The sequence below is a fragment of the Leucopleurus acutus genome (genome assembly GCF_964270905.1).
Source record: "Leucopleurus acutus genome assembly, chromosome: 10".
Taxonomy (NCBI): Eukaryota; Metazoa; Chordata; class Mammalia; order Artiodactyla; family Delphinidae; genus Leucopleurus; species Leucopleurus acutus.
In genome coordinates, this window is record NC_139153.1 from 7,722,245 (window position 1) to 7,983,639 (window position 261,395).

At 48.2% G+C, this 261,395-nt stretch overlaps 10 protein-coding genes, 1 long non-coding RNA gene and 1 pseudogene across 25 annotated transcripts; 5 read left to right on the top strand and 7 right to left on the bottom strand.

Moving 5' to 3' along the window:
* Window positions 1-2,314: 2,314 nt before the first annotated feature.
* RPUSD3 (RNA pseudouridine synthase D3) lies at window positions 2,315-11,893 on the top strand (the record flags this gene model as incomplete). 3 transcript variants are annotated; one of them, XM_082848100.1, is made up of 9 exons in its annotated part: window positions 2,315-2,496; window positions 5,562-5,701; window positions 6,573-6,617; window positions 6,751-6,850; window positions 7,700-7,807; window positions 7,891-7,975; window positions 8,196-8,319; window positions 10,432-10,571; window positions 11,341-11,893. In XM_082848100.1, the coding sequence occupies 9 exons, from the start codon at window positions 2,315-2,317 to the stop codon at window positions 11,530-11,532; spliced, it is 1,116 nt and encodes a 371-aa protein (XP_082704226.1). In that variant the 3' UTR covers window positions 11,533-11,893. The 3 variants fall into 3 exon arrangements, with proteins under 3 accessions (XP_082704226.1, XP_082704224.1, XP_082704225.1); XM_082848098.1 differs by lacking the exon at window positions 2,315-2,496 and adding an exon at window positions 5,127-5,251; XM_082848099.1 differs by lacking the exons at window positions 2,315-2,496; window positions 10,432-10,571 and adding an exon at window positions 5,151-5,251 and having other exon boundaries at window positions 11,341-11,435.
* Window positions 11,894-14,598: 2,705 nt separating this feature from the next.
* TTLL3 (tubulin tyrosine ligase like 3) lies at window positions 14,599-42,416 on the bottom strand (the record flags this gene model as incomplete). Its single annotated transcript, XM_082848871.1, is given in 14 exon segments — window positions 14,599-14,739; window positions 14,908-14,910; window positions 14,912-14,985; window positions 15,700-15,844; window positions 27,528-27,963; window positions 28,971-29,214; window positions 32,331-32,479; window positions 35,642-35,837; window positions 37,070-37,168; window positions 38,008-38,122; window positions 39,150-39,278; window positions 40,341-40,438; window positions 40,574-40,727; window positions 42,369-42,416. Coding segments are annotated over 14 exon segments (2,031 nt in total).
* Window positions 42,417-45,254: 2,838 nt separating this feature from the next.
* On the bottom strand, window positions 45,255-56,361 carry ARPC4 (actin related protein 2/3 complex subunit 4; the record flags this gene model as incomplete). Of its 2 annotated transcripts, XM_082848882.1 has the most annotated exons (6): window positions 56,272-56,360; window positions 53,681-53,799; window positions 52,298-52,409; window positions 50,194-50,289; window positions 49,033-49,203; window positions 45,255-46,875 (listed from the first exon to the last, which is right to left on the bottom strand). In XM_082848882.1, exons 1-6 carry the CDS (start codon window positions 56,272-56,274, stop codon window positions 46,870-46,872), a joined length of 507 nt encoding a protein of 168 aa, XP_082705008.1. In that variant the 5' UTR covers window positions 56,275-56,360. The 2 variants fall into 2 exon arrangements, with proteins under 2 accessions (XP_082705008.1, XP_082705007.1); XM_082848881.1 differs by lacking the exon at window positions 45,255-46,875 and having other exon boundaries at window positions 48,994-49,203; window positions 56,272-56,361.
* Window positions 56,362-56,420: 59 nt separating this feature from the next.
* On the top strand, window positions 56,421-66,781 carry TADA3 (transcriptional adaptor 3). Its single transcript, XM_082848874.1, has 10 exons — window positions 56,421-56,658; window positions 57,128-57,185; window positions 57,892-58,124; window positions 59,488-59,738; window positions 59,858-59,963; window positions 61,455-61,596; window positions 61,688-61,791; window positions 62,988-63,097; window positions 63,920-64,105; window positions 66,265-66,781. Exons 3-10 carry the CDS (start codon window positions 57,918-57,920, stop codon window positions 66,455-66,457), a joined length of 1,299 nt encoding a protein of 432 aa, XP_082705000.1. The 5' UTR covers window positions 56,421-56,658; window positions 57,128-57,185; window positions 57,892-57,917; the 3' UTR covers window positions 66,458-66,781.
* Window positions 66,782-84,078: 17,297 nt separating this feature from the next.
* On the bottom strand, window positions 84,079-103,395 carry OGG1 (8-oxoguanine DNA glycosylase; the record flags this gene model as incomplete). 4 transcript variants are annotated; one of them, XM_082847570.1, is made up of 7 exons in its annotated part: window positions 103,147-103,395; window positions 102,579-102,826; window positions 101,833-102,012; window positions 99,976-100,157; window positions 98,014-98,155; window positions 97,829-97,878; window positions 97,483-97,572 (listed from the first exon to the last, which is right to left on the bottom strand). In XM_082847570.1, the coding sequence occupies exons 1-7, from the start codon at window positions 103,281-103,283 to the stop codon at window positions 97,483-97,485; spliced, it is 1,029 nt and encodes a 342-aa protein (XP_082703696.1). In that variant the 5' UTR covers window positions 103,284-103,395. The 4 variants fall into 4 exon arrangements, with proteins under 4 accessions (XP_082703699.1, XP_082703697.1, XP_082703696.1 ...); XM_082847573.1 differs by lacking the exons at window positions 97,483-97,572; window positions 97,829-97,878 and adding an exon at window positions 84,079-84,137; XM_082847571.1 differs by lacking the exons at window positions 97,483-97,572; window positions 97,829-97,878 and adding an exon at window positions 89,116-89,201 and having other exon boundaries at window positions 98,014-98,124.
* CAMK1 (calcium/calmodulin dependent protein kinase I) lies at window positions 86,321-97,298 on the top strand. 2 transcript variants are annotated; one of them, XM_082847569.1, is made up of 12 exons: window positions 86,321-86,422; window positions 88,827-88,941; window positions 91,027-91,158; window positions 92,386-92,460; window positions 92,568-92,706; window positions 93,531-93,657; window positions 93,751-93,826; window positions 94,517-94,629; window positions 95,202-95,280; window positions 95,377-95,464; window positions 96,808-96,925; window positions 97,034-97,298. In XM_082847569.1, exons 2-12 carry the CDS (start codon window positions 88,859-88,861, stop codon window positions 97,114-97,116), a joined length of 1,113 nt encoding a protein of 370 aa, XP_082703695.1. In that variant the 5' UTR covers window positions 86,321-86,422; window positions 88,827-88,858; the 3' UTR covers window positions 97,117-97,298. The 2 variants fall into 2 exon arrangements, with proteins under 2 accessions (XP_082703695.1, XP_082703694.1); XM_082847568.1 differs by having other exon boundaries at window positions 93,531-93,826.
* A 2,140-nt stretch (window positions 103,396-105,535) lies between the features above and the next one.
* BRPF1 (bromodomain and PHD finger containing 1) lies at window positions 105,536-121,222 on the bottom strand. 3 transcript variants are annotated; one of them, XM_082847912.1, is made up of 14 exons: window positions 121,091-121,222; window positions 118,568-119,176; window positions 113,669-114,628; window positions 112,668-112,830; window positions 112,007-112,138; window positions 111,503-111,631; window positions 110,392-110,701; window positions 109,742-110,062; window positions 109,135-109,419; window positions 108,492-108,639; window positions 107,780-107,916; window positions 107,559-107,677; window positions 107,058-107,212; window positions 105,536-106,320 (listed from the first exon to the last, which is right to left on the bottom strand). In XM_082847912.1, exons 2-14 carry the CDS (start codon window positions 119,164-119,166, stop codon window positions 106,137-106,139), a joined length of 3,642 nt encoding a protein of 1,213 aa, XP_082704038.1. In that variant the 5' UTR covers window positions 119,167-119,176; window positions 121,091-121,222; the 3' UTR covers window positions 105,536-106,136. The 3 variants fall into 3 exon arrangements, with proteins under 3 accessions (XP_082704038.1, XP_082704036.1, XP_082704037.1); XM_082847910.1 differs by having other exon boundaries at window positions 107,559-107,916; XM_082847911.1 differs by lacking the exon at window positions 121,091-121,222 and having other exon boundaries at window positions 107,559-107,916; window positions 118,568-119,199.
* A 2,525-nt stretch (window positions 121,223-123,747) lies between these two features.
* Window positions 123,748-146,157, bottom strand: CPNE9 (copine family member 9; the record flags this gene model as incomplete). Its single annotated transcript, XM_082848618.1, has 20 exons — window positions 146,075-146,157; window positions 145,505-145,545; window positions 145,340-145,386; window positions 145,143-145,246; window positions 144,658-144,694; window positions 144,099-144,175; window positions 140,334-140,397; window positions 140,114-140,217; window positions 139,812-139,916; window positions 135,496-135,537; window positions 134,654-134,729; window positions 134,494-134,547; window positions 134,008-134,069; window positions 133,228-133,274; window positions 132,095-132,276; window positions 131,728-131,855; window positions 126,948-127,050; window positions 126,188-126,245; window positions 125,741-125,814; window positions 123,748-123,933 (listed from the first exon to the last, which is right to left on the bottom strand). The coding sequence occupies exons 1-20, from the start codon at window positions 146,140-146,142 to the stop codon at window positions 123,748-123,750; spliced, it is 1,659 nt and encodes a 552-aa protein (XP_082704744.1). The 5' UTR covers window positions 146,143-146,157.
* Window positions 146,158-147,456: 1,299 nt separating this feature from the next.
* MTMR14 (myotubularin related protein 14) lies at window positions 147,457-190,680 on the bottom strand. 5 transcript variants are annotated; one of them, XM_082847474.1, is made up of 19 exons: window positions 190,383-190,680; window positions 188,123-188,271; window positions 182,874-182,982; window positions 177,147-177,222; window positions 176,788-176,848; window positions 175,161-175,250; window positions 174,106-174,179; window positions 169,285-169,355; window positions 168,631-168,705; window positions 164,712-164,778; window positions 163,727-163,812; window positions 163,392-163,468; window positions 163,100-163,136; window positions 160,606-160,676; window positions 159,842-159,900; window positions 159,550-159,688; window positions 158,672-158,851; window positions 150,938-151,093; window positions 147,457-148,039 (listed from the first exon to the last, which is right to left on the bottom strand). In XM_082847474.1, exons 1-19 carry the CDS (start codon window positions 190,536-190,538, stop codon window positions 147,859-147,861), a joined length of 1,914 nt encoding a protein of 637 aa, XP_082703600.1. In that variant the 5' UTR covers window positions 190,539-190,680; the 3' UTR covers window positions 147,457-147,858. The 5 variants fall into 5 exon arrangements, with proteins under 5 accessions (XP_082703600.1, XP_082703599.1, XP_082703598.1 ...); XM_082847473.1 differs by having other exon boundaries at window positions 175,161-175,280; XM_082847472.1 differs by having other exon boundaries at window positions 175,161-175,283.
* Window positions 190,681-193,341: 2,661 nt separating this feature from the next.
* Window positions 193,342-194,679, top strand: LOC309967089 (aldo-keto reductase family 1 member A1-like; annotated as a pseudogene). Its single transcript has one exon. The product of its transcript is annotated as an aldo-keto reductase family 1 member A1-like (transcript).
* A 20,581-nt stretch (window positions 194,680-215,260) lies between these two features.
* LOC309968061 lies at window positions 215,261-218,327 on the bottom strand. Its single transcript, XR_014326561.1, has 4 exons — window positions 217,881-218,327; window positions 216,917-216,960; window positions 215,557-215,649; window positions 215,261-215,404 (listed from the first exon to the last, which is right to left on the bottom strand). It is a non-coding gene; the product is annotated as an uncharacterized lncRNA (long non-coding RNA).
* Window positions 218,328-219,543: 1,216 nt separating this feature from the next.
* Window positions 219,544-246,739, top strand: LHFPL4 (LHFPL tetraspan subfamily member 4; the record flags this gene model as incomplete). The annotated part of the gene is made up of 3 exons (XM_082847364.1): window positions 219,544-219,949; window positions 242,522-242,758; window positions 246,155-246,739. The coding sequence occupies 3 exons, from the start codon at window positions 219,544-219,546 to the stop codon at window positions 246,253-246,255; spliced, it is 744 nt and encodes a 247-aa protein (XP_082703490.1). The 3' UTR covers window positions 246,256-246,739.
* Between the last annotated feature and the right edge of the window lie 14,656 nt (window positions 246,740-261,395).

Below are 261,395 nucleotides of genomic sequence, written 5' to 3' on the forward strand. Positions count from 1 at the left end.
CTCAAAATGAATTAAAGACCTAAATGTAAGACTGGATACTATAAAACTCCTAGAGGAGAACAGAGGCAGAACATTCTTTGACATAAATCGCAGCAATATTTATTTTGGATCTGTCTCCTAGAATAATGGAAATAAAAGCAAAAATAAACAAATGCAACCTAAATAAACTCAAAAGCTTTTGCACAGCAAAGGAAACCATAAGCAAAATGAAAAGACAACCTCCAGAGTGGGAGAAAATATTTGCAGAAGATGCAACTGACAAGGGCTTAATTTCCAAAATATAAAAACAGCTTATATAGCTCAATATCAAAAAAAGCAAACAACCCAATCAAAAAATGGGCAGAAGACCTACATATAGATGGCCAGTAGGCACATGAAAAGATGCTCAACATTGCTAATTATTAGAGAAGTGCAAATCAAAACTACAGTGAGGTATCACGTCACACCAGTCAGAATGGCCATCATCAAAAAGTCTACAAATAATAAATGCTAGAGAGGGTGTGGAGAAAAAGGAACCCTCCTACATTGTTGGTGGGAATGGAAATTGTGCAGCCACTATGGAGAACAGTATGGGGGTCCCTAAAAAACTAAAAATAAAGCTGCTATATGATCCAGCAATCCCACTTCTGGCCATATATCTGGAAAAGACAAAAACTCTAATTCAAAAAGAAATGTGCCCCCCAATGCTCATAGCAGCACTACTTACAATAGCCAAGATATGGAAGCAACTTAAGTGTCCATCAACAGATGAATGGGCGAAGAAGATGTGGTACATATATACAATGGACTAGTACTCAGCCATAAAAAAGAATGAAATAATGCCATTTGCAGCAACATGGATGGACCTAGAGATGATCATAAAAAGTGAAGCAAGTCAGACAGAGAAAGACAAATATCATATGATATCACTTCTATGTGGAATCTAAAAACATGATATAAATGAACTTATTTAGAAAACAGAAACAGACCCACAGACATAGAAAACAAACTTATGGTTACTGAAAGGGAAGGCGGAGAGGGGGACAAATTAGGAGCTTGGGATTAACAGATACACAATACTATATATAAAATGGGGGGGGGGCTTCCCTGGTGGCGCAGTGGTTGAGAGTCTGCCTGCCGATGCAGGGGACACGGGTTCGTGCCCCGGTACGGGAGGATCCCACATGCCGCGGAGCGGCTGGGCCCGTGAGCCATGGTCGCTGGGCCTGCGCGTCCGGAGACTGTGCTCCGCAACGGGAGAGGCCACAGCAGTGAGAGGCCCGCGTCCCGTTAAAAAAAAAAAAAAAGTAAACAAGGTCCTACTGTATAGCGCAGGGAACTATATTCAATATCTTGTAATAACCTACAATGGAAAAGAATCTGAAAAAGAATATATATATATGTATAACTGAATCACTTTGCTGTACACCAGAAACTAACACAACACTATAAATCAACTATACCTCAATTTAAAAAAAAAAAAAAGAAGGGCTTTAATAGGGATTATGGGATTAAGGCACTCTTCCAGTTTCTCAATGTCACATTTTAGTACAACCTTTTAAGTGTGTAGGTGGGAAAGTACTAGTCAAGCTCTAATGCAACTCTCCTCCGAAGCCTTCCCTAGCTTGCTAGACAGCCCTCCTTTCGTGTTCAGAACTCTTAATCTTAGGATTTCGAAATGAGCCGTTAGGTAGCCACAAAGTATTAGTTCATCAGTGTGAGCTGGCGTTTTTCAATATCAAGCAACTCAAACAAGACAAGCATGAAAGGCTAGGTTTGTAGGAGACTGTGCTTTGGTCTGTGCCTCTCAGATTCAAATATGTGTCATTTCTGACTAATTATAAAGGCTACTTGGGTTTATTAAATACTAAGACAAAGGCCTATGTTACCAAAGTTAAAGTCTGGAGGGTTATTTCTGGCAGCTGACCCATACCCTACAGCCATGTGTGGAAGGAGCTGCCAGAGCTAGCAAGGAACATTTCCATTCTGGGCTTTCCTGCTCTTGCAGCTATGGTTGGAGGCCTGGCTCAGTGCTGTCCTGGGTCCATGGGGTAGGCCTTCTGGTATGAAGGCATGATGTTTACGTCAGCACAGAAGCTATTCCCATTCAACTCTTGCTGAGGCTGTGGCCTACCTGCTCTTCTAGTGAAGTTAGTCATACACTGAGTCGGGCTGGGGTGGTTGAAACTTGGAATTTGTCCCAACTTGCCGTCCTCCTGATATTCTGAGTTTCACATGTGAGTCTTGAGTGGCTGATCACTGTCTCTTGGCACTGAGCCCTCCCAGCCGAGGGATAATTAGGTTTCTTCCTTTTCTTCTGGAAGCTTGGAGATTAATGGAGTCACACCAGCTGTGGGCAGTGAACAGGAGAGGGCAGGCTTTGCTGAGGCTGGGGCGTGTGGAGGGAAAACTCCAAAGAGCAAGGGAGCTCAAGCCTTGGCAGGGCCAGGGGCCAGTCCAAGTGGGGGAATGGCCCTTCCTGGGGCCAAGCGTGGCCAGTGGTGAAGTCTGCTGTCGGTAAGGTAGGCTGTGTCCTGCCCCTCGGCCTCCGCCTTTCCATCTTTGCTCAAGCTGCAAATTATGAACGCACCTTTCAGAAGAGAGGTTCCAAAATACCGTGGGGCCTTAGGACACAGCACAGTAATGTCCAAGCCCAAAACAAGATAAAATTACTTGCATTCTTGCTAAATTTCTTGCCAGTCCTGTCTGAATTTGTGCACATTTAAAAATTGACTTTTGGGACTTCCCTGGTTGGTCCAGAGGTTAAGACTCCACGCTCCCAATGCAGGGGGCCTGGGTTAGATCCCTGGTCAGGGAACTGGATCCCACATGCTGCAACTAAAAATCCTGCATGCTGCAACTAAGACCCAGCAAGACCAAATAAGTAAATATATATATCTTTTTAAATTGACTATTTAAACCTTTGAATTAAAACCCATTAAGTTTACTGAGGTATAATTTACATACAATAAAATCTACCCTTTTAAGGTATATAGTTCAATAAGGTTTGGCAAATTTATACAGATATGTAACCACTAGTTCCAGTACACCAAAAATTTCCCTTCTTCCCCTTTCTAGTCGATTCTCATTCCCTCAACCACTCCAGCCCTTGTCAACCACCGACTTTTCTAAAATGTCATGTAACTAAAATCACAGTCTTTTAAAAATTTTATTTCTACTTATTTTCATTATTTAAAAAAATTTTTATGAACCATAGTCTTTTATATCTGGCTTAGTTTTTTTTTTTGGCCGCACCATGCAGCATGCAGGATCTTAGTTCCCCAACCAGGGATCAAACCCACACCCCCTGCAGTAGAAGCACAAGTCTTTTTTTTTTTTTTTTTTTGATGAGTAATTTATTTTATTTTATTTTTTGTTTCTGCTTTATAACAAAGTGAATCAGTTATACATACACATATGTTCCCATATCTCTTCCCTCTTGCGTCTCCCTCCCTCCCACCCTCCCTATCCCACCCCTCCAGGCGGTCACAAAGCACCGAGAAGCACCAGTCTTAACCACTGGACCACCAGGGAAGTCCCTTTTTTTTTTGGGGGGGGGGTCTGGCTTATATTTTTAAACTAGGGCTCCATGTGTGTCTGAAGAAGAGATATATCAATGAGGTTAAAAATTTAAGCAGTTCTAAAGGGTAAAAATAATTATTCACGTTCTCACTTCTGATTCCTTTTCTGGAAGCAATCAACATCTCATTTGTGTATGTCCTTTCAGAAATGCAGAAATATTTAAATATAATAAATATATGTAAACCACACGCATGCACGTATATGCATATTCTAGTCACACTGTTCTTCACTTTGTTGTTTTTCGATTTAATATATTCTGGAGATCGATTCACATTACCACATGTAGACCCCCACACATTCTTCAATTAATGGCTGCATATGTATGTGCTACAATTAATTTAGCCATTCCTCTGTTGACAGATGTTGGTTTACCCGCAGTCTTTCACTAATGCAAACAATGAATTGAAAGTTATAGTGCTCTTAGTAAACAAAATAATACACAGGTTGCATGTAACTTTTCCATAGTTGTAATTACAAGATAGAGCCCATTTTGCTTTTTGCTTTTTTTGCACTTACCTTCTTTTTCCTGTTGCCCGCGCCCTCTCCTCCCACCCACACCTTTCCCCCCTGGTGAATTTCTGAGTTCTTCACAGTCTGTCAATCACAACCCCTGCTGGGGAGCTTTCTCAGATTTCAGCTGGCTCCTGGGCTCCTCACTCTTCGCTCTCTCAGCATCTCCACAGCTTTTCGCCAAGGTGGGTTGTGCTGCTGTGGTCTTAAAGGTGAACTTCTTGTGGTTGGGGCCGAGTCTTGTTAATCTGTTTGCAGTTCACAGATGCCAAGGCCTTGCGTAGAGTTAGCATTCAAAAAATGATGAATGGGTGATTAATAAGATTTATTTCCTTTATAGAACTAATCAAAGGACAATTTGTTTCCGGTTTTGAGATTTGTTTTGGGTTTGCTGTTATAAATAGTGGTGCAGTGAACGTCTTTCTGCCTCTGGCCTTTTTTCCTTTTGGATTTTGCACCAGGCTGTGTTCTTCAGAGCAAGTTCACTGTACCAACGAGTGTGGATTTTTTTTTTTTCTTTTCCTATTTGCCTTACAAAATTGTGCGCAATGGCGGTTTTTCGCTTTGTTTTGTGTTTTTGCGGTACGCGGGCCTCTCACTGTTGTGGCCTCTCCCGTTGCGGAGCACAGGCTCCGGACGCGCAGGCTCAGCGGCCATGGCTCAGGGGCCCAGCCGCTCCGCGGCATGTGGGATCTTCCCGGGGGGCACGAACCCGTGTCCCCTGCATCGGCAGGCGGACTCTCAACCACTGCGCCACCAAGGAAGCCCTGGCGGGTTTTTTTTTTTTTTTTTTGAGGTCAGAAGGCTCCTAAGAATTGCAATGATGATCACAAAACCTGGCTTTGTCCTAAGACAGGTCCTCTGACCCCCAGTAAATTCCTCCTCTGCTCCGTGACTCGCTTTCCCTAAAAGCACAGACGAGAATTTCTTCACCTCGTTCCCGGACAAAGGCAAAACTCCGCCTTCTCACAGATCTGAGCCTCGCTATTCCGATTGACAGTCAATCTGACCAATCGGCGCGCTGTGGGGCATCTCCGGGGAGCCCTTCCGGACACATGCGCACTGTCCTCGCTCCGGAGATGGGCGGCTGTCGTGTTTTGGGCCAGGTCTGGGGTGGCTGGCGGCGGGGTCCGGGGGTCCGCGCAGCGCGCACAGCCTCAAGCTTTGGCACCGAGGCCCGGTGATTAGAAACCCCCGCCCTCCTTTGTGTAGGAGGGAGGTTGGGGCCGGGGGAGGGTGTGTGCGGTATCTGGAGTTAGGCAGATATGGGTTCTAATCCACCTCTGCTGTGTGATCCTAAACTGGTCAGAAGACCTCTCTGAGCCTCAGTTCTCTCTTCTGTACAGTGGGGCCAGTCGAACCTAACATTTCGGGAAACTCAACCTAGGCTTTGTGAAGCATTAGTAGGAAGCCGCAGCATTTAGGAAGAGGTGTGTGGAGACAAGAATGGGCGGCAATGATTCTCCTGTTGCTTACCTAACCTTTTCCAGGCATCAGCAGCAACGTCGAGGCTCCAGCAAACGGTCGGGGCCCCTGGATGACCAGCCTTTCTCGGGGCTGCTGCGGCCAGAGAACGTCAGTAGGGAGGAGCTGGTTGATGTGCTGAGGGCAGCTGTGGTGGATCAGAAAGGTGAGGGGTGGGAGGGACAGCTGCAGGGAGACCCAGAAGGGGAGGAGTCTTCACCTGAGCCTTCCGAGCATCTGGCTGGGTTCCCTACTAAAGCCTGTGGGATCAAATCCTGCTTCTGCCTCCCACTAGCCATAGGAGCTGGGACAAGACACATAATCTCTCTGCCTCAGCATCATGGGGATAGGGCTGTGGGGTGGGAAAGTGTAAATAACTAGAGAGCTTTGCACTAGTAGGCTCTCTGTAAAGGAAATTGCTGTAATAAAATGTTTATTGAGGGGCAGAACACAGGCTTCGGAGCCATATGTAGGCTCTGTAATCAGCTTGCCGTGTGGCTTTAGGAGAATCATTTCTCGGAGCCTCAGTCTCCGGTGATTTTTAAATTTTCTCAGCTATTTATTGAGCATAGGTTATGTTCCAGGCACTGTTCTAGACATGGCTATATAGTGCTGAACAAAATAAATGTGGTTTCTGCCTTCAGGGAGCCAACATTTCAGCGGGAGAAATTGATTAACCAGAAAATAAATGAAAAAGGTACTTACTAGTGATCAGTGCTATGAATAAAACAGCCATGATGAGGAACTGCAGGAAGGGAGCAGACATTAGATTGGAGACTCGGGCCTCTTTGTGATGGTGACATTTGAGCCACGATGATATGAAGGAAGCAGCCACGTGAAAATCTGAGAGAGAGGAAACAGCAAGCGCAAAGGCCCTGACGTGGCAGGCAGCCAGCTTAGCATATGCAAGGTTCAGAGAGTTCAGGCTGATAACTCATGTATGAGCGTTGTACTGGGACCACACGGTAATATGAATTGAGAAAGTGCTTTGTAAACTGCATTTGCTGTTGATGATGTTTATGTATTATACGTTTCAGGACCTCTGGTGACATTGAACAAGCCACTGGGCCTGCCAGTGACAGGTATGGGCAGGGGAAAGAGATGCAATGAAAGGGGTTTTGATGTCTCTGAGGGGACGAAATAGTGAAGAGAAAGGAAAGGTGGGATAAAGTTGCCTCTGGGAGCAACTTGTACTCTTCCTTTTATTTCCCCCAGGAAAACCAGGAGAGCTGACGTTGCTCTCAGTGCTCCCGGAGCTGAGCCAGTCCCTGGGGCTCGGGGAGCGGGAGCTCCAGGTTGTCCGAGCATCTGGGAAGTAAGTGGTGGGGGTGAGAGGAAGGTAGAAGGACAGGCATCCATCTGCGGTGGGGGCATAACTACTTGGGAATAAACTGAGGCATTTTCCTTGGGCTGGTTTGCGATCACAGAGGTAGGATACAAGGAAAAGGAGGAGGAAGTGGATAGATCTGGGTTCAAATCCTTATGCATAAACTGTGATCTTAGCTATCACTGAGCCTCAGTTTCTTTAATCATAAAATAGAGCTAATAATATCTATGCTCAGTGTGCAGTCACTTCTCTAATTCCGTATTCATGGCAGGTATTGTCAACTGATCTGTGATATTCTTTCCTCTAATTGCCATCTATTAGAGATGGTGCTTGAGATGAAATGTTTCTGCAGTTCCACAAACTCATGGGCTTGCTTGTGGGGAATTTAATTATTTAATAGCTAATATATATAAAGTTCCTAGTACAGTGCCTAGCACATGGTAGACACTCAACAGTTGGTGGTAATTGTTATGATGTTTGGCTCTGAGCTCCCTGGGAGCCAGAGCAAAATGAGGAACACATTTAAGCAATGTACTCTTATCAAACACGGGGAAGACTTACTTGTTTCTCAAGAGGAGGTCTGCATCATAGTCCTGATGTTACTGTTTGGTCTTAGGCAGGTCAGGTGTTCCTTTCTAGGGGTCTCTCTTTTTTTTTTTTTTGGCTGTGCCAAGCGGCATACAGGATCTTAGTTCCCCAACCAGGTATTGAACCCACACCTCCAGCACTGGAAGTGCAGAGTCTTAACCACTGGAATGCCAGGAAAGTCCGGGGTCTCCTTTCTGTGTGGGTGAGCCCAGGGGATTTTAACTTTTGTGATTTGTCTCCTTCCTCCAGGGAAACCTCTGGGCTTGTACTCCTGTCCAGTTGTCCCCAGACAGCAAGCCACCTCCAGAAGTTCTTCACTCACTCGCAGAGAGCCAGGAGACCCACAGTCACCTACTGGTGAGAGGGGCTGGGAGGCTCCCAGGGCAATGGACAGGTCCCAGCAAAAGCCGCTGCGTGACTTCCTCTTGCCTCTTTCTCAGTGCTGTCACTGATGGGATCCCAGCTACTTCTGAGGGGAAGATCCAAGCAGCTCTGAAACTGGAACACACTGATGGGGTCGATCTTGTGAGTCAGGGTCTAGGTGGGGAGGAGGAGGGGTCCTTCCAGACATATTACCCCTACAGGGTATAGACGTGGGGTGACTGGCCCTCCAGACCCCTAATACAGGCGAGTGACGACTGCCTATACTGTGGCCCTGTCCTCAGTCTGTTGGGAGCAAGGAGAGTCTGCGGGTAGTTCCCAGGTGTGTGTGAAGCTTGTTCATTCTTGGGGGCTGCCACCACAGGTAGTTCCAGTGAAGTCCCCATCCCGAAAGGACATCTTGGAAGGTGTCAAGAGGACCCTCAGCTACTTCCGTGTGGTGGCCATGGGCTCTGGCTGTGCCCTGGTCCAGCTGCAGCCACTGACAGGTGGGTCTGGAGCCCCAGCCAGACTTGACAAATGGTATTTGGCTGGAGGAGGCAGGAGGTGGGAGGGTGGTGGTAGTTTTAGTGGCAGCCTGGGGAGCATTTGATGGACTGTAAGGATGTATGTGACCAGCTCCACCTGGAGGGGCAGTGCTTCTCCTATCAGTCTGATGGTCACCCCTCTGCAGCTCACCTGTTTTTTCTCTTAGTTATCGATCTCAACGTCTTCTCTTTACCTTTGATGTTCTGTAGTTTCACTATGGTGATTCCAGGTTTGTGGGCTTAGTTTTATTTATCTTGCTTGGGATTCACTGTGTTTCCTGAGTCTGAGGATTAATCTCTTTCATCCATCTCGGAAAGTTCTCTTTTCAAATGTGCCTCTTGCATCCTTCCTTTTGAATGCCTGATAGACGTTTGACTTTCTCATTCTACTGCTGTGTCTCAACTTTTCTTTCACATTTTTCATGTCTTTATCTCTGCTGCTTTCTGGGTAATCTTTAGATCTACCTTCCAGTTGAGTAATTTTCTCTTCCGCTGGATCTAACCTGCCAGTTTAACCTACCCATTGATTGTATTTTTCACTTCTAGAAGTTCTAGTTGGTTTTTTTTTTTAGTTGGTTCTTTTACAAATACAAATGGCCTTCCAAAAAATAAGGTATCTGGTTTTTTCTCATATTACTTGTTCTTTTTTGTCTTTAGTCATTTAAAACATATTTATGTTGTGTTTCTATAATTCCATTGTCTGAGATTCTGAGGGTCTAACCCTGTTGTGTTTCCTGCAGACTCTCTCCCCTTGGTGGATTGTCTCCTTCTTCTGTGATTCAGGATTGTGAATTCAGGTTGAGCTGGGCTTTTATCAGTGGAGATCCTTTATTGCCTCATTGGAGGTGGTGACTTCAGGAGAGGTTCTGCCTTTGCTTCTGCTGAGTGCCCCATGTCACTGCTTCAGGACCTAAATATTAATGTTTCAGTTGGAAGTTCACAGTTCATGCACGTGGTATTAGAGCCCCAAACCTGTGTGAGAGCAGCTCAGTTCATAGCAGCAGTTCATGGTTGTGAATTCTTTTTTCTTCCCCTCATCCAGACCTAAGGTTCTCGTCTCCCTTCCTTGGCGGCTGGCTTTTTCTCCTGGTCCATCCTGTCAATGAAGATGTAGCCTCTCTGATTTCATTTGGGCACCAAGACCTCACCCCTGGCCCCTTGTAGCTACTTAAACCCAAGCCCCCTGCATCCCAAGATTGGCAGTACCCTGGAATAGGTGAAACGTTGGCTTCCCTGTGCTCTGGATTTGTTTTCCTTTTGCATCTTCGTCTGGGGGACCTTACTTTCCTCTGTGCCCAGCTGTGTATTTAGAAGGATGATCATTAAAGTTTTCCAGTGTTTCTAAGTGGTTTGTAAGAAGTGGATTTTTAGATTATCCAGTCCAGCATATTGCCAGACGTGAAAGCATAGGACAGCTCCTGGGTTTGAATCCCAGCTTACGGTGGGCCAGTCACTTCTTTTTGAGCTTCGGTTTTCCTGTCTATAAGGTGGGAATGATGATAGAACCCACCTTATAGGGTTGTCAGGAGGATTAATAAGTTTACTTATGTGAACAATTTTGTACCATTTAAGTTTCCCCGAAACCAGTTCAAATTGGTGTAATCTAAAAGGGAAGTTATTGGCTCAAGTAACTCAAAAGTTCAGACCTGGCTGCATCCGGAGGCTTGGAGGACATCATCAAGAAGCTGTTTCTCACTTTCTTTTCACCTCCTGCCTGCTGGCTTCTTCCTCCCACAGGCTCTCCCCGTGGGGGCAGAGATGGCAGGCGCTCCAGCAGCCCCAGGCTCACCCCCCAGCGGGAAAGAGTGTTCTTCATTCCCAGTAGCTTCCCAGTAAATTCAGGGTTGCCCCTCTTCATGGACGAATCCTGCAGGGCCGGTGGACTGACAGCTCTGATGGTCCCGACCTGGTCATGCGCCCCTCTCCACTGGCAGGGGTGGTAGCATTCACCTCTCTGAAACCACACCATCTGAGAATGGGGGTGGCATCTCCCCAGAGGAAAGGGGAGGGGCAATACCGGGTGGACAGAAAGAGCCGCTGCCTGCCATCTGTCCTGTCTCTCTTGTCTTCTAGCGTTTCCCAGCCAGCTACAGGCGCACATGGCACTACAGCTCTGCCCTCTGCTCGGGGACCACATGTACTCTGCCCGCGTGGCCACTGTTCTGGGCCAGCGCTTTCTGCTGCCTGCTGAGAGCACCAGGCCCCAAAGACAGGTACCCAAGCCCACCTGCCGGCTACCTTTTGGGGTGGGCTGGGGGTGGGGGTGGAGAGCATCTCCAGACATTAGCTATGCAGCTTGGGCTTCCATAGCTCCCTGTGGCCCTGTCTTGCTCTGTGGCCCTGAGCAAATGAAACCCCCTCTCTTGGGTCTCTTTCTGCCCATCTGTTCAATAAGGAAGTCGAACTGGCTGATTTCTAAAGGCCCTTCTAAGTCTGCCATTCTTTTTGGTATAAGGGGTAAAAGAGGTTGTGTGTGTCTATTTGGGTAACTCTGTCTGCTCTAACAGAATAACCTCAAGTACCAGAGCCTTAACACAATAACCTCCTTCCGTGTTAAGTCCAATTAATGGCGGTAGGGTAGAGATGGGCTTGCTCCAAGCATGGGTCACTCAGGGACCCAGGCTGTTGCTATCCAGCCAGCGGAGGAGGAGACAGGGCAGGTTCACGGGAGAGGTTTTCTCGGGCCAGATCTGGAAGCGGGATACATGCTCACACTCCTGTGGCATTCGGTGGGGCTCAATCGCACGGCCTCACCAACCTGTAGGAGGGGCTGGGGAATGCAGTTTCGCTGAATGCCCAGGAAACTGATTCGGTGACCCCCTAGCTGGTCTCTGCCCGTAGTGTGTGTGTTTGAGTGTGTACGTGTGTACGTGTAGAGAGGCATGCAGAACACGGACGCAGAGGGAGGAGGAAGTACTTGCCTCACTCCCATTTTGCTTAGAGCTCACCTGGCTGAATGCTGACATGTCTCTCCCACCCCAGGTCCTGGATGAAGCCCTCCTCCGCCGCCTCCACCTGACCCCCGCCCAGGCTGCCCAGCTGCCCCTGCACCTCCACCTGCATTGTCTCTACCTCCCAGGTGCCAGGCCCAGGGACCCACCCATCAAGCTTCTGGCACCTTTGCCCTCTTATTTCTCCAGGACCCTGCATTGCCTGGGGCTCCACTACCAATAGTCCTTCTGTTCCCGCTGGAAAGCAGTGGGGGTTGGAGAGCGGATGGGCTGCAGTCAGGCCCGAGGAGAGTGAGGTCAGTGCTCAACACGCAGAAGGCCACAGTGTAAGATCCTCTGTAGTTGGACAAACTTAAGATCACATCCTAAGGCCACTTGCTGTGTGGTGTTGGGCAAATGACTTCACCTCTCTGGACCTGAGATAATAAAAGTACCTACCCTCATAGTATCGTTTTCAGGATTTGCTGAGAAAGAAAATGTTTATCATGGACCGTGGTTTCTGCTGAGTTCAGTATGTGGTCTTTATATTTGGCTGTTTCTGGCCCAATTCTAGCTGAGAGAAAATGTTAGGTTTTAAAAAAAAATTGTGGTAAAATACACCTAATAAAATTTACCATCTTAACCATTTTTAAGTGTACAGTTCAGTGGCAGTAAGGACATTCACACTGTCGTGCAGCCATCACTACCATCCATCTCCAGAACTTTCTCATCTTCCCAAACTGAAACTCTCCCCATTAAACACCAACTCCCCCTCCCCCACCCCTCCCAGCCCCAGTTGCCACCATTCTGTCATCTGTCTCTATGTATTTGACTACTCATTTAAGTGAAGATGTTAGATCTTTCACTTTAAAAAACCGTGAAATATATGAAACATACAGAGTGCATAAAACATCTCTGTGGGGCTTCCCTGGTGGCGCAGTGGTTGAGAGTCTGCCTGCTGATGCAGGGGACACGGGTTCATGCCCCGGTCCGGGAAGATCCCACATGCCGCAGAGCGGCTGGGCCTGAGAGCCGTGGCCATTGAGCCTGCGCGTCCGGAGCCTGTGCTCCGCAACGAGAGAGGCCACAACAGTGAGAGGCCCGCGTACCGCAAAAAAAAAAACAACAAAAAAACAAAAGAACAAAAAAACATCTCTGTGATTTAAAGAATAACTCTAAGGTGACACCCACATAACCACCACTCGGCACAAAACAGAAGCATCCCTTCTCCTATCCTAGACAACAGCAGCTCTCAACCCTGGCCCGACATGAGAACCCCCTACCCTGCCCACTCAGAAAGCTTAAAAAAAAAACCCATGCCTCCCATGACTGCACCCCAAAGATGCTGGTTTCACCAGTCTGGAATGGAGACCCTGGCATCAGATCTTTTTTAAAAGCTCTGGAATGGGAACTGTTGCTCAGTCAAGGTTGGAAACCACTGCCCAGACTTGGGAGAATTCTTTGTTTGTTTTTTAGAGTTTTACCACATACACATGCATCCTTAAACAATGTATTTCCTTTTGCCCTGTTTCTGAAGTTTCTGTTGGAATGGAATTGTGCTGCATATATCCTTTTGAGACTTGTTCTCGCTCTACCCTGTGAAATGCATCCGTTGTGTGGCGCGGAGTTGGAATGTCAGAGCTTGCAGTCTACCCATCTGACTGTTAATGGACACTTAGGTCGTCAGCTGTTACCACAGTGCTGCTGTGAGCCCGCTTGTACGCATCTCCTGGCTCAGCTGTGCAAGAATGGATTCATAAATATACAGAATTTATGTATCTTCATTTGACTCGTGTGTTAGTTTCCTAGGGCTGCTGCTGCAACAAATTACCACAACCTGAGTGGCCTAAAGCAACAGAAATGGATTCTCTCCCAGTTCTGGAGGCCATAAGTCCAAAATCAAGGTGTCAGCAGGGCTGTGCTCTCCCTGAAGGTTCTAGGTGAGAATCCTTCCTTGCCTCTTCCTGGCTTGTGGCTGCATCACACCAGCCTCTGCCTCTGTCTCCACATGGCCTTCTCCTCATTTGTCTTCTCTTGTCTCTTGTAATAACACTTGTCATTGGATTTAGGCCCCATCTGGATAATCCAGGATGATCTCAACTAAAAATCTTTAACGTACTTACATCTACCAAGACCCTTTTTTCCAAATAAAGTCATATTCACAGGTTCCAGGAAGACATACCAATGTTCAACCCATTACAATTAAGAAATACCAAACTTTTTCAGATGGGTGTGGCTTATTGGATATTTCCTTTTTAGGTGACCTTGGCCCCTTGCAGAGGAAGGGAGAGACCCACTTCATCTGGAGAAGGGCTGGGTCCACTCTTCTGCTGTGTCTCCTGCTGTAAATCTTGTGCCCATTAGATGTCATTCTGCTGCCAGCCCAGCTCCTCCTCTGGGCCTGGGGACTGGGGAGACCCGCAGGGCTCAGCAGTCGTGGTAATGTGTCCCAGACTTCTGCTCACTGCCACATGATCTTAGGCAAGCCATGTCTCCTCGTTCAGACTCAGTTTCCTCATCTGTAACATGAGACTTATTCTCCCACCCCGAGATCAGAGATGCCAGGGGAGTCCCTGGACAGGATGCCTCATGTCTGTCACTGGATGGGAATTCTGGGCCTTGCTTTGTGGAGGAGTTGCTGATTGGCCTCTAGCTCTCGTTCTGGACCTTGGGGTACAGAGCCGCACCCTGCTCTCTCTTCACCCTCTAAGAGAAAAGGAGCCAAGCCTCAAATACTTCATTTGCTTTTTTACTTGGTGCTGCGTCCAGGATAAGGGCAGTGACGATCGAAGCAAGGACTTCTGTAGCCACACGTCCCTCATGCCCCCCAGACCCTGGTGTGCACTGATAAGGGGCAGGGGTCCCGGAAGGCTCAGTGTCGCCATGAGGCATGTCTCAGCCTTGGGTTTGTCGCAGAGTCTGGCCTTGAAGTTGCCTTTGGCCTTGATCTTCCTACGGGTGCTAGGAAGATTTCCAACTTCAAAGCGTTGAGACCACAAGTTACTTCCAAGTGGGGGACCATGAAAGCACTGGGGAGCAAGAGCCTCGGTGTGAAAGGAGGAGAGAAGATCAGGAATCTGTTCAGGAAGGGGGTTCTGAGGGATACAAGCCCTTCCCTTGGGGCTCAGACCAGCCTGGGAGCTACCCTCTACCTCTGCCCTTCCAGCCCTAACCCCAGTTCTCAGCATTGCCCACCAGGGTATGGGTCACCGTTCGAGGCCCACCTTTCTTGGTTTCAGGGCGTTGGGTGCCAGCTTGAGCTCAGGGTTAGGTGGGAGGGAAATCAAAACCTTGGCAGTAGGTAGAGTCATCAAGGCCTTGCCTGTGGTCGACAGGGCCTCAGAGCCCACCAGCCTGCTGTGCTGTAGTCTGAGGCCCCGCCCCTGGGGTCGGAGCACACGGGGAGAAGGCAGCTGGGCCGTGCTGTGGAGGGTGGGGAAGTGGTGATGGGCTGCGAGGGCCTGGGGAGCCCCAGGCTGACCAGCTGCCCCTCCAGGTGTGCATGGAGGGCGGGGAGGCAGGGGGAGCTGACGGCTGGGGTGTGTGAGGGCAGATGGGGCCCACCCGGTTCCTTCTCCAGAGGCTGTGGGAAGAACACAGGGTTTGGAGTCCAACAGACCTGGGGTCTGCATCCCAGCTCTGCCCCTTCTGAGCTGTGCAACCTCGGGCAACTTCCTTAAACTTCCTGATACCTCAGCTGGAAAATGGGGATAATAGCACCTACCTCGCTAGGTTGTGAGGACTAAAAGAGCTGGTCAGGTATCAACACGGTGTAAACTGTTAAGTGCTGTACAAATATTAGTTCCTTTCCACAAGGTGACTTTGCATGGAGGCAAAGACAGAATACTGCAGCAGGAAAAGCTTGGGGTCTGGAGAGAGCTCAACCTGGGACTGAGACCTGGCATCTTTGAAATGAGCACAACTGCCTGGCTGAGTGACTGCTTTGGAGGGGACAATACTCATTTGGCTGTGTGTTTTTTAAAAATACTTTGTAAATGGTGGCTTTTACTTACTACCGGTGGCTCTTGGGTGGGGACAGATCCAGGTGGTTAGGAGGGGCTTGGAGAGCAGGAAGAAATTGCCTTGAGACCCTGGGGTGTTTTGGGGGAATGGTCTTACCCAGGGCCCGGGGGTTCTTCAGACTCAATGGCAATCTGTTCAAGGGGTGGGGATGCCTGTCCCCACTAGCAAAGGTCATGGTGAAAATGCAGCCCATCATCGTGCTGCGGGGGGTCCCACTTCCGGAGACTGGGGCGGACCAGGGCTGTGGCACTTTTCGCCTTGCCTTTCTTCCCCTTTCCAGGGGCCGAGGTGGTGGCAGCGGAGTCTGGCTTCTCAGTGTGCCCCAGGCTCCTGGCCCCAGCAACTTTCCTAGAAGCTGACCTGTGGGTAAGGGTTCCCGAGTCCTTGCCTTCCCCAGAGCCTCGCTGGGTCAGCAGGTGAGGGAGGGCTGGGCGGGCTTCTATTTGCCGGTGACACATCGCCAGGGGCTTCTTGATGGTGGAGCCCTCTACTAGGAGCCGGATACCCACATACTGGGGCACCTCCACGGCAGGCTGTGGGGAAGAAGAGGAGACGAGGCCTGCTCAGACAGTGCTGCTGGAATCCTAGGCCTGGAAGGACTCGGAGCACAGGTAGACGGAATTAACTTCTGGGGCACCTGGTCAGGAGACATTTCTGGGCTGAGAAATGCAAAGCCCATCTCTGTCTCTTAAGGGGTCTGGGCCTGGAGGCCTGAATCAGCACCTAGAGGGTCACAGAGCCCCTGAGATGAGTGACCCAGAGGAACGGGGAAGTCTTAGCCATGCCCCCACCTGCACCCCTCCAACCCCTTGCTCTCCTAAACTGCCCAGCCGCCGCTGGAATGTGTGTTCTCCTCCACAGGCCGCTGCCGATGGACAGCTTCCTGAGATGAGCGAGATTCTCTGCTGAGAGCATGTGAGTTACGACACCCAGACAGATAAGAGGCCTGGAGCCTGCCTAAATCCTTGTCTGAACCCAAGACATGGGGAAGCAGAGCCTCAAAGAAGGCATTCTGTGGAGGGCGTGAAGTAGCAAATATGCAGATGGAGGCAGAGAAAACAGCCCAAGAAAGGAGCTCCTGTACCACTTTCAATTCCCATTAAGCCAAGCTGTACTTCATGCAGCTGGACACAGGAGAGCCCCCTGTGTCTTGCCAGGAATCTCCTTTTATTTTTTATTATTATTATTTTTTGGCCACACCACATGGCATGCGGGATCTTAGTTCCCTGACCAGGGAGCAAACCCATGCTCCTTGCCATGGAAGCACGGAGTCTTAACCGCTGGACTGCCAGGGAAGTTCCTAGGAACCCTCCTTTTAATCTGGAGCTAGTATGAGGTGTTTTCTGCGTCATCAAAAGATCCCGATTAGAATCTATCTAAACAGTCACTTGGAGCTTCTTAAAAATACAGATATCAAGGTCCTACTGTATAGCACAGGGAACTACATTCAATAACCTGGAATAAACCATAAAGGAAAAGAATATGAAAAAGAATGTATGTATATGTATAACTGAATCACTTTGCTGTAGAGCAGAAGTTAACACAACATTGTAAATAACTATACTTCAATAAAAAAGAAATACAGATATCAGAGCTCAAGGAAAGCCCAGTCGATGAGACAAAACTCAACCTTATGGAAAAATCTCAGCTAATAAACGTAGAAGGAATGATAGAATTGGCAATTTACCATTTTGCAACTCTAATACAATAGGTAAGAATCAAAATTAGATATCAAAACAAGTAGGTGAAAAGGATGACAGGAAAATGTGTCATCTGCACACTGCCAAAGAATCACCCTACAAAGAAACTGATCATTGCCAAGGGGAGGATGCAACTTTCAATGGAGAGATCTGGGAGCCAAGACCTTAAAGCCATGGTCAGACTTAGCATCCCTAATCATGAGATACTCCGACAATGTGTGATGCTGTATGAGGTACCCAGCATCACCTCTCAAGTATACTTGCCAAAAATGTGTAATCTGAACTTCATCAAGCTGTGTGACCTAACTTCTACTTTATAGGACATTCAGATAACAGATGAACAAGTTAAATACCACCAAGAGGAAACAATCAGATAAATCCAGAATGTGGGACAGTTCTGTAAAACAACCAGCCTGGTGCCTTCAAAAGATCCAAATATGGGAAGAAAAAGCAGTGGGGCTGTTCTAGATTATAAGAGATTAAAGAACATCAAAGAGAATAAAATACCTAGGAATAAATTTAACCAAGGAGGTGAAAGACCAGTACACTGAAAACTGTAAGACACTGAAGAAAGAAACTGAAGATGACACAAATAAATGGAAAGATATTCTGCACTCATGAATTGGAAGAATTAATATTATTAAAATGTGTATACCACCAAAGGAATCTATAGGTTCAATGCAATCCCTATCAAAATTCCAATGATATTTTTCACAAAAAGAGAAAAATCAATCCCCAAATATGTATGGAACCACATAAGACCCCAAATAGTCAAAGAAATCTTGAGAAAGAACAAAGCTGGAGGCATCACACTTCCTGACTTCAAACCATATTACAAAGCTATAGTAATCAAAATAGTATGATACTGGCATAAAAAGAGACATGCAGATCAATGGAACAGAATTAAAAGCCCAGAAATAAAACCACACTTATGTGGTCAATTAATTCATGACAAAGGAGACAAGAATATACAGTCTTTTTAATAAATAGTGTCAGGAAAACTGGACAGCCACATGCAAAAGAATAAAACTGGACCACTATCTTACACCATACAGAAAAATCAACTCAAATGGATTAAAGACTTGAACATAAGACATTAAACCATAAAACTCCTAGAAGAAAACAGCAGGAAGTTCCTTCACACCAGTCTTCGCAAAGTTTTTTGGATTTGACACCAAAAGCAAAGGCAACAAAAGCAAAAATAAACAAACTAAAAAGCTTCTGCACAGTGAAGGAAATCATCAACAAAATCAAAAGACAACCTACCAGATTGGTTCAAGATGGCAGAGTAGAAGGACGTGCGCTCACTCCCTCTTGCGAGAGCACCGGAATCATAACTAACTGCTGAACAATCATTGATAGGAGGACACTGGAACTCACCAAAAAAGATACCCCACATCCAAAGACAAAGGAGAAGCCATAATGAGATGGCAGGAGGGGCACAATCACAATAAAACCAAATCCCATAACTGCTGGGTGGGTGGCTCACAGACTGAAGAACACTTATACCACAAAAGTCCACTGACTGGAGTGAAGGTTCTGAGCCCCATGTCAGGCTTCCCAACCTGGGGGTCTGGCAACGGGAGGAGGAATTCCTAGAGAATCAGGCTTTGAAGGCTAGTGGGATTTGATTGCAGGACTTCGACAGGACTGGGGGAAACAGAGACTCCAATATGGATGGCACACACAAAGTAATATGCACATCGGGACCCAGGGGAAGGAGCAGTGACCCCACAGGAGACTGAACCAGAGCTACCTGCTAGTGTTGAAGGGTTTCCTGCAGAGGCGGGTGGGAGGGTGTGGCTCACCGTGAGGACAAGGACACTGGCAGCAAAAGTTCTGGGAAGTACTCCTTGGCGTGAGCCCTCCCAGAGTCTGCCATTAGCCCCACCAAAGAGCCAGGTAGGATCCAGTGCTGGGTGGCGTCAGGCCAAACAACAAACAGGGAGGGAACCCAACCCACCCATCAGCAGACAAGGAGATTAAAGTTTTACTGAGCTCCGCCCACCAGAGCAACAAACAGCTCTACCCACAGCTCTTCCCTCCCATCAGGAAACTTGTACAAGCCTCTTAGATAGCCTCATCCACCAGAGGGCAGACAACAGAAGCAAGAAGAATTACAATGCTGCAGCCTGTGGAACAAAAACCACATTCACAGAAAGACAGACAAGATGAAAAGGCAGAGGGCTATGTACCAGATGAAGGAACAAGATAAAACCCCAGAAAAACAACTAAATGAAGTGGAGGTAGGCAGCCTTCTAGAAAAAGACTGCAGAATAATGATAGTGAAGTTGATCCAGGACCTCAGAAAAAGAATGGAGGCAAAGATGGAGAAGATGCAAGAAATGTTTAACAAAGACCTAGAAGAATTAAAGAACAAAAAACCAGAGATGAACAGTACAATAACTGAAATGAAAAATCCACTAGAAGGAATCAATAGCAGAATAACTGAGGCAGAAGAACGGATAAGTGACCTGGAAGACAGAATGGTGGAATTCACTGCTGCTGAACAGAATAAAGAAAAAAGAATGAAAAGAAATGAAGACAGCCTAAGAGACCTCTGGGACAATATTAAACACAACAACATTCGCATGATAGGGGTCCCAGAAGGAGAAGAGAGAGAGAGAAAGGACTCGAGAAAATATCAGAAGAGATTATAGTTGAAAATTTCCCTAACATGGGAAAGGAAATAGCCACCCAAGTCCAGGAAGCACAGAGAGTCCCAGGCAGGATAAACCCAAGGAGAAACACGCTGAGACACATAGTAATCAAACTGACAAAAATCAAAGACAAAGAAAAGTCACTGAAAGCAACCAGGGGAAAATGACAAATAACATACAAGGGAACTCCCATAAGGTTAACAGCTGATTTCTCAGCAGAAACTCTACAAGCCAGAAGGGAGTGGCATGATATATTTAAAGTGATGACAGGGAAGAACCTACAACCAACATTACTCTACCCAGTGAGGATCTCATTCACATTCGATGGAGAAATCAAAAGCTTTACAGACAAGCAAAAGCTAAGAGAATTCCGCACCACCGAACCAGCTCTACAACAAATGCTAAAGGCACTTCTCTAAGTGGGAAACACAAGAGAAGAGAAGGACCTACAAAAACAAACCCATTACCATTAAGAAAATGTTCACAGGAACATACATATCTATAATTACCTTAAACGAGAATGGATTAAATGCTCCAACCAAAAGACACAGACTCGCTGAATGGATACAAAATCAAGACCCATATACATGCTGTCTACAAGAGACCCATTTCAGACCTAGGGATATACACAGACTGAAAATGAGGGGATGGAAAAAGATATTCCATGCAAATGGAAATCAAAAGAAAGCTGGAATAACAATACTCCTATCAGATAAAATAGAGTTTAAAATAAAGAATGTTACAAGAGACAAGGAAGAACACTACATATTCAAGGGATCAATCGATGAAGAAGATATAAAAATTCTAAATATATATGCACCCAACAAAGGAACACCTCCATACATAAGGCAAATGCTAACAGCTATAAAAGAGGAAATCAACAGTAACACAATAATAGTGGGGGACTTTAACACCTCACTTACACCAATGGACAGATCATCCAAACAGAAAATTAATAAGGAAACACAAGCTTTAAATGACACAATAGACCAGACAGATTTAATTGATATTTATAGGACATTCCATCCGAAAACAGCAGATTACACTTTCTTCTCAAGTGCACACAAAACATCCTCCAGGATAGACCACATCTTAGGTCACAAATCAAGCCTCGGTGAATTTAAGAAAATTGAAATCATATCAAGCATCTTTTCTGACCACAACGCTATGAGATTAGAAATCAATTACGGGAAAAAAACCATAAAAAATACAAACACATGGAGGCTAAACAATACGTTACTAAATAACCAAGAGTTCACTGAAGAAAACAAAGAGGAAATCAAACAATACCTAGAGACAAATGACAATGAAAACATGACGATCCAAAACCTATGGGATGCAGCAAATGCAGTTCTAAGAGGGAAGTTTATAGCAATACAAGCCTACCTCAAGAAACAAGAAAAATCTCAAACAATCTAACCTCACACTTAAAGGAACCAGAGAAAGAAGAACAAACAAAACCCAAAGTTAGTAGAAGGAAAGAAATCATAAAGATCAGAGCAGAAACAAAGAAAACAATAGCAAAGATCAATAAAACTAAAAGCTGGTTCTTTGAGAAGATAAAATTGATAAACCATTAGCCAGACTCTTCAAGAAAAAGAGGGAGAGGACTCAAATCAATAAAATTAGAAATCAAAAAGGAGACGTTATAAAAGACACGACAGAAATACAAAGCATCCTAAGAGACTACTACAAGCAACTCTATGCCAATAAAATGGACAACCTGGAAGAAATAGACAAATTCTTAGAAGGGTATAACCTTCCAACACTGAACCAGGAAGAAACAGAAAATAAGAACAGACCAATCACAGTAAGTACATTGAAACTGTGATTAAAAATCTTCCAAGGGCTTCCCTGGTGGCGCAGTGGTTGAGAGTCCGCCTGCTGATGCAGGGGACACGGGTTCGTGCCCCAGACTGGGGGGATCCCACGTGCCCCAGACCGGGGGGATCCCACGTGCCCATGGGCTGGGCCCATGAGCCATGGCCGCTGAGCCTGCGCATCCGGAGCCTGTGCTCCGCAATGGGAGAGGCCAGAACAGTGAGAGGCCCGCGTATCGCAAAAAAAATAAAAAATAAAAAATCTTCCAACAAACAGAAGTCCAGGAACAGATGGCTTCACAGTTGAATTGTATCAAACATTCAGAGAAGAGCTAACACCCATCCTGCTCAAACTCTTCCAAAAAATTGCAGAGGAAGGAACACTCCCAAACTCATTCTATGAGGCCACCATCACCCTGATACCAAAACTAGAGAAAAATATTACAAAAAAAGAAAATTACAGACCAATATCACTGATGAATATAGATGCAAAAATCCTCAACAAAATACTAGCAAACAGAATCCAACAACACATTAAGCGGATCATACACCATGATCAAGTGTGATTTATCCCAGGGATGCAAGGATTCTTCAATATACGCAGATCAATCAATGTGATACACCATATTAACAAATTGAAGAAGAAAAACCATATGGTCATCTCAATAGATGCAGAAAAAGCTTTTGACAAAATTCAACACTCATTTATAGTAAAAACTCTCCAGAAAGTGGGCAAAGAGGGAAGCTTCATCAACATAATAAAGGTCATATATGACAAACCCACAGCACACATCATTCTCAATGGTGAAAAACTGAAAACATTTCCTCTAAGATCAGCAACAAGACAAGGATGTCCACTCTCACCACTATTATTCAACATACTTTTGGAAGTCCTAGAAACAGCAATCAGAGAAGAAAAAGAAATAAAAGGAATACAAATTTGAAAAGAAGAAGTAAAACTGTCACTGTTTGCAGATAACATGATACTATACATAGAGAATCCTAAAGATGCCTCCAGAAAACTACTAGAGCTAATCAATGAATTTGGTAAGGTTGCAGGATACAAAATTAATGCACAGAAATCTCTTGCATTCCTATACACTAATGATGAAAAATCTGAAAGAGAAATTAAGGAAACACTCCCATTTACCACTGCAACAAAAAGAATAAAATACCTAGGAATAAACCTACCTAGGGAGACAAAAGACCTGTATGCAGAAAACTATAAGACAGTGATGAAAGAAATTCAAAACGATACAAACAGATGGAGAGATATACCATGTTCTTGGATTGGAAGAATCAATATTGTGAAAATGACTATACTACCCAAAGCAATCTACAGATTCAATGCAATCTCTATCAAATTACCAATGGCATTTTTTACAGAACTAGAACAAAAACTCTTAAAATTTGGGTTTTGGGGTCAAAAGACCCCAAATAGCCAAAGCAGTCTTGAGGGAAAAATACAGAGCTGGAGGAATCAGACTCCCTGACTTCAGACTGTACTACATAGCTACAGTAATCAAGACAATATGGTACTGGCACAAAAACAGAAATACAGATCAATGGAACAGGATAGAAAGCCCAGAGATAAACCCACGCACCTATGGTCAACTAATCTATGACAAAGGAGGCAAGGATATACAATGGAGAAAAGACAGTTCTCTTCAATAAGTGGTGCTGAGAAAACTGGACAGCTACATGTGAAAGAATGAAATTAGAACACTCCCTGACACCATACACAAAAATACACTCAAAATGGATTAGAGACCTAATGGATTAGAGACTGGACACTATAAAACTCTTAGAGGAAAACATAGGAAGAACACACTTTGACATAAATCACAGCAAGATCTTTTTTGATCCACCTCCTAGAGTAATGGAAATAAAAAGCACAATTAAACAAATGGGACCTAATGAAACTTGAAAGCTTTTACACAGCAAAGGAAACTACAAACAAGACGAAAAGACAACCCTCAGAACGGGAGAAAATATTTGCAAACAAATCAACGGACAAAGGATTAATCTCCAAAATATATAAACAACTCCTGCAGCTCAATATTCAAAAAACGAAAACCCCAATCCAAAAATGGGCATTAGACCTAAATAGACATTTCTCTAAGGAAGACATACAGATGGCCAAGAAGCACGTGAAAACGTGCTCAACATCACTAATTATTAGAGCAATTCAAATCAAAACTACAATGAGGTTATCACCTCACACCAGTTAGAATGGGCATCGTCAGAAAATCTACAAACAACAAACGCTGGAGAGGGTGTGGAGAAAAGGGAACCTTCCTGCACTGTTGGTGGGAATGTAAATTGATACAGTCCCTATGGAGAACAGTATGGAGGTTCCTTAAAAAACTAAAAATAGAATTACCATATGACCCAGCAATCCCACTACTGTGCATATACCCAGAGAAAACCATAATTCAAAAAGACACATGCACCCCAGTATTCATTGCAGCACTATTTACAACAGCCAGGTCACGGAAGCAACCTAAATGCCCATCGACAGATGAATGGTCTGTCGAAGATGTGGTGCACATATACAATGGAATAGTACTCAGCCATAAAAAGGAATGAAATTGGGTCATTTGTAGAGACGTGGATGGATCTAGAGACTGTCATACAGAGTGAGATAAATCAGAAAGAGAAAAACAAATATCGTATATTAACGCATACATGTAGAACCTAGAAAAATGGTACAGATGAACTGGTTTGCAGGGCAGAAATTGAGATGGAGATGTAGAGAACAAACGTATGGACACCAAGAGGGGGAAGCGGTGGCAGGGGGGTGGTGGTGGTGGGATGAACTGGGAGATTGGGATTGACATGTATACACTAATATGTATAAAATGGATAACTAATAAGAATCTGCTGTATAAAAAAATAAAATTAAAAAAAAAGACAACCTATCAAATGGGAGAAAATGTTTGTAAATCATTTGTAAGAGGTTTATATCCAAACACAATCTTTTTTTTTTTTTTTTTTGGGCTGCACTATGTGGCATGCGGGTTCTTAGTTCCCCGACCAGGCATCTAACCCACACCCCCTGCAATGGAAGCACGGAGTCTTGTCCACTGGACCACAAGGGAGGTCCCCAAAATATATGAAGACAATCTGATTAGAAAATGGGCAGAGGATCTGAATAGACATATTTTAGAAGACATACAGATGGCCAACAGGTACATGAATATGTGCTCAACATCACTAATCATCAGGGAAATGCAAATCAAAGCCACAGTGAGATATCATCTTACACCTGTTAGAATGGCTATCATCCGAAAGACAAAAAATTACAAGTGTTGGCGAGGATGTAAGGAAAAGGGAACCCTTGTGCATGGTTGGTGGGAATGTAAATCGCTACAGGCACTATGGAAAACAGTATGGAGATTTCTTGAAAAGTTAAACATATAACTACCATATGATCCAGCAATTCCACTTCTGGGTGTTTACCTGAAGGAAATGAAAACACTAACTCGAAAAGATATCTGCAAGCCCATGTTCATGGCAGCATTATTTACAATAACCAACACATGGAAGCAACGTAAGCATCCACTCATGGATGAGTAGACAACGAAAATGTGGTATATATAAATATACAATGGAATATTACTCAGCCATTAAAAAGAAGAAAATCTCAGGAGTTCCCTGGTGGTCCAGTGGTTTAAGGCTCTGTGCTACCACTGCAAGGGAGCATGGGTTCTATCCCTGGTCAGGGAACTAAGATCCCACATGCAGCATGGCGTGGACCCAAAAAATAAATAAATAAAAAGAAGAAAATCTTGCCATTTGTGGCAATGTGGATAGACCTTGAGGGCATTATGCTAAGTGAAATAAGTCAGACAGAGAAAGACAAACACCATATAATTTCAATTATATGTGGAATCTAAAGTCAAAAACAAACTGAATTCACTGATACAGAGAAAGATAGTTGGTGGGTGGGCAAAATGGGTGAAGGGGATAAAAAGTTACAAACTTTCAGTTACAAAATAAATAAGTCATGTAAGGTATAGAATGGTGACTATAGTTAATAATGCTGTATTGCATACTTGAAAGTTGCTGAGAAAGTAAATGCAAGGAAAAAAAAATTGTAACTGTGGTGATAGATGTTAACTAGACTTACTGGTGATCATTTCACAATATATACAAATATTATGTTGTACATCTGAAACTAACCACGTTGTACGTCAATGATATCTAAAAACAAAACAAAACAAAAAAAACTTCAGAGAAATCTAAGCCATGCCTAATAGGTCCTTTAAAGCAGCTGCAGGTCTTTTCAGCATCCCAAGTGTATACCTGTAGGTCTTATGATTAAGTCTTTAACACATTTTGAGTTAAAAGACAGGGTTGCAGGCCCTCTCTGTTAACAGTAGGGCTTCTATAATTTTGAGGGCTGTTGTCCTACATCAGCCTCATAGAAGAGAGAAGAGTTTATCTCTAAGATCTGTGGACATGGCCTTTGTGTAATAAAATGGGTTATAAATTGATATACAAGAAACCCACAAGGCTTTTAAAAATATCAACTTGGACTGAAAGGGACAGATGCAATATGAAATGGAAGAGGCTTCTGTACCCCCAAAATTCTTTGAGCAGGTAACAGACTAAGAACTACCGAGCATGATCACAGAAGAGGGAGGATGACTCAAGGCTGAACTGACTTCCCAATGGATGGAAGCAAGAGACACAGGGAACTCCTAGAAAGTAATAATGGATCCTAAGAGCAAAAGGAGAATTAAGTGCCACGGTGGGTTTCACAATTGCTATGGACTAATGATTCCTATGTACTTCCCACCCTGCCTCTCCTTTCTGAGTGGGAGTACCTATTTAAAAAAAAAAAAAAAAAAGCAAAGAAAGGAAATGAAAGAGACAAAACAACCAATGCAAAGCGTGAATCTTGATTACATGTTGGTTTACAAAACCAAAACAAAAAGACTTGGCTATAAGAGATTTTGGGCATAACTAGGATATTTGAAAAGTACAGATGCATAGTCCCTAAACCAGTCATTTCGGGTCAACCTCTGGGGGTGGGGCTTCCTGACAACAGTACCTTTGGAAAACTTTCCGGGAGATTCTGGCCTGTGATCAGCATTTGGGAACCACTAAGTTAAAACTTTCCCTTCCCCTTTGCTTCATCTTATTTTCCTGTCCTTATGTTTCCTCATTTACATTTTTTGAAGCCAAAATGTCAATATATTAATTTAAGATACAATCAGTAACTGACAAAGACCAGGACACTTGGGTTATACGATCAGCACATTCTCTCCCTGTGGCCAAACTTTGATGGAAGCCTAATCCTAATCAGAAGGTTTAGGATACTTAATTTAATAACCACAGGAAATTACTTGCAGCGTTCAGAAACACTTGAAGTCAGTTTTCTGACTATTAAAAATCTTATTCCAATAAGTGGATTCAAACCTCTTTTTGGAACGAGGTAAAATAAATAATAACAACAACAATAATAACATAACAATAATAATAGCAGCCTCCTCAAATTGGCTCTTACTATATGTGAGGCACTTTACAGTGATGGCATTTATCATAAAACTCCTAACAACCTTACTAGGTACTAACAATAGCTAAAACCTCTGTAGCATTTACTATGTGCCAGGCACCTCTAAAATGCTTTACCTGTATCAGCTCATTTAATTTTCACAATCTTATGACGTAGGTACCATTTTCATTCCCGCTCTACAAATAAGGAAACTGAGACCCCTAGAGGTTAGGAATTTGAGCCAGGATTTGAACCCAGGAAGGTTTCAGAGTCTACGCTTTTAACACTATGCTACTGGCCTCTCTAGAAATATTATCCACATGTTAACTCATTTCATCTCCCAAACCCCAGGAGAAAGATGGTTATAGCATGTCCATCTTACAGATGGGGAAATGGAGGCTCAAGGGGGTGAAGTGGCTGTACCCAGTCACTGTGGCAGGACCAGGACTTGAGCTGGGTTTATGTGACCGCAAAGCCCTGAGCTCCACTATGGGAAGGCCTCCCTGGGTGCTGCCTGGGCCTGGCCACCTCACCTGTTTGTAGATGAGCTCGAAGGCCCCCGTGTCACAGCTGCGGTCCAGCCGCTGGTCGATGACCACGCGCAGGGTGTCGGCCTGTACGCCGGCACAGAGCCGGGCGGTGACAGCCGTGGAGGGTGCCATGGTGGGGCTGGCGTTGATCTCGATCAGCCAGGGCTGGAAGTCCTCACCGAACACAAAGTCAGCGCCATAGAGCTCGAAGCTGGCCTTCCGACACTGCACGGTGTCCTGGGAGGTCTGCAGGGCGTGGATCACCGCAGCCTTCATGCCAGGCACGATGATGGTGGACCAGGCGTTCGGGGCCCCCATCTCCTGCAGGTGGGCCTGGAACTTCTGGCTTGACCACATGTTATCTGAGGGCAGCAGTGGGTGTCGGTGGCACGAATTCTCCAGGTGCTTCTGGATGGAGTTGTTGCACAGGTGCACGGAGCTGGGACAGAGAGCAGAAAGCTGAGGGCTGGCTCCCTGTGCCCCTCCCACCCAAACGTGGGGAGGGCAGGCAAACCCCGGAACCAGCCCGGCACACTCTGGACCATTCAGCTTGAGGTGACAAAGGCCTCATCACATTCTTCTAGGGCCACTACCAGTCTTCACTCAGGACCTCTCTGAGGGCACTAACTACAGGGGCCACAGTGTTAAGTGCTTTGTGACAGTGTCAGTTAACCCTCCCAGTGCCTGGAAGATAAGAAGGTGGTTAAGAGTACGGGCCCCATGGTCACCAAGACACGTGTTCAAGTTCTATCTTCATCGCTGACTGGTAAGACCTTACATAAGTCATTTAACCCATAGGCTCCTTTCAACATCTGTAAAATGGGGGTAAGTAACAGTACCACTTCACCGGGTTTTCACAGAGGACTGAGATAACATACATGAAGTGCTTAGCAATCGTCACATACAGAGCACTCAGTAGCCGACAGCTATGAGCTCCATATTACTGCCTCCATTCTTCAGATGTGGCAACGGAAGCTTAAATACGATAGGTTTTCACCTGACCCAAGACACAGAGCTTGGAAGCTTCAGAGACGGAATTTGAACCGAGGGCTCAACAGGCTTCCTCTCCCCCGAAATGAACGCTGCAACCTGCCTCTCTCCTCTTGCAATTCTCCTGATCCCCCTTTACCCTGCTCTACATCCTTTCTTCCATAACACATATCACTTTTAACCCATTAGATGATTTTACTGATTATGTTCATGGCTTGTCTGTTTCTCCCTGTTGGAATATGAACTCTTGAGGGCTGGGCTCGTTTTGTTCACTGCTGTGTCCCACGTGCCTAGAACACTGAACGGCACAGGGTACACACAGGTGTTGGATGGATAGAGGCCTGCCTGCCTGCAGAGTGTGTTTGGAGCCCCGCATTGCCTTGGAATCGCTGCTTCCTGCCAGCTCCCCAGCTAGACTGGGAGCTCATGGGAGTGAGGGTTCTGGGGGAGGCTCACTTGTCCAGGTTCTTCAAGGAGAAGGGCTGTGTAGAGAAGCGGATGTAGCTGTCGCGGTAGAACCACACAGTAAGCGGGTTCCAGTCGGTCACCAGGAACCACTGTCTCAGATCAAACTTGGTACCAAAGATGAGCAGGGGCTGCTCAATATACTTCTGCACCACCCACTTGCCGTCCTTCATCATCATAGGATTGCCATCCACCAGCTTCAGCATCTCCTCCAGGTGGTCCATGCACATGATGCCTTCGGGGGAAACAGGGTGGTCAGGGATCAGGCCAGGCTTGGGCTGGGAGATGGACAGCTCATCATAAGCTCTCATCCCCAAAGGACTGATAGGCCCAAATGGGTGAGCCTGCCCCCTTCTCCCTGTCCCCTTTGGGAAAGCTGAGAATCTGCTAAGGATTTAAAGTTTAAAAAAAAATTAACCAGTTTTATTTGATGAAAAGGAATATATGCACGGATAACAATTCAAACAGTATTGGGCTTTTTTAAAAACCATGTGCATAAATGACTTTGATTAGTTTTTCACAATAACTAATGGAATATAAAACAACAGAAGTGAAAAGTAGGCAGTACAAAAGGGTATACAATGAAAAAAAATACATCTCCTTCCCCAGAGGCAGCCAAGAGCTGCTTCCAGGTCCTATGGATAGGCTCCCAGGTTATGGAAGAGTTGTGTGTGCCTCAGTTTCATAGGATTCTATGCACTTAAACATGCTAAGGAATTGGAACACTGCTTGGCACTTGGTGAGCATTCAGTAAATGTTAACTCGTATCATTATTACTAGTTACCTGTGGAAAACATCTCTAGCTATAGATTTGCTGGCTCAAAGGGTATGTGCATTTTTTCACTTTATAGAACAAAGATGTTCTACCAATCTGCACTCCCAGTAAGAGTGTATGAGATTGTGTGTTTGCCCACATTCTATCAACACTGTTGATGATTTATTTTTGCCATTCTCTTAGGTAGAATGATATTTTAATTTTATGTTTTATAACGAGTGAAGTTAAGTATCTTATGCTAAAAAGGCGTTATTTTAATGCTGATATATACAGCTGACCCTTGAACAACACGGGGATTAGGAGCGCCAACCCTCCGAGCAGTCAAAAATTATCAAATAACTTTACAGTAGGCCCCCTGTATCCGTGGTTCCGCACCCACGGATTCAACCAACAACAGATCATGTAGTACTGAAGTATGTACACAGCGAAAGAAATCCGCATATATGTGGACCCATGCAGTTCAAACCCATGTTGTTCAAGGGTCTACAGTAAGAATCACAAGGCAAACAAACACACAAATCAATCTCATTTCTTCATTGTTTGGCCCCTCAAACAGTCTGATTGCCCGCCAATGGCACAGAATAACTTGTGCCGGGTTCCCAAGCCAGATCCTTTCTCAAATGGCCAGAATGATCACTAAGATTCCCAATAACATGACGCCTTGTATAGCCAAAGATTGAGGCTGTTCATGACCTCTGACCCAGCAATTTCACTTTTAGGAATTTATCCTAAGGAAATAAATGGAAAGGCTACTAAGATATCTGCACAGGATATTCATCACAGTGTTGCTTGCAATAGCAATTCATCAATCAATAATCAAATAAACAGGAAAAAAAATGGTGGCCATCTAAATATCCATCAGAAAAGGACTAGGTAAGACCACGAGAGTACATCTAAACAAGATTAGACTATGCAGCTGTAAAACAGAATGAGGTAAGAAAGCACCTACTGTACTTATATATAAAATTCAAAAACAGGCAACACTAATCTCTGGTGTTATAAGTCAGCATAGGGGTTCCCATTGCAGGGAGGTAGAGACCTGGAGATGGCATGGGAGGGGGCCCTCTAGGGTGCTGTATTTCATGATGTGGGTGCTGTTTCCACGAGTGTGTTCACTATGTGACAATTCACTGAGTTGTATATTCACAATGTATACCCTTTTCAGTGAAGTATATTGTATACATATTTCAATTAAGTTTTTCTAAAAATGGAGAGAAAATGTTGAAATACTTTGGGATTCACTGTATTATTCTCTCTGCTTTTGTGTATGTTTGAAAAGTGTCTATAATAATAAGCTAAAAACAGGCGGGGAAGAAAAGCAGATCTAGATGTACTAAAATGGAGTGATCTCCAAGATCTACTGTTAAGAAAAAAGAAAGGTGCAAAAAATAAATGAGTAATACTCACTGATATGGAAAGATATAATAAATGAAAAAAGGAAGCTACCAAATAGTATGCTCTTATTTAAAATAAAATAAAACATGCACACTCTCTCCAGATGCATAGAAGAAAGTATAGAAAGAAACACATCACAAGGTGAATTGTAGTTATCTCAGGGAAATCAAGGGTGCCTTTGCTTCCTTCCACTTTTCTGTACTGTCTGATCTTTTTTAAAAAAATAACAAATACGTATTTTCATACTTGGAAAAAACTAACAAAACTATTTCCAAGGTAGAAAAAGAAAAGACTATGATGCTGGTTTTGAAAAGACGTCCCAACAGGAGTGTCCCATAGTGTGTGGAGCTGCGACAGCTTCACTTGGACATGAACAAATTCACCCAAGGGCAGGCAGTACGTGGAGCGATCTGCTGCCAGAAGTCTGTTTTTTACATCTTGGAAGTCCTTAACCATCTTTTAAAGGCTGGGCTAATGCACCACCCCAGCTTGCTGGCTGCCCTGTTCAAATTCCATTCATGCTAAGCAGTCAGAATAATAATAGCTGTTATTACATAGCAGGTACTCTGTAAAAGTGCAGGATCTAAGCACTTTCCATATATGATTCTCATGTAATCCTCTCAGGTAGGCATTATTGGCTTCATTTCAACAATGATGAAAATGAGGCACGGAAGAGGTTAACTAACCTGCCCGAGGTCTTATGGATATTAGGAGGCAGAGCTGGGGTTTGAATCCAGGAAGTCTCGCTCCCAGCATCCATACCCTTGACCCCTGTACTATACCCTCACAAGGATGCACTGGTCAAATATGAGAGCCCTTAGATGACAAGCAACTGCATGTGAGTATCACCAGACCTGCCTAAAGCATTAACCTAAACCCTCAGGGCAGGAGAGGAGGTGCTGGCATCATCATCACAGCAGCCAACATTGATGGGGTGGCTACTGTGCCAGGCACCATGCTGAGTGGTAGATGTACTACTTTGTTTAATCCTCAACAGATAAGGGAACTGAGGTTCAGAGAAGTGATATAACTTGTTCAAGGTCACACAGCATGTAAGTAGCAGAGCTGGGATTCGAACCTAGGTAGTTTGGCTCCAACAGAACCTGTACTATTTAACTTCCCTGGCCTCTAGCTGGGGAGGGTGTAGGGTGCTGGTACAGGAAGCAGGGGCTGACCCCCACCTCGTCCACGGGACTTGGCTCCCGGCTTCACGATCCAGATGTTGCGATCTCCTTCCATGTCCATCTGGGGCACCACGGCCCGCAGCTGCTGCAGGATGTCCTCACAGCGCTGGACCTGAGTGTCGAGGTACCTGAGTTCTGCCCCCTCGCTGTGGGGAGATGATGGGACTTGGGCAGGGCTGGGCCTGGGGGCATCCTGGTGAACAAGGCAAGGGGAGACAAAAGCTCCCTGGCCATGGTCCAACCAGCTTTGGTCACGCCCTTCCCCTAGAGATCCAGATAGGTCTCTCCCAAACCTCCAGCCCCATGCTCAGGCTGTCCCCCAAATCCACCCTGCCCAGGGCACCGTCCCAGACTGCTGGAATGGGAGAGGATGGGGACATTCTACCTACTGCACCCCCCTCACTCCAACACTCCACCTTCTGCCACCTCCCTTTCTATTACATTAAAACTGCCTTTGATAGAATTTAATCATACCAGCATCAAATGATGAGGCACCACTATGTGCCAGGCACTGTGCCAAGGGCTTTATCTATATTATCACTAATCCATCTCCAGGGAGATGTTACCGGTCCCATTTTAGAGAAGTATAAACTGAAGGTTGGAGAGTTGAGGGATTTGCCCAAGGCCACACACTGAGTTAAGTGGCAGGATGCAAACTCCACTCTTCCTGATTCTTCCATCCACAGGTGCTTTGGGGGGGGTTCATTCCCCTCCTAATCAGAACCTAACACTGGTTGATAGGTGGCCCCTTTCTAGTCTAATTCTTTTTTTTTTTTTTTTTTTTTTTGCGGTACGTGGGCCTCTCACTGCTGTGCCCTGTCCCGCTGCAGAGCACAAGTTCTGGACGCGCAGGCCCAGCGGCCATGGCTCACGGGCCTAGCCGCTCCGCGGCATGTGGGATCTTCCCCGACCGGGGCACGAACCCGTGTCCCCTGCATCGGCAGGCGGACTCTCAACCACTGTGCCACCAGGGAAGCCCCTTAGTCTAATTCTTTTCTAGCACATCTGTATGACACATCTCCTTGATTTATTTCTCTTCCCATCACCTACCACCTGACACCCAGACCCATTTGGTTATTGCCTGTCTCCGCTCACTGGAACGTAAGCTTTATGAGGGCAGGAATATTTTTTGTAGTTGTTATTCTCTGCTGTAGTCCCAACCCCAAGCAGTACCCAGCACTTATTAGGTGCTCCCTGAAAGTTTGTTAACTGAATGACTGGTTGGATAAGTAAGTCCTCTGGCGGGAGCTGGCCTCAGCAACTGGGCTGTACTGATAAGGGTTCATGGACAAAGAGGGACCTGTTCCCTACAGGACGCAGAATGTCCTCAGCTAAACCAAGTCACAAAATACCCCAGATGGTAGCCTCATCCAAACTCTCCCATTTGTTTTCTTCTGAATGAATACGAAGGAAGCCTCCACTAGATGGTAACGTCTCTTTAACATCTTAGCCTCTTGAATGTCTCCAGCCACGGAGAACTTGTCTCTCTGTTGCTAAGGCAGGAGCAGCAGCAGCAGCTGGGCAGTGCCAGGAACGGGGACAGTCAGATGGAGGGGGCTTGGCAAGGCCTCTTACTCACACGTAAGTCCTGGCTCTTCTATTTCCACAAGGTTTGCTGGAAACTTTTCTGTGGCCATGGCATAAAGAATCTGCTGAGCAAATCCGTGATTTGGCCCAAGAAAGTGTCACGTGGTGGTGGCAGGGGCACGTGCAACTTGAAAAAGTGTATTCAACATGACAATATGATTTTATATTTAGCAAAAAAATAAACAGTGTTTCTGTGGAAAGTGAACCTTGATAAAAGCCTGGTTGGTGGGGGGAGCGGGGAAAAAAAAAAAGCCTGGCTGGTGCGTCATGGATTTGTTTTTTAAAAAGTTGAGAAGCAGCGATAATACTGAATAAATTAATAGAAGCTAATGATCTGTACTGAACAATTCAAGGCAATGTTATATGATGTAATATTTTATGTAATCCTGACTTTTGAGAGGTTCCTCCAGCCCCCAACTTGCCCCACATCCGGAAATGCAGAGGACTGACATTCTTTCCACCTACTGTTCTAACTCAGTTCTGATCATTCTTAATTTAAGAAGGGTGGCTTCATGTTTTCTGACAGGTGAGGGGAAAGTACGGGGTCACCTAGTTTTTGTTTCCCAATGTTTAAAAAAAGATACAAATGAATTATTCATCAGTGATGTGGGTTTGCTTGGTAAGTCATTCTTCCAAAGTTCATTTATTAGTTCTTCAGTCTCCATCAATCATTAAATCTGTCTGTTCCTTTCTATTCTAACACCATGCCAGCTGAGGGCCCTGGCACTCCCCCCGCCAAGCTTACTGCTGTGTGCCCCTGAGGGCAGGGACTTCGTTTCATTTCTGGAGCCTGGCACAACTCCTGGCACACAGGAGGGGCTTGGTAAATGCTGAGTGTGCTCCTGCCTTCAGGGTCCTCCTCCGTCCAGGCTCTCCCACACACCCTGCTGAACAGAGTCTCTCTACAACAGCTCCAGGTCCATCTCAATACTCCTTTGCTCTGCTCAAGAACCTTTTCCCGGAGTGTGTTCTGCAAACGCAACCGCTCAGGATGCTTGGGGCGGGGGGCTGGGGTCACCTAAGTACAGGATATACTGCACACGCTGTCTCTCTTGGAGGTTTACACCACCCATAGGTTCTGAAAAGTCCTGCGTCAAGGAAACCTATTTTAACTAACTTTGTTTAACCCAATGTTTTCCAAATGTGATGGACCACAAAAGCCCCTTTTTCATAAACTCTATTTACAGCCTGTAGTACTAGCCTCCTGTGTAGTACACTTTGGGAAACGTTGGCCTGCAGGATAAAATCTAAATGACTTAATAGAGTCTTACTTTGTGAGTGAAAACTAAGAGTCAGTGCTGAGAACATCATACAGATTATCCTGTCTAATCCTACCTTTCAGGCAGACATTATTTTTAAACCAATTTTACATTTGAGAAAAGCAAAGCTCATAAGGATTAGTGATGTTCCCAAGGTCACAGAGCTTGGAAGCGGCAAAGGCAGACTCAGGTCTATCTGACAGCACAGCCATGATCTTGGTCACTATGCTATGTCAAGGTCTGGGAAGAGTAGTTTGGACCCTATTATGAAGGCAGTGGGAGCTCTTGGGGGTTCTGAAGAAGGAGAATAGTGGGGTGAACAAAACGGGGAGGTTTGGAGAGAGATGGGGGCAGCACTCGACAGAGAGGGTCTGTCCCTGAGCATCAGCTCAGAACACGGAAGCTGCCCGAGAGCAAGGAGCACCTGCCATGCCCCATGGCCAGGGCTGCAGAGGTACTCACTGGACCACTTGATAGTAGCGCTGGAGGAAGTGGGACCAGCCCTCAGGGCTCAGGTAGAGCGGGGCCTCCATGTCCTTGTCAATGTCCACGTGGGCCACGTTGTTAAGGTGCTCCTCGCAAGCACACAGAGCCTCATCCACAAACTCTGGGGACACCGTCACCGGCTTTTTCTCTTGTTTCTTGGGCTGCTTGTCTCCTGTAGAGACAGGGAGGGGGCTGTCACTATCCCATATGCCATGGCCCCCACTGCCCCAAGGCCTGTCACTTACCTGAGACTTCACCCTAAATACACCTGAGGCCCAGCACACACCTGCATCCCCTACTGCCCTGGGACCTATCACTCACCTGGGGCTTTTGTTCTAAATTCACCTGCGGCCCCAGTGCTCACCCTTGGCCCTCAGTGTCCCAGGACCTATCACTCGTTTGAGGCTCCACCCTAAATGTCCCCGAAGCATCTCAGCACCTATAACCCCAGCACACACCTGCAGCCTCTCCGTGCTTGGGAGTTCTGACACGCCTGGGGCCTTTGTGCCCCTGATCCCGACACATGACCGTCTTCTTTGCACCTGACACACCCAAGAGACAGCAATTGGGCAGTCGGCCTCTGGAAGAGCCAGGGATTTTCCTCCTCCCAGTAGAGCTGCCCCTCACTTCTTCGAATCCCTGGCTGATTAGACCCTGGGTTACAGGGTGGAGGCTGTGAGGTAGGAGCTAAGTCCAGAGAGGGAAAAGGCAAGCAATGGGTTGAGCCAGCAGGCAGCGAGGGACTCTCTGTGTCCCCCTTCACAAGGCACAAGGAGTCCTCAGACCAAGTGAAACTACATGGTTGCACAGCTTCCTCTCCTCACAGACCTGAGCTCCCCACAGGGCAGGGATGGACCACATCCTCTTAGTCTGTCCTCTCTAGAGTGCTTGGCCACATGCCAGGCCCATAGGAGGGCTGAATGAGGCAGTGGGTCAATTAACAAATGTATAGGAAGACACTTGGGTAGGTGGTTGGGACAGAAAAATGATGAGTGGATGGGCCGGAGGACACATAGGTGGTGGATGGCTGGATGGAAAAGAGGTAAATGGATGGGGAGACAAGGACAGATAGGTAGATAGGTAGGAAGGTGGAGTGGCTAGATGGATAGGGAGAGAGGAGCTGAGAGAAGTAGGTGAATGAACAGAACGACAGTGGGGGGGAAGATGAATGGATGGATGAATGGGTAGGTGCATGAGTCGGGTGGGTGAGAAGGTAGGCAGATGGATGGACAAAGGGTGGACAGATGGGTGGATAAATGTACGGATGGGCTGGTAGGAAGGGGTGGTGGATGGGCAGATGGATGAGAAAAATACAAAGACAGATGCGTGGATGAACAGGTGGATGGGTGTGTGGCTGGGTGGGAGGATAAGCGACTGGGGGGTGGAGGTAACCACAGTGCTTACCTGGGGCCTCTGCCTCTTCTGCTTGGATAGAGTATGACTTCCATTCTGACTTTACCACCAGCTTGAGAACGTTGCGGGCAGCTGTCAGCCAGAAGTCCTCTGCTCCGGGGGCAGGGGATACCCTGCTCAGCCTCTAGGCTCCAGGACTATTCTGGTTCCGGAACCTGAGCATGACCTGCCCCATTTTGGATCCGGAACCTGACTACTGTTTCTGATTCTAGAACCCGGACTAGAACCTGGCTTCTGTTTCAACTGTAGAACCAGACCCAGAACCTCACCTGACTTGGCTCATACTCTACCTTCAGAATCATGCCTGGATCTGCTGTCTGCTTTCTCTCTTCTGTTCCTGATCCACTTTTTTTTTTTTCTTTTGGTGATTTTTTTTAAATTTTATTTTTTAATTGATGTATAGTTGATTTACAATGTCCTGATCCACTTTTGATACTTATCTAGCCTGAGAACCAGACCTTGGCCCAGAATCTATATCAGATTTGGAGACTAATTTAAACCTAGCATCTATTCTGGATCCAAATTCTGACCTGACTTTAGGGCATGTGCTGGAGTCGGAGCCTACTCTGCCTGAGAATCCCGAAGTCTAGAGCCTTTTCTAGGTTTGGAACCCAGTCTAGCCAGTGGAATCTGACACAAGGTTGGAACTTATTCTGGATTCCAAACTCAACCAAGAGACCAACTTTTAGAACCTGCTCTAGAAAGTAAACTAAGCTACATCAGCTCTTCTGGAGGTCTGGGTTGACCAAGGCAGGAGGCTCATTAAGGGAGGTACATTAGGGAAAGATAAGGATTGGGGAGGGAGAAGGATATCTGCTGGGGTAGATGAGGGCATGAGGAGAGGGGCCCTTTGCTCTCCAACACCAGCCAGGGCTTTAGCGCTCATCCCTCGGCTTGAGGGTCCAGGCATGGGGCTGGCATCTCCTTACCTATGAAGGCCTTTTTGTCATCCTCAGCCCCCAGGCGGTAGCAGCGCGGGAAGAAGGAGTCGGCATCGGCCTCGTCAAACCACGGCAAATTCCGGAGATTGAGACACAGACCCACCTATGGAGTTAGCCGCTGAGGGGGCAGGGTGGCACTGGCCCAGAGGGCCTCCAAGGGCCCCCACACTTGGCACACACCCAGACAGCTCAAGGGGACCCTGCTTGGACGTGCTCAGGGCCTCTGCCCCACTTGCTAGGCTTGACCCACTCACGTCCACCTCCCCGTGTTGCCCATGTGGTTCCTCCGCCGAGTATGCCCCACATCCTTCCCATCCACTCTTTCACACCCTTAAATACCTGCCTTCTCTAGGAATCCTCCCAGTCCACACTAATAATATACTAGCAGGTCTCAGTTATAAAGCCTATCATTCTTGCCATAACCCTAGATGATAGGTCTTACTGGTATTCTCATTTAAAGATGAGGAACCTGGGCTTCCCTGGTGGCGCAGTGCTTAAGAATCCGCCTGCCAATGCAGGGGACACGGGTTCAATCTCTGGTCCGGGAAGATCCCACATGCCGTGGAGCAACTAAGCCCGCGAGCCACAACTACTGAAGCCAGCGCCCCTAGAGCCTGTGCTCCGCAATGAGAGAAGCCACCGCAATGAGAAGCCCGCGCACCACAACAAAGAGTAGGCCCCACTCGCCCCAACTAGAGGAAGCCTCCGCACAGCAACGAAGACCCAAAGCAGCCAAAAATAAATAAATTAAAAAAAAAAAAAAGATGAGGGACCTGAGGCTCAGAGAGGTAAAGTCACTTGTTAATAAACCCAGCTAAGATATAATGGATCCATCAGCCAGATATGCTCTGCTTGGAGAGAAGGGTCCTCCTGTTCACTATCACCGGACTTGGTGTTTGTTCTGTCTCCAGATCCCATTTGGATCCTGGAATCTATGTTAGGCATCATGTCTACATGTGGCAGACATGCTGCAGGGGTTAGATTTGAACCCAGGCGTGTCCGAATCCCACTGAGTCATATACCTCCCCATCTCCTGAAAACTCTTACTGACGAGGAGAACAGGGAGTGAGGTTGCCGGCCCAAGGGTGGGGGGGTTAGAAGCTGCCATGCCCGCGCCCTGGAGAACCCACCTTTGTGGTAAAGGAGCCCGCCTGGGCATAGTGGTTTATCATTTGATCCTTGGAGAGGAAGCGACAGTCCAGCATGTTCCGCCGAGTGGTCCAGATGAAGTAGGGGATCTCGTTCCGAACCATGCGCGACTGTGGGGAGGGGAGGAGACAGGGGAGGCTAATGTGGGCAGCACAAGGCCTGAGGAGGCTTCTCCCCGCCCTGCTGAGCAAGGTGGGAGAATGGAAGGAAAGGTTGCTATCAAGGGGGCCTCTAGCCCACACGCCATCTTTGTGTACATTAAGAAAAGACATCTCTTCCTCCGGGGCACACACTGCGTGAGCAGAGAGCAGGTGAGCTCGCAGCTCCTTTGGCCAGGTGCCCCCAGGCAGTGACTAAGCCCCACACCTGAACACCACACCTTGTTCTGGCTCTTGGCCATGAGTGACTTGCTCAGTGGCATGACTGTGCCTCCAAGCTGATGGGCACACTGCATGTGACAAAGGCTCTCTCGTGGGCTCCACCTCTCTCCGTCCTTCCTGCAACTCTGGGAGGTAGGACTATTGATAACCTGTAACACCATGTGCCAGGCCCTGTTCTAAGCTTGCCATGTCAACTCGTTTAATCCTCACTACGACGCTATGAGGTAGGTGCTACCATTATCCCCATTTCACAGATGAGGGAACTGAGGCACAGGGACTTGTCCAAGGGCTCATAAGGTTGGGCCATATGGAAGTGGCAGTCCTCAACCTCCCCTGACAGACGAAAACGGCAGTTTGGTCTAGTTCAGCTCAGTAAGTGGTGGTGCCAAGATTGAAAGCCAAGTGTCCCCATCTCAGCACACACACCCTCCACAACATCATACCAGCCTCTTTCAAAACGTTTTAAGCCCTTCCTGCTAGCCTTCCCTTGCTGGGGACGGGGGAAGATGAACTATGGGGTTTTTATTTGGAAGGGGGAAATTACCAGGCGTGCAGGTTGTGCCGGCTTCTGATAACAACCTAGCAACAAACAGTTCTGAACCCAGGCCAGCCTTGTCTGTGTCCCTCACCACTCCGCTGGCCTACCTAGGCTTTAGAGAACCAATCCGTTTTTATCACAGATAGGGAAACTGAGGCCCAGAGAAGGAAAGGACTTGTCTGGGGTCACCCAGCTGGACTCTAGTGCTCTCCCTCAAACGAAGCAGACCCCTGTCCAGCCCCCTGGGCCCTCACCATCAGAGCATGCGTCCCATGCAGGTCATCAAATTCCAGTAAATCATCGAAGTCGAACAGCTGTGGTAGCCGGAATGCTTCATCCTCATCTTCGTCCTCTGTGGATGCAGAGACCAGGCCTGGTAAGGCCCCTGTCCCCACCCCACAGGCCCATATCACAGCCTCAACCCTGGGACAGCGGGAACCAAAGGGATGGGACTCAGGAAGTTTGGGGAAAGGGAGGGATTGCTCACCATCCTCAGTGGTGTCACTGTCACCCAGATCCTTGTGTGGTGGTGGCAGCGTGGTACCCAAGTGATGGACCATCTTCTTCTCCACCCAGCCCCTCCGGCGCAAAAGCCACCGGATCACAGGGTAGCAGCCTTGGATCATGAAAATCTTCTTCTGCTGCAAGGTGACAGAAGAATGCTTGTTCAGTAAGTATAGCCTAAGTGCCTGTCACAGGGGATATAACGGTGAACCAGACAGCTATGGCCTCTGCCTTCAGGAAATTTTTATATTCCAGTAGAAGAGACAGGCTATAAATAAATAGAAAAATAATCTGCATAATAATCATCACAAGAGTAACTATATTTATTTGCTAATATTTACTGAGCACCTTCTATGTGTTAATCACTTATATACATTACTAACAATGATATGTATTTTTAATAGATACTATTATCACCACTTAACTGGTTATGAAACAGAGACATAGAGAGATTGAGTAGCTTGGCCACACAGTGGTTAAGTGAAAGAGCAGGAATTTACATCCAGGCTGGCGAGCTCGAGAAACTGGATCTTAATGGGGACCCAGAGAAACAGTCAGGGGAGGCTGAGAAGGAGCCAGGAATGTGCAGAGCCGGGCAAATGGCAGTTCAGGCAGAGGGAAAAGCATGTGCAAAGGTCTTGAGGCTGGAGAGGTTGGGAGGAACTGGAAGGAAGCCAGGGTGAATGGAGTGTGGAAAATGAGGGGGAGACCTCCTGAGAGGTAGAAGTAGACTGTGGAAGGTCCTGCAGGCCTTGAATTTTATATTAAGAACTTGAATTTTATATTAAGAGTAGCATGAAGCAATAAAGTGAAGGGAGGGAGTGACATAGTTGGAGGCCGTAAGTGTGGCTTGCTGGCTTGCTGTCGTACAGAAAACAGATGGAGGGGACAAGGATGGAAGCAGGGAGACGAGGCAGAAGGCTGTTGTTGTTTCTGCAGGTTCTTACAGTGGAGATGGATGGGAACAAGGCAATAGAGGTGAGATTCGTTTTGGAAATAGAGACTAGTTTTGCTGATGGGATTAGATGTGTGGGTGAGGGAACAGAAAGATCAGATGTCTGGCTTGAACAACTGGGAGATGGAGGAGATCAGAGAGTAGGGAGGAGAACAGGTTTGGGCAGGAAAATCAAGAGTATGGTTTGGGACATGGGTCTGAAATGCTTTGATGTTCCCTGGGCGATGTCAAGTGGGGGGCTGGATCTCTGGAGCGTGCAGTTAGAGGACAAGCTGGGCTGGAAAGGGCATGGAGGGGGCACAGCACACTGACTGGACTCACGGCCAAGGAGACAGGTGTGGAGAGGGACCCAGGGAACCAGGAGTGTCCCAAGAAGTCTTCAAAGGCAACTGAAAAGTAGCTGCCAGGGAGGGAGAAAGGAGAACTAGGAGTGTGCAGGCAGCCAAAAGGGAAGGTACGTGTGGGGGGTCGGTGCCTAAGGTGTCAAACTAAGGTCAGGACAGAAGAGGGACTGACTGCTGGATCTGGCTCCTCGGAGGTCACCAGTGACCTTGACTAGAGTGGTTCCCGATGGGAGTGGGGAAGGGCAGGGAACCAGAGTGGTGGGAGCTGAGGAGTGAATCCCAGGTGAAGTAGACAATTCTGCCAAGAAGTCTGGCTGTGAAGGGGGTATTGAAAAATGGGGAAGTATTTGAAGATGGGTGTGGATCAAGGGACCAAGGATTTTTTTCTTGTATGTTTTCTAAGGATGGGAGAAAATAGTGCAGGGAGGCAGGATGAGCCACTCTCCAGGCCCTTTCTAGACCCCCAAGCTCCCTCCGACCTTGATAGCTCTCTCCACGTGGATCTTGGCGTTTCTGAGCCGGCCCATGTGTTGAGACGCCTTGGAGAATCCTCGCCAAAGGACAAGAGAACCTGCAGAAAGATGCGCAGTGGGGTTGGGGTTGGCACCCCTCCTCTCTCTCCACTCTTCATCCGGATGCTCATCCTCTACAGCTCTTCTCCGGATCCCCACGTCCGCCCCCAGTCTTCTGGTCCTGGCCCCAACTGCCTCGGGCCAGGAGGGGCGGGCCGCAAAGGGCCTCACCGTCCTGCGGCGGGTCGTCCTCCTGGGCCGGGGTGGGCGAGGGCCCAGGGGGGGCAGGGATCCGCGGCTCCCTGGGCGTGGCTGCCGTGGGCCGAGGACTCGAGGTCGCAGCCTAGGCGGAGCGCCGAGGCTGGGCTGCCTGCCCAGCGTTGGCCGCCTGCCGGAGCCTCCTCTGGAAGCTGGAACTCGGAGTGGCGCGCCCAGGGCCATGGGGCGGGGGGACTGGTGCGCGGCTCGGGCGGCAGCGGCTTTCGCGGCCAGCTGCACACGGGACCCGCGTCCTGGCGGTACCAGGCGGTGGAGCCGCGAGGTACAGCCCCCAGCTCCCCCGCCCTCAGGAGCAGCGCCGCGTCGGGGCCGTGCGTGCACCTCTCGCCGCGCGCGCGCGCGTTCCCAGGGCCCCAGAGCCCGCCTCCCGTCCGCGCGCAGCCGCGTCTCGCAGGAGGGCCTTTCGGTGCCCGAGCTGGGCCCTCCGTTCTGAGGCCCCGCCCTCTGTCTTTTGTCGCCTTAGAAACCATTCACCCGGCACAATCAGGCCTCGGGGGCCTGGTTCGGTGGGACTACTTCCAGCAGGCCAAACTCCGAGCCTCACCTGCCCCAGACCCTTAATGAACAGGGCGCTGGAGTTGGAAGCGCAGGGCACTCACTGGTCCGCCAGTTTCTAACAGAGTCCTGATTCTTTATCCAGCGCTTCCTGGGGCTTCAGTTATTCCGCAGTATTCATAGGGGACCACATGCTACGTGGTGAGCTAGGTGCTGGGGACCGGAAGAACAACCTAGGGATGGTCCCTGATTTCACGGAGCTTACAGCCAAGTGAAGGGGAAACAAACAAAAAGCAAGCAACACAGGAATAAAACAGGTGTAGGTATGATAAGGGCAATGAACAAGCAATGAACTGAAACTAGGAAGGGGGCACACTTTATATAAGGTAATCAAGGATGTCCTCTCTTAAGAGATGACATTTAAGCTGAAGCCTGCAGAATGCAAAGGTGTTGAGGAGTTTGCCAGGGGAGGAATAGCATTCCAGGGAGAGGAAATTCTCAGCAACAGCCCTGAGAGAGTAAGAACCTTCCTGGGGAACTAAAAGGAAGCCAGTGTCCTGGTGAGACCTGATCAGATCTGCAGGACCTGGCAGATGGAGCTAGGGTAAGGTCCTTGGGGGTAGATTTGAAAGCCAGGGCAGTATTATGGGGAAAATAATGAAGTGCAGAACACACCCCGCCCCCCCCCCCAAAAAAAACCCCTCGGAAATAAAGTATCATTGTTTGAGTCGACTGCGGAAAAAAACAAGTTATGCAACAGCCCTCAAGACAAGACTGTAAGCAACCTTTTTGGAAGTAGTAGGAAAGTGTTAACCTCAAATGTCACAGGTGAGATAAATAAGGCTCCAAGACGTTAAATAATTTGCCTTAAATCGCACAGCAGAGGCAGCATTGGAACCCAGATCTGACTCCAGAGCCCCACTCTGAAACAGAATTGCTATTAGGGCTTCCCTGGTGGCGCAGTGGTTGAGAGTCTGCCTACCGATGCAGGGGACACGGGTTCGTGCCCCGGTCCGGGAAGATCCCACATGCCACGGAGCGGCTGGGCCTGTGAGCCATGGCCGCTGTGCCTGCGCGTCCGGAGCCCGTGCTCCGCAACGAGAGAGGCCACAACAGTGAGAGGCCCGCGTACCACACACACACACAAAGAAATGCTATTAAACACAAGTCCATGTCATCACTCAGAGGGTTGCCTACCAGTAATGCAAGTACCAAATGGACAGTCTGCGAGGCAAACTGTAGCAATGCCCACTCAAGCAAAGTCCACGAACGCAGCTTTTTTATTCACTGGTAGATCTGCTCATACAGTGACGGTGGGTCCTCCACAGAGCTGTCCAGCCAACCCTAACCACTGAAATCACTCTTCCCAACCCTGTGGCTGGTGACTGGGCTTCCCAAAAGGCATGCCGTCAGGAGAGGACCGGCTGATTGGCAACCGTCCGGTCTGTACTCACCAGCAGCAAATTTGGTTCTAGGGGCTCTGAACCCTGAGAGATGGATCTGTGACAAATGAGAGTTCTAGTTGGCTCACCCAGGCAATGCTGTCCTGTGAGGGCTGAGTGAGCAGCTACCATACTCTATTGGACATCCACCTTCACCGTGAGCACCTTCTTGAAAGCAACATTCACTGCAAAGCTAGGATACAGCCATATGCCCCAGAGAAGGGCACACCTAATTCTGCAAGGCAGGAGGGGGAGAGTCACAGAGGTAGTCATAAAGGGGATGACAGCTGTCCAAGCTGCCCCCACCCTCAGCCCCTCCATCCTTTAACAGTACCTTGTCCTGTTTCAAGAGACCCCCTTTTGGCCACATGGAAGAAACTCTTGAAAACTCAGCTCAAAGGCCAACCCTTCTGAAACTTTTCCTGACATCCTCTTCCATAAAAACACCCCCTGTGGGTACCCCCAGACTTCCAGTAGTGAATCTGAAATGCTTCAACGCACCTATTCACACACCCAGGCATTTTACTGGCCCCCAAGTCTCCCTGAGACAGGGATGATGTCATCCCCCACATCCAGCACAATGGAAGTTACCAAACAGCTTGGATGCTGGGCTGGTGGAAAAATCAGTTACTATTTATTCAGTACCTGTACGGCAGGTACTGTGTCAGATTTACATTATCTCCACTTTAAGAAACTGAAGCACAGACTATAAATAACTTGCTCAAATTCATCAGTAAGAATCAGGACTCAAGACATTTTTTTTTTAACTTCAAGGTATCACTAAGGTTTAGTGCTGCCCAAGAGAACTTTCTGCAATGATGGAAATGTTCTATTTACATACCCTGTGACCCGGCAGGCATCAGCAACTTGTAGCTATTGAGCACTGGTAGGACTGAGACAGATTTTAAACTTTTTTAACTGTAACAATTAGACACACGTGGCTAGTGATTACTGTCAGCACAGGTAAAGGCAGAAATCTTGGATTTGAACTCTACCCTCTTGCTCACTAGCTGGGAGATTCGGGGCAGACTGCTGCATCTCATGGAACCTCAGTTTCCTTAGCCATGAAATGGGATCATTATTTCTCTGAGGTTACCTTCTAGCTCAAATGAGCTCATTACATGAAAAGAATCAAAGCTCTATATAGGCAGAGAGAGCAGTTTCAGAAATGGGTGGAGCCTGGACTGCAATAGAGGTCTCTTGGGTTAGGGCCCTCGGCAGGACTAACGCCAGGGCCAATCACGAAACTGTCTCTGGTGGGGACCCCCAGGCCCAAGTGCCAGCCAGATGGTTTTAGGGAAGAAAAAGCCTCACCTCCCAGCTTTTCAGGTATACACAGAGAGCACAGACCTCATGCACCCCCAGAGGGGCAAAAAGAGACTTTAATTAGGGGAGGGAGGATCCACCAGAATAAGAAAAGGTACAGCGAGCGTGGGAGCAGAGGAGCCAGAGCAGGCAGGAGGCCCCAGCCGGGAAGCTCTGGAGGACTCACCTCTCCACCTCTAGCACAGGCACTGCACTGACAGACAAGGCGAAACAGCGGCCCCTCTCAGCTGGGAGGGCACGAAGAGGCCCCTGCAGCCAGAGGTTGCCTAGCTTTCAGGCCCCAGCTCCTAGGCGTGGCTGGTGGCCACCAGTTCAGCCCTTGTCCCCAATCAGTGCTGGGTGGCCATGTTCAGGCAGAGCTCAGGAAGCTGGCAGAGGGTCTCCACCGCTTCTATTGGCCCAAGGAAATAAGAGAACGAGGGAGAGGAACTGGAGTCTGAAACCTCCCTCCCTCCCCACCTGTGGTGGCTCCAGGGAGGAACAGTAGTCGCCTTCTGGCTCCAGGCCCGCCCAGACCCACAGCGACCAATAAGGTACAATCACTGGGACCAGTCACAGCCACTGGAGGTGGAGGTTGTTTGTTTAAAAAAAAAAAAAAAAAAAAGACAAAAAGGTTACAGTCTCCTACAAGCACAGAGTTTTAAGTTTCAAGACGTTAAAAAAAAATCTGTCCCGGCCCAGGGGACTGAACATCAGAAGCCAGCCTGACCAGGCACATGTGGCCTTGGGGCAGGTCCACTGCTGCTTTGCTGCCCAGCTAGCAAGCACACCCCCCCCTCCCACATCTAATGCCCACCCCGACACCCAGCTCCCCTCCGCTGCTGCTGCCGCCGTCGCCACCGCTGCTCTGGGGAGTAACTCCAGGACGCCTTCGCAGAGACACGGGGGAGTCTGAGGGGGAAGGCCACGAGATCCAGCCAGATGCTTTAGAACTGTCAAGAGAACCAAGAGGCGGTGAATGATGTTATTACTGTATCCTCGCAGGCCTGCTCTGGGGAGGTGGGCTGAGTTGAGAGCTGCAGCTGTACTCAGATCTCTGCAGGGCAGGGGTCGGTCTCAGGACACCCTGTGGGCACACTCTAATTTAGCCAGCATTCAGCAGTGTGACCTTTGGGGCACTGGCCCTAAAACCTAGCACTGGACAAGGCAGAAAAATTAAGGGTGACGTGGGTTTTTCCACAGCTCCCCTTGGTCGTGCCACAAGGGCTGCCAGAAAGCCCTGTCACTGTGCCGGGCTTACTGAACTGAGGTTGCCTTCTTTAGAAGTGGGGGCTCACATGCAAATGCTTGGGGATTCAGAGAGGGACCCAGGATCTGGTACTCTGTGTCAAGCTCTGGGTGGTCCTCCAAGTAAGGCAGGCCCTTGAAATGCTTTCTAACCTCAAATATCTCCCATGGTGCCTAGAACAGCCCTGGACATTTTATAGACCAGAGGTTGTGGACCAATGGCCCACGAGCTGAACTCAGCCCAAAGATGAGCACTGTTTGGCCCACGGTTTAAAAGAATATGAATTAGTCGATATGAATATGAATTAGCCAACCTTGAAAATATAGCACACTGCACAAAGATCCAGATTTTGAGATTCTTTTGATGAAGCCACGGAGGGCCAGAGCTGTGCGGTGGTGATCCTCTTCAGGTGAGGCATGTGCTCACCAGATCCCCACACGGCCCGCCTCACTCATGTACATTACCGGCCCGACCCTTACATGCACCTGATGCCATTATACTATCTTAGATCTTGAGTCTGAAAACTCCAATTCCTGGTTCCTTCACTTACTGGCTGAGGCACCTTGGACATATGACTTAACTTCCAGAGCCCAGATAACTCATCTATGGAATGGGGATGCCACCTGATTCAAAGATTGTTTTAGGTATTAAATGCGATACTTGAATGTACATTTTTAGCTGTATTACCACAGAAATGTACTTACTGTAACAACTAAATGACTGCTGAATGAATGACCCAAATACTAAATTGGGACAAGAACTATTTTTCTTCAGTTGAGTTCAGAGGCCTCGCAGTGCCCTGGCCATATAACCTTGTGCTACAATACAGGGAAATTCACCAGGTGATATGCTTTATACACATTTCTTCATTAATGCTCAACCACACTGAATGGTACGTATTAATTAACAGTCTCACTTCACAGCCGAGGAAACTGAGGCTTAGTCGAGAGGTTCTGTAACATGCCCGAGGAAGCAGTGGAGCCGGACTCACACATATGTGGCCTGACTCCACGGCCTGTGTGACCTGAACAAGCGTGTTCCCCTGGCTGCACAGTACAGCTAGTTTGTACTGGCTGTCCTCAGTATAATTAAAGCCCAGGGGAAGCGGGTGTAATATCCATTTTCAGGAATCTGAGCTCCTCCGGGGCTGGATCTGTATGCACTGGTAGGAGTAAACACTAATTCTACCATCTAGGGATCATAGTTGACTCTGAGGGGAACATAACAACAAACCAAGGACTGTTTGGAAAAAGAAAAAAAAAAGAAGGCACGTCGTGAATGACTAAAAAAGAACAACTGTGTCATCACTTCATCAGTGTAAACAATTCGTCCTCCTCAAAGGGCTGTAGTCCTTTCCGTCACGAAGGCACAAACAACTAAAGAGGGATCTGTAGGACTTAAGCCGTGAAAACGATGGAAAACAGGCTGAAGAAATCATGACTTTAAGCCTGAGAAGCAGATGCCAAAGGAAACTATTCCAGTCTGTTTGAAAAGTGGAATTATACTCTGATTAACTGCCCTATACTCCTAGAAAATTCACATGTGGATTTAACTTGCCTCACTCGGGGATTGAACTAGATACAGGGAAGGACTGTGTACACTTTGAGATGTAGAAATGAGCGACTAAGAGAGGCATCCTCCAGGCCCCGTAGATGGAAAATGCCCTGCAGCTCTCCAACATGAAGCACGGGCCCTACTGCCCCAAGGAATCAGGCTGACCTGCAGCCCATCAGAGCTCCTAGAGGCCTCAGGAAATATTCACCCACAGTTGGCACCACTTTCCCACCAGATGCTAAATTCTCAGCACGACCCATAGGTCTTTCTACTTCTGGAAACAAACCAGGAAGGCCCCTACACTTACATTCTTGAGGAACTCCTCGGCCACAATGCGCGCACGGGCATTGACCGACAGCTTCATCTCACTGATCTCCTTGTCGATTTCTTCCATGAAGTGGATCACAAAGTCCACCAACTTGTGTTTATACATCTGCTCTGTGTGGAAGTTGGTGATCAGAAAACTGATGTCATACCCCTAGGGAAGGAAGACAGTGGGGAGCAGGGAGAGAGGAAACAGGAGAGAATCAGCATCCTGGGGGCGCTGAGCTGGCCATGCCCTCTACATCCACTTAGCCACATGCTTCCAGCTGCTTGTGACCCTATCCCAAGCTACATGCCCTTCAGGCAGCAGCCCAGCTGCTCTGGTGGGGTGTGTATGTTGGATCCAAGGAACCAACAGTTGGATCAACTAAACCCAGTTGAGAATTTTGTGTCTATCAGACATCTCTGGCAGACTATCTGTGGCACAGACAGTTGCATTCAGAATGAGTCAAGGGAGAGTGAAGGGACTGGAAATCTCATCAAAGAAGAATCTCATCAAACAAAAGGAACATCTAGTCCAGAGAGAAGCGAAGATGCTGTGGGAGAAGGATGGGACTGAGGTCTTTAACTATCAGATGGGCTGTGTGTAGAAGAGCAATTTTATTTATTCTGGGTGGCCCTGGAGGTTAGATCTAGGACCAGAAATTTTAGCTCAGGATGAGGACGAGCTTGGCCAACATGTCTAATGTGTTTGACGATGGTGTTTGCTGCTCTGTGTGGTAGTTGCTTAGTCACTGGCAGAGAGTCGATCTGGCAGGGAGTCTGTAGAGAGGACTCAAGTACAAAGTCAGACAACAAGTGACCCAATGTCAACTGTGGCCTTGAGACTCTGATTCAGTTGGTGGCAGAGTTTAGATTTCTGACTCATCATGCCCTTTCTGCCGCTAGACTATAGGCTCTGGGAAGGTGCACGATGCATCTCATCTTTTTTGCCTTTTCCATGGTTGAGGTAGACCCAGCCTCCGAAGCTGATTCCCCTTATTCCCACAACAGCCGAAATGAAAGCCAACTCTCAACTAAGGCCGTGGGTGCCCTACAGCTGGGGGAGCAGCAATCCCAGTTCTAGAAACAACCCCAGGCCAGTAACAGTTGATGCGGTACTGGAATTCTGGGTATTACAAACATATGGATCACACAGTCTCACCTCCACTGGTTTCCTTCGGAGGATAAAGAAGTTCTCTGCTCTCATCATCATGAAGCGCATGAACTTGTGACATAAAATCTTCTCGATCTCATCAGCCTGGCGAGAGCAAAGGAGAAACGTGTTTCCCTAAAGCTGACACTCTAGGCCAACAGAAATCTGGAGCCTGGTCTTCTGACTGCAATTTCTCCCAGGTTCGCTGGAGGTAGTGGGGTTGGGTATTGGAACACCACCACCTGAACTCTGAATCGTGGGGTAACTGGTTGCCAACTGAAAAGAGGGTCTACTACATTAGGGCCCTCCAACTTAATGGGACGTTATCATGATCTTGCCTTCACCCATTCCAGAAAAGTAATTCTGGCAAGCCCACATCTTTTTTTAATTTTAATTTTTTGGCCACGCCGCATGGCATGCAGAGTTACCCGACCAGGGATAGAACCTGTGCCCCCTGCAGTAGAAGTGCAGAGTCTTAACCACTGGACCGTCAGGGAAGTCCTGGCAAACCCAAACCTTTTATCTGTTCCTTCCAGAGTCCACATCTATATTCAAAACTACCCTTTCCTTTCTTATTTCACTAGTGCTACATTTTCCAGTCTGTGATACATAACTGTGAAGAATATCAGAGATAACCTTAGGTGGTCTCCACTTTAGTAACAATGAACATCAAACAAACCCCAAAGTTTCTCCCTGATGAACTCTCAACATTTCTGAAGGAAGAATTTTGCTGCACAGGGCAGACACACCCTTAACAGCCCCCAACACTTGTTAATCTCCCCTTTCAACAAAGAGAGCAGGCCCTTGGCTTAGAGCTTTCTATAGGCAGAAGTGTCTAGTCTGAACTTAATAACCTTGTTGTTTTCAACGTGCTTGTTTTTTAGACTTGTCCTCAATTTGGCAAGTGGTATTGTTTTTCCATTTGTGGCACAAAGTTTCTTTTTCAAACAAATTTAAGTAGGAGAAAATAAGTTGGGCTTCCCTGGTGGCGCACTGGTTAATAATCTGCCTGTCAATGCAGGGGACACGGGTTCGAGCCCTGGTCCGGGAAGATCCCACATGCCACGGAGGAACTAAGCCCGTGTGCCACAACTACTGAGCCTGCACTCTAGAGCCCATGAGCCACAACTACTAAGCCCACGTGCCACAACTACTGAAGCCCACGCACCACAACTACTGAAGCCCACGTGCCTAGAGCCCACATACTGCAATGAAGAGTAGCCCCCACTTGTGGCAACTAAACAAGGCCCACGTGCAGCAGCAAAGACCCAACATAGCCAAGAAGAAATAAATAAATAAATAATAAGTTAATAAGTTAATTGAAAGAAATCTATTAAGTAAAGAAGTGTCCAAGTAGTCGATAAATACGGCAGAAATTATGGTGGTAGTGGGAGTGTCAGACATTTGTGAAACACAGAGGAAAGTTAAGAAATTACACTTCCTGAGACTCCCCTGGTGGCGCAGTGGTTAAGAATCCGCCTGCAAACGCAGGGGACATGGGTTCGAGCCCTAGTCCGGGAAGATCATGCCGCAGAGCTACTACGTTCATGCGCCACAACTACTGGGCCCACACGCCACAACTACTGGAGCCTGTGTGCCTAGAGCCTGTGCTCCGCAACAAGAGGAACCACCACAATGAGAAGCCTGCACACTGCAAGGAAGAGTAGCCCCTGCTCGCCGCAACTAGAGAAAGCCTGTGCATGGCAACGAAGACCCAGCAGTGAAAAATAAATAAACTAAATTTATTAAAAGAAAAAGAAATTACACTTCATATTTTTACCCTAAATCTCCCTTTCGGAGTTTATGGCTATCAAATTGATACTGTTACTGCTTATTTTTCTGAACTGGACTTATCCTTCATTCCTTAGGAAAAGTTTTGTGACCTGACACCAAACTGGCCTGTAGCCTTGGCTGCTACATTTCCTGCCTTCTAATGCAGAGCAAGGCCTAGAAGATGGGGCTGATCTCTCTTTATCTGCCGAGCTGATGAGTTTGGCAAATCATTTCCTGGTAATAGAACCTGGGTTTCTTTGCACCCTGAATCTGGCATGCTGATCTCTCACATGGGGGCCCCTGGCCTCCCGGTGAGGCAGGGGATCTGTGGTGAGCTCACCTGTTTCACAGCAATGCTGACCCGGACAGAGTTGATGGAGCCTTCAATCAGAACCTTTTCCTTCTCATTCCTGCTGATGGTCACAGGCTGTAGCAGGAGCTCTTTGCTACTCCTGAAAACACAAAATCACAGAGGCCTCTGTACTATAAAAGAACAGAATGGTCAAGGAGACCCCACAGCAGATCCTAGAATCACTATCTGGGACCACAGAGTCCAAGGAATAGGAGACTCACAAGCAGGGGTGCTCCAAGATGGGGGCAGCAAGCGTGTTCTCCAGCAGAAAGAGCACAGGCTCTGGAGTCAGGGCGAAAACGTTTTGAAATCCAGCCTCCTCTGTTACTTTCCTTGGGCAAGTTACCCTGTTGGAATCTCAACTTCCTCATTTGTAAAATGACTCTGATTCCTATTTCACTGCTGAGGACTGAGAGAGATCAAAAAGGGTCAAGTGTCTAACAGTGTGCCTGGCACACTGTAGGAGCTTTACAAATGACAGCTCTTATTTTCATAACTATAGGCAAACCCATACACTGTTTAGGGAATGAGAAGAGAACCTGCCTTAGAGATAAGGACAAGCTAAAATCGAACAGTCTGGCCTCCTTTAATGATCAATCCAGAAGGATTCACTTGTTCAACATTAAGATCCCTCTCAGCTCAGTTCCCATTTTGATGTCCCTGGATCCCTGTGATGATAGCTGGTAGTTAACTACGGTGGTGCTATCTGGGAGCTATTATCCTTTAAAAATGCCTATTGGAAACCATATATGTTAAGTAGCATAAAAGGGCACATCCTAACATCTTGTCAGTTTTCTTAAATTCAAATCATATCAACTTAGTGTGGTAACACTGCTTATCTCAGTTGTATATGTCCCAGATTAAATTTTAAAGGGGAAAAAGAATAATTATTTACAAAACATAAATTACATAAGAGAAAATAATCCCAAGTACGGAATATTTGGAGTAGACGACGGATGAGTCCATTTTTTTTTTGGGGGGGGGGTGGTGGTGGGGGGGGCGGAATCCTTGATCTTTAAATTAGAAAAGAATAGAGATGGCATCTCAGGTAACTAAATTCTTAGTCTACTCCTTAAACTGCCAGAGGGCTCACTAACTCCATGGGAGGTAATTCCCAAATGGCCCTACGCTGAGAAGTCACACCTTGTGTCAAGCAATCTTGGCTCCAGAGCAGCTTCTCCCCTGAGTTTTGTCCTGCCAACCCACTGACCCTATTTCCTGAACTTCAAATTGGGAACCATTGTTCATCTGGCAGCAAGACAAAAAATGTGAACTGTAGTTGTACTGACAACTCCAGGATGGAAGTTACTCATGGCACACAGTCATCTCTGGGTGCTGCACCCATCAACCCCACCCCTTTTCCTTCCCTACCTGACTTCCACTTCGGGCTTGTTGTGTCGTTCTACCACCTGGGAGGAGAAATTCTCCAGGCAGAGGGCAGCCTGCAGTGTGGCCCGCACGGCACTCAGGTAGGGACGGAGAGTGGCAGTCTGTAGGAAAAAGGCCAACAGAGGATCAGAATCTGTCTCACCAAACCCACTGGTCCCCTAGTCCAGCTACACAGGAGCCAGGCAGTACTCAGGGTCCCTGACTCTCAGATACTACAGTAAACACAATAGACTAGGCCTTCAAGGTGCCTTTCATTCTAGGTTTAGAACAGTGGTTCTCAACAGGGGACCATTTTGCCTGCCAGGGGACATTTGGCAATGTCAAGACATTTTTCATTTTTACAACGTGGGGTGGGGTAGGGGTTACTGGTATTGAGTAGACAGAAGTCAGGCATACTGCTAAATATCCTACAATGCACAACAAAGAATTATTCAGCCCCAAATACTGCTGAAGTTGAGAAACTCTGGTCTAGAAGCATACAGGTGAATGACTGTTTTCAATCTACCTTTTGAGCCAACAAATGTATAGATCTACAGTGTGCCAGCCTGGGAATTCAAAGATGATTAAGACCTTCTCTACCCTTAAAACAGCTCGACTAGGTCAGGAAAACAGAGAAAGTAACTATGATATAATGGGTAAAATGTAAAAGAAATTTACAATTTTTATTTGCAAAAGAAATTGGTTTTGATTTGAAGATGGAAATAAGATTAGGAGGACTTTACAATGATAAAAGTAGAATGACATTCCCAATAGAGGCAACGGTGTCTAGCTACACTGGCCTGTCTTCAGTTCCTCGTATTAGCCAAGTTTTTTCTCACCTCAGGCCTTCACACATGCCAAACCATCTATCTGCAGGCTTTTCTCCCCCTTCTTTGCCTAAGTCATCCTTTAGATCTTGGTTTATTCAGGGAAGGCCTCCTCCTTCCTCAGAGAGGCCTTTCCTGACTTCGCTCTTCATTGCACTTACTATAATTTACAGTGACACACCCTTTATATATCGTTAATAAAGTAATTTTCTCCTTCACTAAACTGTAAGCTCCATGGTCAACAGACCATGTCTATTTTATTCAAATTTACATACACTGCACCTAGGTCAGTCAGCACCTTACATATACTCTGTCTTACTCAGTTTCTGTAAAATAAGTGAATGAATGAAAAAAATAACTTAAGCAAGATCAGAATAACAAAAAAGGGCAGTAAGAGTTCCAGAAGTAGTAATGAGTACAGTGTTGCCAGGAAGCATTTTAGATTCTATGGATGAGGCTGCAGTAGTAGCCTAGAGATTCATGGGGAATCTCAAATGCCAGGCTACTGAGTGTAGCTCTTCTTTTAAGGTGGCAAGGAACTGCTGGGGCTTTCTGAGGAGGAAGTTACATGACTACAGTTGCATGGCAACTCTGTGGAGAATGGACTGGAGGAGAGGGAAGTGAGAGAGCAGGCAGAGAAGATTATTTAAGGAGGGTAATGAGGGCTTGGCCTGGAGCAATGCAGGACAAGCAAGATTATCTCTGTCAAAATTCAGACAGCAAATCTGAAAAAGGTGCATTTTAGGTGGCCAGCCCTGTGGTGCCTGCCCTTTCAAAAATAGAACAGACACATTCCCGTGTAATATCTCAACAAGTTTGATGTTTAAAAAATCAAGAGGCATGGCCTAAATTAAAACAAAAAAAGAATATCCCAGCTTTCTAGCTGACATAAGAGGACACAAAGGCGGAATAAGTAACACAAGAGGGTGAGCAAGTTTAGGGAGAGAAGATGAGTTTTGATCCAGAGGTCTAATTTCAAGGTGTCTTCAAGATATCCAGGTGAACCTTGAACGAGAACCTTCCCAGGTGAACCTAGGAAGGTAGATTTAGGAGTCACCATAAATCACATGGTCACGAAAACCTGTACATTAAATAGGTATCACCAGAGAGAGTGCAAAGAGGGGAAGGTAGTGAGCCAAGTCTCAATTGCCAGGAACCCCCACAGTTATCAAGAGGATTTCCTGCAAGGGAGGGGTCAGCAGTATGAGAGCTTATATTCTACAGTAAGGCTGATACGGTTGAGTTCTGACCAGGAAGAGGTCTACGTAGAGGAAGCATAAAAGAGATCCTTCAGTGAGAACGAAGCAAGGCTGGGGCAACATGAACAGTGGGATAAGCAAGTGTGGAAGTTTCCCTGAGAGAACTGTGGGGTCAAGCGGGTAAGAGAGAACAGGGGAGTGTATTTAGTGAAGGTCTGCTCTGGGTGGGGAGGTGGCCCTACTACGGGCTGCGGCTTACTACGTGCCTTCGAGGCGCTACCACGAACCTAGGAGAGCCCACTTCCGGCTTCCTCCATGCCTCAGTATCCCCCACCTGCTTCAAAGACCAGACTATGCAGCCGCAAGGCCTGCTTCTTACAAGGGCGTCCCCCGCTCGCCCCTTCCTCACCTCGGCCCCGCCCCGCCCTCTTTCTCCCAGCCTCAGGGTGCCCCCACACCCCCTGCATCCCTCGGCCCAGGGCCTCTCCGCTGCAAAGCCGCATCTCCCCCAGTCCCAGATCCCTGAGACAGAACAGCGAGGGTCCCGGGCCCGGGGCCCGTCTCTCACCATCGCGGGCGCTGGCTGGGCCGGAAAGCGGAAGTGCGGAAGTGGCCAGTCCCGCGCCGCCTTCTCTTTCGCGAGAAGCGCAGCCGCAGTCTCCGCCCGGACGTCTGGACTGTACCATCAACGCTCCGAGCGGGGGAGGAGGAGGCTAAGAACATTTGGCCCCTCGGAAGTTTTCCCCCTAGGACTGTCTTGGTAGTTTTAGGCTCCTGAAGTGTAAAGTCACTACTCAAGCTTCTCCCGTTACCCATGGAGCTCTTGCTTGCGACTCTGGCCGTCTTGTCGTCTTTGCCGCCTTCTTCCCTCATAGTCATGCAATGGTGCAGCCCGGCCTCAGGTTGGGCACCATATTAGGACACGGCGAGGCGGAGGAGCCCTTCGATCCTTCCGGTTCTGCGCCCCCATCCTTTCTCCGGGCCCCTCCTACCTGCAGCCTTTGGGGCTCGACGGGACTAACTGCCCGGCAGAGAACCCGGCCGCCGAGCCCCGCCCCCCGGCGCCGGGCTGTTCCCTAGGGTCCGCGCGAGGCATACTCTCTCCACCCCACCTGCAGCGGGCTCGCTTGCTGCCCGCAAACTTCCATCCTCCGAAAGACACAGGGTCTGGCCCTCGCGTCTTTCCGCCCCCGCGTCAACTGCTGGGGCACCGCACATAGCCAGTTCCGGGGCGGTTGCTCGCACCGACCGGAACTCCCCGCCCCCTCCCGTGGCCGCGGGGCCGTGGGAGGCAGCAAGGAGGAGGTAGAGGGGGCGGAGGCCGCGGTAGGGTGTTCTTAGAGGACTGGGACCCTAAAGGCGGGACATTGGGGCGATCCATGGGTGGGGCCAGCCATTAACCAGCCCCACTTTTTCTGTGCCAGGCACTGAACTGAGCTCTTGACGGGCATCATCTCTTAATCCTCAGAACATCCCTGGGAGGTAGGTACTATTGTTACCCCATTTTACAGATTCAGACTAATTATGGGGAAACAGACTCAGGCTTCTTTTGCCCTATTTTACGGATGGAAAAACCGAGACTCAGGAGAGTTCATCAACATGTTCAGGGCTACATAAATAGAAATTGGTCAAGCCTGGGCTTGAATCCAGATATATCTGGCTTACCAGGCCACATATTTTACTATCAGGACAAAGAGAAGGGGCAGAGGTGGGGAGGGGTGAGACAAGAAGAGGCTGGGAGGCACAAAGAACATTAAGATAATAAGTATGCGATGCTTGGAACTCTGGGGCTTTGCAGAATTCAGGAAGAGTGGAACTGCAGGGAAGCGCATCAGGAAGACAAGCGTAGTATACCATGGCGGTTAGGGGCACAGACTCAAAACTATCTGGATTCAAATTGCATGTTGGTAAGCTTGGACATGAACACACACAGAGTCTCAGTTTTCTCATCTGTAAAATGGAGATGAGCATGGTCCCTGCTCATGGGGTTGGGTGAGGAATTCAATGAGCAGCCAGTAATGTGTCTGCACCTCACTTGGCACACAGTAGGTGCTCTACGAGTAGGAGCTGTGCCATCAACCTTGTCAATAGGTTACTGAAGGCTGACTTTCTCCTGGATGGAAGGAGCCCTTGGGCTTTTCTTGTGCCACTTCCCCCCACCCCCCATCAGTGGTCCTTTCCTCTCCAGCTCCACAGCGTCCCCTATCCTGGGCCATGAGTGAGCTGAAGGACTGCCCCTTGCAGTTCCACGACTTCAAGTCTGTGGACCACCTGAAGGTCTGTCCCCGCTACACAGCAGTGTTGGCCCGCTCTGAGGATGATGGCATCGGTATCGAGGAGCTGGACACTCTGCAGCTGGAGCTTGAGACCCTGCTTTCTTCTGCCAGCCGACGCTTGCGGGTGCTTGAGGCCGAAACCCAGGTGATACCCCACAGAGGGTACATCACCAGGGATGGACTGTGACAAGTTATGGGTTAGCCTCATCTGCTGAGGCCTGGGTTACAGGAGCTTAGTGGGGAAGAGAGAGACCCAAACTGGGCTTGCGTGACATGGAAAATGTGCAAGAATGTGCATGATCCTCATGCACTGCGAGATTTCTGACTCACTAAGCAACTAGTGACCCTCGCTCCCCACAATGTTCTGGGTCCTGTGCTAGTCACTAGAGAGAGGTAATTAGGACAGTTCTGGCCTTTGGGGAGTTTGCCAACTAAAGGGAAGGGGAGGTCAGACAAGTACCAGGAGAAGTGCTGTTGTGGTTAGGAGTACTGGGGGAACTGTAATGGGGAGGCCTGGATTTGAATCCTGACCTAAGCGCTTGCTAGCGTTGCTATTGCCAATGCTAAATTCCAACGCTTGCAAAAGTTACCTCCTGCCTCTGAGGATCAGTTCTCCATCTGCCAGGTGGGCTGGATAATAGGAGCTACCTCAGAGCTTTTGTGAGAATTAAAAAGACTTTTTGCAAAGGCTCAGCCCAACGTCTCACACTAAATAAGCATGTCAAACATTATTTACTCGTATGACTCTCATTATTTCTATTTATGGCATAAATATTCTCTGAGCCCTGGGTGCCAGGTGCTATGCCAGATCCTGGGGACCAGAGATGGTTAAGATGAACTTCCTGGTCTCCAATAGCTCATAATCTTCTTGAAGAGACAAAGTATTCTGTTTATTCTAGTTATGACCAAACAACATGATTGGGCCTACAGTGGAGGTACGAAGTACCGGATACTCAGAGGAAGAAGATGCCATTTTAACTGGACTTCAGAAGATGAATAAAATTAACTTGTGGTCCCTGGGAATCCACTGAAGCTTTTTGAGCAGGGCTGTGGCACAATCAGTTGTATTTTAGCATCTAAGAAGCTGGATAACTGATTCAGAAAAGGCTTCCCAGTTGTGGTGACATTTGAAGTAAAGGTTTGCTGGGAGGCATGCTTGCTTCCACCAGAAAGTTACCACCAGCGTATTTTCCTAGGGCTAATGTGCACTGAGATGTGATCTACTTGTTTGAACTGCCGAATGCTGTGTGACCAGCTTGGGTGCTACAGAGGTGAATCAATACAGACAAACAAGTGAATGGAATGATGAGAAATATATGAATAAAATCCTGTGAGATGGGCACAGAAAAGGAGCTGAGTTTTGCAGTATGAGTAGGCATTTGCTAGATAAAAAGGGGAGGGGGAGAGACGGCGCCTTCTTGAGTTCTAGATCCTTATTTTTCACCGGGAGATAGAGTTGTCCTGTGTCTTCCCTTCTCCCCCTCAGTGACAGTCTCTGTGAATTTCAGATCCTCACCGACTGGCAGGATAAGAAAGGTGACCGACGATTCCTGAAGCTGGGTCGAGACCATGAGCTTGGTGCTCCCCCCAAACATGGGAAGCCCAAGAAGCAGAAACTGGAAGGGAAGGCGGGACATGGGCCGGGCCCTGGCCCTGGGCGACCCAAATCCAAAAACCTTCAGCCCAAGATCCAGGAATATGAATTTACTGATGACCCAATTGACGTGCCACGTATCCCCAAGAATGACGCCCCCAACAGGTTCTGGGCCAGGAGACATAAATGGGCCTTGGGATTTGGGTATTGGAGGCTGTGGAAGGGCCCGGGGGTTAGGCTGGTGGGGCAGGGAGCACCCCGTCAGGCTTTGCTTCTCTCTGCAGATTCTGGGCTTCGGTGGAGCCCTACTGTGCCGATATCACCAGTGAGGAGGTGCGCACGCTAGAGGAGCTACTGAAACCCCCAGAAGATGAGGCTGAACATTACAAGGTAGAGACCCCAGGCCTAGATAGACGTGATGGAGAACAAGAAGGCTCAGAGGTGCCTCAGAATCAGAGATCGCAGTGCTGTACATCATCTTCTTTCCCTGCCCTGCCTAGCCTCCCGTCTGTTCCATTAACCCACCCAGACACCCAAGTTCTAACTCTCAGCTTCCTCCCTTCTGCCCCATCCAAATGGTCACCACGTCCTAAGGCATCTTCTTCAGTGAGATCCTCCCTTTTTCTCTCATCGCCATCCCCTCTGCTTCGGCTCAAGCCTTCATCAGCTTTTACCTTAACAGCCTCTTAACACTTTCTTCCCTCTAGAGCAGGGGTCCCCAACCCCGGGGCCGTGGACCGGTAGTGGGCCACAGCCAGTTAGGAACTGGGCCGCACAGCAGGAGGTGAGCAGCGGGCGAGCGAAGCTTCATCTGCCACTCCCCCATTGCTGACGTCACCACCTGAGCCACCCCCGCCCCCGGCCCCCCACCCTGGTCCATGGAAAAACTGTCTTCCACGAAACCGGTCCTGGTGCCAAGAAGCTTGGGGACTGCTGCTCTAGGGGGATTCTCTTTTTTTTAATATATGAAAATTTATTTTTTTATGATGAAAATAAAAAAGGCTCCATTAAAGAAAATGTAGAAAATACAGAAAAGTGTTGGTGGGAAATTCTCCCATAGCTCAGCTGTCATGTTCGGATGTGCTCATGACATGGCCTCCCCTGGCTCCCGTTACCTACAGAATCGAGTCCAAGCATCTCAGCCCTTGGTGGCACAGCCCCAGTGCCCCTCTCCAGTTTCCTTGGCCACACTCCCTCTCCACTGCTGTATTTATCAGCCCCCACAAGCACCTTGCCCTCACTCCAGGGTCCTTGCTGGTCTCTGGGCCTCTGCACATGCCCTTCTCCCCTTGGCAAACTAACACCCTTCGAGCCACTGATCGCATGTTACCGCCACCAAAATGGCTTTGCAGATTCCCCAGCAGAAGGTTGGTCGGTCTTGTGTGCACCACAGCACCTTGACCTACCTCTGTCACTTCACTTGTCTGAATTTTTTAAAAATTTATCTGAAAAGGTAATCCATACAGGCAGTAACAAGTTCAAGCAATGCGAAAGATATTTTCCTCTCACTTCTGACCCTAGGATCTATAGTTCTCTCTAGAGATAACAGCTGTCAACGGAAAAGGTCCATGTACACGCACCATTCTGCACCTTACATCTTGGAAATTGTTCTGTATTGCCGTCTGTGTGTTTCAGTTCCGTACGTACCTGGCTTCCTTACTAGACTGTGAGTGTAGAGATTTTATCTCCTTTATCTCTTCTCACCTGTACCAGGCTCAGGCCTTGGCCCTGGGCTAGGTACTTGGGAAGACAGGTAAATGGAGCAATGAGGGATGAACGAAGAGCCTGTTGGCAGTCCCAAGCGCGCAGAGAGCCCCTGACACCCCAGGCACAACTGGCCTGTATTTACTGCTTTGGGACCGGATGGGATGTCTCCCACAGATCCCGCCCCTGGGGAAGCACTACTCCCAGCGCTGGGCACAGGAGGACCTGCTGGAGGAGCAGAAGGACGGGGCCCGGGCAGCAGCTGTGGCTGACAAGAAGAAAGGCCTCATGGGGCCACTGACTGAACTGGACACGAAAGGTAGGCCCCTCACCTCCCTGCCCACCCCAGGCCAGGACTTGAGTTCCTAGCACTTCAGCACACATGTCCATCCCTTCTCTACCCGATTCAGATGTGGATGCCCTGCTGAAGAAGTCTGAGGCCCAGCACGAGCAGCCGGAAGACGGGTGCCCCTTTGGTGCCCTGACGCAGCGACTCCTGCAGGCCTTGGTGGAGGTGAGCACCCCAACCCAAAACAAGAACTGTATTCACTCTGTTTCAATGTTTAATTTTTTATTGTTTATTGAAGTACATTATACATTTAGAAAGGTACATAGGTCATAAATGTACAGCTTGATCAGTTTTCACAAATGAGCACACTTACAGCCCCAGGACCACAAAAGAAAACATCATCAGTATTCTTGAAGGCCCTCTCATGCCCCTCCCAGTTTTTAACCTGCCCCCAAGGTAGCTGCTACTCCACAGTTACTTTTGCTGAGCGTTGGCTGAAGGCCCCGTGCAAGGGGCTTTCTACACATCCTCTCGTTAGAGGCAAAGACAGTGGTTAACCCCATGTTACACCCAACAAGGTCGAGGCTCAAAAAAGGGAACTGTTTGCTTGAGGTCACACAGCTAATACATAGAAGCAGGACTCAAACCCCAGGTTCAGGGTCCCTTTCTTTATGCCTGCTGGCTGCCCTTAGGCATATCTCTTCACCTCTTGAGCCTCAGTTTCCTGGCTGTCTCAAACACGATAGCGTCTTTCTGGGCACACGTTCCAGGTTGGCTGAGGTGGGGGTAGGGGGACATCTCCGTTCCACACCATCAGATGGGGACCCCACGTATGCTGGCTTTGCTGTCTTAAACATGCACTCTGCACAAGGTCACTCCAAGTGTGATTGCCACTCCAAGCCCACAGAAAAAGAGCAAAGAGGAGTGTGTGAAGTCCGTGGCCAGCTGTGGCTCTTATCTCTTCTAATCACTTTCCACTGGAGAGAGTTTGTCAGATGACCACCCCTGACTGCAGAGGAGGCTGGGAAGTGTGGTGTATCTGGGCAGCCATAAGCCCAGCTACTGTGGAAGAAAGGCAAGAATGGCTTTTGGACAGCTGGCAGCCTCTGCTGCAGCATGCTTAGCGCAGCGCCTGGTGCATTGCAAACGGTTAATATACCTTAGCTCTTCTCATTACCATTGTTGAGTGTTACCGTCACTCTTCTGTGCTCCCTTCTTTTGGTATCAGTACAAAATAAAGAATTTTTAAAATGATCAAAGTTTTTTAGAGTCGGTTTGGGAAGACTTCCCACAGCGGGTGGGATGAGAAAAATAAAAAGATATTTCTGGTATGTGAAGACTGTCCGTGTAGGACAGAGGGGGGCAGGAAAATGGTAATACTGTAGCTCTTTCTCCCTCCATGCATTTCTGTGCTCTTCTAGGAAAATATTATTTCCCCCATGGAGGACTCTCCTATTCCGGACATGTCTGGAAAAGAATCAGGGGCTGATGGGGCAAGCACCTCTCCCCGCAATCAGAACAAACCCTTCAGGTGAGTGACATCCTGTCCATGCCTCACAGTCTGGCCTCTGCTTCTGTTGACTTTTGTCCATCCCAGCATGGGTGGTCTTCATTAATAGAGAGACTGAGGACATTTTGATAAAGACCAATAGAAGTCAGATGTGCGTGCTGGGCCAGGATTTCCACGTGCACAGGCTTAGTACAGGGTTTTCATCATGGCCCTGTTCTTACTGTAAACAACCTAAATGTCCACCTGGAGGAGACTGGTTGGCTAAATTGTCGTAACTCCATCTGATGAAATAACTTGCAACTATTAATCACACTAGAGAAATATAACTGACACGCAAAGATGTAAACAATAGAGTGATAAGTGGAAACTGTCAGTTGTAGCACAATACAGACAATATGATCCTATTTTTACTTAAGATATATTTAAATGTTGGTACATGGCGGGGAAAAGCTAAAATAATACATTAAAAAAGTGGGAACAATATGTAACAAAATCTGGAATACGTATAGTATTTATATAAGAACATAAAATACATATTTTTATGTATATAACGTAATGTGGTAAGAAGATGGTAATACATATAATAGTAACAGATAACAAAATAGGGATTCTCTTTGGGTCGTTAGCATTGTAGGTTTTTCTGTATTTTATATTACATAGCATATCGATATGTGTTGCGTATGTTTACAACAAGACCAGATGTGTCTGTCTCTATATTTTTATGTGTAGATAGATAGAGAGGCAGTGCCCAAAGAGAAAGGAAGGTGTTCACTAACCTTGGGCACCTCAGAGCGGTCCCCCTTGCAGGCTGGCCCTTGAGCTGAGCACTGCCTTTGCCTGCAGTGTGCCACATACCAAGTCCCTGGAGAGCCGCATCAAGGAGGAGCTGATCGCCCAGGGCCTGCTGGAATCTGAGGACCGCCCTGCAGAGGACTCGGAGGACGAAGTTCTGGCGGAGCTGCGCAAACGGCAGGCCGAGCTGAAAGCGCTCAGTGCCCACAACCGCACCAAGAAGCACGACCTGCTGAGGTGAGTGTGGACAGGATGCCTGGGCCAGGGCGTGGCCAGCGAGGCCTTGGCCATGCTGGTGACCTTCCGGGAGCTTTACGACAGGCTTTCCAAACCCAGCAGGGCCTCTAAATCACCCGGAGGGCTTTGAAAAAAATGTCAGTGCCGGGCACCACCCCACTGGTTTTGTCTCAAACAGATTCTTATTCCACAGACTACATCTCAGGCATCTGTGACTTGTTTATTCACTTCTAATTGTGGTAACAACAAATAACACAAAATTTACCCTCTAAACCATTTTCAAGTGTACGGTTCAGTGGTGTTAACTGTATTCGCATTGTTGTGTGGTTTACTTTTAAGTCTTTCCATGCTTAACTTTCTTTCTCCCCCAGAGTTCTATTGTGAAAAATTTCATACACACAGAAACTCTGACAGAGTAGTACAGTAAACACCAGTATACTCTCCACCTCAGTTTATCAACTGTTAACATTTTCTTGAGCATCTGTGATTACTACCAGCCCCTCACCAGGAACTGACCAGTGTTTTCGTGCGATGTCATTCATTTTCTATTCATTCCCATCCATCTTGCCCTGCACTCCTCACAACAAGGGTGCAGGTGGTATCTGTAGGGAGATCATGGTAGTGGCTACCCTTTTCTTGGGAAGATAGAGAAGCAGCCCAACTAAGTCCCCTTGCTCCTCGTAGGCAGGTGCTGTGTCTCCGCCTCACAGAGCCCCAGCAGAGCAGGGCACGCTCGTTCATTTGGCCACCTCTGCCTGTCTCTTAGACGTTGTGCTGGGTTAGGAAGAGAGGCAGGGCAAAGGGTTTGCAGTCACCACGTGAGTGGCTGGTAAAGACGTGCATCATTAGAAGGAGAAGTTGCTGGCAAGCTGCTAGGGTATTTAAGGATGAGGGTATACTGAGTGCCTACCGTGTACCAGGGGCTTTATGTACACCCTCTTACTTAATCTCTGCTATAGCCCAGGGAGTAGTGTTCCCTGTTTACCAAATAAGGAAATAAAGGCCCAGTGAAATGAGTGCTCTGCTGAAGGTCACACAGCCAATAAACAGCTAAGCTGTGACTGGAGCCCAAGACTGAATCCAGAGCCTCTTTCTAGTTCCCTTTCAAGGGCTAGAAGAGGAAAATACAGATGAAAGAGTACTGAGGAAGGGAGGGGGACGGGAGAGAGAGAGAGGTGCGGATGTGCAGCTACAGAAGTAATGGGCAGTGAAGGAACTAGCTTGGCTATCAGAAGGCCAGCGTGCAGCCCTCAGCCCTGCATGGGTAGCTGCAGGGCCTTAAGCAAGGCATCTCCTGCCCTGAGCAGCAGCTTCCCCTTCTGAAAACAGGTTGGACTAGATAGATCTCTAAGTGACCTTCCAGCTCCACCATGAATTGAATTTATAGGTCAGGTTCTATTCGGAGGGGTCAGTTTGGTATCTCACTCACCTCCTCTAGACCTCAGGCTGTCTAGACCCTTAGGTTGCTCTGGAATTTGGTTCCTGAAGTAAAAGCAGGTCTTCTGCTGGCACCAGAACACTTTTTTTTTAAAATTAATTTATTTCATTTATTTATTTTTGGCTGCATTGGGTCTTCGTTGCTGTGCACGGGCTTTCTCTAGTTGCAGAGAGCTGGGGCTACTCTTCATTGCAGTGGCTTCTCTTGTTGCAGAGCACGGGCTCTAGAGCGCAGGCTCAGTAGTTGTGGTGCACGGGCTTAGTTGCTCCACGGCATGTGGGATCTTCCCGGACCAGGGCTCGAACCCGTGTCCCCTGCATTGGCAGGTGGATTCTTAACCACTGCGCCACCAGGGAAGCCCCCAGAACACCTTTTAAAGAATATTGTTTGGAGGAAGCCTGCCTTGATTCAGATCTCCTCCTCACTAGTTGTGGGATCTTGGGGCATTTCTTATCCTCCTTGAGCCTCAATTTCCTCACTGGTAACATAGGAATAATAGTACCTACCTCACAAGGTTGTTAGGATTAACTGAGCTGATATTTTTGAAGAGGTAGTACCTGGCACAGGGCACCATGTAAGCGTGGCTCAATAACTTTGCTATTTGGTATGAAATGGTCCACAGGAGTGGCAGCCCTGGGTAGTGGGGTGGGCTCAGTCTGGAACAGGGAGGAGCCCTACTCTGGTGGGCTTCCCATGGCACCTGGCCGGCTGGTCCCCACAGGCTGGCAAAGGAGGAGGTGAGTCGGCAGGAGCTGAGGCAGCGGGTCCGCATGGCAGACAATGAGGTCATGGACGCATTCCGCAAGATCATGGCTGCCCGGCAGAAGAAGCGGACGCCCACCAAGAAGGAGAAGGACCAGGCCTGGAAGACTCTGAAGGAGCGTGAGAGCATCCTAAAGCTGCTGGACGGGTAGCTCTCACCCCTGCCTCAGGCTGCCTCCCCCCGGCTTGGGAGGGGGAGGCCCACTTCCTTCTTTGGGCTGCCAGAAGCCTCAGCCTGTGGCTGCCTGTCTAATGGCGACAGTCTCTAGAAGCTGTGACCCTTCTCTGAGGTCTTTTGGCCCAGCTCTGTACAGCCAGGACACGAGAGGCCCTGCTGGGCTGGCCTGGGGCCCAGTCTCTGCTTGGTCCCCCAAGATGGGGGGGCTTCATTTCTGGGTTGTCCTCATCCCCCTCTTCACCATCTCCCACTCCCCTACCCCTTTCACCCTCAAGGACTTCTCCCTTGTGGTTTTGTAAAGTACCAACTTAAGAATAAAGTGACTGGTGTGGTTTTTTTTAAAAAGCATCCAGAATCTTTGTCTGTTATTGTGGGGTAGAAAGGAACTTGTGTGGGTGGCATAGTTTAGGAGGGCATGCTTGAGGGCTCTCAGCCTGTGGCCACTCGCCTAGGTCATTCGTTCAGGGAGAACGTTCTGAAGATACTTGTGGCCACAGGTAACAGAACACCCCAGCTCAAGGTGGTTTAACAAGGAAGTGTGTTAGCTAGGGGTCTGGTGGTCCTGGGGCAGGGTGGCACCCAGAGTTAGCCAGTCTCCAGCAACTCAACAAGGCCATCAAGGGTCCAGGTGTCTCCACACTCCCACGGTGTCAGCTTTTGCCTAAAGTAGGTTCCCTTCCAGCTGTGCAGTGGCAGCCAGTAGCAGTTGATGGAGGCCAAATGCTTCCTCATTTCTGTCCAGCACGAGAGAGGGCAGGAAGGCGCCAGCTGGCTTCCATGCCCACCCAAAAGAGCAAGAAGCCTTTCGCAGACACCCTTGTGTCTCACCAGCCCAAACTAGGTCCTACGTGCCCATTTTTGAACCAGTCACTGGCAAGGGATGACTCTAATGGGTTTAAACTACTCTCCGTGAAAATGGAATCAGCTTCCCCACTAAGCCTAAGGCAGTGGGGAGACAAGGTGGAACCCGACAAAGATCTGAAGAGGAAGGGGAAATGGATGCTGGATAGGCCACCAAGAGCGTGCCTTCCACAGCCCCGGTTAGGCAGCTAGGCCTGGGAGTCACAGATGAATAAATACACTCTCGTCCCTGCCTCCAGTTGTTCCCAAACTATGGTGTCAGAGAGTCGGAGAATAATTTGCAATTTACTGTGGGAAGGTTGAGGTCCACGTGGAGGAGGGGAGGGGAAGCTTCCCTGAGGAACTGACCTATGAACTGAACCGTAGAGAAGGATGGCCAGGACGGCCAACATTCTTGTGTGCCCAGCACCTCTCCTATTGGAGAACTGTCCCCTCCCCACTCCATGTAGCTCTGTGGGGCTGTCAAACTCGTGGATACATGGCCCTAGCTTGGCCAATCTCAGTCCACCATCCCTCTAGCCACAGTGATTGATCCAAAGAGTGGGCATGTGACCCAAGCTGGGCCAATCAGAGGCCTTCCATAAGATTGCTCTATGGATGTAGAAAGAAAGGAGGATTTCTCTTCCTTTATATGAAAAACTATAAAATACAAGCTTGAACCACCCAGTAACCCATTTTCCTGCCACATGGAAGAGTCTGCCTGAGAATAAAGCCAATACAGAGGAGCAGAGCCAGGAGATGGAGAAGACAGAGCACTCATGATGTACCTGGAGCCCTGGATCCTCCATTAGAGTTCAGCTATATCCACCCACAAATGCTTCTTTTGGCTTAAGCTAGTTTACTTTGGAGGTGTCATCTGTCAGCTGAAGAAGACCTAATAAAAGCGGATTTTGGCAAAAAGAAGGGTGGAGTAGGGTCCTTCAAGAAATGACAGCATGAGGATCTGCCTCCTGCTACGTGGCGGTGGGGCAGGGGTGGGGGTCGGGGGGCACGGCTGCAGATTTTCGGTGACCCACTGACCCTAGCTTGTGTACAGCCTTCTCAGAAAAAACACCCACACTTAATTTCTGAAATTAAGTGCTCAGTAAATTCAGTCCTTTACAAGGCACTGTTCAACTCGTTAAGCTACTGAATCTTCTCAACTATCTCTCATGGTAGGAACTAATAACATCCCATTCACAGATAAGGAAGCTAAGTCAGGAGTTTACATGTGTTGCTTGCTCAAACAATTGATTAGTGGTCGAGCCAGGTTTCAAGCTCAGTTCATCTGACTTGCGCACAGAGCCTCTTTATTACACAGTGCATCAGGGCCCCACTTCCTTATAGTCTGTGAATGGTACTTCCAGGCTCAGGCAGTGCACAACCTGTGCAACCATACATGGCAGCCCTGCCTACAGACCCCCTGTTCTTAATTCACTACTCATTTCCATGTCCATTAGACCAGACCATAAGTATGGTAGGCGTTGTTAATAGAGTGTTCCAGGAACAGAGACAGATTTGTGGAGGAGGTAGGATGGCAGCTGAGGTCCCAAAATTAGGTAGAATTGTGAGAGAGGAAGGTAGATATAATAAATAGAAGGAAAAACCCTAGAAGAGTGACTGGGCCTGACTCATTAGGCAAAAAACTTAACTTTCTTATCAGTTGTGAGAATTCTAGTTATTCTAGTTATTCTCTATTGTACACCTACTATCTGCCTAGTACTGTGCTGGGCCCTTTACTCCCATGTCTTATTTGATGCTCACCACACATCTGCAAGGTGAGTAGTAACATCCCTACCCTACAGAGGAGGACATCAAGGCTAAAAAAGGTTCACTGCCTTCTGAGGTTACACAGCCTTGGTGCAGGAACAGTTACCACCATGATAGCACCATCCCTGGCAGAGTTGACAACCGCAGCAGGACAGGGAGTCCCTTCTTATGGCCATACCCATGTCCGCTGGAGCCAAAGAAGGCTTCCTTTATGGGGTTTGGAGAAAGCTGGGTTCCCTGTGATGAGGGGGAGATTAGTTCCAGCACCTCAAGGTTCCGATTTTATTTGTTTATTATTTTATTTTTTGGCCGACCCCACGGCTTGCAGGAACCTAGTTCCCTGACCAGGGATTGAACCTGTCCCCAGCAGTGGAAGTGTGGAGTCCCAACCACTGGACCTCCAGGGAATTCCCTAGGCTCCAATTTTAATTTGAAACAATATTGACACTTTATCACCAGTTTGGTGAAAAAGTCTTTTGTGTCTTGGCCCTGAAAATCATCCACCAGCATTGTTTATCAGAGTCCCAAATGCCTTACAACTGACTTTCAGAAACACCAGGGTGAGTGAGAACAGGATTGGGTAGAGATTAAGCCCTGGCATAGGGAACATGACCCAGCATGGGTCCCCAGGCCAGTTCTGGGGAACTGACTGTTAGATGCTGGGTCCCAGGTGACTTCTGGTAAGAAGGAAGCAATGGGAGACTTCCCTGGTGGCACAGTGGTTAAGAATCTGCCTGCCAATGCAGGGGACACGGGTTCGAGCCCTGGTCCAGGAAGATCCCACATGCCGTGGAGCAACTAAGCCCACGAGCCACAACTACTGAGCTCATATGCCACAACTACTGAAGCCCACGTGCCTAGAGCCCACACTCCTGAACAAGAGAAGCCACCTCAATGAGAACCTGGTGGCCTAGTGGTTAGGATTCTGGGCTTTCACTGCCGTGGCCTGGGTTCAATCCCTGGTGGGTGAACTGAGATCCTAAAGGCCACAGGGCACAGCCAAAAAAAAAAAAAAAAAAAGGAATGGCTGGAACTTTGTGGAAAAATGGTCAGAGGGTAAATTCCTTTCCTGATCTGTGACTGAGGACTCAAAGGAGAGAACTAAGCACAAATGGATCATAACTCACTTGTTCGTGTATTAACTCACTCATCATTTCTTCTCTTCACTCACCTCATCGAGTTATTCACTCCATCTACCTGCCTCCTCTTCCTCATTCATACTTTTGTTTCCTTACTCAGTGACCCTGTTACCGTGGCTAAAAGCTATGTAGGTGACTAAGGCTTCAGAGAAGGGAAGGCAGCTGGGCAGAAAACCAACACACAAGGCAATAAAAGCAATAATAAAAGAATGTACAAAATGTGTAGGGACCTGGGACAGAGAATGGTTTAACAACAGCTTAGAGGGTCAGGAAAGCCTTCGGGGAGGATGTGGAAAGGAGGTTGCCGATCAGAAGATATTCCAGACAAAAGGAACAGCAAGGCACAAAGGTGCGAACAGCTTGCCTGCTTAGAGAGACGTGAGAACTTCAGTGTGACTGGAGCCCTGGGTGTGTGGAGGGGGAGGGAAAGATGAGAGGTGAGGCGGAAAGTAGGTTGAGACCAGGCTGGAATAGCCTTTGGATGGCAGGTTAAGGAGCACTGGTTTTATTCTTGAGGTCAAGGGTTCTCAAAAGTGTGGTTCCTGAACCAGCAACATCAGCATCACCTGAGAACTTAATAAAGATGCAAATTCTCAGGGCCCAGACCTACCCAGTCAGTAGGGCTACAGGTGGGGCCCAGCTGGCTCTGTTTTAGCACGCCCTCCAGCTAATTCCTAATGCATTGTACAGTTTGGGCATCACTTTCCTAGGTAGTATAGAGCCAGGGTTGGTTTGTGACCAGGGCAGTGCCATAATAACACTCTGAAGTGGAAAGTACTCTGATAGCAGCATGGAAGCTATACTGAATAGAGGGGGGGAGGCTGAAATTGGGGCAGACGAGAGTGCAATCATGTGCAAAGAAATACATCTCAGGGACTTCCCTGGTGGCACAGTGGTTAAGAATCCACCTGCCAATGCAGGGGACACAGGTCCGAGCCCTGGTCCAGGAAGATCCCACATGCCTCGGAGCAACTAAGCCCGTGTGCCACAACTACTGAAGCCCGCACGCCTAGAGCCCAGGCTCCACAACAAGAGAAGCCACTGCAATGAGAAGCCCGCGCACCGCAACGAAGAGTAGCCCCTGCTAACTGCAACTAGAGAAAAGCCCACGTGCAGCAACCAAGGCCCAACACAGCCGATAAGTAAATAAATAAATAGTTTTTAAAAAGTGTCTTTAAAAAACAAAAGAAGAAAGAAATACATCTGAGATAGGGCTTCCCTGGTGGTGCAGTGGTTAAGAATCCGCCTGCCAATGCAGGGGACACAGGTTCAAGCCCTGGTCCGGGAAGATCCCACATGTCGCGGAGCAACTAAGCCCATCCAACACAACTACTGAGCCTGCGCTCTAGAGCCCATGAGCCACAACTACTGAGCCTGCGTGCCACAACTGCTGAAGCCCATGTGCCTAGAGCGCATGCTCTGCAACAAGAGAAGCCACCGCAATAAGACCGCGCACTGCAATGAAGAGTAGCCCCTACTCGCCACAGCTAGAGAAAGACTGCACAGCTACAAAGACCCAACACAGCCATAAATAAGTAAGTTAGTAAATAAATAAATAAATAAATAAAAGAAAGAAATACATCTGAGATGGCGGATGTGGCAGAAACTGGTAGATGTCCTTCCAAATCTGTTCTCTCTTTCTTCTATAGTAACAGAACTCCTGATTTTTAGCTGGACATGTTTCTCTGAAAGACTAAATATCCCAGCCTCCTTTGCAGTTAGGTGTGATCACGTAACCGAGTTTTGGCTGACAAGATGTGAGTGGAAGAGATGTGTGTCACTATGAGGTCTTCTTCTTTTTTTTTTTTTTTGCGGTACATGGGCCTCTCACTGCTGTGGCCTCTCCCGTTGCGGAGCACAGGCTCCAGACACGCAGGCTCAGCGGCCATGGCTCACGGGCCCAGCCGCTCCGCGGCATGTGGGATCTTCCCGGACCGGGGCACGAACCCATGTCCCCTGCATCGGCAGGTGGACTCTCAACCACTGCGCCACCAGGGAAGCCCCACTATGAGGTCTTGAGTGCCAGTGCATGTGCCCTCCATGTCCCCCGCTTCCCCTGGCTGGGATGAGGCATGGTGGCCACCCATCTTGAAACATGTGGTCAAAGACACCATAGGAACAGCTGAGCAACAAGATAAGAAGCTAGGTTCCCTCGTAGTAATCGTACCAGCCTGAGACTGCTGTGGCCAGATGGTTATGTACTTCTATTTTATTTAAGTCACAATTATTTTGGGTGTCTCTTAGAGAAACCAAACCTATATTCTAGTTGATACAGTGAGTAGCTGGCATGCCAAGCCCTCTTTTCAAACTATACCTGTTTCCTTCTCTTCCCTTCTTCTCCTCTTTCTTTTTCAAAAGAATTTGAGAAAACTTGTAACTGAGGGTGTGTCTCATAAGTTTCATAAAACACAAATATAAAGTTAAGCCCATCTGATTTAATGGAGTTGCTGTCATTAAGCGTTAGATTTAGCTTTGAGCTTCCTGGAAGCTAAGGCGAAAAATGGAAAGGAAATATGATGAATCAGTCTCAGAACATTTGATATCAGAGTAAAGGGCATCTCCCACTTTTCAGGACAAAAATTCTAATAATTTGTCATGCTGGAGAAATTTCTCAACTAGAGTCATATGTTGATAAGATTCTCCATAAATTTGGCAGCAAAAGGAGACTGAGTTTCACATGGTGATTTCTTATCACAAGCTTTGATGAAAGCTCAGGACCTGTTGTTAAAACAACTCTGGGAGGACGGTTATGCAAGGGACAAAGCTAGGGTGATGCTCAGCACTGTACATGAATTTGATCCTCTCAACAACCTATGTCAAAGCAGGTAATATTATTACACTTGTTTTACAGATGAGGAAACTAGGATACAGAAAGAGGAATGGCCAGATCAGAGAGTTGGTGGTGAGCCAGTTTTGTAAGGCAGGTCTTAGACTCCAGAGGCCCTTTTTACACGTCCCTCTCTAGGGCCTACCAGCACCCTCACATACAAAATTGTAGGTATTGTGGGTTGAGAATCAGAGAAAAGCACAAGAATCATTGCCCCAGACGGAGGGCAGGAGGGAAGATGGCAGAGTAGAAGGACGTGCGCTCACTCCCTCTTGCAAGAGCACTTGAATCACAACTAACTGCTGAACAATCATCGACAGCAAGACACTGGAACTCACCAAAAAAGATACCCCACATCCAAAGACAAAGGAGAAGCCACAATGAGACAGTAAGAGGGGCGCAATCACAATAAACTCAAATCCCATAACTGCTGGGTAGGTGACTCACAAACTGGAGAACACTTATACCACAGAAGTCCACCCACTGGAGTGAAGGTTCTGAGCCCCACGTCAGGCTTCCCAACCTGGGGTTCCAGTGATGGGAGGAGGAATTCCTAGAGAATCAGACTTTGAAGGCTAGTGGGATTTGATTGCAGGACTTCGACAGGACTGGGGGAAACAGAGACTCCACTCTTCGAGAGCACACACAAAGTAATATGCACATTGGGACCCAGGGGAAGAAGCAGTCACCCTATAGGAGACTGAACCAGACCTATCTGCTAGTGTTGGAGGGTCTTCTGCAGAGGCGGGGGGTGGCTGTGGCTCACCGTGGGGACAAGGACACTGGCAGCAGAAGTTCTGAGAAATGCCCCTTGGCTTGAGCCCTCCCAGAGTCCGCCATTAGCCCCACCAAAGAGCCGGGTAGGCTCCAGTGTTGGGTTGCCTCAGGCCAAACAACTAACAGGGAGGGAACCGCATCCCACCTATCAGCAGACAAGTGGATTAAAGTTTTACTGAGCTCTGCCCACCAGAGCAACACCCAGCTCTACGCACCACCAGTCCCTCCCATCAGGAAACTTGTACAAGCCTCTTAGATAGCCTCATCCACCAGAGGGCAGACAGCAGAAGCAAGAAGAACTACAATCCTGCAGCCTGTGGAATAAAAACCACCTTCACAGAAAGATAGACAAGATGAAAAGGCAGAGGGCTATGTACCAGATGAACAAACAAGATAAAACCCCAGAAAAACAACTAAATTAAGTGGAGATAGGCAACCTTCCAGAAAAAGAATTCAGAATAATGATAGTGAAGATGATCCAGGACCTCAGAAAAAGAATGGAGGCAAAGATGGAGAAGATGCAAGAAATGTTTAACAAAGACCTAGAAGAATTAAAGAACAAACAGAGATGAACAGTAAAATAACTGAAATTAAAAATCCACTAGAAGGAATCAATAGCAGAATAACTGAGGCAGAAGAACGGATAAGTGACCTGGAAGACAGAATGGTGGAATTCACTGCTGCCGAACAGAATAAAGAAAAAAGAATGAAAAGAACTGAAGACAGCCTAAGAGACCTCTGGGACAACATTAAACACAACAACATTCGCATGATAGGGGTCCCAGAAGGAGAAGAGAGAGAGAGAAAGGACTCGAGAAAATATCAGAAGAGATTATAGTCAAAAACTTCCCTAACATGGGAAAGGAAATAGCCACCCAAGTCCAGGAAGCACAGAGAGTCCCAGGCACGATAAACCGAAGGAGAAACACACTGAGACACAAAGTAATCATATTGACAAAAATCAAAGACAAAGAAGTCATTGAAAGCAACGAGGGGAAAATGACAAATAACATACAAGGGAACTCCCATAAGGTTAAAAGCTGATTTCTCAGCAGAAACTCTACAAGCCAGAAGAGAGTGGCATGATATATTTAAAGTGATGAAAGGGAAGAACCTACAACCAAGATTACTCTACCCGGCAAGGATGCAATTCAGATTTGACGGAGAAATCAAAAGCTTTACAGAGAAGCAAAAGCTAAGAATTCAGCACCACCAATCCAGCTCTACAACATACGCTAAAGGAACTTCTCTAAGTGGGAAACACAAGAGAAGGAAAGGACCTACAAAAACAAACCCAAAACAATTAAGAAAATGGTAATAGGAACATACATATCTATAATTACCTTAAACGAGAATGGATTAAATGCTCCAACCAGAAGACACAGACTGGCTGAATGGATACGAAAATAAGACCCGTACATATGCTGTTTACAGAAGACGCACTTCAGACCTAGGGACACATACAGACTAAACGTGAGGGGAAGGAAAAAGATGTTCCATGCAAATGGAAATCAAAAGAAAGCTGGAGTAGCAATACTCCTATCAGATAAAATAGACTTTAAAATAAAGAATGTTACAAGAGACAAGGAAGGACACTACATAACGATCAAGGGATCAATCCAAAAGGAAGATATAACAATTATAAACATATATGCACCCAACATGGGAGCACCTCAATACATAAGGCAACTGCTAACAGCTCTAAAGGAGGAAATCGACAGTAACACAATAATAGTGGGGGACTTTAACACCTCACTTACACCAATGGACAGATCATCCAAACAGAAAATTAATAAGGAAACACAAGCTTTAAATGACACAACAGACCAGACAGATTTAATTGATATTTATAGGACATTCCATCCGAAAACAGCAGATTACACTTTCTTCTCAAGTGCACATGGAACATTCTCCAGGATAGATCACATTTGGGTCACAAATCAAGCCTCAGTAAATTTAAGAAAATTGAAATCATATCAACCATCTTTTCTGACCACACGCTACGAGATTAGAAATCAATTACAGGGGAAAAAACACAACAAACACAAACACATGGAGGCTAAACAATACGTTACTAAATAACCAAGAGATCACTGAAGAAATCAAAGAGGAAATCAAAAAATACCTAGAGAGAAATGACAATGAAAACACGACGATCCAAAACCTATGGGACGCAGCAAAAGGAGTTCTAAGAAGGAAGTTTATAGCAATACAAGCCTACCTCAAGAAACAAGAAAAATCTCAAATAAACAATCTAACCTTACACCTAAAGGAACCAGAGAAAGAAGAACAAACAAAACCCAAAGTTAGTAGAAGGAAAGAAATCATAAAGATCATAGCAGAAACAAAGAAAACAATAGCAAAGATCAATAAAACTAAAAGCTGGTTCTTTGAGAAGATAAAATTGATAAACCATTAGCGAGACACATCAAGAAAACGAGGGAGAGGACTCAAATCGATAAAATTAGCAATGAAAACAGAGACGTTACAACAGACACCGCAGAAATACAAAGCATCCTAAGAGACTACTACAAGCAACTCTATGCCAATAAAATGGACAGCCTGGAAGAAATGGACAAATTCTTAGAAAGGTATAACCTTCCAACACTGAACCAGGAAGAAACAGAAAATATGAACAGACCAATCACAAGTAAGGAAATTGAAACTGTGATTAAAAATGTTCCAAAAAAGCCCAGGACCAGATGGCTTCACAGGTGAATTCTATCAAACATTTAGAGAACAGCTAACACCCATCCTTCTCAAACTCTTCCAAAAAATTGCAGAGGAAAGAACACTCCCAAACTCATTCTATGAGGCCACCATCACCCTGATACCAAAACTAGACAAAGATACTACAAAAAAAGAAAATTACAGACCAATACCACTGAAGAATATAGATGCAAAAATTCTCAACAAAATACTAGCAAACAGAATCCAATAATACATTAAAAGGATCATACGGGCTTCCCTGGTGGCGCAGTGGTTGAGAGTCCGCCTGCCGATGCAGGGGACGCAGGTTTGTGCCCCGGTCCGGGAAGATCCCACATGCCGCGGAGCGGCTGGGCCCGTGAGCCATGGCCGCTGAGCCTGCGCGTCCGGAGCCTGTGCTCCGCAACGGGAGAGGCCACAACAGTAAGAGGCCCGTGTACCGCAAAAAAAAAAAAAAAAAAAAAAAAAAGGATCATACACCATGATCAAGTGGGATTTATCCCAGGGATGCAAGGATTCTTCAATATAGGCAAATGAATCAATGTGATACACCATATTAACAAATCGAAGAAGAAAAACCATATGATCATCTCAATAGATGCAGAAAAAGCTTTTGCCAAAATTCAACACCCATTTATGATAAAAACTCTCCAGAAAGTGGGCATAGAGGGAACTTACCTCAACATAATAAAGGCCATATACAACAAACCCACAGCAAACATCATTCTCAATGGTGAAAAACTGAAAGCATTTCCTCTAAGATCAGAAAAAAGACAAGGATGTCCTCTCTCACCACTATTATTCAACATAGTGTTGGAAGTCCTAGCCACGGCAATCAGAGAAGAAAAAGAACTAAAAGGAATACAAATTGGAAAAGAAGAAGTAAAACTGTCACTGTTTGCAGACGACACGATACTATACATAGAGAATCCTAAAGATGCCGTCAGAAAACTACTAGAGCTAATCAATGAATTTGGTAAAGTTGCAGGATACAAAATTAATGCACAATGGACTTGAGGACGTGGGGAGGGGGAAGGGTAAGCTGAGACGAAGTGAGAAAGTGGCATGGACTTATATATACCACCAAATGTAAAATAGATAGCGAGTGGGAAGCAGCCACATAGCACAGGGAGATCAGCTCGGTGCTTGGTGACCACCTTGAGGGGTGGGATAGGGAGAGTGGGAGGGAGACGAAGAGGGAGGAGATATGGGGATATATGTATATGTATAGCTGATTCACTTTGTTATAAAGCAGAAACTAACACACCATTATAAAGCAATTATACTCCAATAAAGATGTTAAAAAACAAACAAAAAAACCCCCAAAATTAATGCACAGAAATCTCTTGCATTCCTATACACTAATGATGAAAAATCTGAATGAGAAATTAAGGAAACAGTCCCATTTACCATTGCAACAAAAAGAATAAAATACCTAGGAATAAACCTACCTAGGGAGACAAAAGACCTGTATGCAGAAAACTACAAGACACAGATGAAAGAAATTAAAGATGATACAAACAGATGGAGAGATATACCATGTTCTTGGATTGGAAGAATCAATATTGTGAAAATAACTATACTACCCAAAGCAATCTACAGATTCAATGCAATCCCTATCAAATTACCAATGGCATTTTTTATAGAACTAGAACAAAAACTCTTAAAATTTGTATGGAGACAGAAAAGACCCCGAAGAGCCAAAGCAGTTTTGAGGGAAAAAAACGGAACAGGAGGAATCAGACTCCCTGACTTCAGACTATACTACCCATGCACGTATGGTCAACTAATCTATGACAAAGGAGGCAAGGATATACAATGGAGAAAAGACAGTCTTTTCAATAAGTGGTGCTGAGAAAACTGGACAGCTACATGTAAAAGAATGAAATTAGAACACTCCCTAACACCATACACAAAAATAAACTCAAAATGGATTAGAGACCTAAATGTTAAGACCGGAAACTCTCGCACCGCAATGAAGAGTAGCCCCCGCTCGCCACAACTAGAGAAAGCCTGCCCGCAGCAACAAAGACCCAACGCAGCCAAAAAAAAAAAAAAAAAAGACTGGACACTCTAAAACTCTTAGAGGAAAACATAGGAAAAACACGCTTTGACATAAATCACAGCAAGATCTTTTTTGATCCACCTCCTAGAGAAATGGAAATAAAAACAAAAATAAACAAATGGGACCTAATGAAACTTAAAAGCTTTTTCAAAGCAAAGGAAACTACAAACAACATGGAAAGACAACCCTCAGAACAGGAGAAAATATTTGCAAATGAATCAATGGACAAAGGATTAATCTCCAAAATATATAAACAGCTCATGCAGCTCAATATTAAAAAAACAAACAACCCAATCCAAAAAATGGGCAGAAGACCTAAATAGACATTTCTCTAAAGAAGACATACAGATGGCCAAGAAGCACAAGAAAAGCTGCTCAGCATCACTAATTATTAGAGAAATGCAAATCAAAACTACAATGAGGTATCACCTCACACCAGTGAGCATGGACATCATCAGAAAATCTACAAACAACAAATGCTGGAGAGGGTGTGGAGAAAAGGGAACCCTCTTGCACTGTTGGTGGGAATGTAAGTTGATACAGCCACTATGGAGAACAGTATGGAGGTTGCTTAAAAAACTAAAAATAGACTTACTATATGACCCAGCAATCCCACTACTGGGCATATACCCAGAGAAAACCATAATTCGAAAAGACACATGCACCCCAATGTTCACTGCAGCACTACTTACAATAGCCAGGTCATGGAAGCAACCTAAATGCCCATCGACAGACAAACGGATAAAGAAAATGTGGTACATATATACAATGAAATATTACTCAGCCATTAAAAGGACTGAAATTGGTCATTTGTAGAGACGTGGATGGATCTAGAGACTGTCATACAGAGTGAAGTAAGTCAGAAAGAGAAATACAAATATTGTATATTAACGCATATATGTGGAGCCTAGAAAAATGGTATAGATGAACCCGTTTGCAGGGCAGAAATAGAGACACAGATGTAGAGAACAAACGTATGGACACCAAGTGGGGAAAGCAGCAAGGTTGGTGGTGGTGGGATGAATTGGGAGATTGGGATTGACATGTATACACTAATATGTATAAAATGGATGACTAATAAGAACCTGCTGTTTAAAAAAAATAAATAAAATACACAAATTCCAAAAAAAAAGAATCACTGCCCCAGAATATGCCTGTGTTAGCCAAGAGAAATTAGTGAGATCTGGTAAATATTAGAGGGACCTCTCAGCCTCTTAAGATAGGCTGCTGCTGATAGGGTGAGGAAGTAGGGGTAGGTACTCTGGAAGCAGAGGGGAAACCCCAAATTTTGAGCTTGATTTCGAGCTTGACTAGAACTTGTGGGGCTTCAAGAATGGAAGGAGAAATAATATTGAAAGTGCTGTCCTAGGGCAGCTAATGTCTAGAAAAGGAGAAAGAAACTCTTCTCTGTCTCACTTCTTACTGAGCACCCACTCAGTAAGTACCAAGTATGTGCTAGGAACCCAAGTGACAACAAGGGAACTAGCCTACTGGGTGAAAGGCATTTTCTAAGTTGTCTCATTCTCAAAATAACCCTACAAAGAAGGTATGACTATTGGTGTGATTATGTCATTCTCTAGATGAGGAAACTGAGGCTCAGAGCTGTTAAATGATTTGCCCAAGTTCCCACAGCTGGTAAGGGGCGGGGGTGAAGTTTGAACCCAGATCTGTCTGACTCCAAATCTTTCAATGCACTATCACTGTTTCATTAGCAGGGAGAGAAAAGGTGTGATGAATTTGACATTTAAATCCATTCTATTTCTTTGTTGTTATTGTTGTTAAAATACAATTTAAATAACTGAACACCAAATTGGTACACACCCACCATCTTTTGGCATAATTTTTTTAAGTGACTTTTTGATTGTAAAGTTAATATTACTCAACAAAAAAATGTTTGGACACTACAGACATGTAGAGAGAAGTGAAAGAAACAAAACTGAATCAGAGGTACTTCCCTGGTTGCGCAGTGGTTAAGAATCCTCCTGCCAATGCAGGGGAGATGGGTTCGAGCCCTGGTCCGGAAAGATCCCACATGCTGTGGAGCAACTAAGCCCATGCGCCACAACTAGTGAGCCTGCGCTCTAGAACCTGTAAGCCACTACTACTGAAGCCCGCGCGCCTAGAGCCCGTGCTCTGCAACAAGAGAAGCCACCGCAATGAGAAGCCCACGCACCACAAGAAAGAGTAGCCCCTACTCACCGCAACTAGGCAACTATAGAAAGCCCACTTTTTCAATGAAGACCCAACGCAGCCAAAAATAAATAATTAATCAATGGAAAAAAAAAACCAATCAGATAATTCTTTAACCATTAACATTTGTGGTGTTTCTCTCCACTCTGCTATGAATAATTTGTAGTTTGCATTTTACATTGAAGTTATCAAACTGCATACCTGCTTAACATTATAAGCATTTTTTCCGTTTTTAAGTAGGTTGCATTACCATCAATTTACGAGCTGTGAAATATCACATCTGGTAGATGTACTTTATGTTTTTTAATCATTCCCTTTGGTGATTTCTTGTAAATTTTCCTGTTATAAAAATATTTCTTCAAACATCTTGGTGCATATATATTTGTCCTAATTTAGGATTATTTCCCTGAAATTCATTCCCAGAAGAGAAATTCCTGGGTCAAAAGGCCTGGACATTATTTCTTTTTTTAATGAATTTATTTATTTATTTATTTTTGGCTGCGTTGGGTCTTCATTGCTGCGTGCAGGCTTTCTCTAGTTGCAGCGAGCGGGGGCTACTCTTCGTTGTGGTGTGCAGGCTTCTCACTGCGGTGGCTTCTCTTGTTGTGGAGCACGGGCTGTAGGTGTGCAGGCTTCAGTAGTTGTGGAGTGCAGGCTCAGCAGTTGTGGCTTGTGGTCTCTAGAGCACAGGCTCAGTAGCTGTGGCGCATGGGCTTAGTTGCTTCAAGGCATGTGGGATCTCCTGGACCAGGGCTCAAACCCGTGTCCCCTACATTGGCAGGCGGATTCTTAACCACTGCACCACCAGGGAAGTCCCAGGCCTGGACATTATTTAAGCCTTTGATGCATACTGCCAAGTTGCTTTCCAAAAGAAAGATTTTTAGCAAGTCATTTTCCCACCAGAAATGTAGAAGTATCCATTGCTCACACTAACACCAGTTTTTGGGGTTACCAGTTTTTTTAAACTTTATATTTGAGAGGGTATAAATGGCTTCTTTTAGTTTGTACTTCCTTAACTACTTGTGAGGTAGAGAATGTTCCATGTTCATTGTGTTTCATCTGTCTCCTTTGACCATTTATTGGGTTCTTAGTCTGTTATCAATTTTATGTTCTTTACATAATGGAAATATTAACCCATTGTCTGTAAAACATTTCCCCAGTCTGAAGTTTGCCTTTTACTGTTAGTTATGATTTTGGAATAAGGTAGGGTTTTTTGTTTCTTTTTTTGCTTTGTTTCCAAAAACAGAAGTTAAGAATGTTTTTATATTTGTGATGCAACAGACAAGGGCTTAATTTCCAAAATATACGAAGAGCTCATACAACTCAAAAGCAAAAAAACAAACAACCCAATGGAAAAATGAGCAGAAGACCTAAATAGACATTTCTCCAAAGAAGAAATACAAATGGCTAATAGGCACATGAAAAGATGCTCAACATCATTATTAGAGAAATACAAATCAAAACTACAGTGAGGCACCACCTCACACTGGTCAGAATGGCCATCATTAAAACGCTACAAATAACAAATGCTGGAGAGGGTGTGGAGGAAAGGGAACCCTCCTACACTGTTGGTGGGAATGTAAGTTGGTGCAGCCACTGTGGAGAACAGAATGGAGGTTCTTCAGAAAATTAAAAATAGAGCTACCATATAATCTAGCAATCCCACTCCTGAGCATATATCCAGAAAAAACTCTAATCCAAAAAGCTACACGCACCCCTATGTTCACTGCAGCACTATTCACAATAGCCAAGACATGGAAACAACCTAAATGTCCTTCTACAGATGACTGGATAAAGAAAATGGGGTACCTATATACAATGGAATACTACTCAGCCATAAAAAAGAATGAAATAATGCCATTTGCAGCAACATGGGTGCAACTAGAGATTATCATACTAAGGGAACCAAGTCAGAAAGAGAAAGACAAATAACCATATGGTATCACTTACATGTGGAATCTAAAATATGACACAAGGAACACCCTGGTGGTCCAGTGGTTAGGACTTGGCACTTTCACTGCCATGGCTCAGGTTCGATCCTTGGTCGGGGAACTAAGATCCCGCAAGCCGAGCAGCATGGCCAAAAAATAAATACATAAATAAGATAAAATATGACACAAAATGAACCTATCTACGAAGCAGAAACAGACTCACAGACATAGAGGACAGATTTGTGGTTGCCAACAGGGAGGGGGTTGGGGGAGGGATGGGGTGGAGGCTGGGGTTAGCAGATGTAAGCTATTATATATGGAATGGATAAACTCAAGGTCCTACTGTATAGCACAGAGAATTATATTTAGTATCCTATGATAAACTGTAATGGAAAAGAATATAAAAAAAGAATGTGTATATATACATATACATATATATATATATGTATAGGTCAATCACTTTGCTGTACAGCCGAAATTAACACAACATTGTAAATCAACTATACTTCAATTAAAAAAAGAATGTTTTTATGTTTGTAAAGAAACCTGTCCATCTTTTCCTTGTGATTTCTTCTATTTTTCTCTAATCTTAAAAGATCATTCACTCATCTAATGGCTAATTTTCTGTTGGATTCAAGAATTGATGGAGGGACTCCCCTGGTGGTCCAGTGGCTAAGACTCTGAGCTCCCAATGCAGGGGGCCCAGGTTTGATCCCTGGTCAGGGAACTAGATCCCACATGCTGTAACTAAGAGTTCGTATGCCACAACTAAAGATCCTGCACGCTGCAACTAAAGATCCCATATGCCTCAACTAAGCCCTGGTGTAGCCAAATAAATAAATAATAATAAAAGAATTGATGGAGATGTCTGAGTTGTTTTGTCATTTTTTAATAACAAAAGAGAGAAGAGGATTATTTCCTTTACTTTTTTTTTTCATATATTTGACTTTCCTTGACTTTTTGCTTCAGTACCTTGAAATATGCTCACTGGAAGTGGGGGCTGTAGGAGGAAGTGTGTATATGTATACACATCAAAAAAAGTCTGGAAGAATATGTACCAAAACATATTAACGCCGTTTTTTTTCTGACTGATGGGAGCACGGCTGGGATGGATTTGTTAGGTGTGCCTGCCCAGGACTGCTATTTCCTTTGGGCAAGATAGCCATCTTCATCCCCTGTGACTTTGGTGTGGCTGCCCATGACAGTACACTTACCCTGTACAGTACCTTATTCCTCTGGCAACAGTTCTGGGGGTAAAGGCATAGGCATGTCACTCCAGCAGAGCCCATCGGAGTCCCTCCCTGAGACTGATACATGAAACTGGGTGTAGCTCCTCTTTTGCTGGGTTCAGTTGGAAAGTTGGGGCTGCCTCACACCATGCTTCCTGCCACGTAGAGGAGATCACTCTGCAGAGGAAAGGAAGCCGAAGTGTAAAGAAAAATCGAGACAAGGAGAGATGAGAGAAAGCAAATCCTCCAAGTACTGTATCTCCAGTTCCAGTCTCACACCCTGATCCATGGTGTTCCTCTTTCAATCTTGCCTCAGCTACTGTGAGCCATAGGTTCCTCTTTGGTGAAGCTGGCTTAGATTGGGATTCTATTACTTGACAAGTGAAAGAATCTAACCAATGGCAAGGAGATTTAGGGGAGGGAAATTGCCCCTTAGCCCTCTATCCCCAGGCAAACCAGGTCCCTTCTCTGAGCCTCAGTTTACACTAGAAGTAAATTTTAGCTGTCAAATTTTTAATTCCAATGGTATTCAAGGCATTTCACATACATCAGTCTCATAGAATTCTCAGGAGAATTCTGAGTCAGTCATCGATATTCCCGTATTCCCAATGAAGAAACTGAGACTCAGAAAGGCAGAGTGTGACTCAGATAAGTTAGTCTCAGAAGCCTTTCTAGGGGGATTTCCCTGGTGGCGCAGTGGTTAAGAATCCACCTGCCAATGCAGGAGACATGAGTTCGAGCCCTGGGCCGGGAAGATCCCCCATGCCATGGAGCAACTAAGCCCGTGCACCACAACTACTGAGCCTGCGCTCTGGAGCCCACGAGCCACAACTGCTGAGCCTACGTGCCACAACTACTGAAGCCCGCGCGCCTACTCTCGCCATAACTATAGAAAGCCTGCGTGCAGCAACGAAGACCCAAAGCAGCCAAAAATAAATAAATAAAATAAAATAAATTTATTAAAAAAAAAAAAGCCTTGGGCTTCCGTGGTGGGGCAGTGGTTGAGAGTCCGCCTGCCGATGCAGGGGACACGGGTTCGTGACCCGGTCCGGGAGGATCCCACATGCAGCGGAGCGGCTGGGCCCGTGAGCCATGGCCACTGAGCCTACGCGTCCGTCCGGAGCCTGTGCGCCGCAACAGTGAGAGGCCCGCGTACCGCAAAAAAAAAAAAAATCCTTTTTAGGAACCTCTGCCATCTTCCTTTCTCACTGTAAAATGGGCATAATAACTGACCACCCTCAGACACAGTCCTGAGGATAAGAGAGGGAAAAGCCAGTTGAAGTTGAGTTGGGTGTAAGCATTGTCCCTTCCCCATCTTCCTGGAAAATGCAGGAATTCAAGAGTTAGGGCTAGCACTGGGTGATGATGGAGGTGTAGTTGGGGTCCTCGGCAAAGAGCCTCCTCTGGCTGGCTTCAGTCCATCCAGCCCCAACCCTACTTCCAGGGAGTTGCTGCCCCGCCCCCCGCCCCCCCACACACACCCCGGGCCACCTTCCCAAAGAAGGCCTCGCGCAAGAGGACGTCAGCCAGTTCCCTTGGCCCCCTGCCTACCTCCCCGGGGCACTTTTGGGCTTTCCCTCCCCAACCTGGCCCCGAGCCATCGGTCACTGGCGCCTGCCCAGTCACGTGGTCCTCTTTGGCCGACTTCCTCCAGGATCCTGATTAACTCTCCCTCCTCCCCCGTCCCTCCCCGCCCCAGGCTCTCAGGGCACCCTCCTGTTCTGCCCGGCAGGTGTAGGGAAGTAGAGCATCAGCTCTGCCTCAGAGGGGGACCTCGGGCTTTAGTTTTCCCGCCTGTCAAATGCGGCCCCCACCTTACGGTTGCCTCAATTCTCTTCACTGCCTCCTACTCTTGCTTTGTCCTTTCCCTACGGCCCCATCCCTCCACCCCCATCAGTTTCCTAAGCTCTTCCCAGGGCCTAATTCCCCGGGGCGGAGGTGGGGGGGAGGGGAGGAGGGACAGAGTCCAACCTTAAGGGAGCTCACGGAACTGGTCTGAAAGGAACTCCAAGAGACAGGGTGAAAATGGCCAGCTTCCGCCATCAGACAGACTTGGGTTCGAATTCGACTCTGCTTCTGACCAACTGCTGATTCTGAACCCTTCATCTCTCTGTGCCTCAGTTGTTCCTTCTGTGAAACGGGGACCCTGTCGGGAGACGAAAGATGGAAAGACTCAAAGGGAGGCTCCAACCTGAACTAAGGGGTTCCCCCGCCCACCCACGCCCCTAGCGCCCCTTCCCTAGCCCGGGAGCGGATCCTCACCTCCCAGTCCCTCCGCCGCAGGCTCCTCCTCCTCTGACATCAGAGCCGCGGGCGGGCGGAGGGAGCCAGCTCAGTCCAAATCGAGCCCTAGCCCCAGAGCGGGCGGGCGGGCCAAGCGCGCAGCAGCGGCGGACGGCGGACGGAGCTCGGCACCTGACAACTCGCGCCTCCCAGCCAGCCCCGCGGCTGGGCAGCCGCAGGTACAGCCCGGGAACCGCCCCGCCCGTGACCCTGGGCGCTGTCGGGCGGCGGGACCCTTCAGCCGCTGGACACCATCCCCGAAAGATGGGAGGGGGTGCCTGGGCGTACTGGACTGTACAGGGGCAGGGCTGGGCCTTTCTCCCCCACCTATGCCCCAGGCCCAGCAGGTGCCTTTACTGAGTGGGTAAAAGAGGAAGGAGGAGGAGGTAGGGGTGTGTGTGTGTGTGTATCTGCCTTCAGGAGGAGGGGTGTGTGTGTGTGTGTGTGTGCCTTCAGGAGGAGGGGTGTGTGTGTGTGTGTGTGTGTGTGTCTGCCTTCAGGAGGAGGGGTGTGTGTGTGTGTGCCTTCAGGAGGAGGGGTGTGTGTGTGTGTGTGTGTGTGTGTGTCTGCCTTCAGGAGGAGGGGTGTGTGTGTGTGTGTGTGTGTGTGTGCCTTCAGGAGGAGGGGTGTGTGTGTGTGTGTGTGTGTCTGCCTTCAGGAGGAGGGGTGTGTGTGTGTCTGCCTTCAGGAGGAGGGGTGTGTGTGTGTGTGTGTGTGTCTGCCTTCAGCTGGGCCTGAATGTGGAAGGACTGGGCATTAGGAGGTAAAGACGTGTGGGGGCCGTGTTGGGGTATGCGAATGTCATAGCACAGGCAAGTGGATCTGATATGAAGTTGCAGCATGTTGGTGTGTAAGCGTATCCGTATGGGTGGGGATGTCTGGGAAACAGTGTTTGGGCTGCACATTGTGTATCTAGGTGTTGTGTGTGCTGGAATCTGGCTCAAAGGGTAGTAAGTCAGAGTTGGGGGGTATACAGTTGTGTACTGAGGATGTTTGGAGTTAGATGTTTTGAGGATTTGGAGTTTAAGAGCTTCTAGGGTGTATAGGAGCTGGAGGGTGAAGGGTGTGAATGAATCTGGGATGTCTGGTATACAGGTGAGGGGTCTGTGTGTGTGTGTCTGTCCTGTCTGCATGTCATCTCGTCCAGGTGTATGTGGATGTGTGTTTTGGGGTGTGAGAGGGATCGGTGGGAGGGATGGGTGTGAGGATGTCTGAGGAAGTGTGTGTTTGGACATGTGTGCTGATGTCTGGGTGTACATGTATGATGAGATGTCAGAGCATCATCTGGAGATGGAGTGTGCTGGATCTGGGGGCAGGTGTTTGGGTTCAGGGGTGTGGGTGGGTCTTGGTGTGGTGTATCTGGGTGTAGGGATATGTGTGGAACTGTGAGGTTTGTATTTGCCAGGCCTCCAGGTGGGTTTTAAAATCCTGCCTCTAGAGCTTACCATCAAGTTTCCTTTCCTAGAAGTTTCTGCCCCTGGGATAGGTGGCCAGACCCCCCTGGGAACAAAGTCCCACCCAAAGAGTGGGATCGCACATCAGGGGCTCTAGTCAGGGCACCTTCCCCTCATTTTCCCACAGAAAAAACAGAGAAGAAAAGTGCTCTTCCTGAGGTCACACAGTACACTGGTCTCTCTTTTAGCCTCACTTTCTGTGGGCCTGGGATGGGATTGAGAGGCTGTGTTCTCTGGATGGGTCCTAGTCTGGCTGCAGCCCCCTCCAAGGCCTTTACCTTCAGCAAGCTTAGCTGGGGCCCCAGCTAGGGTCATTGGGCAACTCTGGGTCCAGACCCTATCCATTGCCAACCTCAGTCTCCCCATTCTCCATCTGATGAATGGAGAGAGAATGCTCACCCTCTACTGCTGGTTGAGACAGACGTCTCAACAGAAAAGTACAGGCTGGATCAGGGTGAGATCAAGCCGGGAGGGGACAGGTTGGGTGGGACCATTTCTCAGGCTGCTGGGACCCAGATGGGGAGTCAGGAATGAGAGGCGGGTAACAGGAGGTCCAGGGAGCTCCAGCTGTGGCTGCTGTTGCTGTGGTAACAGTGCAGAAGGAGCTATTTAAAAACATGGCTGAGATATTGCTGGGCCCAGGCTGCCGGAAAACTGATTTCCGAGAGGGCTGGCAGGGAGAAGGAGGAGGGAGAGGAGACACCCCAGCAATTCCCAGGGTGGGGCTGGGACATCGCTGGTTCTGGGGACGGGGGATCCTCCGGGGCTCTGCATTTCTATAAGCTGCTCTGGGGTCTTCTCTGCTGTCCTCCCAGAGGTCAGTGTCCCCCTGAGTGTTTGGATTTAGAGAGGGAGGAACTGGGAGGTGAGCTGAATAAACGAATGAATGAGTGACTTTGTTGAATAAAGAATTTTGCTGCCACCCTGAAGGATTTTCCTCTAGGCATAAGGATATGATGCATGGATGTTGCTGAATGAACAAATGGCCTGTGAATGAGTGAAAGTTGAATGATTTTGTCAAATGAATGAATCAAGGAATGAATAAACGCAGGCTGAATGGGGCCCCCAGTAAGTTCCCACGAAGAAGCCTGGGCCCTGCTGAGTCTTTTCCTTCCATTCCCTTTCCCAGGAGTCCTGGCTGTGGCCAGGGGGCAGTGGGCCATGCCGGGGGCAGTGGAAGGCCCCAGCTGGAAGCAGGCGGAGGACATTGGGGACATTTACGACTTCCGTGATGTTCTGGGAACGTGAGTCTCAGGGCAGGAGGAAAGGGAGAGCTGTTCTGAGCTGGGGGTGGGGGGGCGGTTGGGAAGGTCCTCACTCCTGGGCCTGACTGGCTGGGGAGGCTGAGTCCAGGGTGGTGCTTCCTCTAGCCAGTTGATCACTGCTTCCTGTTTCCTACTGCCCAGGCCCCATGGTGGCCTTGTATGGCCCGACTGGTCTGGGCTTCTCACTTCTGGCTGACAGTGGGTGGAACAGAGGCTGCTCTTGCCACAGCTCTGGGTTCCTGTGACGAGAAGAAAGTAGGAGGAATGAAGGAGCCAGTTTTTCAAACTTGCTGCCAAGAACTGGGGGTTCTGGCCTAGGTTTTGGAACTGAAGCTGGGCGTGGCTTTGTTCTCAGTGGTGGGAATCCAGAAATAACTCAAACCTGATCTCCCAAGTCGATCCCAAACATGTGAGGGAGACAGACCTACGGAAAATGACAACAGGGTGTGTGCTGTGCTCTAGCTAAATTCGGGAATGAGGACTTTGTTGAGCCCAGAGAGAGCAGTGGCTTCTGTGTGGAGAAGAACTTTATGGAGAAGGGAGTATTAGAGCCGGGGACTAAAGGATGGGTAGGAGTGTACTTGTCAGAGAGGGAGAAGGCATTCCAGGCAGAAGGAATAGCATCAGCAAAGGTTCAGAGGCATGTTATGTGGGGAAGGAGAGAGAGTCTAGTGGAGCTTCTCATCAGAGGCTGGGGGAAGAGTGGAAGAAGAGGCTGAGAAGAGAGAGTAACAGGTCATGTAAGGCCTGAAAGCCAAGCTATGGAGGCTGGACTTGACCCCATGAGCCACAGGAAGACATTTAAGACTTTGTGGCAGATTTGCAATTCAGGATGGTCACTCTGGCCACAGCACAGAAGGGAAACTGGAGAGGGACAAGACTGGAAACCAGCAATGAGGCTATCACAGTCACTAGTTATTCTGACGACTGAGCTTTCACGAGAGATGCTTTTCTTTGACTTATGGCTTCTTATTATCCCAGGGAAAGCAAACCGTCCTAGAAAGAACACTCTAGTAAACCCTCCTTAATCAGTGAACTTTAGTGAAAATGAATGTGTTCCTTTCTAAGAGCCTGTTAGAAAGCATTGCTTCTCAAACTTCAGTGAGGATACACATCACCTGACACTCTTGTTAAAATGCAGATTCTAGGGCTTCCCTAGTGGCGCAGTAGTTAAGAATCCGCCTGCCAATGCAGGGGACACAGGTTCGAGCCCTGGTCCGGGAAGATCCCACATGATGCGGAGCAACTAAGCCTGTGCACCACAACTACTGAGCCTACACTCTAGAGCCCGTGAGCCACAACTACTGAAGCCCGCGTGCCTAGAGCCCGTGTTCAACAAGAGAAGCCACCACAATGAGAAGCCTGCGCACTGCAACAAAGGGTAGCCCCCACTCGCCGCAACTAGAGAAAGCCCGCGCGCAGCAACAAAGATCCAACACAGCCAAAAATAAAATAAAAATTAAAAATGCAGATTCTGATTTAGTAGGTCTAGGGCGGGGCCTGAGATTCCACACTTCTGAAAAGTTCCCAGGTGATACTGATGGTTCTTCATGGTTCTAAAGGGTGTTAAATAAGCCATGACTCAAATTGGCTTTTGCAGAAAAAGGAGTGAATGAGTCATGCACATAATAAAAAAGCCTAGGGAGTAAACTTCAGGCATGGGATGCAGGGGCTCACATGATGTTATCAGGAAATTGTCTTTGACGGTTTCTCAGCTCTGATTTCCTTTGTGTTGGCTTCATTCTCAAGCAGGCTCTCCCCAAGTGGTGGCAAAGATGACCACCATTAGCTCCAAGCTTACGTCTTACCAGCTTAGCAGGAAAGAGCACCTCATTCTCAAAGTGCCAGTAACCTGGCTTATATCACAGGACCCAATTACTGTGGCCAGGGGATAGACTACTCTGATTGGCCAGGTCACCTCTGGCACCAGGGAGGTGAATGAGTGATGGAGGGAGGCTCATCCCATCTCCTTGGTCTGGGGATGGTCACGTAACCCATAGGGGGATGGAGGAGAGGCTGGAGGGAAGCTGAGTTCCCCACCTCGTGAATCCCCTCTCTCTGCAGAGGGGCCTTCTCGGAGGTAATCCTGGCAGAAGATAAGAGGACTCAGAAGCTGGTGGCCATCAAATGTATCGCCAAGAAGGTTCTGGAGGGCAAGGAGGGCAGCATGCAGAATGAGATTGCTGTCCTGCACAAGTATGTGAGCCACATCCTGTCCCTGCCCTGGGTTGACCCTGCCTTGACCCCTCCCATTCGCTTCCTATCTCTGCTTTGGGCAAATCATCTAACCTCTCTGAGCCTCAAATTGCTCATTTGTAACACGAGGTAATAATCTCCACCTGGTAGGGATTTGGGGAGCATTAGAGGTCCCTTATTTCAAGTGCCTGGCACAACAGCTAACATGACAGATGTGACCGAGATGCCACTGCTTCTTTACAGTGGTTTAATGTCCAATCAGATCTAAAGGTCAGTCCTTGAACGTGTCTCAAACCCATGTATCTCAACTGACGTTATCTCTAGACCTACCGCAAGTTCCTGCCACATATTAAACCACCCAGCAAGTTGAAAAATGCCCATCTGCGGATGCCCTGACTCAACAACCAAATGGTCTCCAAACTGTTCATGCTGATGGGAAACCTGCTGTTCTCACTGGAAAGCTCATATAGCATCTTCACTTCCAGCCTCCCCCCAGAGCTTTCCAACCACCATGGGCAGGGCCGAAATAATCATTTCCACTATTGGGTCAGGGAGACTGAGGCCCAGAGAGGACAAAGGACTTGCCCAAGGTCACACAGCAAGTTTGTGGCAGAGCCAAATCTTCCATCAAACTCAATTACCATCATTGGTTCATTTCTGGAGCGTTTACTGTGTGCCAGGCATTGTGCCGATTCTTCCCTGCATTTCCTCACATGATCCTCACTCCACCACTTGGAGGGAAGTACTATCACTGGCTTCATCTTATAGATGAAGAAACTGAAGCCCGGAGAGGTTACCCTCAATTCAGTGAATATGAGTGAGCACCCACTCTGCACCAGGTGTGGAGCAACGGTGGTGAGCAAGAGAAAGCTGCTGGTCTCGTGGAGATGATGTTCTGGTGGGGGAGGCTGACAACTTTATAAACCCAGACAAGTGTTAAAATCATATACTGATCAGCACTGTGAGGTGAGAAGACTTGCCCCCGAACAGCACGTGGCAGAGGCGGATGAGGACCCGGGTCTGTCTGACGCCGGAGCCCAGTGTTAACCCCTGTGGCTCTCCTGCCGTCCATGACACTATGATACATCATGGTAGATCAGCTTTTCCCTCTGAGACCCAGATCTCAGGCTCGTCCTGCCCAGGTTTGCAGGCGGTGGTTCTTCACCATGAGGGTGGGGAGGTGGCTGAACTGTCCTCACCTCTGAACCACCTCATTTCTCCTTTCAGGATCAAGCACCCCAACATTGTAGCCCTGGATGACATCTATGAAAGTGGGGGACACCTCTATCTCATCATGCAGCTGTGAGTGGCCCTGCCTCTGCACCTTCCTCACAGCTCTCCCTGCTGCCCCCTCCCTGGCCTCTCTGCCTTCCGTTCTCTTGTCCAGACTGCCCTGTCCCTGGCTACAGGGTGTCAGGTGGGGAGCTGTTTGACCGAATTGTGGAAAAAGGCTTTTACACAGAGCGGGACGCCAGCCGCCTCATCTTCCAGGTGCTGGATGCCGTCAAGTACCTGCACGACCTGGGCATCGTACACCGAGACCTCAAGGTGGGTGTGAGGGTGTGTGGGGAGCTGGGGCACCCAGGGGTGGGGCCTCTGCAAACTCCTGAGACCTTGGGTACCTCTCACCCCCTTGCTGAGCCTTGCTTTCCCATCTGCAGAATTGACCCGGTAAGCCCTAAACTGCTTCCTCCCCATTCCATCTCTGACACACAAATGGACACAAAGGTGAACTGTGCTGTTATTTTATCCCAGTCGCATCTTATGTCTTTTTCTGATAATAAAAGTCCCACTTGCTCTTTGTAGAAAACTTGAATGGGGTAGCAAAACACAAAGAAGAAAGCCAGAAGCCCCTGAAAGCCTGCTCCTCAGAGACAATGATGGGGTTCACGTTTTGTAGTACATCTCATTCTGCTCTAGAAGAGTGCTGGGGTGAAACAGATCTGGGTCTGAATTCTCTCCCTGCCACTCCCCTCCCTAACTGTAGATTCTCAGGCAAGTCACTTTGCCTCTCAAGGCATCAGTTTCCCCTACTGTAAAGTGCGATTATTCAGAGTGGGCTAGCAGGGATGTGGTAAGGATAAACTGAAATCAAGCACAAGACAGGATCTGGCGCACAGGAGCTCCTCAAAAATTCTTTAGGGTGTCACAGTACACACCTGAGGTTTATAGGAAATTCCCTTCCATATCCCCGAGGCCCTTGTCCTTTTGGAACTTCGAACTTAATTGAGTTTCTTGTGCCTCCAACCAAGATGGCAGCTGTGATGCCACAGTGGCTTTTGGGGGGCTCGCTGGGGTGCTTGGGGAGGCAGAAGGTCCTGCTGGCCTCTGGCCATCTCCCACTCCTCTTCCCCCACCTCCCATCTTCCAAGCCAGAGAATCTGCTGTACTACAGCCTGGATGAAGACTCCAAGATCATGATCTCCGACTTTGGCCTCTCCAAGATGGAAGACCCCGGCAGCGTGCTCTCCACAGCCTGCGGGACCCCAGGATACGTGGGTGCGGAAGGCCGTGGGCTGGGACTGTGGGTGGGGGGAGGAACCCAAAGCTGCCGGGCAGATTTGTCACCACCATGTCCCCTTCCCTCCACAGCCCCTGAAGTGCTGGCCCAGAAGCCCTACAGCAAGGCAGTGGATTGCTGGTCCATTGGGGTCATCGCCTATATCCTGTGAGTGGGGGCCTCGGCCGTTGGGGATGTGGCTTCAGAGTTCTTCTCTCCCCTACTTTGCTCTCTTCCTCCTCCTTGCCATTTCTTCTTTCCTGCCATCCATATTTATATCTACCAATTAATGACTAATATTACTTCACTCAACAGATACTATGTTTCTGGCACTGTGCCAAGCACTGGGGCTTTAGCAGAGAATAGGACAGACAAGGTGCCTGCCCTCAGGGAGCAGACATGCTAGTAAGGGAGACAGAAAATAAATAAGTAAATCTATAAAATAATGGCAGGTGGTAAGAAATATTAAGAAGAAAAATCAAGCAGGGGAGGGAGATGGGGATGGATGCTATTGTAGATAGGAGGTCAGGGAGCCTCTCTGAGGAGGTGGCATGAGTGGCATCCTGACTGAAGTGAGGGAGCCAGACATTCGAGGTGTGGGGGGAGAATGGTTTAGGCAGAGGGCACAGCAAGTGCAAAGGCCCTGAGGAAGGACAGATGGCGGCATGTTAAGGAACAGAAAGCCAGGGTAGCTGGACAGGAGTGAGCAAGGCAGAGAGGGCCAAATTTCCCCCCTTTGTAAAAGGGGGAACTCCTTCCTGTGGGTCCTGCCTGCTCCCTGAGACTGCCCCAAAGCTCCATCCTGGAGCCAGTGGGTACAATGAAAATGGAAATGAGAATGAGTTTCTCCTTGCCCAGGCTCTGTGGTTATCCCCCCTTCTATGACGAGAACGATGCCAAACTCTTTGAACAGATTTTGAAGGCCGAGTACGAGTTTGACTCTCCTTATTGGGACGACATCTCTGACTCTGGTATTTGGGGCTTTGCTTTCTTCCCCTGGGTCCTACCTCCGGTGCCTTCCTCATCTGCTTTGGGGGTCTCCTCTCTGCCTTCCTTCCACCAGATTCCCCAGCCCCAGACTAACAGAGCTGTCTTCGAGACCAGACACCCACCCTGGGTGCTTCTCTTTGCCTGGCTCCTGGCCTGAGAAACTGTAGGCTTTCATTCATTCGGTCTTCAAACATAGTATTTTAGAAAATACCTCCCCCCACTGACTTCCTAATGCCTAAGACACCACCATTCATGTTTTTATCTGTCTTCCTGTGCCTCCGATTAGGAGGCAAAGCTGTGAAGCCATTATCAGTCATGTACACATCAGTGTGAATACACTGAGCACAATCTTCTCTAGGAACAAGTTATTCTTAAGGGAGAAAGCTGGAGGGTTGGGGTGGGCCTGGGGGCTTAGAGAAAAGGGTGCAGGTGGGGTGGGGTGGTGAATGGACAGATCTGGCTTCGGTGCCAGCCAGACCTGAGGGGTGGGTTCTATCTTGGGGGTGTTCTCAGGCACCACCATGCTGTCTTTGCTCTTGTCTTGGGGATTCAGCCAAAGACTTCATCCGGCACTTGATGGAGAAGGATCCAGAGAAGAGGTTCACCTGTGAACAGGCCTTGCAGCACCCCTGGTGAGAGCTCCCACAAGCTGCAGGCTGGGGTGGGATCTGGGGCCCCCAGGCCTGCCTCAACCTTCACTGACAACCCTCCACACACATCCGCTCTAGGATTGCAGGAGATACAGCTCTAGATAAGAATATTCACCAGTCGGTGAGCGAGCAGATCAAGAAGAACTTTGCCAAGAGCAAGTGGAAGGTGAGCCCACGTTTAGTCCTGGGTCCCAGCCTCCCCAGGACTCCTCCCCAGCCCCATCCAGCCCTCAGCTCACACAGCAGCATGCACCTTGTGGGGCACACTGCAAATGCTCAGGGGTGCTTACTGAAGAACCTCATTCATTCATTCAATGCTCTGACACCTACTCTATTCCAGTGATGGTCCCTGACCTCCAAGTCTAGAGGGAGAACAGTGTATACTTCTTAAGGAGACATCGAACCCAAGCTACGAGATCCTGAAAGGGGCATAAACCTGTCAGACGTGATAGCCGAGTAGGAATTAGCTGGGCACAGCAGAATAATGTCTGAGGCAGACGGAACCAGGGTGCAAAGGGCCAGGAGACGTGAGAGTGCAGCCATTCAGGGCAGTGTAAGCGCTAAGCCTGGCTGGACTGGAGGAGCTGTGGGCCAGGAGCCCAGGCTGCAGACCCAGGCAGGGGCCAGGCTGCTCGGGAGCTTGAGTGCCACAGTGGAGCAATGATTTGATCCTGGGGATGCTGAGAAGGATTTTCAGCTGGAACTTGCCCATTTGAAAGGGCTCTCAAGATGCAGAAAGGCACAGAGGAGGCTGGGAGACCCTTTAGGGGGCTGTGGCAGAGACATAGTCAGGAGACGGTGAGGGCTTGGACCAGAGCAGTGGCACTGCGAACAGAGAACACTGGTTGGTCCAGGAGTCGTTTGGGAGGCAGAACTGACAAGAAGTGATGGTACAATGGATATTGGGGGAGAGAAGAGATGTCCAGGGCTGGCCCAAAATTTTGGTCGGGGATGAAGCAGATGGTGGTACCGTCACTAAGATGGAGATCCCAGGGGCAGAAACTTGTTTTAGGGGATGATTTTGGTTTGGGACATGGTAAATTTGAGGGACATCTCAGTGGATAGGTTGAATAGAGAATGATACACACACACCTGGGCAAGTTAGTTAACCTCTCTGTGCCTCAGTTTCCTCCTTTGACAATGGTGACAGTAATAGTGCCCACCTCAAAGACATTCGTAGAGATTAAATGAACTATTAGGTAAAGTGCTTAGAACAGTGCCTGACACATAATGCTATATTGTTTACTCTTATGTGAATATAAATTAATTATATATAAAAAGTTACGCACGTCTATCTATATATACATTTTATACGTGTGTGTGTGTATTACTATATGATATGACTGAATATAGTTTAATAAAGCCTTGTAGATGTTTCAGGGAGTTTTAGGCGATCAACCAATATTGCCTGAATAAAACTAACAGAACTGCTGCGAGAATTACACCACCAGACCCTGCCCCGTGATGTCCTGCTCTCTCCAAAGTCCCTTCTTCTGCCTCTCTCCACAGCAAGCCTTCAATGCCACGGCCGTGGTGCGGCACATGAGGAAGCTACAGCTGGGCACCAGCCAGGAGGGGCAGGGACAGACGGCGAGCCACGGGGAGCTGCTGGCCCCAGCAGCTGGGGGTGAGGCCCTGGGCTCTGTGGAAGGGCAAGGGTGGTCCACAGAGAGGCACCCACACTAGAGCAGAGGGTCTCCTCCTGTGGCCAACTCTGCTTTCTCTCCCCGTGTAGGGCCGGTGGCCAGCTGCTGCTGTCGAGACTGCTGCGTGGAGCCGGGCCCGGAACTGTCTCCCACACTGGCCCCCCAGCTCTAGGGGCCTGGATCCCCCGTGTAGGAGGGGTTGGGAGCAGCCTGCTCCCCCCCTCCCTGAACTGGGGAGTTACCCTGCTCCACCCGCTCCGCACCCCTTTCCCTACAGCCCCTCCACTGCATTTTCCATACAAATGTTTCTATTTTATTGTTCCTTCTTATAATAAAGGGAAGAGGTTAAAACCACAGGTAGCTCTGTCTCCCCAGACAACTCCCATCCCACACTGTCACGCAAACTGCTTGATTTGAGGGTGCCTGGCCCCTGAGGTAGCTGCAAGGAGCCCCCTTTCCAACATGAGACTGAATGGGGGTGAGAAGGGGGAATGGTGGGGAGGGGTATTTGGGGCATCCCTTCGTCCAGCGCCACCACCTAGCCTTCCGGCCCTGGGCATCTCTTTCTGCGCTTTGCTGGTGGCTCCTGAGCTCGGTGGGGTTGGCGCAGGTCAGCACTGAACAGCACCTGGTGGGGGGGAGGAGTCTGAGTGGAGAGAGGGTACACTGGGGTCAAGACTGGGGGTGCCGTGTGGGGAGCCGGAAGGGTTCATGGGGGGCAGGGCTGAGGCAAGGAGAGTCCACTGGAGTTAGGGCTGGGGTGGGTGGAGAGTCCTTTAGGGTCACCTGGGGCAGTGGCGGGGTAGAAGAAAGTGGGTCAGGGCTTGGGGCGAAGTCCTATGGGGTCTGGACTGGAGGAGGACGGGAAGGCTAGGTACACTCACTGCTTGGGCCCAGCCAGCATAAGGTCCCCACAGGCTCCGGAAAAAGCTTCCTAAACCAGAAGTGGTGAGGCGACATTGATTGGCCCTCCTGCTCCCTATCCACAAGGGTGGGGCGTAGGGGGAGGTGTGGGAAGTTTCCACCACCTCAGCTCACTGCCAGTCCCGACATCCCACTCTCTCCTTACCCAGTTCCTTGTTGGCCTGGGGGCTCGGACCCTTGGTGGTGGGGTGCCAGCTGTAGTCACATTGAGCAATCTGCCACACGTGGACATCCACGGGCACAGCCTGGGGCTTGTCTAGGGCCATCAAGCAGATGCAGTCGGCCACCTTTGACAGACACAGAGTGAGCCACAGAGGAGGAATGGCAGGGTCCAGCCAGCAACCTGCTTCTAGCCCCAAAGCCAGCTGCTTCCTTCTCCACTCTGAGGTTACTATGATTGTACATTCTATTAATAATTTAAAACACAGCTGTGTGGACTTCCCTGGTGGCACAGTGGTTAAGAATCCGCATGCCAATGCAGGGGACATGGGTTCAAGCCCTGGTCCAGGAAGATCCCACATGCCGCAGAGCAACTAAGCCCATGTGCCACAGCTACTGAGCCTGCGCTCTAGAGCCCGCGAGCCACAACTACTGAGCCCATGAGCCACAACTACTGAACCCGTGCACCTACAGCCCGTGCTCCGCAACAAGAGAAGCCACTGCAATGAGAAGTCCGTGTATTGCAATGAAGAGTAGCCCCTGCTCACGGCAACTAGAGAAATCCTGCGTGCAGCAACGAAGACCCAATGCAGCCAAAAATAAATAAATAAATTAATTAATTAATTAATTAATTTTAAAAAAGAAATAGCTCCTGGTATTAAGAAATTCTTTTTAAAAAAATATAGGGCTTCCCTGGTGGCACAGTGGTTGAGAGTCCGCCTGCCGATGCAGGGGACACGGGTTCGTGCCCCGGTCTGGGAAGATCCCACATGCTGCGGAGCGGCTGGGCCCGTGAGCCATGGCCGCTGAGCCTGCACGTCTGGAGCCTGTGCTCTGCAGCGGGAGAGGCCACAACAGTGAGAGGCCCATGTACCGCAAAAAAAAAAAAAAAAAATATATATATATATATAAATAAAAAACAGCTGTGATGAGAGTGCTACTGGGTGAACATCTTATGTGTGTCAGGTTCTCGTTTTTTTTTTTATAAATTTATTTATTTATTTAATTTATTTTTGGCTGCATTGGGTCTTTGTTGCTTCACGCGGGCTTTTCTCTAGTTGCGGTGAGTGGGGGCCCCTCCTCGTTGTGGCGTGCAGGCTTATTGTTGTGGCTTCTCTTGTTGTGGAGCACGGGCTCTAGGTGCACGGGCTTCAGTAATTGTAGCACGCGGGCTCAGCAGTTGTGACTCACGGGCTCCAGAGCGCAGGCTCAGCAGCTGTGGCCCCCGGGCTTAGTTGCTCCATAGCATGTCGGATCCTCCCGGACCAGGGCTCGAACCCATGTCGCCTGTATTGGCAGGCGGATTCTTAACCACTGCGTCACCAGGGAAGCCCCTTGTCTTGTTTCGCAGACAAGAAAACTGAGGTTCTGAAAGGTGAAATGACTTGGCCAAAGTTACACAGCTAGGCAGACGCAGAACCCAGATTTAATGTTAGGCTGGAGTTCAGAGCCCATGAAAAAGAGTTCTTTAAGCAAAAGTTCATTTTTAAAGTATAGAGAAATATAAAAGAGAAAACAATAAATGCCAAATTCCCAATCATCTTTCTGATAGCTAACGCTGTTGATATTTAACAAGAAGTTCTATAAGTGCATATAATTTTACGAGAACAAAATGAAAAGTGGAAACATCTTTTCATTTGTCTTCCCAAGGGTAACCACTATTAAGTTCCCTGTGATTCCTTCTGGAAATTTCTGCATATAGCAGTGTATATATGTACCTAAACAAATGGTTTTTCTAAAAACGCATTCAAAGAGCAATGTCTTTTATACCCTTTCTGCATTCTACATTTCTCTAATAAAACATCTGCTGGTATCCTTTCTCCTTCCCACTCTGCCTCCAGAAGAGAAGCCCGCATCCAAGCACCCAACTCTCAGGCCTGCCTTCTCTACTCCTCCGCTACTCTCTGCATGGGTGGTGAGGGCAGCTCCTACCCCCCTGGGGCCTTACCTTGGTGCCTACCCCAGGCAGGGTGCAGAGGGCCTTATGGGCCTCCTCGTAGGGCGCCTTGCGCAGCTGCTGCAGCCAGGGAAGTCCACCCCGTTCTTCCAGGATGGCTCGGGCACTGGCACTCACATAGCGGGCACGATACCCCAGGCCCAGCTTCCTGAGCTGAGCCTCCACCTGTGGCCCTGTGGGGTGGTGGGGAGGGGATCAGGGGTCAGGCATTATCACATCCTTCCTGTCATCAGGCTAGTGTGTGAGCCCTGCACCCCACAGGAATGCTTTCCCTAAGCACCCCTCTCCTACCTTGCCACCCTCTGGGAGACCCCAGGACACTTGCATGTACAAAGGAAAGGGTTAAGGCCTGGGTTCTGCCCCTCCACAAATGTTCTCTGAGCACTGACTATGTGCTGTGCACTGCAGAAGGGACTGAGAAGGACTTGCTGCCCTGGAGGAACTCCCCAGTTAAGTTCCTTAACCTTTCCAAAGGGCGTTCACATTCATGATCTAAAATAAAAGTCATAATAACAGCAACAGCTTCTATTTTCAAGTCCTGGGTATCATGCATGGGCAAAGTGCTTTAGGTACATTATCATGCTTACTTTTCTCAAGGACCCTGATGACAATATTATTGTTCTTCCCACTTTATGGATGGAGAAAATGAAGGCCTAGAAGAGGTTAAGTAACTTGCTCAAGAAAGGACATGGTAGAGATGGGACCTTGCACTGAGGTCTGGGACACCAAGCCTGTGCTCTTAACCCATTGCACTACCTACCTCATGATTGCTTTATTCATCCCTCAAACTCTTCTGGATAGAGACTGTTATTCCCATTCCACAAACAAGTTAAGAGAAGCTTGGAGAGGTGAATGAATTTCTTGAGGTCTTATGACTACTAAGCTGGGAGCTAAGACCCAAGATTGGGTTTCTAAGCACCTAAAACATTCTGTTTTCTCCAGAGGGGGCTGTCTCCTTGCTATGCAGTCACCAAGCACTTTCTCTAGCTTGGTTCTCACAACTGCCAACTGATATACTTGCCTCTGTAAAATACTTGCCTCACAGGGCTGCCGTGAAGAACATATGTGTTTCTGGTTGCAGAATTGTTGGATTCATTGCAGAGATAACAAGTTGAATTTTCTGTTTACATCCCATAAGCCAAACACTGTGCTAGGTGCAGTATGTGTATTCCTTTACTCAACCCTCATGACAACTCTGATAGGTAGGTGCTATTCTTTTCTTTTTTTTTTTTTTGCGGTACGTGGGCCTCTCACTGTTGTGGCCTCTCCCGTTGCGGAGCACAGGCTCCGGACGCACAGGCTCAGCGGCCATGGCTCACGGGCCCAGCCGCTCTGCGGCATGTGGGATCTTCCCGGACCGGGGCACGAACCCGTGTCCCCTGCATCGGCAGGCGGACTCTCAACCACTGCGCCACCAGGGAAGCCCGGTGGGTGCTATTCTTATCCCATTCAATGGATTAAAAAACTGAGGCACACAGAGGCTAAATAATGGCTCAAGGTCATATACGTAGAAGTCACGTGCCAGAGTTGAGATTCTGACCCAGGCAGGCTGTCTCTAGAATGCGTGCTCTTAAGCCCAAATTACTGTACACTGTATACAGATGTCTTCTGATGAGCCATTGAACCCATGGGGCAAAAAGCCCAGACTAGTGAGGTGCTGACATTTCAGGGACAGATAAGGAAGATGAGGTGTAACTGGGGCTGATCAGACCAGGCAGGGCAGTATTCTGGATGAGGGCAGTATTTAGAAAGGCAGGAAGCTTTGAGATGGGAGAAGGGTACCAGGGGAGAACTGAACAGACCTTGAAAGCTGCTGGAGGGCCCAGAGGCAAGGACCCACCTACTCACCAGCCAGGGCCTGCAAGCTGGGGAAGCCATGGTAGGTGACATCATCAAGCTGGAGGAGCCGAGGTCCGAAAGTCTGGCAGAGCCGCTCCACCATGCCAGTGATGCGGGCAATGTTGTTGTTGGAGGAACAGATGAAGGAGAAGAGACACTCGATGGGATCCTGTTGCAGGAGTCGCACACCTGGGGACCAGAAAGGCAGAGGGACCAGAAATCACCTGTTATTGGGAGTGGCCTCTTCTCACCCTCAGATTCTAGGTACCAAGGCTCCGGGGTATCCCAGGGGAATGAGGGACAGCACTGTTAGAGAAAGCAACACCAGAGCTCTCATTCCTCATAGCATCTTGTGAGGTCTGGGTTATCATCCCATTCCACAGATGAAGAAGCCACAATGTAAGCACTATGAGGGTGGGGATTTGTTTCTGTTTTGTTCACTGTGGTATCCCCAGTCGCACAGCTGATGCTCTGTAAACATTTACAGAATGAATGATGTCACCAGCCCCAGATCACACAGCCAGGATTTGGCTCAATATCCTTGTCACTCCACTATGGTGGTCAGCAGGACAATAATAACAGTAATAATAATTACTATGTGTCAGGCACTATTCTAAGCACTTTACATGCCTTAGCTTCTTTAATCCTCATAAAATCCTATGAGGTGGATATAATCCCCATTTTACAGATGGTGAAACTGAGTAACTTAACCAAATCACAAGCACCCCAACCCCTGCCTCAGGCTCTGTACTCACCTTGGAATTTCTGAGCCACCTCTTGAAAGTGGGGGTCCACAGAACTCCAATGGTGATACAGCTGAGCAAGGCTGACATCCAGCCGGAAGTACTGTCGCACGGCCTTTAGCTCTTCCAGTGTGGGCCTGCCAACCCGGCCCTTATCCCCTCGGTACACAGTGCAGTAAAGATGCTCCTCAGTCTGGGTCAGTGTCCATACCTGGTCGGCCAGCACGCCACTCCAGTGCGCAGGGCTTTGCTCCCTCCACCTGACCCCCAGGCACAGGGCAGCCCTAGCACTCAGTTTCCCTTCCTGCACCCTTTGGGGCCCTCCCATCTTATAACTGCTCCATATACAAAACTGACTTACAAATTGCAAAGTAAAAGTGCTTTCTTTTACATCAGTTATGTCATGTAATCCTCGCAACAACACTGCGCAGGCTTATTACCTCACCTCCACTTTATAAAGCATGTAACAGGGTCACCACCCGTGCCTCAGTCTCCTCTTTTGTACTCTTAAGTTTCTTCATCACCCCCAATGCACCCCAGGATCTGCTGTGCCGAGGAGCCAGGAGCCAGGGTCACTCACCGGAATGACTGTCCAGAAGCCAGAACCAGGTCCAGGCGCAGCTCAGAGCGTGGACAGGGGATGGAGGCCCACAGGGCCGGGACGGAGGCTAGAGTGCGATGTCTCATGCTACGCTGCAGAAGGGAGCGGGCTAACATTTCCACGTCAGGCTCCGCCCCATGATGCCCTCGCCCACTCAAAGCAGCTCAACGCTCCGCCGAGACACCGCCCCAAAGGTCACGCCCCTCTAGGCCTCGCCCACCAAATCCTAGCCTCTTAATTTGCTTATTTAAGGCCCGCCCAGTTTTATTCAATTTCTCCACTCCCCAAAGGGCCCACTCCTTGCGGTTCACCAAAGCTCCGTCCCTCCCACTCTGTCCCGACACTCCCGTCCTTCCTCCTTACGTATCCTCCCCCGCCCCCCACAGCCTCCGGGCGCGCACCACTGTCCCCACTGTCCCAAAGAGCTGCCGCGACTTTGGGAAGCGCGCGGAAGCGCTCTCTTCGGCTTTCTCCGGCGTCCGACCTCTCTCACCGGAAGTACGGTTCAAGCCCGGCTAATTGGATCCAGAGGTAGCCAATCCACGGAGAGTTAAGAGTCGCCAATGAGAATCGGGCGTGGCGGCGGGTGGGCGGGCCTTTCCGTGGCGCCGCAGCGGTTGGCGCGCGCTGGGCTAGCTGCCCGCCCTTGGGCTTTCCTCTGTGGGCTCGGCTGCACTCGGCACGCCGGTGTGTCCCATCCCCGCTCCCCAGGGTCCGGGCGCACTGTGCGCCCTCAGGCCCCAGTCCTCACTGCCTGATCTTCTCAGAGCCCTGGGATTCCTCAGGATCTGCCCGCCCACAGAACCAAGTCCTATCCCTCGCCGTCCTTAGCCTTTCTCACCGAGCCTCTCGGGGCTGATCCTCGCCCTCCTCAGTCGGCCTCCCCTGAACCACCCCCTCACTGAGAATCGCGCCGGAACGCAGCTCCGGGCCCGCCGAGCCTCTGAGGTGTCTCCACGGCATCTGGCTCCCGAGGATTCTGCCTTCGCGCTCACCCGCTGAGCCGCTACCCTCCAAGGGCTTGTCCCTGAGCCTCGACGCTGTAGGCTTAGGCCTCCTCACAGACTTCCTCGTCAGAGGCCTGCCTCCTCGGACTGTCCCGCCGGGCGCCGCCCGCTGGCTGCCACAGCTGCTCCCTCCGTCTAGGGCCTTCCTCCACAGCACTCCCTCAGCCCTGCCCAACGGGGCCTGGGTAGGCCTTCCTCGGGGACTGCGCCCAGCGGCCCAGAGAGGCCACAGGACCACCAAGTGTGTGGCCCCCCGGGCAGCCCCGGTGCCAGGGTCGGCTACCTGGCCCAGGAGAGATGTATCATGTAACTTCTTACCTTCTGGAGAAAGACACAAAAAGCAGGCCACAAGAACTGCCTCTGGGCGGTGATTCTTGGTCACTGTACCTGAGCCATTAGCCTTCAGATTCCTTAAGGGACAGACTGACGGCTGATGTATCTCTGTGTCCCTCTTGCCACCGTTCCCAGCAGCGGGGGCCGTGAGCCTGGCAGCGTCTCAGTTCCGGGCTTCAGGAGTTACCAGGCCCTGGGGCAGCTGCTTCCTGTGTCTGTCTCCTCTGCAGGCACGACGGCCCACAGGTGCCTAGTGCTTAGAGGGCATTCCTCCAGTAAATGCTTAGATTGGAAGAGAAGGTGTCAAGGTGGGGAATGAAGAGTCCCTCTGCATTCCTGCTGAGGCCCCAGCCAAACAGGGGAAGAAGGGTCACACAGCTATACTGACTCTGAAGCAGCACCCGGACCGTCTCACTGGCAAAGGACTCGAAGCATCTGCAGTTCACGAAGGAATGGCCACGAGACTCTTCCCTTCCAGCCGTTCGGCATGCTGGTTGAAGAGCCAGCTGTGGAGGCGGGCTCTTGTTCAAATGCTAGCTCTGCGACTTCCTAGTTGTGGGAACTTTGGCAAGTTACTTAATTTGTCTAAACCTTGGTGTCTTTGTGGAGATAACTACCCTGTCATTAACTTTCCCCGTAGTTGTTGCAAGGATTATACAAAACTGTGTATCTAAAGGTGCTTCAGCACAGGGTCTACCACTCAGTGAAGGAAGGACATGGGGAATAGGAGCTGTCATACTGGGTTAGCCAAAGAGTTCGTTTGGGTTTTTCCGTAAGATGTTACAGAAAAACACGAATGAACTTTTCGGCCAAACCAATATTATCTTTGCTGTTGTCTTACAAATGCAGCAGGCACAGCAGCCAGCAACCACTTGGGCCCAATTATTTACCAGCCCCGAGGAACACAGCCTCACTTTTGCCCTGGCAGAAGGCAAGAACCAAGAATTCCAAACAGACCATTTATTTTCTAAGAATCAATATATTTTCTTCCTTTGAAATAAATACAAACCAGTTTGAAAGGTGGGGGAATCTATGGGAAGAAGGGAAGTGGGGACAGGCCCCAGTCTTTTTTTTAGTACCAAATGACTCTGGCGCGACCCGGAAACGCAGTTACAAATGAGAATAATTTAAATTCTCCACTATTTACAGTATTTACAACAGCAGGGGAGGGGGGTCACCTAGTGCCCCTCTTCCGGGCTGGACAGACATCAATCTCACTGCTAGGCTGTGCAGATGCCAGCTCACCTCACCACCTCAGGGGCCTCAGGCCACTAGGCAGTTAGGGGTTCTCCTGGCATGAGTAGGCAGACAGAGGTGGTTGGATGGCCTGTTTTATGCAGCGTCCTAAGCTTGGCCCACCAACTTGCGCTACAATGCCGTGAGGTCTCTGGAGCTTTCTGGCCTGTGGAACCTCCCCTCTCATTGCGCAGAGCCCCCATGGGCCCTTGGAGTGTTCTGTACAGTCCAGCTGCACTCAGGGCGGGAGGGACCTCCCCCACCCAGCTTCCCCTGAGACTGGCCCCAAGACCAGGAATGAGTCAGTGCAGAGGCCGGTGCCACTCCAGGACAGTGAGCAAAGGGGAGGAGAGAGGTGGCAGGGCACTGTAGGTTGGGTTGTGCTGGACAGTATCAGTCACTATCGCTGGTCTCACTGCTCTGCTCACCCTGCACCTTGCTGCGGTGCTGCAGAGCCCTGTGGTAGGCGATCTGTACTGACTTGCGGATGTTGGATTTCCGGCCCTCCAGCATCTTCTCCTTGTCAAGGTCCTGGTTCACGCCCAGAGGAACCAGCTTAGTCCTGGGCAGCCACTGCCTGTAGGACGAGGTGAGAAGCGAGTAAGTCATCTCTTATCTCTGGGGGAGCAACAGGCACCAGCCTTCCTCACTTGTTCATTCCTTCAAAAACTCCTCCTGAGTGTCCCACTCTGGGCCAGGCTCTGGTGGGAATTAAAGAAACCAAGAGATGCAGTCCCTGCTCTCAAGGAACTGCTCACAGGCTAGTGATGAAAAGAGCCCAGTCATCGGTCACAACGGGGTAATCATAGGTTAGTTATGGGCACAAAAAGAAGCCTTGACCTACCCTGAAATAGGTACCTTGTCCAGTGGGCTCCAGGCAGACTTAACTGACATTAAACATCCTCTGCAGACAATTAACAACCAGAGACCGCACATGTAAGTGTGACGGAACAGGCATTCAGAACCTGAATGATTATGCCTGCTTTACTCCCATCTTGTCACCATGGAGGCAGAGGTGGGAAAAGTCAGTCTAGAAGCCACTTTAGTCTGGGTGGGGAGCCACCCCCACATTTGTCACAGTCACTCACGGTCCTTTGATTTCTAGCTACAGCTGGCAGCGTCTGCTGCTGCTGCCCGCTCAGTCTCTCAGACTCTTGGTCAACACAACCCTTTTGCTCAAAGATCTAAGTCCCTCCCCCACTGATTTATGACAGCTCAGGCTGTCTGTTGCTGGAGTTCCCTGGCAACCTGCCCCGATACCGAGGGTTGCGTCTGTGGCTATGAGTCACATCAAATGCTCCCCTCCTCCCTTACCAGGTTCGCTTGTTGTCAAAGAAGAGGACGAGGTAGAGATGCTCTCGGGCTTCCTGGGTCATCTGTTCCCCAAGTTTCAGCACCTCCAGTGGGGGCACAGGGATGGGAACCCCATGGTGGAACATACCTTCCCGGGGCATCTTTGGATCAATGATCTAAGGGTGTAATAAGACCTTGGTTTAGTTCAGTCTCCTTCCCAAGGCTTACCCTATCCAAGAATTTGGAGACTACGTCTGAAGTGGGAACAGAAAAAGGTTACCACACTCCTAGGGCTGCAGTGCTGACCCTTGGCTTATTCCCATGCTGAACTATTTCAGAGCCCAAGGGGCAAAGGGAAGAAAGAGGGAGAGATGGAGAAACTAACCAGGGACCTCTAAGTGTCTATCTGCCAAAGACTCCTGTGCTCTGCAGCTCAGCAGAGAGTAGAAAAAGTCTGCTACTTTTGAGTCTGTGTTCTGGGGTTGGAAGACAAGGGATATGACAAGAAAAGTGGAAGCCTACCAGAGCTGGGTATGATGGATACCCTCGGCATTTGGCCCACACCAGGTCCAGAGCATCCAGTGGGGAGTCCTCATCCTCTGACAGCCAGCCAGCTCCCCGGCCCAGACTCTTCCTTACCACTTCACAGGAATGGGAGAGAGGGGGCGGATCAGCAGTCCGGGGTCTGGCAAGGCCCTGACACTGGGCCCCCAGAACCCCTGGCTTTGGGCAGGCGTACTTACTGCTGTGGCCCACGCCGCGGCCAGTGCCCACGGAGTAGGCCTCGTTCTCAGTGCCTGAGGTATCTTCACTGCTATCCTCTGGGAACGTGCCCCGAGAGAAGGAGGGCTTGCCCCGGCCTTGTTTTGAAGGCGTTGTGCTGTGGACAAAAGGGAAGCTCAACTCAAAGGAGGGGAAGAGTGGGGAATGGCATGGTGGGTATCCTCCCTTCTTTAAGCCCCTAGGGTCTAAGACGTTTGGAAAGCAGAGGCTACTTGAAGAATTTCAAACTCAAATGCCCTCAGGGACTTGGGGGTGATCTGACTGAAGTGGGCTGGACACAGCAGTAGTGCTGAATGCATGCGCCCGTCTTAAGTCAACAGTGGCCAGAACTGCCAGTCTGATTTTTACAGAGACTACAGAAACTGGGAATTTTATATGCCACTTCCGAATCTTTTTTTTTTTTTTTAATACTATGCTGGCCAAACAAAATGTCTGCAGGCCAAATCCAGCCCACAAGGAACCAGTTTATGCCCTCTGTTCTAAACCATCAGCTTAACACAGGGTGGGCTCCTCTGTTTCATTATGGTGACAGTCTCATCTATTCCATTTATTTTGCAGAGAACCTTTGGTTTGAGCCATCTTAATCTAGGCTAAAATGGCTGCCACCCCACTCCCCATAGGGAAATCTAGAAGGCCATCCCGGAGGTGGGTCTTGATCCGGAGGACTGGTACCTGGTCCGGTCTGAGGCAGCGCTGCTGCTGCTACTGCTGCTGGACTCAGAGTCCGAGCTGCTCCGAGGAAGGCTGCAGTCATTACGATACACCAAGAAACTCTTCTTTACTGGCTGGTTTCCACCGCTGAAGCCGTTGGCTGGTAAGTCTTGGTTGGGGGGAGGGGGGAAGGGAAGGAATCAGTCAGGAAGATGTAGATCAGAGATCTACTGGGGGTAAGAGGGACTTAGAGCTTGGCTTTCACTTCTGTGCTGGAAAATTCCTCCAACCTTGGCCAGCAGAGCTAGCTCTGGGCAGTGTCCACCACAGTTGGCCACAGCTCTGCCCCACCCCTTGCACTTCCCTTGGCAGTTACTGGCCTTAGGACACAAATGGCTTAAAGGAGATTCCCCAAGGAGGATAAGAAGAGAAAAGGTGAAGTGATACAATGGAGGGGGGGGGCCCTGGATGGGAATCTAGCTGGGTCAGCATCTCTGGGCTTCAGTTTCCCCATCTGTAAAATGAGGGAATTGAATTAAGGATTCCTAAGGGCCCTTCTAGCTCTGATATATTATGGGCAAATGAAGGGATAGCTGGGAGTTATATTGGGAAGGATGGCAGCTTTGCTCACTCTACTGCGGGGCTGGGTGATGGTGAGGCTCACCCATTGGGGGGTCTTCTGTGGATTTATCACTGTCGCTGTCTGAACTCGAACTGGGCCGAGGGCTCCTACCCCGCTTGCGCTGACGCAGGGAGCCCATGATGGGGAGCTGGGGGGGCCCCACAGGACTGCCTCCGTGGCTGGGGGTCATCTGGCTCTCCCGGTTTTTGGGGGGCCGGCCCGGCCTCTTGGGCGGTCCAGCTGTCTTCGGGTTCTTTTTGGAGAACAGAACTGAGGTTCTCCTGCCCACCTCATGTGCGGGGGTTGAGGACATGTTGGGACCCAGGCCTGGAGCAGAGAAAGAGAGAAGGAGAGTCGGTGAGGGGCCTGATGTGGGAAGGGCATACATCCAGGGTAGGCCCTGGGTATATAGGACCATAACTCCAGCTAGAGTAGGGGAGATAATCTGGGGGGCATGGAGTTTGGAACATTGTCTCTTATACAAATAGCCAGAGAGGCAGCTAAGAGGGCCTTGACTGGGGAATTGAGGGAGAAAGTGCAGCTGGCTGTGCATGAGGGACCTCTGCCTGGGGCATGGCAGGCGCTGAGTGTGTGCTGCAGAGTCAAAGTCTGGCTGGCCTCGGGGTCCACCATGCTGCGGGGTTCAGACCTTTGCTTGTCTCCTGGCTGCTGCTCTCCTCGGCGGCACTGTCTGTCTGCCCGTCCTTGTCACAGGCTGCCGAGTGGGGTGTCAGGCTGCCCCGGCTGGAGGGGCCATGCCGCTCAGGCCCATCCCGTCCAGTTTCCCGCTGGGTGGCAAGCTTGCGCCGCAGTGCCGTCATCTCTTTCTTGATCATCTTTGCACGCCTTGAGCGGCCCACGCTCTGCTTACTGGCATTCACCTCATCCAGCCGCTCAAGCAACAGCTTCAGCTGCTCTTCCACCGGCAAGTGCTTCTGGTTCTCCAGCAGGACCAGCCGCTCTTCCTCTGCTGCCAGGGGTGGGAATAGGGAGGAAAGGGTCAGACTCAGGGCAGTCCTCTGGGCCCCGTGAACCTGGGCAGGCAACAAGAAACCCACTCTTCTCCCCCTCTGCTTCTCACCAGGAGCAGCTGTAAAACAGTAGCACCGAGATGTGCAATGGCAGGGACTGCTATGCATTCACCCAGTCTGGCTTCTTAGAGCACATTCCTGGGGATAGCCTGCCACTGCTCAGCCTAGCTGCTTCCTGCCTACACAATGCCTGCTCCCAGGAGGGGACTTTGGAAAGCTGTTCATCCCTGGCATTGGCGTCTATGTGGAGGTGTGACTTATCACCCACCATCTTCGGTGTGGTGTGAGGCCTCGTCTCCAGCCAGGCTGTGGGGGATATGCATGCCCGTCTCAAAGTCAATGCCCATTTTTTCTGCCTGGCGCCGGGCCTGGCGGAGCACAGCACCACCCTGCTCACGGAGCCGCACTGCTGCCCGGTAGAAGATGGTATCCTTGGCATTATACTTGAGGCAGTTGCTGACGATGAGGTTGAAGTCCTCCTCAAAATCATCAAAGTTCAGGTAGCGGTAAGCCTCCAAGTTCTGCTTCATGGTGAAAAAGTCCATAGGCTTTTTGATGTGGTCTAGGTAGTCAGGTACCTGGGAGAACACGGTAGGTGTAGCTAAGTGGAGATACGTTCCTCATTCCCCCTGAACCCCTGTTCCTAATAACCTCCCTTGAAATGCATCCAGCAACCTCCTCCCACCACAGTTAGAGGCAGGCATTCAGCACAGGGGAAAAGAAAGCCGGATTCTAGTCTTGACTTTACTAGTCACAAGCTGTGTGACCTTGGCAAGCCTCTTAACCTCTCTGGGCCTTCTTTTCCTCACCTAGAAAACAGTAATGAAATTACAGCCAAATCTATCTCCTAGAACCATATGACGCTTTAGTAAGAAAATGACTAGGGGAATCCTCTGGAAAAAAACACCACCTTGCATTCCTATAGCTCTCTTTACTTATCATTAAGACTTATAAGGAGGCTGCTGCCTCAGGCCTCTCATTTTATACCTTTTAGAGAGAAGAGTCTGCCAGTCAGGACCTAGGGCTTCAGAGATGGTTCTTTAGGTGCTGAGCCTTCTAAATTCTCCGTTCTAGGGTTCAGCACCCGGAAAGTGTCTTCCTGCCCTGGGATAATTCATTTGGCAGACTCAGTCCCTGCCTCTGGGGAAGGAGTGCAGATTGCCTCCCATTCTGGGCCCTTGGGATATGACAGGGACAAGACAGAGTCCAGGTGATGCATGTGGCTCCAGTTCATCCTGGAGCCCCAGAGCCACCAGCCCCTCTCTTCAAGGTCCCCTCCTAGTCCCTGGCCCAGACCTGCAGCGGGGGTCCATCTGGGAGAGGAACAGAAAGAAGGTGGAGTGAGGGGAAGGGATTCTTACTTCGTCCAATTCGGTTACCTCAGACAGAGGGACCGGCTCGCTGAAGATGTTGCCTGTGTCCTTCTCTTGGAGCTGCTCCAGGGTTTTTCGAAGGAGGATGAGGAAAGGGGTCAGCTGCATCTCCATGGCAATCTGCTGGACCTTGATCTGACACACATAAAGGCCCGATCAGCCAGGCCTAGGCCAGTCCCTTGGCAGAGAGGTCTGAGGAGATGGCTGTAGCTGGTATGGGAACTCGCCTTCCTTCCCACCCTACACAGCTCGGTGTACTTGACTCCTCTGGACTTTCCCTTCCTTGAGCTCCCAGCACCAGCTACCTGCATCACATAATTTAGGATTCCGGTCACACTCTCCTGCGACATTCTGCTTCCGGTGGGCTTGAGAGCAAACTGAGCTCACGAGACCTGACTCCCGCATCAGCCCTGTTGCTTCCTGGACAGGTGACACATACTTGTCCATGTTTTCTGTTTTCCTGGGTCTGTTTTCTCTACTGTAAAAAAGAGTTGGCCCAGGAGCACTCACCGTCTCCCTTTTGAGTTTCTCCCGCTTGCGGATCAGCTCCACCAGCAGCCGGGCTCGCTCCAGGTCGTGCCGAAGCCGCTGCCAGGACTTGAGCTGTTCTTTGAGGGCCCAGTTCTTGTCCTCAGAATCTCTCTGAAGAGGCAAAAGAGGGATCAGGAAATGATGAGAGAGCCAGAGGGGACGAGAGCCCAGGAAGCTTGGGTCAAGGGCAGGCAAAGCCAAAGGAGGGAGCACAGTGATTTACTGGTAGGCTCACTAACTAACTGAAGTGGAAGCTCCTCAACCCACATGGCCCCTAGGCCCAGCACAGAGTCGGTGCTCAGTATATGCTTGCTGTGAACGAACAGATGAACACATAGGAAAAATGCGTTAAAAATCATCTGTAAGGATTTCATCCTGAGCTTGCTTTGAGGCCTAGTTTAAAGGAGGAAACAGCCCAAGCCCTCAGACACTGGAAACTACAGTCACAAATCTCTGTCCCTGGGGACTTCCCTGGCGGTCCAGTGGTTAAGACTCCACGCTTCCAAGGCAGGGGGTGCGGGTTCGATCCCTGGTCGGGGAACTAAGATTCCACATGCCGGGCGGTACGGCCCCCCCCAAATCTCTGTCCTCGTGCCCCTGGCACTAGTTCCTAGAGCCCACAGGGAATCTGACACAGTACCCCAACTTGGTCACAGTTCCTCTGAGACTGCAGGTGTGTCTGCAGGCGACGCAGCAGTGGGACCCCATTCCGTGACTGCCTCTTCAGCGTCCAGTAGCTGTGCAGCCTCTGCATGAACTGGCTCTTCCTTTGGATGGTCAGGCGGTTAGTGATTTTACTGAGCCTGGGAAGCAGGAGAGCAAAGAGAAAAACCTCTTGGGCCCTGATTTTCTTAAGCAGAACAGTGGTCTCTGGCTAATGAGAGTTTCTGAGTGGGGCTAAATAGGGAATAAATCTACTGTCAAAAAGGCCTATGACACTGGGCTAAGGCAAAGAAGAGCAAAGAGAGCTGTCAATGGCAACTCAGCAGACAGGGAGCCAAGCTCCCAGCTCTAAGCCAGATCCATAATTCTGTTCCCCAGCGGGTCAGGGAGCCTGCCCCTAAGACTGCTCTTGTCATTGCAGCCCAGAGTGCTATTTGACCCTGAGATACCCAACTCAGACTGAGCCTGGGAAGGTTTTAAGATGAAGTATTACTGTACAGCAGTAAACTATAGGAAACCGACTATATAGCACAAGAGAGAATAAAAAGTAACTGATGACTGTAGCCCTCATTTGGACTTATTTGTGGCAGCAACCGTTTCACGATTCCTAGAGCGTATCCGTCCCCCTTCTTCATTCCATTCTCCCTTCAGAGTCGGACCATTTCTTCCACTGTGGCTGGTAGCTATTCCATCCTCTTTCTTCCTAACTTAAACCACCTCATCAAAACGGAAGGCAGTTTAAAACACGTTAGGTCTGCCAGATAAAAGCTGAAGTTTCTGTTTCCTAGTGTAAAAGCCAGGTGACCTGCTAGAGCTCATCTCTTTTGACATTAAAAACAAAAAACAAAAAAACCCCAAAACTTCTATGTAGCTCCTGATAGGAAAAAGATACCCCAACCCTGTCACTCCACTCAGGGGGCTGTCAGTCTCCAACAGGGCTTCTTCCCTCAACAGCCTGTCCACCTGCTCCCCTCATACCTGTGTGGTGGGATGCAGGGCACAGACACCACAGGTGCTGCTGCCCGTTTCTCCGCCAAGATCTTCCGCGCCTTCTTCATCTTGATCCGGGACTTGGCCTTGGCCTTCTTGACCTTCTCTGAGCTCCAACTCTTACCCTCCTCCTCCTCCTCCTCCTCCTCCTCCTCCCCCTCGCTGTGGGACAGGGCAGGCAGGCGGCGTGCTGAACCTGGAGGCGTATGGATGTCGCAGTAGGCAGTCTTGCGGACGCTGAAGGAGGTGCCATTGGCACCCGTCTCCCGCACAGGCTCCATCTTCATGTAAAGGCCAGCCTGCTGGGCACACGTCACATGGAAGGCTGTGTAGCAGTTGGCCTTGTGGCACTGGATGCAGGCCCCTGAGCCCCGCTGTTTGCAAATGTAGCAGGTCAGCTTCCAGCGAGCTGGCGGGATGTGCTCGATGCTGTCGATAGGCTCCAGGAAGACCGTGTTGGCGAAGCAGACCTCAGGGATCCACAGGGCACACACCACATGGGCCCAGCGCCCATCATCTGTCTGCTTGAAGGCACCGCCCTTGTTGGGGCACAGGGCGCAGTCCACAGCACGGGAGGGTGACTGTAGGCAGCGGCGGCACAGCCACTGGCCCTCAGGGATGTAGGGGACACCGTAGCACTCCTGGTGCACAGCCAGGTTGCACATGTCACAGAAGAGGATGACATTGCTGTTCTGGCACTCACCATCATTGCAGATACAGCATACTGCATCCTCATCCACGAGCGCATTGGGGTCGCCTTTATTGTGGCTCTCAAAGTAGGACTCTTTCTCCAGCCGGTCCATTAAGTACTCAAAGATTTCCTGCGGAATGGGACTCACACCCTCCGTCTTCCGCCGCTCGTTCATGATATCCAGCCAGATGTAGTCCTCCTCATCCATGTCATACTCTACTTCCTCATCCAGCTCTTCCGCCGACTTCTCGATGTACCTGCAGTGCACATAGGCAGCTCAGCACCAGAAGGTTGAGATTTCCCTCCTTTAAAGACCATGGGTTATATCTGCCGAGTACTCACCCTATTCTAGGCCTGTGCCTTTACGTCTGTGTTGTCTGATTCTATCCTCACCTTTACCCCAGGCACTCTAAGTCCTATAATCATTCTTATTTTGCAGAAAAGGAAAACTTACATTTGGGGAGGTTAATTCACCTGCCCTGGTCCTCTTGTGAGAAAGTGGCAGAGCTGGGATATGAACCCAACAATGCCGATTTCAAAGCTCATGTCCTAGCTGCTACACTGCCTCCTTTGAGGTGCAGAGGCTCAGCCAGACTCCTGAAGGATGGGGCAGCTAGGACCCATTATTGGGGTGGTCTGGGTGATGATACAAGGAGTCAGAGGAAGGAAGGTCCTCAGTTTTCATTTGCAAATCATACATAAGTTGTTTTAGCACCAACTGGCTATGTCCTGAATGCAGCTGCTGTAGGTCTTCTGTTAGCTGGTACCAGCATCAGCTCAGGGCTCCCTCAAACTCTAGGTACTCTTTACGCTCTGGATAACCTTGGGAAATAACAGTCAGAATAACTAAGACTTACTGAGTATTTACTATAAGCTAGGCATTGTGCTAAGTTATCACATTTATTTTCCCCATAGCCATAGGGTCAATGTTTTTACTCTCCTCACTTTATAGATGAGGAAACTGGAAGCTTTGAGAAGTTAATTAACTACCCAACACAGTTAGTTCACACAACCAGGAAGTGGCAGAGTGAGGATTCAAACTCCACTTCACAGCACTCAGTGTGCCAGCCGGACTGCAGCTAAGGATTGCTCCAGGTGCCTGGGATACAAAGTAGGCTCCCCACCCCCTTGCCATGCACACTCTAGGTGGCCTGACCCTGGTGTTGTAAAGCTACAGGGAGCTACAACGGAAAGAACAGGGCTTTGCCCTCTAACAAACCTGGATTTACATCCTGGCTCTGTTACTTTGTGGCATTCAGGACATCACTGCCCTTTTCTGAACCTCAGTCTTATTTTTATTTATTTATTTTTTTTTGCGGTACGCGGGCCTCTCACTGCTGTGGCCTCTCCCGTTGCGGAGCACAGGCTCCGGACGCGCAGGCTCAGCGGCCATGGCTCACGGGCCCAGCCGCTCCGCAGCACGTGGGATCTTCCCGGACCGGGGCACGAACCCGTGTCCCCTGCATCGGCAGGCGGACTCTCAGCCACTGCGCCACCAGGGAAGCCCTGAACCTCAGTTTTATTGATGACGGAATGAGAAACAAATGGGCTAAATCAAGTGGCACACAGCAGGCCCTAGATAAATGTTCGTCCCCATGCCTCCCCTCTCCTCTCCACAAGGGAAATGTGGCTCTGGGGGCTACAGCAGGCCAGGCAAGCACAGGTCCCGGAGCCATGCTCTGGATGACAGCAGGCGAGTGAGCTGACCTCTCTGGGCCTTGGTTTCCACACCTGTAGAATGGTGATGCTAACTTGAACCTATTTCATACAGCTGCTGTGAACATTAAATGAGTTACTACAGGTAAAGGGCTTAGAACAGTAGCTGGCATGGAGCAAGTACTCAATAAATGTTAGCTTTATTATTAGTTTTTGTATAGATCTGCCTCACCCTGACTTGCGTTGTAACTGTTTTTGTGTCTTAACTCCTCCACTATTAGATAAGAGGCAAGAACCATGTCTGATTCACCACACAGAAATAGGTGCTCAGTGTTGCTCATTTGAAAGACATTTAGGGGGTGGAAGGGAGGACAGACTAAAACACTGTGTCAATCAGAAGCAACTTCTTCCTTAGCCCTTTACCTCTTCCCCAAGGTGAATGCAATGTCCTCATCCTTGAAAAAGGGTGTGGCTCAGGGCTAGTGTGAAACATCTGGTCCCTTCCAGGCCTTGGCACCAGCTCTCAACCTTTTCTCTGCCACGACACACGTGACATTATGTGATGGTGCATAACACACTCCCACCATGCACCAAGATTACAGGGTGTGGCGCAGATAAGGTAGGCTGCATGTCACGTACAATTCCTGACACAGCAGCTGACACTCCACCCTCTCTCTCCCCCTCAAGAAAGCATACCAGATGTGAGCAAGAGCAAGTGGTGTTATTAGAGGGATGACCTCAAATCTTCTTACATTTATATAAAAAGTAAATCATTTCCAAAAGAGGCAGTTCTGCTAACAGTAGTAACAAATTACATGCAACACACCTCCCAACTGATTGCAGTGCACCAGCTGAAAGCTGCTGCCTGGAGAACAGATCTGATTCCCCCGAGGAAAGAGTGAATCTGAGTGGAGGGGTGAAGAAAAGGAGCAGAGGAGCTGGGCTGGGCTGCTTACTGGAGCCAAGAGCACTGAAGAGCCATTAGGAGAGAGGGCAGGCCCAGAGAGGGGTCTGTGTGTTGGGAGGTGGGCATGGCAGTCAGTACTAACAGACAAGAGAGGCAGTAGAAAGCCAGAGGGAAACGGAGCTGGGCTGAACAGATGAAAGGATGGAAGAGAGGAAGAAGAGACTGGCTAGCATGTGAACAGCGGTGAGAGGAGAGTGACGCATTGGGCCAAATTACTTGAGTTCCCAAAGATTTGCTTTTGAAAAACTGAGATTTAGTATAACATCACATGGGTTGCCCTTCTGGTAAAAACTACCTTTCATATAAAAACCTTTACAACAAGTCCTTGTCAGAGATCAGGCTTTCTGATTAGCTGACACCAAAGATGGCTCCTTAACTAACTCACCCAAATGCCCTCTTTGACTTGGATGCCAAGACTCTAAGAAATTTTACACTTGGTTTTTATTCCATCCTTCAGCTAGGGTTTCTGTATGTAGTTCCACCACCACACTTCCCCACTCCTTCATTGTTTTACCTCAAGTTAAAGGAATTTAGCCTTATGCCTGTGACTTTTTAAAAATATTAATTAATTAATTTATTTATTTATTTTTGGTGCATTGGGTCTTTGTTGCTGCACGCGGGCTTCTCACTGCAGTGGCCCCTCCTGTCACGGAGCATGGGCTCCAGGCACACAGGCCTCAGCAGTTGTGGCTTGCAGGCTCTAGAGCACAGGCTCAGTAGTTGTGGCGCACGGGCTTAGCTGCTCCACGGCATGTGGGATCTTCCCGGACCAGGGCTCGAACCCGTGTCCCCTGCGTTGGCAGGTGGATTCCCAACCACTGCGTCACCAGGGAAGCCCTACGCCTGTGACTTTATTAGGAGCCACTGTGACTAATTTTTGGAAGGAAGTGGGGTACTAAGAAACAGTTAAATGAAACAAATAAAAGGGTCCTTGGAGGAGTACAAAACATAGGCGATGAAAATACTGCTTACGCAGGCTAAAGGATGGGTGACAATAACAGAACAAGTAATGGGAAAATTACTTCTTTAGATTTACAAACTGATTTTATAACCTTATGAAGTCATTGTCCCTAGTCTTGTACCTTTAGGCTACCAGAGGAATATTATACCTACTCTGCAGATGGGGTCACTGCAACACCAAAAGCTGGATGCCTTTCCCAAGATCACAGAGTGATGGAGTAGAAAGAGTCAGGAACAAAAAATGGGACCTTTTGATACTGTGGAAATAGTGCAGCTTTGGAGTCAGAGGAACCTGGGTTTGTCAGCTATCTACTGACATGTGACTTCTCGGTCCTTTTTCTGGACCGTGGTTTACTCATCTGTGAAATCAGAACAATACCTACCTGAGTAAGTTGTGAGAATAAAATAATGGAATGGCTATAAGGCACCCAGTGCAGGGCCTGGCATGTGGCAGTGTAGACGAAGTGCCATCATTGGCTGGGGCACTTTTATGCCTTGGCAGGACCAGTGTGCTTCTGCTGTGCTTTACCCCTGCCACTGCCTATCACCTATCTTTGACTCCTGAGCCCTGCTTGACCAGTTTTCCAGAGTTGGGAGGTGGAGGCGGCCTTACCGGTAATAGGAAGTTGGCCGGGGCGGGGCATCAGGGGTATCCTGCTCCAACTCCCGGTATACCACCTCTGGCAGCTTGGGAGTGGTGCTTGCAGAAGCATTGTGGTGATGGTGATGGTTGGAGTCCTTGCGCTTCTCCTTGTTCTTATGCTTGCCTGACTTGGGAGTAGCAGCCGGTGTCTCAGTGTTCTCCTTATTGCTGCCGTTCTCAGGGGCCTCCTCAGGGGCCTCCTCATCTTCTGACACCACATCCAGGTTGTCAAAGATGCTGATGCGGTGGACGCGGCCGTGCAGGTCCACCTCCACCATGCGCTGGGCCTGTGCGTAACTCATCACCTCACGGCTGGGCGACTGGGATACCTCTGAGGGGGTGGGTGACTGCTTGTTGGCTGGGCGTGACTGGCGCCCCTTCTTCTTGTGCTTTCGGAGTGGAGTCTGCTGTGGGGGCGGTGGGTTGTCATGGTCATAGTGGTACAGGTGGTACTCAATACCACTGTAACTCTTGTAGACCTTGCGGCAGGTCTCCACAGGGCACTCATACGGTGGCTTAGTTGCCCGCAAGTTGTGGCAGAAAGTCTTCACGTCAAAGTCCACCCCCATGCTGTCACATCTAGAATGTACAGATCAGTTAGCACAGGCCGAGGGAAGAGTTCCTGGCCACCCACTCCACTCTCTCCAGCCCTCCCTCTCCCCAAGGGTCCTGGCCAGCCAACCTCTACAGCAGCTCCAAATGCCCCCTCCTCCACAACATGGCCATAGTCTCGGCCTTATCACCTCTTGCCTGATCATCCTGCTCTGTGTCTCAGTTCTTCTAGCCTAATCTCACACAATGTGTCCAGAACGATCTTTCTACCAAGTAGAAACGATCATGTTAGTCTCTTGATTAAAAGCATCCTCCTGATGTTCCCCACTTACTTCAGGATAATATCCAAATTCCTTATGATGATATTCAAGGTGCTCCTTTCACTGTGTGGCCTTAGTCCTCCTTTCTAGATTCTTTTCACCAGTTACAGCTGTATTTCTGTCTAACCAGGACAACTTGCCAGTCCCTGAATGTTACAACCTCTCATTCCTGCAAGATGATCTCTATTTAGAATGCCTTCCAACCTCCCTGATTAGTGAGCTCCCGCTCATTCTTCAAAACATGGCTCGAATGTCACTCCTGTTATGCTTCTTTGTCTCTCCCATGGAGAGCTGTGTTTCCCCAGCATTTCATCCTCACCTCCACCATGGCATTCACCACACTGGAAGTTCTCTGTCTCCTCCCATTAGACTGGGAGCTGTGCACTGCAGACACCAGAGCCTACCCACCTCTGTATCCCCAGTACCTGGCATGTAGTGTTGTTTTGGCCAATGAATAAATAATCTGTTGAATGAATAGCTAAATGAGGGGATCACCAGTTCTGGAGATGAGATGGATGAAGGCTAGTGTCAGCCCATGCAGAAGCTTTAACAGGTAGCCAATGATTTGGTCCTGGACTCCAGCAGAAATCACTGGGTTACAGAAAGAATTAGTTAATTTCTGAGGCCTTTACGGTAAGCCTATGCCCTGGCCCTGGGAGTGGCACCAGGCCCTAAGGGTACAAACAGGAACATGACAATCCAGGCACACTCAGCTCCATGCTGGTCCTCAGAGCCCTCCCTTCCTCCTCTCCAGTGTTCCTGGGTGAGTGGAGACAGCAGATGGCACCAGCCCCCAGGAAGCCCAGCTTGGTCAGAGAGACTGCCCCAATTTCTCCAGGCCTAGCTGAGTGCAACAGTTTAACTGTGGTCTTGGCACCATTCCAAGCAAAGCCACCCTGAGCTCCCTGATTAATAACGGTCCTTGTTGGCTCCTCTCCTGCGACTTAACCAAGCTAGTGAGCTGCTCCAGTCTCTCCGTCAAAGCCCCAGATTGTCATATCAGTAAAACTACTCCTTAAACTCGCCCCTGCTTCCTACCTGCACCTGTCTTTAAACAAACCAATCAGAAGCACAAACAAACTCTCCTCTTTCTATGATGAGTCCCTGGTGAACGCTGCAGCTCTGCTGCCCCGGCTGGCTCCCTAATCAGCACAGAAACCCCCAGCAAACGTCCCGCTGGGACTCAGAAACAGAAGCACAGAGGAGAGACAAGGCAACTTAGACCCGAAAGCCCGTGGGGAGGGCCCCGGCCCAGGGGTAAGGCGGCGGCATCTGCCCCAGGCGCTCCGAGGGCTGGAGGAAGTAGGGGGCGGAGGCCAGAGGGATTACGCCGGGCCGGGCGGTGCCCGCAGCCCTCTCCCGGATGCGGCTACGTTTCCCCTTTGTCGAAATGTAAAATGTTAAACAAGGCTCTTCTCCTGCCATTGGCCCAGGCAGCCCCAGGCAACCCCGAAGGATACAGTGTTGCCCGGAATGCAGGCTGTGAGCGAATGCACTGTCAGTTCTCCGGGCTGGAGTGGCCCGAGGGTACTCGGGCTGGGCAGCTCAGTGCGCGCCCCACGAAAGTAGCCTACCCCTTCCCGGCTGGCCACTCCCGCCCTCGTCCCTGGCCCGCACTCACCGGCCACCTCGAGTCCGGGCTCATTGCCGAGGGCGCCCGCCGGGGCTCCGACCCCACTAGGGGAGGCCGGCGGGGAAAGACGGGCCGGGGATGGGGAGCCCCAATTCCGGAGACTGCAGACCTCGCCACCCCGACCCCCTGCCGCCCCACGCTCTGGCCCGGCTCCCTGGGATTCCCGCGCTGACCCCTGCCGCTCCCAGTCCCGCCGGCGCCCCGGTCTTTCAATTGCGGCGGCCGCCGCCCCTTTCGAAAGCCCCTAGGTTGCCCGGTCTCGGGACCCAGCACCGCCGGAACAATGGAGGCTCCCGGAGGCAGCGCGGGGACGGCGGCGGCGGAGACGGTGGCGGCAAAGGCAGTGGCAGCGGCGGCGGCAGCAGCGGCGGCGACGGCGTCTGCGCAGGGTAAACGCGACGCCGCAACGCTGCCGAGCTGCACTTTCGCCACACATCCCCGCCCGCCCGCTGAGGCTCGAGAGGCCATTCTCTGGGATTCGGAAGTGCCCCTGGACACCCTACATGGCTTTTCTAGCACCTCCATCTTAGAGCTGAGTTTCTGGAGACTGAAGTTGCGGTACTCGGGACCCGGAGTGGTGGGGCCGTTTGTAGCGAATCTGCGACCACGTACGGTGAGCGCGGACTGGGCGTGAGGAGCCCGCCCTTCTCCCTTCCCCCTCTGCCTCTCTCCCCCCCTCCTCCTTCTCTCCCTCCTGCTGGCGCCGCGGCTGCGGTAGGGACCTGGCCTTGGTCTCGGAGGAAGGCGGCGAGGCGGGGCGGGAGCCACGGGGCGGGACTGGGGGCAGGGCCAAGAGCAAGAGGGACGCGGACAGGAGCCTAAGGGGTACCCGAAGTTATAGGTAGGGGCGGGGCGGGGCTGGAAGAGAATAAACCAGTCTACGGGGCGGGGTTTGCGGAGAGTGGGCGGGGCCATCTGTAAAGCAGACCCCCAGTAAGGAGAATAGGGGCTGAACGGGGGGTGAAGCGTGGGACTAAACAGAAAAGTGGGCCTCAGAAAAGAAAGGGCGGGGCTTTGGGTGGGCCTGGAACTTGGAGATGGGCTAGGGGGAAAGGATATAGCTGGGAAAAACGATGTGAGGCTGAAGGTAAACGGTGGGGCTTGGAAAAGGTAAAGGGGCAGGGCTGGAGAAAAAGGTGTGAATCTGAAAGTAGCTGCCTGATTGGGGGTGGTGCGGAAGGCTGGTGGGGCGTGAAAGGGGTTGTGTAAGGTAAAATGAGATTCAGATGCTGGAACCCTGTAGGTAGGCGGGGAAATGCTTCATGGCTACGGGTTGCCGGTTGGAAGATAGTGTCAAAACAGAGCTGCGGGCTTCCCTGGTGGCACAGTGGTTGAGAGTCCGCCTGCCGATGCAGGGAACACGGGTTCGTGCACCGGTCCGGGAAGGTCCCACATGCCGCGGAGCGGCTGGGCCCGTGAACCATGGCCGCTGAGCCTGCGCGTCCGGAGCCTGTGCTCCGCAACGGGAGAGGCCACAGCAGTGAGAGGCCCGCGTACCGAAAAATAAAAAAAAATAAACAAAAAAACAGAGCTGCTTTTAATGTCACTGGGCCACTTAGTAGCTATGTGAATTTGGGCAAGTCGTTAAATTCTTCCTCACCTACCTTTACTTATTTGTAAAGCTGAGCTCGACAACTCTGTTGTCAGTTCTTGGGGGCTTCGGAGAACTTGGGGGCCAGGAAGAGTCCACTTGTTAAACAATACTTGTTGCTGAGCCTGTCCAGTTTTGCCATCAACGGCGAGCGTGAAAGATTCTGCCAGGGTTCTGGGGCAAAGCCCAAAGCATCTGGAAACTTCTATTTTATCTTAATACAAACCTTGCAGTTGACCCACTATAAAGTATGTGTTTTCATATACAGTGTCTTCCCCCAAACATCCTTATAAAATTAACACCCCAGGAAGAGGTTTGCTGATTAAGATCTTTGGATCCGGAGTCAAACTGTTGGGTTTTCTACAATAAGTGACTTAACCGCTCTGAGCCTTAGTTTCTTCATGTGTAAAATGGAGATAAAATAGTGCTTACCTCACAGGATTGTTGTGAGGATTGAATAAGATGATACCTGTAAATCACCTAGCATAGTGTCTGACGTGTAGTGAATACTCAAAGAAAATATCAACTCTTTTATTATCCTCACTCAAAAAACTTGGACTAGATGGATTAGAGCAGAGTTATACAGAATCATCTTAAAGCTGACCCCTTTGGAGGTCAAGAACCCCTTTTAGAATCTGATAAAAGCTATGGGCCTCTCCCCTCAGAAAAAATGTACACACATAAAGATTCACTTGTTCCTTAACGTATTTGAAGAACGTCTCAAGTGTTAGATGAATGTGTGTTAGGACGGGGATGAACCCTAGTTGAAACTGTCCTTGCCCCCTCCTTCTCTTGGTGTGGCCCCAGATCCTGGGTCCCTCCCTCCCCAAGACCCATGAGACAGAACTGGAGTAGAGATCAGCTTTATTATTGGCATGAAGGCAGGGAGTGCCAGGCCCTCCTATGGCTGAGGGGGCAGAGGGCTCGACCAGCCAGTACCGATCCTCCAAGCTGGCCTTCCAGTGAGGTCCAGGGTTCCAGGTGCCTCTGGCTTTCAGCAGAAGCAGTGGATGGGCAGGTGAGCAGGCTGCTAGGCTTTGGATAGGTGGGCTATTCAGGGATGCTCTGGAGCTGGCGTCGGCCTGGGGTTGGCAGGGGGTGGAGGGCGAGGCTGGATGTCCCTGGTGCGCATATAGGACAGTAGCTGCTCTGGGATCTCGGCCAGCACGTCCTTGGCTAGTCGGGCCATGCTCAGCACCTGGTTCCCTGACCGGTCGACATAGTCTCGGAATGGGACGAACTGGGACAGGCACAGACAATCAGATGTGGGTGGTGGACAGAAGAGAGGGGAGTGGGGAAGGCAGCAGTAGGGAGGCTTCCTCTTTGACCCCCTAACATCTCTTTCCAAATATCACACTATCTCTCTCCCCGATCTTGAGGAGCTTTCTACATTTGCTTTCTCTCCACCCACTTTTTTTTTCACCTTCTGTTCACCCTCAACCCACTCTAATTTGGCTTCATGTAGTCTACTGAAACTGCTCTCGCTAACGATGTCAACAGCACCATTTTCCCAAATTAGTCCAGAGGGCAATGATTGTCAGCCTCATCTTGCTGACTCCTCTTTAGCTTTCTATTACATTTGACCATAATCTTCCTGAACACTTCCCCCTCTTGACACATTACATTCTTCTAGATTCTCCTACCTTTCTGGATGCCTTTCCCCCCACCCCCAACCCCCAGTCCTCTGGGTCTACCTAATCTCTAAATCTGGTGCCTTCTCTCTCTCAGTTCTCTTCCTGGGTGATTTCATACACTTCTGTGACTTTACAAACTGTTCCCTGGATTAAGAGATACAAACTACTATGTATAAAATAGATAAGCAACAAGGATATATTGTATAACACAGGGAATTATAGCTTTTATCTTGTAATAACGTTTAATGGCGTATAAACTAAAAATACTGAATCACTATGCTGTATACCTGAAACATATTGTAAATCAACTGTACTTCAATTAAAAAAAAAAACCTGTTCCCTGATGACTCCCCAATTTATACATCCATCCCTGACCTCTTTTTTAAGGCCCAGAGCCACATATTTACTTGTCCATATCACATCTCCTTTCATTGGTCTTAGATACCTCAAGCCCAATGTGTTTACAACGGAATTCTAGGCTTGTCTGCCACATCTGCTCCTCCTCCAGCTTTCTCTTTACCAGTAAATGGGATTATCACTCACCCAGTGGCTCAGTATAGAAAACTGAGAATCATCCTTGAAGCCCTGCTCCCTGTCACCATTTAATCAAATCTTCAACTCTTGGAAATTTTTCTTAAATAATCTTTTGAAAATGCTTCTTCTCTCCATCCTTACTGCTTCCATTCCCATCCAAATCCCCTGTACTACTTCAAAGGCTTCCTCATTAACGGGTCTACCTGCCTTCTCTCTTGCCCTGCTATAGTCCACCGTCCTGCAGCATCTCTGCATGTCTTAAAATGCAAGTCTGACCACCCCACTTCTCTACATAAAATCCTTCAAGAGCTTTCCAGTTCTTTTAAAACAAAGCTCTGAGCTTCACCATGACTGGCAAGGCCTTGGCTTCCTCTTCTTCTCACTCCCTGTGATCCTGCCACCCTGGCCTCTTGCCCTCTCCATGATTGGGCAAGTTCTTTTGAGCCTAAGGGCCTTCTCACGTGCTGCTTCTCTACCTGTAATGCTTATACCTCCTTTAGATTTCAGCTCAAATGTCATTCCCTCGTAGTAGCCTTCCCTGACTACCCTACCTAATCAGGTCCCTGTTATAGGCTCTCATTGTGGCATTTGCTGTCCCTCTGGAGCACCTATCACAATCTAATGAGATGTGTGATTATTATTGGTTGCCTCCACTAGAGGGCAGGAGCCTTGGGATCTCCTACACTATGAATCCACGATGGCTGCAGCAACCTGCCTGTTTCTCAAAAAGAGTTTGTTGAATGAATGTAGGTAGGCTGAGAGTGAAGGGAAGAAAGGCAGGTGATTAAGAAGGCAGTAAAGGAGAACAGCTGCTAACTTAGCCTCTCCTTCCCACCGTGCCTTTTGACTCCACGACTTCCTCTCCCGGGTCAGGTCTACCTGAACGATGTCCCGCTCTGCATAGCGTCCCCTAGAGGACACGCGCACGTCATCACCATCCAACTCTTCCATTGCTGTGGAAAAGACACCCCTCAGCTGATTGGCCTTTCCCACACCAACCCATGCTGCCCCCTCCCTCTTAGCTCCCCTTTGGAGTCATCATGAGAATGCCTAATGGTTGTATCAAAGTCCTACAAATATTAGGCATTGTAATGGAGTTATTATTATGCCCTCCCACGCATTCCTTCATCCCAGGAACCCCAGGAGGGAAGTATTTGTATGAACAGCCTCAGTTATGATGAGGAAACAGGTTCAGAGAAGGTCTGTGACTTGGCCAAAGTCCAGCACAGGCATCCATCCTATCTTTTCTATGAGGCAGGCCTGGGTGCCCAGATCCTCCCCTATTTTCCCGTTATTGGTCCCACTCAGGGACACCCCCCATCTTACCCTCAAACATGGCTGGTCCCACACCGACAATAATGATGGACATGGGCAGTGAGGAGGCCTGTGAGGGAAAGAGGGTAAATGGTTGGGGTGAGCAGGCATAACAAGGGAAGTGGCTGTTGGGAGACAATTCTGTGTGTGTGATGTTTCTGCACATCTTACAAGCAGAGGCACTGATTCCCTTTGTGTCAGATTATCTTTTCAAGGATGTCTCCATATGTAACTGCCTTGAAAGATAGTGTCTTCCTACAGAGCAAAGGGCAGGTTTGTTTACTGTCCAGTATAATATCTCGCACTGGAACAAAGGGAAGGCATGCTTACTGCCCATTATAAAAGACTCGGGTTCTCTACACTTAGGGTTTCTGTTCTATAATGCAACCCACTGTGGGTACAGGTGTCATCTGGCCCTCTGCACATTATCTTGTGGGAAGCAGGACTTAGTGAATCAGAGCCAATGCTGATAGTTGAGCTACTGCTATTGCTGGGAATAGCAAAGTCCTTTGCTTTTTTTGGCCACGCTGCATGGCATGTGGGATCTTAGTTCCCCAACCAGGGATCGAACCCATACCCCCTGCAGTGGAAGCACAGAGTCTTAACCACTGGACCACCAGGGAAGTCCCAAAGTCCTTTGCTTTTGTGTCTGCTGCCAGCATCCATGAAACTGGCAGGTTGACTTGTTAGCTTGTGTGTAGGGTAAAATCTCAACCCCTTCACGGTTATTAACAGTGACCCCTCCCTTCCAAGCCCTCCTCCTCAGACTCACACTGACAATGGCCTCCTTGGTCTGTGTCATGTCAGAGATGACCCCATCAGTGATGATGAGCAGAACATAGTACTGAGAACCATCAGAGATCTTGGCTGCAGCCCTGGGTGAGAGGCCAAGATCAGAATTCAGCTGAAAGCCCAGAGTTCAAAGGAATGTCCTGTCCCTAAAACTTCCACAGCCAGCACGTAAGCAGTGGTCAAGGACTGGGGCTTCTGAAGCTCATGCTCCTTCCCCAGACCTGGCTGCCTGCCCCACCTACCATCCCTCCAGTTACATTTATAGAACACTCACTATAGCAGGTACTGTGTTTCGGCACTGGAGGTACACAGTGAGAAAAAACAAATCCATCCCAGTCCCCTTGAGAGGGGATGCTGATCTAAGAATCACAGAAATAGCTATAGAATTGCACTTGTGATGAGAGTTGGGATAGAAAGAGACACTGCTATGACAGTGTCCTGTAGGGATCTTGACATGGCCCAGGTCAGTGAAAGCTTCTTTAAGGAAACAGTGTTTGAGGATAAAGGAGAGGAGGAAGGAGAAGAGGCTAAGTGAAGGGGGAGAATTATTCCAGGTAGAAGGAACAGCATGGACAAAGGCCCCATAATGGGACTGGAGGAATCCTACCCTTTCTGGAGCCCAGAAAGAGAAGGAAGCAGAGTGGACCATGTGACTGAAATGAGGTGGGGCCCAAACCACACAGGGCTTTGTTGGCCCTGGAAAGATGTTGGTATTTATACAAGAACAAGACCAAAGACTGAAGGCCTCCTTTCTTCCCTCTCTCACCCATTTCTCCTCTCTCCCTTCTCCCCTCTGCTGACCACATCCCATTGCCTAGGCTTCTGGGTCCTCAGCCAGTCTAACAGCTGCTCCCAGAGCTCCTTTCCCTTCTCTCACTATCAGTCTTTGAATCCAAGATTTTTTGATCTGAAAAGGACTTCAGAAGTCATTAACTCTAGTCCCCTTATTTTACACATAAGAAAAACGAGACCTCAGAGAGCACAAAGGCCGTGGCAGACCTGGTCTCTTGACTTCCAGTGTTGGGCCCTGTGTGGATTGGAAAGGATGGAGTTGCACTCTCCAGTAAGGTAGGCTCTATTGAAATTTATATTAATTAAGTTAAATAAAATTCAACATTCAGTTCCTTGTTCCCCCTAGCAACTTTTCAAGTGCTCACTATCTGTATGTGCCTGGTAGCTACCATATAGGACATCACAGATACAGAACATTTCCATCATTGCAGAGTTCTGTTGGACAGTGCTGGTATTTAAGCTTGATATAAAGAAGGAGGAAAACGTGGTGAGAGTGGAGAATTCAAATAGCTCCGGTTCATTTTGCCCAGGGCCCAGGGTGGGAGTGGGCCATGATCCGTTCCTGAATCCTGGCTGCAGCCTCCTCATAGGCTTGGGCTGGTACTGTTTCCTGTCACTCACTCATTTCGCAAATAATCATTGCACACCTGCTATGTGTCAGGCCAGGCACCAAGTTTGGTGCTGAGCATGCAGCAGAGAATTGGACATTGTCCTGCGGGGTGATGGATGCTTTCACCACTAAGATGCAGTGAGGTTAGGGCTTTGAGGACATGACATCTAACCCAAGACCTGAAAAATGAGTAGGAGTTAGCCAGGTGGAGGTGGAGGTGGGGTGGGGGGAGGAGGGGAGGGTAAAGGGAAAGTGTTCCAGAGAGAAGGAATAGCACGTACAAACCAAGAGAGTGTGTTCTAGGGGGTGCACGTGGGGCCACAGAAGAGAGATGAGGCTGGAGCAGTGGGCAATGGCCCCCTCATGAAGGGATTTGTGAGCCAGGGCATTGGGGGGCATGGAAGGGCGTTGGGCACGGGAGGTACATCTTTGGCTCCCTGCCGATGCCTGGCATTCCCAAGGCCATTTAGACCTGGAGCTGGGTGACTGGCTGGGGAAGGCCAGTCTGTGCCCCACCTGGCTGTGGGGTGGGAAACGACAAAGAGTCGTCTGTGATCATCAAAATCACAGCCGCACTCTTGACATACGTGATCTAATTTAATCCCCACCACCATTCTATGAGGTAGGCACATTTTTATTCCAATTTTTAAAATGAGAAAAGTGAAGTTCAGAGACATTAAGTAGCATCCCCAAGGGGTGGTGCAGCTGGGGTCCAAGCCCACGCTTGAACATCTGAACCTAAAGCCTGAGCTCTTGATTCCTCCAGTCTTCCTTCCAGCCTGCTCTCTGGATACTCCTCCGTACACACTGCACATTCTGCTCATTCTGTTCACTGTTTACCGAGCTCACCCTTCATACCTCTGTGCTTTTCACATGTCGTTCCTGCTGCCAGGCCTGCTCTGTGCATCTTCCTCTGATAAAGTCCAGTTTGCCCTCTGCACCCAGCCAAGCAGTCAGTCCCCTCTGTGACTAGACTGCCTTGGGTCTCTCAGACTCTCCTTCTCCCTCTGCCTTCTAGGATGCCACCCACCAAGACGGGCTGTCTGCCCTTCCAAATGGGTTCTCACATCCCTGAGGGTACCAGCATGTGTACCAAGGGGAACCCAAGGTCACAGGATACCGGAGGCACTCATTATACTATATAATTTGGTGGATAAAGCTAGATGACTCTAAGTACACTTAAAACACCTTCCCCCCCCACAAATTATAGCAAACATGGACACAATATCAGAAGAATGTAAATTTGCATGCATTTTAAAGATAAAATATGGGGATTTCAAAGACATTTTCAGCTTGGCTGCTTTCAGTTGTGCCCCCAGTTTCCCCTAGGGGAAGCGGTTGTTTGCCTTTGCCAACAGGCAACTTGCTGGAAAAGTCTGGGAAGCTCCAGCCTACAGAAGGTAATGATTTGTTTATATTTCTGTCTCCTGCACCGAGGCAGGAGATCTCAAGGGCTGAGCCTAGATCTGATTCATCTGTGAGTCTCTAGTGCCCCAGCAGAGAACTGAGCACACACAGATGCCCTTAGGATAGTAATAATGATAATAATAGTACCAGTAATAGCTAACACCTATAGCACTTACAATGTGGCAGGCACTGTTCTCAGTGCTTGACAAATATTAATTTAGTTAGTCCTCACAACAGCTCTATGATACTATTATCCCCATGTACGGCTGAGGAAACAGGCATAGAGAGGTTAACAGTCTTGCCCAAAGTGACACAGCTAGTAAGTGGTAGAGTGGGTGTAACTTAGCTAGTCTAGCCCCATAGCCCACATTCATGCTACATTCTCCTTTATGGAATGTTGACTGACTGACTGAATGAATGAGTGAACTTGCCCAAGATAATATTTAAGAAGTCTGTTTAATAACAACAAAAAAATGTGCTCAGGTTCCATTATTAAGTGAAAAACTCAGTAGTGAAATATTACATGTAATTTGACTGCCATTATGGTTGCATAAGGAAGACTGTCAATAACTATATATACATCCACATTCCCATGGGCCATATTCTGGGTGATTTCTTATTTAATTTCTCCATCCTTGAAATTTTCTACAGCAATGTTATGTTACTTTTGTAATTAAAGAAACTATTATCTCACTACGAATTAAAAAATAACTAATCTTTATTAGAGAAAAGGCAAGTCTCTGGACATATAAATCTCCCTGAAATCCTTCAACTTTTCTTCTCTTTGTTTCATCTTTTTACTTTCAAGTTTTCTGAGGTACTTTGTTTTCGATGGGTCTCTTCTATTTAGCATACTACGGTTTACTTATTATTTTTTTATTCAATCAGAAAAACTTTAGGTTCACTGACATATGTTTGGTTTTAGTTGTCATTTTATTTTATCTGCATTTAAGAAAATCATTTGTTACATGAGCTGGATTTTCTTTGCATTGTGTTTTTGTTCTGAAAATTTGGAGTTACTCTTTTGTTTTTAGAAGTTACTCTTCTATAGTTTAATCTGCAACTTAAGCTCATTTTAATCTACCATGAGCACTTACTATGGGCCACACACTGTGCTAATCCTTCTTTTTTTTTTTTAAAGAGTTTGTAATTTCTTTTTTTTAAATTAATTTTATTTATATTTATTTTTGGCTGCGTTGGGTCTTCGTTGCTGTGCATGGGCTTTCTCTAGTTGTGGCGAGCAGGGACTACTCTTCGTTGCAGTGCACGGGCTTCTCGTTGCGGTGGCTTCTCTTGTTGTGGAGCACAGGCTCTAGGCGCGTGGGCTACAGTAGTTGTGGCTCACGGGCTCTAGACCTCACGCTCAGTAGTTGTGGCGAATGGGCTTAGTTGCTCTGCGGCATGTGGGATCTTCCCGGACCAGGGCTTGAACCCGTGTCCCCTGCATTGGCAGGCGGATTCTTAACCACTGGGCCCCAGGGAAGTCCTAATCATTCTTATATTGTTATCTAATTTTAAATTTCCAATAACCCTATAAAGAAGGTACTACGGTTATCCATTATTACACCTATTTACAGGGATGAAATGGAGGCTTAGAGAAGCTAAGTTGCTTCAGGTCACATGGTTAGTGAGTGGTAGACCTGGGATCACTCCCAGGTCTGATGCCCAAACCTGTGCCTTACCCACTGTTCTGTAGGCCCTTCTCTCTTCCCCAAACTTAAGGCCTGGGTTGTTGTTCCCAGGGAGTGGGGTTGGGGTAGTTTGTTGACACCCTTTCTACCTCAGAGTAAGGCATTATGTAACCTCTTTATAACAGAGCCTGGCCAACACTGAAAATTTCACCTTCTCCCCAGAGCCCAAATTCACCCAAGAGTGGTCCTAACTATTCTTGGGAAGTCAGTTCACTGTCTGGGTCCCCTTAATTTCCCCCAGCCCCACCCAGTTTCCTTACCTGGCCACCAGGTTGATGACAGGGGCGAAGTAGGTGGGCCCGTAGAGCTGCACTGTGCGCAGGCTCTGGAAGTAGCTCTCCAACACGCCCTCAATGCCCACACAGTTGGGGTCCTCATCATTGTTGTTCTGTCAGGGAAGATGCCCTGCTGGGCTGATCCTAGCTCACTCTTTCCTTCTTGCATCGCTGTCTCTCAGAGTCCCCTCCAAACTCTAACCCTGCCCCCTCCCTGCTCTGCCACCTTCTCCTAGCTCCTCCTGCTACTTGGCAGGTCCTTCACCCTTAGAAGAGACATAAGCAGAAGAATTTGTCAACTTGGGTGGGCCAGATGCCAGGGCATGGAGTCTAGGTTCTGGCCATACCATACCAGGGGGAACTGGTGGGAGATCCGTCCCTCGGGAGGCAGCTTGGCCCCAAAGCCGTAAGCTGGGAACAGCTTGTCACTGTCATAGTCCTGGATGATTTCTCCCACTGCCTTGAGGGCCATGGCATAGGCGCTGAGCTGATAAGGACTCATGTAGTGCAGGGAGGTGGGCTGCAGGGGATTCCCTATAGGGAAACAGGAGACCCACCTCATAGTCATCTTGATGATCTATTAGTTCACCTGCCTATCATTGTATGCATCCATCCACCTATCCATTCATCCACTCTTTACCCATGTACTCCCTCATTATTTTACGCAGTCATCCAAATGTTCATTTATCCATCTATCCATCCACCAACCCCTGTATGTATCCATCAGTTCATCCACATACTCATACATCCATTCACCCATCCACTGGCCATAAATCCATCTTTCAGTCTACCTATTCATCTCCATCTGTCCGCTTCTCCATTCTCTTATCCAGCTATCCACCCACCTAACCATCCATCCATCTATCCATCCATTCACTTGTTCACCTGCTATTTCTCTTTCTTTCCCATCCATCCATATAGCCATATTCTTTCATCCATCTATCCATCTCTATCCATCCCTATCCATCCCATTCATTCACCTGCCTGTCTATCCTCATATGGATACATTCACCTGTCCACTCATCCATTTCCCCAATTTAAACATCTGAGCATTTGTCCACCCACATACCAGTTCATGCATCTACCTGTCTAACCCACTGTACTCACTCATTACCCATTTGCCCCCTCTGTTTATAAATCTATCTACCCACCCAGTCATCCACCCATTTACCTATTCATCTCTCATTACACTCCTATTCCCTCCCATCCATTCATTTACTCATCTGCTTCTCAAGCTATGTAGACCTATCTATCCTTTCAACTTTCTTTGATCCATTTACCCACTTATTTTTCTGTACCCTCTCCTACCATTACATCCAGTAATCTCCTCACGACACTCCTGCCCCAGTATGAGCCTGACTGGGCCTTGCCTCAAGCCTGGGCTTTCTGGGTAGCTTAACTCTTATTCCCAGGTTGGAATCCAGGCCAATCCCTAGTGACTTCTTTAGAATTCCTCCGTACCCCATTCCCCCATCCATGCCTCACCATTGGAAGCTGTGAAGTCAATGGCTACTGTGAAGTTCAGCTGCGTCCTATTGGGGAAATAGATGGATTGAGAAGTGAGGGACTAATAACTTACTATACCGGGATTTCTCAAACACTAGTGTGCATATGAGCCACCTGGGAATCATGTTAAAATGCAAATTCTGAACTGGATGGTCTGGGTGGAGCCTGAGATTCTGCATTTCTAACAAACTCCCAAGTGAGGCAGATGCTGCGGGCGCACTGAACACACTTTGGGTGGCAGAATTAAATGCCTGCTGCATGACATAATGTGCGCGATGGAATTTAATTTAACCCTTACTATCGTCCTGAAGTAGTACTTAACAGCTCCATTTTACACTGGAGAAAAGTGAGGTTTAGAGAAGACAAGTACCTTTCTGAGGTCAGCCTGTGTCCCCTAAACCAAGCAGGATGTCCCCTACAGCCTGCTTATCGTTTCCCTCTTTCTTGGCTTCTCCCTCTTGCCTGGACATATCTTCTGCCTGGGCCCCAGTAAGGTTACTGGGGACACCTTTGAAAACCACTGGTCTGTCATCTTCCCAGGGCGGGCTGGAAGATTGGGTTGAAAGGCAGCCCCATGGAGAGAACTAAGATGGGCGGCACTCTGCACTTTATAAAGCACTTTGTAGTCTGCCAAGTGTTTTAAAGTTTATCCTCATGATCTCTTTGGACCCTGACCATTAATGAATAGTAAAACTGAGGCTCAGAACTGGGAGTAACTCATTGCTGGGCTTTCAGCCAAAAGCTTGGCCTGTGACTCACCCTCCCTTGATGTAATCGACAAAAGTGAATTCAGAGTCCACAGAAAAGGAAAGCAGCGTCACCTGCGGGACAGAAGAGGTAGCCCTGCTACTTTGGAAAGTGTAGTCAGGGTAGAAAAAGGGAAAGAGGCACTTGATTTCACCCCCTATCCCACCCTGTCCAATTTCTGAAAGGGCAAAAAGGGGAAGCTGTCAGAAACATTTGGATTTCCAAAAATATATTAAATTGGGAAATATAACTTAGGTTTTCCCCCAAAATCTGCAAAAGAGTAAATTTCAAAACAATTTCCTTAGGTGAGAGAAAAAAAAATTAAAAACAAAACACAACAAAAACTTAAATGGTGCCACCTTGTATCCAACATTACTATATCCAAGTAATCTGTGCCAACAGCTTTCCCATACCCTCAACATTTGCCATGTCATGCTATGTCAGTGGGGATAGAGACAGAAGGATCCAGGGAGGGACAGGGCTCTAGGGAGTACTCACAGTTCCCGAGTTGACATATTTCTTCTTCTTACATTTCTTCCGAGGGTTAAGTACCTAAGTGAAGAAGTTAACAGTGATGGAGGGAAACAGGACGGGAACCACAGACTGAGCACACCAGGATGGAGGGCCTGGGCAACCTGGGCAGGGCTGGAGCTCTCACCTCATACACTGTGAACTGGTTCTGGGCCTTACTCAGCTCTCTGTAGCTGGTGGTAAACTCACCGATGAAGTCGTGACTGCAATGAGACCAGAGGTGGGTAAGCAACAACTGCTGGTGGTTTGGAGACATCTCTGAAACCAGTCTTTTTTTTTTTTATTTAAATAAACCATTAGAGTACTGGGAGGTAATCTCATTAGTTTTATTTTTTAAAATTTATTATTATTTTTAAATTGATTTATTTTTTGGCTGCATTGGGTCTTTGTTGCTGCTCGTGGCTTTCTCTAGCTGCAGCGAGCGGGGCTACTCTTCGTTGTGGTGTGCAGGCTTCTCATCGCGGTGGTGTCTCTTCTTGTGGAGCTCAAGCTCTAGGCGTGTGGGCTTCAGTAGTTGTGGTGGGCGGGCTCAGTAGTTGTGGCTCGTGGGCTCTAGAGCGCAGGCTCAATAGTTGTGGCGCACGGGCTTAGTTGCTCCACGGCATGTGGGATCTTCGTGGATCAGGGCTCGAACCCGTGTCCCCTGCATTGGCAGGTGGATTCTTAACCACTGCACCACCAGGGAAGCCTGAAACCAGTCTTTTATTTCCACTATCTGTGCCTCTACTTGGGCTGCAGGGCACTGGGGCTTGGGCTAGAAGAGGGACCAAGCTAAGGGGAAGAGAAGGGAAGAGACAGTGTACCAGAGAGACAACTGAGGGCATCAGTTGTACCCAAGGTCTTGGCATCTGTCATCAACCTTTCTGGCTCCCAAGGCTACTTTGGGGTTCCTAGTGAATGTACTACATATTTCAGGGAACTGTTTGTGTTAATTATAGGAGAGGGCAGTACTATGTGGAGCAGTGCTACCTTCCATCCCGGTCCCAGTCGTACACATCAATCTTCACTGTTCTGAAATGCAGGAGATAAACGTAGGCTGGGTGTGTATGATAAATCTGAGACACCCCCACCCACTTAACTATACATAAATCATCTTCCAATCCACCCATCTGTCCTTCTATCAAACGTCCTCCTATCCCTCCTATCCATTCATCAGTCCATGCACATACCCAACTATCTACTGCCACTACCACTATTACTACTACTGCTGATATTTATACTGCTGTTACTATACTTTACTCTTGACTTTTTTTTTTTTTTTTGGCTGTACCACATAGCTTGCGGGATCTTATTTCCCCAACCAGGGATTGAACCCAGGCCCTCCGCAGTGAAAGGGCAGAGTCCTAACCACTGGACCGCCAGGGAATTCCCTACAACTTATTGAGTCTTACAATATTCCAGGTATTGTTCTCAGCACTTTCACAGACTAATTTAATTTAACAATCATTCTATAAAGTAAGAACTATTGAGATAGCCTCATCCACCAGAGGGCAGACAGCAGAAACAAGAAGGACTACAATCCTGCAGCCTGCAGAACGAAAACCACAATCACAGAAAGACAGACAAGATGAAAAGGCAGAGGACTACGTCCCAGATGAAGGAACAAGATAAAACCCCAGAAAAACAACTAAATGAAGCGGAGATAGGCAACCTTCCAGAAAAAGAATTCAGAATAATGATAGTGAAGATGATCGAGGACCTTGGAAAAAGAATGGAGGCAAAGATCAAGAATATGCAAGAAATGTTTAACAAAAATTTAGAAGAATTAAAGAACAAACAAACAGAAATGAACAATACAATAACGAAAATGAAAACTACACTAGAAGGAATCAATAGCAGAATAACTGAGGCAGAAGAACGCCTAAGTGACCTGGAAGACAGAATGGTGGAATTCACTGCTGTGGAACAGAATAAAGAAAAAAGAATGAAAAGAAATGAAGACAGCCTAAGAGACCTCTGGGACAACATTAAACACAACAACATTCGCATGATAGGGGTCCCAGAAGGAGAAGAGAGAGAGAGAAAGGACCCGAGAAAATATCTGAAGAGATTATAGTCGAAAACTTCCCTAACATGGGAAAGGAAATAGCCACCCAAGTCCAGGAAGCACAGAGAGTCCCAGGCAGGATAAACCCAAGGAGAAACACGCTGAGACACATAGTAATCAAATTGACAAAAATTAAAGAAGAAGAAAACTTATTGAAAGCAACAAGGGAAAAATGACAAATAACATACAAGAGAACTCCCATAAGGTTAACAGCTGATTTCTCAGCAGAAACTCTACAAGCCAGAAGTGAGTGGCATGATATATTTAAAGTGATGAAAGGGAAGAACCTACAACCAAGATTATTCTACCTGGCAAGGATGTCATTCAGATTTGATGGAGAAATCAAAAGCTTTACAGACAAGCAAAAGCTAAGATAATTCAGCACCACCAATCCAGCTCTACAACAAATGCTAAAGGAACTTCTCTAAGTGGGAAACACAAGAGAAGAAAAGGACCTACAAAAACAAACCCAAAACAATTAAGAAAATGGTAATAGGAACATACATATCTATAATTACCTTAAACGAGAATGGATTAAATGCTCCAACCAAAAGACACAGACTGGCTGAATGGATACAATAACAAGACCCGTATATATGCTGTCTACAGAAGACACACTTCAGACCTAGGGACACATACAGACTAAAAGTGAGGGGATGGAAAAAGATGTTCCATGCAATGGAAATCAAAAGAAAGCTGGAGTAGCAATACTCCTATCAGATAAAATAGACTTTAAAATAAAGAATGTTACAAGAGACAAGGAAGGACACTACATAATGATCAAGGGATCAATCCAAGAAGAAGATATAACTATTCTAAATATATATGCACCCAACACAGGAACACCTCCATACATAAGGCAAATGCTAACAGCTATAAAAGAGGAAATCAACAGTAACACAATAATAGTGGGGGAATTTAACACCTCACTTACACCAATGGACAGATCATCCAAACAGAAAATTAATAAGGAAACACAAGCTTTAAATGACACAATAGACCAGACAGATTTAATTGATATTTATAGGACATTCCATCCGAAAACAGCAGATTACACTTTCTTCTCAAGTGCACACAAAACATCCTCCAGGATAGACCACATCTTGGGTCACAAATCAAGCCTTGGTGAATTTAAGAAAATTGAAATCACATCAAGCATCTTTTCCAACCACAGTGCTATGAGATTAGAAATCAATTACAGGGAAAAAAACAAAAAACACAAACACATGGAGGCTAAACAATATGCTACTAAATAACCAAGAGATCACTGAAGAAATCAAAGAGGAAATCAAAAAATACCTAGAGACAAATGACAATGAAAACACGACAACCCAAAACCTATGGGATGCAGCAAAGCAGTTCTCAGAGGGAAGTTTATAGCCATACAGTCCTACCTCAAGAAACAAGAAAAATCTCAAATTAACAATCTGACCTTACACCTAAAGGAACTAGAGGAAGAAGAACAAACAAAACCCAAAGTTAGTAGAAGGAAAGAAATCATAAAGATCAGAGCAGAAATAAATGAAATAGAAACAATAGCAAAGATCAATAAAACTAAAAGCTGGTTCATTGAGAAGATAAACAAAATTGATAAACCTTTAGCCAGACTCATCAAGAAAAAGAGGGAGAGGACTCAAATCAATAAAATTAGAAATGAAAAAGGAGAAGTTACAATGGACCCTGCAGAAATACAAGGCATCCTAGGAGACTACTACAAGCAACTATATGCCAATAAAATGGACAACCCGGAAGAAATGGACAAATTCTTAGAAAGGTATAACCTTCCAAGACTGAACCAGTAAGAAACAGAAAATATGAACAGACCAATCACAAGTAAGGAAATTAAAACTGTGACTAAAAATCTTCCAACAAACAAAAGTCCAGGACCAGATGGCTTCACAGGTGAATTCTATCAAACATTTAGAGAACAGCTAACACCCATCCTTCTCAAACTCTTCCAAAAATTTGCAGAGGAAGGAACATTCCCAAACTCATTCTATGAGGCCACCATCACCCAGATACCAAAACCAGACAAAGATACTACAAGAAAAGAAAACTACAGGCCAATATCACTGATGAATATAGATGCAAAAATCCTCAACAAAATACTAGTAAACAGAATCCAACAACACATTAAAAGGATCATACACCATGATCAAGTGGGATTTATCCCAGGGATGCAAGGATTCTTCAATATACGCAGATCAATAAATGTGATACACCATATTAACAAACTGAAGAAGAAAAACCATATGGTCATCTCAATAGATGCAGAAAAGCTTTTGACAAAATCCAACACCCATTTATGATAAAAACTCTCCAGAAAGTGGGCATAGAGGGAAGCTACCTCAACATAGTAAAGGCCATATATGACAAAACCATGGCAAACATCATTCTCAATGGTGAAAAACTGAAAGCATTTCCTCTATCAAGAAGGATTCATCTATCCAACCAAACATCCAGCCATCTGACATTTGTCCATCTGATCATCCATTCTTCTACATAACCATCCACTTATATGCCCATCCATCCTTCTACCCACTCACCTATCTTCATACTGCCCATTTGTTAGATCATATGGTCAGCCTATCCATCTACTTTACACTCATCCACCAACTAATTCATCCACTAATCCATCCATTCCCTCTGCTATCCATTCATGTGTCTATCCATCAATCTACCTGTCGTTCCACCTGTTTATGCTCCTGCTTTTTCAGTCATCCCTCTGCCTCTCCAACCAACTCACCAATCTCTCATATACCCATTCATCCTCTCACACATTTAGTCATCCACCCATTAATCCACCCATCATCTGTCCATCCACTAATCCACCCATCAGTCCACTCATCCATTCATCTGCTATCCATTCATCCATCTCCCCCTCTACCCACCCACCAGTCCTCTTATACACCCATCCACATACCCATCTAGTCATTCACCAGTTTATCTATTCATCTGACCACCCATCCATGTATCTGCTCACTCATTTGTTCATTTGCCCTTTCATTCATCCATCCATCCATCCATCCATCCATCCATCCATCCATCCATCCACCCACCTATTCATCCATGTGGCTATCCGTCTGATTCCCCATGCACCCATCTCCATGTCCAAAACTCTGTCTCACTGAGTAGGATCCTCCAACACTATTATGACCGTTCTACCTTCATTCTTGGGCCCAGGAACCCCACTCTCACGCCCTTGTCCCCTTACTCCTTAGCTTATGCTGAAGCAGACCTGTCATAGTCTCCATTGCACAATACCCGCACAGGGATGCTGAAGGGCTGCCACACAGGATTCAGCGTGTTTTTCACAACCTCCGTCTTGTGGCAGATGGTGAACCTGGAGAGGACAGGAGGATTGGAACCTGCCTTTGGGGTAGGACTGAGCCCAGAGACAGGGCCTGATACTCTTGGAGATTCAAGCACATATCAGGCACTGCCTTGAGTGGATTCTGGGCTCAGGTCCCGGTAGAGTCTAAGATGTCCCAGCCTAAGAGCCCTAATGGGCCCATGGTCACAGTGGGGGCAGTGACTCACGTGCCATCCTCATTGCTCCTATAGAACACAAGGAAGGGGTCTGATTTCCCAAAGAAGTCCTTCTTGTCCAGCTTGTTTGCACACAGCTGCATGGTGGCAATATCCTATGGATGAAATTGGGCTATTGACACTCAAATTGCTCACAAACTCAGACAGCCCACTACAGGGAGTTTGGGGAGAGAAGAGAGCCTCCTGGGTCTAGTATGTGGCCCTTACTGACCCGACAATTGCTAAGCTCCTCTGCGGTCAGCAATATGGTCCCACACTTCTTGCCTGGTACACCCCTGGAAGCAGAAAAAGCCTCTTTGTGAGGGGAGAGGGGAGAGTAGGAAACAAGAATTGGGGTGGCCAATCTGGGATTGGGTAGGTCAGGGGATCCAATCTGTCATTGACTGACAGTCCCGAGTATGTCCACCTCTGTCCTAGGTGGCTTCTGGTGGGGAAAGACCTGACTTTGACTAGGGAAGATTTCTAGTCTGGAAGGAAGGGGTTAACCTAGCCTACGTGGACATATCATAATGGTAGCATAGGAAAGACATAGGATTTAGAGTTCTGGGCAAGTTATTTTCCCTTTCTTTGGGCCCTGGTTTTCTCTTTATGTAATGGGAATCTTGCCCACCTCTCAGGGTTGTGAAGAGATCAGAATGAATGCCTGGAAGGAAAAGCAGTTGGTAAGCTTGGTAGATATGAAGGTGGTTCTCTTTCTCAAAGCAGACTCTTCATCTATGATACACCAGACACTGTTCTAGGTATGAATTGGCCAGTTGGCACTTTCCAGCTCTGCTAGACCCTGCCTTCAGGGAGCTTCCAGGGGAAGGTGGGATGTCAAAGCCAATAGGCAAGTAGAGCATGATGTAGCAATCCTAACGAGGGAGAGGGATTTCTATCCAGATCTGGGGCAAAAGGGCTGGTTTGTTAGGTCAAAGATGCTGTGCTTTCTGAAGACTGTGAAGAGTGAGATCAAAAAGTCCAGGGCAGCCTTATCTTCTTCTGACCCAAGAAGGGACACTTCCATGTGCCATGTGCATACCAGGATACCCATCCCCAGCTTGCCTTGGGTCTCCAAGCAGTCAGGGACCCTGTTGATATGGGCCTGCAAACCCTAACCCCCGTGGGATGCAAAAGTGTGGTAGAGAGGAAGCTAGGTTAGGAGTATTCTCAGTTCAAGTTTTGACTCCAGCTTGCTATGTGGTTTTCCCCATCTTTAAAATGAGAATTTGAACCATTCCTTTGGCTCCTTTGATCTCTGACTCTCTGTGCTTTAAAAAGACAGAGTGTAATGGGTACAGGGACTCTTCACCTGCACGTTCAGAACCGAGTCGCTGATCCTACTGCCTTCTCACTATTCTTTGCTTCCTTAATGTTCTCCCTCATCTCATCACCCAGTGCGAATTCCAGTCATTCTGGACTATAATAATCACTCCCTTGCATCCTACTTCTTTTCCCTTACCCTCTCTCACTTCTATATACTTATCTGGCAGAACCACAGCCCTAGTTAAATCCAATTCTCTGCCTAACCTGTATTACACCTGTGCAACTGAATATGGCCAGAGGAAAACACACATTCATGCTAATTGCTTTCATTTTAAATGTGTGACCACAAACCTCAAGAGGGTCCTTAATCATACCGTACACCCCGAGTCCCTTCACATTTCCAGTTCCGCGAGATGGCAGTTTCGCTCTTCCTCCTCCCTCCTCAACCCGCAAGCCTCCTCCTCCATCCTCACTCTCAGCCAATGACCTTGTTTCCTACCTCACTGACAAAACTGAAGCAACCAGAGGAGAATGTCCACAGACCCACCACACACCTACCCTGCCTCCAGTATCTTCTCCAACACGAGGCCTTCCTACCGTTGCTATAAATGACTATCCATGTGCCTATTTACCCCTCCACTGTGTGCTACTTTCCACACCCTCCCTCTTGCCTGCACAGGGACGTCACTCTAGCAACTCTCCCCCCCCCCTTTTTTTTTCTCTTTTGGCCACGCCACACGTTATGTGGGATCTTACTTCCTCAACCAGGGATTGAACCCACACCCGCTACATTGGAAGCGTGGAGTCTTAACCACTGGACCGCCAGGGAAGTCCCTCCCCTCTTTTTATTATGTCAAATTTTCAGTTTCTACTGGATCATTCCCATTAGCATACAAATGTGGTATAATTTTTCTCATGTTAAAATATTACAAACCTATTCTTGCTCGCACTTCCCTCTCCAGCCACCCCTCCTTTTCTCTTCTCCTCTTTGCAGCAAAACCGCTTGAAAGATTCCTAATTCCCATTCCTCTCTTCCATTCTCTTCTAAACCTTCCCAACCAGGCTGTCACTCCCATCTCTCCTTCAAAACTCTGCTTGTCAGCGTCACCGGCGACCTCCATCTGGCTAAACCCAACGGCCAGTTCCCGATCCTCACCTTACTTGACCTGCAGCAGCATTTGACATGGTTGGCCACTCTCTTGTCCTTGATAAACATCCTTCACTTTGCTGCCGGGACAGCACCACCTGCTTTCGGTTACCCTCCCATTTCACTAATGATCCTTCTCAGCCTCCCTTTCTAGCTCCAATTCGTGGAGTCCTTGATCTTCCCTCTCTCCTCGCTCCCTTAGTGATCTCATCTAATCTCATGTCCTTAAAGAGCACCTAAGATTCACGTTTCTTATTGCCTATTTGACATGTCCACTCAGATGTCTAATAAAAATTATGAATTTCAACAGGTCAGACTGAACTCCTGGTTGACTTCCTCCCACAGCTTACTCCTCCCTCACTTTTTTTAAAAAAAATATCATCGTTTATGGCAACTCCATCTTTCCATTTGTTCAGGCCAAAGACCTTGGTATCATCCTTGTCTCCTCTTATCCTCTCACATCCATATGCGATCTGTCAGGAACCTGTTGGCTCCACCTTCAAGATACATCCAGAATCTGACCAATTCTCCCCTCCTTCACTGCTAGCACCGTGGATTACTTCTACCTTTGTCCACCCAAGGTTTAGTCTCAACCCGGCAGCATCCTTTGAAAGCAAGTCAGATCATATCAATCCTCTGCTCAGAACCCTCCAGTGACTTCCAACTCAGAGTAAAAACTAAAGTCCTTACAGTGGCTACAAGGCTCTAACTGTCAATGCTCCAAACTCACCTTCTCCTTTCTTCCCCCTGCTCACGCACTTCCACCCACACTGGCCTCCTTGCTGCTCTTTGAACACATCAGACTTCTGCACTGGCAGTTTCCTCTGCCTGGAACATTCCTCCTCCAGATATCTGCACAGCGCACTCCCTTACTTCCTTCAGGTCACTGCTCTGAAGTTACCTCTCTAGGAGGCCTACTCAAGCATTCTGTTGAACACTGCAACACCTACCCACCCAGCATTTCCAGTCCTCCTAATTCTGCTCTACTTTGTCTTTATTCCTCAATATTTAATGTCTTCTAATATATTATGTAATTTATGTATTTATTATGCCAGTTTTGTACTGTTTTTCTCCCCCTTCTGTTATATAAGCTCCCTGAGGGCAGGAACCTCTGTTTTGTTCACCACTGCAACCCAAGCCCCTTGAACAGTGGCTGACATAGAGTGAGTATATGCCCAGTAGTGTCTGTGGAATGGATAAATCCCTGGTGCCTAGCACAGGGTATAGCATACAAAACAAGCTAATAAATATTTAGTGAGCGAATGTAATGTAAATTCCAGAGAACTTGATTTAGTGAGGAAAGCTTCCTGGAGGAGAAAGGCTTGGAAGTGGACCTTAAAGGTTGAATCAGACTTAGAAAAAAGAATGAAAAGGGTGAGGAAAGAGAGAGACAGAAGATCCGTCAGGCCTGAGACTGACTTGAGCAAAGCCCTGGAGGTTGGATTTTCCCAGGAGGGTGATGGAAGCCACTGAAGGCCCCTGACCAGGGGAATCCCAGCCTCCATCAGTACAGGGTCGGCTGTGTCTTTAGGAGGAGCATTTGGAGGCCCACCCTTCCCCCGCTCCCCTTCAGGTTCAGCTCACGTGAGGGGTCGCTCTACTCGGCTGCCCTGGCCTCCGATCACCTCTCCCAGGGCCAGGAACGCTTGTCCCAGGAAATCCTGCGCCGGGATACAGAGTCAGCGGGGCGAGGACCGGCTGGCGGCGCAGAGTCCCAGCCCAGCCCTGGTGACGCTGCTGCACTGACCACGGCGACTGTAGGCAGCGGTACCACGCGGCCGGCGCTTTAAAGGAGGCGCGGCGTCCCCAGGAAAGCTGCCCTTCTTGGTCCTGCCATCACTTTAAGCCAAGATACCATCCCACCCCTCGCCTTTCACACACCACACATGTCGCCCCCGCCCAGCCCCGTTCAGCCTCACCTTCTGAGGGTCCCAGCAACAGTCGAGAAGGAAGAGTAGCAGTGAGTAAGAGGCACAGGCGGGAAACCGAGGCAGGAGCAGGAGAGGAGGGCAGGGAGGGCAGGTTCGGGGCCGAAGAAGGTCGAGTCGGGTTTGAGGGGGAGGAGGGTTCTAAGGAGGGTCGTTTAACACACACTGAGCGCCGCCTGTGTGCCCAGCCAGCCCGTGAGTGAACGGTCGCTCACCGGTTTGGAGATGTTGGTTCTGGAGTCGACGTTGTACCTGGGAAGAGAGTGGGACCAACATGGGGCGGGGCTGGTGGGAGAGCCTGGGAAAGGAGTCGGATTTCGAGTCCAGGTTAAAATTGTGGGTGGAAGGAGGGGCAGCCTTGCACCCGAATTCAACCTGGACTTCCTTTGGGCAGGAGTCGGCGTCATTGTGAGTCAGACCCGGGGCGAGGCCAAGTTCGGGGTCTGCTGGGGGCAGGATCACGTCAGAGGTAGGGCTTGGGAAGGGGCGGAGGGTTGGATCTGACCTAAGGGCAGGGCCAACCTAGACTTGTGGGCGGAGCTAAGGCTGAGCCGAGCCCTTCAGAGTGCCACAGAACCGGGCTTGGGGGTGGAGCCAGGCCGGGGTGGGGGGTGGGGCCCGCGTGGGGGCGGAGCCAGCCGGAATTTCGGGCGGATCGAGGTCGGGGGGCGGTCCAAGCCAGATCCGGGGCGGGGCTCACACATCGAAGCGCAGGTTTTGCTTTTCCTCGAAGAAGTAGTCGAGGACGAATTTGCGCACGAAGTCTGGGTTCAGCGTGTTGTCGATCACCTCGGTCCGTCCGAACTGAATGGAGAGCGGAGAGTCAGCGCGAGGCCTGTAAGGGGGCAGGTGATTCCCAGGGGCGGCTCCGGACTGGCCAAGGGTTCTAGGACTTACCTCCCGCCACTCTTGGCTGGCCCGGCTCTGCGTGTAGAGCACCACCACTGCAGGCGGGAGCGGGGGCGGGGAGGGAAGGACTTCAGGTCGGCCCGCACCCCCTCCCCGCCCCTCAGTCTTTCCCGGACCCCAAGTTCCCTCCCTCCTGGCCCTGGTGCCGCCTACTGGGGTCGGACTTGGAGAAGGTGTCGAGGTCCAGCAGGTTCCTAGAGAAAGGGACAGACAGACGGACACGGGGTGGATCATTCTGGAGCCCATCGCCTCGAACCTACCCAAAGATGGGCACCTGGGGAGGCACGGGGCTCACATCACACTCCCCTCCCCCGTTACTACCTCCGGCTTGGGGGTGTAGGGGCGGGGGTGGGGGGGCCCGCGTTATCAGCACCCTGGACAACACCGGAAATCTCCGCCCAAGAACCGTTTCTCTGCGGACTGGACTGCCTCCAAGGGCCCAGGAAAGAGGGCTAGCCCCCAGAACTTTGCCCTCCTGCGGCGCAGATCCTACTGGACCCCCGAGACCCGTGCCTTGAAGCCGCAGGCTGAGCCCTCTTTTGTGGTTGGAGCTGTTCCAGGAAACCCCCTTTCCCAGTCCGCTAGCGACTCCCCTGAGTCTGCAGCCGCGATTTTCCTTCCCGAATGCTGCTTCCCCAGCGGTCTAGCCCCTCTCCGCGTTGAGCCCCGGAGCTGGGTGGTGCTGGGGCAATGCCTAAGCCCTCCCCAGCGTGGCCCGCTCACCGGCAGGACACGGTAATTTCAATCTTGGTGGCCGGGACGCTGCGCTCAGAGGCTCCGCTGAGCGACATGGCTGGTCGGCTAGCCGGAGCTGCGGCAGGCTGCGAGACGGGGGCCGCCGGAGCTGCTAGGGGCGGCGGCGGGGTCGGCCCATGTGCCGCCGCGGCGCTGGCGGCGGAGGCTGCACTCCCTCCAGCCCTGCGCGCACTCTTGCTGCTCGCGCCTTCACTGTGGCCGGCGGCGCAGCGGCTCCAGATGGCAACACAGCCCCGCCCGGCCCTGCGGGTGGCCCCCACCCCATTGGAGCAGCCTCGAGCAGGCCAAGAACCTTACACAGATTCGAACTCCAACCCACAAGGTGGGAGAGTCCTCCCAGCGCGTTTCCCCGGGGCCAAACCCAGTGCCCCCCCCCCCATCCCCGCGAGCTGTCCCCGAAGCTGAAGGGTTCCAGATACCTGGTGGGCGTTGGGGTCGATTCCTCTTCTTGAGCCGCTCGCTCAATCTGCTTCTCCTTCCCACTCCCGTCCTCCCTCCCTCAGTCTCTGAAGAGTTACACATTTGCGTGACCTTGGGCAAGTTACTTAACGTCTCTGTGGCTCAGTCAGTTCATTAGGAGAATGGCCATTAATAGCACCTATTCGGGGTGTTGTAAAATTTCATCGAGAATAATCCACAGAAAGGATTTAGCACAGGGGATTGTACACAGTAAATACTCAAGAAATGTTCACCGGCATTATTTCCTTCTTGGCATTCACACTGATGACCTCTTTTGTGTTTAGAGTCAGAGGTCAGTAAATGGTGGCTGTTACAGCACTGTGCAAAACCTTTTGTCCATGTCCTTGAACCCGCATGACTTCATGGTGTTAAGAGATGCAGACACACTCTGTGAGGATGCAACCCACTCCAGGTCACACGGTAGGTTGTCAGCCAGGTCCATCCTCCCCACATCACCTACTACCTCCAAAGCCCTGGAAGCCAATCCCTCACCGAAGGAACGCAGGGGCTGCAGGTCACCTGTACCAGTCTGCTAAACTTGTTAAAAATGAAGATTCTCCCCACACCCTTCCCAGCTAAATGAAACTCAACAACTTCAAGTCTGAATTTCAGGCAGCCCTGGAAATCTGCATGGATAAACAGGCTCCCTAGGGGGGACTAGGGCCCACTCAGGCCTGAGGACCACTGCTCCCACCTTAACAGCCTGTGACTACATGTCCCCGTCTCACTGGAGACTCTCATGGCTCAGGAGTTAAGGGGAACACCCAAGTCTCCAGTTCCCTTCCTGCTTCATCTGTACCCCTCCCCCCAGCAAAAAGAAGGACAAGGAGAACCTTCTAAATAACTCCACAAAGACAGGAGCCAAATGATAATGCGATAGAGTAGCTGTTCAAAAAGGCTTTGATTTCATTTTGTGATCTGTGTCAAAACTGCCTCATTCTCAGCGCGGGTGACCCCTCCTCCCCAGGAGACGAGAATGGAAAGTGGGGGTCTTTTGTGAAGTCTCGGCCTCCACAAGGCCCCAGGGAAACCCCACATAGTTCTGAGAGTTGACAGGAATCCTGGCAAAGACTAAGGTGGGTGGGAGGCAAGTAGGGTGGCGGACACCAGTCAGGAAGCTGGGGTGGGGGAGAACCCCGTCCTTGGCCCTGCTCAGCCTTGGGGCTGCCATGTGCATGATGGAGAAGGGGAGATTTCCCCCCACCTTGAAGCACCCCTTGGCTGGGCATGGCTTTGATTCCGCTTAGGGCTCAGGTGAGAGAGGAGCAGGAAGCTGTCATGAGCTGGCTGCTTCATAAGGTGCTGCTGCTGGTGCCCCGGAGTCCAACACCACGGACAAACTGCTCCAGCAGGCCGATGGCACCGGAGGGACTGGGGGCTGCTGCCCGAAGCCCCACTGTGCTGCTGTAGGCAGCCAAGAAGGCTGAGCGCACCTCCTGTAGCCGAGTCTCCCGTTCACTCAGGGCTGTAAGCCTGTGCGGAGGGAGGGAGGGAAAGAGAGAGAATTAACGCACTACCCTGGGGCAGGATCCAACATTCTCATCCTGACGCCACACTGCCTATCCTGCATTCCTCAGTAGAAGGCCAGCATCAGCCCCGTGGCCATACTACCCTTGTGGTTCAGGCCCCAAATGTTTGGCCCTGTTCCTCTCTTAAACTCTCTCTCAACTCTCAGGCTGCTGTTCCTACCTGGAGAGGCCAGAGCCCTCACCTTCAGTCACTGCAGTCCCCAGGTAAACAGCTAGGAAGGTGCTGGCTTTTCCAGCAGGTCTTCTTTTCTCATTCTATCTGCTTTTCCTTCCCTGGCCTCTACAGGCACTTATCACAAGTCAAGAAGGGGAACAACAAGTGTGAATTCCACATAAGGCTGTTTGATGACTTGAAGAGTCTTTAATAGAAAAGGCCTGAGATACCAGCCACGCCCAACCTCTGGACTCAACCTCTGAAGTCTAGGGGTAGGAGGGACACAGAATTAGAGGAAAGATCACAGACCCACATGAGATGAGCCCTCACATTCCCATCTACCTAAGCACAAAGACCAGCCCTGACCACTAACTCACTCCAAAATTTCCCCTAAGAGACCAATCACTGGGTAACCCCTCCTGTAAATTTGTTAGAAGCAGCAGCAATATCCCCAGTTCCCAAGCCCAAATGACTTGCACCTAGGGCCTGGGGTAGCACATGGAGATATGAGGATAAGTGAGTGTCCAGGGGTAAGTATGGGGAGAACAGACCCAGGGAAAACAGATTGGTGGGAGTGGGGTGTGTGTGTGTGTGAGAGAGTGAGAGAGAGTGAGAGAGTGCGAGAGAGTGAGAGAGAGAAGCAGCAGCAGCAGCAGAAGCAGGTTGTAGGGCGAAGGAAAGTCAAATAGCTCTAGCAGCAGCACTGAGAAAATGGGGCTGATACTGGATTCCTGCAATACCATGAACAACTCCGAAGTCTCTCTTGGCATGTGGGGGAGATACGTGGCCCCGGATTTTCTTTACTTCCTAATTAGGTTTTACATAGGCTGGAGACCACGTGTGCTTCTTTAGCTTTTCCTGAGAGCATATAACCAGGAGAAATACAGATAGTAGTTCATATTCACAGGGAATATCTAAAGGTCCGTATGTATGCATTCTCATTGCCCCCTATTTTTAGGAGGCAGAAAGGGGAGAGATCACAACTTATCTAGAAACAAGATAACTGGAGCCCAGAGAGAGTATGTGATCCGCTTGAGGACATACGGCAGGCAGAGACTGGAGCTACCATAGTGCCATTCCCTCTCAACAGATGAGCTAGCAGGCTAGAGAAGTCAAGGCTGATATCCCAAGACAGAGCTGGTAAACATATTGGTTTTTTTTTTTTTTTTTGGCCATGCAGCATGTGGGATCTTAGTTCCCCAACCAGGGATCGAACCCGTACCCCCCTGAAGTGGAAGTGCAGAGTCTTAACCACTGGACCGCCAGGGAAGTCCCCAGAGCTAGTAAACATAACAGCTAGGATTTGGATTAAATTTCTCTGACATCAAAGCCAAAGCAGTGAACCCACATACTATGTGACCTCACCATGAATCAACCCTGACCCTAGGCCCATCCTGCAATGTTGGAGGCCATGGGATCACGGAGAACCTAGCCCTCCTCTGGGAACCACCCCTAACCTGAGGGTTGGCTGGGAGCACAGAGAGCTACTCAAGGCATAAATTGTAGGATCTGGGGCTAGAGCTGCCCGCTTCAGTGGCTAATACCAGGTAAGTGAGGGGTGCTATTAAGCAGGGGCAGAGATGTCTGCTTCCTCCAGAGGTAGCTCTTAGGCTCTCTGGCTGAAGTAGGAAGAGCCTACAGAAAGGTGCAGACATCTATTTCTTTAATCCTCAAAAATCTAAGAGATCTTGTTTCTGGCTTAAGGGCCTGGCTATAGAGAAGGCTGTACCAGGCCCCAGTGGCCTCTAAAGTCCTTGGGCTACTCCCTAGCTGCGGGGCCAGGGCCTGTGAGCACCATCTAGGAATCCCAAGGTCTGGCCCCTGCTTGTCCTCAGCAGGAATCCTTCTCAACTCCCAAGGGCAACTTGCCTCCAACCTGTCAGCCCTGGAGGGTATGAACTGGATTCTGGTGGTGGTGATGAACACCCAGCACCCGGTGGGGAGGTGAAGGCCCTTAGGCAGCCACAGACCAGAAGCAGATCCTGCTCCCCAGGCCACCGGAGGCTCTCCCCGCCTGCCATCCGTGAAACAGCAGCGCAGGCAGGGGGCAGGCGGCAGCCAGAGAGGCAGCTGCTCTGCTAGAACTGGAAGTCCAGCATTGGAGCTTTGGAGGGAGAGGATTTTACAGGCTTGGGCTTTGGATGGGCATCCCTGTCCAATTTTCTTTCCTGACCAGAGACAAAAGCAGATGACAAAAGGGGGGAGGGGACAGCAAGGAACCCTCGGTTCTGCTTGGGAGCACAGCCCTCGGGCTAACCCGTTTTGGCTCTGGTCTCTACCATACACCTACTTTCACTACTCCACTGTTCTGCTTTCAAAGGGTTCTCATGTCAGGCAAAGCCTTGGACAGAAATAGAATCTTTTATAGCTAGAGTCCAGCCAGCTTTCCCTAAGGGTGTGTGCCCCAAGAGACCCATGGATGGGTTTTAGAGGCCGGGGAGAGTGAACACACTCCAACGCACTTCCTGAGCAGTCCATCAGGCCCCCTTCATACCTCAGGGTCCAGGAGCAGTGAGGTATACTTAACTGAGACACTCGGGAGGGGCAGGGAGCCCAGGCCAGCTCCCTGGGGCCTGCTGCTGCCTCATTCCTAGCCAGCACTCAGTGGCTCACCAGCTTTTGATACGGGCGGGCGGGGTGGGTTGGGGTGGGGGCGGGGCATCCTGTCTTCTCAAGCAAGACACTTACAGACAATTGTTAGGGAGCTCATCCGGGAAGCTGAAAGGGAGAGAGGAGTCTGTGTGCAGGACAGCCCGTTCCTGAATACTGCCACAGCCTGTTACCATCTGCCAGCTGCCAAAGTCTGTGGAGAGAGAGGATCCGGGCAGGGGATGGTCCACTGATCTGGGGCAGAGAGGAGAGAGAGGGGAGATGATGTAGTCAGTCATATGCCTGACAGGGGAGGCCCTGGAGGAGTGGGGCGGGGAGGCTACGGTGGCCCTGGGACTGGGCCACAAGGGTCTGTTGGTAGAGCAGCTGTAAAGTTAACCATTTTCTCCAAAAGTACGAAAACAGCTGGACAGGTTATGACCAAGAAAGAAGAGTAAAAACCACAAGGCAGGGACTTCCCTGGTGGCACAGTGGTTAAGAATCTGCCTGCCAATGCAGGGGACACGGGTTCGAGCCCTGGTCTGGGAGGATCCCACATGCCACGGAGCAGCTGGGCCCATGCACCGCAGCTGCTGAGCCTGAGCTCTGGAGCCCACGAGCCACAGCTGCTGGGCCTGCGTGCCTGGGGCCTGTGCTCTGCAGCGAGAGAGGCCACTGCAATAAGAAGCCCGAGCACCGCAATGAAGAGTAGCCCCCGCTCGCCGCAACTAGAGAAAGTCCACGCACAGCAACAAAGACCCAACGCAGCCAAAAGTAAATAAATAAAATAAAATAAATTTATTTAAAAAAAAAAAAGACCATAAGGCAGGCTCAGCTGTGAGGACAATGCATCATGCAAAGACTTACAGGAGCAAAAGAACAAGAGCAAAGCATGGTGACAAAGGTGAGCCAGCAACCAAAGCCTGGGATCAGGGCATGCCTGCTCTGGCTGACAAAGCAAGTCAAATCTCAACAGCACCAAAAGGAGGGGAGCAAGGCTGAATGCCCCAGGAACCAGGGAGGCAGGATCACCCCACACTCCCTGGCATGCAGATTGGCAGGGTGGCAATGCAGAACCCAGACCACTGAGGTCCTATGGTAGAGATGGGAGAACAAGCCTCTTGGGGACGGTGCGGGCGGTGACCTAGATGGAAGAGGAAGGTGACGGGAGCCCTGAGCCCTGCCCTCTTCCTCTGCAGCGCCTTCTAGGAGCCAAAGTTCGTATTCACAAGCATCAACCCAGCAAACTCACTGGCTATGCCCAGGAGGAAGGAATGAAATCAGGCAGCCAACTTGACAACTTCATCAGGCCTTTTTCAAGCAGAAGTTTGGGGGGTGCGGGGAGAGGAAAGCTGTATTGGGAATCTACCACCACCTCCCCACTCACAGCCCAGCCTTCTCTGCTGTCTCTGGACAGTAGCCCAGCTGGTGGGGGAGGAAGGGAGGAGATAGGGAAACATCAAACAAGGCCCTTCCATCAGCTACCCCAGGTCCTAATCCCCAGAGGTGCATCATCTTTGATGCTTGACCCTTTGTTCTTTAATTCAAGAATAGCAGAAGGTGCTCCTGTAGGGACCCAGAAACAGAGCAGAAGCATGAATAGTGGTACAGGGGGTGGGATACTGAAAAATTAATTGACCTTGGCCCACCCAGTTAGCTGGAGTCAAGGGCTCCTAGACTGAGCTGACAGTCCCCATGGGTCCCCAGGCCAGCCTTATCCTCAAGTAGTTGCCAAGCTGAGTGCAGCTCTGGCCAGCAATGCATCTCTGCTGATCATAAATCATCTCCTTTTTTTTTTTTTTTTCCTGCGGTACGCGGGCCTCTCACTGCTGTGGCCTCTCCCGTTGTGGAGCACAGGCTCCAGACGCGCAGGCTCAGAGGCCATGGCTCACGGGCCCAGCTGCTCCGCGGCATGTGGGATCCTCCCGGACCGGGGCACGAACCCGTGTTCCCTGCATCAGCAGGTGGACTCCCAACCACTGCGCCACCAGGGAAGCCCTCATCTCCTTCTTAGAGGAAGGAAAATGGCAGCCCAGACAGGTAAGGACACTCACCCAAGGTTCCACGGCTACAGAGTGCAAGAATAGATTTTTAAAGCCAAGATTGATTACAGATTTGCTGTACAACAGAACCACCTTGAGACCAGGGAAAACAGCTAGCTTTCTACGTTAAAGCCGCCATGAATCGGACCCACCCTGCAACATAGAGACTTGCCATATTCATTGCTCCTGCTCTACTCTGGAAGGTGTATGACAGCAGCACTGGGGATGAGGACAGGTCATGGTCTGCTACCTGGTGGAAGCCCTAGTGACTGACAAAGCAGGGCTTCCTTCTTCCTACGTGGAGAAACTTGGTAGGGTTCAGGCCAGACACTGTATCTCTGGTGATCCTTAACTGTCTATAAATCAGAGACCGCTGCCTACGTGCAAGAGCAAGCTACACGCCACCGTGTGGTGCCTGCCCTGTGCTTCCCCTGGGTCACGCTGGAGTCTTCAGTCAATGCAACCCTTCTTGAGGGCAGCCTGGCTCCACAAATCTCACCTCCTGCTCAAACTTTAAGGTAAGGCAGAGTTTCTTTTCCAGTTTTCGGGAAAATAATTGCTAAACAGCAGAGTATTGAGGGAATGAAAGTAATGTGAAGTACAGGAGGCTGGGTAGGACGAGGGACTTATGGGGCAGGGAACATGGGCGTTTCTTATGCTCCTAACCCCACTCCCCAGGGCTATCAGAGATTCACACTTCCAATGGGAAAATGACAGATGGAATATGGTTACAGAGAGGTTCCCAGCACGGGCTCTTGGTCTTCTAGGCTAGTCCCTTGCCTGTACTTCCCGTGTGCAGCAGGTAGCACCCCCAGGCAAGAGCCATGCTTGAAGCAGCCCGGGGACAGCTGTAGTATGGAGTAGGCAGCACAGACAGCAACAGGGCACATGATCCCAGGGGCCACAAAGGAATCTCAGCAAGCAGCCAACCATCTTTTGCATCTTTTTCAAGAGTGAGCACACAGGCTCCAAATGAATCCTCGTATTTGAGGCTTTTGTCAAGGAAAGGGTTGCAAAGCAACCGTTGCGTTCCTGGGTTTGAGAGCAAGGGGCTGTGCTAAGCAAAGAGGTCCTCGTAAGTACACATCTGGAGTAGTTGGCTAGAGGGGGCACCTAAAGATGACAGGGAACAGTCACGAGAAGGAAGCACCTGCACCTGCCGAGTGAAAGAAGGAAGGAAAACTTTCAAGTTAGCCTCAGTACACAGGTAACGCAACCAGCCTTAATAAAACCCCATGCTCTTCTGCCCTATACCCTTACTCGAGTGCAAACACAGCATTTACCTCCACCGACCTACCTACAGGACTGGAGGGCACATGGGGCCAAGCTGCCCTCAAACTGGACAACTGTGGAGCTGACAGTGCTTCCAAGGTCATCCATCCACATCCCCAGGGCCCAGACCTCTGCCCAGGAGGTTGGCTTCTTGGCAACATTTCACTCCCTTAGATGGGTATGGCCTAAGCCCCTGTTCACAGCACCAACAGAGCTAAATGGCCCCACCCTGCCCCACACCTGCCAGACCCCTGCTGTGGGCCAGCTCAGGCAAGTGTGTTTTAGCTGGTCCTTTTGGAAGGGGGTACAGGAGTACCCATACAAGTAGAGCTGGCCCAAGCCACACAGCTGAGGCGAGGAGAAAGAGGTCTGGCCTGAGGTACCTGATCTGGCCTTTTACCTAGCTGCCCAGTGCCCTGACACAGCCCACAGTCCTTCAGAAATGAGACTGATAAGGACGGGTCTTAACCACAACTACAGTTTACTGAGCATTTCCAGTACTCATGGAAAGGATGAGTATTACTATGTGCCACGTATTTTGCTCCATTATCTCACTTAAACCCAAACTTATGGAGACCAGGACCATTACTGCCACTTTAAAGATGGGATAAAAAAGACTGAGCTCAGAAGGGAAGTGTTTTTTCCAAGTCACACAGCTAGAAGTGGCAAAGCTGGGATTGAAACCCAGTCTGACCAAAACCCATGCTAGCCGCATAGTACACTGATCTTCCTTCCTGATAAGAGATGGTGGAGGCCTCAGGGACTGACTCGGGGATGGACACTTCCAACTTCCAACTGGAATCAAGCACAGAGTTTCTGATCTATGGTTCGAAAAGAGGCCTTCACGTGGTCCCTGGATGTGAGAAAGGAAGCACATGGAGTAGCTGGCCCCATTAGGGAAGCTGGCTAGAAGACAAAGCTAGCATGTAGAAAGAGGAAAGGAGAAAGAACCATAGGGAAACGGAGTTGGAACCTTGAGGAAGCTGGGCCTGAAGGCTGCATTTTTCCAACGTAAACCAACGGTTTTCCTTTATTGTTAAACTCTTTTGAGATGGGTTTTCTGTTACTTGCATCTAAAAGCACCTGATCTGACAGCTCACAGAGAGGGCTTGAAGGTTCACAGCTAGGAAGGACCTGGGCAGTTAGTTGCCCATTTAAGCTTCTGATGAGAAAAAAGAAACCCAAAGCTATCAAGTGACATGTCTGAAGTCATGCAGGGAACAAACATTTGAGCCAAGACCCAGAATCCTAGCCTTTCAGAGAGCTTGAATGTCACCTAATTTGTACCTACCCCCCACCACTACCAAGCTCCAGGTGATGGTCCCACAGCCTCTGCCCAAGTGAACGCCTCCAGGAATGGGGCCTTAGGGAAGAATCCTTCGGTTCAACAAGGGCCTGACTCCTCGGAACAAGTGACTTCAAAAACGGCTAGGACAAGATTCATCAGACTTGAAGTCATCAGTTTCCCTCAGCCTGGACTTCAGGCATTGGGGTATGTGTGTGTCTGTGTGTCTGTTTGTGCGGGTGGGTGTTTGTGTGAACCAGGGACCTCTGCTTTCCTGCAGCAGCCCAAGGAGAAGTCTTTTGGGGCTCTAAGTTTTCTCTTATGGGTCTCAAGCTGGCAATGCCTTTAGGCTTCTCACCGCTCATCTCTGGTCTGAAGCTGTGGCCCCATGGGAGAACACATCAAACGTTAAGACAGGAAGCCTATGTGTCGCAGAAAGCAATCCAGTTTCTCTGCCTCATTAAACATAGCCGGGGACAGAGCTCATTGCTCATAACAAGCAGTTAGTAGGGGGTGAAGGATGGGGAAAGAGCAGCTATCTGGGCAGCAGAGCTGGCACCTATGTTGTCGCTTAGCTAACCAACCAGGCCGCTGGATGTCCCTCAGCCAAGTTCATGTGCTCTTCAGGCAGCTTGGCTTCCAGCTGGGCTCAGTGGTAGCACCATCCCTCCTCAGGCACAACAGTGCTATGCTAGCAACCCCCATCCCTAAAGATGTCTGACTCTGGAGCAGAGATCAAGACTACACACAGTGCGGGGCGCTTTACCGACCAGGGCTCGGAGAGGCATGTGAGCACTGGTCCTGCCTCTTCCCAGCCCCCAGCCCTACAGGTGACGAGAGATTTAACAATGGTCCAGAAACGCAACTCAATTAGAAGCTGCTGCAGTAGCAGCTAATGATGCAAAAGGGCCACCAGTCTTGCCAGTGAAGGGTACGGGGTTGGGACTGGATAAGAGTCAGCACCCCACAGAACTTTCTTCTGAATCTGACACATAGTTCTTAGCTTTGAACAAAGCTTCACCAATTCTTTTCACTGGGAAGTCCTACCTTAAAAGAGATATTCTTGTAGAACTTGGGAATGTGGAGCATAGGAAACCCAGAGAATTCACACTGTAAGGGGAATTTCGGCCGTCACACATAGCTTTACTAAAGGGTTTCTTTCCACACAGTTCCCTTTGCTGCACTAAAAAGCTGATTGGCTGTTGTTACCTAAGAGAAGCAGGAAAGCTAATGACAGAATCCCTCAGGCACTTTAAGATAAGAGAGACTAAATTAATTTTAATGTTAATGGAAATATGTAATTATAATTAGAATGCTCCAAATCTGAATAAACTAGTCTTTCAAATCCTGTGGCAAACAAGCAGCCAATCCAGAACCCTGTCACCTGGCCAGCCCAGCCTGGCTACAAGCAGGCACTCCCAGAATAAACCAGCAGAGCCATCAAACACCTCACAGCAGTCCACCTCACGCCCTTCCAAGGCGCCCCATTTTGGCTCAGTTATTCCAGCCTCCTTCACCAGGCCCCAGCTCACAGGGCCGTGAGGTCAGGAGGACACCCCCAATCCTCCTCAGCCTCCTGGACCATCCTGGACCAGCCATAAGCATCTGAGCCCCCAGTGCAGGCAGATAACCAGTGGCGAGACCGAGGGAAGTGACCACGAGATCGAACCAGGATCTTTTGTCAGGAAGAAGGGAATATGATGAAAAGCTATGGTGTATGATGGGGTGCTGCCTCAGTGGGGGGGAGCCCCCAACAGCTGGACAGTTAAGACCAGGGAGGACCCAGGGGACAGGAGGAATCTTCTGGTTTCCTTCCCAGTTGTCCAGCGATGTTGCACAGGCAGAAAAGGAGGCAGGGACGATGAGCAAGAGCTCCGGCCCAGAAGAGGAAGGGTCACACAGTGCCGCAGCAGGCCCCCAGGGGCCCTGAGGAAAGCTGCAGAGACACGTGGGGTGGCACAGAGGATGCAGATGAGCACGGCACGTGGCCTTGTGTGCTCGGCACCCTCTCCGCTCAGCTGCCTCCACCAAACCCGTGGGGACAGAGAGGTTGTGGCCTTTATTTAAGACTCAGCTACAGCGCTGACGGACATGGCAGTGCTCCGAGTTGAAGGGCTCACCTTCAGAGGTGAGCACACGGGACCCCTCTGGACAGTGCAGCTCCACTCACCTAGAGCTCATCCGCTCAGCCTATGTGGGGAGGGTGCTCGTCCCCACCTTCCTCCATTGCTTGCTTTTGCCCAGAAAGGAAAAACCAGAGGACGGTGATGGGAGGAGAGTTCCCAAAGTTTCAGGGTTTTCTTTGTAATAAGCTTGTGACCTTTGGGTTCAGTTTCCTCCTTGGTAACATGCCTGCCACAAGGAAAGACCTGAAATTCTGGAGCAGTATCCAACAGAGCTGGGCTTGAATCTAGAGTGGACTTCAACGCTCACGATCTTTCTGCTAAATGTCTTTTCTCCCTGGAATTTATTAAGGACCTCTTAAGTCGCACACTTCTTTGTTCTGTTCAGAAGGGCCAGACATTCTCAAGGCCTTAGAAAACAAAGTAATTCACAGGCCTCCTTCGCTGGCTGTATGACATGGAAGGAGTGTTATGGGGTCAGCTAGGAAATGCCTCCCCCAAATGCCAGGCCATCCCTCAGCCCTAAGCCCCTGGCCAGTGCTCAGCTTTAACCTCACCAAGGAAACATCAGTTCTGCAGCACACTCTAGCCACACCTGTCCATCCTGGCTGAGCTGCTCCCTTTCCAGACATGCAGGCCAGCGAGGGTTGCCCCAGCCACACACATCTAGCCTAGCTCCCTACCGTCTGTCCTCTTCAGTGCCCCACCCATTCAGACGAGAAACGGGAGGGCCAGAAGCACCTCGGAGGATCTAGTGCCATCTCTTTAATCAGAATGTGAGGTCCACAGGGGGGCTGAGACCTGGCAAAGGCAAGAGGGAGGGGCAGCCCCAACTCCCTGCCCATGACATCACAACTACTACACCTTCTGGATACCGATCCGCCAGGGCTCTGGGAAGGGGGAGCCTCAAACCCCTCTGCGAACCAGCTCCTGCTCTGTATCCAAACATTAACCCATCCTCCAAACAGTGCGTGAGCCGGAAAGCTTGTTGATCCCCTCTGGCCTCCTGGGTACACTGCCTGCCAGGCCGCATGCCCTGGAACCCCACTCTCTAGCCTTACTAACAGGGAAGGGCTAGCCACCCCACCATTAGGACTTTGGAGGTCCTCACCTGGGCTTGGGGACCTCCAGGGGACTGCTACCCAGCCTGAAAAAGTTGTCAGAATGGTTCGAGGACGAGGAGCTGGAGGACTTGGCTTCCACCAGTGCCTGGTGGGAAGGCAGGCGGTCCTCTGAGGGCTGCGGCCGGTTCCAGAGCACACTCTGTGGAGAGGATGAGTGGCTCTTCCTCCTGCAGTGGAAAGATAGGGCTGCTGGCTAAGGGGCCACCTCAGGCAAACCCTCTGCCCACCTGTACTAAATCTCAGGGCCCACTTTTTACTTGCACTGGAAAAATGCCACATGGGAGTGGGCATACTTCAGCACTCCCTTGGGCTCAGCCACGGGCAGCGAGAGCTGCGTCTTCACAGAGGGAATGTTACGTCTGAACAAAACTGGCCTGCTGGCCTCAGTGCACATGCTGGAAAACAGATTCTTAACTAACACTTTAGTAACTGACCTTCCCTGCTAATGTTATAAAAAATATTGAGCCCTTTGTCCACGGGGAAGGTCATCTGATTCTCAAAGGAGCTGACCCCTCAACAAGCTCCCAATTCCCAATCATTATTTTGTACTCACCCCTTTTTTCTTTTTCTAAGCTGGCCCCCCACCTCCCAGGCAAATGATACAAGAGAGCACCCCCAGGAAGTCCCTTTAACACCAGCGCCCCCCTCACCCGACCCTGTCTTCCCAGCCCTGCAGCTTCCTCCTTCATCCCGCAGTGCCCCCCCCACCAACCAGATGGCTGGCCTCTGAGGCCCAGTAGAGACAGCAGGGCATGGAGCTCAGCTCTCAGGCCTACTGTCGGGGGCCCCTTTGTTCCTGGGGCTCCCTGGAGCTGGAGCCCTGGCTCACAGCTGTTAGCAAGCTTAGTTCCAGCCTGGCCCTCACCAAGCTGCCTGAGTCTGTGCTCCTGCAGGGACCAGCTCCACGGTCTCATAGGTGAAGCTCCCGGCGGCTCCTGGGGAGCTCTCCATGACCAGAGAGAAGTCACTGCCAAGGCTGGTGGTGCTGCCACGATCCTTCCGTCCTGAAAGAAGCCAGTGCCATCAATCAGCACAACATCTTCTCCTGCTAGGGGTCCCCCACCTCTTCCACACAGAAGTTTCTAGAACAAGCAGACCCTATGTGGTCTATAGTCAGAAAGATATACAGAGGAAGTCTGCTGGGGCCCATGACTCACTCAGCATGCAGATATCTTCCACAGTGAAGCCTGCATCCCGGGCTGGCAAACTCTTCCTCCTATAAACAGAAGCCAGGACAGTGAATTCCAGATTGGGCTGAGGTCTCCCACGTCCCCCGCATGCTGTCCACCTGGGAAAGAAGCTCCAACTCACTGGAAACTCATGGACACAGGTTCTACCTGAACTGTTGCAGAAAGGCCAGGCCCACTTCTGAGGCCAGCAAAGCCTGCCGCCTCCCTGTCAGTGTGGCCCTCAGAGTTCAAGTCTGGTCCAGCACACTAGGAGCTTGGACTTGGAAAGCTTGGACTTGGAACGCAAGCAAAGACACCTACTCTCACAGGGGTCCTAAAGCAATTACCAAGCAAGACCCCTGTGTTTGCCAGGCTGGAAGCAGACTCTGCTCTGTGGCGGTGGGCTGTGCAGACACCCCTCTGCAGCAGCACAGGGAAGGAAGCCATCAGCTCAGGCAGGAGAAGCTTCTGCCATGGCGGTGGCATGGGGAGCTGGGAGTCCCCCTATCCTTGGGCTGGCTTTTCCCTGCATCAACGAGCCCTGCTCTCCTGGTCACAAGATGAGCCTCTTCGGCTGCTGGCCCTCCCCAGGTACCCCTACCTGCCCTCAGAGGGAAGGCAGGGACAGGAAGCCAGCCTGCCAAGCATGCAGGGAAGCAGGGCAGGGATAAGGCAGCGAGCAAGACCCCCACCGCCCTAGCGGGGCCCTTCCCAGAGCACCTTGCTCCCAGTGAGAGCAGGTCTCTCCTTACCTCTGTATCTTCAGAGCAGAGAACTCCTCAGAGATGATATGCTTCAAAAAATTGAAGCAGAAGAAGAAAATCTGAGAGACCAAAAAGCAGCACACATGAGAAGATAGCAGTCTCCAGGGAGAAGAATCTAGGTGGCAGAACTCCCAGGAGAGGGCAACCAGTGACCCTGGTCAACCCCTGATGGACAGCAGTCCTGCTTTGGGGACCCTGCTGGATATTCTGGTGTAGAAACAGTACGGGCGGTAGAGAAGGCTTAGGAGGTTGGGCAGGTGTGCCTGGGCTGGGGCAAGGAAGGAAGGGCGTTTCCTTCCTGAGAACGCAAGAGGGTAAGCCAGTGATGTTTCAAACCATCTTCAAACTGAACACACATGTTCTCAAGCTACTGAAAAGGAGGAAGAGAACAGCTTCTCCTCGCTCTCAGCCTCTCCTAAGAACCCCAGGGAGAGAGGCTAACAGGGAAGGACAGCTGGGAGAGAATTTCGGGGCAAGAAGATTAATGGACACAGCAGGAACACAATGCAAGGGCAAGAGGTCAGATTCTGTAGAAGAAATACCAGGAAACAGTGGTTCAGGAGAACCAGGGCTGAGGGGCAGCCACTGCCTGGCCCGCAGCCTGCACTGTTCAGAAACTGTAAGGGGCAGGACGAAGTCTGAGGCGGGCAAAGCCGGAGGAGGCTCCTGAGCTCTGACCCTGCATCCGCATCCCCAGCTCCGCGAGCAAGCTCTCTCTTCTCCCTCCCAGCCAGTGCCCTGGTCCAACGGGCCTCTGTGAAGTGCACACAATGCATAGTCTCTGCAGCTGATTTTGCAAGGTGTGGTCCATCAACCACTCACTTGGAAAAATGCCCACAGGGTATCCCAGAGCCCCGTAAGATCGCCTCAAAAAATAAAAAAGGAGGGAGGGTGCCTAGGTCAGGCCAGTATGAAAACTTTGTTACATAACTTTTTTGGGGGGCCGCCCCCGCACAGCTTGTGGGATTTTACTTCCCTGACCAGGGATTGAAACTGGGCCCTTGGCAGTGAAAGCACGGAGTCCTGAGCACAGAGTCCTAACCACTGAACAGCCAGGGAAGTCTCTGTTACATAAAATTAAATAGGTGTCTTCACCACAGATTTTTTAGTCTTTAATATGCTAATGTGTTCTGAGAGCCTCAAAGGCAAAGGAGGGATACGGAGCTGTTTAACAGGCCCCAGCTTTTTGCATGTTTTTAAAGTATCAGAGTTTTGAGCATGTGCGGGGAGGAAGGGAGGGCTAAGAGAAAAGCCCACATCCTGCCAACCCTCCCAGCTGAGAAGACCCTCTTGTTTATGTTGAGACGTGGCCAGGGTTTGAGTCCAGAATCCACTGGGCTCAGCCGCATTCCCTGCCCAGTCTCTGAAGGTGGAATCTGGCCTGCTCTGGGGACGGGGAGACAGCATGGGGGTCAGCAGGTACTGGAGCGCCAGCTCCAGCAAATCTCAAAATGAGAGGCTGCAAAGGGGCTTTACGTGCGGATTTCAGTGCCAAAGTCACCACCTCTGACAGAGTTCATGGAGGCCTCTGAGGAACAGGCTTATGGGCTCTGCAGTCCTGGCGGATGCAATAAGTGCTCAAACGAAGAGATTTAGAAGGGGAGAGGAGCAGCTGAGAGGGAGGAACAAAAGAAGAATGCACAAGATAAGATGCCCAGAAAAGAGGCAGCCTCAGGAGGGTGAGAAAGATGCCTCAGGAAAATGGGGGGGGAGCCAACACTGCGTGCAGCTCCCACGCTGGGCATCTGGACTCATTCTCTTTGTGAGGCAGCGGAATCGACACCGGGAGACTCAAGGTTAATCACATTACCCAAGGTCACCCAGGTAGTAAGTGGCACAACTGGGGTTCACACTCAGGTCCGACTCCAGGTCTGTGTGCAGGGAAAACAGGCTGAAAACAAGAGTACCGAAGAGCCAAAGACTAAAAAAGGTAGCTAAGGATAAGGCGTGGACAGGGCAGAGAGGAGGAAGGAGGGACAGCGCGCGGACAGGAAGGGGACCCACAGCCCGCTGGCCGGGATTGGTCGGGGGTGAGGAGCTGGCAGGCCCCTGCTCGCACGGAAGGCCCTGGGGCTTAAAAGCTGCCGAGTGGGTGTGATGAGACAAGGGAGGACAGGAAGAGCTTCTGGCTTTAGCTGTGAGGGTGAGGGGCACAGGAAAGCACTTGTAAACTGGTTCCAGAGCTGAGTGCAGAAAACAAGGTCACTCGTAAGAAGGCCGGCACAGAACGGGGGGAAGAGGACTGACACACGAAGGTCACAGGTAAGTGTTCTCTCCGCGAGAGAGGGGGACTGAGGCTCAGAACGGGGTTGTTGTGCCGGTGCTTTTCCTGCCACTCTGCCTGATCCCAGCACTCACCAGGCAAGGAACCGCCACCAAAGTGTGGACACCAAACAGACCATCACCCTGTCCCTCTTGGGGGTAAAAGAGCCCTAGCTCACGGAGCCCTGACGTGTGCTCGCAGACCGTGAGCAGTACCCACCTCCTCTCCTTTGCTGAGTCGATCTACCAACATGTGCCTGAAACAAGAAGGCGAGGAGGTCAAAGCGAGCACCTCCCAGACAAGAGGAGGAAGGGGGACCAGAGCCACAGGGACAGCCCATGGCTTTGGCACCCCAGCCTCAGGTGGGCCCGACCACACCTTCTCTCTTCCCAAGGGGGTGGGACCGTCTTCGCCTTCAACCCTGTCACAGGGGCCACCACACCCACGCACACAAAAAGGCGGTTCCCAAGCACCGGAGCACCCCACAGCCCGACAGTTCCCGAAGGCTCACCCGAAGAGGAACCAGTCGTAGGCCACCGTTAGGTAGAGGATCTCAGCGGGCTTCAGGGATGCGTGGATGAGCCCGTCCTGGAAGAGACGGGCCCAGATCAGAAGGAAGCCTGCCCACGACGGTCCCCTGCTGGCCTCGGGGGCTGAGTCACAACCACCGCCCCCGTGACAGCCAGGCTGCCTGACAGCCCCTGGAGCGGGGTTAAACACGACACCTGCTCTGGACACGTGAGGTCCCTCGCTCCGAAGCCTCTCTGCTTTCTGGAAACAGTCCCAGCACTCACAAAGGGCCTCTGAATGCTCCCTGACCCCACGGCCCAGCCCGTCCATACTCACAGCCCACAAGGAAAGGCGCAGGAGAGAGATGAAGAGGGGCGTCCGGTCCCAGCCTGAGATACAGTGTACTAGCAGTCCGCTGTCATCTACACAGGAACGTGGAACGGGAGGCCCAGGAGAGAAGCAAACACGGGCTGATGAAAAGGGGATGTGCCACCGCCCTGGCCTGGGGTGAGAGCCAGGCCACCCCAGAACCACGGCCTAGCTCCAGAGGCAGGCATGTGATGTTTCTGCCAACCTGGCCACAGTGACCGGTTCAAGGATGGGCACTGGATCCAAACTGAGGCAATGAGCGGGAGCTCTGGGACAGAGGCCGTCTCCCTCTTCTGGAGGGGTTAAGATGGCAGGAAACAAGTCTGGAACGATTGCCAGCCATGAAGCTAACTAAACAGTGGGTATGAGACAAGGAGAGATTCTTTGTGGAATTTGGCACCTGGCTCTGCTCTTGGGCCTTCTTGGTTAAATAAACGAATACATTTCCATTTGTTCAAGCAAGTGCAACCCCACACAGGTCCTGACTGATACGGAGGAACCAGAGTCAGGCCGCCCTAGGACACTGAGCATAATGGGCTCATCCCATCAAAACAGTCAAACTGGCTGGAGTACCCTCTAGAGAACAGGCCCTCCAGGGGCTCTTGTGTGTGCCCAAGAAGAGGCCAGGACTGACTTTCTCTCACCTTTCTGAACCAAAAGAGGCCACTGCAGCCCCACACAAAAGGCTGATGCTCAAAGCTCAAAGGCCAGCTGACCCAGTGCGGAAACACATCGGCAAAAGGCTGATGCTGAAAGCTCAAAGGCCAGCTGAATGTGGTTCAGGTGGTAACAAGTTCATAATTTGGGGCATGGAATAAATCTGCCAATGACAAGGGAATCCCCAAATCCTTCTCCCACAGAGCAAGAGGCCCCAATAAACACACATTTGAGATGTCAAGACCTGGGAACACCCAGAAGATCCTATGGTTGAGGCAAGCAGAGGCAGACTCACCGTCACTGTTAATTATGGAAAGCAGCAGTTTCAGGTAGTTTTGTGTTTGTTGCACCAGATCCCAACTCTGTTGGAGAAGAAAAATAAAAGGATTCTATGAATAGGTGTTTAACTCAGAATGGAAATTTAAAGCATTTTTAAAATAAAATGCTGAGTTATTCTGGGGAAACAAGTACCCCAGGCTCATGGTCACAGGCCACAGGTCCCAAATCCCAGACTATATGAAACTTCACTTTTCACACGTACCTGCACCCTCCCCCACGGGCCCCTCCCTCAGTGTGCTCTGACCCAACGTGGGGGTGAGGGAGGGGAAGCTGTGCAGGAGCCTGGGCAACCCACAGCCCCACAGCCACGAGCAGCAGCCGGACGCTAGCTCCTCTGAGCCCTGGGCTCCAGGCACGGCTGTCTAGGGAATTAACAGAAGCCGACAAAGAGCCCTGAGCCCGTGGCCATTGTCACCAAATGGAAAGAGCCATTTCTTTATCTGCCATCACATCACAGAAACCAAGGTAACCATCAACCTTCTCATCAATCAGGTTTCACACGTTTTTTATTGCTACTCACTGCATAGTCTTTTAATGAGTAACAAATGCAGTCTGTTTGGTAAACAAAAATCTTTTAAAACAGGAGGCCCTCGAGGTGGGAGAGCCAAAACAAGCAAAAGCCATAGAGGTCGGAGCCTCTGTTCTAGCCCAAGCTAACGGTCCAGACTAGACCCTCTGAGAGACAGTCCATTTTGGAATCCGGAAGCCCACGGAGGGGCCTGACCCAGTTCTGTGGCCCCCTCCCCCTAGCTGGGGACAGTCTCCTAACATGACTGCTTCTCAGTGTCTGGGGCTGTGCAGAGAAGGCGGTGAATGCCAGCTAGCGAGAGCGCTCCCCTGGGGAGGGTGAACACAGCACCTGTAATTGGAATGGTTTTCCCAGGAACTTAAACCAGGCTCATTTACCTGACCTTCCCACGGACCCTGGAGAGTCCTGACCCACTTGCAGGAGCTGCAGAGAAAGCCGCTGCAGTGCCGTGCTGATAAACTTATTACTACCCATGGTGGCTCGGGGGTCTCTCTGCTCATCTGGTTCAACGTGTCAGACACACCATTGCCAAGAGATTTCCTCCGAGCTGTGATTCCAGCTGGTGAGGAAAAGCAGGAGAGGTGGGAGCTACGCAGCAGGTGTGCAGGGAGGTCAGGCTGGCTGGGGGAGGACTGCAGCGGCTGGGAAAGGGCAGGAGGTGACCAAGGACGAGCCCGCAGGGCAGCTCCCACAACGGCAGCTGTTTGAAGGGGACATAAATGACCAAGGAGCGGCGGCAGACTCCGCTGGCCACCGTGCCCAGGGCTGGGGCAGGAACCACAGCCTGGGGAGCGCTGGGTCGGCAGAGGCCCAAGGTCACACAGCTAAGCTGAGCTGGGGTCTGGACCCAGGCCTGTGGTCACACACTGCACTGTAGGAACACCTCCTCAGATACCAGAGTGAGAAACAGAAGAGGACCTGGGAAATGCATGAAAATCTAGGCTCACCTCTGACTCTCTCAATCTATGTGTGCTGTGACAAAGCCTCCGGATACAGAGGTGAGTACCACATATCGGCCTTATGTTTCCATGCCTGGTGCATGCCTCTTTCCCTGGCTGGCAAACTCCTACTCATCCTTTAAAGGCCCAGCCCCATTATCTTCTCTACAGAGTCTTCTTCTGTGACCACTGGTCAATACCCCTACTACGCAGGTGATGGTTATGCTGTTGCCTCGGAATTTTCCTAGACTGAGCCCAGTGAGGGCGGAGGCCATTTTGGCACGTCTGCATCTGTAAGGCTTCGTGCTTAGGGACTAGGAGGTACCTGTAGAATGTTCTTTCACTGACTAGTCATAGTCAGGGGCCAGGTTGAGGAGCAGCAGCCACTGGAAGGGGTCTTCGGGCACAGAATGAAAGAGCAGAGCTTTATGGAATTCCATCTGGCTACACAGAGGTCAGCAACACCCACACATGCACTACTGCTCGTGCAATGGGAAACAGTGGTGTGAACGTGACTGTGGGCCTGGCCCTGGGACACAGCAGTGAACACAATGACTCCAGCCCTGAGGCTGGAGGGAGGGGAAGGCAAAGTGAATTGCTGCAGGTGTGCTAATTAAAAGGAGCCCTCTAAGATGCTGCAGGACCATGTAATTGGGGAGGTGAGCCTAGCCTGATCCATGGGGACCCTTAGGGAAGGCTCCTTGGAGATGGTGACATGCATGTGAGAAAAGGGGAGGGAAAGCACACGAGTGTTTGTGGCAGAGAGAAGAGCATGTGCAAACCTGGAGAGCATCTTCCCTAAGGGGTGGAGAGGCGGTCAGGGTAGCTGGAGGAGAGGGAGTGGACAGCCAGTGAGTCACAAGAACAAGCCTGGACCACGTGGAGCTGGGTGGACCACATAAGGGTCCTTGGACTTATCCTGAGGGAAAAAGGAAAGTCAGTGGCAGCTGTGAAGGAAGGAGTGACAGTGACGACCCTGTCCCATCATCTGAGCATCGCGCTCTGCCAGGCCCTATTCACTATTTCCAGTCGGTTGCCCCTTCAACGTGGACCCACGCTCAGCCATGAGACGATGGTAGCCTGCATTAGGCCAGTGACCTAAGGGATGGAGGCAAGAAGGACTGGGGAGTTTCCCTGGGGCAGAGACTTACAGAACTGATGGGACCAGCCATGGGTGTTGGGGAGAAGAGCCCCCATTTTTCGAGTCTGAGCATCTGGGTAAATGGTGGAGGGCTCAGGGGTGCTGTGGGTTGTGGCCAATTCCATTCTGGGCAGCTTGAGTTTGAGGTGCTCGCATGATGGGACACTTGGAAAAGGAAGTAGGTGTGGATCACTGAGAGAGGCCAGGCCGGGCCGGGCCCAGAGCCCGGATTAAGGGGAATGTAGATGCAAGCATACAACCTCTCTCGGGATGGGGGAGAGGAGGCACATCAGGGAATTCTTCTTGGAGTGGACACTCGAGCCAAATCCTGAAGGCAGTGTGTCAGCCAGACAAGAGGAGGCTGGGAGGGCCAGCCAGGCAGAGGGAACAGACATGGGGAAGGCAGTGGGAACAATGAGGCTACTTGTCCTGGCTGAAGCAAGTGGCAAGGACACTGCTAATGGCCTATGGGCTTGTACAGTGGGCTAAACGCGGTAGAGAGATGGATCCATCCAGTAAGACCCTTTGGACTTCCTTGGTGGTACGGTGGTTAAGAATCCACCTGCCAATGCAGGGGACACGGGTTCGAGCCCTGGTCCGGGAAGATCCCACATGCCGCGGAGCAAAAAAGCCTGTGTGCCACAACTACTGAGCCGGCGCTCTAGAGCCTGTGCACCACAACTACCAAGCCTGTGTGTCACAACTACTGAAGCCCATGCGCCTAGAGCCCGTGCTCCACAACAAGAGAAGCCACTGCAATGAGAAGCCTGCGCACCGCAACAAAGAGTACCCCCGCTCGCTGCAACTAGAGAAAGCCTGCGCACAGCAACGAAGACCTAATGCAGCCAAAAATAAATAAACTAAAAAAAAAAAAAAGACTGGGGATCCTTCCATGGCAGACGATGACAAAGAGGAGAGAAGCACAGTGGAAATAATTTTAAGGTTTCTATAACCAAATCAGGTCAGGTAGCTCTGCACTTTCTCTGATGGAACACGCATTTAAAAGGTAAAATGAAAAACGTCATTAAATCCCAGAGCTGGAAAAGCAAACTCCATGAGGTCCTCCTCTGGAAACAGAACCCCCTGGTGGATGCAAATCTTTCAGTGAGTCATGTTCAGAAAGCTTTGATTTTCTGGGCCAAGAAATCAGGAGAGAGAGTTCAACAGGTAAGCAGCTCTTCCTTTCCCAGGAGGTCAGAGGTCACAAGCCAGGCCTTCAGGTGTCTGCCTGAGGGACTTGTGGGGCAGGCACCAGGGGTCCCCTCACCTGATACTGGCTCCAGTCAATGTTCAGAGAGCAAGTCAGGAAGTCGGGGATGCTCAGAGGGGCATCAACGTAGTCCTGGGGACAGAAAGACACTGTGAGATGCAGGCTGTCCACCAGGAGAAGCCAGGATGACCAGGCAGGTTGAGGCCCTGAAGCTGTGGCTACCACAGGCAGGCAGGATGTCCCCCCACAGTGCTCGCCTTCTCAGGGCCAGAAGCCTGTGCCACCCTGGGAGTGACAGCTTAAAAATCAAAGGGACCAGATACTGCTGCCAAGTGGAGCTTTTCAGTTGGCGTTTGAGTGTTTACGGCTGACACAGAGGTGATCAGCGTATTCAGCCTCCGGCAGCTCCTGGGCTGCTCCCACCCGCTGAGGAGGAGCTCTTCACACAGAGAACGGAGCAAAAATGAAGGACTTTTCCTACCTTTTCCCTGAAAACTCTTTTAAAGAAAAGGAGAAATTAAAGGGGGAGAGAAAAGTATATATGATGAGAGTTTAAACATGTATATACAAGGAGGAGAGAGGGAAAAATAATGAGACTCATTCAGGGAAGAGCAAAGAAAGGAGAAGGGTAGCTGTTTTCCCCAAGAAGATTACTGGCTGGTTTCCCTTCACAAACAGAAGACCCAAGCTGATGAATGTTATTGCTCATACCTGCTTCCAGTTAAAAATGAGCCCTTCAGCCATGTAATCCCGATCCTTATATTCCTTGAAAAATTCACAGCCTGGAAAAGAAGGGCAGAGTCGTGACACCACCCTTCCTGGCCCAGTGTCCTGAGATGCCCCTGGGTGCTGGAGGACCGGGGCGGCCACCAGCGCACACACTCCAAAGTGGGCCCCAGATGACATGAGTGGAGGCTGGACCAGGCGAGCGGGAGCCTCCAACGCTCCTTGGGTTTCTAGCCAGAGACCTTCCCGATGAGCCTGCACACCTCTGTGTCTCTCTCCCTCTGTGCTCACTGGTTGTTGGTCACTTTTCTCTCATTTCAGGTCCCTCTGCCCTACAAGTCCCTGAAGTGCCAACAGCCAGCGAACAACAGCGCAGTTTACAGTTTGAGCCCTGGCAGCACCTTCTCAGCAACTTACCTAGTTATGGAGGATCACCCTCCCTCCTGTTACAGACACACTACAGAGATACTGAGGGTTCAATTCCAGACCACCGCAATAAAGCAAGCCACACGAATTTTTTGGTTTCCCAGTGCATATTAAAGTTATGGTTACACTGTATTATAGTTTATTGAGTGTGTGATAGCACTATGTCTAAAAAAATATATATCTTAAATTTAAAAAATACCTTAAATAAAAAGTACTTCAGGGAATTCCTTGGCGGTCCAGTGGTTAGGACTTGGTACACTGCTGTGGGCCCCGGTTCAATCCCTGGTCAGGGAACTAAGATCCTACAAGCCACACAGCACAGCCAAAAAAAAAAACAACAACAAACACTTTATTGCTAAAAAACGGTGACCATAATCTGAGCCTACAGTGAGGTGGAGTAGTAACATCGAAGATCACTGATCACAGGTCAGCATAAAAAATGGAGTGATAATGGAAAAGTCTGAGGTATTGTGAGAACTATCAAAATGTGACAGAGACATGAGGTGAACAAATACTGGGAAAATGTCTCCAATAGACTTGACACAGGGTTGCCACAAATGTTCAATTTTTAAAAAATGCAATATGTGAAGAGTAACAAAGCGAAGAGCAATAAAATGAGGTCTGCCTGTACCAACCTCGCAGGCTTTCAGTGAGGACCGAACATCGTAACATGAGAGAAAGGACCATGGACAGTGCCGGAAATGGGACAGGCGCTCAAGAGACACGTCCTTCTCCAACAAACCTTGCCAAGATGTGCTTTCTGTATCATTCACCAGAAAAACTATAAGAAATACCACCAGGGTAAGACCTCAGGAACAGAGAGAGGAGTGGAGAGAAAAGGGCCTTGGCAATGTTCCCAGCTTCAAACCTCAGCCTTTCATGTAGCCCTGTGACTGTGAACAAGTTAATTTCTCTAAGCCTTGATTTTCTCATTTGTAAAGTGGTTAAGGATAAAATGAAACAATATGTATAAAACAGCTGGCACAGCACTGCTACAAGGGGCACTCAGGTGACAGCATACTGGTGCCATCCTCATGCCACCGCTGCAGTGAGAGCCCCAGTGCAGCCCTGCAGCTCAGCCTGGGGAGAACGAGGCCTGCACTCCTCTCAGTTCCTCCACCAGGACCAACACAAACTCCAGAGGGCACAAGGCTCTGGCCACAGGTCCAAGTCTGGTAAGGTCCCCAAAGGCAACAAAACAGTTGCCTGAATTCTGTCAAAGTAGCCACAGGCCATAAACATCCACACAGAACTCTCCAGCTCCTCTTGGGACATGCTCCTGTCTGGCGCCACACCAGGGAAGAAAGGAAAGGTTCTTTCGTGGAGGAAGGTCTGGAGACTTAGCCTGTGTGTTCTGCAGACCTGGCTCTCACCACCCCACACACTCCTGCACTCGAATCCCCCAGGCCTCACTGTGGATGGGGAAGTCAGGAATCAATCCTCAGCTCTAACACTTCAGCAGATTCTTGGGTGCCTCACTGGGAGAAAGAAGAAATATAAATATCAGACAGAGGCCCTGAGCTTATGAGCCTGGGAGTAGGAGGGACACCAATCATTCCTCAGAACTCCCGTGAAGTGCTCTGTTTTCTCAAACTTGAGTGCTTGAATCAACACTGCAGGCTCCAGGCCGAGCTCTGACCAGCATATAATGCAGAAGCAACTGTGAGAAATGGAGAGAATTAAAGCAGCCTCGGTACCCAGGGCAATGCCTTGACATTCATTACCTGAACAGGCTTCTGAGCCTGTTGAGAGGCAAACAGACAGGACCAAAAGTGAAGTAAGAACGGACGCTCGCTCAAGAGGGAAACAAATTAGACTCATGCCGGGGAGTTTCTGGCCCCGTCTATCTTGGTGCCCTGAAGGAAGTGCTCCCAGAACACTTCCCGTTTTCAAGGGCTAGTCTAAGCCTAAGTTAGTCTGACAGAGAACTGATACCACCGCAGTTCCTGTCTGGGCTTCAAAGTCATCAGAGGGCTCAACAGAGACCCCTGAAATGGCAGCAGAGTGCATTTCAGGACTTGGTCTGGATAACATCAATTTTGTTATGAAGTATAATAATGTAGGCATGTAAAGAAATTTAAGAACATGAGCAGAGGAAGAAAGGTAATTAAGGTAAGCAAGTTAAGTGCTTCTCCTGTCCCCTCATCTGGGTGTGCAACAGCGTCTCCTGCCACCTAGGCTTCTGGATTTTTACTGATGCCTCTTAATCTCCCCTCAACACCATACACAACTATCAGATGCAGTACACGATATTCTGGGAAGAATGGGGGAAAAAAATTCACAGAGAGATGGTATCATCTTACCATTCTGGCATTTTCTTTTCTTACCATTTTGTGTAAGCACTTTTTCTCTTACATAGTTAAGATTGTAGTATTTAATTTTCTATCTTGCTTATTAGCACCTTAAGCATTTTTCTATGACTATGTAATATCTCGTTCTACTATGGATGGCTGTACCATCATTTACATCATCATTATTCTGATTAATGAAAACATTTCCCATGTTTGGCTGGTATAATCAGACATGATGAACATCTTCAGGCCCAAGCTGGCTGGATTATGGCCTAATGAATAACTGGGTCAAAAGGTGTTAGTTAATATTTCAGGAGTCTTTTAACAAGCTGCCCAACGACAGCAGAAAGGATATTGTGCTACTGTTCTGGAGCAAAACGATTTTTTTTCTTTGCTTTTCTTTGTTTTAAAGTGTGGTGGTTTTTTGTTTTTGGCTGCTGCCATGCGGCATGCGGGATCCTTATTTCCCCAACCAGGGATCGAACCCATGCCCCTTCAGTGGAAGCACGGAGTCTGAACCACTGGACTGCCAGGGAAGTCCCACAAAACAATTTTTTCTAAGCCAAGTGTTACCGAGAAGCTGAACACAAATAAAGAAAGCTGACGCGTGGCTCCTCAGCCAACTCCGTCCTCTCCCGTGCATTCGGCAGAGAGTACTTCAGTCTGGGGACCCCCAGAGCATCTCCTGAGAGTCAGGAGCCTAGTCCGAAAGCCAGCTTTAGAGCTACCTGAGGGAAGCTCCAGTGCAGACCCCCAGCGGGGACATCCCTGTCTTGACACATCTCTGACGCTGCCGAGCCCACGGCATCATCATCATGGTTCTGCATCTGCCGAAAGCGAGCCTCTCCTCCCAGGCACCCGTCACTCGGCCTGGTGTTGGCACCTGTCAGGGACAGGTCTGGCACTTCGCCCAGAGTAAGCATCATTAACCACATTTTATGCAGGATGAAACTGATGCTCAGAAGGGTTAAGGGACTTGTTCAAGGACACAGTGCTGGGACTGGAATGCACGCCCAGCCCTACATGCCACCAAATGCCAAGCTAGCAGAGAAGAGTGAGGAGAGACCCTGAAGGAGGCCACTGTAAGAGAGCCAGGCCACAGGGGTCGTGGTTTGGATACCACCAGCTCACACTGATGAGGATATACCCTCTGCCCACGAGGCACTGGATGAACTTGAGGTTCTAATGAGAAGGCCTTGTGTCTCTACTGCAACCTGGGGTCACCAGCCTGCTCTCTATTGGCCACATGGCTCCAAGATGAGGAGACAAGATCCAGCACAGGACTGAAGGCAGCTGCTACTGCTGAGGAGCAGGAGAGAGGTTTCAAGGAGAAAGAGTCCACTTTCTACTGTCTGTTGACAAAGTTTGGTGCTGATGTTAGGGCTCTAATACCTCCTTGAACGAGCAGGTGTTGCCAGAAAGAAAGCTTAAACGCTACAAACTGGACTAACGCAGCTTCAGTATCCAGTGCAGAGGACACTGCCCTGGCCACAGGTCGCATACAGTCTGTGCCAGAGACAAATGCAGCCAGCTGTGTGCTCACCACGGTGCTCTGTGACACGGTGAGGCCACCAACCACGTGCAACTGGGGACAGAGCACTTACATCCTCACCACGGCAACAGCCAGCGCAGCATAGATGGTTGCTGACATGGAGGACTAACAATGTCATTTCACACCGAAACAGCACATTAGCTGCCCAGAGCACGCCGATAAACCTGACCTCACCTAATCCGCACAACAAGACCCTGAGCTAAGCCTCACCAACTTCCAGTGATACCTGAGAAAACCTGAGGCTGGGCGAGGTGAAGTAACTCGCTCAAGAGCGCAGTAGGGAGGACCTGAGCCAGGACTCCATTCCTGGGCCGCTCCCAGGGGAAAGCCCCCCTACACACACACAAGGACAGCGTCCTACCCTAAGGTGAGAGCCAAGGACCAGGAACTGCACTGCCCTATGCTGAGCGACAGCAGATCCTGTCCGAGAGCTCCGGGGCATCTGTGCACCTAAGTGGCCAGGGCCTGAGGAGGGCCTCAAAGAGCCCCAGTCCTGGGAAGCCTGTCCCTTGACCAGACCCTGGAAAGAGCCCCTACCTGGATACGGGATGGAGAGGAGAGTGAAGTCGGCATAGCGCTGGGCTTTGTCCACCTTCTCGGAGGAGGTGACACTACAAGACAGGATACAATGTGTTACGGCATCACAACACACGCACACCATTCCCCACAAGCATTACCACAGCTCAAATGATCCTCCTGCTATAGAAACTACTGTTCAGAGTTAGGAATGATGCCCTCCAGGGGGCTTACTTAGAACGACTAAGAAATGCGACTGCTCTGCCGCCTCTACCCCAAGTCACCAGGTGAGAGCGCCGACTCCCCCGGACCCCACAGCACCCGCAACGCAAAGGGACCTAAGCCGCGGAACAAGCTTCCCCCAAAGGCAGCATCACCCGCAGGGCGGAGTGAGAAAAGAGCAAAATAACAGAGACACTGTCCAAAAGGGGCCCTGGGGCAGACTCTCATCTCCACCTTCTCCGGCATCCACTGCGGACACTCCCAGACAGCATCGGAGAGACACAGGACTACTCTGACAGACAGTGGGATGTGCAGGTGACTGCAAACAGCTGAGCTGTAACAGCCTCAGTGTGGCTTATTTTCTAAGACATACTTGGCAAAATTAAAAGTGGCTATTATAAAAAATAAACAACACTTTGGAAAAATTCCCCAAATTTCATCACCCTAACCCAGGTTCCATTAGTTTCTAATTTTGCCTTACCGTAAGAAGATTTGTTCCACACAGGACATAAAAATTGAGTAAATACTGATTTTTTTCGATCCACTTTAAAAGAGACTCTAATCTACCAGAGATGGCGCAGCGGCAGCAGAGCACACGTTAGAGACCCACAGCTCCCTTGGTGCTCTCCGCACCACACCGAGAAAGTGACTTAACCTCTCCGGCTTCAGTTTCTCCCCTGCAAGAGGGAGACACTAGAACCTCCTTGCAGGGAGGGCTGTGTGAGGATACAGGGAGAGGATGCACGAGGCCTGGCATGCAGTGTGCCCTTGTAACTGCTCTGTGCCATCTCTGACCCCACGAGCCTGTGAGCACACGGCCTCCACCCACTTCGCAGGGGGTGCCCTGCACTCACTTCATGCCAAACTTCACCTTCTTGTTCTCCACCATCAGGTCACAGATGTATTTCACTGACAGGTACCGGAGCAGCTTGATGTCATACCCTCTGACCTTATCAAAAAGATGCGTGTCGGAACTTCTGAAACAAAGAGCCAGAGGGAGAAGGTGCACTGCACATTCATCCACAAAAGTCTGGGGCATGAGGGGCGCGTTCAAGGAAGTCTAGTTTCTACAGAAGAATTTCTGATTCTCTTCTCCAGAAGACAGAGGGAGGGCCAAGAGAGGACAACCGCTCCCAGGGAAGGTGACTTTCTAAGTGATTATCCCGCTCTCTGGGACGCATTTCAAAGAGGAGCGATCTGCACCTGGGGCGGGAAAGGGATTTTTGGCGCTGCTTGACATGAAGCCAGAAGACTCAAGATAATCTCTGAGCTCTAAAAAGCAGCAGGCTAGTGGCTGATAGAGTCTTTGAGCCTCCATTAGAGTTTATCTCTCTCCACCCCCCTCCCTTTCCCCATTTATGACCGTTTTTAGCCATATGACTTGCTCAAAATGTAACAGATTGAAACTTTCACTGGGAGATGGACTTTTTAGAGCTATGTTATCAACTGATTGTGAAATATTAGCAAGTGAATTCCCTCTGCTTAGAAGGCCTCTGAAGCAAGGAGAAAGATAAAATTTTCCTAATCTCCAGGCTGCCTTTTGATCAGTCATACAGATAAAGGCAAAAGCAGAACGAATAAAGTCACCATTAATTTTTTTTTGTAATGCCCACTGCTTTGCTGTCCCCAGCAGACTCCTCACCAAGAACAGTGTGCACTGTGGAAGATGGCCTGGCTGGGGCAGAGGTCGTTTGATCCCGGGGGAAGAGCCAAACATTCTTGAGCACAAGCCAGAGCCACTGCTCTTGGAACTAACGGGCAGAAGCCGGGCACAGCGAGATGCCTTTTCATGCACCGAGCCATGATTTTGGGCGGCTGATCTGACCAGGGTGCTGGTGTGCATTCCAGAGACACCCGACACCAGTTAAAGACTTTCCATGTGGTACAGACCATGCAAAGGAGCTTTTCCAAAATAACCATTGCTGCCGTTTTCTAAAAATATTTGGAAAGGAGGTAGGAAGAGTGGGAGCCAGCCCCCTCCTTCCCTTTAAGGGAGCCTAAAACATTCCTCTGTAGCAAGCACCTTATGGCACCTATCACACAGCTGTGGAGCTCCTAGTGCCCACACCTCTCACGTGGGGACCACAGTCCTTGCTTGCCCTGTGCCTCGGGCCGGGTGTGCTGTGCATCACCTGGTAGGCCAGACGTCACACCCTGGAAACCATGGGGCTTGAAGACACACAGATGTCTGGCCTGTGTTTTGGGCCTGGGGTGCCAGGAACCCCAGGGTTGGGGCACTCGCTCTGCAGTCCTGGCGAGCACAGACTGCTCAGGTAGTCCATAAAGTCAGCTTCGGGTGAAGCTACAGGGTGGACTTCAACAACCCTGTTGCAGGGGCGTGGGCCTGGCAGCAGGAGGAAGGGAGCCAATCCACTCACCTGGACCACTGATGAGGTCATGACCGTCAGTAGGAAAATGGCCACCACCGCTCAGACGCCTGCCCCCAACCCAAGCCCAGACCCATAACCACCTGGCACTGACCGAAGCGCACAGTCCTCCTCCGTGACATCCTCGGCATCTGCCCAGGCGTCGTCTGCACCCCCTGTGGGAGAAACCTGCGGTCAGCACCGAGGCCAAGGCAGGGGCTCCACCCAGGGGCTTCCTGACCAGTCTCCCCCCGGCTACACCCTAAGGACCACACTCCTGCCTCTCTCAGCATCCGAAGCCCCACATGCCTGGCAGTGTTCATCACCCCCAGCATCTCCTCAGGTGACGAAAGGAGGGCCCTTGCCCATCCCCCAGCTTGCTGCCCCTCCACCTACACCACTGCAGCCCTAGGTGGCTATTCTCCACCACTGGGTTCCTGTTCTTAGTCAAAGACGGTGCAGCTCAATGCTCACCTGAGAAAATATAGTTGTAGCCAGTGCGTCCATACAGCTCCCCCCATCCAGCCAGCGTTGCCGACCTGCAAATATGCTGGGAGAGAAACCGTATTTTCAGGGTCAGGTGGTTTTCTGGAGTTTTTTGGTTCGGTTTTTCCCAGGCTTTCTTGAGATATAATTGACATAGGACATTGTGTAAGTTTAAGGTGTACAACACACTGATCTGATACGCTTACTTATTGCAAAATCATTACCATCGTAGCGTTAGCTAACACCTGCATCATGTCACATAATCACCACTTCTTTTTTTGTGGTGAAAACATTTAAGATCATCTCTCTGTGCAACTTTCATGTATCTAATACAGTATTATTAACTATAATCACCATGCTGTACATTAGATCCACAGAACTTACTCATCTTACAACTGGAAGTTTGTACCCTCTGACCAACAGTCAGGTGGTTTTCTGAAGTGCACACAGTGGGGGGAACCCCTGGGGACCCTCCAGGCCAGGAAAATGGGTGCAGGAGCGCTGCCCAAAGTCTTCACAGCAGTCACTCCGAAGTATGCCTAGAATTTAACGTGCAGCCTCTGTCAAGAGGTTCTCTCTCCCAAACGAGAGGCACCAGAGTGTCACTAACAGTAATGGGTAGATTCAGTGGTCGTCACGCATGTACTTGGGTAAGATCTGGCGGTTATCACACGTGTTTGTGAGTACAGGACTGAAACAAGTACACCACCTTCCCACTGGATTTACACAAGCCCATGAGAGAGATGTTGCAGGCGGCAGGCACTGTTGCTGCTTCACAGATGAAAAGACGAGGGACGGGCGCAGGGAGGTGAAGTGATGCCTAAGGTACCACAGAGGGGGTTGAGCTGGGATCTGATCGAGCCCACCTCCCTCCGGAGCCTGCGAGCTGACCGTCACTGCTTAGCACAGTGGAGGGCAACCTTTGCAGCAGGAGGGCCAATTAAGGGAGAAATGTTTGGGTTTTTTTTTTTTTTTAAGAAATTTTATCTTCTCTCTCCTCTGTATCAAGGAAGCGTAGTGGCTTTAACTGTGCTTAACTATCCTTTTACTCTTTCCTCATCACTGAAGGAGCATTTCAAGAGCTAGAATTCTAGAAACCAGGCAATGGGCATGAACTTCATTATTTAACTTTAAGGCTGAATCTTTATAAATTGTGTTTGATGAGATCCAGGAGGAATGGGAGGAGGTATCTGGTGACCCCACGGTCCAGTTACAGGCTGAGGGAGGCTGTGAGGGTGGCTGGGAGGTTACACTAGGCAGGGGGAAGGCATTTCTGAACGGGTCACGCAGCCTGGTGGTGTAAGGAGGGTCCCTGGAAAACTGCAGAATACTGCTCAAGGGGTCTTCTTCTCCACTTGTAAGACAGGGGGAAAGAAACGGTTTTGCTGCTAGGAAAGGGGTGTGGTGGGAACCGGCAGGTCATCACCCAGCAGGTCATCACCCGGCTTTCTGAGGCAGTGGCAGCCTGGGGCAGCGGGCAGGTGATAGAAAGGCTACAACCCGGGCGGGGTGGGGTGATTTTCCAGTGCCGGGGGCAAGAATGCAATGGTGGGAGGGTTGTCCTGGAAGCCTATGAAGAAGGGCTCGGGCAGAGATTCCTGCTGGCCTGAGCAGGATGCACTCTGCGGGGGCTGCTTCATTTTTTCTGGGTCCAAAAGCATTTTGAAAATCTGATGAAAATGATAAACTGTCTCTGGATAAAAATGTACACACCAGAGTTTACCTACATCTCCAAGTCCATCCATGGACCCATCTCCAGCCCCCGATAAGAGGCCCTACTCTGAAGAGACCAACCCAGTAATTAGGAACTGCAGCAGGGAAATGTCAATCCTCAGGCTGAGGACCCCCCAAGACTCTCATGGTAAGAAAGGAGGTCTGATTCCTGAAAGCAAGACAATGGGGGGTACGTGGTTTGAGTTTGACTGGCACATGTTATCATGCCCACCCTCCCCCATCATCCAAGCTGCCGGCGCCAAATCTCAGTCTTCTTTGCATTACTCTGTTAAATCTTTTCAGAGCGGACACACACCCCTTCCTTCCTTAGCTGCTGAGCTCTGAGTTCTTTTCAAGGTTCAGATTCTTCTTTCTGCTCAGTTCTCCCATCTCTTTTCGACCCTGTCTTTTTGGTAACAGAGGCAGATACACCTGGCACAGAGGACTCATCAGACGGAGAAGAATGGGAGAGAGGGCCAGCTCCCCAAGTGAAGCACCAACCTCTGCAGGAAGGTCCCGAGCCGGCACCTGGGGGAAGCTGCACCCCAAGGCAGAGTCTAACACCTGACCTTGCTCCCTGGCCTCACGGCTCCAAAGCATAATCTGCCATTTCTGTACTTTAAGCTTCGCTCTTGACTGAAAAAGCAGGATGTACTCTGAATGCTCTCCACTTACCTAATAAGGAGTGGCCTCTAACTCTGCATGAGAAATACGGCTCTACAGGATATGCTAATGTAGTAACCAACTTTAGCACACGGAATAAAAGCAGCTGACCTCTGCTCCCCATCTCTTTAACGGAGGAAACAAAGAGAAAGATGACCTGTTCCGCTTTTAACTGCCTAAAACCCAGATACAGATGTTGGGGAAGAGAACGGCATGGGAGAACTGCTTACCCTTAAATGCTTGAACTTAGTTGTAAAAGAATTTTAATAAAATACATCATTTAACCCAATATATCCAAAATATTACTATGTCAACATATAATCACTTTAAAAATTATTCATGTTTTACATTTTTTGGACTAAGTCTTCAAAATTCAATATGTATTTTATACTCGCAGCACATCTCAACTAGGATACTTTATTTTCAGGATTTAAAGGGAAACGTAGTCCTGCCCCAAAATAAAGTTGTGTTTAACCAAAAAAAATCTACATTGCTTCAGCTATAAAATGGAAATTAATTGAAATGAAATACAATCAGACATTTAGTTCCTTGGCTGCCCCAGCCACACTGGACTGAATCTGGAGAGAAGCAGGAAGCGGGCACTTCTGAACATACCTCCCCCTCCCCAGCCCGGCAGGATGTGCTGGTAGCAAACACTGCTGTCACTGCACTGGCTAGGGCCTGCTGGGAGCCACGTCTCTGAGGATGAGATCCCCACCTCACAACAGAAGACCCTCTCCTGCCCTTTGCCATCTCCCGCTCAGCTGCTAGTTCACAGGTCAACCTTCCCCACTCACTGAGCTCCACAGGGACAGGCCTGTCTTAGTCACTTGTCCCCCGAGAACCCAGCAGAGCCCACGACCACTTTAAAGAGCAGTGTCTTCCCACCTTCCCAGCTTGCACGTACAAGCTGGGTGGGCACTTGCTAGGCGCTGGGAGGACAGCAGCAAGACAAGGCCTCTGCCCTCAAAGGGATTACCGCTGAGAGGAGACCGCAGACTTGCAAACACAATAGGAATAAAACGTATATAAGGTGTTTGATCCCTGCTTGGGGAACTAAGACCCCACAAGCTGCACAGCATGGCCAAAAAAAAAGAGAGGATAATCCCTCCAACTCTTTGCCCTTCCTCTGAAGTGAGTTGCCTTGGGTTCTTTCTCCCAGGCCTGCTGCAATCTCACTGGACTAAGCCAGTCAATGTGGCACTTTCCCAAATGCATTCCGGAAAGTCCCTTCCTCAAGGTCTGCCGAGTGAGAAATAGCAGACCTGACTGCACTACACAGGTCCCTCTGCTTCAGGACTTCTCAGAGCCTTTCCTATGTCAGTGCACACTTACCGATGTACCTCTTGAATCTGGAGCTTGGGGGTCAGGCCAAATCTAGTAACGTGCTATCTCTCACCCTTGTTTGACAGGGAATGCTTTGCACAAGCACATCCTTAAATTACTATTCTGTGGAACACACTGTGGGAAGCACAGGTTTGAGTTTTCCTATGTACATTCTAGCAACAAGCACTATGTCCCACAGAGCAGTGTGTTATAGTCCAGTTATCTAAACCGGAGTTCCCAGAGCTTACAGCAACACGGAACTTTCCAAAGGGGAAGAGGGAATAAATAGCTTTAAGATGATCAATTTCTGGAACTTGACTTCCAGACATACTTTTCCCTAAAATCGACCTGTCCACGAAAGCCTGTGGTCAAGTCTCCTTTCGTACCCCCCCCTTTCACATCCCCCCTTCTTCCATTTTACGAAAGAAAGGCACAAAGGGATGGAAACAAGCCCTGTGTCTCTCCTCCCCACCGCCCTGCCCCAGTCCTCACCTGCGCTGGGAGCCGGACTATAGTCCGACAGGCACCAAGACCACAGCGCATTCAGGTACATATTGGACAACTAGAATAGAGAGCCTAAGGGACTTCCCTGGCGGTCCAGTGGTTGAGACTTCACCTTCCAGTGCAGCAGGTGCAGGTTCGATCCCTGGTAAGGAACCTAAGATCCCACATGCCTGGCGGCCAAAAAACCAAAACATAGAACAGAAGCAATACTGTAACAAACTCAATAAAGATTAAAAAAAAAACAAAAATAGAGAGCCTACACCCCTGCTTCCCTCCCCTGCTCCAGGCTCTCTGTTAGTCCGTTCCTTCTGGATTAATCTTTCTCAAAATGCTATTTGCATCTTGTACTTCCCTGCTCAGAAATCACAGTGGCTCTCCCAGCAAACCTAAACACCTTGGCCAGCAACCAGCCTCCTGCATTCAGTCCCTTCCATCCTCGGCTCCACCACGTACCTTGCGCTCCCGTCAGGGAGTCTCTCGGACTTTGCGCACCTGGCTTCATGCTCCCCCAGCGCTGGCACCTGCCTGGAACACCCTCCCACCCTTCCTCCAAAGCTTGCTGCCTAGTCCCGCTCACTTAATGAGGCCATGTCTGTCAGTCCACACTGCTGCCCATCTGGGGTTTTTTTGTTTTAATTTTTGACCGCATTGCACAGCATGCAGGATCTTAGTTCCCCAACCAGGAATCGAACCCACACCCCCTGAAGTGGAAGCACAGGATCTTAACCGCTGGACCGCCAGGGAAGTCCCCAACTGCTGCCCGTCTTAAGTGGGTTCCTCTGACACCACACCATGTGGCCCTAAGCTGCAGTGTGGTAACTTGAGTGCGTTTTGCAGTTAAGTTTAAACCCCAGCTCTCTAGTTGTGTAAACGTGGGGAAGTTATTTAACCACTCTGAGCCTTCGTTTCATCTGCAAAATGGGAATATCAAATACACCAAAGGATTATAAAAAGAGGTGAAATGAGACCATAGTGGGCAGCCAAATTAACAACAGTCACTAGAATATAAGCTTGATAAGGGTGCGGATTTTTGTGCACCTTGTATGCTGATGTACCTTGAGGCCTGAACATGACACACATTCAATAAATACTTGGTAAATTATATGACTGAAAGAATGAACAAACAACAATGTACTTACTCATCTGATCTAATCTATTCATAAACTTTTGATGTAGGCATGATTATTTTTCCCCTTTTATAGAGGAAGAAACTGAGGCCTTGCACAGGCAGGAAGTAACAGAGCCGGGATCAGAACGTAGGCAGTCTGGCTCCAGGACACAGGGTGGGGTCCTCTGCTGTGACTGTCCCTTTCCTAATTAGACTCACCTTCAAAAAAAGTTGTATCAGAATTGGTCTGTTTCTCTGGCCTGCTTCCCACCGCACCAGGCACCCAGTAATCACCCAAACTTGGCTGGCAAAAGCCAAGAACACGAGACTCTACACTTTGCATTAAGCCAGGTACCCCACGAGAGGGTCTCAGGGAGTGCGAGGCTAAGGTGTGGTCTTACCTTGCCCTTGAACAGGATCACTGGGCAGACAAAACGTCCTCTGCACCTGGCCGTCTTGCTGCGGTTGACGAGGTCCTGCAACTTGCTCACCTGTACGGTGCTCTGAAACCTAAAAACGGGCAAGAGAGGTAGGTCAGTCTGCTTCCGCGTGAGTACTGTGTGCCCCATACTAGGGTTGTGTGTGTGTGAATATTCATTCCAAATTTAATAAATGCTCAGATTCCTAAATTCTAGATCATGGACATTCTAAGCTTTTCAAGAAAAGAAAAAAATGCTATATTATAGATAATAAAATGGAAGTCATCCTGATTTCAAAACCTTTAAGATTAAAAAAAAAAAGCTACTCTGAAGACATGGTATTTAAAATACAGAAACATATATAGCAAACTGAACGTTGATTATATCTAGGGGGTTCAGTATCTTACTCCAAAAGTAAGACAATACGTGTGCTGGGGACCCTCAGGAAATCATGGGGCCATTCTTGTCATCTTTCAGAGTGCAGGATAAGATGAAGGTTCACATTTCACACGGCTATGAGCCTCTGATACCTCCCCAACGTTCCAGTTACCTCTAACAGTCCAAAAAGCCAACAGGGGAGGGAATGCTGGAGCAAAGGTAGTGAAAGAGAAGCTATTTGTGGCCTTGAGAAGCACAGTAGTTAATGCACTGGGTTTAATAAGGGAGCTTCTAGAAGATGAAAAAAATACATTTAGAAATGAGCTTAAGCAACTCACACATATTAAATCAGGTTAAATCAGCTGACCCCTAAAATAAGGGTCTACTCTCATAGCTTCACCCATTGATCCTTTTTTTCTTTTCTTCTTTTAAAATTTCTTGGCCGTGCTGAAAGGCATGCAGGATCTTAGTTCCCTGACCAGGGTTTGAACCCGCGCCCCCTGCAGTGGAAGTGCAGAGTCTTAACCACGGGACCACCAGGGAAGTCCCCACCCGTAGATTCTTAACAAAAGACTCCACAGCAGCCAGCAGCCAGTCAGAGCTTCTGGTTGCAAGAGGAACAGGAGGCAGGAAAGTTCAAGAGTGGGAAGCTACCCCCGCCATGCAGAGTAATGCAGGGTGACAGAAGAGAAGGGAGGGAAGACACTCAAGTGCCCTCCTTACAAGGGCTGAGCTTCCAGGCCGAGTCCAAGAGGGCGTTCATTCCTTCTACATCCCAGTCGTGCTAGCGCTCCCGTGTCACTGCACAGCATGTGCACACAAATAATTGTTTCAGAATGAGTAAGTTCACCAACTCCTATACATCTGTGGTGCCTTTTTAAGCATATCTGGATGCTGCTGGCACCAATAAAAATATAGTCTTTTAAAAACACTGCTGATTTCTTAGTAGCCTTCATAGATATATTCTCAAACCAGTTACTAATAAAATAACTACTATCAAGTGAAGATGTGAAATTGAAGTTAAACAGTGGTCTTCAAATAAAAACCTGGACCAAGAGTTTGGTGATCATGGAAAGAGAACAGGGGATAAAATAAGAGGACTTATACTTCCTATGGTGTATTTTTCTGTAAGGTCTGATTTAAGATTTTTTTTCATTTTTATTAAACATTTCGTTTTAAATCACAGAATTATTACATCCTTACCATAACCAATTCAAACAACAAAGAAGTGACTACATGTTATTTTTACGATCAAGATTTTTTTCCTTTTTTTGATGGAAGGTGGAAGGCTGGGGTGCCTCTTCAAGGTGCCCGTAGGATGGCACAGGCCAACCAGCCAGGTCCTAGAAAAAACATGGCTCACTGAAAACTAAGTTCTGCCACCTTCCCCTCACTCAGGTTCTCTATGAAATAAAAAGGCACCTCAGGGTTTCCCTGGTGGCACAGTGGTTAAGAATCCGCCTGCCAATGCAGGGCACACGGGTTAGAGCCCTGGTCCGGGAAGATCCCACATGCCGCGGAGCAACTAAGCCCGTGTGCCACAACTACTGAGCCCACCTAGGGACCATGAGTCCATGCACCTAGGGACCATGCTCCGCAACAAGAGAAGCCACCACAATGAGAAGCCCATGCACAGGAACAAAGACCCAATGCAGCCAAAACATTAAAAAAAAAAAAAAAGGCACCTCAGAATGAAGCAATGGCCTAAACTCAGATGCCAAGATAATATAAAACTGAGCACACACAGTACTGCTCACAGTAGTCTCCCTCCCACCTTTTGGTGGCCTCCGTCCATTTGCACAGATGTGGTCAGCACCATCTGTTTTAACCGACTCTCACGGAGCTCACTCCAGCAGCTCTAAAAGCCTTGAAACTGCATATGATTCTCCCAGGCTGAATCCTTCCATTCAGCAAACTCTCCACAAAACTGAGGGAGAGAATATGCCAGCATTTCCCTCTTAGAGGCTCTGGGCAGTCTTATCATGTGAAGGAAGGCACCTTTTTCTTGTTAGGCTAGCTGGTGCTTTATTTTCCTGGGTCCCCTACTCAAAGAACCAATTCAGTTTCTGTTCTCAGTGGTTCCTGTTTTTATTTTTATCTCTTGGCCTCAGACTCTTTCCCTTACTGTGCTAAGCACTGGGCTGTGTCAGGCACCTGATACTCATATTTGAATGAATGAAAGTGAGCTTGTGTATTTATGTCTCTCTTGTGGGACTGAGCCCTTAACCTGTGGGATCTAATGTTATCTGTAAAACACAACGCTGGCGTCTGAAAGTTGGTGGAATGGGAGAACAACCCCCCCACCCTACGCTCACACACGAGTTGGAATTAGCAAGTGCAGAACTTTAACCACTGTCTCCCAATGCTTCACCTGTACTTGCCCTAATTCTGGCCTTTGTTACACTGTCATTGCTCATTGATTGGTCTGTGTTACCCACCAGATCTAAAGGTAGGGACTTCATCTCTCTGGTAGGGCCTACAACTAGACCCCTGGGGTCTGCCTCATGGCAGCAGTTTGCCTCGTTGACAAACTCATGTCTTCGTTGTTCAGAGATCCCCATCCAGGCTTCTAGTCCCAGATACGGGCTCAACTGGGGAGGTGGGTTAAGAGGACCAAACCACTTCCTGAATCCAGTTCTACCCTGTGTAACTCAGTCTAATTAGTGTCATATTAACACCAAGTCCAGGCATGTGTAAAGAAGCAAAAAGTTCTACTTCTTCCCACCTGAACATGCACATACTCCCTTCTCTTTAACAGGCATCGCCCACTCAGTATCACTTCGAGGCCTTGCAAGAAGTGAAAAGTAAAAACAAAGTCCACGGGACTTCCCTGGTGGCGGAGTGGGTAAGACTCCATGCTCCCAACGCAGGGGGCCTGGGGTCGATCCCTGGTCAGTGAACTAGATCCCACATGCGTGCCACAACTAAGAGTTCACAAGCCACAACTAAGGAGCCCACCTGCCGCAACTAAGGAGCCCACGTGCCACGACTAAGACCCGGCACAACCAAATAATAAATAAAAACAAACAGGGCTGCCCTGGTGGCGCAGTGGTTGAGAGTCCGCCTGCCGATGCAGGGGACACGGGTTCGTGCCCCAGTCCGGGAAGATCCCACATGCCGCGGAGCGGCTGGGCCCGTGAGCCATGGCCGCTGAGCCTGTGCGTCTGGAGCCTGTGCTCCGCAACGGGAGAGGCCACAACAGTGAGAGGCCCGCGTACCGCCAAAAAAACAAACAAACAAACAAAAACAAACTCCACAACTCCTCTAGGGTTAGGGATATACTGCAGTGGCCCTAGCCTGGGCGGCTAGACCCCGCTAGGCAAGATGGGAGTGCCATGGTGGTGACAGAAAGAAGAGGCAGTCATACAAGTGCTCTGATCTACATTCAATTCCTTTTCCCAATACATTCCTTTTTCTCAGTGCACCCCACCACGACCTCATTACAGGGCACACTTATAGATCTCCCATTTTACTCCTCCACTTGAAAGGCTTCTCTGGCTCCCTGCGGTTCCCAGGCTATAGCAAAGGTGAGACTCATCTAGGGAGCTCTCTGAGGCACAGATTCTGGAAACTGTGATTCAGGGACCCTGGAATCTGTGATTTCAATGACTGCTCAGGGGGTACTAGCCCAATAACCACTAACACCCACAAGTCCACATGCCTGATGATCAAGACCATATACAAGCTGGTCCCTAACAAAGGACATTTCAGGGACACCCCTACTCATCCTTCCAAATCCAGCTGAAAGGTCTCCCGAAACACACACCAGGCAGAATCCACCCTTCTCCCCAGTTCGTCTACAGCAGTGCTTCTCAAACCTCCAAGTGCGTACGAATCACTGGGCCATCTTGTTATGCTGTGATTTTGATTCAGTGGCTCTGGAGTCCAAGACTCAGAATCTCTAGCCGTTCCTGGGTGCGCTGATGGGCGCACTGTGAGCAGTGATGGCCCGCTGCACTTTGCAGCACGACTCTACCATAGCACTCATCATCACAGTGCTTCCACGGGGCCAGGCTTTCATGGATATTGTTGGCAACAGCTTCTGGAATTCCCTTAAAATCAACAGCAAGCAGGGCGCCTAGGGGAACAAACTTTGAGATCAACAGAAAGCACTTCCTAGAGCATCAGTGATTATTTATCAGTGTCAAACAACTGCTACCATTTACTGACTGCCTATGGGCTGCATCCTGTGCTGGGTGCTCTTTGTCTGCTCTGGTGTGAACTGTTACCACACGCAAAGCACTCGGGCCTTGGGAGGCCCTCAATAAATGGTAGCTCTTATTTCTAATTCTTACAGCACACACGTCAGGCTTGGAATAATCCTGTTTATCAGCAGGAACTGCAAAAGCCACTTTTCTAAATAGAGGTAGAAACTGATGAGGAAACTAAGAGACAAAGAGGTTCAGTACCTTGCCCAAGTTAGTTACACAGCCAGCAAGCAGGGCAGCCAGCACGTACGCTGACCTCAGGCTCTTAATCTCTACATACGGTAAGTGCCCTTCCACATGTTGACAAAGCATACCTCCCACTTGCTCTCTTAAAAAAAAAAGAAAAAAACAGAACAGAAAACACTGAGGTTCAGAGAGGTGAGCTGTGAAGTCAGCTGTCTCAGGACAATGAGCTATAGGGTAGGAGTAAAACAGGAGGCCAGGGCTGTGACTCCCAACCCCTCCTTCTACGCTGTGCTACTCTGCCAATCTAAGATGTGAAACCCTGAAGAAAACAAAGATGCCAAGGAGGCTTGACACCTGGGAAAAGTGAGCCTGCCCCACCCAGCTGCAGACTTTCCTAACCCCGGGGATGAGCTGTCAAGGCCTTCCCAGATGGGCACGCTTTGGTTACATGATGCTCACGTGTCTTTCTCCTTCTCAGAACTCTCATACTCCAGGAACACGATGTGCTGGGGGTAGTGGCCGCAGATATCCCCATTCACATTTTGGATCACGCTGTAACAGTAGTCTCGGCCAAACAGCTCCAGACACCTCTTCTCAATGCGCTCAACCTGCACAGAGGAGGAGATCTGAGCATAAAGAAGATTCTGGCGTTCTGAGAATTAGGCAGTTCCTGACCTGGAGAGGTCTCTGGGAATGACAATGTGCCTCTGTGATTATAATTCAATACCAGGAAAAGACATCTTTCTAGATCACAGACCCTAAACGTGTGGTTCATGAACCCACATGGTAAACTCCGGGAGAGACTCTGAACCCCTCAATGTAGTGGTGAAACTGTGTATGATAAGCATTTGAAGAGAGGTTGACATCTTTCATTAGATTCTCAAAGGGGTCCACAATCCATAAAATATTAAGAACCCCTGCTCTAAGTTACTTTATTTTATTTTTTTTTATTTATTTATTTTTATTTTTGGCTGCATTGGGTCTTTGCTGGAGCACACGGGCTTTCTCTAGCTGCGGCGAGCAGGGGCTATTCTTTGTTGCAGTGCGCGGGCTTCTCATTGCGGTGGCTGCTCTTGTTGCACAGCATGGGCTTCAGTAGTTGTGGCTCGCGGGCTCTAGAGTGCAGGCTCAGTAGTTGTGGCGCACGGGCTTAGTTGCTCCACGGCACGTGGGATCTTCCCGGACCAGGGCTCGAACCCCTGTCCCCTGCATTGGCAGGCAGATTCTTAACCACTGCGCCACCAGGGAAGTCCCTCTCTAGGTTACTTTAACCGGCACTAATCCTTTATCTTCCTTTGGCTCCAGATTCCTCCCCATTCTCCAGCCACAGACCAGTACCTAGAAGCTCTAGTTAGTGTAATGAGTAAAAGATGCAGACAAAGCTGTCTCCTTACACGCAATTTGCTTATGAAATAGAAGGAACACCTCCCTTGAAATTGCTCTTGTTTTGCTCAGTTCAGGGAAAGACCCACCAGAAGAACGACATAAAACCTGTAACATCTCAACAAGTCTGCAAAAGATCAGAAGTTTAGGACCAGGTGGAGTGAGTCAAGTATAACTTTTTACAACCCCAATCTTCAGGGGTGTGTAAGAAGGTAGGGGGGCCCAGCAAAACTGACCCTCTAGCCACCCAAAAGACCAACGTGGAGGGAAAAACTCACAAGAAACAGAAATCCTCAAATTTCAAGGGGCATGAGTATCATTAAGAAGCCTATTAGAAAATACAAATTCCAGATTCCCACCCTCAGAAATTCTAACTCAGTAGGACTGGGTGGGATCAAGGAACCTTTATTTTTAACAAACACCCCAGATGATGCTGAAACAGGTGGTCCTCAGGCTAAGCTCTGAAAAATACTCGGTCATTTGGAGAGTGGGGGAGACCCATCATTACTGAAGTCTTCCCTGCATTACTTCAGACTAGCAGATGCCAAGTTCAGTAAGTCCTAGCATAGGTAACCCCTGGAGCCAAACCAGAGTTTCATGGCCTGGGAGGGAACAGAATTCCATTGGAAAACCTGATGCTAAACCTGCCAAAACCACGTGGGGGATGAAAGATGGCAGGGTCGGCAAGATTCCCATCAGACTGTCAGGCAATGCCTAAGATGGGAATGGCCTGACCAGACTGGAAGCCTTCCAGGACTGGCAATAAGGAGCCTGAAGGGAATCCCAAAAGTAGAAAAAAAGAGAAACTAAGACTTGCTTTTGACAAAGGAACAGAGGGAGTATGAGTTGCCTTCCTGCTTTATGGGGGAAGGAAAGGGATGGGCCTAATTCTAAAGTCATGCTGAGACTATACAAGGGAGCAACACACTCAGTTTATCTCTTGCCTCCATTCTGCCCCACCCCTCCAGCCCCTTCACTCTGATCTCTGACCTGGATAAATCCTCTACACTTCAAAAAATCTAGACATGAGGGTTTTTGTCCCCATACCTAACGCATGGGAATAACCCTCCTCAGCTCCTCTTCTCTAATCTCTGAACAAGGCCACTCAGCGCTAATCTCTGACCTCCACACCCTTTTGTCTCAAACCAAAACGTCGTCCTTCCTTGGCTTGGCTCGTTCTGAGCCCAGTTCCTCCTTTTCGGTTTTTAAACCCAACCCTTACTCTCTGGGTCCAGACACTGGGCACTTCCCTCTCTCTCTGTCCTATGACCCCTGACCTCAGCAACGTCGCAAACCAGGGACCTTCTCTTTCTGCTCATCGCGCCTCCGGACTCACCTTAGAGCCTCCCGTCCCGCTGCAGTCCTTGGCCCGGTACTGAGTCCGGGAGAACTCCTCCAGCAGCTCCCCGAGCCCCGGCTCCTGCGGCTGTGGGGTGCCTGAAGAAGCCGAGGACCCCGCCGAGGCGGCGGCGGCTGCCCGAGCGCCGGCCATGGCCCAGCCCCGCGTCCCTATTAGCGCCCTGCGTCGCCCTCAGCGCGGGCCAGCCCAGCCCATGGCACCTGGAGGCACCGACTCCGAGTCCTGAACCTCCGGAGCCGCCTCAGCCGCCTCCTTCGCTTTCCACTTCCGGCCCCGCCCCACCTAGCCGGATGTTTACTCCAGAGCTGGCCAGTCGGAGCCCAGGACTCGCGCCCTGCCCCACGATTACCTGCCCACTCCCGACGCGGAGCGGTCCAAGTGGTCTCCGGAGAGGGGACCGCGGCCGCTCTCAGAAACCTCGTGCTCCGCCCCACCGGGTTTCCCCTGGGAAGCCAGCCTAAACCATTGGGGCTGCGGGGGGGGTACAGCGCGGGACTAGGAGGAAGGAACCACGGGAAAGAACCAGCCGAAGAGTGGAATAAACCATTATTAACAGGGAGAGGAGGCGGGAACTCTCGGAGGCACCTAATTAGTGTTGGCAACCATAGTAATGACAATAAGTAATAATAAAACAGCATTTCGTAAGGCACTTTGCTTGCGTTGCTGCTTACAGCCGTCCCTCTGATTATAGTGCTGCAATAGTCAACCCGCTTTATTGAAGTAACCGCGGGTCATGACTGGCTCGAAATTCTGTGAGTAGAAAGCCCCATGTTATTTTTCTTTTTTTCTTAATGGAGTATGTCAAACATTCACAGAAATGGAGAGAATAGTATAATGAACCCTCATGTGTCCATTAGCTTGTTTCAATAATCATCAACATACACCAATCTATCTTGTTTCATCAATCTTTGCCCCATCCAATAGTATTATTTTAAAGCACATCTCATTATTTAACCTGTGAATACTTCAGTATTAATCTTCTAACAGATTAGTACTGTTAAAAAATGATTAAGGAAGAGAATTGAGGTGTTAAACATACTTTAACACTTCATGAAGCCACCACTGTTTGTTCCCAAGGGTCCAAAGAACTGCAACATGGGACTGAAGGCAGGACACTTTTATAGGATAAAGAATAAGGAAAAAGGAAGAAATGGGAATTCCCTGGCGGTCCATTGGTTAGGACTCCTCTGCGCTTTCACTGCTGAGGACCTAGGTTCAGTCCCTGGTCAGGAAACTAAGATCCCTGCAAGCCACCTGGCGGCCAAAAAAAAAAAAGAACATGGAAGAGAAAAATAGAAAATGAATAAAGAACAAGAAAGTAATTATAAAGCCCAGAGTTTGGGGATTGGCTGACTAGATATACTGTGTTTCTGGTCAAGCAGAACATTTACAGAGATACCAAAGTTACTAAGTTTTGCTCTCTTGCTGTGGCACTCTGGGCAGGAGTGGCTCCATCTTTGGCCTAGAAATTTATTTCAGTAATTCTCCCTTTTCTCATCCTCTTGACCATTCAAGAGGTTTGGTCAAAAATATCAGTACTAACATGACCCTCAGTCACCATTGCCTCTTCTGCTCTCAGTGTAGCATTCACAAGAGGTGATGTCAGGCTTGTATTCTTGGCCCTGGTTCCGTTCTTCTGTTCTCTTTTGTCACTTCAGTCAGAGAGAGACCATGTGTTGGCTGGTCAGTGGCTGCCCACATGCCTTTAAAACTTTTGAGAGAACCCAGCTCATCAGGGAGACAGTAATAATTACTAGCAACAAAACAATGTCATGCTTTGGAGAGTACTCCTGAGCCAGGGTCCCCATGATCCAAACCAGCTAGAAAACTGGGGACACTGCTTTAAGCCAGTTGGCCTGTTTATGTATTTCGCGTAACTATGTCTCCCCACCCCAGAAATGTTTATGCAGTGAGCTTGTTCCGTTGAAACTGAGGTGTTATAAATCAGGGAGAAGTTTGTGACGGGAAGAAAGAACTACAGGATCACCAGCGTCCAAGCCAGTCCAACAGTCAGTTTACCTTTCTTTGCAATGGTCTGAGGTAGGTGAACAGTTATCTTTCCAGGCTAGAGCAAGCCAAGAGGTGGAGAAGAGAATAATAAAGACCTTCATGATGTAAGAATTAGGAAAAGGATGGTCAGAGAAGGAAGGAAGAATGGAAGGAAATGCTCTTAATCTGACTTCTTGGGAGGAAACAGTCTACCTCACTGTTGCCTAGTTCTCTTCCTAGTCAATTGGATTTTGAGGTCTTTGGCATTTAAACAGGGCCAGATGTCAGGTGGGGTCTTCTTCAGTTGTGAAACATGTACCCAAATTTTTTAATTTGTTTGTGTTAAATTTGGCTCTTTTATTTTGCTATATATTTTTATTTATTTATTTATTTATTTGGCTGTGCCGGGTCTCCGTTGTGGCACATGGGATCTTTGCTGTTGCGTGCAGGATATTCATTGCAGTATGCAGTATCTTCTAGTTGCAGCATGCGAACTCCTAGTTGTGGAATGTGGGATCTAGTTCCCGGACCAGGGATCGAACCTGGGCCCCCTGCAATGGGAGCACATAGTCGTAAACCCTGGACCACAAGGGAAGTCCCTGTACCCACGTTTTTCACACCTTGTAATTCGACACTGATGTTAGTGGTCAAGGACACTTGGTAGGGTCCTTTCCAGGAATCTCACTTTTGCAAAAGCACCAAAGTAAAACAATAATTGTCTGTAAATGACAACGAACTTTAAAATGCCCATGGTTGGAGATCTGATGAGAGTTCATTATAATGGAAATTGACAAGGAAATTTGGTTATTTCTGTGACACCCAACATTTTTAAGACAATAACTAGGAATCTGGGAAGCTGAGGCCCATTAGGTAGCTAGCAGGGCACAGGACTGAGCTGAAAAGCCATACTTCCCTGTTAACATCCTGTGCTCGTGCCGAGGGGGCAATGGTGGCTTCCTGTATCCTCCTGCACACTGGACGAAGATGTCCCTGATTGGACTGGGCACCTGGAAGAGCGAGCCTGGCCAGGTAAAAGCAGTTATTAAGTATGTCTTGAGTATAGGCTACCGCCACATTGACTGTGCTATCTACGACAACAAGACTGAGATTGGGGAAGCCCTGAAGGAGGATGCGGGACCTGGCAAGTTGGTGCCTCAGGAGGAGCTGTTTGTGACTTCCAAGCTGTGGAACACAAATCACCACCCTGAGGATGTGGAGCCTGCCCTCCGGAAGACACTCGCTGACCCCCAGCTGGAGTATTTGGACCTGTACCTGATGCACTGGCCTTATGCCTTTGAGCGGGAGACAACCCCTTTCCTAAGAATGCTGATGGGACTATACGCTATGACTCCACCCACTACAAGGAGACTTGGAAGGCTCTGGAGGCACCGGTGGCTAAGGGGTTGGTGAGGGCACTGGGCCTGTCCAACTTCAGCAGTCAGCAGATCGATGATGTGCTCAGTGTGGCCTCGGTGCGCCCAGCTGTCCTGCAGGTGGAATGCCACCCATACCTGGCTCAGAATGAGCTGATTGCCCACTGCCAAGCACGCGGCCTGGAGGTGACTGCTTATAGCCCTCTGGGCTCCTCTGAGCGTGCTTGGCGTGATCCTGATGAGCCTGTCCTGCTTGAGGAGCCAGTGGTCCTGGCACTGGCTGAAAATCATGGCTGGTCTCCAGCTCAGATCTTGCTCAGGTGGCAGGTCCAGCAGAAAGTGAGCTGCATCCCCAAGAGTGTCACACCATCCCATATCCTTCAGAACATCCAGGTGTTTGACTTCACCTTTAGCGTGGAGGAGATGAAGCAGCTGGATGCCCTGAATAAAAATTTGCTATTCATCGTGCCCATGCTTACGGTGGATGGGAAGAGAGTCCCGAGAGATGCAGGTCACCCCCTTCAATGACCCATATTGAGACCACAGCTTCCTGGCTTCCTTTTCATCTCTCCAGCTATAAATAACGTCCTGCCATCCCCAGAGAGGAGTTAATAAAGCCATTGGAGTATCCAACCAAAAAAAAAAAAAAAAAAAAGACGGTAACTAGGATTATAACTTGTAACATTATACCATGCATATCAGATTTTTAGGAATTTTATATAAGTTCTGGAACACTTATGTTAATAACATACCCACACAAAGATAAGCTAAAGTTAAACATCACTTCTTATTTGGCAATGTTTTCTTTGTAATTTAACATATCAAATAAGCCTAATTAGCTTCACATTTCTCTTTTTATAAGGAGAGAGAACAACTACACTAGGGGCCCTTTGGAAAATCCCAAAGTTGGCCACAGGTCAAAAAAAACTTCATTTAGAATTTGATTTTGGGGGGTTCCCTGGTGGCGCAGTAGTTAAGAATCCACCTGCCAATGAAGGGGACACAGGTTTGAGCCCTGGTCCCACATGCTGCGGAGCAAGTAAGCCCGTAAGCCACAACTACTGAGCCTGCGCTCTAAAGCCCATGAGCCACAACTACTGAGCCGCGTGTCACAACTGCTGAAGCCCACGTGCCTAGAGCCCGTGCTCTGCCACAAAGAGAAGCCACCGCAATGAAAAGCCCGCGCACCACAAAGAAGAGTAGCCCCTGCTCACAGCAACTAGAGAAAGCCCGCACGCAGCAACGAAGACCCAACACAGCCAAAAATAGATAAATAAAATTTTTAAAAATTGGATATATTAAAAAAAGAAAGAATTTGATTTGGGGGAAGTTTGTCAAAAATATCCATTTAAGGGACTTCCCTGGTGGCCCAGTGGGTAGGTAAGACTCTGCGCTCCCAATGCAGGCGGCCCGGGTTTGATCCCTGGTCAGGGAACTAGATCTCGCATGCATGCCACAACTAAGAGCCTGCGTGCAGCAACTAAGACCCAGAACAGCCAAAATAAATAAATAAGTAAATAAATATTTTTTAAAAATATCCATTTAACCAAAGTGACAAGTAAAGACTTCAAAGGCAAGTACAGAAGGTTATATAGTTGTAAAAACCCCAAACCCTTAGCTTTTTTAAGATTCAGGGTTTTCTATTCGCAGATTAAATGTCTTAAAAAATATGACTAGGCTTTTGAGAAAAAAATAAAACTGAAAATCTTGAAAACCTCGACATATCATAAGTGTTTATTTTTTGGAATTGTTACCAAGTCCAAGCTCGCTCTGCTCACCGCACAACAGGGCAATGAATCGCAGACGAGGTGATGAGGCAGGGAATAAGACTTTATCAGGAAAGCCGGCAGATGGAGAAGATGGCAGACTAGTGTCTCTGAGAAATCATCTTATCAGGGTTTGGATGCCAGTTTCTTTTATAGAATCAGAGAGGGAGAGGCGGAGAGGAAGTAAAGTAAAAGGGCCATCAGTCTTGCAAAACATCTCCTGGAATGACCAGCCTCAGTGAGAGGATTTTTTTTTTTTTTCTTGCAGCCATTCACAGGTGGGCAGGGTTCCCTGAGGCAGGCCATTTTGTATGATTGTAATAACAAAAGCAACGCAAAGGAAAGGTTAAAGAAACAGATCCAACATGGGAGTCCAATTTAGCTCTTCCCTGTTACAATTTCCCACTGTCAATGTCCATTCTACAGTCTTGTGGAAAAAGGGGTGACAAAGTTCTAACTGCTCGGTCAGATGGATCTTTCTGGGAGTGTCCGCAATCGGTGTCAGTGTTCCAGATGCTGAGATTTGTCTTTTGTTCCGCTTTGGAAGTGTCTACTTGACACCTGTAGACTTACAAATATTCACAACCTAAAAGTTGAGAGTTGTCAGGAATTTTGAGGGCTTCAAGCCCAGGAGGCTGCATCTCAAGTTAAGAAATTTAACATTTTTCTATGTATGGGAAGATGCTAGACTCTGGGCTCACTGAAATAATTTCTTTGATATGCACCACAGCCCAGATGGGGCTTGTATCCTGTATTTTCACATCCTGCGTTTCCTCAGGGCTCACCATAGGGAGTGGCTGCCGTCTGATGGCTGCTAGATGGCAGGTATTCTTCTTCTTCCTGAGTTTCCTCAGTGTTCACTGGCTCACACTGGGGGGCTGCAATCGCTGATGATTGATCCTCTCCTCTTGGTCAGGAATTTGACCAATATTTGGGAGACATTTCATGATCAAATTTTGTCCCACGGTGCTGGGAGGCTCATCCCAGATCAGGCAAAAATTCTTGATATGCCACTCCAGGTGCTAATTTTTGGATTAGGCCCTATTGATAATTAAAGATTCTCTGGATCCTCTGTCTAATTATGATCCAGGAGACATTTTCCCTTGTTGCTTCTTCCCATACCTAGAACTACATTATTAAAATTATTTTTATGGTATAAAAGTGATCTATTTCCTTAAGATGTTTAGCCATAGACGTTTTGTTGGAGGCCTGGTTACACACTGGGTACTGCAAGAGACAACAATCTTATAAAATAGGATATAAGTAACAGCTAGTAACATTGATAAAGACATACTGCAGCAGGGAGACACAAAGCACAAACAATTTGGAAATAAATAACAAATTAAAACAATGATTAGCATAATATCAAGTCCATAGGAGAACCAGCTGGAGACAACAAATTCTGTCAGGATCAGGTAGAGAGAAAAAGATAAATGTTTCATCTTTGTTTAAAAAGGCATACTTTATCAACTTGTTGTAGGTCATAGCATAAGGTTATAGCATAAAAGTTTTTTCCTAAAAACAAAGATTAAAGTCAATATATTTCCTAAAGGCATAAGGCTATAAATCATATTTACCAGTTCACTCAGTCCCATGTAATTAATTCCCATTGATCTGGATGAAATAATCAGGTTTTCTATTAGTTTTGTCATTTGTTACCCAGTCCAGTGATATTATCTAAAGGCTATAAGAAACTTGTATTTGTTAAAAAGTTCCTTTTTATCAGTCTTCTTGAAAAATCTTCATTTTGTAAAAGCATCAGGACAAAAAACAAAATAGCATGGTTAAAAATTTGAGTACATTGCAATTAGCAGGATTCTTGGATATAACATTTTAGAATAACTAGTATTATGATTGTTAACATATCAGGACATACCAGATGTTAGGGATTCCATATAAATTTTGGAATATCTATATAAATGACATTTATCCATACACTATAATCTAAGGTTCATCTCCAATCACTTTACGATGTTTCTGAAGTAACTTAACATACCAAATAAACTTAGTTTGACATCTCTCTCTGAGATGTCTCAGAGATGTTCTTTCGAAGTATCCAGAGTCAGCTGGAGGCTAAAAAGCTTTAGTCAGATTTGGATATTTGGAAAGTTTGTTAAAAATATCAAAAAGGTTTTACAACACAACAGGATGTAGGTCACTGTGAAACAGTGCCTATTCATTTAACCAAAGTCACAAAATGATGAAACAAAAACAAATACAGAGCACCTAAGGGCACAGAAACTCATTTAATCTGTTATCAAAAGGAGCAGTCTAACAGAGAGGGAGATCAAATTTCAGTCTTGTATTAGCTTACTTAACGAAATCCATTTACTTATTTAACTTCAATCTAAATTCAGTTAATCCTGACCATGTACAAAACTTTCTTAGTAAAATGTAATTCCATTCCTCGTACCTTCTTAACTGAAAACACACATTCTACCATACTGAAATGTTTTATTATTTTCAGTAGCTTTAATTCTATATTTAAATTAGAATCTCCGACTCTTAAAAACCTTAATTTCTAGGGACAATCAAGAGGCAAGTAATACTTACCAAATCTGGAGAAACTATTTTAGATGATTTTTAGAACATAATTATTCTTAGAGTTTACCTAAAAGCTCTTATCTCATTTATATTTACTTTAAAGTTTCATCATATCAAGTTATTTTTCTTGCTGACAAATTTGCAACAGATATAACAAGATTTCATTTAGCTTCTATTAAACCTAGGTGCAGTGAAAGTACTATACTTAATGTTGATGGCTCCAAAGACATGTCTATATTAATTAGAGCAACAAACTTAAACATTAATACCAGGTATTAATTTAATACTAAATATTTCCTGGTTCACGTGAAACTGAAACTCATTTACCTTAATTTCTCTTGTATTTAGAATTGTTTGGTTTGTAAGGGCTTTCTTTAAGCCAATTAAATAAGGCTCATTTACAGATTAACCTCAGCAATGTTATCCAAGACAAAAACACATACAAACATACAAACAGAGAGACATCATAGTTCTCATTTCAAAATTTCAGCCCTGAGTCAGGTACAGTAGTGTAAAACCCATCAGTTTACAAAAGAGGTTGGATTAAAGTTGGGTTTCTGGCAAATGGAACAAATCAAGCTCATTTGTCTAGATGGCTAAACCCTTTCTACTAATATTTATGGTAAACAAGTCAAGTTCTAAATTACTATACCCTCTTTTACAAAATTTGCATTTTAAAAAGATGGCAGAGATAAGGGTTTCTGAGAAGACCAGATAGGACATTTGTATCTCAAAGGTACAGGCAAGTTTCTCCTAGGATGACTTTGTTTCCCCTTTGTTTAATATTTACAAGTCTCTTAAGATTACTCATATTTATTAGAAAATCAATCAACTTGTTCCCCACTGTCAATGTTACCGGGGACTCCTGTGGGGAAATCAGGGTCTGATGCCTCAAGTCCAAGGGATTCCCCTGGCCTCTTACAGGATATTGGGGTAAGGGAAATTGCCCTGCTGCAGAAGTGCCTCCCAGTCCAAATTGGGTGCCCTGTAGGGTCTTAGATGGTGATACTAAACCAGGTCGCTGTGCCCCGGGTGTTACCACAGAAACTTCTATTTGATTCCAATGGGTAGGGGAAACAGGAGGCAGTGAATATGTTGGCAGCATGGGGGTGGGGACATTTGGAACAACTGCCAGTGTAGCCTGCTCGGTCACTGGGGGAGCTGGGTAGGCTGGGGTGGGGGCTAAGTTTTGAAATAATATGTCCCCACTCTCATTTTCTCCCTCTCCCCCTTGGGTTTCCTTTCAGATCACGGCACTATAAGGTGGCAGTCCTATGACTCCTTTTCCTCCTGATGCAATAGCATAAATGCTCCTATATATGGAATCTCAACTCTTTTCCCTGCTCTTTTGCAGAACATTTCGAACTGTGAGATTATATAATAATTGAGTGAGCCATTCAGGGGCCATCGTTCTTCTGATCCTAACATATATTGGGTTCATACCCTATTACAGTAGTATATCATGTCTCTCTTAGTCATAGGCTCCCGGCTATGTTTTGCCCATTTATCTAATATATGCCCCAAAGGGTTTTCCTTCAGGATAGGTGAAGTATTTCCCATTTTTATCAGTTTGACTACACCAAAACACAAAAGACACAGACAAATTCCAACACAAAAGGCACAAATTCTAGCATCAATGCACACAAAACCAAAACAAAACCAAAAGCAAAACCAACGAACTAGTTCCCAGTGAACCCGCTCCCAGAATCAGGTAGAGTCCAACAACAATTCCCCCCTCCAACAGGGAACCCCAACCAGACTGGCTTGTCCCGTAAAGGAAAAGCCCAGATTGAGGGGGAATATGTTCCCAGCATGCACACCAGAGGAACTTAACCTTCAGAATTGAATGGAGTCTGTCGACTCGTAGCCCCAAATGGAACTGAAGTTCCCAGATGGAACCGTCATTCCCCAAATTGAAGTCTGTCGGTTCTTTGCTTCAACTGCCAAGCACTGGGGTAGCCGGTGCCGCTTCAGGGAACTTTGAAGGGAAGATCCTCGGGACAAATGGTCCTGGCAGCTGCTAGGGCCTTGCCCCAATATTCCCTGACCGGGCCGGCTAGCCATGAGCTGCAAGGCTCCTGGCTGGCTCGCCAAATTTGTTACCGAGTCCAAGCTTTCTCTGCTTGCCACATGACAGGCCAACGAATCGGAGATGAGGTGCTGAGGCAAGGAATACGACTTTATTCGGAAAGAAGGCAGACTGAGAAGATGGCAGACTAGTGTCTCTGAAAAACCATCTTATTTGGGTCTGGATGCCAGTTTCTGTTATAGAATCAGAGAGGCAGAGGCAGTGAGGAAGTAAAGTAAAAAGGCAGAATAGAGAGGGACAGGCAGTGTGGAAGTAAAGTAGAAGGGCCATCAGTCTTGCGAAACATCTCCTGGAATGACCAGCCTTGGTGAGGGGATGTGTTAGCTTCTTTTTTCTTGCAGCCATTCACAGGTGGGCAGGGTTCCCTGAGGCAGGCCATTATGTATGATTATAATAAAGAAAGCAATGAAGAGCAAAGGTTAAAGTCAAAGAAACAGATCCAACATGGAGTCCAATTTAACTCTTCCCTGTTTCAGAATTACATATAATTTTAGAGTTCTTTCTCTTCATCAAAAGCATAATCTAAAGTAATTGGTCTCTAATACCTGTCATTCTTCAATATTTTTTCAGTGTTGTTAAAAATTTTCAGATTTAAGGATGATAACTCTAGTGACTAAAATGTTATAATCTAAGTGCACATCGCATAAATAAAGCTTAGCATTTGGCAATAAGTTAAATTTTTTGTACATTTGGGGAAAGGGGTGGATAGTGTAAATAATTTTCAATTATGACATGGAACAGGATGATGACTTTTTTGTGGTTTGATAAAGAAAATTTAGGTTTTATTTTAATAACTTCATTGAACTGTCAAGCAAATAGGAAAAATGAAAAAATGAAAAAGCCCTCTTGTAGCTGAAAAGACAGTGCTGGTTTGGTTCAATCAGCAGTAGGCTCCATGTCTGATTTTATTTGAGCTCAATGAACAAAAATTTTCATTAAATGGGCTTCCCTGGTGGCGCAGTGGTTGGGAGTCCACCTGCCGGTGCAGGGGACGCGGGTTCGTGCCCCAGTCTGGGAGGATCCCGCATGCCGCGGAGTGGCTGGGCCCGTGGGCCATGGCCGCTGGTCCTGCGCGTCTGAAGCCTGCGCTCTGCAGCAGGAGGGGCCGTGGTGGTGAGAGGCCCGCGTACTATAAAAAAAAAAAATTCATTAAAAAAAAAGATTCAGGATTTTCTTAAGTAATCAAAAACCTGATAAAGGTAACATGAAGTACAGTAAATTATTTTGATAAGACACAAAATCTTCACTTTCCAGGCAGATTACTCAAAAGGCACCTTTTCTCACCAAAAAACACATCCTACATTCCTTACATAGAGAAGTTTCCTGTATTATTTCTAGTAGTTTTAATTATATACATGTTTTAGAATTCTTAACCCTTAGAATCCTTAATTCCTATTTAAAACTAAGAAGTAAGCAATCTGTTACACTAGTATTTTGTGGATTGGTAAATTTATAAATACATTTCATAATTTCTGGAAGTATATATATATATATTTTTTGGCGGTATGCGGGCCTCTCACTGTTGTGGCCTCTCCCGTTGCAGAGCACAGGCTCCAGACGTGCAGGCTCAGCGGCCGTGGCTTACGGGCCCAGCCACTCCGGGCATGTGGGATCTTCCCGGACAGGGGCACGAACTCGTGTCCCCTACATTGGCAGGCGGACTATCAACCACTGCACCACCAGGGAAGCCCCTGTCATATTTTAGATTCCACGTATAAATGATACCATATGGGGACTTCCCTGGTGGCGCAGTGGTTAACAATGCACCTGCCAATGCAGGGGACACGGGTTCGAGCCCTGGTCCAGGAAGATCCCAAATGCTGCAGGGCAACTAAGCCCATGTGTCACAACTACTGAGCCTGCGCTCTAGAGCCTGTGAGCCACAACTACTGAGCCTGTGTGCCACAACTACTGAAGTCCGCGCACCTAGAGCCTGTGCTCTGCAACAAGAGAAGTCACCTCAGTGAGAAGCCTGCACACTGCCGCCAAGAATAGCCCCCGCTCGCCGCAACTAGAGAAAGTCCGCATGCAGCAAAGAAGACCCAAAGCAGCCAAAAGTAAATAAATATAATAAATAAATTTATATATAAAAAAAGATACCATGGACATTTAAAAAAATGATATCATATGTTATTTGTCTTTCTCCTTCTGACTTACTTCACTTAGTATGATAATCTCTAGTTGCTGCAAATGGCATTATTTCATTCTTTTTTATGCCTGAGTAGTATCACATTGTATATATATTCCATTGCATATATGTACCACATCTTCTTTATCCATTCATCTGTTGATGGACATTTAGGTTGTTTCTGTGTCTTGGCTATCGTGAATAGTGCTGTTATAAACATACGGGTGCATGTATCTTTTTGAATTATAGTTTTGTCAGGATATATGCCCAGGAGTGGGATTGCTAGATCATATGATAATTCTATTTTCAGTTTTCTTTTTTTCCCCCCCCTTTTTTTGGCTGTGCCGCACGGCATGAAGGATCTTAGTTCCCTGACTAGGGATGGAACCTGTGCCCCCTGCAGTGGAAGCATGGAGTCTTAATCACTGGACCACCAGGGAAGTCCCATATTTTTAGTTTTCTGAGGAACCTCCATACTGCTTTCCACAGTGGCTGCACCAACTTACATTCCCACCAACAGTACAGGAGGAGAACGCTACCACTTTCAATGATTTGTTAATCAATCAACTAATTAACCAAGTTTATATAGAGTGCTACTATGTGCCAGGCACCAGGGAAGGCCTGGGAGTGAGTGGTGGATCCTTGAGCTTTGCTATTCACCATCTTGTAGGGAAGGCAGAGGGTAAACAGCAATCCAGTGGGTGGAATGCCGAGGAAGAGCAATTTAGATGCTCTGGCAAAATTTGCTCTTCTGGAATCTCATCTGCAGAAAATCTGAACCAGGAGGCTGAGTTCCCAGTTGACATCTCTCCCAGGACAGCTGCCTGAATCAGAGAAGGAATTAACTCTCCAGCCAGACTAATATGTGCCCTCTATTTAATACTGCTAAATGGTGGGACTTCCCTGGTGGTCCAGTGGTTAAGAATCCATCTTCCAATGCAGGGGACACAGGTTCAATTCCTGGTTGGGGAACTAAAATCCCACACGCTATGGGGCAACTAAGCCTGCACATTGCAACTACTGAGCCCGTGCGTCACAACTAGAGAGGAGCCCACGTGCCACCACGAAGAGCCTGAGCGCCGCAACTGAGAGCTGATACAGCCAAAATAAGTAAATATATATATATATATATATATATATATATATATATATATATATATATATATATATATATTTTTTTTTTTTTTGGCGGTACGCGGGCCTCTCAGTGTTGTGGCCTCTCCCGTTGCGGAGCACAGGCTCCGGACGTGCAGGCTCACCGGCCATGGCTCACGGGCCCAGCCGCTCCGCGGCATGTGGGATCTTCCTGGACCGGGACACGAACCTGTGTCCCCTGCATCGGCAGGCGGACTCTCAACCACTGCGCCACCAGGGAAGCCCAGTAAATATATTTTTTAAAATTGCCAAATGGTATCCCCAGAAAGATTCTGGGTAGAGTTTCATTATTGCTAATCAAGGGCCTGTCTGGTGGATTATTGAATAACAAGCCCCACTCAAGACTTCTGACTTCAAGATGGATTTTTTTTGGCCCAGTTGAAGCCCAGGAAATTACATTTCTGATTGTTGAGTCTATCCTTACAAATAACTGGGATGAATCCCCAAAGAAAAGTGCATGGACTTTGGAGTCAGGCAGACCAGACTGTGCTGGGTTTCCAGGCTGTGTAACCTTGAGCAAGGCACTTTTTTTTTTTCCCAGCTGTGCTGCACAGGATCTTACTTCCTAGACCAGGGATTGAACCCGGGCTGGCAGTGAATGGACAGCCAGGGAATGCCCAAGCAAGGCACTTGTGTTCTCTAAGTCTCAGTTTTCTCATCTGTAAAGTGGGGACACTGGCATCTTTGTCATTGGTCATCAAAAGGATTAAAGGCAATACATATTATACAGACCCAACACATGGCAGTCAAGAACAAACGTTTTCTTTGTTTTTTCCTTGTTGCACAAAATGACATTCAAATCAGTTGGGCTTTCTAAATAGGTTGGATTTCTTCCTAGAGAGAATGGCAGGGAGGTTAGTCAATATGGCTGGGATTCTTTTTCTTTTTATTAGTAAACTAAATTTTATTTTTGGGATTCTTTTAGTTGTATAGCTCTTTGGTCCTTTTTAATTTTTTTTCCAAACCAGGATGATATTTGACACTTCAGAAAAAAATCCAACGTTGGCTGTTTATAGGAATAAGAATTACCCTTCATAGGAATGTAGAAAAGACATTCAGAGAAAAGAAGCAGTGTGAAGTCAAGCCAAGCCCTGGGAACTCATCATAACACATTCACTGGAAATGTCCATCTTATCCATAATTAAACTATAGCTGTTAAGTTTATACTGCAAGTGAGAACAATAACTATTTTGACTCCTCAATCTTTCTTTAAGATAAATTATCACTTTTTTCATAAGGTATCAGCTATAAGGAAGCGTAGTGAAGTTTTGATTTTTTGGAAAAGAAGTTAATGATCTGGAAGTTTCAACTCACTTGAGTTAAAGACTGACTCCCCTCCCAGGTCAAGGTGTACACCACGGTCTGCAGCAGGGGTGCACCTGTGTAAAATGGCTGGGATTCTTGGGACAGAGTTTTAAAAAGTAAATTAGTCCTATTGTATTCTAATTATAAAAGTAATACTGAATTTCAGCCTATATGGTAGACTGAGTTGGTAACAAACTATCTTTTCTCCTGGTCTACACTCCTAGAACTGTTTGGAAATGTTGCCTACCAAAAAACCATTTCCAACTCCAACTTGTCCTTTCTTCACCATTGGAAGAGCCCACTTACCACTACAGAGAGTGGAGAACGCTCACATACATTTGTCCAGCCTCTCTTGTGGATATAGGCAGGTTACTGAGTCCTGGCCATTGGGAACTGAGGGAAAGTTTGCAAAGGGACTCTGGAGAAGATTGTCCTCCCTAATATAAAGAGAGGCATGAGAGGAAAAGCCCCCTTCCTTTACTCTGGGCATGGCCATGTCTGCTGCTGCCATCTTGTGACCATAATAAAGAATATTACAGATGGAATGCAGAGAGGAAAGATGGAAAGTTCTTGGTTCCTTGCTGTCATTGTTGAGTCACAAAGTTAAGTTGAGAATCCTTAATCTTTGCTACAACCATTCATCACTGAGTATTATGTTAGCTATAAATTTGTCATATATGGCGTTTATTATGTTGAGGTATGTTCCTTCTATACCAAATCAGTTGAGAGATTTCATCATGAAAGGATGTTGAATTTTGTCAAATGTTTTTTCTGTATGTATTGAGATACTTACATGGTTTTTATCTTTCATTCCATTAATATGGTGTATTATATTTATTGGTTTGCATATGTTGAGCCATCTTTGCATCCCAGAGACAAATACCACTTGATCATGATGTATGATCCTTCTAATGAACTGTTGAATTCAGTTTGCTAGTATTTTGCTGAGAATATTTGCATCTGTATTCATCAGGGATATTGGTCTGTAATTTTCTTTTCTTGGAGTATCCTGATCTAGCTTTGGTATCAGGGTAATGCTGTCCTCATAAAATGAGTTTGGTAGTATTCCCTCCCTTTCAACTTTTTGGAAGAGTTTGAAAAGGATGGGCATTGATTCTTCCCTAAATGTTTGGTAGAATTTACCCATAAAGGCACCTGTTCCTGGGTTTTTCTTTGTTGGGACATTTTTGAATACTTATTCAATCTCCTTACTATCGGTCTGTTCAGATTTTCTATTTCTTCATCATTCAGTCTTGGCAGGTTGTATGTTTCTAGGAATTTATCCATTCTTTCTTTTTTTTTTAAAAAAATTTATTTATTTGGTTGCACCAGATCTTAGTTGCAGCAGGCAAGCTCCTTAGTTGCGGCTTGTGGGCTCTTTAGTTGCAGCACGCGAGCTCCTTAGCTGCGGCATGCGAACTCTTAGTTGCAGCACACATGTGGGAGCTAGTTTCCTGACCAGGGATCGAACCCCGGCCCCCTGCATTGGGAGCGTGGAGTCTTACCCACTGGATCACCAGGGAAATCCCTATGCACAAGTTTCTGTGTGTATATATGCTTTCATTTCTCTTAGGAAGACCTTGAGCTTGGAACACATGGAGAGCACTCACTTGCCCCCAAATTAAGTTAAACTATGTATGTTTAGGGTATGTAAAGCTCCAGATGGTCAGGTTAGAACAAACGTGGGAATGTGTTTCTATGGCATCTGCTAGTCTTTGGGAGTTTCCCAGGAGCAATCACCTCTGCTTTTTATAGCCTTCCTATGTCTCAGATTTGAGGTCGTAACCTAGTCACTGTTCTCCTTTGTGAGGAGTGTAATTGCTGGGTCATATGATAATACTATGTTTAACATTTTGAGAAACTTCCAAATTTCTTTCCATTTTGTATTCTTTTTTCTTTGGCCACGCTGCACGGCTTGCGGAATCTTAGTTCCCCAACTAAAGATGGAACCCATGCCCCCTGCAGTGAAACTGCGGAGTCCTAACCGCCGTACCGCCAGGGAATTCCCTTCAGTTTGTACTCCTACTATCCACGTATGAGGGTTCCAATTTCTCCATCCTCATCAACACTTATTTTCTGTCTTTTTTTTTTTTCGGTACGCGGGTCTCTCACTGTTGTGGCCTCTCCCGTTGCGGAGCACAGGCTCCGGACGCGCAGGCTCAGCGGCCATGGCTCACGGGCCCAGCCGCTCCACGGCATGTGGGATCTTCCCAGACCGGGGCACGAACCCGTGTCCCCTGCATCGGCAGGCGGACTCTCAACCACTGCGCCACCAGGGAAGCCCTATTATCTGTCTTTTTAATTTTAGCTACCCTAGTCGTTGTGAAGAGGTATCACAATGTGATTCAATTGATTTCTGACAAAGGTGCAAAGGTTATTCAAAGGAGAAAAGAGTCTTTTCAACAAGTAGTGCCAGAACAATTGGATGTACATATGCAAAAGATGAACCTCACCCTAACCTCTCATCATAAAGAAAAATTAACTCAAAATGGATGATAGACTTATATGTAAAGATTAAAACTATACAACTTCTGAAAGGAAACTTAGAGGAAAATTTTTATTACCTAGATCAAGCACAAATTTCTTAGATATTATATAAAAAATATAATCCATAAAATAAAAATTGATAAATTGGCCTTCATCAAAATTAAGAACTTTTGCTCTTCAAAAGATACTATTAAGAGAATGAAAAGATAAGCTACAAATTAGGAGAAAATATTCACAAAACACGTATCTAACAAAGGATTTGTATCCATAATATATAAAGAACTCTGAAAATTTTATAATGAGATAACTAACAGCCCAACAGAAAATGGGCAGAAGATTTGAACAGACACTTCACTAGTTAAGCAAATAAGCACATGAGAAGATGCCCAACATCATTAGTCATTAGGGAAATGTAAATTAAAAGCCACTCAAATGGCTCAAATTAAAAAAAAAAAGTACCAAGTTCTAGTGCAGATGAGGAAAAACTAGAACACTTATACATAGCTGGTGGGAATGCAATGTGGTACAGCCACTCTAGAAAACTTTGTCATTTTCTTATAAAGTTAAATATATACTTATCATATGACTCAACAATCTCACTCCTAGGTATTTACCTTAGAGAAGTGACAACTTATATTCATACAAAAGCCTATACATGAATGTTTAGAGTAGCCTTATTTATAATTTTCAAAATGTGGAAACAATCCAAATGGCCCTCAATTGGTGAACAGATAGATAAACTACGGTTCTTCTATACAATGGATCCCTACGTAGCAACTAAAAGAAACCAACTACTGATACACCCAACAAAATGGTTGAATTGCAAATGCATGATGCCAACTTAAACAAGTTAGACTGAAAACGGTACATACTGCATGATTCCATTTATGTGACATTGTTGAAAAGGCAAAACCCACAGGGAAAGAAAACAAACAAGTGGTGGGAGTTTGGGATTGATATATACACACTATTATATTTAAAATAGATAACCAACAAGGACCTACTGTATAGCACAGGGAACCCTACTCAATATTCTGTAGTAACCTAAATGGGAAAAGAATTTGAAAAAGAATATATACATATATATATATGTATATATATATATATATATATATATAGAGAGAGAGAGAGAGAGAGAGAGAGAGAGAGAGAGAGAGAACTGAATCACTTTGCTGGGCACCTGAAACTAACACAACATTGTAAATCAACTATAGTCCAATATAAAATAAAAATTAAAAATAAAAACAAGAAAAAACAAGAAAACAAACAAGTGGTTGTCCAGGGTTTAGGGTGGGGTGAGGAGCCTACATCAGAGGGGAAGTAGGGAATTTTGGGGAGTGATGGATCTGTTCTGTATTTTAATTGTGGCAGTGGTCACACAGAACTCTATGTGTCTGTCAATACTGAAGTGAATGAATTTTATTGTATCTAAATTATACCTCTGGCCTTGCCTGAATTTCTTGTCTGGCCTCTGATCAATTTCTGTTGATTGAGGAAGGCCAAGAACTCTGGTCAGTATCACATGGAGTGAGATATCCAGACCCCCAGTGGATGGACAGCTGCCCAGTCTATCCAGTTTCCACATATGAGCTGCAATGAAACTAAACTAGATGGCACATTCTTTACCCTTCACTGTAAACATCTTCAGTCTGTTCTAAAGCGCTGCAGCTCCGATATACTCGAGTCTCCTGGGTGGCATTCGCTGATACCCACCCACTGTGGCGTACAGCACACCAAGGTACGTTGCTCCATGTCAGACCACTATGCACTTTTCCAGGCCACCCTGGTCACTGTCTGTCGAGAAGGCATCTTACCAGCAAGCCTGGATATGACGGTTCCCCACCACTGCTCATGTAGTCAAGAGTTGGGAATGTTCTAGAATTGCTTAATTAGGAAAGTTCCTTTCACACTCCAGTGGTGATTTTTGATTGAACCCAGCATGAGTTTTCATTTTCTGGCAATTCTTTCTGGATGAGCCTATGCTTTAAAAGATCTATGTTGGGGCTTCCCTGGTGGCGCAGTGGTTGAGAGTCCGCCTGCTGATGCAGGGGACACGGGTTCGTGCCCCGGTCCAGGAAGATCCCACATGCCGCGGAGCGGCTGGGCCCGTGAGCCATGGCCGCTGAGCCTGCGCGTCCGGAGCCTGTGCTCCACGGCAGGAGAGGCCGCAACAGTGAGAGGCCCACGTACTACCAAAAAAAAAAAAAAAAAAAAAAAAAAGTAGGGGTAACCAATAAAGGGTAGAAATAAAATACAGGCATCTCTTGCTTAACATCAGTAATCTGTGTTAGAAATCAGATGTTCTGTGTGAAAACACAGACCAGAAGGAAGTGTAGTTCCCATTATTTTAAACGGGAAAAATTATAATGCATGATGTGTCAACACCAAACCTCAAACAATTTCCTAAAACATAAATAAAATACAGTGAAACACCTGTACACAAGCAACAGTCTATTGTCTTAAGATTTAATATGATTAACCAGCAGTAGCAGCGGCACTTACATCTGTCCCAAGGTCTGGGCGAGGGGAAAACTAGGCAGCCCTGTACCGCAGGCCCTCACACTTTCTTTCTTTCTTGAAGAAACACAAAACCCTTGAGATTCATGTACTGTATGACGGAGAAAAAAAAAGTACCTAATGTTCCCCCCCAAAAAGATAGTATATTTTGTACTTTGTAAAGTGTTCATTAAAATGGAAGAAAAAAATGAAAAAACAAAAGATTTAATATGATTAAAACCACTGCTTCCTTCAAACAGTGTAGTACCAACATAAAGATAGACATACAGACCAACAGAACAGACTATAGACTAGAAAGCCTAGGAATAAAGCCGCACATATATGGTCAGTTGATTTTCAACAAGGATGTCAAAATCCATTCAATGAGGGAAAAGACGGTCTTTTCAATAAATGGTACTGGGACAACTGGATAGCCACATGCAAAAGATTGAAGTTGCACCCTTACGTTACACCATGTACAAAAATTAACTCAAATAGATTAAAGACCTAAACATAAGAGCTAAAACTATAAAAATGTTAGAAAAAAACACAGGGGAAAAGCTTTACGCCATTGTATTTGGCAATAATTTCTTGGATGTGACACAAAAGCACAGGCAACAAAGAAAAAATTGACAAATCTGACTTCAACAAAATTTACAACATTTGTGCATCAAAGGACACTAACAAGAGAGTGAAAAGACAACCCACTGAATGGGAGAAAATATTTACAAATCATATATCTGATAAGAGATTAATATTCTGAGAATATAAAGAACTCCTACAACTCAACAACAAACAAGCAACCCAATCCAAAAATGAAGAAAGGCTGTGAATAGACATTTCTCCAAGGAAGATGTACGAACATCAATAAGTCCATGAAAAGATGTTTAACATCCCTAGTCATTAGGGAAATGCAAATTAAAACCACAATGAAATACTACTTCAGAGCAAGTAAGATGACAATTAAAACAAAACAGAAAATAACAAGTGTTGGCAAGGATGTGGAGAAATTAGGACGCTTGGCACTGCTGGTGGGAATGTAAAATCGTGCAGCTGCTGTGGAAAACAGTTTGGTGGTTTCTCAAGAAGTTAAACATAGGATTACCATATGATCTAGCAATTTCAGTTCTAGGTTTATAGCCAAAAGAATTGAAAGCAGGGACTCAAATGGTTATTTGTACACCAACGTTCATAGCAGTGTTATTCCCAATAGTCAAAAGGTAGAAACAACACAAATGTCCATCAACAGATAAGTGGACAGACAAAATATATTATATACATAAAATGAAATCGTAACTTTAAAAAAGAATACAATTTTGATACATGCTACAACATGGATGAACCTGGGAAACATTATGTTAAGGAAAATAAGCCAGACACAAAAGGACAAATATTGTATGATTCCACTTGGATAAGGTACCTAGAATAGGCCAATTCATAGACAGAAAGTAGAACAGAGGTTACCGTGGGCTGGGGGACACAGAAGAAATAGGGAGTTATTGTTTAATAGGTACAGAGTTTGTTTGAGATGATGAAAAAGTTCTGAAAATGGAAGAGGTGATGGTTGCACATTGTGATTGTACGTGATGCCACTGAATGTACACTTAAAAATGGTTAAAAGAGTAAGTTCTGTTATGTATATTTTACTACACACAAGAAGCAAAACCAGAAACCACTGCTTCCTAACCACCAAACAAATGATGCTGCTGTTAGCAAACGAGAGCCTTGTGTGTAACAGCCCAATACCATGATACTTCCCTTAGCACCAACATCTCAGATGCACACCCATTTTGTTGATGTGGAGGCACTATTTACAAAGAACACTTCATTCTGATATTCTACCAATAGTGGCTGGAATATTGCTTGAGCTATTTCCTACACTGAGTTCTGTTTAAAACATTGTGCTGAGTTTTAGGGATGTAAATATAAAATTTTCTTATTTAAATATGGGCCAGAAAATGTTGCGTTGAGAGATAAGAAAGTTGTGTGGTGTTCTGGTATTGAAAACCAAGAGGATTCTCGTGGGGAATGTCTCACAAAGTATGAATTACAGACCTTCCAAACTAAGAGAAGCAAAATCAAGAATAAAGAAAACTAAACCATTAAAATAGAAGGCTTAGAAGGAGAAAAAATGCATAGAGAAAGCATAGTAAATGTAAAACACAAAATTAGATGGTAGAAATACGTTCACATTGATCAATAATCACAATAAACGTAAACAGATCAATGTTTACTTATTATAAGACAGAGACTTTAATATTGGATTTTTTTTATGAAGCTTTTTGATTTTTACAAAAGACACTCCAAAAACATAATGACAGAAAGACTAAAGATAAAAGACTATACTTCAGGAAAATACTAGTCAAAAGAATGCTAGTATGCATCTGTAATAATAACTTCGTCTCAATATATGTAGCAAAAAATCAATAGACTCACAAGGAGAAACTGTTAAATCAGCAATCATAATGGGAGATTTTCCTCCCCAACATTTTCGGGCTTAGTTGCTCCGCAGCATGTGGGATCTTCCCAGACCACGGCTCAAACCTCTGTCCCCTGCATTGGCAGGCAGATTCTTAATCACTGCACCACCAGGGAAGTCCCAATAATGGGAGATTTTAACACACTTCTCAGAAATGCATGGATCAAGCAGACAGAAAAAAAAAAAAGAGTAATGATCTACAAAATGTGAACAATGCAATGAACAGACTTGAGCTAACAGACATAGAAAGAACTTCCTTCCATTAACAGGGAGAGCATATTCTTTAAAAGCACAGTTATGAAAATGAACCATGTACTAGGCCTCAAAGGGATATTCCACAGACTCCAAAGTATGAATATCACACAGACCACATTCTCTGACCACAAAGCTAGCAAACCCATCTTGCCATGGCTTGGGAAGATCTTGCTTGGGCATGGAGCCAACCATGGATGGGAAAGCAGGGTCCATGGGTAGATGTTGACTCCCAACCCTATCACACGAGCTGCTGGATCCTACTGGAACCTATTCCTGCTTATGCCAGTTTTTATTGGGTCTCTGTCATTTGCAACCCAAGAGTTCTGAATAAAACAGATACTTCCCAGGTGAGACATGGTACAGCTATGAAGGCATCTTGTTATTGAATGAACAAATTCTTCACATGTAAAGTTTGTTTCCAGTACAGAGCCCATTATTTCATCACCCATGAAAGAATACATACTTTTTAACGATGTGCTCTTTATAGATGAAACAACTGAGATTCCAAAAGTTGAATGGGGCTTCCCTGGTGGCGCAGTGGTTGAGAGTCCGCCTGCCGATGCAGGGGACACAGGTTCGTGCCCCGGTCTGGGAAGATCCAACATGTCGCGAAGCGGCTAGGCCCGTGAGCCATGGCCGCTGAGCCTGCGCGTCCGGAGCCTGTGCTCCACAACGGGAGAGGCCACAACAGTGAGAGGCCCGCGTACCGCCAAAAAAAAAAAAAAAAAAAAAAGTTGAATGACTCATTTACTATCACAGCTCCAGCGAGCCCATTCACATGGCTCTGAAAATCTCTGAGTGAACCTCTGTCATTCTAATTCTACTCCATCTGTTTCCTTGTTCCTGCACTAGGCAGTGAGTTCCTCCAGGGCAGAGACCAGGTCTTCCTCATCTTTGTGTCCCCACTGCACAGCAAAGGACCTGTCAAGTAGAAGATGTCACTGACACTTACTAGCCGAGTGGCTGAAGGAATGAATGACTTGATTATCAAGTCAAAGAGCAAGATTTAATGTGTGAGGTTGAGGGAGGAAAGAGAAAGAAATGGCCTTCCTTAGGACTCTTTCAGGGACATGAGACAGAAAACTAATTCAAACCATTGTAAAGAAAAGAGGGGGATTTAAGAAAACCATAGAAAGACAGGCATAACTTTCACCACAGGCTCTTAAAAGTATTAAGAACCTCTTTGGACTTCCCTGATGGTGCAGTGGTTAAGAATCCATCTGCCAATGCAGGGGACACGGGTGCAAGCCCTGGTCCGGGAAGATCCCACATGCCATGGAGCAACTAAGCCCGTGTGCCACAACTACTGAGCCTGTGCTCTAGAGCCCACAAACCACAACTGCTGAGCCCTAGTGCCACAACTACTGAAGCCTGCACACTTAGAGCCCATGCTCAGCAACAAGAGAAGCCACTGCAATGAGAAGCCGGCGCACCGTAATGAAGAATAACTCCCGCTCGCTGCAACTAGAGAAGGCCCGCACACAGCAACAAAGACCCAACGCAGCCATTAAAAAAAAAAAAAAGAAACTCTTCATCTCTCTGAGGATATGTTGGCCTATTCTCTTGGTCTCTGCCATGGGACAGTGAACATGTAGCATCCTTACAGCTTATAATCCAAGGAATGAAGAGCTGAGACTTGAACCCAGATGGTCTGATGCCAGTAACCACATGATACGGAAATAAAAAGGAAACCCGGGTGGTTGAGAAGAATTGAATCCACTCTACAGAATAATCTATACGGCATGGTAGTTAAGAATGTGGGCTCTACCTAGGGATAAATACCAGCTGTTTCACTTGCTAGAGGTGTGATTTTGGGGAAGTAATTTTTTTTCTTTTTGGCCATGCCTCGCGGCATGTAGGATCTTACTTCCCCAGCCAGGGATCAAACCTGTGCCGCCTGCAGTGGAAGTGCAGAATCTTAACCACTGGACTGCCAGGGAAGTCCCTGGGGAAGTAATTTAACTTCTGTGTCCTCGTCTGTAAAATGGGCATACCTCATTGTCCTCATGTGTAAAACAGTTCATGTCTGTATTAGTTTGCTAGGGCTACCATTATAAAATACTACAGGTTGCGTGGCTTAAACAACAGATATTTATTTTCTCACAGTTCTGGAGGCTAAAAGTCCAAGATCAAGGTGTTAGCAAGTTTGATTTCTTCTGAGGCCCCTCAGAAGGTGGCTCCTTTCTTGCTATGTTCCCCATGGTCATCATCTAGCCTCTGTCCTAATCTCCTCTTAAAAGGACACCAGTGTGGGCTTCCCTGGTGGCGCAGTGGTTGAGAGTCCGCCTGCCGATGCAGGGGACATGGGTTCGTGCCCCGGTCCGGGAAGATCCCACATGCCGTGGAATGGCTGGGCCCGTGAGCCATGGCCGCTGAGCCTGTGCATCCGGAGCCTGTGCATCCGGAGCCTGTGCTCCGCAATGGGAGAGGCCACATGAGAGGCTCGCGTACCGCAAAAAAAAAAAAAAAGACACCAGTGATACTGGATTAGGGCCCACCCATATCACCTCACTTTACCTTAATCACCTCTTTAAAGGCCCTATCTCCAAATAGTCACATTTTGAGGTATTGGGAGTTAGGACTTGAACATATGAATTTGGGGGTGGGGGAGAGGGATATAATTCAGCCCATAACACTACCTCTTAGGGTTATTGTGAAGATTAAATGAGATAATATATCTAAAGCAAAGATCAGGGGAGCTAGAATGCTGTAAGAGCTTAATAACCGTTCAAGGTAACTGAACATTTACTTTAGGCATAAGGGTATCTGACAAGTCACAAACCTTTCTCTGCTAGGATATTGGCTGGAAGTGCCCTGGGGGCTTCTCTCATCCAGGTCCAGGATCATCTTTGCCTCATGGTCTAAAGTTCCCAACTTGAGCTCACAACTGTTCTGTTCTGTTCTTCCTGTGGAGAGTTCTCAGACTTCCTTTCTGTAGGAAAGGAAGACTCCCCAAGGTTAGTCTTGAAAACGAGGAGACATTCTGTCCCAGCTACTTATAGCTCTGAGAGTGCCTTTCCAATACCACTGTAATTTCTACTCCTTGGGCAAGCCACTTATTAAAATTTAATGACAATCACTTACATTTATAAAGCCATTTTCAGTTTACAAAGCTCTTTTCCGTGCATTCTCTCTCTTGATCCTCATAACATTTGTAGGAAGGAAGGATGTTTTTCTCTATTTTATAAATGAAGAAAATGAGGCTGTGAGGAGTAGCATCACTGTCCTAGGTCATACAGTGGCAGAGATGCACCTCAAATTTTTGCCTTTGGGTTCCAATATATCAGGAGTAGCTCACCCTTTCAGGTATTTTTCTACAATATAAATAATCCAGTACACCAGTCCGGGTTGGGGGAGATGTAGGTAAATTACTTGGGACTATTTTGACCGGAAGTGACAAAAACCCAACACAAACTGGCTTCAGCAAAAACTGAATTCATTGGTTTACCTAACAGAACAATCCAGAAGCAGGTCTTCAGGCATGGATGGATCCAGATGCTCAAATTATGTCACCAGGACTGTCTCTTTCCATTTCTTAGCTTCTCTTTGTGTTCAGTTTATTCTTAGACAATCTCTCTGCTTGGGGTGTCAAAGATGCCCCCCTGTGGTTGAAGCTGAAGCCCCAGCTCAACAAACTCAGTAAACGGGGAACAATCTCTTTCTCGTAAACTGCAACAAATGACCTGGATATCATTCTCAACTATTTGGCTTGGCCTATGGGCCCACCCAGACCCAATCGTTGTGTCTAGAACAATGGAATATGTTCATTCTCCAGGCCTGATCATTTGCCCGGTTCTGGAGAGGAGTAGGGTGAGTCTCACCAAATCCAGGGCCTGAGTGAGGGGGAAAGGAGTTTCTTTAAAGACAAAGTACTGATGTCAGAAGCGGTGTGGGTGGCAGGCAGCTCTCTCCAGGGTGTCATCGCTCTGCAGAGCTAGAACAGAGCAACCAGTGAGGAGCTGGGGGCCCATCTTAGCAAGAACTCTCAGTTCTTCCCTGGAGAGAGAGTAGTAAGTGGACTTCTGTGATATTTTTTTCCTGGAGTGCCTAGCTTGGCTCAGCAGGATAGGAAAAAAGACAATAATTCATGGCAGAATAAGGAGAAAAGATGGAACTTCTGGCTCCGGTAACTTATATTCAGAACAGTACCCACACCAGGAGCACCCACAGAAGGAGACTTTGAGGTGCCCTTTGAGGATGACTTCCCTCCCCCCTCTTCTCAGCACCTTCTGTCTCCCCATGAAGCTGTGAGCTCCAGGAGGGCAGGGACCACATCTGTTTTACCCACCATCTTCTCCCTGGGCCTAGCATAGTGCTGTGTTGGCACATTGCAGGAGCTGTGTTGGCACATTGCAGGAGCACATTGCAGGAGCCTATATTTATTGGGTGGATGAAAAAAATTAATGAATCAGGTTGATCACTTGAATTGGTAGGATGGACTCACCTCTTTGTACAAGTCAATCCCTCTCTTTGGCCTCTGTTCTCCATCTGTCAAGTGGGAGAAGGTGTAGAATGAGACTCTCTTCACAGCCCCTTCCAGCTCATGCTTCTGGGATCTTAGGGTTCTCAGGAGACTGTCTGGATGCCTCTTCAAGGAACCAGTGGAAGAGGAAACCAAACTGATTGAACATACTGTCTCAGGTGAGATGACTTCACATGGGTCTGTGGTCCCCAAATTGTGGGGGACTGCACATTTTTTTTTTTTTTTAATTTTGGAAGGAAATAACACTGCCTGTTTCTTATTTTGCCAAATAAAGCCACTGGCGGGGGGGGTGTGTGTGGAACAACTGTCATTAACTGTCATCACTATTTCTTTAAAAAACGGAATTTTTTATACCAGGAAGGCAGGAAGTACATCATCTCAGAAACAAAACAAAACAAAACAAAAAAACAGTCCCTCTACCCCGGTGAAAAAAGACAGGTGGCAACCTCACATGATGATAATTACGTGTGTTTTTTGCACATAGATCTAAATTTCACCAGACTGATCCCTGTGTATGGTCCAGTATTTGGAACCTACTAACAGAGATTATTTTCACCACCTCTCAACACCTGTGAAGTGGGGCTTAATCTGCCCACTTTACAGATGGGGAAATAGAGGTTCAGAGAGCAAGTGCAAGGTCACGGAGACAGTTAAGTAGTAGTTAGAGCTTTCTGGATGACCACCCAGATCATCTTGGCAGATTCTAAGCCAAAAGGTATTTCACTGCAGGGAAGAAATGACCTGCACTGGCTCCCTTGGAGTGTCCCCTCATTTTCTCGGGCCTAACCGCAAACTGCCTGGACTGGTATGCTCCGTTCTTTAACACACCCTCCTGATGTGTCCGCTTCATGCCAGGCACTGGGAGAGTGTAGGGAGAGAAACCAACACGTCCCCAGCCTCCTTTTCTCCTGTTCCCCATACTCACCCCGTGTCCCACTCTCCAGGCCCAGCTCCACACACCGGCGGCCAACGAATCCCCACCGCGGGCGTGGGCCGCTAACAGTTTAGGAGGTTCCCTCTCCCAGAGGTGCTGGCGATTTCCTAGGAGACTCTGGGAACCTTCAACGCCTCCAAGACCCAAAGGACTGGAAGCGTAACGGTGCCACTCGACAGGCACTGTGGTAGGCTGTACCCGAGGTAATTTGGGAGCAAGGGATCAGTTCAAACGCGGTGAACTAACACCCCGTTCTGCCCCTGCAGCGTTCCCATGGGCTTTGCGTGGACCCACAATCGCTCAGCTCCGGCCGGAAGGAGGGGGGTCCCCCATATTAGAAGGCCTTACTGTGGCGGGGGCTTACTGCTCCGGCTGGGGGACCCCAGGGACCGTGCCGACCCCTCTCCGGGACTGGCGGACACCCGAGCTCCCTTTCCTGTTCCGCTCCGCCCCGCACGCCGGCGGCAGGAACGCGCCTCCGTCGGGCCGCGCCGGTGCCCGAGAGCTCGCGCCTCCGCGCGGGAGCGCGCCCCGGGGAGAGCCCGAGCAAGATGGAGGCCGCGCCGAGGCCGCCGCCTGGGCCCGGGAAGCCGCCGCTCGGAGCACCGAGCCGCGGCGCCTAGGCCGTGGCAGTCCCGGACCCACTGCTCCGGACCGGGCCCAGGTTGGTCTCCCCGCACCCCCTTCCCGCGGCCGCAGCCTCCGCGTGCGTCCGGCCTGGGCGCGCGGCAGCCGCCCCCCACCCCCCATCCCTGGCCCTACCCGGGCCCGGCCGCTCCCCCGCGCCCCGGGGACAGCCCCTGCCCACTGCCCGCCCCTCGCGGCTCGGGCTGCCTGCCGGCGCCTGTCCCTCGTCCCCTTGGCGTGGAAAACCTCTCTCCCTGTAGCCCTGGCCCGCCAAACGTAGGCTCCCCCGAGCCCTGTCTTCTGAGGGACCCTCCCAACCCCCCCGCCCCCTGTTCAGACCCTGCGGCTCCGGCCCCCGATGTCCCTCTAGCCTCATCCTGGTTCTTGCACTTCGCCCTCCCTGTCCCAGCCCCCATATCACCTTCCCAGTCCCCTGGCACTAACCCCTTACATCCCTTTCTTACCCCCTCGTAGAAGCGCCCACCCCCCTCTCCACAGCCCCTTTCTAGACACCCAATACCAGACCTCCTTTTACCCCGAACACCAGCCCCCAGATTCCCTTCCGAGCTCCCTGTAAAACCCCGCTGTTAATTCTCCGCTGCCGGTCTCCAGCCTCCATTCCATCTCCCCACGGTCCCCTCTTACTTCGCCGGTACCAGCCCCCAAGCCCCCTCCCCAACGCCACCGTAACCACTTTCTAGCGCCCCGCCTCCAGCTCTCCTGTGCTCATTCCAGCTCCCTCATCCCAGCCCCCCAACTTTCACATGGCCTCTTCCTATGTCCCCGAATTGGAGATCTTTGCCAGTCTCCCCCTACCCTGACACCTTCCCGATACTCTCATGACCCCCTCCTAGCTCCTCCATACCAGCCCCCAGGTCCCTTCAGCTCCGCCTCAGGCCCCGCCCTCGCGGGTTCCTTGGCTTAGGGTCGCTTCTCGCGTGCGTCCCCAGCTCCCGCCCGGCAGCCCGGCTGTCGGTCCCGGGCCGGCGGCCCCCGCAAGCCGCCGCCGGCCCCGCCCCCGGGCACCATGCTGCCCTCGCAGGAGGCCTCCAAGCTCTACCACGAGCACTACATGCGGAACTCGCGGGCCATCGGTGTGCTATGGGCCATCTTCACCATCTGCTTCGCCATCATCAACGTGGTGGTCTTCATCCAGCCCTACTGGGTGGGCGACAGCGTGAGCACCCCCAAGCCTGGTTACTTCGGCCTCTTCCACTACTGTGTGGGCAGCGGGCTGGCGGGCCGCGAGCTCACCTGCCGCGGCTCGTTCACCGACTTCAGCACTATCCCGTCCGGCGCCTTCAAGGCGGCCGCCTTCTTCGTGCTGCTCTCCATGGTGCTGATCCTCGGCTGCATCACCTGCTTTGCTCTTTTCTTCTTCTGCAACACGGCCACGGTCTACAAGATCTGCGCCTGGATGCAGCTCTTGGCAGGTAGGGGAGGGGCGGGGGTGGGACTTCTAGAACAGACGCTGAGGAAGGGGCTTCTTCCAGGACCCCTTCTTGGAGGAGTCAGAGACAGATTCTGCTCCTCTGTCTAAAGACACACCTCCTTCGCTGACTCTAAGCAGCCAGTGGGGAGGGGATTCTATGAGAGAGACACCTTGGGGCAGAGGGCATAGCCTTAGAACTGGGTCTGTAGGTCTGTGTGCTTGGATGTGGGCAGATTGCGTTTATTGATGGATGAGCATTATGTCTGAGTTTCTGAGGGTCTCTGAGAAAGAGACCCTTGGCTCTTAAGGGAAATAACTATCTGAATGAGGAGTTACTCTAGGTGTGAGCAATTTCTGTTGCATTGAAAAAAGCATGAGGGACTTCCCTGGTGGTCCAGTGGTTAAGATTCTGTGCTCCCAATGCAGGGGGCACGGGTTTGATCCCTGGTAGGGGAACTAAGATCCCTCATGCCACACGGCGTGACCTAAAAAATTAAAAACAAAAAAATGAGATGGGGAATCAAGAGATCTGACAGTGACCTTTAACTTGCTAACGTTATCAATTTGGATGTTTCACTTTACTTCTCTGAGGCTCAGTTTCCTCATCTGTAAAACAGTGGAGAAGAGTCCAAGAACTCATGAAAGAGTAATTTATAAACTATAAAGTCGGGAAAAGATGGAGGGTGGTGTTAAGAGAAGGCTGTCTGTAGTGTCTGTCCAATGTTTGAAGTGTAGGTGGTTGACAACACCTGGCAACATGGGCCTCTGGAGAGCAGGTCTCCAGCCTCCCACCCCCACCAAGGCAGGAAGGGTTCTGGTGCCATGCCTAGCAGGAATGAGTCTCTGGGACCCTCTGAAATGTTTGGTTAAGACAGACGCCTTGCCCTAAAAACCAGAGAAGGGCCTTTTGGGAGTAAGAACTGCTGAGACAGTTTTCCAGGATCCATTAGAGTCCCCCATCACTGCCTACCTTTCAATCGAAGACAGATTTTGAAGATTCAGCAACTTGGGCATTTGCCTAATTGCAGGCAGGGAAGAGAGTTGGGCTGAGGACAGTTGGGCCAGGGGATGGCAGGGATGGAGGAGGAGGACCGATGAAGGCTGGTGAAGGAAAACGTTTAGAGCCTTCCAGGGTTGAGAAAGAGAAGGGAAAATGTGATGATCATGCAGCAGAGGTGGTTTTTCAAAATAAGCACCCCAGGATATTCAACAAGTGTCAGCCCCTTCAAAGAGACCTCCTGAAGAAGCTGTTCTGTCACTTGCTGATGGTTCCACTCCTCAAAACATTGTAGGAAATTGTCTTTGGATTGTGGTGTGTATACTCTTGAACATCGTCCTTGAGGGGAAACCTCTATTTTTTTTTTTAATTAAATAATTTGTTTATTTTTGGCTGCATTGGGTCTTCGTTGCTCAGCACGGGCTTTCTCTAGTTGCAGTGAGCGGGGGCTACTCTTCGTTGCGGTGCACGGGCTTCTCATTGCGGTGGCTTCTCTTGTTGTGGAGCACGGGCTCTAGGCGCGTGGGCTTCAGTAGTTGCGGCACGCGGGTTCAGTAGTTGTGGTGCACAGGCTTAGTTGCTCCGCGGCGTGTGGGATCTTCCCGGACCGGGGATCGAACCCGTGTCCCCCTCATTGGCAGGCGGATTCTTAACCACTGCGCCACCAGGGAAGTCCCAAACCTCCATTTTTTAAAGGAGGACTATGATTTTTGGAAATGGCCAAGTGTAGAAAACACAATGGATGGGAGTTCCCTGGTGGCACAGTGATTAAGACTCCGCGCTCCTGATGCAAGGGACCCGGGTTCAATCCCTGGTCAGGGAACTGGATCCCACATGCGTGCTGCAACTAAGAGTTCGCATGCCACAACTAAGGAGCGCACCAGCCACAACTAAGGAGCCCGCCTGCTGCAACTAAGACTCAGCACAACCAAATAAATAAATTAATTTAAAAAATTAAAAAAGAAGAAAACACAATGGGTGGTCAAGATGAGAACTGTCACTTGAGATGAAAGCCAAGGTGTGAAGGCAAAATCATGAGGCTGGTTTGCTTCCCCAAGAGGACTGTTACAAATGCTGGGAGGAATTTCTGGCCCGTTGGAAGATTGTTCAAACTCCCAAAAGGACTACCTTGCAGAAGGCAGCATTTATTCAGTGTGGACATTCTAGTGGGCTTGCTCCAATTGACTTAGGTGGAGGTCTTTTAAGATTTTGGAGAAAGTGAGAAAGGAGAATTGTAGGATGTGGGACGTATCTCCGTATTTATCAGTACCCAGAAGGTGATTTCCATTCCACTCTTAAAAGGCGAGCTGGAAAGAATATATGCTCAGCTGGAACTCCCATATCCTGAACCTTGATTTGTAGTCTGCAGATGGGTTACTGACCTCTTGGCCTTCCAGTTCGCTGTAATCCATCCAATTCTCTGTAATCCATGTGGGTTTAATCTTGGGGATTTGATGAACTATTCAACAACCCTCATGTAAATATAGAATTTCAGGGATCTTAGGAATCAGCTCCTTCAAACCCTGCCTTCCTCCACCCCCATCATAGAGAGAGGAAACTGAGCCTAGAGACATAAAGGTCTTACCCAAAGTCACACAGCCAGTGATAGAGTAAACTAGTCATGACTCCTGGTCCAGTGCTCTTTCCCTTGTGTTTCGCCCCACCCCTAAGGGCAGTTATCAGAGTTGAGCAGTTCATTGTATTTTACTTAGAGATTTCTGAGCTCTGGCTAAGTGACTGACTTACTTTGCTTAATAAAGGGCAGAGGTCAGGGGCTTCCCTGGTGGCGCAGTGGTTAAGGATCTGCCTGCCAATTCAGGGGACACGGGTTTGAGCCCTGGTCTGGGAAGATCCCACATGCCGTGGAGCAACTAAACCCGTGCGCCACAACTACTGAGCCCACGTGCCACAACTACTGAAGCCTGCGTGCCTGGAGCCCATGCTTCGCAACCAGAGAAGCCACTTCAATAAGAAGTCTGCGCACCACAATGAAGAGTAGCCCCTACTCACCGCAACTAGAGAAAGCCCAAGCGCAGCAACAAAGACCCAACGCAGCCAAAAATAAATAAATAAAAATAAATAAATTTATAAAAAAAAAAAGAAAGAGGCAGAGGCCAGAGCACTAGACTACAAGTCATGGGATTGCGCTGGTGGGGGAGGGTTGTCTTAGTTAATTCTGCCTGTGACTCACCATGTAGTGTTAAGCAACCACTTTTTAGCTTAAATCTCAGTTTTCTCATCTGTACAGTGGGGGACTAATCAGTCAGATTAGTGGATTTAAAGTATCTCTTTCAGGCCTGTGGGGTTCCTAGAATAACTCTTTCACCAAGATCATTCCACTCAGAAAGTGAGAAATCAGTCATCCTCAGAGAAACTGCAGAGAAGCAGAGGGCCTTATTTGTATCAGATAAGAATTAGAAGGACTTCCCTGGTGGTCCAGTGGTCAAGACTCTGTGCGTCCACTGCAGGAGGCACAGGTTTGATCCCTGGTTGGGAAACTAAGATCCCGCATGCCATGCAGTACAGACAGAAAAAAAAAAAAAAAGAGAGAATGCCTGTTGTATGGTTCTTGTTCAAGTGAACATTTACTCAAGCTGTTTATTGGCCATGCCATGCAGCATGTGGGCAATCCCTGCTCTCAGGAAGCTTACCATCTAGGTGAATCACTATACTGGTCAGCAGTCTTTCAGTGAAAAGTGACAGAAACCCAACTCAAGCTGACTTAAGTAAATTAAAATAAGATAAAGGGCTTCCCTGGTGGCACAGTGGTTGAGAATCTGCCTGCAGATGCAGGGGACACGGGTTCGTGCCCTGGTCTGGGAAGGTCCCACATGCTGCAGAGCGGCTGGGCCCATGAGCCATGGCCATGGAGCCTGCGTGTCCAGAGCCTGTGCTCCGCAACGGGAGAGGCCAAAACAGTGAGAGGCCCGCGTACCGCAAAAAAAAAATAAATAAATAAAATAAAATAAGGTAAAGAGCGTAGTGTTTTTGGCTCACATACATTAAAAGTCAAGAGCACTGGCTTCAGGCACGGATGGATCCAGATGCTCAAATAACATCATTAAAAATCAGTCTCTCAGTAGCATCGACATATATACACTACCAAACGTAAAATAGATAGCTAGTGGGAAGCAGCTGCATCGCACAGGGAGATCAGCTCGGTGCTGTGTGACCACTTAGAGGGGTGGGATAGGGAGGGTGGGAGGGAGAGGCAAGAGGGAGGGGATATGGGGACATGTGTATACATATAGCTGATTCACTTTGTTATATAGCAGAAACTAACACAACATTGTAAAGCAATTATACTCCAAAAAAAAATCAATCTCTTGGGACTTCCCTGGTGGTCCAGTGGCTAAGACTCCACACACCCTATCTATGCAGGGGGCCTGGGTTTGATCCCTGGTCGGGAACTAGATCCCACATGCTGCAACTAAGAGTTTGCACGCAGCAACGAATATCCCGAGTGCCAGTGCCGCCAAATAAATAAATAAATATTAAAAAAAATCAGTCAACCTCCATTTCCTGGTTCCTCTGTGTTGGCTCACTTTTAAATTCACTTCTCTCTTGAAGGTTATAAGTAAGGCTACCAGCAGCTCTGAATTTACATTGCTTCAGCTTAGAGATGCCTGTGGAATAAAAAAGAGCTTTTATTCAATGGTTCCAGCAAAAGTTCCAGGGCTGATTCTGATTGTCTAGCTTTGGTCAAGTGTCTACCTCTTAATTAATCATTGTGACTGTCTAAGGTCTCGGCCACATACCCATTCCTGGGACACATGAACTGATAGGGGAGAAAGATAAATTCCCACAAAGGGAAGTCAGGTGTTACCACTGGAAGAGGGCTACTGTGGGTTAGACAAGTGCAGACAGAGGCCTCATCCTGGACAGTCTGAGCACTAATACGTGCTCAGCTTTAGGTGCTGTGGAAGCCCAGGGCAATTGAGGAGGATACCGCCTTAGTTGGGAGGTGAAGTTTGAGTGGGGCTGGGTGTGGACAGATGTGAGTTGCAAGAGAGCATTCTGAATGGAGAGGAAGATCATGGACGGAGAGACACAGAGGGGAGAAAGCCACATCTGGCTTGAGTGTGGCATCCACGTAGGGGAGCAGCAGTGAAAGAGGCCAGGAAGGAATGATGGGGCTACAGTGTGCAAGGCTCTGAGTACTGGGTCAAAAAATTTGGATTTAATCAGCAGGCGGTTCGAAGCTACTACCACTGTTAATAATCAGGAAAAAAATAGTTAACATGTTCTGAGCCTTTACTATATGCTTGACCATATGCTAAACATTTACATGCATACTGTCATTGAATCCTCACAAAAATCCTATGGGGTAGGTACCACTATGAGTATTTCATAGATGAGAACACTGAGCCTCTGAAAGGAAAGAGTCATTTGTCCAAGGTCATACAGGGGGTAAGTGGTGGAGCCAGAATTGTAACTCAGTCTGTCTAACTAGAAAGCCCAAGGATTTATAAAGGAACATTCAGGATGGGAATAGAGACAGGATGAATTTGCCAGAAGAGTCGAATGCTAAGTAGGCTGGGAGACTCAGGTGGCTCTTTGTGGAGTTAGGGGTCAGCTTTTCTTTTTTAAAATAATTAATTAATTTTTGGCTGTGTTTGGTCTTTGTTGTTGTGTGTGGGCTTCTGCTAGTTGTGGCGAGTGGGGGCTACTCTTCGTTGCGGTGCACGGGCTTCTCATTGCGGTGGCTTCTCTTGTTGAGGAGCATGGGCTCTAGGCGTGTATGCGTCAGTAGTTGTGGCATGCAGGCTCAGTAGTTGTGGTGCACGGGCTTAGTTGCTCCACGGCACGTGGGATCCTCCCGGACCAGGGCTCAGACCTGTGTCCCCTGCATTGGCAGGAGGATTCTTAACCACTGCGCCAACAGGGAAGTCCCAGGGGTCAGTTTTTCAAGGCTTCTCAGGATATCTCTGCTACTCTTTACCTGGTCTTTCCCATTTTCGGATGCTAGACACTTTCACATTCGTTATGTCATTTACTGTTCATCTGTTAAAATGACTTGTCCAAAGGTCACACATCTAGTGAAAGAAGGAGCTGAAACTTCCCATGAGTCTAAATGGATCTAGAACCTGTTTTTAGCCCTGAACTGAAACACAGGACGTGAATACACAGATTACAAGTTACAACTGTCAGGTGTATGTACTCAGTGTTTACCTGTGGGCTGAGTGAGGTTAGCCAAGGGGAGGTTGCTGGCTGGAGTAGAGACTCAGACTGGAAGCCTGGTCGAGGGTCCGAGGGGGCAGTGTGGGGAAGTGGTGGAGGACTTAGAATTCCCACTTTGCCACTTCCCAGCTGTGTCCCTTGGATAAGTGGGTTTCCTCTCTGAGCCTCAGTTCCCTTATCTGTAGAATGGAGGTGATTATTGTACCTACTTCAGAGGTGATGGAAAGAAAGAAATGAAACCATGGGGCTGAAATGCTGAGTGTGGTTCCTGGTATACAGTGTGAACAATCAGTAAATGGTCACTGTTATTCTTGTGACATAGTCTGAGTGAAGAGCAGCTTGTGAGGGGTCCTTGCTACTCAGGTGAAAGACTTTGGACTTGCTGAGATGATCAAAGGCCTTAAGAAGTCATAGACCGTCAGCTGGGAAGGGTCTTACCAATCAGCTGGCTCAACTCCCTTGTTGTACAGATAACGAAACTGAGTCCCCGAGAGAAGAGACAAGGCCATGCTCACAAAGTGAGACTCCTCTATCCACAGAAGGGAGGTGATTCTGACCACATTTATTCAGTGTCGAGAGCCTACTATGTGTCAGGCACTGCCCAGTGCTAGAATCACTGTGGCAAACAGCACGTGTGAGATATAGTGGGAGCTGGGGGGAGACTGATGGTGGAGGTGGCAGCAGGGGCTGGTTGGTGCGCCAGAGGTGAGCATCTTCCAGCCTCCCAGATGTGTGTCCTAAATCATCAGCGGTCTCTGAGGTAGGAGCAGCAGTGTCACTACAGCCTAGAATATGCATCCACATCCCTCCCCGCTTCCTTGGCTTATGTTTCAGATTTGGTTTGGGATTTTATTCATCCAGTGAGTCTCTGTTGAATGTGATGAGACTGCTGAGCACATTGGGGGAATTTCTTTCCTCCCACTCTTTTTTTTTTTTCCTCCCACTCTTCCCTCCCTCATTTCCTTGCTCCCCCAATTCCCCCTTCCTTCCTTCTTTCCTGCCTTCCACTTTCCTTCCCTCCCTCCCTTCTTGCATTTTTTTGCTTTGCTCCTTCTCTCCCTACTCCCTTCCTTTCTTTCTCACATCAGTCCTTTACTGACAGCCTCCTCTGTGTGTCAGGCTATGCTAGGCTCAGGGAATCCTGAGTAAGAGTCCTCGCTCCCCGGAAGCTCATAGTCTAATGGGAGAGGCAGGAAAGAAATTGGATCATCACACTATGGGATGACATATGAAATGATTGAATCATGCAAGGGTATCTTGGGGGCACACACTTCTGACACATTAAGGACAGCCAGAGAAGTCTTCCAAAAAGTAAGAGCATTTGAGCTGAGTCTTAAAGGATGAGAAGGGGAACCAGGCAGAAGAGACAGTATGATTGAAGGTGTGGAGGAGGGAAATAGCCTGGTGTGTTTTGGGCACCACGAACAATTAGCACAAGGGGAGGTGAGAGCTGAGACTGGGAAGGTGGAGAGGGGCTGGACTGCGGATGCCTTCTAAGCCATGGTCAGGAGTTTAGACTTCATCTATAAGCAGCAGATAGTTGTTGACTTTTGTTTTTTAATCTTTAAAAATTTTTCCAGACTTTCACTTACTTTTCTGAAAAGTTAATACATGCACGTGAAACAAAGTTCAAAAGATAAAATGGTGTTTAATCAGATGTAAGTCTCCTCCCTGCTCTCATTTCTCAGTGACCCTCCCAGAAGTCTCCTCCCAGGGACAACCACTTTTACCATTTCTTGAGTATCCTTTCCAGGAAATCCCATAAATATACAAGCAAATTCAAACTATATTTTAAAAAAATAAATGGTATATTAGTTATCTATTGCTGCATAGCAGATTACCCCAAAACTTAGTGGCTGAAAGCAACAAGCATTTATTATCTCTGTTTCTGTGAGTCACAGGAATTTGGGAGTGCTTAGATGGGTAGCTCTGGCTTGAGGTGTCTCATGAAGCTGCACCCAAGACCTTAGCTGGGGTCGGCTGGAGGAGACCTCAGAATGAGTGCTCTGAGAGAGAGAAATAAGAAGATATGATGCCCACCCCCCTTCTTTGGTAATAGCTTTATTGAGATTTAAATCATATGCCACACAATTCACACATATAAAGTGTACAATTCAGTAGTTTTTAGTATATTTACAGAGTTGTGTAACCATTACCACAATCAATTTTAAGATATTTACATAACCTCAAGATGCCTTATATCTATCCTTTAGCTATCTCCCCTTAAGCCTACCATGCCCATCTTCTCTGTCCTCTAAGCAGCCACTAACCTACTTTCTGTCTATTAAGCCTGTTCTGGACATTTTGTATAAATGGAATCATATAATATGTGGTCTTTGTGATTGGTATCTTTCACTTAGCATAATGTTTTCAAGGTTCATTCATGTTGCAGCATGGGTCAATGCTTCATTCCTTTTTACAGCTGAATAATATTCCATTGTATGGATATACTGCATTTTGTTTATCCAATCATCAGCTGATGGCCACTTGGATTGTCTCCACCTTTTGGCTATTATGAATAATGTTGCTGTGAACACTTGTGTACAAGTTTTTGTGTGGACATATGTTTTCATTTCCCTTGGATATATTCCTGAGAGTCTAATTGCTGGCTCAGGTGGCAACTCTAACGTTTTGAAGAACTGCCAGATTGTACTCCAAAGGGGCAGTACCATTTTACTTTCCCACCAGCAGTGTGTGAAGGTGCTTAGTCATATCCTCATCAACACTTATGTTATTATCTGACTTTTGGATTACAGCCATCCTCCTGGGTGTGAACTGGTAACTCGTGGTTTTGATTTCCATTTCCCTAATGATTAGTGATGTTAAGCATCTTTTCATGTGCTTGTTGGCCATTTATATACCTTCTTTGGAGAAACACCTATTCAGATCCTTTGCCCATTTTTTTCTTCCAGTTTTATTGAGATACAGTTGACATACAGCACTGTATAAGTTTCAGGTGTACAGCATAATTTGGCTTAGTGAACATCCATCATCTTATATAGATACAAAATTAAAGAAATAGAAAATTTTTGTGTGTGATGAGAACTCTGAGGATTTACTCTCTTAACAGCTTTCATATATAACATACGGAGGTGGTAATTATATTTTTGATGCTGTACATGACATCCCTAGCACTTGTTTACCTTATAACTGGAAGTTTGTACCTTTTGACCACCTTCATCCAGTTGTCTCTCCCCCCACCCCCACCTCTGGTAACCACAAGTCTGTTCTCTTTTTCTTTTTTTTTTTTGAAGTATAATTGACCTACAACACTGTTAGTTCCTATCATAAACACTGTTAGTTCCTATCATACAACACAGTGATTTGATATTTCTATATATTTCAAAATGATCACCATGATGAGTCTAGTTACTGTATGTTACCATATAAACATATATTTATTGACTGTACTCCCTACACTGTACATTTCATAGCCACGACTCATTTATTTTGCAACTGGGAGTTTGTACCTTTTAATCTGTCTCACCTATTTCTTTCCTCCCCTCATTCCCTTCCCCTTTGCCCATTTAAAAATTGGATTATTTTTCTTTTTACTATTGAGTTGTAAGAGTTCTTTATACTCTTGTTATAAGTCCCTTATCAGATATATGATTTGCAAATATTTTCTTCCGTTCTATGGCTGTCTTTTCACTTTCTTGATGGTGTTCTTTGAAGCACAAAAGTTTTAAATTTACACAAAGTCCAGTTTATCTTTTTGTTGTTGTTGTTGTTGCTTGTGCTTTTGATGTCATTTCTAAGAATCCATTGCCAAACCCAAGGTTACAAAAATTTACCTCTGTTTTCCTCTAAGCGTTTTATAGTTTTCGTTTTTACACTTAGGGCTCTCATCCATTTGAGTTAATTTTTGTATATGGTGTAAAGTAAGAGTTCAACTTCATTCTTTTGAATGTGGCTCTCTAGTTGTCCCTGCACCGTTTATTGAAAACAGTGTTCTTTCTCAGCTGAATGGTCTTGGCACCCTTGCCAAAAATCAATTGACCATGGGTTAATTTCTGGACTTTCACTTCTGTTCCATTGATCTGTATGTCTATCCTTATGCCGGTAACAGTCTGTCTGGATTACTGTTGCTTTGTAGTGAGTTTTCAAATCAGGAAGTGTGAGTCCTCCAACTTTGTTCTTTTTCATGATTGTTTTGGCCATCCCACTGCCTTTTTTTTTTTAATTGAAGAATAGTTGATTTATAATATTGTGTTAGTTTTACATGTACAACAAAATGAGTTATATACATATATTTCTCAGATTATAGGTTATTACAAGATATTGAATATAGTTTCCTGTGTTATACAGTAAATCCTTGTTGCTTATCTATTTTATGTATTGTAGTAGTTTCTATCTGTTAATCCCATACTCCTAATTTATCCCTCTCCCCGCCCCCCTTTCCCCTTTGGTAACCATAAATTGGTTTTCTAGTTGTGAGTCTGTTTCTGTTTTGTATATAGATTCATTTGTATTATTTTTAGATTCCACATGTAAGTGATATAATATTTGTCTTTCTCTGTCTGACTTCCTTCACTTTGTATTATATTCTCTAGGTCCATCCATGTTGCTGCAAATGGCAATATTTCATTCTTTTTTATGGCTGAGTAATATTCCATTGCATATATATACCACATCTTTTTCATCTTTTCTGGATATATGCCCAGGAGTGGAATTGCTGGATCATATGGTGTCTCTATTTTTTCTTTTTTTTTTTTTTTTTTGCCGTACGCGGGCCTCTCGCTGTTGCGGCCTCTCCCGTTGCGGAGCACAGGCTCTGGACACACAAGCTCAGTGGCCATGGCTCACGGACCCAGCCACTCCGCGGCACGTGGGATCTTCCTGGACCGGGGCACGAACCCGTGTCCCCTGCATCGGCAGGCGGACTCTCAACCACTGCGCCACCAGGGAAGCCCTCTATTTTTTCTTTTTTAAGGAATCTCTGTACTGTTCTCCGTAGTGGCTGCAACAATTTACATTCCCACCAACAGTGTAGGAGGGTTCCCTTTTCTCCACACCCTCTCCAGCATTTGTTATTTGTGGACTTTTTAATGATGGCCGTTCTGACCAGTGTGAGGTGGTACCTCATTGTAGTTTTGATTTGCATTTCTCTAATAATTAGTGATGTTGAGCGTCTTTTCACATGCCTGTTGGCCATCTGTATGTCTTTTTTCAGAGAAATGTCTATTTAGGTGTTCCACCCATTTTAAAGTTGGATTATTTGGTTCCTTTGCTATTGAGTTGTATGAGCTGTTTATATATTTTGGATATTAACCCCTTGTCAGTTACATGGTTTGCAAATATTTTCTCCCGTTCTGTAGGTTGTCTTTTCATTCTGTTGATGGTTTCTTTTGCCTTGGGAGACTGATCTAAGAAAATATTGCTATGATTTATGTCAGAGAACCTTTTGCCTATGTTCTCTTCTAAGATTTTATGGTGTTGTGTCTTGTATATAGGTCTTTAAGCCATTTTGAGTTTATTTTTGTGTATGCTGTGAGGGAGTGTTCTAATGTCACTAACTTATATGCAGTGGTCCAGTTTTCCCAGCACCCCTTGCTGAAGAGACTGTCTTTTCTCCATTGTACATTCTTGCCTCCTTTGTCGTAGCAAATGCCTTTTATGTTCTAATCTCAGATATCACAGACCACTTCTGCCACACTCTATTGTTAGAAGTGAGTTACTAAATCCAGCCCACATTCAAGGGGAGGAGAATTCAGCTCCTCCTCTTGAAAGGAAGTATATTTAAAAAGTTGTGGACATATTTATAAACCACCACAAATGGTAGCATACTAAACACTTGGTTTGTCTTGCTTTTTAAATTCAACAACACATCTTGGAGATTGTTCCAGATCAGTGTACAGAGAGCTGCTTTTTTCTTAAGAGCTGCATAATATACTTTTGTGTGGATGTGTCATCTTTTATGTCATCAATATTTAAGTTATTTACAATATCTTGCTATCGCAGTGTTTCAGTGGATGATGTATATAATTTGATACATATGTAAGTATAAGGATAACATAAAGACCTAGAGTGGAATTGCTGGATTAAATGGTCTTTATGTTTACAATTTTGACAGATCCAGTCAGGTCCCCTCCATGGAAGTTATGCAGAGTTACATTTCCAGCAACAATGTACGAGGGTACCTGTTTCCCCGCATTCTTGCCAACTGTGTTATCAAATATTTTATTTTTGCCAAACTGATGGGAAAAAGTACTCTCTTATGATAGTAATTTGTCTTTCTTTTATGAATGAGGTCGAGCATCTTTTATATATACAGGCCGACCTTATTTTATTGCAATTCACTTTAGTACACCTCACAGATATTGCCTTTTTTTTTTTTTTAAACAAATTGAAGGTTTGAGGCAACCCTGTGTTGAGCAAGTCTATCGGTGCCATTTTTCCAAATAGCATTTGCTACACTTTGTGTCTCTGTGTCACATTTTGGTAATTCTCACAATATTTCATACTTTTTCATTGTTATATTTGTTATGGGTGATCTGTGATCTTTGTAATTGTTTTGGCATTTTTTAGCTATAAAGTATTTTAAGTTTGTACATTTTTTTAGACATAATGCTATTGCACACTTAATAGGCTATAGTATAGTGTAAACATAACTTTTATATGCACTGGGAAGCCAAAAAAAAATTTGTGTCACTCGCTTTATTGTGATATTTGCTTTATTGTGGAGGTCTGGAACTGCACCCGCAATATCTCCAAGGTGTACCTGTATGTTTTCTGTAAACTGTCAGTTCAGAAATATTTTTCTACCAAGCTAATGGTATTCTTCCTCTGATTTGTAAGAACTCTTTATAAATTAAAAAAGCTAGCTCTTTGTGATATGTTACAAATATTGTCTCCCAGTTTATCTTTTGACTTTGTCTATGGATGTTTTCCTCATGGTGAAATTTGTTTTTTCTCAATGTAAGCAAATCATCAGTTCCCTCCTATATGCCTCCTGAGTGTAGTATAATACCTAGAATGGCCTTGGAGTGTTTTGAGCGGGGGCGGGTTGTTGGTGGAGAGGATGGGCTGGAGGTGTCGAGAGGATGAGGGCTGAACTGTTCTTATTCTGACAGCCTCTTATTTTTGTCTTATTCTTTTCATTCCATTTCATGTTATTCATCATTATCAACCTTTTATCCCAGAGCCGTTTAATGGCATAAGGAGAGCCCTGGATCAGGAGTCTGGGTTGGCACATAGTAGGTGCTTAATAAGTGTCTATTGAATGAATGAATGATGAGCTCTTTTCTTTTTTTTTTTTTTTTGGCCGTGCAGTGCGGCCTATGGGATCTTAGTTCCCTGACTAGGGATCGAACCTGTGCTCCCTGCATTGGGAGCGTGGAGTCTTAACCACTGGACCGCCAGGGAAGTCCCTGAATGATAAGCTCTCATTTAAGTCCTAGCTCCACCACCCGCTCCTTTGGAGGCAGCACGTTCAGCAGTCAGCCAACCTGAATTTGAATCCTGAGTGTGGCATTACCAACTAAGTGTCCTTTGGAAGGTTATACAATTTCTGACTCTAAGTTTCCTCCTCTATAAAATGGGGACCATAATAGTAACTAGCTCATGGGGCAGTTAAAGGATTGATTGAGAATGTGTGTACACACCCTGGCACAAAGGAAACCCAATTTGCCAAATAGCAATTGTTATTAGCTGTCGTGTGTCTTTCGTCATAACCCTTTGGTTCCAATATTCCATGGTCTGTGCTACAACCAGGGAGGAAAGGTTGAAAAGTGGGGAGAACTGGGAAATACACCTGGAAAAGCAGGGGAGCTCTGAAAGTTGGGCCTTGAAGTTTGGGGTCTTATTCTTGGGTTATGGGCAATTACTTGTAGGCATGGGAATGACCAGGGCCAGATGCGGGTTTAGAAAGATGACTTGGGGACTTCCCTGGTGGCGCAGTGGTTAAGAATCCGCCTGCCAATGCAGGGGACACGGGTTTGAGCCCTGGTCCGGGACGATCCCACATGCCACGGAGCAACTAAGCCCGTGCGCCACAACTAACTACTGAGCCTGCGCTCTAGAGCCCGCGAGCCGCAACTACTGAGCCCACACGCCACAACTACTGAAGCCCGCATGCCTAGAGCCCATGCTCCGCAACAAGAGAAGCCACCACAATGAGAAGCCCGCTCACGGCAACTAGAGAAAGCCTGCGAGCAGCAGCGAAGACCCAGTGTAGCCAAAAATAAATAAATTTTTAAAAAAGGAAAAGAAAGGTGACTTGGGCAGTTGCTGCAGGGAAGGGACTGATGGAGGCCTGATGGGAGACCAGGAGCCTGGGGGGAAAGCAGTGGCAGTGGTCCAGGTGAGAGGGGCTGAGGCCGGGGCACGGGAGGAGGAGAAAACTGGAGACCTATTTAGGAGCCCAGTAGGTGTGTGTGTGTGGGGTGGGGTGAGGACAGGCAGACCTTGCAGGTGACGCAGGGTCCTCTCGTTGAATGATTTGGTCTTGGAATGACATTCCCAAAGGACACAGCAGGGAGATCCGCTCAGTCTGGGAAATGCTGAATTTGCGGTCCCTATGAGACCCACAGGAGGAGGGCTCTGACCAGCTGTTGACTACCTGGCCTCGAACCGAGGAAAGAGGTCTCAGCTGGAGATGTTAGATGTCAGTCTGAGTGTGGGTGAAATTGCCCGGGGAGAGCGTGTAGAGGGAAAAGAGGAGACAGCCTCGAAACACCAACCTTTAAGATGCAGGTCGAGGAGGAGCCAGAAAAGGCGGCTTGGAGAGAGGCGCCAGAGCAGCTGCTCAGATTAGCAGCAGAGAAACTGAGAAGGACAGCCTTGAGAAAGGACGGCTGCCTGGAGGAGCCAGAGGGACGTGGAAGGGACGGAGCCGCCTGCATGGGCCTGGGCCAGACTGGAGGAGTGAGGCAGGATGCGGGGAGAGCGGCGGGAGCTTTCTTACCGAGCCCTTGAGATGAGTGTGGCAGAGCCGAGCCAGGGTAGCGGGGGATGCAGCGCATTCAAAGGTTGTCAAGAGGCTGTGTGTGGGCTCCATGCAGGCTGGGCCCAGGGCTGGTGGAGTAAATACTGTTCCCAAATAATTACCACACAAAGTGATGGGCGTCCCATCTCTCCATAACAGCATCTGTGACAACAGATACAATTATTTGTGTTCCTAACAGTCCCCCTACTAAACAGTAGTCTTCTCAAGATCAGGAACCACGAGCTGGGGACTGAATGGCTTGGAGGAAGTGTCCCAGGGAGAGGGAACAGTCAGTGCCAAGCCCTCCCGGGGGCTGAACTAGAAGTGTTGTTAGGGTTAGGGTTAGAAGGGAGGCCCAGGGTGGCTGGAGTGTACGGATCGAGAGGCCGAATGGCGTGGGGGAAAGTGGGGTGAGCCTGTGGGTCACACAGGCCAGGACTGGGCGTCAGGGTTTATCCTGAGCGTAGTGGGAAGCTTTTGAAGGGTATTGAGCAGGGGAGTGGCACCATCTGCTTTCGACGGCTCACTCTGGATGCTGAGTGGAGAACAGACGATGGGGCAAGGATGAGAGCAGAGAAACTAGTTAGGAGGCCACTGCGGTCTTCCAGGAGGGAGATCGTGGCAGCTTGGACAGATGGTGGCAGTGGAGATGGAGAAAAGAGGTCAGTCCGAGATATTTTTTGGAGGTCAAGACAGTCGGCCTTGCAAGTGGACTGGACTGGGGGTGAGGGAAATGGAGGAGTCAGGGTGTCCCCGTAATCTGGGTGCTGGATGGGGTGTAGGGAGCCCAGGCACGAGAGTCCCGTCCCCTCCGAGCTCCCCAGCTAATGGAGGCACTAAGATTGGGCCTGGATCTTCAAATCCAGCGGGCGGGGTTGACTGTTAGGAGAGGTCTGGTCTCCCTTGTACAATAAGCCCCTGCCCTGGGGGGCAGGACAGAGCTGGTGCGAGGGACATGAGGACAACCTCCTTCTTAGGGTGTGTGTGTGGGGGGTGTCTCCCTACAGCCCCCTAGTGCACCAGGCCTGGGGAGGCGCTCCCTTGGAAAGCTGTGGTCGTAGTGCTGACACAGGTCCTTCTCCGGGCTTCTCTCAGCCCCCAAGTCAGCCTGGTTCTTTCTAGAAAACCTTCCTAAATGTGAGGAAGGGACTCATAGAAGATACAGGATACGAGCAGCCATCCGTGCACTCTGTGCTATACTGCTTCTCTGTATATCTCACCTTTTCTAGGACTTTTTACAGCTTTGTAAACTTATCATTGTTCTTTGTACAAAGATTGGAGAATATAGATGACCAAGATTACACACATAATCTCACTTTCCCAGAAACAGTCAACTTAACTGTTGGTCTGAAGTCATAACAGTATAGAGTACTGGTTATGAGCAGGCTCTGGAGCCAGACTGTCTGGGTTCAGATCCTGGTTCTGTAACTTACCAGCTGTGTGACCTGGATGACCTGGATAACTTGGATGACCTCTCTGTGCCTCTGTGTCCTCAACTGTAAAAAGAAGATAATAATAGTACCTACTCCACAGAGTGTTGTGGGGATTAAATGAAGTAATGTGTGTAAGGTACTTAGCATAGTTCCTGATGTGGTAAATTTTATATAACTATTTGCTATAACTATGTAAGTATTTCTTCCCAAAATGAAATTATATTGTACATTATTTTTCACATCCTTTTGAAACCTAACATATCATAAGTATTTTCTGTATCATTAAATCTTCCTCAGTATAGTTTAATAGGGGAGTAGTATTCCATGGTATGAAAGAATATTCCTGTGTTGTTGGATAATTAGTTGCTTCTCTCTTTCCTTCCTTCTTTTATTATTTCTCCCTCTCTTCCTCCCTTCTTTTCCTGCTCTCTTCCTTCTTCTCTTTCTTGCAAATAAAGATGTGATAGACATCCTCATAGCTAAATCTTAGAGCAGATCCTTGAGCATTTTCTTAGAATAAATTCCTAGAAATTGGCAAGCTCAGTCAAAAGGGGTCTAGAGATTTTCAGTTTTATGGGGTTTTTTGGTGATTAATTCATTATTTCTGTGAGCTCCATTTGGCTTGTGCATTGCAGTTCTTTGTTGCTTTAATTATTTCATTCCAAGTGAGTGAAAAAATCTCTGGCCATAGTCACTTATTAATGATCAACTCCCACCTGCCTTAAGGTTTCAGTAGGTAACTTATTCACGTGGTCCTGAATTCAAAAGGTGTAGCAGGTTAGCAGTGCAAGGTCTCCATCCTGTCCTATCCTTGGCTCCTCAGTCCCCTCCTTAGAAGTAAGCAGGGTTATCAGTGTGAATGTTATATAAATGAAGTCACATTTTCCCCCAATGTTATGACTCTAAGGGGCATCCAAGTTGTTGTGTGTAGCTGCCATAACAAAATACCATAGCCTGGGTGGCTTACATTTATTTTCCCATAGTTCAGGAAACTAGAATTCCAAGACCTAGAATTCCAGACCAGCATGGTCTGGTTCTGGTGAGAGTCCTCTTCTTGGCTTGCAGACGGCCACCTTCTTGCTGTGTCGTCAGGTGGCAGGTGCAGGGAGAGAGCAAGCTCTCCGGTATCTCTGCTTATAAGAGCACTAATCCCATCATGGGGCCTCACTCTCATGACCTCATCTAACCCTAATTACCTCCCCAAGGCCCCTTCCACAAATACTCTCACATTGGAGGTTACGGCTTCAAAATATGACTTTTATGGGGACACAGTTCAGTCCATATCAAGCCTCTTTGGAGTCTGCTCAGGGACAGAAAGCCCTGGGGGGCATCCAATCTGACCCCCTAGTAATGGGTAGCAGCCGGGGTGCATCAGGCATGGAGGGGACAGCTGAGCATAAACAAAGCCCTCCCTTTAGGAGTGATCGGCTCAGTGTATGTCCCTTGAGGATAGTGTCATGGTGTCATAATGAAACTCCATTAAAATAGCTAAGCATAAAATGCATAATTAAAAAGCTTTACATAAAGACACATTTACACCACAAGCTTTAAAGGAAACAAGCACCCACGTATACTGTATATTTTCTCTTAACTTCATCACTTTTTTAGTCTCATCCTGGGTTCATTCCCCAAACTCAAGTATTGTTTTTCCTTTTAACTTTCCTTTAGTTGCTTAATTATATTTTAAAAGTGTAAGAGGATTTCATGGCCAGATATAGGTGGCAAAGGACTGGACATAATATTATCATTTTTATCATAAAAGTAATATATGCAAATGTTAAACACTTTCCAACAGTACAGGAGGGCAGAGAATAAAAAGTGTCTCCCTCTTTCCTCCTCCACCCCAGGCAGTGTTTCAGAGGTTCCCATCATTAAGTTGCTTCTGTATTCTTCCAGAAATGTTTATAGACATGCAAGCTTACGTATGTATATTCTTTGAAAAACCAATATTTTAAATTATGTTTTTTTTAATTTTATGAGTAATACATGAATACATTCACTCCGTGAAAAGCTGAAGCATTACAAACAGGCTAAAGTCCCCACCCACTCCCTGCCCAGAGGCCACCATTGTTATGAACGTAATTTCTATTTTTCCTGATCTTTTTGTGTGCATTTACATACACATCCATGAGGAAAATACGTCGTGTCATTTTCTGTGTTCCCTTTCCTCCCTCCCTTCCTTCCTCTTTCTCTCTCTTTTTTTTTTTTTTTGGTAAAATACACATAACATAAAATTTACCATTTTACCCATTCTTAGATGTCCAGTTCTGTGCCATTAAGAACATTCACCCTGTTGTGCAACCACCCTCACCATCTGTCCCCACAACTCTTTTCACATGCAGAACTCTGTCCCCATTAAACACTAACTCCCCATGCCCCGCCCCCAGTCCCTGACAACCAGCATTCTACTTTCCGCCTCTAGGAATCTGACTGCTCTTGGCTCCTCATATACGTGGAATCATACAATATTTGACCTTTTGTGACTGGCTCATATAATTTAGCATAATGTCCTCAAGATTCCTCCACGTTGTAGCATGTGTCAGAATTTCCTTCCTTTCTAAGGTGCTCTGAGGTGTCTCAGATCATTTGGCAGGTAAAAGTGTCCAGCTAGAACCTAAGAACAATGTTTTGTTTTTACTATACTTATGGTTATAGTTGCCTTCTATCTATGGTAAATGATCCTGGTTTCCTTTCCTTTGATGGTGATATAAAGCTTACTTTTACAGTAAATGCCTCTCAGTTAAAAAGTGAGTCTGTGGAATTCCCTGGCGGTCCAGTAGTTGGAACTCCGAGCTTCTACTGCTGAGGGCCTGGGTTCAGTCCCTGGTTGGTTGGGGAACTAAGATCCCACAAGCCGCGTGGCACGGCCAAAGAAAAAGTGAGTCTGTTCAGAGAGAAACATTCAGTGAAAACCTGTCTGGGTTTGAATACAGAGCCCGCCACCTCCTAGCTGTGTGACATGGATACGGTACGACTTAGTTCCTCTGAGCCTCAGGTTAGTTATAGGATTAAATGAGATCATGCATATTAGGAGCTTCACACCCTGGCACGTAGTTAAGCACTCAATACTATTTGTTATCGTTATTATATTATTAATAACAGTAATAGTATTAACCTTAAATTTGTCCAACACCACCTGGCTGCTTGGGAAGTCAGCAGACTCTAGGGTGACTGGATATCGGTGCCCCATCCGAAGGCCCCTTCCCCTAGACCAGCGGTTCTCAACCAGGGACATCTTTGCCCCCAAGGGGACATTTGACAGTGGCTTGAGACTTTTTTTTTTAATCATGACTGTGGGTGGTAGGTAGAGGCCAGGGGTGATGCTCTACATCCCACAATGCACCCCACTTACCCCACCCTGCACCCTGCACCTGTGTCTATGCCTTATAGCAGGTGGCTCTTCAGCCAGCTCATTATTTCCAAGAGACTTGAACTTGGACTCCAGAGACCTCAGCCATGGTTTCCTCATCCAGCACACAGGGATGCTGAAGGCTGCCTTGTCTCTAGTTATTCCACCTCCTGATCGTTGAGCCTCTTGATCACCTACCTGGTCTATGCTGTCCCTAGAGGTCTCTTCCTCTCCTGCCCCAGGTCTCAGGAAACCTGTCTGATCGGCTTTTCTCCACTTGCTTTACTCCTGGGTGTTTGTAGTTCCTAGAGCAGCCTCTGGGGCCCCATAGCCACCACCTAAAACACTGCAGAGTAAAGGAGGCAGAGAGAGTGAGTGAGAGATGGAGAGAGAGTTCCCCCCCCCCCCCCGCCCCAACGCCTTCTCTGAGCGCCCTGTCATCCTGGGTCTCCTTCCAGTCGCTCCCTGACATGTATAAATGTTCTATTTGTGTGTTGATTTGATTTGATTCGTCTCCACACACCTCCGCTCCTGAGGACAAGACCGTGACTGGCAGTGTCCCCAGCACCCTGCATAGTGCCTGACACATAGAAGACACTTAGAGTTTATTTGTGGAATATATGAAGGGAGAGGCAGAGAGAGGAAAGGGCGAGGGGATAGATAAAGGGAAGGAAGACAAGCAAGAAAAGGCAGAGAGAAGAGGAGGGGTGTTGAATGAATGTCAGATGCTGAGATCTAAGGAGAAAAGGGAAGAGGGAGGGTCAAGACTGAGGATTAAGCACTGTATAGACTAGCTGGAGAGAGAGGGGGAGGGGTGTGGAGAGAGAGGCAAAAAAAGATGAAAAGGGTGGAGAAGAGAAAGGAATGGAGACACACGACTAGAGAGACACGTAAGTGATGAGGCAGCGAGACAGAGAGAACGTGCAGGCGCAGAGCCCCGGGAGAAAACCTCTTTGAACGCTGAGCTTGCAGAGGGAGGAGGACCACCTGCAGGCTACTGCCGCGGTTTCCATGGTGACGGGGATGCTCTGGGCAGGAGAGGAAACACTGTACGGGTAGAGGAGGAGGGACTGGGTGGGTTTTGCCCCTCCCAGGCTCTTTCCTCACCCCTGCCTCAAGCTGGAGATTCAGGGCTGAGGACGGGGAGGTGGGAGTGCAGCCTCCCCCGCCCCTCCTCAAAGGACTCTGCAGATGTGAAGGACTTAGGCGCCTCGTCTCCCACTCCCCCATCCCTGGCATTTGACCCTCCTCCCCTCTCCCGGGTCCTGGAGGGTCCTGGAGGGTCCTGAAGAGTGTTAGGGAAATATGGGAAGGTGGCTGGGTCAAGCCCTCTCCGTAGGCTCCTCCTCTCTTCCCACCCCATAATTGCTAGAGCGCCCCTGGGCTCCGTCCTGGGCCTTCTCTTCAGTTTCCATAACATCCAGTCCTAGGGATTTACATGCCCACAGCTCCCACATTTATATCCCCAGCCCTGATTTCTCCCTGAGTTTCCTTCTCCATTTGGGTATCTAAAGGGCATCTTCAAACTTGTTGAATTCTTTAACTCACCAAGCTCATTCTTGCCTCAGGGCCTTTTTGCATTTGCCATTCCCTTTGCCACGAGCTCTTTTCCCCAGCCATTTATTAGAGGTGTCTTTCACTTGAGCTAAGAATTGTCTTGGAGAAGGCAAGCGCTTTGGATAGGGGAGGAAGGCCTGCTCCAACGTGTGTGTGTGTGTGTGTGTGTGTGTGTGTGTGTGTGTGTGTGTGTGTGTGTATGTGTGTTTGATGTGTAAGATCACAGTGCTGTCAGGGGCGCCCTGTGTCCGTATAAGGAGCACACCCTAGGGGAGTGTGGAAGGACTGTCCTGTTAGAAGGTCGGGGTGAGGCCTGAGGAGGCAGAACTCGAGGCAGGGAAGAGTCTGTGCCGTGGGGAGCACTCCCTCGTACGGTAGATGAGGGAAAGAGATGGCAAAGCCAGGTGTCCCCCTCCCCATCCTGGCAACGAACGAGATGTGCCTCCTAGACAGTGGGCAGAACTGACCGCCACTCCCACTTTGTCATCACTGTCATCTAAAACCCAGGTTAAGCACCTGTGGGCCTGGCGGGGGGTCAAGGGCCCCTCTGCCCCAACCTGAGCCTTGTGGTGACCTCAGGTCTCAGACACAGTAACAGTAACTGGCGGACTGTCAGGCACTAAAAAAGGCAACATAAAGCCAGTGGACATAGTCATAAACTCTCTGCCAGGAGGGGAAGGTCACAGCTGGAGGTGGCCTACTGAGCCCGGAAAATGGCTCTCAATAAAAATTTGTTGAGTAAATGATAAAAATAAAAAATAAAGAATGGTGAGGATGGGAGAGGGTAAGCATGGCCAAGATGCTAAAGGGAGCTGAAGGAGGTGACCCTGGTTTGCTATTTTCTCCTATTTCCAGGAAGCCTTCCCGGAGGAGGAGTTGATTTGATGGGGGCAGGAGGTGGCATTGTGTTTTGGAAAGTTTCTGCTCCCCAAGGCATGAGGTCCTCCCAGGGTGTAGAGTTTCTGGATCCACAGGAGGTGGTTCATAAGCTCTTGGGTTGATGGGCGGTGCGGGGGAGCGGGGCCCAGCCTCAGGGGGCCTCCTGGTGGTCCTCAGGCTCTGGGAAGTAATCTTCCCCTTCTCTCTTCCTTCCTGACCCTGGCGGTGGGCTCGGCCTGGCGCCCTCTCAGCTCTGTGCCTTGTGCTGGGCTGCATGATCTTCCCCGACGGCTGGGACGCCGAGACGATCCGGGACATGTGTGGGGCCAAGACCGGGAAGTACTCCCTGGGGGACTGTTCGGTGCGCTGGGCATACATCCTGGCCATCATCGGCATCCTCAACGCCCTCATCCTCTCCTTCCTTGCCTTCGTGCTGGGCAACCGGCAAACGGACCTGCTGCAGGAGGAGCTCAAGCAGGAGAACAAAGGTGAGCGGGCGCACGCTTCCGGGTGGGTGGCTGGCGGTCGCGGGGTGCGGAGGTGGGCGAGGCTGGCCCCGCCAGGCGGGGCACCTTCAAAGTCAAGTGAAGCACAAGGTGGAAACCTTAACAGAGAGGCCGACTTCCTGGGAGACAGTTGGAGGTTATCCCTCAAATCCGAACATTGGCACGCCTGACCCAGCAAACCCTCCCATGAGTATAAACCCAGGAGAAATGTATGAATGCTCTTGGCTGCAGTTGCAAAATAGCAAACACTAAAAACCACCTAAATGGCCATTGACAGGAGGATGGATAAATATATGGTGATACATTCACATCACAGAATTGTTTACAACTGTGGAAATGAATGAACGTGTTATATGTAATGGAATGAAATGGATACATCCTGGAAACATAATATTGAGAGAGAGGGGAAAAAATAGAATTCCAGAAGACGACAGTGAGATAATTTTTTTGAGTTAACAAACTAAGTAACACTATGCTAAATACAGTTTATATATATATATATATATATATATATATATATATATATATATATGGTAATATTGCGTATTTTTTAAAAAAAGCAAAGAAATGATCAATACAAAAGGTATCATGGTGGTTCTCTGTAGCTGGGATGGAAGCAGGGAAGCAAGGACATGAGGTGGGGGACAGGTGGGTGTGTACAAACTATTGGCGAGTTAAGTACTTGCATGGTGAGCCCACAGGTGTTTGGTGCAGTATGCTTTATACCTCGTATAGTACACATAAACTTTCGTATGTATCAGGTAACATTAATATACAATAAAGAAAAAATTGACACCTAAGGCCAGAGTCTCAGGGATAACCAGTTATCAGATGCTTATCTGTGTATCTACGTATGTCCCTTTGTGAAATATATGGTAGTGTTATGTGCTAATATAGGAGAGGCATCGTCCAAAACAAATCCCTCCTCAGATTGCTTTTTGTGCTCAACTCTAGAGCACGTCTTAAAGATCTTTATCATTTTGTGGAGAACCATCTTGTCCTTTTTATCCAGTGCCTAGCATTACATAAGACGAAGGAATTATAGTTTCTTAACTGTTCTCCTTGTAGGGGCTGTTAGGGAGGTTCCCAGGTTTTTACTGTTACTGGCAATGCTACAGTGACCATCTTTGTCCTTGCCTTCTGTTTTCTTGGTGTCTTTCCAGAAGTGGAATTGCACACTCACAATTGTAGTGATAATTCCAGATTGCTCTCTAAAGGAAGGTCAGTCCTCTGACCCAGGGGCCCATGCTGCCCCTAGAGAAAGGGGAGACACCCCGTCTGTCTGGGTGCCCGTTTTCTGCCATGGGAAATCGGATTTCGTCGTTTCACCCTTCCTTGAGCTCTTAGCGTGTGCTGGGTGTATGTTCATCACTTTCCTTTAATTACATTCATCTCTTGGAGCCTCTTATCTGTAAAATGGGGATAGTGAGGATTATTATCTCATTTGGCAGGAGTTACTCTAGTATTGTGGTGTGAATACCCTTGGACTGTGAAGGCAGGTTGTCTGTGTTGGAAGCAGGTTGAGCTAAGAAATGAATTCACCTCTTTGAGCCTCAGTTTCCTGCACTGCCTAAAATGAGGGTGGTGAAAAAAAAAAAAAAAGTAAGACTCAGGTCCTTTTTATCCCCCGAGGATACTCAGAGACCTGATCTATGGAGTGGTCCACAGTCTCCATCGTCTTCCAAGTACAACTGGACTTGGATACAAACAGGCACACCAGATGACTGGAAGGACACCTGACCAGTGCTAAGCACTGACACCCAGACTCTACCTGACTCACCCCACCTGAGCCCAGTCCAGGCCTGCACTGTCCCCCAGTCCCCACCATCTATGCATATTCCAGACCAACCCCTCAGAACTGTCATCGTAAGATGGGACAAGGGATGGGGAGAGGCGCTCCGGCTTCAGAACAACCCTTTCATTTCATCCTCCTGAGAAGCCTCCTAATCCAAGTCAGATGTTTCACGTCTTTGAGGCATCTGTTGCCGACCCTTGTCCCAGTCCCTGTTCTCCGTGAGGCCGCCTCCTCTGCCTCCCCATGGCAGGGAGAGCTCAGCCTCCAGTCTAACATGTCTTGGAGGTGACGGTGGAGTAAGAGAAAGAAGAAAAGAGCAGAATTTGTCTCATGAATCAGCACTCCCCCAACTGTGGTTTATGTAAAAAGTTTCAGAGCACCAAATAATATTGAGGGTTTCACAGCCCATTTCAGGTAATGTTATGTTTGGTAAATTTAACATGTTTTAAATGGAGGTTACCAACTGCTATATAAAGTGTCTATTAAATTAGAAAAAAATTGTTTGCTAATACTTTCACAAAATATAAGTCATTCTGCTCTACACCTCCAACTTCTGTAGTACTGTATGTCAATTATATCTCAATAAAACTGAAAGAAAAATAAAGGAAAAAAAAAACAAAAAACGAGGGTGGTGAGAATGGTACCACCTAACAGGGCTGTCCTGCAAGGAAGGAAGACTGTGCCTATAACGGGGCAGTGGTGAATGCTCAGCGAAAGCTGTCACTCCTCACAGCTCCCCATCAGGCAGGCATCATGACCACCATTTTATAAATGAGAAAGCCGAGGTCTGGACAGGTCCAGGGACTTGCCCAAGGTTACCTAAGTGGTGGAGCCAGGATTTGAGGTCCAAGTCCAAAGGCCAGGCTCTTCCCTGCTGCCAGTGCCCTTTTCAGGGCCCTCCTGGGCTGCTAAGCTGTCCGTCTCTGAGGCTCCTGTCCCTGGAGACACTGGCACCTGGTCGTTTCTATGGTTTTGGTGTGAGGTCGGAGCTTGCCCTCTGGTGGCAGCTTCCAAAAGTGCAAGACTAAGACAGCCACGTGGCCTTTCCAAAGAAGTTTGGGGTTGTGACTAGTGTGAGGTTGGCCCACTCAGTGTCCTCTCCTTCCTCCCCAAAGCGCCCTAACAGCTCAGTGTTACATAAGGTGACATAAGGGAGCCCCAGTTTGCCTTCCTTCAGCATCTGGGGATTTCCTTCCCTCACTGGGAGCTCAAGGGGAGTGAGCCTCACCATTCAGTTCTGAGCCAAAGACCTCTGGAAGAAAAGTAAGCTCTACTTTGGTGTCATTTCCACTATTTACTATGTGCCAAACACTGTGCAAAGCCCTCGGCTGGCATTATTTACATCTTTTTAACCCCTCAGAATCACTCTGTGAAGAAGTAGGCTATGTTCATTTTACAGATGAGGAAATTGGGGCTCAGAGAGGTGGAATGACTGGCTCAAGGCCTTCCAGCTAGTCAGGGCTGGCTGCATTTCAGAACCTGGGCAGCTCACCCCTCTGCCCAGCTTTGCCCTGAGGAGTGGCTGACGGAGCCCCAGTGCCGGGCGGCCTCTGACTTTCTCCAATTCTCTCTCTCTCTCTTAGATTTTGTGGGCTCTACAGTAAGCTCTGTGTTGCGGCCAGGGGGTGATGTCTCTGGATGGGGAGTCCTCCCCTGTCCCGTCGCTCACTCACAGGGACCCTGAAGGCCGGGATCACAGCCCAGGAGTTGACCTGCCCTCAGCTTGTCCTGTCTCCTGCCCTCTCATCCCTCCATTCACGCTCTGAGGGAAGACCCCGATCTTGGACTGACCTCACCTGCTACCTGCCTGCGAGCTCCGGGCTTTGAAGAGAGGCTGGGGCTGGGATGCAGCCTGAGGGAGGGGAGAGGCCCTGCAGAGCCTGGGAGGGTCTGGGTCTGCACCTCCCTCAACTGACCTAAGGGAGACAGCCCCCAGTCCCTGGCCTCCTCTTCCCCTCCAGTCTGGCCAGGGCCTTGCAGAGTCTTCAGGGGAAGGTGACGCCGTGGTTCCCCCACCAGGCTCCCTCAGTCCGGAGGGCTGCTGCCTGGCTCTATCCTCGCCTCCTCTGGTCCCCGCCTCCTGCAGAAACTTATCCAAGACACTGCTCCAGGGCAGCAGACTGGACTCTTTCCTATCTTTTTTTTTGGCTGATGGTGGTTCCATCATCTCGTCACAGAGCTCCAGGCGCCACCGGCCTCCCTCGGGCCTCTCTGCTCCTGCTGCAGCCTGGTCCCAGCTCTCCCAAAGGAGTCAGAGCTGCACCGAGGGAGAAAGCACAGGGCCTTCTGGTCAGATGCTGACTGGGGCCCTGTCCACGTGGACTCTGAGCCAAGACAGGCAGGCTCTGGAGGCAGTGCCTGGACTCCTGTCTTGATGGCGCTTGGCCTCTGCAGCTGGGGCTGGAAGTAGCTCTGGGGCTGGCCTGGCCTCCTCCCTGCTCGGATGGCTCACCAGTGACTGGACCCTTGACCCCGGCCTGTTTTGTACAGCGTAGAACTTCTTGGCCCTGTTGTCAGGGTTGGGGAGAGGCGCCCATGAGTAGGGAATTAGGGGATGCGTCGCCCCTCTGCCCCTTCTCGTGCTGTCCCCCCATCCCCTTCTGCCAAGGGCAGAGACTGTCTTGCCTCTTTGATACTTTTCTGCATAACTTGAACTTGCAGGTCACCTCTGAACAGGGTATCCCCTGTCCCCATCCCCAGCCCTAGTAACCCTCTCCCCACCTCTTCCTCCTCCCTGCCCACCTCTCGCCTTGCGGTTTGCCCAGGGTCTGCAACCCAGTGGGCACGCTTGGAGCCGAGGCATGAGTGTGTGTGTGTGTGTGTGCGTGTGTGTGTGTGCGCGCGCGCGCGCGTGTATGTGTTTGTGGGGCAGATGAAGTCTTCTCTCCCCCTCTCCTCCCACCGTGGGGACATCTCCTCCCTTCCTGCAGGGAGCACAAGAAGGAGACTGCAGGTGTTTGTGACCTCCCCTCACTGCCTTGGGGACCTGGTGGTAGAGCCATCTGGCTTGGGGCGTGGACGGCCCCTTCCAGCCCCCATTTTGGCGGCCGGTTGGCTTCATTTCGTGTGCCTACTTCTGTCTCCAGGTACTGGCTGCCTGGCCTATTGTGGAGGGGGGGCATGAGGCCCCTGCAGGCTCAGTGGGGAAGCTTGTGGTCTCCCTGTCATGTCGGCCTCAGCCCAAGGAGGGAGGAAAGCAGCGAGTGCCATGTATTTGCAGCCTTGTGTTCATTTCCATAGGACCTGGACCTGACAGAGTTTCCAAGACAGACCCTAGAAATCCTCTGCCTGAGTCCCCCATCTGGACCCTAACTGGAGTCACATGCTGGGGCCTGGGAGGGATCCTGAAACCTGGAACTTACTAAGTCCTGACCCCGGCCCTCTCTACTCCCTCCTCCTGGGCAGACACCTGCCCCTTGTGCTCTGGTCCCTGCACTGTGCTCCCCTCTCCCCTGCTCCCACCAGGGTCCCGTGCTGAGTGGGAGGGTGAGGGGAGCCTCGTGAAGGTGTGGAGTGGGGGGCAGAAGTGACTTCCTCCAAGATCCAAACCAAAGCCCAATGTTGGAGGGCATCAGGGGGAGGGGCCAGGAGCAAGGGATTAGAAATGGGAGGAAGGGGACTTCCCTGGCGGGCCAGTGGTTAAGACTCCACGCTTCCAGTGCAGGGGGTGCGGGTTCCATCCCTGGTCGGGGAACTAAGATACCACGTGCCGCATGGTGCGGCCATAAAAAGAAAAAAGAAATGGGGAGAAGACAGAGATGGGAGAAAGAGAAGAAGGAGGTGCAGAGACAGGGAGAGAAGGAGGGAGGGAGACCAAGCGATGGGGGGTGGGGTGGATTTAGAGGGTACAGAAGTGGAGAAAGTGACCAGAGAGGGAGGCGTGATGGATAGAGCACCTGGAGGTGGGAGGGGAGGTGGCCAGAGACGAGGAAGGAACGGGGATGGGAAGGAGGCAAAGGGAGAGGTGAGCTGTTGGAGGCCAGGTGCAGGGGGAGAAAGGAAGGGGAAGGAGAGGAGGATAGAGGGGACAGGACTCGGAGGAATGGGGAGCAGCTGCTGTGTGCCCACTGTGCGAGGGGAGAGCCTACCACCCACGGGGGCCACAGACCCCTGTGGGCTGCTGGTGGGAAGGTTAGGACCTACCGGCTCAGAGGCGGAGGCGGGGCCCAGGCAGCCATGCCCCACCCCATTGGGGTAGAGGTGCCACATCAAGGGAACTGTCTAGGTGATTGCTGAGCAGGTTAGCGCCACTGGAGTGGGTTAGTGGTAGAGAAAGGGAGGGTGGTTCCCCTTGGGGTGGTTGGACAGTGATTCCCTGTTACCATCCACCCAGCCAGCTGCTGTGGGGCAGTGGGAGACGCACCCAGGAGCTTGGGGTTAGGAGGGGAGTGTTGGTGGGGCTGAAGGAACACCAGGGTGCCTTAGGGAAGGGAAAGAGGCTGGAGTGGGTACCAAACCAAAGCCCTGTCCCTGAAGCTTTTTAGCAGAGGTGGGAGCAGAGCGGGAAACATGTTTCAACCAGAGACCCCAGGTGAGGCTGAAGTGTCACCAAGCCGGGGCCCAGATGGCTCTCCGGGGCCAGGAAGCCATCACAGCAAGGATGTCTGTAGTTTGCTCTCACCCACGTCTGGCAACTTGGCTTAAGCCTTCGGGAGGACGCTGAAGCAGAGATGGTCCGTTCCCAGATCGGTCTCTTGGTCCCTGAAAGACGCTGAGCTTTGAGCGGCCCACTGAGGCACCCCTCCCCCAGCCGTGCCTGGACCAGAGGGCTCTGGCACCATCTGGTTTCCTTTGCCTGGTGTGGGACTATCTCAGGAGAGGCCAATGCAGCTCCAACCTAGTGGGGGTTCAGAGCACTGCTTGTTCAAGTCCTTCCGGGTCTTGGGATGTGTGAACTTTCCTCTCTGGGGACCAGTACCCATGGAGGAAAACGCCATGGGTAGGATCAAGATCTTTTTCAGGCCTGCTATAGCCAAGAAGTTGAGAGCTTTTAGACAAGGCTGTAGGGAAGAATTCTTTGGCCACCTTTTGAAGTTCCTACTTGGGCACAGGGGAGTCACCCTTCTCCAGCTTCCAGTGTGAACTGAGAAAGGGAAACCCTCTCTCTGGAGAAGCTGGGACCTTCCCAGCACGAGAAACCTCCGCAGGCCCCTGCCTGGCTCAGGGCTAGCCTTCGGGGGGGACTGGAGTTTCCTGAGAAGGGAACAAGGGAGCCACAGTCCTCCCCTGAGCTCTGATCAGCAGAGGGCCTATGCTGTGTGTCATTAGGATAGCTTGGTGTTGTCTACACCCCATTAGTAAGTTCCGTCTGAACGTGTCCTCACTGTTCATCGTCCAATTTGGTAACATTGATTTTGGTCCAGACCCCTTCTGCTGCTGCTGGGTTTGAGCTTCAGTGCAGGTGGAATGACATTCAAATAAAGAAACACTTTATATCACCCATGCTAGCTTCTCCTTCTCTGAGTTGGCCCCCAGGGGATTAAGAGGGGCGAGATTCAACCTGACCCTTTGTACCAGCCGTGGCTGCGTATTAACAGACCTTATGTGGAGGTAGCCAGACCATGACTGACATGGAACCCAGCACCACTTTCAATCCTGGCTTTCATCCTCAAGGACACCTCATGGCCTGAAGTGGCTGCCTGGACTCGTCACTTTGATCCACAGTTTCATTTTAAAGAGACTTCTGGAGATCCTATAGGACTGAGTCACACTGCACACCTAACTGAAATGTAATCTGTTAACAAATAAAATTGTTGTTGTTTCCAAGGCGAAAGGAGAGAAGAGCTGGCAGTCTCTGCCAGCTCCTGATTACATGGGCTTGAAAACAAGGCTCCACCCTTTTCTGCCTGTGTGGCCTTGGGCAAGTCCTTTCACTTCTCTCTAAAGTAAGGAACAAATGAGGGAATGCGTGTGAATTGCTTTGCAGTGTCTTGCACATAGTTAACATGCCCCATGTGTCAGCTACATTGATTATAATTTTTGCACTTGGGAATTGAATCTTCATTCAACACATTTTGAGCACATAGTATCTGCTAGGAACTTAAAGTAACAAAATCAGAGTTTCTGTCTTAAGGGTCTGGTTGGGGAGATGAAGTCTGCCTGGTGCAAGGTACTGTGGGTACCCCAGGTAGGGATACCTTGCATGGCTTTAGGTGGGGTGGGTAGAGCAGGGGATGGACAATTTTAACTGTAGGATGAACAGGAGGTAGGCAGGCAGGCAGGGGCGAGGAGAGCCATTCATGAAAGACAACGCAGCTTGGGGAAAAAGGCTGAGATGAGAAACCGAAATGAACCTGTGAAGAAATAAGAGCAATTTAGAAACGCTGAACTGTAAACTGTGAGGTAGGGAGGGTCAGAGACTAATCTGGAGAGATCAGCACAGGCCAGATGATGACTAAGCTCTGATGCTGTGTACAGCAGTTCAGACCTAAGAGCAATGGGGCAGGATTTTAAGCAGGAAAAGGACACAATTAGATAGGCATTTCAGAAAGATCACTCTGGTTGTACTGTTAGGGGGTTGAGTTAGATGGAGACAATTTTAAGAAAAAGTAAAGCAGAAGTCTGGCCTGAAGCAAGGTGGTGGCAGTGCTTTTGAGAGAGGTAAGGAATTCAATATTTAGGAAATAGAAATTACACTTATTAACTGACTGATTGTGGGGATAATGGATACAGTGGCGTCAAGGAGGAGAGTTAAATTTTTTGCTTGGGGGGAAAAGAAAAATTTGCCAGTATAGCAGGGGAGCAAGATAATCAGTTCAATTTGAGACATGCATGTGGGACATCCTGGTGGACTGTCCAGTAGTCAGTTGACTTAATTAGATTTGGGAGCTCAAGAGAAAGATTTGGGCCAGAAACACAAACACATGCAGGTAATGGTTGACAATATGATATGAAGTACAGATGAGCTTGTTCAGGGTGACTGTGTAGTATGAAAAGAGCATGGGGCTGCAAAATGCTGGAAAACAACAACATATAAAGGTCAGAGGAATGGATGTCCAGAGAGTCAGAGCTATGACGAGAACCATGAGAATGTGGTGTTAGCGAAACCAAGGATTTAGAATTCAAGGGGAAGGTCAACTGATCAGATGGAGCAGAGAGGTCCAGAATTAGGGACTTAAAAATGTGTCTCCTAGATTTGGGAACAAGGAAGCTACTGCTGGATTTGGTAAAAGCCTGTTCAGAGGAGTGAGGTTAGAGCCAAAATGAGGTCTGTTCAGGAAGAGAATGGGAGGTGACTGAGTACGGGTCACCTTCTGGAGAAGCGTGTCTAAGAAGGGAGAATCGGTGACTGGAACTCTTTCAGGAAATCTTAAGTACAGTGAACAAGCAGTGGACAAATACCAGCATGTAATCCAGAGGAGGCTATGGAATCTCTTTTTCTTTAAACATGGAGGAGCTCTGAATGTAGGTCATGGCCGGTAAGAGTTTAAAGATAAAGAGAGGATGACTAATGGAAGAGGCGTGGAAGCCTCTTTTTGGGGGTAAAGTACAAGGTTTAGGGAGCTCTTGCCCGGTGGCGTCCAATTCTTCAGTGAAGCAGGAGGCAACACTGTCTACTGAAAGAGAAGGGAATGAGCAAGGGGTTTGAGAAGAATTATGAAAGTTTGGAACAGTCGCTAAAGGAGCTGTCCAAGGATACAAAAGGATCAAGAAAAGGACTGATGGGTGACCATGAGTATGCGGTGACACCAACAGATGGGAGGGCAGGCACAGAAGGTAGACTGTAGACTGAAAGGGAGGTGCAAGGTAAGCCGAGTCAGAGAGCCACCAACAGATCTAGGCTGGGTATGGGAAAAGGAGAGCCTGCAATGGGGCAAACTGACGGAGGAAATGGAGAAATCAAGGTGCTAAAGTTTACGTGAAAAAGCTGGAAGGTTAGGAGACTGTATCTAATTAGAAAGTTGGGTATTTGACCTGAATATTCTGAGTAATTCTTATAAAAGACTTTGAGATGTGAGGCAACCTGGTTAGGATGTCTACCCAAATGGTAAGGATAATGGCAGAAATCGGTGTGCAGAAGACAAGCCAAGTTGCCCCAAAAATCAAAGAATCAGAGAGAGAGGTTGGACAGTTAAGATGACAGCAGGAAGAAGGCTGAAAGCGCAGTAACCAATGCGTGAGCAGCAGAGGAAGCAGGGATTTTTAATCTGAGGGATAAGATACATTTTGTCTGGAAACATTTAGGGAGAGCCTCCACGCAACAGGATGTGAGAGAAGGAGCAGCCTCCACGTCAGAGGCTGCAAAGGAGGTGGCGTCCTAACGAGAGAACCATATTCAGTCAAGGCCAACAGACAATATGGAGGAGGTAGGGGTTTGTCCATCAAAGAAAAGAGCACTGCAGAAAAGTTGGGAGGGAAGGATGGTACGTCGTAAAATTAGAGAGCGCTGGGAAGCCAGACGACATGGAGGACTGTCATTTTGGGAGGTGACTAAGGAGCATGAAATTGGTAGAACTCACCAGACTCCAAATTTCCAACAGAGCTCTAGTTTGAAACCCCTTTCAAGTCCACTGAGGCAGAGCAGAAGGACTGGTGACACCATCTGCTGGCACCCATACAGATCTGGAGTTCTGGAAAGCTCATTTAGGTGCTGAAATTCAACCTGAGTGGGTTGGAGGCTTCTTCAGATTCATTTAGTCATTCAACAAAATATGTGTCAAATGCCTGTTCTGCTCAGGTACTGCCAGGCTCTAGAAATACACAAATAAGTCAGACAGAGGCCCCGGGCTCAAATGACATTAGGTCACTTAGTAGCAGGGCTGTTTGCCTGTTTATTGTGGCTGTGTAAGGCTTTGTTCTTTGTTTTGTTAGACATATTGCAGCATAAGACAAATGTACAGGCAGATGACCTATTAAACATAACCTTCTCACCATAACCAAAGAAAATCTTGCTGACCGCCCCAGAAGCCTTTCCAGTGCCCCCAAACACTACCCCCCTTCCTTCCCTCCTAAGAGTAACCACCGCCTGGATTTTTATTGTAATCACTTTCCAACTTCTACAATTTTTTTCATCCAAGTGAGCATCTTTAAACAAAATCGTTTAGTTTTGACTATTCTTTGGATATGTCTTTACTCACTTTGTTTCTTTTCATCCCTCCTTGCAATTTGTTGAAGAAACTGGACCATTTGTTATGTAGTGTTCCACAGCTGGGATTTTGCTGGCTCCATTCTTGTGGTTTAGCTGAACAAGTTCCCTCTGTTCTCTGTAGTTCCAGAAAACTGGATCTAGATGCTTATTCACATTCAAGTGTATGTTTGAACATTTTAATGACTGCTTCATAGTTGTTGTTGTTTTTTAATCAAGAGATACATAGTATCTAATTGCTTTTGTGTAATTACGGGTTAAACAATAGTGATGCTCCAAACCTATCATTCTCTTATTTGTGGGAGAGCTTCTATAAAGGGAAACATCCTCATTTTCGATCTAGCCAGATAGTGGTACAACTTGTATAGGAAAGGCAAGAATAATGCTGGAGTATTTCCCTTTATTTTCTAGTTTTCAAAAATAGAGTTGGTTCCCTAACATCCTCCCAAGATGAACAATTATTATGTTTTGGTACCATTATGAACTCATGGATTTAAACATACTTGGTTCCGTTACAGTTATCATAATTAATGCTTAAAATGTTGTCGCTGGTTAGCAGAAGCCTCTTTAAATTGGTGTGTCTCTTTTTTTTTAATATTTATTTATTTGGCTGCACCGGGTCTTAGTTGTGGCATGTGGGATCTTTAGTTGCAGCATGCAGACTCAGTTGGGGCATGTGGACTCTTAGTTGGTTCTCAAGGACATTGGATTCATTTGCTTCCTCTCACATTAAAGCCCTCATATATAATACCACAAATATAACTACTAAAACCATATTATTTTCTGCTTATTTCTTTGTAGTTGCACTGTACTTACTTACATTGCCTAGGTCACATGAACCAGCTGACACTGCAGTCTCACCTTATATTCCTCATTCATTCTTAGTTCTACACGTAGCTAACTGCATATAATTAACTCACAACCAGACTTTCTGTTGCTGTTTCTTAAGATAGTTTGGTCATCCAAATCAGCTCAGTTTCTAACATATTCCTAAGAAAGAATTAACAGGAATAAAGTTTCCCAGGTTCTGGCATAAGGATGACAGTTTGCTGCTATTACATAGTTGGTATGAAACTTTTGGTTCATAGTCTCTTTGAGTATCTTAAATATATTATTCCATTCTCTTTTGCCATAAAGTGTGGCTGTCAAAAAACCTGACAGAGGGACTTCCCTGGTGGCGCAGTGGTTAAGAATCCGTCTGCCAATGCAGGGGACACGAGTTTGATCCCCGGCCTGGGAAGATCCCACATGCCGCAGAGCAACTAAGCCCGTGCACCACAACTACTGAGCCTGCACTCCAGAGCCCATGTGCCACAACTACTGAGCCCACGTGCCTAGAGCCCGTGCTCCGCAACAAGAGAAGCCACCGCAATGAGAAGCCCGTGCACCGCAATGAAGAGTAGCCCCTGCTCCCTGCAACTAGAGAAAGCCCGCGCACAGCAACGAAGAACCAATGCAGCCATAAAACAAACCAAAACCTGACAGAGCTTAATTTTCCTTCCATTATAAATAACTTTTTAGGCCTAGATATCCAAGATTTTTTCTTTTCTTTAAACTCCAACAATTTTAGAATGTCTTGATATTGGGTTTGAATTCTTGGTTGAATTTACAAGGTATGCATTATGTTCTTTCAGTCTGTAGTTTGAAATATTTAAGGAAAAGTTTTCTTGAATTATAACTTGGTATTTGTTCTGTTCTCTTGCTTTTATTTTATGTTGTGAAACGATCACCGCAATGTCTAATCAACATCCATCATCACACTGTTACAAAAATTGTTTTCTTGTGATTTTTTTTTTTTTTTTTTTCCTGCGGTACGCAGGCCTCTCACTGTTGTGGCCTCTCCTGTTGCGGAGCACAGGCTCCGGACGCGGAGGCTCAGCAGCCATGGCTCACGGGCCCAGCCGCTCCGCGGCATGTGGGATCCTCCCGGACCGGGGCACGAACCCGTGTCCCCTGCATCGGCAGGCGGACTCTCAACCACTGCGCCACCAGGGAAGCCCGATGAGAACTTTTAAGATCTACTCCTTTAGCAACTTGCAAATTCAGTATTATTTTAAAATTTATTTATTTTATTTATTTTTGGCTGCATTGGGTCTTCGTTGCTGCGCGCAGGCTTTCTCTAGTTGCGGTGAGCGGGGGCTACTCTTTGTTGCGGTGCACGGGCTTCTCATTGTGGTGGCTTCTCTCGTTGCGAAGCACAGGCTCTAGGAGCGCAGGCTTCAGTAGTTGTGGCATGCAGGCTCAGTAGTTGTGGCTCACGAGCTCTAGAGCGCAGGCTCAGTAGTTGCGGTGCACGGACGGGCTTAGTTGCTCCACGTCATGTGGGATCTTCCCAGACCAGGGCTCGAACCCGTGTCCCCTGCATTGGCAGGTGGATTCTTAACCACGGCGCCACCAGGGAAGCCCGCAAATACAGTATTATTAACTCTAGTCAACAGGCTGTATATTACATCACTAGGACTTATTTATAACTCCAAGTTTGACCTTTTGACCACCTTCACCCATCTGGCCTACCTCCCAACCTCCACCTCTGGCAACCAACCACAAATCTGTTCTCTGTATCCCTGAGTTTTTTTTTTTTTTTTTTTTTTTAAGATTACCCATATAAGTGAGATCATATGGTATCTGTCTTTTTCTAAATTACTTCACTTAGCATAATGCCCTCAAGGAGCAACCATGTTGTTGCAAATGGTGGGATTTCATTTTTTGCTTATGGCTGTCATTGTAAATATACATTTTCTTTATCCATTCATCCATTTATGGACATGTAGGATGTTTCCATATCTAGGCTACTGTAAGTAATGCTGCAGTGAACATGGGGGTGCAAATGTCTTTTTGAGTTAGTCTTTTTTTTTTTCAGGTAAATACCCAGAAGTGGGATTGCTGGATCGTATGGTAGTTCTATTTTTAATTCTCTGAGGAACCTCTGTACTGGTTTCCATGGAGGCTGCAAAAATTTACATCCCCACCAAGAGTGCACATGGGTTCACTTTTCTCCACATCTTCACTGAACTGATTTGTCTTTTTGATAACAGCCATTCTAACAGGTGTGAAGTGGTATTTCATTGTAGTTTTGATTTACATTTCCCTGGTGATTAGTGATGTGGAGCACCTTTTATGTCCTGTTTGCCATCTGTCTCTCTTACTTGGAAAAGTATATTCAGATCCTCTGCCCATTTTTTAATTGCAATTTTTCTTTTTGAGTTATATGAGTTCTTTATATATTTTTAGATACTAACACCTTATCAGATATATGATTTGTAAATATTTTCTCCCATTCAGTAGGTTGCCTTTTCATTTTGTCCATGGTTCCCCTTCTTCTGCTGTGCAGATGATTTTTAGTTTGAGGTAGTCTCACTTGTTTACTTTGGCTTTTGTTGCTTGTGTGGTGTCAAATCCAAAAAATCATAATCAAGACCGATGGCAAGGAGCATACTATGTTTTCTTCTAGGAGTTTCATAGTTTCAAGTATTACATTCAAGTCTTTAATCCATTTTGAGTTAATTTCTGTACATGGTGTAAGACAGTGGTCCCATTACATTCTTTTACACGTGGCTGTCCAGTTTTCCCACTTATTGAAGAGACTGTCCTTTTCCCTGTTGTATATTCTTGGCTCCTCTGTCATAAATTAATTGATCATATATGCGTGAGTTTATTTTTGGGTTCTCTGTTCTGTTCCATTTATCTATGTGTCTTTTTTTTTTAATACTGTTGTAATCACCACAGCTTTGTAATATAGTTTGAAATCAGAAAGCATGATGCCCGCCTCCAGCTTTGTTCTTTCTCAAGATTGCTTTGGCTATTCAGGGTCTTTTGTGGTTCCACATATATTTTAGGATTGTTTGCTCTACTTCTGTGAAAAACGCCATTGGAATTTTGGTAAGGATTGCACTCAATCTTAAGATTGCTTTTGGTTGTCTGTTTACTTGTTGTTGAGTTTTAAGAGCTCTTTGTATGTTGTGTAACAGTCCCTTATTAGAGATGTCTTTTGCAAGTATTTTCTCCCAGTATGTGGCTTGTCTTCTCACTCTGTTAGTGTATTTTTTAGAACAGATGTTAATTTTAAAGTCCAGCTTACCAATTATTTCTTTCATGAATTGTGGTTTCGGTGTGGTTATCTAAAAAGTCATCGCCAAACCCAAGGTTTTCTAGATTTTCTGTTATTGTCTAGGTATAGTTTTGCATTTAGGTCTGTGATACATTGAGTTAGTTTTTGTTAAGAGTTGTTTGTTTTTTTCCTTAAATTTATTTATTTATTTATGGCTGTGTTGGGTCTTCATTGCTGCGCACGGGCTTTCTCTAGTTGCAGCGAGTGGGAGCTACTCTTTGTTGCGGTGCGTGGGCATCTCATTGTGGTGGCTTCTCTTGTTTGAAGCACGGGCTCTAGATGTGTGGGCTTCAGTAGTTGTGGCTTGTGGTCTCCAGAGCGCAGGCTCAGTAGTTGTGGCACACCAGCTTAGTTGCTCCGTGGCATGTGGGATCTTCTCAGACTATGACTCGAACCCATGTCCCCTGCACTGGCAGGCGGATTCATTAAAAAAAAAAAAAATTATTTATTTGGCTGCATTGGGTCTTCGTTGCTGAATGCAGGCTTCCTCTAGTTGTGTCAAGTGGGGGCTACTGTTCGTTGCAGTGTGCGGGCTTCATTAATTGTGGCATGCAGGCTCAGTAGTTGTGGCTCTTGGGCTCTAGAGCGCAGGATCAGTAGTTGTGGCACACGGGCTTACTTGCTCCATGGCATGTGGGATCTTCCCGGACCAGGGCTCGAACCCGTGTCCCCTGCATTGGCAGGCAGATTTTTAACCACTGCACCACCAGGGAAGTCCTGTGAAGAGTGTTTAAGGTCTGTGTCTAGATTCATTTTTTGCACGTGGATGTCCAACTGTTCCAGCCCCATTTGTTGAAGACTATCTTTTCCCCACTGTATTGCCCTTGCTTGTTTGTCAAATATCAGTTGATTGTATTTGTGTGGGTTTGCTTCTGGGTGCTCTATCAACCTATTTGTCTATTCTTATTCCAGTACCATGCTATTTTGACTACTGTAGCTTTATAGTAAATCTCAAAGGCTGGCTGACTTCATTCTTCCCTTTTAACACTGTGTTGGCTACTCTGGGTCTTTTTCCTCTGTCTATAAACTTTAGAATAATTTTGTTGATATCCAGAAAACAACCTGCTGGGATTTTATTTTATTTATTTTTGGCTGTGTTGGGTCTTTGTTGCTGCGCGCAGGCTTTCTCTAGTTGCATTGAGTGAGGGTTGCTCTTCGTTGTGGTGGGCAGCCTTCTCACTGCAGTGGCTTCTCTTGTTGCAGAGCACGGGCTCTAGGTGCGCAGGCCTCAGTAGTTGCGGCATGTGTGCTCAGTATTTGTGGCTCGCGGGCTCTAGAGCACAGGCTCAGTAGTTGTGGCGCACGGGCTTAGTTGCTCTGCGGCACGTGGGATATTCCTGGACCAGGACTCAAACCTGTGTCCCCTGCATTGGCAGGCAGGTTCTTAACCACTGCGCCACCAGGGAGGCCCTATCTGCTGGGATTTTGATTGGAATTACGAATCTAAAGGTCAAGTTGAGATCAGACATCCTGACATTGAGTCTTCCCATTCATGGCCGTGGAATATCCCTGTTTCTTTAGTTCTTTGATTTCTTTCATCAAGAATTCTGTAGTTTTACCCATATAGGTCTTTTAGGTATTTTGTTAGATTTATATCTATTTCATTTTTTCAGTTCTTATGTAAATGTTAGTGTTTAAACTTTCAAATTCCAGTTGTTCATATGTAAGGAAGCAACTGACATTTATATCATTAACCTTATACCTTGCAACCTTGCTATAACTGCTTATTAGTTGCATCTTTTTATTTTGGGGGGGGGGTCAATTCTTTTGGATTTTCTATAAGACAATTATGTCCTCCTCTGTGAACAGTCATTTGTTTTCCCAATCTGTATACCTGTTATTTCCTTTTCCTGTCCTATTTCATTAGCATGCTTTTATCTGTGGGGATATTATTCTGCTCCTTTCTTGTAACTGTTTGGAATTTGACTATGGTACTTTCTGTTACCCATTTTTATGGGTAAATAAAGGGAGGTATGATTTCTTTCTAGTTTCAAGGTTTTACAGCACATTTTTTCTGTATGTGTAAAATATTAAAATATGGACTGTGCAAACAATAGCAGTTGACATTCAGCAGAACAATTAATTTTTTTACATATTTATTTATTTATATTATTTTTGGCTGTGTTGGGTCTTCATTGCTGTGTGGGCTTTCTCTAGTTGCAGCGAGCAGGGCCTACTCTTTGTTGTGGTGCATAGGCTTCTCATTGCGGTGGCTTTTCTTGTTGTGGAGCATGGGCTCTAGGTGAGTGGGCTTCAGTAGTTGTGGCACATGGGCTCAGTAGTTGTGGCCTCTGGGCTCAGTAGTTGTGGCTCCTGGGCTCTGGAGCACAGGCTTCGTAGTTACGGCACACGAGCTTAGTTGCTCTGCGGCATGTGGGATCTTCCCGGACCAGGGCTTGAACCCATGTCCCCTGCGCTGGCAGGCGGATCTTTAACCACTGCGCCACCAGGGAAGCCCCAGCAGAACAACCTATGACCAACTTGTTTCTCTCAGGAGTTAAAGAACAAGGTAAGTTATTTAACACTTTCATGGACAATCCTAGTTTCACTCATTCAAAATACTTTATTTAATGTGATCCTCCACCTCTCCTGCTCAATTTGGATTCTATCAGGAGTTTCTTTTCAGTGTGGAGCTCTGTCCTGGGAGCTTTGCTGTTTAGAATTGTCTTGGGCCCAGACTGCTCCAGCCCCTTCAGACTTACCCAAGCACCTTTGCCCGCACTGCAAATCCCTTCTAGTTTGACTGTTGTTCTCAAATTGGCTCGCTGAACTTCCAAGTGAGTGCTCGTTTGGAGTTCTGAGACCCATCAGACACACCACTGCTTCCTCTGGAACAGAACGTGATACCATGAAGGTCTTGTGGCTATTGGTGTTTTGAGGCTCATGGGTATGTGTAATTTTCCTATAAAGTTGCCCAAGGTTTTGTATCTCAGAGTAAGTTTTGAGTGTAGGAGCAGGGAAAAGTTATAGAGGAACACCATCTCCTTCAATAACTATGCTTTTTCTCCAAGCTGTTTCCTTTATTCATCTTCAGCACAGGAACCTTTCTGTCTCTGAGCCTCATAGCAGGTTATGAAGGCTGTGCTGATGAACTGATAATCAGTGTAGTTTCAAAGTAAATGGCCTACTCCATTTGGACAATAGTGCATTTTTTTCTTCAGGGTGACCTTTAGTAAACAGAGAACCATGCACCATCAAAATGATGCCTGAAGGCTAAAAAGCCCAGACTGCTTTTTAAGGCAAGAACTGGTATGATATACTTTTCCTGCTAGTTAAGTGATTTCTAGTCAGTTTCAAAGCATCTCTAGCTATCTCTTTTTGTTTCCTGGGTAAACTGCAAAATTTCCAATACTGTCAGTTGGAGCCTGCCATTTAGAAGAGAGAAATCTTGGACACATTATATCCTCTGAAACTAATAAAAAATTATAGAATGGGAATAATATACCTACCTTAACATATTCTAAGGATGAATGAGACAACCAATGACATAAATGGAAGAGCCTGGTTAACTGTGAAGTTGTATACAAGGTGCACTTGCTTATTTCTTTAATACAGTTCAGCTTCTAATATTTATATCACATCGAAAGCAACGTACCTAGTAATAGAGAAGGAGGCTGTCTTATCTTCATAT

Coding starts and splice junctions, on each gene's coding strand:
- TADA3 (XM_082848874.1), top strand. CDS start 57,918: ATGAGTGAGCTGAAGGACTGCCCCTTGCAGTTCCACGACTTCAAGTCT. Junction 58,125..59,487: donor TGCTTGAGGCCGAAACCCAG/GTGATACCCCAC, acceptor TGTGAATTTCAG/ATCCTCACCGACTGGCAGGA. Junction 61,792..62,987: donor TCCTGCAGGCCTTGGTGGAG/GTGAGCACCCCA, acceptor GTGCTCTTCTAG/GAAAATATTATTTCCCCCAT.
- CAMK1 (XM_082847568.1), top strand. CDS start 88,859: ATGCCGGGGGCAGTGGAAGGCCCCAGCTGGAAGCAGGCGGAGGACATT. Junction 91,159..92,385: donor GAGATTGCTGTCCTGCACAA/GTATGTGAGCCA, acceptor TTCTCCTTTCAG/GATCAAGCACCCCAACATTG. Junction 96,926..97,033: donor GCTGGCCCCAGCAGCTGGGG/GTGAGGCCCTGG, acceptor CTCCCCGTGTAG/GGCCGGTGGCCAGCTGCTGC.
- BRPF1 (XM_082847910.1), bottom strand. CDS start 119,166: ATGGGGGTGGACTTTGACGTGAAGACTTTCTGCCACAACTTGCGGGCA. Junction 112,139..112,667: donor GGAACTGTGACCAAGTTGGG/GTACTGTGTCAG, acceptor TTGCCTCTTCAG/AGAGATTCTGAGGACAAGAA. Junction 111,632..112,006: donor AGAAACTCAAAAGGGAGACG/GTGAGTGCTCCT, acceptor TATGTGTGTCAG/ATCAAGGTCCAGCAGATTGC.
- MTMR14 (XM_082847472.1), bottom strand. CDS start 190,538: ATGGCCGGCGCTCGGGCAGCCGCCGCCGCCTCGGCGGGGTCCTCGGCT. Junction 160,677..163,099: donor GACTCAGCAAAGGAGAGGAG/GTGGGTACTGCT, acceptor TTGGTCTCTCAG/ATTTTCTTCTTCTGCTTCAA. Junction 148,040..150,937: donor GAGCTCCCTAACAATTGTCT/GTAAGTGTCTTG, acceptor CCCTCCGCACAG/GCTTACAGCCCTGAGTGAAC.